The sequence below is a fragment of the Rhinichthys klamathensis genome, unplaced genomic scaffold (genome assembly GCF_029890125.1).
Source record: "Rhinichthys klamathensis goyatoka isolate OS25496 unplaced genomic scaffold, OSU_Roscu_1.1 h1tg000111l_1, whole genome shotgun sequence".
In the NCBI taxonomy this organism is placed as follows: domain Eukaryota; kingdom Metazoa; phylum Chordata; class Actinopteri; order Cypriniformes; family Leuciscidae; genus Rhinichthys; species Rhinichthys klamathensis.
Genome location: NW_026606649.1, coordinates 5,431,478 through 5,719,835, shown reverse-complemented (window position 1 = coordinate 5,719,835; position 288,358 = coordinate 5,431,478). Strand labels below are relative to the sequence as shown.

General features: G+C 38.9%; 9 protein-coding genes across 13 annotated transcripts in view; 3 read left to right on the top strand and 6 right to left on the bottom strand.

The window, feature by feature from the left end:
• The window catches only part of marchf4a (membrane-associated ring finger (C3HC4) 4a), a 94,879-nt gene extending 51,277 nt beyond the window's left edge, over positions 1-43,602 (top strand). The window contains exons 2-4 of the mRNA XM_056254326.1: positions 27,794-27,949; positions 30,377-30,569; positions 42,891-43,602. Coding sequence (XP_056110301.1) covers positions 27,794-27,949; positions 30,377-30,569; positions 42,891-43,354 — 813 coding nt within the window. The 3' untranslated portion in view covers positions 43,355-43,602. The remainder of the gene's footprint in view (positions 1-27,793; positions 27,950-30,376; positions 30,570-42,890) is intronic.
• A 949-nt stretch (positions 43,603-44,551) lies between these two features.
• pcca (propionyl-CoA carboxylase subunit alpha) lies at positions 44,552-87,643 on the bottom strand. Its single transcript, XM_056254325.1, has 23 exons — positions 87,542-87,643; positions 86,547-86,618; positions 82,931-82,978; positions 82,635-82,703; positions 79,515-79,628; positions 79,222-79,275; positions 72,652-72,783; positions 67,667-67,703; positions 67,483-67,561; positions 66,752-66,854; positions 65,965-66,059; positions 65,566-65,716; positions 63,273-63,416; positions 62,053-62,127; positions 60,053-60,121; positions 59,891-59,966; positions 59,585-59,798; positions 56,656-56,758; positions 55,240-55,338; positions 54,390-54,443; positions 49,531-49,671; positions 47,185-47,262; positions 44,552-45,217 (listed from the first exon to the last, which is right to left on the bottom strand). The coding sequence occupies exons 1-23, from the start codon at positions 87,593-87,595 to the stop codon at positions 45,149-45,151; spliced, it is 2,130 nt and encodes a 709-aa protein (XP_056110300.1). The 5' UTR covers positions 87,596-87,643; the 3' UTR covers positions 44,552-45,148.
• Positions 87,644-90,496: 2,853 nt separating this feature from the next.
• On the bottom strand, positions 90,497-92,607 carry zic2b (zic family member 2 (odd-paired homolog, Drosophila) b). Its single transcript, XM_056254324.1, has 3 exons — positions 91,387-92,607; positions 90,800-90,963; positions 90,497-90,699 (listed from the first exon to the last, which is right to left on the bottom strand). The coding sequence occupies exons 1-3, from the start codon at positions 92,315-92,317 to the stop codon at positions 90,511-90,513; spliced, it is 1,284 nt and encodes a 427-aa protein (XP_056110299.1). The 5' UTR covers positions 92,318-92,607; the 3' UTR covers positions 90,497-90,510.
• Positions 92,608-128,287: 35,680 nt separating this feature from the next.
• On the bottom strand, positions 128,288-151,236 carry tm9sf2 (transmembrane 9 superfamily member 2). Its single transcript, XM_056254323.1, has 17 exons — positions 150,925-151,236; positions 149,542-149,609; positions 147,894-147,987; positions 144,472-144,599; positions 144,251-144,380; positions 144,034-144,158; positions 143,744-143,855; positions 137,784-137,863; positions 137,039-137,147; positions 134,790-134,922; positions 134,242-134,361; positions 132,845-132,902; positions 132,502-132,661; positions 132,209-132,360; positions 131,853-131,964; positions 131,593-131,764; positions 128,288-129,182 (listed from the first exon to the last, which is right to left on the bottom strand). The coding sequence occupies exons 1-17, from the start codon at positions 151,078-151,080 to the stop codon at positions 129,115-129,117; spliced, it is 1,977 nt and encodes a 658-aa protein (XP_056110298.1). The 5' UTR covers positions 151,081-151,236; the 3' UTR covers positions 128,288-129,114.
• A 323-nt stretch (positions 151,237-151,559) lies between these two features.
• Positions 151,560-183,293, bottom strand: zc3h13 (zinc finger CCCH-type containing 13). 5 transcript variants are annotated; one of them, XM_056254313.1, is made up of 22 exons: positions 183,160-183,293; positions 181,668-181,858; positions 181,379-181,488; positions 181,171-181,285; positions 180,963-181,074; positions 179,595-179,722; positions 177,265-177,309; positions 176,962-177,140; positions 176,683-176,883; positions 174,942-175,097; positions 172,517-172,875; positions 171,436-171,885; positions 165,289-165,504; positions 162,002-162,515; positions 159,983-160,092; positions 158,629-159,867; positions 157,595-158,155; positions 157,358-157,501; positions 156,537-156,737; positions 156,211-156,374; positions 152,038-152,223; positions 151,560-151,946 (listed from the first exon to the last, which is right to left on the bottom strand). In XM_056254313.1, the coding sequence occupies exons 2-21, from the start codon at positions 181,818-181,820 to the stop codon at positions 152,047-152,049; spliced, it is 5,334 nt and encodes a 1,777-aa protein (XP_056110288.1). In that variant the 5' UTR covers positions 181,821-181,858; positions 183,160-183,293; the 3' UTR covers positions 151,560-151,946; positions 152,038-152,046. The 5 variants fall into 5 exon arrangements, with proteins under 5 accessions (XP_056110288.1, XP_056110287.1, XP_056110289.1 ...); XM_056254312.1 differs by having other exon boundaries at positions 151,560-152,223; XM_056254314.1 differs by having other exon boundaries at positions 151,560-152,223; positions 157,358-157,498.
• Positions 183,294-186,735: 3,442 nt separating this feature from the next.
• On the bottom strand, positions 186,736-193,467 carry cpb2 (carboxypeptidase B2 (plasma)). The gene is made up of 11 exons (XM_056254318.1): positions 193,330-193,467; positions 192,660-192,735; positions 191,997-192,121; positions 191,683-191,791; positions 191,497-191,598; positions 191,260-191,364; positions 187,856-187,966; positions 187,553-187,643; positions 187,246-187,448; positions 187,049-187,133; positions 186,736-186,952 (listed from the first exon to the last, which is right to left on the bottom strand). The coding sequence occupies exons 1-11, from the start codon at positions 193,404-193,406 to the stop codon at positions 186,765-186,767; spliced, it is 1,272 nt and encodes a 423-aa protein (XP_056110293.1). The 5' UTR covers positions 193,407-193,467; the 3' UTR covers positions 186,736-186,764.
• Positions 193,468-193,813: 346 nt separating this feature from the next.
• alg11 (ALG11 alpha-1,2-mannosyltransferase) lies at positions 193,814-198,751 on the top strand. The gene is made up of 5 exons (XM_056254317.1): positions 193,814-193,928; positions 194,459-194,680; positions 195,799-196,170; positions 196,795-197,372; positions 197,885-198,751. The coding sequence occupies exons 1-5, from the start codon at positions 193,882-193,884 to the stop codon at positions 198,166-198,168; spliced, it is 1,503 nt and encodes a 500-aa protein (XP_056110292.1). The 5' UTR covers positions 193,814-193,881; the 3' UTR covers positions 198,169-198,751.
• Positions 198,752-201,349: 2,598 nt separating this feature from the next.
• spp2 (secreted phosphoprotein 2) lies at positions 201,350-205,040 on the top strand. The gene is made up of 6 exons (XM_056254321.1): positions 201,350-201,441; positions 201,970-202,091; positions 202,599-202,721; positions 203,683-203,790; positions 204,349-204,394; positions 204,481-205,040. The coding sequence occupies exons 1-6, from the start codon at positions 201,384-201,386 to the stop codon at positions 204,606-204,608; spliced, it is 585 nt and encodes a 194-aa protein (XP_056110296.1). The 5' UTR covers positions 201,350-201,383; the 3' UTR covers positions 204,609-205,040.
• raph1b (Ras association (RalGDS/AF-6) and pleckstrin homology domains 1b) lies at positions 204,889-284,903 on the bottom strand. The gene is made up of 16 exons (XM_056254248.1): positions 284,880-284,903; positions 265,107-265,166; positions 239,474-239,598; positions 238,229-238,331; positions 237,323-237,897; positions 232,523-232,597; positions 229,111-229,188; positions 220,116-220,275; positions 219,887-220,008; positions 218,958-219,023; positions 218,528-218,671; positions 217,939-218,049; positions 214,304-214,402; positions 213,996-214,116; positions 209,602-209,744; positions 204,889-208,891 (listed from the first exon to the last, which is right to left on the bottom strand). Exons 3-16 carry the CDS (start codon positions 239,591-239,593, stop codon positions 206,141-206,143), a joined length of 4,668 nt encoding a protein of 1,555 aa, XP_056110223.1. The 5' UTR covers positions 239,594-239,598; positions 265,107-265,166; positions 284,880-284,903; the 3' UTR covers positions 204,889-206,140.
• Between the last annotated feature and the right edge of the window lie 3,455 nt (positions 284,904-288,358).

Here is a 288,358-nt window from a genome sequence, read left to right as displayed (position 1 = left end):
AAATTGGTACACGTTTCTAACTTAAATACCATTAGAAAAGAACGACTTACAGTCATAAAACCAACTGTAAAGTGTTCATGTAGGTGTCAGGCTCAGGCATACTGCGCAATTTATTCAAATAGATTGAAGTTTGCTATTGAAGTTAGAAACGTTTAGGCCTATAGGACTTGTTACTTTAGAGACGGTCCCTAAATGTGCGAATGTCAACCCAATTTTACATTTAGTCTTTTAGCTGGCACTTTTATCCAAAGCGACTAGTTAAACTAACAATATAGAACAACAATATGAAAGTGCTACTTCCCAGTTTAATCTAATGCAGTACATGTACAATACATACTTTCCAAATAAGGTGCGAGTTTGGTCTTTTATATCACTGTAGTCCATTAAGCTACGTTAAGCGCTTTGTCCTGACTGAATTCGGGGAATCTTTGAGTATGATGATGTATTGAGGGAAACAGATTATAATCCCGTTCACTGTAGAAAAGGCTGATAACATAAGGCTACACAGGGAAAGTAACAATGAATGAAACATAAAAACAGCTTTTGTGCCTTTATCATCTTTTCCGCATATATACTGACCCAGATAATCGTCACAAAAAACATAATGCATGCTGAGTTTTTATGAATGAATGGCTTGCACTAACTGTTGCTCTGGTCTTCGTCAGCAACACGCGCTTGCACCCTCTGCTGGTGAGGTCGACTAACAGCAGATGGAGATTATGCTCGGTAATCTACTGCTTTTCCTGCAGCTCCTGGATGTCAACGTTGAATTTACTGTCGAATTTGAACCACTGAATTTGTGGAAGCGAATTTGCAAAGCGAAATAAAATGGACCGAAAACCGCCTGTTGAATATTATAGGTTGTATTTTTAATCAGTTTGAATATTTGGGAAATGAAATATGAAAGGTGAATATGGATTATTGAAATTTTACTAATGAAAATGTGTTTGAAATGTTTTGATTTGAAATATTCACAGCTTAAATATTCAACCATGCTAAATTTCAGCCTATAAAAATACAAGCCCTAAAAATACAATGCATTAAAATACAAGCAGGGTTAATGCAATGCATATTTTTTTCAAGTAGTACAATTCAACAGGCTTTTTGTTTCAAAAACATTTGGGATTATTTTACTTCCATAGTTGCTGCTCAGTCAGAAGTCATTCTGAATAGACACATAACCAACATATATTTAGAAAGCCAACCCTTGAGAGTTTACATTTCAAGACTCAAAATTAACCAGACTGTTATTAATATTGAGATATATAAGCTCAAACATAGAAACAAAAACAACAAATATTAAGAATATATTTATTAAATGTATAAATATATTATGTGAATTTAGGATTGCAACTTATAACCACAACTAAAACATGGGGATTTTTTAAAGACAATCATCCCGCACATCCTATTCAATATTCTATAATAAAATCAACTAATCGAATATTCGAAAATCGGGACTCATCCCTAATTAATATAGTATTTCAGTGCAAGTGGATGACATGATAAGTAGCAAAAGGCAGTGCAATATGTGTGTAAGTGGGGTCAAATGTTCATAGCAAATAAAATAAATAAAATAAAATAAACCAATGTAGCAGCATCATAGTGTAAACTACCAGTGTATTTGTGCAAGAGTCAATCAGCTGCCCTTAGGTTATTGGAGGGTGGGGGTGGAAGGAAGAGGCTCTCTATGATTGCCCTATAGAAAGTTAAGAGGATGCATTTTTGGGAGATGAGCCTTCCTCAACTGTGGGAGGAAGTGCAGAGGTTTTTGGACTTTCTTGGCCAGGTTCTGTTGGTGTCGATAGATCAAGATGGGTCATCTGTGATGTGGATACTAAGCAACTCCGTGATCTTGACCTGTTCCATCATGGTGCTGTTGATGTGGTGATTTGGGTGTGGAGAGATATGATGTTGTCCTGTCCGTGTCTGTGTGTTAGATAAACAACTGAATTATATTCAGATAAATAAACAAAACATTTTAAATCACATTTTTCATCTTGACATTTGTATTAAGATGCTAACCATCTTAAACGAGCTTGACAAGACTACTGCAGTTCTGACCACAAATAATTTTGTTAAATAGCTCAAAAACAGCCATTTTTAACTAAAATATTTTGACAATCATTTCTTTGTTTTGCTTTGCACTCTTTTTAGCTGATAATTAGTCTAGCTTACTTGTACCCTAGGTAGCTTGCTGTAACCAAACCAACCTGGACATACCTGTCAAATTATTTCCTGCTGTCTTCCCGTTTAAATATTTTCTAGTAATTATCCCGTATTTGAATACTCTTTGCTTAGTTCATTGTGTATGTACCGAATGATTATTTTGGATTAGCCTAAGCAACATACCGTTAGACCTAGCTTTACTGCTCCACTACCAACAATCTTTCGTGGCTACTGTTCTCATCAACGACAACACATATATTCACGACGAAGTATAGCTTGCAGTCTTAAATACAACTTATATGAAAAGCATTAAGATATAGGGGTGTATAATCATTATAAAACAAATCTTACCTTGACGTTGTCTTGCCGAGACACACCGGTCTCTCCAGGTTGGGTTGTAGACTCACTGACTCGAGTCACGCGACGCCAGTTCAACGAATAACGTGATTGGCCAAATCAATTCAACAAGGTAACAACACAAGCGTTGATTGGATCTCACTCCGGCCAACGTTTGTTATCAGCTAGTGAAATTAAATCTATTTTTATACTTTAATGTGCAACAATTGGCGTTGGAAACAATCGGTAATCTTTTTGTGAATTATTCATACAGACAAATAAAAAAAATGAGCCACACAGCTGCTGGGTAACTATCAAAACAAAAACTAAACGAGATAGACGGACTTGGCCCACCGCCTAAGGGTGCGTGACCGCGAACTCCCCTGTCGGTTTAGATGGGACACTACCGCCATATTGTCTGTTCTTACAATGACATGGTGTCCTTTGAGAAAAGGGAGAAAGTGATGCAGAGCCAGGAAGACGGCTCTCAGCTCCAAGCTGTTTATGTGCCTAGAGAGGGTCTCGCCAGTCCAGATCCCACATGCTGGTCTGCCTTCGAAAACTGCTCCCCAGCCGATCAGAGAGGCATCCGTCGTAATCATCTGGCGACGGAATACCACTTCCATGCTGACCCCTTTCTGAAGGAAGAGGGGGTCCCGCCAAATTGACAGGGCGCAGAAGCAACTGTGTGACACCTTCAATAGGCGAAGGGCTGGACCCGTGGGCCGAGCCCCTGAGAGCTTCATCCACCACAGAAAAGGTCTCATGTGGAGCAGACCTAGGGGTAGCACGGGGGAGGCTGCGGCCATGAGGCCCAGAAGCCTGCGACAAGTGCCCACAGAAACATGATGGCCTAGCGTGAAGCGGGCCAAACATGTCACCAGACTGGAAATCCGCACAGGAATCCATTTACACCCCCAAGAAAACTGTGTGTTGAGCTGGGATAAGAACGCTCTTCTCCGTATTTAACCTCAAACCGAGAGACTGAATATGACGAAGGACAATGTCCCTGTGGTCAGTCACTAACTCCCTGGAGTGGGATAAGTCAAGTCAAGTCAAGTCATCTTCATTTATATAGCGCTTTTAACAATGGATTGTTTCAAAGCAGCTTTACAGAGATAAACATATAATTTAAGGTAACAGATTGTTTTGGCATTATAGCGGTTCTTGAATAATGTTACTTCCAGCTAAAGTTAACTTTGATTGATTCACCTCCGTCGAAATGATCAGACTTTAAACGCGAACCTGTGATTAACGCTGACGGCGTTCACATGCTCATTCAGAATTCTATAGTTATGTGCTTTTTAAAATATGTGCGCAGGTTTGTAATTCATACAACCCAGCCTAAACAAACTACTTTTCTTGCCTATAAATTTTGATACAGAATTTTGTTTTATTTTATCACTTCGGGGTACGCGAGCCGGAATTCACAACGCTTTATCTGTAGAGTGGGAAAGGGATCCTCCATAGGGAGAGGATAGTGGATACTTCAGCACTGCATTGTCATCGGGTCCAGGCAAAGCTCCCTCGTCAGATCTGGACACGGCCTGGATCCGGCAGGCTGCGGGAAAACCTCGGGATAAACAAAGACACTAATATTAGCATAGATGCCATTTTTCTTATGATGTAGCGAGTACATCAAGATTTAAGGGAAGTGTTCCCAGTTCCGGCTGACCTAATCTATGCAGCCTAACATTGAATTTATAGAAGTCTATAATGTATTATGTGTATGCTAGGTCAAAGAGATGTGTTTTTAGTCTAGCTTTGAACTGACAGAGTGTGTCTGCTTCCCGGACAATGGTGGAAAGACTATTCCAAAGTTTTGGTGCTAGAGAGGAAAAGGATCTCCCGCCTGCAGTTGATTTAGATATTCTAGGTATTATCAACTGGCCGGAATTTTGAGATCGCAATAGACGTCAAGGACTATAATGCGTTAAGAGCTCGCTCAAGTACTGCGGAGCTAAACCATTTAGTGCTTTGTAGGTAATCAACAATATTTTAAAATTTATACAATGTTTAATAGGGAGCCAATGCAGTGTTGACAGAACCGGGCTAATATGGTCATATTTCCTGGTTCTGGTAAGAACTCGAGCTGCAGCGTTTTGAACTAGCTTTTGTTTATTAAGCGTGCAGGGCAACCACCCAGTAGAGCATTACAATAATCTAGCCTTGAGGTCATGAACGCATGGACTAATTGTTCCGCATTTCCCAATGATAGCATATGTTGATTTTAGATATATTTTTAAGATGGAAAAATGCAGTTTTACAGATACTAGACACGTGGCTTTCAAAAGAAAGGTTGGTATCAAATAAGGCTAAAATGAGCCAATCGTCCAGGTAATTGAGAATTCGGATGCCCTGGAGCCGCAACGGGGCTAGAGCAGCATCCATACACTTTGTGAACGTCATCGGTGCTAGAGCGAGGCCAAAGGGGAGGACCCAGTATTGGTACACTCTTTCTCCAAAGGTGAACCTGAGGCACCTCCTGTGTCATCGTACGACCTGGATGTGGAAATATGCATCCTTGAGGTCTACTGTCACGAACCAATCTCCCGACCGAATTTGAGATATGATAGGTTTCAGCGTCAACATCTTGAATTTCCCTTTGTAAAGGGAGAAATTTAGTCGGTGGAGGTCTAGTATGGGTCGCAGGCCGCCGCCCTTCTTCGGGACTAGGAAATAACGGCTGTAGAAGCTTTCGAACTGAGTCGAACTGTGCGAAGGATCCAAGGCGATACCCCTGGTAGTCGCTCCCATTCTTGAAAGAAATGTGATAGAGGAAGAGGGGTGTTGCAGTGCAGAGGACATACCTGAGTCAGGGTGTCGCGCTGATTCCCGTGTGGTGGCGTGGTTGTATGTGGAGGAGAGCATCTGGCGTCCTGACACGTGATGTGAGGTACCACTGCCTGGATCAGAGTGACTGGGTCTGCCTGCTCCTGAGGAAAACGAAATGTGCCTCCGAGGATGCGATCGGCAGGTATAGAATGCGTCGGGGGTGAGGGGAGAGAGCAAAATGCGTCTCCTTCCTCCTGCGCCGGACTGAGTGAAAAGGGTAAAATAGGGACTGCACTTCAAAACACGCTGGGTGGCGAAGGTGACAGGGTAGGAAAAGGAGAGCGGGATAGAGGCGGGCAGAAGTTGGTCTGTCCCAACCTCTTAGATGGAGTGGAGCTCTCCTTTTTCTGACCAGAGGGTCAGGAACGGCTCGAGGAAGCTGGAGCGGCCGGTTTGTTGGAGCGCTTCAACTGAATACACCTGTGAGGTCGCTGGTGGGGAAATGGGCGGCCACGGGCTCCCCAAACTGTGGTTGGTGGGGGATGAGCCGGGTCATTCCTCCTAGTAGGGAACTCCGCTCTATGAGAGGGGCGTTCTCTGGGTTGAGAAGGGGAGGGGTTGGAAGAACCCTCTAATTCCCTAACCCTCCTAGGCATAAACTGCTTAAACGCAGCCGACTGAGACTTAGCAGCTCGGAATTTATCAACCACCGTGTTGACCACCTCCCCAAACAGACCAGACTGTGAAATAGGGGCGTCTAGGAGAAAAACTTTCTCCTTGTCACGGATCTCTGTGAGATTGAGCCATAAATGGCGCTCCACGGCAACTGCACCCGCCATAGAACGGCCTAGAAACGCGTGCGGTGTGCTTGGTGGCTCTTAGGGCCAGATCGGTGGCTTTACGAAGCTCTTTGACAGCTTCAGGAGTCACTCCATTTCCCTCATCCATTTCCTTCAGGACGTCTGCCTGGTAGGCCTGAAGAATGGCCATAGTGTATAGGGCCATGCCTGCCTGACCAGCTGCCATGTAGGATTTCCCAATAAGGGAGGAAGAAGTCCTACACGCTTTAGAAGGTAGGAGGGGACGCGACTTCCAAGACGGCGCAGACGACGGAACGAGGTGATTAGCTAACGTGTCCTCGACCGCTGGAATGGCGGAATAACCCTGCTCCATAGAACCCATGAGGTTGGTGAAGTCAGCGGCTGCCGCATTAGTCGGACAAGCGGAGAAAGGCTGCTTCCAGGATCTGGAAATCTCGTGATGCAGATCACTGTAAAAGGGCAGCTTTCTTCGCTCTGGCCTAGAATTAGGGCCACTAAGAATTCTCTCGTTGAGTTTAGAAGACTGTGACTTGCGGGGCTCGTCAGGCCAGTCGATAGCGAGCTTTTCCGTAGCGCGCAAAAGCACGTCTATTAGTTCCGTGTAAGCCGCAGTAGACCGCGTTTCCTGGCAGCTAGGGGGGATAACGTTGGCGGTTAAAGCAGGCCCGAAATCCTTGGAGTCGGAAGCTGCAGTATAAATTACGTCTTCCAGCCCGAAAGAAACCGTCTCGCGTGCTCCCGGGCTGGGGCATAGATAATCATGCGCGAACTCGACTGGCATGCCACATGCGTACTCGGGAGAGGGAGGGAGAGAAAGGGCGCGCGCGCGTTTATAATGTTACGACGTAAGAGTGCTGGGGCGACGCCCGCGCCATCAGCCAATGAATTGGCGTGATTCTATAAGAGCTTCAGACAATGGAAATGTTGTGTAACCTAATTTTGACACTTTTGGCAAAACATGAATCAACTTTAAATGGGAGAACACAAAGACACAAATGTTTTGTCCAGGTCCTCTTCACATTTACACAGCCTTGAATAGGCTGGCCCAAGTCTACAAAATAGTCTGGATTTTATTAAGAGGTTTGCAGTGCAGACATACTGATATGACCTTACACACCAAGTTTCTTGCGGGGACCAGAAAAATGGCAAAGGAACACATTTTCCGAGGAATTATTCAATTTTAACACAACTTGTAACTAACATGTTAACATGAAAAACCAAACACCACAAGACTTTGTTAACAAGACTTTAACACCCTTAATATAAAAAAAAAAAAAAGAAATAAAACAATGAATTTAACAGGTTAAAATGTAAGAGATCCATTATGTTTGAGAACAACAACCATAAAAAATGATCTACTAAAAAAAGGCTATCTAATATAGAATTGTAATTTTAAATAAAGTGGGTGCGGGAGAGCGGGATGAAAGAAAATATCTGAAGAATTTGGTTCCAAAACACGATAAACGCCATTTAAAAAAAAAACATTTAATAGTTACTGCAAAAATCAGTATTGTATCTGGTTGGTATTGAAAAGTCAATGTTTAATTTTAAGTAAAATGTGATATCTGCCGTGTTATTCTGTCATGTTTTCTCCCTTTCTTTCCAAACCACGACAAACGCCAGTCTCCCTTCTCTGCAGAATGCGATATATCCGCTCTCAACCAATCACAACGCACCATTCCACGCAATGTAAACAGTAACGGCAGCGCCTTAAATACACCCGGCTTCCTAGTTTTTCTTATCTATTTTGTACTTTTCGATCAACAAACAAACAAAAAAATGAATAATTTTGACGGCATTGATGAACCTGTGGTTGTTTCTGTGGTGGGTAAGAAACGTAAGGCATCGAAATCGAATCATTTACGTGAGGAGATTAAGAAGATGAGGCACTCGGGAGGAGGAAAAATGTTTTCAATCTTCTTTACAGTTCTTAATAAAAATATTATACTAATAAACTTACGTTGTTGTGTATTTTCAACAGTTTCAATATGAAAAAAAAAACTTTTATATTGATTCAATGGATTAATTGCATTTTGAATATAAAAAAATGGATTTATTGCATTTTGGGGGAAAAAATAATCACTCAGCGTTAATTGTTTATTAATTCTAAGAAATATTCATTTCCGGGGAAGGGAAATGTCTTTCTTACTGTACAGTACTAAGAACCTGTAGTCAAAATCTAAATCGTAAAGTAAACTTAGTTGCAAGCAGAGAATCAGAACCAAATACGTATTGTGCACAAGTTTTATTAACTAAATCACAAACATAACTAATCTAAACATATGCATACACGGGTAAAAGGGTGAGTGAAAGAATGTAATCGGAAGCAGGAAATGGAACTATGGGAAAGATCCATTTAACCCTCTGGGGTCTAAGGTGTTTTTGGGGTCCTTGAGATGTTTTGACATGCCCTGACATTTGTGCTTTTTTCAGTTGCTTTTAAACATATTAATGGCACAGGTGAAAGTACACTCTATTTAGCACAAACAGGGCTACCATAATATGTGAGCAAAATGTATGTACATGTTTGTATTTTTGAGAGAATATTGTTTATACATATTTCAAAGTTAAGGATTCATTATTTTGATATAGCCTAGCTTGCATTGGAACAAACACTATAACAGTTGATTAGTTTATTTTTGACAAAACATGCTATATATTGAACATATGAGCAGAAACTGTCTAACAAAAGCTTATTTGATGTCTATTTTAGAGTAAAAACTTTATAATCTATCCAAAACTAGTCAACGAAATGTTGTCATTACAGACACTATTCTATATCGTGATAAGAACAAATCTCAGTAGGCTATAGCAATATAGTTTGGATGTGTTCATATAAAAATAACGTTTACTAATGTAGGAGTGAGAGTGAATGAACGCACAGATGCGATGTACATCTGTAGTAAACAACATTGCGCCGTTCATTCATTCACACACACACAGACATGCAATTCATATTTAAAAAGTCTTTAAGAATAAATAACTTACTGCATCAGCTGAATCCGTTGCTCCTCGAAATGAAACTACCAGCACTTCTGAGGTAACTTTTCCAGGATTATTACGATAGTATTATTCCTCACAGCGCAGCAAGACGAGGTAAAGTACAAGATTCTTATTAAACTGGATGTTTTATCCAGCTGATGTGGGCGTTTTCATGGCTTGCCTCAACATTTGCGTTTGAATAGCGCGCGCTCTCAGTGGGCGTGGTCACATTAACACGTAATACGCTATAATTAGCTGAAAGGAAAAGACTGACATCTCTCTCTTTTCATACAGATTACATAAACTGAGAATATTTGTTTTTTATATAAATTACTTCATTTAAAATAAGAGAATTTCAGCTTCATAACGAAAAATCTTTCGTGCCTGTGTGACAAGTATTTACTTAGTTACAGTTCATTTTCGGACGTGTTTCAGAATGAACTTCACTGACAGGGTGAAGGCAAAATTCGCATCATGTTTATTTTTCTTTATTTGACAAAAAGCAGAACACTTTTTTTTTATTGTGAGTATCCACAAAAAAAAAAAAAAAGACACTTAACAGGATCTAAAGTATGACCATATTAGCACGGTTCTGTCAACACTGCATTGACTCCCTACTTACAAAGCACTAAATGGTTTAGCTCCCCAGTACTTGAGCGAGCTCTTAGCGGATTGTAGTCCTTCACGTCTATTGCGATCTCAAAATTCCAGCCAGGTTATAATACATAGAATATAAAAATCGACTGCTGGCGGTAGATCCTTTTCCTATTTAGCACCAAAACTTTGGAACAGTCTTCCTAACATTGTCCGGGAAGCAGACACACTCTGTCAGTTCAGTTAAAATCAAATTTTTCAAGGGTTGCACCTTGGAATCTATTTTAGGGTTTGCGTTCTCGAGCCACCAGGCACTGTTTTGTGCAAATGAGCGGGCCGGACCGCATTGAGTGTTTTCTGTTAGAACGGTGTCGTGTTAGCGCCCCCTAAGTTAATAACTAATGATCTCTGCAACAGAAGTGAATCAATCAATCAAAACTAACTTTAGCTGGACAATAACTTTATTCTAGAGCTGCTGTAAAGCCAAAACAATCTCTGTTACTGTAATTTCTTATTTTCACTGTAAAGCTGCTTTGAAACAATATTGTTAAAAGCGCTATATAAATGAAGGTGACTTGAATTGACTCGACTTTGAATGTTCAGATGTAATCATCAATTTATCTTTTATTGAGCAGGACACCATTGTGTCACTAATTCAGTTTGTGAATTAGTGTCTTGTTAAAGACATTGGTCATAACTGTCTGCATGTAGTGCAAAATGAGTGTGTCAGTTCAGTGAGGAACATGAAGCAGATTGTGGGAAACGATGCTCATTAGCGCTGCTCCTCAGAGCTCCAGGGCAAAGTAATGATCTGTGTTTTCTTACCCTGCAAAACTAGAAGGGAAGTTGAGTTGCTGTCCTGATCTCTCCCCAAACGTCGTCTTCTAAGAACGCTCTGAGTAAATAATTCATTCTCTATGCTGATGGAAATTCAGTCCCCCTTATCTAGGTGCTAAACTGAAGCAATATAAAAGAGACAGTGAACCAAGTCTGATCAGCACAGGAAGGTAATATCTATCAGTGCCATAGGGATCAGTTTGACTCCGCTCCAAATCAGTGAGCAAGTGTCAGCGACCCAACAGATGCTTTTATCTGATCATCCCTCATTATTGTGCCTGTATGGATGTGTGTTTGTGTTTGTAAGGCCAAATGATGGATTCCGCCATTGTGTTTCGTTCCAGTTCCTATTCACAAATTAATGGTGTTAATTAAAGGTACTTGCTCTGACCAATGTTTGCACTTAATTCTGTAATTTTGACATTAGCGGATGGATGTACAGATATTCTTTGCACTGGTTAAATGAGCTAAGAATAAACACATGGATTAGGCAACTATTTGTCACCCACACAACCCTCACTATGAGGCACGTTTGAGATGTGCTGTGTTTTGAAACATTGTGAATACTGCTGTGAGGCTTATGTGAAGATATTTTGACATGCAGCGCTTGAAATGTTTAAGCCTGCAGTAAGACGAGTGGTTTTGAGGCCGTAGGTTTGTTGTCTCAGTTGCATAATTCACATGGGTTGCAAAGTAGCAATCAATCTAATTATGTCCCTTTGCTGCTGAAAAGAGATTCTGGCGGTTTAATTTTCTATTGAAGTCGAACCGGACACCGCTCTGTTTTTTAACAAGGCAAGCAGCACTGTTAAACGTATTCCCCAAATGAATGAGTAGTTCTACCAGAAAGACTCGGGAGAATAAATACTGTAACAATAAATACATTTATTGATAGCCCAGCAAGCAATAAAGTTCTTTGGCGTAGGCCCCGTCCATAGCTCGCAATCCGAGGGTCCGGACTCTGCATTTCCTGCCTGAAGACGAAGGCAGGGGCGCAGCCGACCCCCTGTGAGGTATAGGAAGGGACCATCCTGGTGGTGGTGGGGAGGATGGAGGGGAAGGGACCATCCTGGTGGTGGTGGGGAGGATGGAGGTGAATGAAAGCGTCAGCATCTGCGAACTCAGACATGTGTAAGTACTGGTCTTTTATACCGCAAGTATTAGACACGATTGGATAGATGAGAAGGTAATAAGTGACGTAGCAATTGAGTCTTCCCGGCAGAACTTAACGCTAAAGCTTCCATTTCTACCAGAAAGACTCGGGAGAATAAATACTGTAACAATAAATACATTTATTGATAGCCCAGCAAGCAATAAAGTTCTTTGGCGTAGGCCCCGTCCATAGCTCGCAATCCGAGGGTCCGGACTCTGCATTTCCTGCCTGAAGACGAAGGCAGGGGCGCAGCCGACCCCCAAAAATAGGTGGAAGATAATTCCACCAGGACGGAGCCCACCCCCAAAGAATGGTAAAGAAAAGTATACCCACCAGTCGTGTATCCTGTAGAGCCTAAAATAGAAAGAAAAGGGAGTTAATAATGGCATGAACATGAAATGTGGAAAGCCTCGTAGCCAATAACTAATTAGTGAGAGACGACTTCATAGTGAGCCTGAAGGTACTATGCGAAGACGTGAATAAAGCATTTATGCATTAATGTTCTGCTGCTGAAATGTACATTAGCATTTATCCATGCTGACGCTTTCATCCAGGCGACTTATGTTTTGAGACGCACTTACGTCTGATCGAACCAGTTTCCCTGAGAATGAGTTGGAGGGAAGCAAGTGTTGTGGAATAGTGACTTAGCTGAGAACGAGCTAACTTAGGACATAGGGACAGGTCATGGAACAAAGCTGTTATAGGACCACAGAGAAAAGGCCACCTTGGGCATACAGAACCGGCCATATGGGACAAGCCGTAACAGACCGCACAGAGACAAGGCCTCGATGGACCACACAAAACAGAGCCACATTGGCCAGGCCTCATTGGACCACACAGAGACAAGGCCTCGATGGACCACACAAAACAGAGCCACATTGGCCAGGCCTCATTGGACCACACAGAGACAAGGCCGCGATGGACCACACAGACAATGCCACATTGGGCCAGGCCTCATTGGACCACACAGAGCAGGCCGCCTAGGGCCGTACACAGAGCAGGCCTCCTTAGACCGCAAACTGGCCACATTGGACCACACGGCCATGATAGACCACAGACACAAGGCCGCCCGGCCACATGGCCTTGCTAGACCACAGAGACAAGGCCGCAATGAGCCACGACGGCCTCTAATGCCGCACATAGAACGAGGTAGACTGGACAAGGCCGCAAGGCCACACAAAACCAGGCCGCAAGGACCACAAGACCACATGGCCATTTTTTAGCGAGGCAACAATGCCTCAAGGCCGCTTGGCCACACAGACAACGGCCGCTTGGCCACATTGAACCGCGCCACTAAAGGCCACAGACCACTGGCCATTTTTTACATACAGGACAAGGCAACTTGTGCCACAAGGCCACTATGGACCACACAGAGCAAGCCACACAGACAACGGCCACTAGGCCACATTGAACCGCGCCACTAAGGGCCACAGACCACTGGCCATTTTTTACATACAGGACAAGGCAACTTTGTGCCACAAGGCCTCTGGACCCACACAGAGACAAGGCCCGCTGGGCCACAAGGCTGCTAAAGCCATACAGAGACAGAACCACTCATAGACAAGGCCTTAGGCCACATAGAACCAATGCCATAACTGGCCACAAGACCACGGGACAAGGCCACATTAGGCTACACGGTCACAGTAGACCACACTGAACATAGAATGAGGCCGCAAGGGCCGCAATATCGTAAGCCCACACTGAGACGAGGTCACACAGGGACAACGGCCACTAGGCCACACAGAACCGAGGCCATAAGGGCCACAAGACCATGTAGGCCACACATAGGACAAGGCAACATTATGCCACAAGGCCTTGAGACCCGCACAGAGACAAGGCCCGCTGGGCCACAAGGCTGCTAATGCCACACGGATACAAGGCCAACGAGACACAGCCACTAGGCCACACAGAACCATGCCATAACTGGCCACAAGACCACGGGACAAGGCCACATTAGGCTACACGGTCACAGTAGACCACACTGAACATGTATATCATACACTTGCATGATTTTTTTTTTTTTTTTTTTTTAAAGACCATAAAGACCACATGGAACAAGACCACAACGGCTACTACTGCCACATAGAGACAAGGCCACATTAAGACAAGGCCACTTGGCCACATATAGACAATGACTCATTGACCATTTGTAATGCAAGCAGAATTTAAGACCAATTGTGAGAATGGAATATCATGGCACCACCACCAGTAGTTGCAAAGGTTATTTACCTGAACAGTTTTAGTGAAGAGCTTGCTGAGCTTCGAGGATGATTTTGAATCGGGTCTTATATAGACTAATGCAGAGGAAGACCATCTGCCCAGGATCTTAATAGCTGAAGTAGAAATGCCATGATCAGCTGCTGTAGTGGCTGCCCCGATCCTGAAGGAATAACCAGTATACTGGGAGGGAGATAGACTGCAGCTTTTGAGGACAGAACTGATGAGTCCTGAACTAGCTTAGAAAGAAGTGCTCCGTTAGTTAGGATAAATGGAGGGGAATTTAAGAAATTAATCATAGATGAGAAGGGACAGAATTTATTACTAATTAATAAATTGATAATGTGAAACAGAGCCTTGAGAGTCATTCTTAGAGTTCTTAAGAAAGAGAGTAAAGAAATTAGGTGAGAAACGCAAATCAGAAAAAGACCATGGGGAAATCGGAGTATTTAGCTCCTGGAGTGAATCCCCTGGATGCATGAGCCATGACGCTGTAACAGACAGCTCCAATCTGAATACCAATAGAAAAGAGACCATGCGGACAGGAAGTAATAAAAAGGGGGTTGGATGGATTTTGCTTTTCTAACTTACTTAGTGTGAAATGTTGCCGTATAAGCATAACCAACATCTTCAAGGTTACAACAGTCAAAGTTCAAGCAATGGGACAAATTAATTTAAGAATTGCTTTTTAAAGACTACAACAGCGCTGAGAGGAGCTAACGAAATTCCTCCTGGGTTAGTGCATCACAACCTAAATTTACATGAATCCTGCCCACAGAACATGATTTAAAGAATATCGAGACAGAATAAACTAATTAGTGACTAGAGATAGCTACGATGAGCTACATAATTTATCAACGACCATTCGGAATGTTGTCTATATGTTGACACTTCTTGAGTCGCTCCATCTTGAATGATTCTGGTGGAACAAAGTGAAAAGTTTAAATTGTTGGTGAGAGGTAATTGAAGCTGCAAACGAGCTGTTGAAACTCCGACCCCTGTGCCGGGAGTAGCAGCCCTGCCACATCCAAAGGGATAGAGAAAAATGATATGCTTAATCACCTCGGAATGACCATTCCAACATGCTATTCAAAATTATCTGTGGGGCATTCCGAGCCAAACCCCGCATACACACCGGAGACCCACCACATATCCTGCGAAAAGGGCACAATTATACACTTTTTTTTTTTATTTTATTTTTTTTATCTTTGTGATACAATGTGATTGGCAGGCGTTTATCGGAGGTTTACTACAGGTCTTGGCTATGCCTTAAGTAGCAAACAAAGAGAAGGAACGGTGAACAGACTTGGATAATTAGTATTAAAATACTTGCGTGAATTTGAATGCCTGCGAGCAAACTATGGATGGAAGAAATATTAAATTACGATTCGTAATTGTAGACGAGGAAGGAACAATCGGCCGTGATCAGGATGTGAAAACAGGAATCTGAAAGAAAAGCAAACATTACTAATTTAACAAACTCTGTAGAGGAGGGCAGGGTGATGGATCCGGGTTGCTGAAGGCCAAAAGCCGTCTGAAAGCCTGTAACGAAGAGTGAAAGCGCGTAGCTATGGCTTTGCATTGGAAGGAATAAGCGCAACCTTAATTATGAAATTGAAGACGATTGATAGCCAAATTAACGTCTCAGGAATGGCATGATCGCCTAACAATAAGATCTGCCTTGATGACAACCATGCTTTGTAGCACAACGATATAATATATTTTGCGACCACTTCAAATCCCTAAGGACCCTAACGACCGCTATAGGATGATTTTGTGAAGAGCGGACGAACCTTGAGTGAGCTTAGAAGATTCATCTAGCCTTTACTGACCTAGATATCCGAATCTGAGATTGGACATGCACCCTTTGTCTAGTGTGGTTTTTTTTTTTTTTTTTTTTTTTTTTTTTTAAACCGGCTAAATCTGACTTCTTAATACGGTACTTACCTGAAGTAAGGTGACGGCGTCCTGTCAAGAAGCTACTATCATTACCTAAATGATACTTGATCTGTGTTTTTTTTTTTTTTTTTTTTTTTTTTGAGCGTAGAATCCTTTTCTCAGATGCGCAGCATATGCCTGACATGGCTCCCAAGTTGCTCTTGCAGACATAGCCCCATTCATGGCTGGGAGATCGCTGGCCACAACAACAGTTGAGACTCTTGAATAGAAAGATACATGAGCATGTAAATCAAACAGTTGAGCAAAGACAATGCCACTCGAGTCTCCTTCACTGATTAGTTCTGTTGATTGGTTTGACTTGATAAAACTAATATGACTGTTAGTTCTACTGAGTTAGCAGTTTTTGCTAAGGATATGTGGCCTTTGACAGGAGCATCCTTAGTCTGCATTTTTCTGTACATTAATGTGGAAATACCCATCACATAAAATATTTCTATCACACATATCAGTGGATTAAGTAGACACCAGGAAAGGTTAAATATTACAGCAATTGTACACATTTCCAATATTGTAGATTAATTTTCATTAAGGGACTTATAATATGATTTTAAAGTAGGCCTAAATATGTTGAAAATAGTTGTTTGTGAAATTACAACACTTATGTAAGTATGTAATTAACTGCCATTGTAGAGATATCCACTACAGAATGCATAACAGCCAAATGAACAACTTGCTCTCTTTAGGTCAGGTATTTTTTTTTATATATTTTTTTTTATATCAGTTACTCAGTTGTTAGTGGGTATTTGCAAACTGCCCACGAGAGCGTGGTATCGACAACGCTGATATATATATATACACTCACCGGCCACTTTATTAGGTACCCCATGCTAGTAACGGGTTGGACCCCCTTTTGCCTTCAGAACTGCCTCAATTCTTCGTGGCATAGATTCAACAAGGTGCTGGAAGCATTCCTCAGGGAGTTTGGTCCATATTGACATGATGGCATCACACAGTTGCCGCAGATTTGTCGGCTGCACATCCATGATGCGAATCTCCCGTTCCACCACATCCCAAAGATGCTCTATTGGGTTGAGATCTGGTGACTGTGGAGGCCATTTTAGTACAGTGAACTCATTGTCATGTTCAAGAAACCAATTTGAAATGATTAGAGCTTTGTGACATGGTGGAAGTAGCCATCAGAGGATGGGTACATGGTGGCCATAAAGGGATGGACATGGTCAGAAACAATGCTCAGGTAGGCCGTGGCATTTAAACGATGCCCAATTGGCACTAAGGGGCCTAAAGTGTGCCAGGAAAACACCCCCCACACCATTACACCACCACCACCAGCCTGCACAGTGGTAACAAGGCATGATGGTTCCATGTTCTCATTCTGTTTACGCCAAATTCTGACTCTAACATCTGAATGTCTCAACAGAAATCGAGACTCATCAGACCAGGCAACATTTTTCCAGTCTTCAACTGTTCAATTTTGGTGAGCTCTTGCAAATTGTAGCCTCTTTTTCCTATTTGTAGTGGAGATGAGTGGTACCCGGTGGAGTCTTCTGCTGTTGTAGCCCATCCGCCTCAAGGTTGTGCGTGTTGTGGCTTCACAAATGCTTTGCTGCATACCTCGGTTGTAACGAGTGGTTATTTCAGTCACTGTTGCCCTTCTATCAGCTCGAACCAGTCTGGCCATTCTCCTCTGACCTCTGGTATCAACAAGGCATTTCCGCCCACAGAACTGCCGCTCACTGGATGTTTTTTCTTTTTCGGACCATTCTCTGTAAACCCTAGAGATGGTTGTGCGTGAAAATCCCAGTAGATTAGCAGTTTCTGAAATACTCAGACCAGCCCTTCTGGCACCAACAATCATGCCACGTTCAAAGTCACTCAAATCACCTTTCTTCCCCATACTGATGCTCGGTTTGAACTGCAGGAGATTGTCTTGACCATGTCTACATGCCTAAATGCACTGAGTTGCCGCCATGTGATTGGCTGCTTAGAAATTAAGTGTTAACGAGCAGTTGGACAGGTGTACCTAATAAAGTGGCCGGTGAGTGTATATATATATATATTTTTTTTTCAACAATTGCACAGTTTACAGGAACGTTCATCTCCATTGTAAAAATAATACATTGTGCAGTTTCCAACATTGCGGGTGTTTTGACAACGCTGATATTATTAGATCACTGTACTGTGGCGGTGACGCGAAACTTGCTTACACTTGCTATGAACATTTCCCCTTTAAGGCGAGCTAACCGGCCCCATTGCAGTCTGCAGATCAGTAACGTTAGTAATTATGAACACGTACGCCACGTCACCGTGGACACCAATTTGAACTCTGCCGCTGGTGTAGGAAGCAACGGAGAAATACTTACCTGGATGAAGTTTAATCATGATAGAGGGGACATATTAACAGTGGCTGGTGGAAGCGCCTACCAAACTTGAAAAACCGACTTGAAAGCCTTGGAAGTGGAGCTTGAACTTGAACCAGCGAGAGAAGATCGCCTCTCGTGATTTGCAGAGTTGTTGATTCATGTCGGTGGATCGGTGATCTGCGGGATAATGCACCCGTGCAGACAGCGAGGTTCTTTTGCTGGACAAGTTGTTGAGAATGACATAGTTCTCTTCCTGCCGGATTATCCTGACTGAGCTGACGCTGTTTGAGGCGTTTGATGACGTGAAAATGGAAACTGATTGGTTACCCAGGGTGTTTTAGGCCTAGAGAGCAGAACTTCTCATGAGAGGCCTTGGCTGATCAAAACTCTCCGAAGACCACTGTGCATACGGGGAGATGCGGCACTGAACGCGGGAACCTCTACGTGTAGCAGGAGATACGGCGGGACATATCCATCGTCGGAACTCAATAATAGAACAATATGCGTGTCCTGAAACATGTTGGCTGGCGACTGAACGAGAGCATGAATGAAAGCGTCAGCATCTGCGAACTCAGACATGTGTAAGTACTGGTCTTTTATACCGCAAGTATTAGACACGATTGGATAGATGAGAAGGTAATAAGTGACGTAGCAATTGAGTCTTCCCGGCAGAACTTAACGCTAAAGCTTCCATTTCTTGTGAAGGTCGCCAAGGTCATGTCCCTAGTAACAGTATGTGGATTCTCAAGTGGAGCTTAATAATTTGTACAACTATTGGACGGGTCAATGATGTGGCAGTTGTGTTTTGGTCTGGATCTATTAACTTGCTCAAAAATAAAGAGAACAATAAAGAGAATCAAATGTGATTCATACATATAATGGCTTGAATAGCTATATGAGCATGTTTTAAAGGTATTTTTTTATATATTTGTACATATATAAATGTTAGTGTGATACAACACTGTACTGTTATAATGATGAAGATTTAATAACTGCTTCTCTACCAAAAATTGTCTGCTAAGTCAGGAAATTATATATCACATGATTCGATCTTTTTATGAAAAGGCACGATTAATTCAGATTGTAAAATGCCATGTGGTGCAACTCTCCAAATACATAATATTTATGAATTTTAAATTAATTATATTTATTTTTTAAATACATTTTTAAATTATCACATAATTTCAGGCAAAAAAGATCCATTGTCAATATTGTAACATTGTATGAAGCACATCTCACACAGAAGTCACTTTCAAACCAAGCAGCTGTTGGCCACATAAAACTTCAAATAATAGCCCGGGCTTTTATTTTCCCAAATCGTCGAACTGCACCGGCTTGTATTTGAGACAGGCCTTTATAATTTAATGTTGAGATGTTGTTCATTGAGTGTAGGCCTAGAGTCTCTAATCTCTAAAAATCTCCAAATGCTCCACGTGAAACTGCGGTCTTCCGACCTTTTACTGTCGTGTCAATTGATTTTGATTAATATGCGCGAGGGAGAGAGAGCAAGACAACGCTCGTGTTGTTTGAAGACGTGAGAGTGCGCGCTCGTGGCCGGGGCGCTCTCTCTGCTCGCTATGCGCCCTGTCAAGCGCAGCAGTCATTCTATTCTACATCACTCACCGGCTTTGGTGGGACAAAAAATTTGCTCTGGCGGCCGCCAAAAAGCAGACGATCTGACGGGTTTTAGAAGATTAAATACAACCCGAAACTAAAAAACAGACCCGGCCTCTATTTGAGACCGGCCTTTATTTACCCAAACCTGCAGCCACACCAGGCGTGTAAAAGTGACAGGCGTCTATTTTGGACTCGGCTATTATTTGAAGTTTTACGGTATTCATGTGACCAACCTGAACACAAACAAACTCTGCAAGGTGAACTTTTTCGACTCTTGCGGGAAATTTAGGATTACGTAGATTCCTATTAAAAAGACTTTGCCCACAAAATTTCACAGAGGAAGAGTAAATGTGACCGCACCTTAAAGACGAGATTAAAAAAGGAAGTAGCTCCTTTCTTCCATATTGTGATGTAGCCTACATGAGAGTAACATACTATTGAAAAAAGTAGGGCAATGACTTGGTTTTGTATCGGTTGTTTATTTTGAGATGTGGGCGTTGCACACAAAAACGGCGGCAGATGATTGTGAGCTTTGCAGGTGTGTGGTTTAAGAGGACTAAACAATTCCTGCACCAGTCACCAGGCCAGAGAGAAGTTTGTTTCACCGGAAGGTCAAGTTATGACATTTTTGGTAGTAATGTCCCAATAAAGCAGCATACATTTATTATTTTAATAAATATAATCAAATACACTTAATATTTTATTCCTCCATATTGTGTAATAATATACTATAATACACTGAGGTGCAAATAGTATCTGCCACTATTTGTTATTAGTATTAGAATCTAACTATGTGCACTTACCGCTGTTATCATTATCACTTAGTGTAAATCTACATGAAAATACCTTTTGTTCCTATTTACACTTAGGGACACGAAACCGTTTTCAACTAAAAACGCAAAACTTTGTATACACTTTGGCCGTTAATTTACATGACAACAGAGTTTTGGGGGCCTGAAAACGCAAACTTTTGAAAATGGGTTTCAAAGTGCACGTTTTTGAAAACGGTCTCTGTGTGTAAGATTTCATCAGGCAATACGTCCTCCAACCACTATGGGTCACACTCCTGCCATGACCAGCTGTATTGCTCCCAGTCACTAGGGGGCGCAGGAGGTCTTTTGCCTGCAATCCTCCTCCAAGTTGCCAGGAGGAAACCATTGGCAAGAACTCTCAGTTGTACTTAGCAATCATTGTTGATGATACTCACCTGTGTAGGGCCCTATTTAAGTTTGCCCTTTGTCATTGTTTTTTGTTCAGTCTTGAACCTACCTACCTGTGTATCCCATGAGTTTATTGTGAGCCATTGTGCTTGTTTTGTTGTCCTTTTTTGTGACCATTGGAAGCTTTGCTTCTAGTTTATTTGTTTGTACTTTGTTTTTTGATCATTCAAAAAGTGAAAGCTATGTGGAGTTTATGCTGCTCGTCTCCTTGAGAATTTTGTTACTCCTTTGTACTTGGGTCTCAAAATCCTCAAAGTTAGCACACTCAGGAAGAACACCAGCTCTGGTAACACACTTACCCACACCATCTCCGGTACCTCCCATCTTTCCCCAACCTCAACCAATTCCGGCAGTTCCTCTTCTCGAGCCCAGGCTTCCACCTCCTGAGAGATACGATGGAAATACCAGGGGCTGTCGAGGCTTTATCACTCAATGCTCTCTAGCCTTCCAACTTCAACCCAGTAGTTTTCCTACAGACAGCAGTCAAGTGGCTTATATCTTCACCTTACTGACTGGAAGAGCTTTGGATTGGGCTCGGCTCTCTTGAAACATTGTTCACCATTCACTTCTAACTCTAAGCAATTCCTAGCAGAGATGAGGAAGGTATTCCATCAGCCAGGAGGAGGAGTCGGAAATGACCAACGATTACTTCAACTCACTCAAGGAACGCGCAGTGTAGCAGAAATGGCTATTGAGTTCCGTACCCTGGCAGCGGAGAGTGGCTGGAATGAACAGGCTCTTCAAGTAGCATTTCATCAGGCTTTTGCAACTGAGCTAAAAGATGAATTGGCCTTCCGAGATCCTGCGCCTAACTTAGATTCTCTTATTGATGTCGCCATCTGAGTGGATAACCGAATTAGGAATAGGAGGTCTGAAAAACAACAAGACAGAGTCACAGCCCAAAGCAACGTCAGTCCAGTTCAACCTGCTTTCCAAACTCTTTGCACAGAGCAACCCATGCAGCTTGGGAAGAATCACTTATCACAATCTGAACGGGACAGATGTATGCGGGAGCGGTGCTGTCTATACTGTGGAAAACTGGGGCATTTTTTAACTCATTGCCCTGAACTTGTGGGAAAAGAGATTTCTCGTCCAGAGAAAGGGGGGCTGAGACGAGATAAAATAATTGACCCCCGATATTCAGCTGGATTTCCGACAGTGATGCATTTCTTCTAGGGCAATGGTTGGCACAAGGGTTCTGCATTTGTCGACTCGGGTGCTGCTGGCAATTTCATGGACAGTACTCTGGCTAAGAGCTGGAAGATACCACTCATAACTCTCCAGGATAAGCTCACGATAACATCCTTAGACAACAGATCTCTGGGGTCCGGCCAGGTAACACACCGTACCATTCCCATTTCAGTTGAAATAGACTCTCATCAAGAATCACTGTCTTTTCTTATTATTGACACACCCGAGTTCCCAGTTATCATTGGTTACCCTTGGCTAGTTTCTCACAATCCTCAGATTGACTGGCCAACTAGAAGTTTCACCAGATGGGGATGTGTGTGTCCAACGGCTGGAATTCTTTCATCTCCTGATTCTTTTTTGGGGCCTAAACGACAACTCTGGATCCAGCATGAGTCAAACACGCCAAGAACCAAGGTACTAGTCGTTCCTCAAGTTAAACTTACACCCCCTGCTCTGGTTGTTCCTTCTCCTGACCTATCTCGAGTTCCCCAGGTATATGTCGATCTCCATGATGTGTTTAGTTAGTCCCGGGCCAAAACTCTTCCTCCTCATCGATCCTATGATTGCGCCATTGAATTGTTGCCAGGATCTTGCCCTCCAAGAGGTAGACTTTTCTCGTTGTCAGCTCCAGAGAGGTCGGCAATGGATGATTACATTCAGAAGACACTAGAGAATGGATTTATTCGGCCTTCCACGTCACCGGCAGGGGCTGGCTTCTTTTTCGTGGGTAAGAAGGATGGAGGTCTTCGCCCATGCATTGACTATCGTGGTTAAACAACATCACAGTAAAGAACCAATATCCACTGCCACTTATGGCCACAGCTTTCAAACTCCTCCAGGGCGCTACCATCTTCACTAAGTTGGACCTCCGGAACGCGTACCATCTGGTGAGAATTCAGGAGGGGGATGAATGGAAGACGGCTTTCAACACCCTTAATGGGCATTACGAGTATCAGGTGATGCCCTTCAGGCTAGAAAATGCACCGGCCGTCTGTCAAGCCCTTATCAATGATGTCCTGAGAGAGATGTTAAACCAATGTGTGTTTGTATATCTCCATGAAATCTTAATATTTTCCCAGAGTTACGAAGACCATGTTCAACATGTCCGGCAGGTTCTGTCTCGTCTGCTCTTGAACAACCTCTTCGTCAAGCTTGAGAAAAGTGAGTTCCATGTCACTACAGTCTCTTTCTTGGGTTTCATCCTTTCATGCGGCAGTGTACAGATGGATCCCAGCAAGGTTTGTGCGGTCCTGGAGTGGTCCCAGCCTGATTCATTAAAACAAGTCCAACACTTCCTGGGTTTCGCCAACTTTTATAGGAGATTTATTCGAGGCTTCAGTTCCATTGCGAAACCTCTCACAGCTCTCACCAGGAGGTCTGGCACACCCTTCCAGTGGACCAAGGAGGCTAACAAGGCGTTCAAACGACTCAAACAGCTATTTACTTCAACTCCCATATTAACTCTACCAGATCCTGAGTTACCGTTTATTATCGAGGTGGACGCATCAGACGTGGGTGTGGGAGCTGTTTTGTCCCAGAGAGCGACTAGGGACAATAAACTATATCCTTGTGCCTTCTTTTCACGTCGGCTGACAGCAGCAGAGAAGAAATATTATATTGGGAATCGGGAGTTGCTGGCGGTTAAGCTGGCTTTGGAGGAATGGAGGCACTAGTTGGAGGGGGCTAAACATCCATTTCTGATATGGACAGACCACAAGAACCTCACATCCAGGGAGCCAAAAGTTTGAATCCTCGCCAAGCTCGGTGGGCCCTTTTCTTTAATCGTTTCGACTTTATCCTCTCTTACAGACCCGGTTCCAAGAATATAAAGCCTGATGCTCTGTCAAGGCAGTTCGAGTCACAGGAAGAGGAGGACAGGTCGGAACCCATCATTCTAAGGTCCAGAGTGCTAGCAGGCATCCAGTGGGAGTTGGAGACGGCAGTATGGAAGGCTCAACATCGCCAACCTGACCTCAGGTAATGGCCCATCGGGTCTCCTCTTTGTGCCAAACACCGTCAGGTCCAAAGTACTGCAGTGGGGTAATGCTGCAACTTCAACCAGACATCCAGGAGTCCTTAGAACCTTGAGGCGGATCCAATCTAAGTTCTGGTGGCCCAACATGGGAACTGATGTCCGGAGATTTGTTGCCGCATGTTCCACTTGCGCCCAGAATAAGGAACCTAGAGCCCTCCTTCAAGGTAAACTACATCCACTCCCTATCCCAAAATGACCCTGGTCCCACATATCCATGGATTTTGTTAATGGCCTACCCAATTCTCAAGGTAACACAGTGATTCTTGTAGTAGTCGACAGATTTTCTAAGGCATGTCATCTCATTCCCACCTCTAAAATTCCTACAGCAGGCCAGACAGCAGAACTTCTCATGCAACATGTCTTTAGAATTCATGGTTTTCCTCAAGATATGGTGTCTGATCAGGGTTCCCAGTTTACCTCAAGATTCTGGAAGGCTTTTGGACGTCTAATCGGTTCTACCATCAGCTTGTCCTCAGGGATCCATCCCCAATCCAATGGCCAGACAGAGAGAGTGAACCAGGAGATTGAGAAGACCCTCAGGTGTCTTGTCTCGAACAACCACTATTTTCTGAACAGGACTTCCAAGCACAGGTTCCAGCTGTAGCAAATTAGCTCTATGAAATATTAATAACCAATCATAACTTGTTATAATTGATTGTGAATTTTTGGATCAGTTAATCGGATTAACTTGATGTAGCTACATTAACATCATCCTATGAACCCTCAATATTGGTTATTAATTGATTAATAGAAATGTACATTTCCGAGGCATGGGAAATGTCTTTCTTACTAAGTACTACTAAGAGCAAGTAGTCAAAATCTATATGATTAGTGACTCCAGATATGCGCTTGAGACACGGACAAGTTTATGTGTGATATGAACAAGACTATTAACTAGACTAAACATTTAAACTACTCTAACATACACATCCATACATGCATACAGTTTACCAAGGGAAAGAGAGCTGAAGCAGAATATAGGAAAGCTAGAACTTATAGCATTGTTTGAAATTCAGCAGATCATCAGCCTTGAGCAAACCATCAGTTCAGTTCTACCACGCCCTTCTTAAAAAGGGTTAAGGATACTTAATGTATCAAATAATGAGACTAAGTTTGATACTTGCTTTACTTGTTTACTTGTTTAAGAAAATAATCTTCAAGATTTGTATAATACTAATGCGTTATAAAGTTAGCAAAATGTAATGTAAATGAACAAATGGGGGATGCAGATTGGAGTTTATAGAGACCAAAATGCCACACTTATGATTTTGGTTACCCATGGTATGCAAATTCTGAAACATTAACCCATTAGAGTTTACAAGAAAACGTAGGCCAAACCTCATTAAAGGAAAATCGTGAGATGGGAAAATTAGATGCATGTTTATACATTTCTCAAGTGGTTTTATGGAATATATAGGATAAACAGGGTTTATTTCTCTTTCTATTTCGAGTGTCACAGCCCTCTGCACATTCCCTTTTGGGGTCGTAAACTCTTATCAGTCTTAAGGTGTCCTGTAACAGGACAATAGGTTCTGCCAGTGTTGGCTTCATTTGTGATTTCATAGACTTTTGTTGGGAGAGTGAGTTTGCTGGATTATTCATTAAATATAATGAATAATTAGTGTGTGTCTGATTGGTTCAAACACTACACAGCAACGGCCCAGTTAGTCCAGAGGTGCAGGGGGATCTGGCGGAGTGCTTGGGCAGCCCTGTTAAAGTCGACCTGTGAACAACAGAAACAGGCCAATCGACGTTGGCGGATAGGTCCGTCATTCCGTCCTGGACAGAGAGTGTGGCTTTCAACTAAGAATCTTCCATTGCGCCTCGAGTCACGCAAACTAGGTCCTAGATACATTGGACCTTTCAAGATTCTCAAGAAAAAAAACCCGGTCTCTTACCGACTCCTATTACCCAGGTTCATGCGCATATACCCCACACCCTCCATCATCCAGTTCCTCAGATGGTGGAGGGGCACCTGGTTTACTCTGTGCAGAGATTATTGAACATGCATAAAGTACGGGGAGGGGTCCAATATTTAGTTGACTGGCAAGGCTATGGTCCAGAAGAGCGCTCGTGGGTACCAGTGAGAGACATACTGGACCCAGATCTCATCAGGGACTTCCACAGACAACAGTCGAACAGCACTAAAAGGAACGTCAGGAGCCGTTCATCAAGAGAGGTCTCCAGTAAGACTTTGTCAGGCAATACGTCATCCAACCACAAGGGGTCACACTCCTGCCATGACCATTGCTCCCAGTCACTAGGGGGCGCAGGAGGTCTTTTGCCTGCAATCCTCCTCCCAGTTGCCAGGGGGAAACCATTGGCAAGAACTCTCAGTTGTAGGCCTACTTAGCAATCATTGTTGATGATACTCACCTGTGTAGGGCCCTATTTAAGTTAGCCTTTTATCATTGTTTTTTGTTCAAACTTGAGCCTACCTACCTATATCCCGTGAGTTTATTTTGAGCCATTGTGGTTTTTTTTTGTTTTTTTTTTTTTTTTTGTGACCATTGGAAGCTTTGCTTCTAGTTTATTTGTTTGTACTTTGTTTTTTGATCATTCTAAAAGTAAAAGCTATTTGGAGTTTATGCTGCTCGTCTCTTTGAGATTTTTGTTAAATGAGGGTTTCAAAATCCTCAAAGTTAGCTCACTCAAGAAAAACACTGGCTCTGTGTCCAGGGGACTGGGGTTCTAATCCTGCTGAAGACAACATTCCAGATCTTAGTCTATTACCAGTTTTTTACCAGTCGCCAAGAGTTGAAGAATGTTCAACTTTGGGTAAAACGCAGTGCTCATCACTGTCACTTTTTACCCAACCATCCAATCACAGTGGAGGAGGGGCGGGACAAATACCACACCGACCAACTGCCAAATTCTGCTTGTACAACATCAACAGATGACAACAGCAAGCATAATAGCAGAACAAAATAGTTTAAAACAAGAGCCAGACCAAATACTTTACATTGTATCGACATTAAATATAGAAACAACACAGAAACAAACTATCTGTGAAATGAGATAGTAACACGTTTGCGGATATTCCGTATCATAACAAGCAAAGCGTCTCAACTGAAAAAAAATCTGCACTGCCAAAACGCTCTCAAGCACCCACAGCTAGTTTTCAGCAGAGGGCCCAGCGTTTTCAGCTGGCTAAAAAATGCTTTGGTGGACACATGGTTATGTTTGGTATCTTTGTGTTTTCATTCCTGTGTCTGTGTTACGTGTTTCATTTCAGTTTGACCTTAATTACTCTGTTAGTTTCCTTAGTTACCGATTAACCACACAAGTGTCTCGTTTAGTTCATGATACTCCTTGTTTGGTTCTATTGCTTGTTGGTTCTTGTCTTCATTTAATGTGTGTGAATTATGATTTCTCCTGGGTGATTCTCTGTGTTTATTAAAGACTTTATTTACTTTATCTTTGTCAAGAGTTTTGGATTGAACCATACACAGCGTGACAATATTGTTGTCTTATTTATCATCGATCTGGGTGTCTGGTTTCCGAATTATTTGATAAATTGGGGGAGATTAGCTACTGCTAATGTGAGCATGTGTTGTGTCCTGCAGGGGGAGCTGCTGAGCCCGTGTCGCTGTAGTGGTTCTGTTCGCTGCACTCATGAGCCCTGTCTAATAAAGTGGATTAGTGAGAGAGGATCCTGGAGCTGCGAACTCTGCTACTACAAATACCAGGTCATCGCCATCAGCACCAAGAACCCGCTACAGGTAACTTAATGCTTGCCTAAGCTTGTTGTAACATTATTATTACCAAAAACATTATTACCATGTTTTTTTTATATGTTCCTTTTTAATTCCATGTACGCTGATGAAATATTGCATTAGTAAAAGTAATCCATTTCGATTTAAAAGGTAACAGTATATGTTTTAAAAGTAAAAGTGTTTTAAAATCTATATGGTTTTATTTATTTATTTTTTATACACTCCATCCTCCTGCTCAAAATACTTTGGTCTAATGCCCCAGTCACACTGATAGAATTTAAATAGGTTAGTCTGACATCATTATGATTTTTTTTTTAAAGTCAGCACAGTCGAGCTCTAAGGATCATATTACTCCTGCTTCTAGGCTCATTTTAAATTCAGACAAGAACAATTCAATGATTTGTTAACCTGAGTTATTGAATCAGTAGTTGTGAACAGTTCATTGAAAAGAATTGGCTCTTTGAGATTTGTTGTTATGCTTTGAACTGTAGTGAAGAAAATAATCTTAAAATGAAGGAACTCAGATTAAGTCCAAATAAATCAATATAGTTACATGCGTTACGGAGTAACACTAAATGGCCAATACAGTTTGTGGACACCTGAACACAACGCCCTAATGTGTTTAAGTAAAACCATGGACGATTCATTTCATAACCATTGGCATTAATGAGGCATCAATCCTCCCTTCAACTCTTCTGGCAAGGCTTACCACTATGTGGGAACATGGTTGCAAGGAACACTGCTCTCGTTCATTACTCCAGAGCATCAGTGAGGTCAGACACTGATTTTATATGATGGGGCTTGGCTCACAGTCATCACAAAGGTGCTCATTGAGTTTCAGGTGGGTTTTTTGAAGGCCAGCCAATTTCTTCCACACCACAGTCCGCAAATCATTTCTTTATAGATCCCGCTTTGTGCAGAGAGCATTGCTACGTTGGAAAAGAAAACATTTTGTCGCATTGTTTGGACATTTACATGGCTGTATAGTATAGAAAACGCATTAATTAGAAGGTGATGTTCACATACTCTGGCCATAGTGCACCTTGGCATACCATGTATGATATATGAATATGGTAGTCATTCAGCACCAAAATATAGCCATCTGATACAACCACTGTGCCATTGTACCACCATACTGACAGCATTAGCAGTGTGTTTATCTTATTCCTTTCATATGATCAGCTCATATGATTCATTTGCTTGTCTGGGTTCAAAGCTTCTACTCTCAATGATTTTACTTTCAGCCTTTTTTGCTTTCTTTTGATCTGACCTTCAGATGATGAATAGGACATTTTCTTCTTTGTTTTGGTTATTTTAAAGGTACACTACAGAACTTTTACAGGCCATACAATTAAAAGTTTTTTTTTTTTAACATTAGTTGTACTTTTGGTTGACTTGCCTATGATCCGATCTGTCATTCTACACCAAGATCTACAACCAGCAAGAAGAACGTCTACAGGGCACGTATAAAAAATAAAAATTAAAAATTAAAACGAAAGAAAGAAAGAAAGTTGTCTGAAAAAGTAGACATCCGAACTGCTCATAATATAATATTATTGTGCGCTTACTGTAGTGAATTGGGGTAAGGGAAGAACAGAGTTTTTGTTTTTTTATGTACTTCATCTTAAAGATCTCCCAGAGCGCACCTTTAAAATAATGATATGAATAATAAAACCAAAAAAAAGTAGACCACTACCATTCAAAGGTTTTGGGGTCGGTAAAATTTTGTAAAATATATTTTTGTTTCTTTTGCTCATCAAAGCTGCATTTATTTAATAAAAAATACAGTAAAAACAATACTATTGTGAAATATTCATACAATTTAAATTAAATGTTTTCTATTATTTTAATATCTATTTAAAAGTGCATTTTTAAATATATTGTAATATTTTAAAATGTAATTTATTCCTCTAATGGCAAAGCTGATTTTTTTAACAGCTGTTACTCCAGTCTTCACAAGTGTCACAAGATTCTTCAGAAATCATTCTAATATGCTGATTTGCTGCTCAAGAATCATTTATATCAATGTTAAAAACACTGTGTAAACACTACTTAATATTTTTCTGGAAGCCACAATACACTTTTTTTAGGATGAATAGAAAGTTCAAAAGAACGGCATTTATTAGATTTTTTTTTTTTTTTGTAACAAGTCTTGATCAATTTAATTCCTCCTTGCTGAATAAAAGTACTCATCTTACTGACCCCACACTTTTGAAAGATCATCTGCATCAGTCTAATTTACAGACTAATTCTAGTAATATTACCAAAGGCATATTTGTTTATATTATTAGTCTGTTTTATTCTGACTGATATTAAGTCACTTATATTATCTGCGTACTGTATAAATATTTTCCAGTGTCTTCTTGTTTTTCACATGTTCAAATGTGCGTCTGTTACTGTCTATTAGTTGATCATATTTTTCTGTGTCTCCAGTGGCAGGCCATCTCTTTGACAGTGATAGAGAAAGTCCAGATAGCTGCAGCTGTTCTGGGTTCACTGTTCCTGATAGCCAGTATCTCCTGGCTGGTGTGGTCCTCCCTCAGCCCCTCGGCCAAGTGGCAAAGGCAGGACCTGCTCTTCCAGATCTGTTATGCCATGTACGGCTTCATGGACCTGGTTTGCATTGGTAGGTCATTGGATGCTCAATAACTGCAGCCACCTGGCTCAGCAAAACCAATGCTGTGCTTTTACATGTTTGTATGTTTACTTGTCTGAGAGTATCAGACACTCTATGAGGAGTACACTGTGACTAGTGGCCACCTTGGTAACCAACATCTATTGGAACCATCTGAAAGTGAACAAGACATAATGTTGAATTACAAGCCCACATGTGGAAATGTGCAGGCAGAACTAAGGCCCCGTCCACACTACTGCATTTTCGTTTAAAAACGGAGACCTTTTGCTACGTTTGCACCTCCCGTCCACACTAAAACGGCAAAAGCGGAGACCCAAAACGGAGAAGTTTAGAAACGCTGCCGATCTGTTTTTCGTTGTGATTCTCCGGAGACCGGAGGGCGTTTTAGTGTAGACGGGTCAAAACGGAGGACTTTAGAAACGATGACGTAGTAGAGGCTCACGCTCGGCTCTATGATTGGGTGTCATCATCAGTCATGGCGTATATCTTTGCTAGCAGCTGTTGTACAAGTAAATTCTGCATTTTACAACGCTATAACTGCCTACATGCGCCGGAGTCAAGCTATTATTCGAGCGATCTGTGACAATTCCCGTGTGCAGCGGCGGCGTTGACCGTACATGGAGCGTCGGTTTGGGGTTAACCCAGAGCATGGTGGGATAATTTTATCAATGAAGTTGTGTTTACACCGGCACGCGCATGCCCAGTGTTGGTGAATGGTCACGTGATCCGCGTTTTCAGTCGTTTTAATGTGGACGGAGATCAATTCTAATACGCAGCTAAAACGCTGGTGTGGACGGAGATCGTATTCGTTTTAATTATCCGTTTCTAAACTAAAACGCAGTAGTGTGGATGGGGCCTAAGAGGATTGTGTTTTTCAGGCAAGCCACATGGAGCCATGAGTAATTGCTGCATTTCAGTTAATATCATGCAGTTTTTATGCATCTACTGAATAAAATTCCTTACAATAGAAACGGAAAGGCTAAAAGATTGAGAACTGGAAATTGATTCTTGCATAGATGCCATTCAAAGTCAATTCAAATTCAAATTGGCCACAATATACTGGCTGTCACATTAAGAATGTACAATTTAAAATCCATCCAATATTAAGTGACTTTTTATATATAACTGATATTGTGATACATAACAGTAGGCCTACAATAACCATTTCAAGCAGTAGTTTGCTACATAGTTGTCACATGATCTCATCACATTAGTTAAAGGGGTCATATTATGCTTTTTCACTTTTTCAACTTTAGTTAGTGTGTAATGTTGCTGTTTGAGCATAAAAAAAGATCTGCAAGGTTACACAGCTCCAAGATGTTTTATTTAACATAATCTTCTTTCCAAGAACTATAACGAACGACTCGTTTGGCCTACAACGCATTTTTTCCCGGGCTTTATGAAGTCACAGTGTTACTCATTTAAATAATCCCCACCCACGGAATATACAAAAAAGGGTACGAGGCCTGGATGAGCTGCATTAGAGAAGACAGTGTTGTCACTATGTCAAAGAGACACTGTTTTATCCACCCCGTTTCCAAAACTCATTTGTTTGACTTCCTAAAGGTGATGATACACAGGTAGGGTTGCCAACTGTCCCGAATTAGCCGGGACGTCCCGTATTTTGGGCCTAATTTATTTGTCCCGATTAAATAGACTGCTACGCTGATCTAACCACTGACTGATACAACAGCAACAAGACACTTGAGAATGATCACGACACCGGTCATCATCCAATCACAGCCCACACTCATGCGCATCAGACCATACAAATAACAAACTCTAAATTGAGAATGAATAATTCTTTTGGGACAAATCATTGTTTGATTTGCAAACAGAATCCTCTGCTGATGTCTGGTCGCTCCCGGTTCGATCCGGACTCGCGCTAAAGGCAAATCCCTTTTACTGTCCGGCCGGGTTTTGATTTCGGCAAATCAGTTTTCGTGAATTCAAACAACGTGATTATTGTTCATGAGTCCAACATTCAGCCACGCAAGAAAACATGAAATCTCCCTGAGGGAATAGATGTGATTTTCTGCCCAAGAAACATTTCTGATTATTATTAATGTTTAATAAAAAATAAAAAATCAGGATTCTTTGATGAATAGAAGGTTCAAAGTAGATTTATCCGAAATAAAAAAAGCTTTTGTAACATTATAAATGTCTTTACTGTCACTTTTGATTACTTTAATGCGTCCTTGCTGAATAAAAGTAGGCTAGGCTATTACTTTCTTTAATTTCTTTAAAATGTAGTGTATAATGTTACAAAACCTTTCCATTTCAGATAAATGCTATTATTTTGAACTATGGTTTGTGTGTAATGTGACTTTTTTGTGTGACCTTAAAATTCGTTTTAGAATTAAATTGTACATAAATAGGTTAAGCAAAACAAATGTGTTTATGTCTGAGAACCTTTTAAACATACAAACCTGAAATTACATACAGTATACTGTGTGATACAGTACAAATATTTTGAGTGTTCCTTATTTTCCTGTAAAAAAAAACACAATTGTCCCGCATTTTTCTTTTCTGAAGTTGGCAACCCTATACACAAGGCAACTTTTTGAGCAAAGTTGCTGGGCAATCTTGCCGATCGATTGTTGCTTGAGCACTTTCCCATTGAAAAGGGGCAATACATTTCTATCTGGATAATTTAGATCGGTCGTGGGCCCTGTGTCTCATCTGGTTGCCCGTTGACGGCAACATTGCCCAGCAACATTGCTCAAAAAGTTGCCCCGTGTATTATCACCTCAGAGTGGTTAATTTATTTTAAACACTGTTCATGAACATTGTAACACCAACGTTTACGTGTGCTGCACATTTTACGGAGAACAGCTTCCAGAACCTAAGAGAGTACAATGCAGGCTACACACAAAAGCAGTTCCCACTTTGTTTGTTTGTGGATCACAACTTGTAATAATAATGTCCTATTATTTCTAGTTGTATTTTTTATATTAACAGTTCCAATTATAAGTTTTATGTTGTTGCTACAAACTACAATGTAAACAAAGGGCAAAGCTTTACCTCCGCTAGCCAAATAGTGTTGATATAATGTTTACTGTAGCTTTTGTAAGCTCTCGCTTTTGTAAGACTGTTCACCTCCCCTTAGGAAAGTAACCATGGTTTTGTTATCGATTACTGTTTGTATTACCATTACTGTAAGTATCATGATTAAATGGTGTATAACTTTGTATCTAAAATGTATAAGAAAATTACAAACAAACATACCACTCTGAAACGTCCTGTAAAATCCGTTCTTGCAAAGTCCGTAAATGAAATCCATTTAGCACAATCTTCTTGTTCGTTAACATTCTTAAGTCCGAATCAGGCTTGAATTGGTTTGAAATTGAGGACATCCTTAACATTTACACCTGAGCAGATGAAACTCACGGTTATGGTAAGGGGCGTGACATTTCACGAACACGCGCTAAGCGGTGCCAATCACAACACACTGGTAACCAATCACAGCACATTTCGTATTTTGTAAGGACCGGCTCATCGAGTTCTACCCAGACTTGGGTGAGAGGTGCTGTAATAATGTAAAATATGTGAAAAATAATGTGTTTTTTTTAACAATCAAGCATGAAAGCATATTCTAGTACACCCCAAAAACTAAATCAAGACTTCATAAAAGGGCATAATAGGACCCCTTTAATTCAGTGAACAGTTGAATTAAGAAGTTGGAGAGTTTACTTGATTGTCATTCACAATGCTTCATGTGAGTGGATGGTTGATGGTGAGCGCTTTTGTCCTAATTTGTTTGTTGTGATTTTCTGATTGGGAACTGAACATTTAAAACTGAACTTTAAAAACGTACCAGTTAGGGCTTTAACAGAAGCATACCATAGATTAATAGTCGGCCTGTCTTGAAAGGTTTATGCGGAATCATTAAAAATCTATTTCTCTGTTGAGAAAAGTAATGGAATTTTTACTTCTATTACCCCACTGTTGCTCTCTGTTCCAAATGGTACTTTCATTATTACTTGCCTTCTCTCATTTGGAATGAGCCTTCAAACTGGATTCCTCTTTCACAAGGCCTCTTTCACAGCATACAGACAATTGTCAGTTAAAGGAAGTAATTTTGCAGTTTGTTTGCCATTTATGTGATTTTGCCATTAATTCTAAAATGCTCAATTGTTCTCATGCGCCCAAGGACTATCAGCGGAAATAGAATTATAAAGGGTCGATACTCGATGCAAAAGTATACTTTCCACAACAATCTTTACAGTTAAAAGCATTACTTTAGCTTCTATGTTAACATTCCTATTCAAAATGAAGGTTGAGTGATATATAGATTTACGCAGTGTTCTAAACACATTGCCTATAAAGCCCTCTCACTTCAAGAGCTCTGCCCTCTGTGCTCACTTCTGATTCACCCTATTTGTAGATATTATAACAATAGTCATTATGTATGTAATTTGGAAGTGAATAGACCAAATATTTAGGACTTTCTGTGATATGTAATACGTTGTCACACTGGTATAAAGTATTACAGGGAAGGACATGCTGAGTTTGATCTCTTGAGGAAAGGCAAGACGATGGGATAGTCTAATCAGGCCAGCTTAAGGAGCGATCCTTCTAATGCTTCGCAATGAGAGAAAATACACACTGCTCCCTCGTGAACCGCATACAATTGAGGCAGTAAATAACACGCGCACACACATTGTATCAGTCTTTTTGTCTCTCAGAGGAAATGTGCTCCTAATTAAATGATAATTTTTTTCAATTAAGCATCAGCTGAAGAACATTGTTGTAACAAAACCATTTTGAGGGAGGAGGGAGGAGGGAGGTGTAGGGGGGGGGGGGGGGGGGGGGGGGGGTACTGCAGCTAAAACTAGAGCAGCTTTTAAAAAAAAACCTGTGTGGGAGGAAACCCAGAAATGTGAGGTTAATTGCGGGATAGTTCACCTGTTTACTCACCCTCATGTCATTGCCAATTGCAAGACTTTCGTTCATCTTCAGAATACAAATCAAGATATTTTTAATATTCTCTCCCCATTTTTGTCCATTCATTACGTTATCAACCTTTTTAATCAAGATTTAAAAAGTACAAAGACATCATGAAAATAATCCATATGAATCAAGTGAATCAGTCTCTGTCTTCTAGATTTGCTGATTGATTCAAGCGAATCAAAGTCTTCTGAGGAGACATAATGAATTGCCTGCAAAATTTCACAGAGCAATGGTAAATGTGACTGGACTTGAACTCGCAATAGTATTGAGAAATGGCTGTAACCATTGCAAAAGATAATGAAGAAATCCAGACTTTGCATTGCTACTTAAGAATTTCATTTTTATTTCTAAACTATTTCAAATAATTCCTGCTCGTTTCATTTTCTTAGATATCCAGCCAAAAAATGATCTGGTTCCACCCATTTTTTTCTTCAATCATTTGTCTCTCTATTTACTCAAAACCCCTATTTTCTGCTATTTCCAAGTTTGTGTGTCAATGACATGACAGATACCTGACATGACAGATACCAGTAACTAGGGAAATGTTCACACTATGGCAGTATAAACTCATTTTAGAGTGCTAAATATATTCTATAGCAAAACAACTCACTACTTTAAATCATCAGGACTCACACCTTAAAATTGACTATTTTGGTTAACCTGTATATGGAATCACATTGGAAAACTCATGTCATACAGTGCTATAGCCAGTCACTGCACACACAGTTGACATGTGTATTTTGTGTATTCCTGTGAGGTTCCGATAACTCACAGAGATGGAGTTATGAGCCCTTCCAATCACTGTCTTCCATCAAAGCCTTTATCAGTTTTGTGGTCTGGGTCTTTCCCGAATGCTTTGCTCCACACTAAACAATTCAATGCCACAGCAGGATAATGGATGAATTTGTGCCTTTATTGGGCTCGTTTATCAAATAAAGTCATGTTAACTGTAATGACTTTTCAGCGTTATGAAAGTCACCATTTTTATATATTTATTTTCATCACTGATACAGTCATTATTTACAACTTTTGCAAGAAAAGAAAAGAGCATTTTGAGCAAAAAGCTGAGAAAAATGCGTTTTTGATCCAGAACGATGATCAAACCATAGATAGAGTCGATCGAGTCCATTAACAGCCCCAAAGGGCCGTCACGGCATCTTTGTTTCCAGGCGGACATTTAAAGAACGCGACAAACACGTCTCCCGGAAATCCTATAGAATTCAACTAATCAGATGACATTCAAAAATCCTAAAGTTTCCAGTTAGTTTCCAGTTAAGTGTGATATATGCATGAGACATTCAGCCAGCGGTTCGTAAGAGTGACGTCTGAGGCTGAGACTAATGGCGGGGAAGCATTGTCTCATAAATGACGGAAATTTCCGCCAATGGCGGGGAAAAGAGTTAGATGCAATAACATGTTTTGTTTGAATGGTGAAAGTGTGTATAAACATAGCCTAGTTATAGTAAAGGTGCGGTCAAATTGACCTTTGTTTGGAGAATTTTCGAGAAATGGAGAAATCCAGTCATTTCAGTAGGAATCAATGCGATCAGGATTTACATGTGAGGACAAGATTTTCCTGTGCAGATTTAATTGCGTGTTCAGTATGTCACACAAATTCGCCACATTGACAAAACAGAAAGCTGCTTGGTTTGAAAGTGACTTCTGTGTGAACTGTCACTACACTACTAACAACAGATAATAAACCAATTTTCATCAATTTCCTCTAACGTGACCGCACCTAATGTCTTTTTCAAAACAAAAATGTGTATGAACTATATTCAGCACTGACAATTGTATCCTGCCATTTGAATAAATGCACAGGTATTGGACAAAGTACCTGCGATATACAGTAGCTGCAGTTTGATGAATGAGGTTTAGACAGCTCTCTATGCTGATATAAGTGCAGATTGGACATAAAGTCATATGGGATTTACAGCAAGAGTGTCAACAACTGCAGCCCTCTCCTTAACATCCACAAATGACAGCTCCAACATAAAATATCTGCCACCTAGTGCGTGCAATCTAAATGGGCATCACAATGCTGCAGAAGCTGGAGTGGAATGGCTGTTTCACCTCTCCAGTGGCTCAGAGGGAATAATGAGGTTTTCTCAGAGCAGCGCTATGGGTAATCGCGACTGCAAGAAAAAAGAAAGAGGGTGAATGGGATGGAGCTGAACAATGGTGATGTCGAGATTGTTTTAGTGGCTCATCCGTTTGTGCGTGTGCATGCTGTAGATTAATGGCAGAGTTCCTCAAGAGTTTCTCTCTGTGATGTATCGCTCTGTAGCCAGACTGGGAGGGAGACAGAACAAGAGTCCATTCTGTCTGATTAGGTGGAGAGAATGGAGATAATGCCTAAAGGCGATCGTTTTATTGAAACACTATCACTGAGAATAGCATTGGCCTTTTATTATTTCCCCTCTTGACAGGAAGGGGGCATCTGGTCTTCTGAGAGTTTTACGAACAAATTGTGATGGGGGCTCGAGTCTGAGACTCGGACTCGACTCGCACTTAAGTCGCACAAACAGCTGACTTCAGACTTGACTTGAGACTCGACCCAAAATACTTCAGACTTGAACTGCGACTCGACCCAAAAGACTTCAGACTCGAGCTTCGAGACTTGTCAACAACCTGTTTTCATGCAATTATTGCTTTTTAAATCTAAATTCATGAATGTATTTCTATTTTCTTTTATTGGCGCATATATACGTTGGGGAAGCGTATGATGAGCTGCATGCCGTGTCCCCTGCCCTTTGCCATACTGTTCAACGTGCATGCGCTATGCCTATGTGCGCGCCGCGCGAACTCACATATCAGAAAATGCATTGACGATGGCGACACCAAGTCCTCCCGGAGTTGTGCCTTTTGTCATTAGTTTTGGTTTTAATAACTCTACAAACAGTGGCGGTAAGCGAACAGCTACATTCAAGATAATGCCGGATCCACAACGTCGAACTTCATCAGGCACCTCAAAACACCCCAATAGGTCAGTCACTTGCTAATGTGAAAGAGACGTTCAATTTAGCATCGTCACAGGTACAGTAACAAGCTAACCATCACAAAGTGTTGTATCCATATAATGTGACAGACTTAGGTTCATATTTCACCAGGTCCGAGGGCTAGAGGGATGTGTTAAGTAGCAGAAGATTAGACTATACGATGTCGCAACACACTCACGGCAGTTTGTGAAATAGTCACGAAATTTAAATATATTGATTCGTGTACACGTGTATTTTTCGTGTCTCTCAGCACGTTTCCAAATTCGTGTCTCTCAGCAGGGGGACAGATCAGCTGGCAAGAGAGACTTGAGACTTGACTTGGACTCGTAGCAAAAGACTTGAGACTTGAGTTGAACTTGCCCCTCAAAGACTTGAGACTTGACTCGGACTTCCAAAAAATGACTTGTGAACATCTCTGCATGCATCACACAACATTTATATTTATTCATTTAGCTGATGCTTTTATCCAAAATGTGGGTTGTGGTGGCAAACAATTTTATATTACTGAATAAGAGACAAACATATACCAATTGTCTTTAAAGATTATTTATTCCCTTGCAAGGAAAGGTCAACAGTCATACAGTCATTAAAGAGTGGCTGCAGAGTATGACAACGAGAGGAGGGCATCCTTCCTTCTTTATAGCCCCATGGTTATTTATATAGGCCAAATGAAGATATGTCTTAGCCATAACTAACACTTTGTTAGATTTGCTTATGTGCTACCCTTGAGTGCGGCCCTCTGTCTCGTTCGTATATTAGTCACACATGTGGACATATACGAAAGTCATATATTTACACCTATACAAAAGTCATGCACAAACATTCATAAGGGTTAATAACAGTTCTTTGTTCTATCAATGTGGCAGAGAATCATGGGACATCATATGCAATCCTCGTGCATTTTACTACCTTGAACTAATTACCATCATGTTTTCTAAGATTCTATGAATATAAGAAAATGCAAATTTATAGAACATATTACATTTATTCCACAGGGTTTATACAATCTTTTGGATAACTGTTGATGCTTTCAGCTACTAATAAAACTGTACCATCATCTCTGTATTTTTTAACGTGAAATGTATTTCACAGAACTCTGCATATTTTTCCACATAAAAAAATATAATTTAAAGTCCATGGATTATGCATAAAGTCCATGGATTAGGTTACAAATAAGCCATACAACATAACATAAATGATACATCATAAGGAACGACAGTGAAACAAACAAATATATGTGATATTTACACATTATATATGTGTATGTGATAATTGTACACATATCATATGATACATGATATGTGTAGCTACATGATATACATAAATGCAACATTGTAAATATCACTATGATTCTAATCTGGTCACTACGTTTCATAAAGTTTGATATTTGATTTAAAACTGATCAAATAATTGTTTTTGCCCTTTTGAGTGTTTATATGTATTATGTTGCCACTTTTACATGAAAATGATTTAAATTTTAATTTAAATGTAAACATTTAAATATAATTTTGTGTTCAGTGAGTGGAATACAATGATTATTTTAATTATATTTTTATTTAGTTTTATTTCTTACATGTTAATATTTTCTATCTACTTTGCTGTTTGGTTGAAACAATAACCATTTTAAGCATTTCAGAAAAAAAAAATGATATCAAGATATCAAATATTATGAAAAGACTTTTACCCCAAATACTGTATGAAAAAGGTTTTTCTTCTTTTTCTTGATGTGATAATGCAAGAAACATTTTCTAAAGGTGTTTCATTACTATTTTATAAAATACTATTATTCATCACTATTACCCAAGAAGCAATTTTGTTTATTTTCAAGATTGCTCAGATGGGATGATATCTTACTCATAGAGCTTTCAGTTTAATACTGAAATATGACATAATATCGTGCCTAATTATAGTCAATAGTTTAATATCATCTGCCATAATGTAGATTCATCTGACAGGGAAAGCACTATGGGAACAAAAAAGGAAGGAGAAGAGACAGGTGGCAACGTGGCTTTTCACAGCCGAGCCCTGTTCCCATCCACTGTGGGACTGGTTGGGGGCCAAAAAATCCCACACTACAGCAGAAAAAACTGCTGATAAAAATTCAAGCTTTGCCCTGAGAATTTCCTTCAGCTATCCTCTCGGCGCAAGGAAAATGTGCGTGTTTGTGTCTGTGTGTGTTAAATCAATACACGTCTCACATTCTCTCCTTGTAATGAGAGGATGTGCAGTCCAACTGGGGAAGAGTGACTGAGAGAGAGAGAGAGAGAGAGAGAGAGAGAGAGAGAGAGAGAGAGAGAGAGAGAGAGAGAGAGAGAGAGAGAGAGAGAGAGAGAGAGAGAGAGAGAGAGAGAGAGAGAGAGAGAGAGAGAGAGAGAGAGAGAGAGAGAGAGAGAGAGAGAGAGAGAGAGAGAGAGAGAGACCGGAAAAATTAGATTTCAGCAGCAATAGCATCTTCATGATGCTGGAACGCTAATAAACTCCTCCACAACCTAATTTCAACTAGTACACATTTGCTGCATATAAATGCCACTGTGGACACATTAATTCTGCTCTGTCTACTGAAACTCCAGTTACCTGTTCCAATAAAACTAATAACAGCAACCACTACAGCATCAACGACAAGGTTAACGCTTTCCCCCCATTTAACTGAACAAATATGACTGATGATGTCATATGAAAGGTGAAACAAATTTGGTGCAGCCTTGTTTCATTTCCAGCATTTCCAGTTTTCTCAACTGCAGGGCTTTGGCTTAGGCTGTTGTAGAAAAGTCGATTGAAAACCGTGGGTTATTATTACCTTCTCGCACGCTGCTTGTTTTAGTGGTCTGCAGTGTGCAGTGTTAACGTCTGTTAGTGGTCTGTCTCATTGATTCTGGAGCAGCTGGAGTGAGAGGAGAACCTCAGGGCTCTAGGGACACTACTAGCCTTTCACAGTGATCAGAGATCGGTTTCAACTCCACAAAATACAAGCCTTTGTAATCTAACATTTGCAGAGAGATGAAAAACTGTCATCAGAGCTCAGCGAGTGAAAATCGAAAGGGGGGAAGAGAGTAGCAGTCTGAAAAAAAGTGATATGCGGCCTTGCAGACATTCAGAGGGGAACCCACTGTCACATAAAAGATTAATGCAGACCACCACCCTCTTTCTATCTGGACCTCTGAAGAAACAAATACAATGGTGCGAGTTAAACCAAGCCAGGTGTAACAAAATAAATAAATACAAAGAAATCCTATTGTGAGCACCTCAACACTTTCCTAAATACCTGTTTGTCACTGTGCTTTGCAAATTTTCTTGATCAACGAAGTCATTGGGATTTGTTGTTGTCAAGTAAATGTTTTCCATAAGTGGAGCGAAAATGCCTGTATTAAACATGTAGCCTCAAGACATACACTAATAGCATAATTACACTTCATTTCTTATATAATATTAATTAAAGAGGTTCTGAAATGCCAAACGTGATTAAATACAGAAAAGTGGGGCACCATATTTTGAAAAAGTACTTAAATGGCTTGTATGTCCAGGAAAATGTCATGATGACCTCTGAAAAATGCACTTTGGCGTTCTAAATGATTTGTGAGAAGTTAAGTGTCATGTTTTGCCTGGGAAATCTAATTGAGTAAAAGTATATAAGTGTTCAGTTTCAGTGTTTCCAAATGGAGTAGAAGTTCGTATTTTTTGTGGAGTTTACATGATGTTCATGTTTATCAGTGTAAGTGTGAATGGAATCTAGTAGTCGGTTATTACACAGCTCTTAGGAATACTTGATTCTGATTGGCCAATCGTCCCATCCAACAGTGTGACATTTCCTGTTATTCACCATCATCCGCGGCAATACTGTACTTGTTTTGTACACAGTAATGGAAAGTATATAATTTAAAAGACATTATTGGTTGTATTTAAATACATTACCGATCAAAAGTTTGGGGCCATTAACATTTTTTTTACTTTTTGAAAGAGATCTCCTATGCTCCTCAAAGCTACATTTTTGATAAAAACAGCAATATTGGGAAATATTACAATTAAAAAACAAAACATTTTTAAAATGTAATTTATTCCTGTGATGGCAAAGCTGATTTTTCAGCAGCCATTATTACAGTCTTCAATGTCACATGATCCTTCAGAAATCATTCTGATATGATTTGGTGTTCAAAAAACATCTCTATGTTAAAAACAGTTGTACTCCATAATATTTTCTATGCAGTACATTTAGAATTAAAGTTGTATTTTTAATTGGGCACTGTACAAAGTGCCCATTAAAAGGTCTTTCAGCAAATTGAATCTCTTCCGACCTAGACAGACCCATTTGTTCTGACTGTACATTATCCCTCACTTAACAAATCCGTCTATCCTTCTCTTTTAGCTCTGATTGTCCACGAGGGTCCCTCCGTATTTCGCATCTTTAACCGCTGGCAGGCTGTTAATCAGCAGTGGAAAGTCTTAAACTACGACAAGGTCAAAGACAATGAGGAGCACCAGAAGACCTGTGCCACATTCCGGAACTTCTCTCTGCCGCTGCCGCACCGCATGGGGCCGTCCGGCACAGAAGGCGAAGCCTCCACCTCTACGTCTTCCCTCATGGCTGCGGCTGCAGCGGCGGCGGCGGGAACCGTAACCCCCTCCACAAACTCCGTCCTGTTGGCAGCAGGTGCCACGACAGAGCCGCAGGACTCATCTGAGCCCAGCAACGGACAGCCCTCGCTGCCGGACCACCACTGTGCTTACAACATCCTTCATCTCCTCAGCCACCACCTGAGACCCCAGGAGGCACGCGGACAGACCAGCAACAGCAACCGCGAACTGGTCATGAGAGTTACTACAGTGTGAGGCCCGGTTTACGGTGGAATCTCTGCATGCGACGTATTTAAAGAAAGGATTCACTGAAGAGAATCAAACCGTGTCACCCAGTGCAGTGCTGTCCGGGTTTAAGAGAGTTTTTGTTTTTCCATTTTTTTACAGTATTGAATAAAACAAGCAAGCAAGTTTCTCTCGCAGTGGTTACAGGAAAGATTATGGCCATAAAGCTGCATACTAGAAATTATGCAAGCCACTGAGAAAGGTCAAAGGTCAGTGAAGTGTTTGAGTTTATTGTCAGTTCAAGGTCAGAGCTGTGACCATTATGAAGCACAACCTTACCGATGCAATCCAGTTTCTACACTGACAGCCACTGCTGAACTAAAATGGCTCAGAGTGAAGAACAAATGCGTTCTTTGTAAAACACGCAGCATTACACACATTTTCTGATTACTACAGGTTGTATTTTCAGATACAATCCTATTATTAAATGTTAATGCGGCACTTGCGAGGATAAGCAAGTCTAAATCTGTTTCTTTAACCAAATGGGGTATTGAAGAATCAAACTATTGTGTTTACACTTTTAGGCAGTTTTTTTAGGGAAATCAATCCTCTCTGATTTTGACAGTCTTGTACACCAACAAATAGGAAACCACGTTACAGTGGAGACAACGTGCAGCAAGCAAACTACTACTACTAAAAAAACAGACTCAATTTGAGGCAAATCTCTTGGACTTATTTTGTTTACATTTGTTAAATATGTGAGAAAAAAAGGTTGCTACATTAAAAAAAAAAAAAGACAAATCCAACTGGTTTAACTGTTGTATGTGTCTGTTTCTCTTATGCAAGAGAGTATGCAAGAGTTGACTCCAGTCACAGAGCATATTCAATTAAATCATTCATTTAAATAATGCATTTTATGTGCTCCAATGTGTTTGCTTTCAAGCAATCAACAGCTCTTGGAATGTTTACATTAATCCCATTTTTATTATAACACTTATTTTTTTCTTAAAACAAATACAGACAGAAAGTGGATCTAAGTGGCTGAGTGATAGACAACAGGAAACAGCACCAGTGCCGGTGGGTCTTCTGGCTTCTGTTTCTGAGTAATCATATCTGCCTTCCCCTTCTGGTAATGGTCCACTCCTCTATTTCTTTCTCCTTAGATTCTTAGATCCTATATATCCAATAACAACTTGTGCAGAAATACTCACATATGATCATGTGACATTATTAGCTTGCATGTTTGACTAGTTTAATGCATTTGATGACAGAAATGAGGCGTGTATCTGTATATTCTGAAGAAACGCTTAAATATACGAGTGTGGGATTGACGATTTAGAGGTGAAAAGAATACATAGGCCATATTATGTTTGAATAATCATGGAACAGAAAAATCATTGCATACTATGACCTAACAATTAATAATTAGTTGAAGCAATGCCAATCATTCACAGCACTTCTCTAAACAAGGTTAAATGTACACCGAGAGAAGAGAGAGAGAAGGAGTGAGTGTGACAACAGCTTTCATTGACTGCTTTTAAACATGCGTTCAAATACAATCGCTGCTGCTGATAATGATGTCAAATTGTGGTTGGTTCCATGTGAAACGAGAAAACCTCCAACAGAGGGCCAAGGCACAAGATAATGTAAGTGTTTTGACATTTCCTTCACTGGGATCCAGTGGAATTCCAGGGAGATGGATACATTATAGTCAGAATGTATAAAAGAAAGTAAAACTATGAATGGAGGAATGTTCCATCTACTCTATCAGTGTCTTTGTTTGCTCCTCCACAGCGACCTGCAGATGATGATGATGATGCCCTGCTACTCCAGTTCCACGAGTAGATCTCCCTCTCCGACTGTATCTCCAGCTTTACAGTGCACACTCTTCACCTGAACAACAACACACATTAAATGAGAAAGGTCCATGCAGTCTGCATCTGAAAAAGCTATTTGTGTTCACTAATTTAACAATGTCAATCAAACACACGTTGGACACAGGAAGCTTCCCAGAGAAACAATGGAGAAAATTATTTAATGAGAAATGAATTACGAAAGATGGTAAGAGGTTTTATGTTTTCATTTTAATTAAAACACATGAGTATCATCATTGCAACCATTTGGCTTCATTGTTTCTTCACCCATACGCATTTGTATTCCTTCCTATATAAATGCATATGGATGATTCTTCAATTAAGAGAACCCATTGGTCCCCTAGGATCATTTTAAAGTGCTTTTAAATATAAAATCAATAACTCTAGTTTAAAAAGATAGATATTAATAGCTTTAAACTTTATAGTGCCTCTTCTATATGTGTTATATTAAAATCAGGGAAATTCCATTTTGCACTCTTCCTAAGAACCTACAATCATATTTTCATTTATTAATTTAGTATGCATTTTTTTTATTACAGAAACACTATCTTCAAGACTGCTCTCATTACATTATATATATATATATATATATATATATATATATATATATATATACATCCATTCTATATATATATATATATATATATATATATATATACACACACATATATATATACATACATATACACACACACACACACACATATATATATATATATATATATACATGCATATACACACACACATACATACATATATATATATATATATACACACGCACACTCTCTCTCAACAAACCTACCCAGTTCAGATATTTCATTTTTTTTATGTAGTATTGAGATGTACACTACCATTCAACAGTTCAATTTTATTTTAGAGAGACATTAATACTTTTATTCAGTAAGGATGCATTAAATTGATCTAAAATGACAGTAAAGATATTTATACACTACAGTTCAAAAGTTTGTGGTCAGTAATTCTTTTTGTTTTTGAAAGAAATGAATACTTATATTCAGCAAGGATGTGTTAAATTGATAGTAAAGATTTATATTGTTAGAAAAGATTTCTATTTTGAATAAATGCTCGTCTTTTTAACTTTTTATTCATCAATGAATCCTGAAAAAAGTATCACAGGTTATACAAAAACATTAAGCAGCACAACTGTTTCCAACATTGATAATAAATCAGCATTTTAGAATGATTTCTGAAGGATCATGTGATGCTGAAGACTGAAGTAATGGCTGAAGAAAAATCAGCTTTGCACAAACAGAAATAAATTATATTTTAAAGTATATTAAAATAGAAAAAAATTAGTTTAAATTGCAATAATATTTCACAATATTAAACTTTTTTTCTGTATTTTTAAATCAAATGAATGCAGCCTTGGTGAGCATAAGATACTTTTTTTCAAAAACATTAACAACCACAGTTTCTAAACTTTTGACCAGTACTGTGCATATACAGTTTTTAATTTTTATTTCAGTTTTAGTTATTCTAGTACACATCAAACTAATTGAAAATGAGAAGCTAGCTGACATTTGTATACACACACACACATATACATACATATATATATATATATATATATATATACATATATACATATATATATATATATATATATATATACATATATACATATATACAGTATAATAACCATGGCATGAAGTACAATAAAGTACTGCTGTCCATCAAAAGAATCATAAACACCATGACCACAGTCTGGTTTCAGCCCTCTGACAAGAAGGGAGAGACTTTCACAGTAGCTAAGTGGTCTGGTCAGAATACAAGTATGGATAATGGACTGTGGCCCCTTGATGTCTCTCTCTCTCTCATGGTGTTGAGTACTGTAATGTAGCTGATGTATGTGGAAGAGTATGTTCTATATGTCATATCGATTTATGATGCACAGAGTAGTGAGCAGGATTATGTATCAACGTGTGTGTGTGTGTGTGTGTGTGTGTGTGTGTGTGTGTGCGGGCTCACCTTGGCTGCCTTAGCTGCGGTCATGCTGTTCTGCATCTTCATGGCCTCAATCACACAAATCTCCTGTCCCTCTGCAACCTTCAGCACACACGCAGATATATGAACAAAACCCACAAGAGGCATTCCACAATGACTACTTTCTAATAACGTCTTGAAATGTACAATTCACAGAATATCTCCCTTCACATATTTATTAACTTCATAGACTAGTACATAAAACGACCTCAGCACAAAGAGCAGGGTAATATTGTAATATCATTTCATAAAGGAGCATGCATTAGAAGAGTGATAACGGTTAACAAACGAACAAAGCTCGCTGTAACGTGAGAGCAAAATCAATAAAAGAAACCTCTGTTTATAGCTATCAAACTCTCCATTAGGGAAATGGATTATGGAAATAAGCGAGCACTGAGGAATAGCTGTTTCCCTCCATCCACAAGGAATAATTTCTGTCTTATCTATGCAGAAGTGGTAACATCAGGTGGTGTGAACGTCACTGCTGTGTGTGTGTGGAGACTAATCAGCGTGAGAGCTGTTCATTGCAGTGTTCGTGTGTGCGTGAGACGTTGCTGAGTGAATGAGATGTTTTACTGGAAGAGCTCAGATGTATTAGTCGGAGCCAGTCGGTCTGTGCATTATATATAAGTCATTAACAAACTGAGTCAGGACACATTCAATTCAACTTGACAGCAACACGCGCACACACACAGAGACATTTTGTCATATTGAAGGGCACTGTCAGCTTTACAAATGATGTCATCCAATGCAACCCACGTAATTTAAAGGAATAGTTCCCTCGAAATAGAAAATTCTGTCCTCATTTACTCGTCATTTCAAACCTGTATGACTTTCTTTGTTCTGTGGAACACAAAAGGAGATCATTTGATGAACACCTGCTTGGGTGAATTTAATACAATAGAAGCACTTCAGGACTCACTTTAACACTTAATAAAGCACCTAGAGTGTGAGCAACTAAGCACAAGTGGCTCATTGATTTTTTCCCAAGTGCTCTCATTGTTTATATTGAAAAACAACCCAGTTCTTAAAGCTACACAATGTTATTGTTTTTTAGTCAAAATGTAAATAACGAGGGAGTACATCATAAATCCATCTCCCGTGTTTTTGCTTTATCCGAAAATCACTACTGTAAGTTTGGATTTTCAGAAATACATTTAGTTAACATAGCATCACATTGCTGTGTATTGTTGTGCAACAACAGCCAAAATGCATCATGTTCCTGTTATCACTGTAAAGCTGCTTTGAAACAATCAGTATTGTATAAAGCGCTATATAAATAAAGGTGACTCGACTTGACTAGGTTCGCAAAACTATTAGACTATGTTAAACTATGTTAAATAACGATGTTATTTTTTACTTTTGCACTGCTAGAGAAAGTAGTAAATTGACTTCTATTTTTATAACAAAATCTGCCTCCCGGGGGAATAATTTATAACATTGAGTCCACTGAGAAGTCTTCTGTCTGATTTGAAATCCTTTTTATTTAGGTCAGATTCAACTTACCTAACCTGAGAATAATAAAAAAATAAAGTAAAGGTGTCGAGTTAAGCACCCTAAAACAATAAACATCCATTTTGTATCATTTATTTATTTATTGAGTTTTGTTGACATTGATATTTGAGTGTCATTCACACCGAAAAGACAAATCACCTGTCCGGTACCCATGGGCACACCAGTGCACCTCGAGCCATCAGATTCATCCACGCAGAACAGCGGAAGCACTCACACAAACGTTACGACACAAATTACTTGTAGTTCTATAATTTAATCGCTAGTTACAAAGTTACATAATGTAGCTTTAAAAAAAAAAAAAGAAGACATTTCTTTGTGTGCCATCTAGTGCTGCATACTCCAGTCCAGTTAGTGGCGGAAATGTGCCATTATTCACATTTATTTTAAACCAATATAAAATTTCTACTGCATTTCTACTGTCCAACTGCAGTTTTTTCTTTTTAACCAAAACTGAGCGGAGAACAAGGAAAATGGTAAGCCACATGTACTTTTTTGCAGCATGAGGGTGGGTAAATTTTCATTTCTTGTTGAACTTTCCTTTAAAGATAAAGTGTATACTTTCATACTACATGTATTGCTAATATCCCTCGATTCTTTTTATCTTGTGTCTAACTAACTGGCATTTAACTGTCTGATTGTTTTTATGTGTAATATTTAGAGGTCAGCTTCCTTAAAAGTTGCAGTTATTTGGAACAATTCACCTAGCGACCTTTAAGCAATCCAGACTGAATTTGAATCCATATCATAAAGTTAAACAGAGAAAACGAGAGTAATATAGTTATGCTGAATGTGCAGTATTTCCAGTAAGTCACTTACCCTATCCCCTGGTTTAACAGACACAGCCACCACTGATCCTGGCATGGGAGAGCGGAGAATACTGCTGGTGTCTTCAGGAACCTTCTCTGGCATGTGCTTACTGAGGGACGCTGCCAGGTTACTCAGCACACGCAACTTAAACTGAACACATGAAACACAGAGAAATGGGTACACAGATACCTCAATGAATTAAATACAGAAAACTACGATGCTATAAACAACCAAAAGACAAACACTCCAGAAGACAAACACATTTCATCATTTATTTTAGCAGCATAAAGTCTAGTGGACATCTTGTTCAGACCAATAATTTCATATTAGTCTTAAACTACACACCCAAAAACTTTTTTATGGAAAATGACTTTAGGTGGATGGAAATGCTGCAGAACATACCCATATATTATGCCCATGTACATTTAATTTACCTGATACTAAAGGTCTCAAAACTAATGTTGAAATTTCATAAACTTATTTTTGTGTGTAATATGATTCAGACAGGGTCATGATTTAGCTGGATATAAGGTCCCTGTGAGGCCCTGCTGCTTGATGCCGTAACTGCATCCGCCTCCACTGACAGTCATTCAAAATTAGAAGTGTATTCTGATTGTGTTTTTGTGAGCAACATACACTACAGTTCAAAAGTTTGGGGTCAGTAAGATTGTTTTAGAAAGAAAGAAATCTCGTATGCTCAGCAAGGATACATTTATTTGATCAGAATACAGTAAAGTGAGTAATATTGTAAAATATTATTACAATATTTATAAATATTAAACAGAAATATGACACAATGGTTTTAAATTTTAATATATTTTGACATTTATTTTATTCATGTGATGGCAAAGGTGAGTTTTCAGTTTAATGCATCTTTGCTGAATAAGTATTAATTTCTTTACAAATATTAAAAATCTCTCTGACCCCAAACTTTTGAAGGATAGTATATATATATATATATATATATATATATATATATATATATCACTAACATTTCATGTTTTACCAGTTCCCGCTCTTTTTTAAAGGCTTTAAATGAACTAATTTCTCCCCTTTTTATGCCACAGTTAAAAAAAAAAAAGCTTGGGACACACTATATGCACATTATTCATGTGATGCGCTGCCATCAGGCAATCATATACTTCCAGGGGGATCCAGTGAAAAAAAGTGCCAATTACATAAATGCTAACTGATGGCTTTCTCTGTGTATTTCAGACCTACTTATGGCAACATACGGTCAGTGAACAACTAGGCTAGGCTGGCCTGGTCTCCCATGATATTCTCCTAAGCTTCCCATCTCCTCCTTTAGATGGCAGCACAAATCGGTTTCCAAACACATGCCGAACAGTTTATTTTACTTTGTGAGTCTCAGACAGATGAAAGGCTCTGTCAGTGCCCAGTCTAATTCAATTAACAGACGAGTGAAGCCTGGCCCTCCGCACTGCTCAATGAATGAAAACCGGTTTTGTCAATTTAACGATTACCGACGCAAACTCCCACAAACTCTCAGTCTCTCTCACAGTAGCAGCAGTATGCCAAGAGCATCAGCCCCCTGCTCTCCATACAGACACTAATGGAGCGCCATTAGCTCATAACAGCCTGCAGAGCAAATGAAGAGCTAATTAATACAGTCACATAAAGAACAGGCCACTGAGATGGATATTTGAGTACAGTGGGGGGGTCATACCTCCAGGGCCATTTTCAGAACTCAAAACCTTAGCAAATGCTTAATTTATATGTCAGTAAAAGCAATTATACCATCCGGTTACATTAAGGTATTTATCTGACAAGAACAAATTGGCATATATATATATATATATACACACACATACGTGTGTGTGTGTGTGTGTGTGTGTGTGTGTGTGTGTCTATAGTTTCTAAAAAACCTATTTTTAATGCTGGATGTTGTCTGTCCTCAACAAAAGAGCCAAATACTTTTTTTACTACTAGTTCTTTACAAGTTTCTCACCCTCAGTGGCACTTCCTGACCAGTGTGTCATTGTGAAGACCCCCCTGTATATTTGTGATGTAATATCTGTGCTATATTTAGCAAAAAGGAAAAGGTGCCACACTAATTAATCACTGGGTAGCTCTCTGAAGGGAATATGTCTGCTTTCCAGGAATTCAACAAAGGAAGCCTTACATCATTCTGCTAAACTCAGGTCACACACAGTAATGAAGGGTGATGATTCTGTGACCTGGGTCAACTCACTAAATCTCTGAGCAACAAGGTGAAGTCACAACTGAAATATTTAGATGTTACCAGAATGTGCTTATGAGAAGTACTACAACATAGTGGGTACTTGATCTAAATCTAAAAAAAAAAGAAGAAAGTCTGGGACCACTACTACTACTTTTCCATATTGTATCATTCCAAATTACACTACCGTGCAGGTAGGGGTCAATATTACAATTTAAAATAACTCATCTGTTTTGATAAACTTTAAAATGTAATTTATTCCTGTGATGGAAAAGCTGATTTTTCAGCATCATTACACCAGACTTCAGTGTCACATGATCCTTATTATCAATGTTGAAAACAGTTGGTTGGTTGGTTGGTTGGTTGGAAACAAGGTAACATTATTTTAAGGTGACATATTATTTACTTTACTACATGTACTTACTGTAGTAACTAATAACAGTAAATTATGCATAATTACACGTAACTTACACTAAACCAAACCCTAAGTACATGTAGTTAGTTAATAGTACTCAGTACTTATTTGAGTAAGTACAATATAACTACGTCACCTTAAAATAAAGTGTAACCCAAAACGAAAACACTACCACTCAAAGTCTGGAGTTACAAATTAATTCGCAATTACTTAAAAAAAAAAAAAAGCCTCATCTGTGACTGACAGTTATGAATGGATACAGATTAAGGATGGATAAATATCTTCATCTCTGTAAGTTTCATGAAGCATCCAAAAAGTCAATCACACCTATGGGAAGTGCTAAAACTTCACCTGAATATTTTTTATAAGTCGACCCTTCCAACCCTGTTACAGTACACCTTTACCTGACCCATTCATTTCAGGTCTTGGAGTCTCTTCTAACAAGCTGAGTTGAATCAGGTGGGTTTGATTAGGAATAGTTTGAAACAGTAGTGTTGATTGGTGTGCCTCCAGGAACAGGGATGGGAAACACTGGGTTAGTGAAGGCAGTTTGAAGTGCTCTACTAATGGTCTCACAGAATTTCTAAGTGCGATTCCTGAGAAAAAAAACATCTATATTACTTTTCTGACAGGAGGAAACCCTAAAAACTTTGAAACTCTGGTTTCTGCTGGCCCTGACATGGAAACAGACAAGCACTGAACAAACCACAGCCCCACTGATCTGTTAACATAGAATGAACGGAAGGCATCCCATAATAGCCGTGACCCCATGGAAACTTTGAAACAAACCACCTCAGAAGGACTTTGAAGCAGAGACCCCCCATGAAGCACACGCGTGTGCAGCCTGGAAGCCGGCATTTCCTCTTCTTTTACAGAGTTACTGTGTTTTTAACCCTGTTTGTTTGTTTAAGCTTGCAGAACGTTGATGCTGATTGTTTAGGTGGCTTTGGGTAAACAAAGACAGGACGGCTTGGTTTGATTTGTAGTTGGGTTGAGACACCTGTGCCTTGAGTGTGAGTCTGTGCGTTTGCGTGTGTGAATGTTTGGTAGATCGACGGGAGTGTAAAGACAGGATACATGCCCCAGTGAGTGACATAATATAGCATATATCACCCAGCATGATGTTCACAGAAAAACACCACAGAGTGCTCATGAACACACAAACAAAGGCACGATCATACCAAGAACGATGAATATAACGATAACTATATTGGCGCTCACAACAACGGATGATAATGTTGTTTATTTTCATTAAATGCTCAAGCATCTTAAAGTCAGGTGGATTCTGATTGGCTTGCAACATTTTTTTTATCCCTCGGGAGCTGGAAAACATTCTGAAAGTGATTCCAATGACACTGTTCCTCTGTGCAGTTATCGTTATTGCTGTGGTGTGGAAGTCCATATTCTCATAGAATCTCATAGAATGATTATTAAAACTGTATAGTTATTATATTTATTATCCTTGGTATGCACAGCTTTTTAGTTTACGGCCATATACAGCTACAGAACAGTGCACATAAGAAACACTTGAGGACGAACTAACACAGAAACATCTAAGATTAGCTACAAAATGTCCCATGACAACATTAATTTTAGCAGTGGTTCTCAACTGATGGGTGAACAAATCAAAAATGTGTTTATTCTGACAGGGTCTTAGATAACAGGGGGGGGGGGGGGGATAAATACAAATAAAATGAAATCAACCATATAATTAGGAATGGCTAGGATAGAAATATAAATATGCTTATTAACTTTTAAAAGAGGAGTATTTTGGTCATTATTGCCCAAATTGTTCTTTTTTTTGCCTTCCATTATTGTTCAATCAAACTGTGCAGTATGTTGGCACAAATTTATCTTTCACTTGGTAGAAAGCAAATTAAGCAGAACACATGCTGACATGCTCATCCTTAAATAAAATCCTCATCCATTATTAACTAAAATAAATGACAAAGTATGCAAGACAAAAGAAAATATGACCATCACTAAATTAAATGCAAGCTTATTTACAGCATGGATAAACTTGGATAAATGTGTGTGCTGTGGAAAAATAGTAGCTTAAGAACACTAAAAAATAATACATTCCAATGTTAGAATTGTTTTGATTAACACAGTAGCATAAAATTTGCTACTATGCTGGGTCACCACTTTATCTCCAATGTATAATCTGGGTTTTGAAGTAAAACCAGTTGAGAACCATTGACATACAGTTTATATTGGTAGGTGTCACTATGAGGTGCTTGTTTAAAGACTTACTGAAGTGCCCAGATACTGAAGGGTGATCTCCCCAGCCGCTGTCCGCAAGAGGCACTGCATTCAGAGAGGAAACATTAAGACATAAAGCCTGTTAGTGTCTTTGAATGTATATTGTGGTGGGCCTATACCACAGCGATGGTGAATTCTTCATTCTGATTGGTTGACATGTTAGTGTCTCTGTAACGATTCTGGAGTGCCGCTGTTTATTTTGCAAATGACCAACTATTGCCTGTCTAACTAACTAACTAAATAAATATCACATATTGATTTAATCTACAGAAATAAATCATGCAGTGATAAGAGCAACAATTGCCTGGAGGCTGGTCAATTTAGAGTATAGCCATCTTTTAAAAAAATAAAATAAAAATAAAAATCGTTATTTTATAGTTGACCAATCAGAATCAAATGTTCCAAAGAGCCATGTAATAAGTTGAATAATTGACTCTGGACCAGTGGCGAGGCGAGGAATCTCCAAGTGGGTAGATCTTTGTGAAATAGGGTGGATCTCTTTTCTGTGCCTCTATCCAATTATATAACTTATTATAATAATATCAAAGTGGGTTTTTCCCAAGAACAATCCCAGTAAGTGTGACATCATCAAACTTATAAATTAAAAAATAAATTAATACTAAATATTAAAAAAGCTAGACAATTTCCTAAAAATTTCCATCTGAGAGGATTGATTGGATTGAACAATATCCATATTGTTATTGGATTGAACAATAACGCATTTACACCCGTAGTGTAAATTTTACTACCTCAAGTGTGCATTACTTTACAACAATTCATCATAACTTTTCAATAATGGACCAGAGCTAGTTATTCCCTACATATGCGTATGTTTGTGAACCTGGAGAGTCCTGTGTTTGCCGTTGATGGTGATGGGCAGGAGTGCTGAGGCCAAGTTCCATTGTCCAGACACTTCAACCTTCTCTCCATCCATCTCCACCTAAACCAACAAACAAAACACACAGTGGGAGTTTGACATAGGACAACAAAAGTTATAATTGTTATATTTGAGTAACTATGTGTGACAGAGTAAAAGACAGAGCTGATCTGTGAGACAGAAACAGCGAGACAAAGAAATCCAAATGTAAGTTTCTGAACCCATGTAAGGTCATTCAGTAGTTTCTACACCCAAATCCACCTGATGCCTGTTAGGGGAGGTGGGGGGTTTCATGTAAGTCTTTTCTTTAAACCAGTGTCACTGGTCAAACTGATTACCCTCAGCCCTCAAACACTTGTCTAAACAACAGTTCTGAATAATCAGTCACATTCCCAAAGCATGCTGGGACACTGGAAACTCCAGGGCCATCTGTGGAGCAGGGGGTCCAGTTTGATGTGCAGTTGTGGGAGAGAAACACACATGCAGCCCTCAGCTGTAAGAGCAAGAGAGAGAGGGGTCCACGGAGATCAGGTGAGGCCCCTGAACCCCCGAGGCTCTTTTTATCCTTGACTGAAGGGCCACAGGTGTCTAAACACACAGTTAGTGAGTGACGTCTTAGGGAAAGTGTGAGAGCAGCGGCTCTATGAGGGTCTTTCAGTAACAGAAGAGGAAGACACACAGATCCTAAAGTGATTTAGGCTCAAGAGTCGAGGGATTGATTTCAATGCAAATACTACCACAGAGGACATTGTGTTAGACATTAGTGAGGAAGCAGGAGCGCTCAATGGAAGTACTATATAACAGAAGCAGAGAATGGGCCTTCTCACAGAAATCAGCTGGATAGGCAGGATGAGTTATGACCTTAATGAGGACAATATTTGTTGCTGGAATTGTGTGAAATCTCTCATCTTTGCTTATGGGAACCACAGAAGTCAATCACTTGAGCCATAAATGTTAATCATGTTACGCATCACTATGCAGCCACTAAAACATGTGTTGGCAATGCTGAATAAAATAAAATAAAATAATAAAATTAAATTAAATGTAGACCCCTTAATTAGGAAATATTTGCACTTTATCTACTTCTGAATGGCCATTAATGGAGAAAGATTGGGTCCAGACTTCAGATGGTGTACTTAACCATGCTATCTTTAACCATGATATCCAAACCATGTCAAAATCGGACAACAATGTTAATGAGACATGACCAATTATTTTTACAGGAAATTATTAAAGATAAAAAGGAATAGGATCGAACCAGTATCCCCCACATGAGGACCACTCCTCAATGTGTCAAGCATAAATGCACCACAGCTCCTACATGTGGAAAATAAACTGAGATCTGACATGAGATGTGATATTTTAAACACTTTCACTCACATTATAGTTGTTTCCAGACCGAGACACACCCAGCATGTGAACATCTTTATCAAGTTCCACACACAACTCCCAAACTCTGCTCTCTACAGGAACACTGGATACCCTGGAACACAACACACACAGAGAATGTTTATCATCTGTCATACCAGGCGTAACAAATACACTTTCTTTTTCCTCTCACTATAATCTCTTTGCTCACAAATCTCTCACTATTATCATTTTCAATTATACAGTTTCTCTCCTCTACAGATGAATTAAAAAACACAACAAACGTACACACACACCACCTGGTCACTGGCTGTTTGACTGACAGCTCTTCTGCTAGGAGACCTAAAGTAAATGTATTAGGAGGAATGCTGTGTTTTTCCACTATGGTGGGCTGCATTCACTACAAAGAGAAAGCCCACCCCCCACCAATAACTTTTGAAACGCATAAAAAAAGAGAAAAGAGACAGTGGAGGGGGAAACTGGAGAGATGTTTAGACAGATGGTCTCTCTGCATCTTTTTTTTACAAGTGTAAATTGGTCTTCTTTTCCAGATGAAGAATAATTCATGAGTGTTTTATTGGCAGAGTCTGAAAGGTACATTGCCAACCAATTAATTTACACTAAAAGGATCATTTTATATTAAATACAACTTGTGTTGGGTGGTTACTTTCAAAGCAGTTTGATAGTTGCATACACTAAATGTTTATTCACAGTGCTGTATGCTTGTAAGTGGATTACTGCTAAGCGCATTTCCTGTTTGTTTGTACATAAGGTGGTTATTGTCTGAAGCTTGCATTTACGGTTCATATGGAACATGGTGCTCTCTCAAGACATGAGCTCTCTCTCTCATAAGCACTGTGAGATACTAGACTGCTGCAGATCTTTAGAAATTTGTCTGAAAACGCTGGATGGTGAGAAGATCCAGTTAGATTATTTATTACTATCCAGTGTTCAACAATAAGGATTTCTTCTGCTGGCATTTTACAACACTTTTCACTTGGCCTTCCAACACTTCTCACATTCTCCAACATATTTTTTTATACATTTAAATTTGTGTTTATATCGTGTCCTTCAAAAAAACTAACCAAAAAAACCCCCCGAACAAATCATTTGTTTTCCATTTGCAATAATTGCTAGTAATTTTACAGCTACAATATAACTAATGTAATAACTTTACAAACACTTTTGTTGAAAAATGATGCCATATGGTGCAAAACGTTACCGATTTGTTTAGAATAGAGACTCATTCTAACTCGTGCTACCAAGACTGTCATAAGTTATTCTAACAATTTCACCAAAACATCATCTTTTATGTGAGCCAGCTATACAATGTTACCCTTTTGACATACTTTCATCAGCAGAGTTTATAAAACAACAACAACAACATTCAAAACATTGCAGAAATTTTTTTAAGTTTCATAAAAAACAAGTGTACATGAACAATGGATTTAAGATTTAAAACCCAAAGCTCTCTCGGCAGTTCTTCCATAAGACACAGAATATCACACAAAACAATGGAAAACATTAAACAAATAATGGAAACCCGGATTTTCCAAGCTCTTATGAAGACAAAAATCTTGATGGATTATTATATAATGTACTAGTAGACATACTCTAATGTGCACTACACAAAACTCGCTCACCAGTCGATTTATGAAAACCAAGCTAAAAATAAGAAATGGTTATTCAAATATCATCCTAGTTATGATATCATAACTATAAGCACATTCATATGTGAACAGCCATGTTTAGATATCAATGCCAATTTGATATTCAGCAGTCATTGTTAAGACCCACACCAAGAAAGATAACTATAACAGTAACTATATTGGCATTTGCACCAAAGGACGATAACGTTCTGTTTATTATGTGGTGTGGACTTCGCTATTCTAATAGAATGAGAACGATTATTAAAAGTGTATAGGTAGGTATAGTTATTATCGGTGTGAATGGGGCTTTATGTTTGTTTAATGAAGGTCTAATAAGAGTCATAGATAACTGGGAAATGGTATTGTGAAATACTGTTTAAAGGGTCATGAAACCCACAACCATGTGTGAACATCATTGAAGTCAATGTTAGCATCCATTAGTTTTTAATGTAGGAGAAAACTAGTAAATGTTAAACCGTTTTGAGCTATTTTCAACTTGTTTTTGTGTCTGCATCACAGGATGTGACGTTTTCTTGTGTCTCATAATTATTAATGAGACTGCGTGTCCTTATCCAATGAGAAGAGGCCTTGCTTAATTATTCATGACAGCACGTGTTGAATTCCTATGCCAGGCGCTTCAAACAGTGAGATCGCATACAGTAAGTGAGATGAATTAATGGTTCAAAAATAAGTGTTCGTTTTTGCTTTGTAAGAGTTTCTGCTTCACATAAGTTCTCTTCAATAGATCTTGAGTCTTCGGCACAAACACGATTCATCCACACTGTGAGTGTAACCGGTCTTAGCGGCAATTTAACCGATCAAACAGCTTATAAAAACGAAGCAAAATAAGCCTCAAAAGTGATCAAAGATGCAACAGCGTGTTCATATATATTTTCGACAGAGAACAAATGTGAATGGCTGTGCATTTATTTGTGCATTAAATTATAGCGGTCACAGGATATGTATGTATTTATGTAATTTACAGTGAGCTTACAAAACCATGTGTACATTGTGTTGCAGGTAATGGTAATTTGCAGAAATAAAACTGTCTGAATCAGAAGCCGGTGCAGTGTTGCCTGTCTCTCCTTAACCACGCCCACTTCTGTAGCATTTTTCAAAAATTGTGGTGAGAACTGACTGCAGCTGAAACAGGGGGTTTCATGACCCTTTAACTAAATTACTGTTTTTGCTGGGAAAAAGACAAAATGCTACAAGAGTGCAGTATAGGCCCCTAACCATCGTAACTGGTAGTTGTCAGCGTGTGTAATCCAGATGCCCCATCTGCCTCTCACCTCAGATCTCCCAGGAACTTCTGAGAGCGAAGCTGTGCTGCTACATAGAGTGCCGCAGCCGTAGCCAGAAGCTCCCGTCTCTCTCCTGCTGTTAACATGTGACCTTTGAACCCATCAGGATACACCTCCGGGAGAAACTTAGTGCTGATATCACCAGACACAAACCGTGGGTGAACAATGATCTCTCTCAGTAGAGGAATGTTATGGGTCACACCTGAGCAAATGACAGAATAAGAAATGAAAGAAATTTGTATTTGGAATATTTTCACATTTAAATGTTTTTGCATACTACTTTATGTCATTTACCTCGGATGACATAATTATCAAGCGCGTTTTCCATTTTCTTCAGAGCTTCTTCTCGTGTTTTACCATATGTGACCAACTAATCAATGACAACAACAGTAAATCAATCTGACATTTTAAATCAAATGAGACTGTTACGATGGTCTGGTATTATTATTCTATTACCTTGGAAATCATGGGATCATAATAAATACTGATGTCACTTCCTTCCTCAATTCCACTGTCTACTCGAACCTTCAAGAGAAAAGCAAAACTGAATGACAATTATCATTCAAAAAACCTAATTTCCAAAAACGTTAACACTTTATAATAACTGCACCCTATTAATTATTAGTTAAGCATTAGTAAACAGTTAATTCATCATTTATAAAGCATTAATAGACATTATTAAGCCGTTTATAAATACAGCTCAGCTATAAATGCTTTATTCTTGATTTATAAGCATATCTATAATGTGTTTAATAATTGTATTTTCATACTTCATTTAGAATTGATAAATTGATCATTTAATAAAGTATTGCATTATTTACAAACCATTTATTTTGGAGTTGTCAGTGGTTCATAAGATCCCTTAGAAAGTGTAAGTAAATGATTAATAAACTATTTAAATGTACATTCATACATATTATTCAGACACATAGTAATAGCTACCTAGTGTGTTAATAAATGCTTTATTAACATGCATTTCTACTGTTATTCATGGTTAATTCAGGTAGTTATAAAGCATTTAATAGTGGTCAGTTAACTATTTTTGTGAGCTTATCTAAAGTGAGGACTATTTATGCCTTGTAAAGCATTTACAAAGGAGATTTAAAGGTTCAGTTTTCTTCTAAAAAAAGGAAACAAACACAACACAGTGATACAGAACATATAAATATTTAAGATGTATGAATGTACATTTAAATATTTATTAATCATTTACTTACACGTTCTAAGTGATCTTATGAACCACTTACAACTCCTAAATTACTGGATTGTAAATAATGCAATACTTAATTTAGAAATAATAAATTGATAATTAATAAAGTATGAAAATACAATTATTAAACACATTATAGATATTCTTATAAATTAAGAATAAAGTATTTATAGCTGTATTTATAAACTGCTTATTAATGTCTGTTAATGCTTTATAAATGATGAATTAACTGTTTACTAATGCTTAACTAATGATCAAAAGCGGGCAGCTATTATAAAGTGTTACCCCAAAATCTTCATGCATAAAGTGTTTTAGCAGAATGTCTAAAATAATTTAAGAAAATGTTCATATATAGCCATGAAATGTGTCCTGCATTTCCATGTGAATTTTTCAAAACAAACCTTTTTAAGGCAAAAATCACCGGAACACAAAGCTATTAATAACCACTAAACATCACACAATGGCATCTTTTTGGACCTGCCTATAAATGAAAGAATAATGTAAATATCCTCAGTCGTGTTTGCTTTCTTTAGACATTTAAACATGATCTGTCTGTGTGCGTCTATGTGTGTGTGTGTTTCTAAAATTAAAAACATCCTGTTCTGAGCAGCTTCCAGAAACCAGTGATCTTTCATTGAAGAGGACGAGTCTACCCGTCCTTCCTTAATTGACTGATGTGTGAATCTTACACAAACATTCACTGTCACTTGAAAATGCTTGACTATGCAGAGTGTAAAGGGGACTGGAGGAATTTTAGACTACTACAAATGTATCTGTCATAATTTGCCATAAGTAAGAAGAGCCCCAATAAAATGTTACCCAACTCAAATGAGCACAAATTAAAGTAATAATATAATTACTTTAGTACTTTTTATTAATATTACAATAAGAGTTTTAACTTTATATTGTTTGAGTTGGGAAAATTAATTGAAAACAACTAGTTTTACATTTGGCCACCATTTTGCAACCTAGATTCATGTATGTTAACTACCAGTGACAGTGTAAATATTTGTCAATCATGTCAACTTTTAAATCAACAACCTAGAGATAAAAAAAAGGGCTCTAGACTTTAGCAGAAGGACCTATAGTTCATAATGTGAAGTGAACACACAATGTTCTGTGTCATCATCACTATAGCTTGGATGGTGATACAGTAGCCCCTATTCCAAAGAAGCAAGTCTCCCCTGCACACACACACACACACACACAAGCACAAAAAAGTGGCCAAACAGATCTGTGTACTAACGTTAGCCAAGTCGAGCGGCTCCTGGTACTGAGACAGCCGACCAATGGAGGGAAGCCCAAATGATTTGTATGGATCCTGAAAAAGAGAAAGATAGAGAGAAGAAATATAAGCTCTCAAATAAAACACAGGAAACAAAAGGTCAAGTGCCTGTCCTCAAAGCTTATGTCTTAACTCAGGTCAAACTGTGGCTCAGTTAAGTTGGGTTAACAAGGTCTGCTCGTTTTCTCTCATCTTTGGCAGGCACAAACACTTCTGCCATCCACAATGGGTTGAGTTGGGCCAGCATATTTCAGCATGATGAGATGAGACAGAAGACCCACACTGGGCTGGGGTGAGTTTACTGAATATTGATGATTTCAACATCTGAATAGGTGTTATTCTGGCTTATAAAAATGTCTGGCTATAATAAATCCTAAACACACAAAAGCCAGTTTGTCAGACACGGATTAAGGAGAGTCCAGGATTAAGCAGCTCTGCTGAAGGAGTGAAAATGCTCTGTATCACACTTAATCGTTTTTTTTTATAAACAAAAATGGGGGAAATCATGTTAAAGCTGAACGTTGCCAAATACATCCTGAAGACAGATCCTTTAATAGGGCAGGACCTACTCAAAATATCCGTGAAAGATAACCAACACTTATGTGGGTAAATCTGGCAATAGCGTATAAATCACATTTGAAAATAATGTCACATCAAAGTCAATGAATTCTATGTTCAGTACCATTGATGTAAAACAGTTTTCCCCCCTTATTTATTTTGGGCTGAAAGTTCTCATGGGTATGTTCCTCACAGGTTCTGTGAGATTAACCCATGTCCTAACAAGCACATGCACTGAAATCCCAGATATGAGCTGATAGCTAGAGAACAGGATGGGCGATGCAGTTATATACATTTAATACAGTTATAAATATTACACAAAGATAAATAAGCAATCTTTTTCCAAAGTACATTTGCACAGTAATACATTTTTTAAGGTTGTTCCGACAGTTCTATGGATTTAGGCTGTCTCAACTGCTTCAAAACAAATGTTTTTATGAACCATGTGGCTTTTTTTAACAGGACTGTTTATACTCTACCAGTTGATTTTCAGTTACCCAGCCACGAGGGCACCATTATCTGTAGATTTTTGAGATTAAAACCAACTGAAACATCAGTCCATGACTAATATCATAAATACTAAGAACACCCTGTATTAAGCATTTCATTGCTTGTTGGTTTACCTCGGCATAGACTCTGCTCTCGATGGCCCAGCCATTTATGGGTATGTCGGGCTGTTTGTACTGGAGTTTGTAACCCTTTGCGATGCGGATCATCTGCTGCACCAGATCCAGTCCTGTGATGCACTCAGTGATGGGGTGCTCCACCTGAGAGAGAAGGACACACTCACAAACATCGTAAAATAATACATGGACTGCTGTGTACAAAAATTAAACCGTACATACTGCATCGATTTAATTTTACTGGAGAAAAAAAGGGAATCTGTCACCAGCGTTAAAACGCTACAAACCCGTCTCCCACCAAACGCACTCAAACACTAACATAGGTGTTTAAAAGACTCTTGTTAACCAGACAGCGCCACTAACAACTACTCATTAACCCTGAGCGGAAATATTAAAACTTGTTCCTGCCCAGAGCAGTGCAGCCCCTCTCCATAATTCTGCCTGTTTCCCTTTGGGAGGTCCACACTAATGAGCTTTATAGACACTTTGATGTCCTCTGTGGCTCTGGGTTCTAGAGAGGTGACATGATCAAGATTGTGTACTAGACTTGTTAAATAGAAATTACATATAAGAGGACTTGTTGGACTTACCATTAAAACATCCTGAAAGTTCATAGCTTAAACAAAGCATTTATTTAAAAGGAGCCGCCCCCTAAAAACGGATCATTACAGACAGAGGGTCAGAAAGAGGGTTGAAAATATTTGTTCTGGATATATGCTTTTTGTGCAAAAAAACTTGATTCAAATTATATGTGAACCTAAAGGAACATGTTAAAGTAATTTTTTTTTTAAATCCATGCCATGAACACTTTAAATACAGGTCACACGGTCATCCAACTTGAAAACTTCCAAGAAGGCCACACAATGAATTTAAATTAATATATTATTATTATTATTATTATTATATCAAAGATCTAACTTTAATATAAATTAAAATTTAAACTAAAATCATATTCCTTTCCTTTTTTCTTTTTTAAAGAAAATGCAGTTCTTAAATTCTAGAATCACAAAATGAATTGTGGTTCATTTTAATATACATGTACTCCCAGTTTCTGTAAAAAAAGAAGAAGAAGCTGGAAATCAAGCAGCTTTGGCATAGTTACATCAGAAATATCTATGGAGGGGATCTTTGAATATTGTGTTGGACAATCGGGGGCCTGGATATTTAGTGAGAGCAATCAAAAGCATAATCACAAGAAATGTTAACAGAAATGTAAATTACAATATTCCCAATTCCATTAAATGTAATCTTTTAAAAGGTGTGTGTGTGTGTTTGATGTCAAAGTTGTTAATGTAATTGAACTTCACATATAATTGAACTTCATATTTATTTGAATTTCTACATGCAATGCAGTTGTTTCATGGCATAAAGCTCTTTTTAAAAGTCTACATATTGTTAAGTGTCGGGTATATTTTTTTTCTAATGGCAAGGACAGACAGAACTCTTTACATAGTTCTCATGCAGACAGTCTGCCTTGTCGTTAATGGGTGCTCAGACAAATTGCAAAGCTATTGTAAGGCTCCAAAAAAAAAAAAATACTACCAAAATCCCTTTCAAGGAAATTCTGCTCACTGGCAGCCATATTTGCAGCAATTTTGGCATCCAAGACCAAAGTCCTATCTACATTAGAGGAATCCTGAAATCTAAAAAACTGCTTGCTGAACTCGCATTTAAATAACAGATTTCAAATCAGCAACAAAATCTGACATGAACTGTCCCATAAATGTTGTTTCTTATGCTCTTGTGTGAGGGAGTTAACTTAAGAGACACCCACAACTTTAGTATAAAAAAGTACTAAGACATGTTTATCAGTAATAACTTCTGAGGAAAAATAGCGCAGACACTGGACAAAGATGAAACGTTCTAGTGCACGTGTCGACAGCATACGTTCACACACGCCATCAAATGGAGTATACTGAAAGGCTAAGCATTCGACTGTACGCAAACGCTACTGTATGTGTTTGTCAGTTCATAAAGTGATCAGCTGTTTCCTTACAAAAGTCAGAATACTGAAATAAACTTTATTCACATACTCAAGTTGAATCTAAACAGTGAATCTGATCACTAGTATTCTGGCAAAACTTCATTTATCTTCAGCCTTGGGTGACTGTCAGTATCAAATTGTTTAAATGTAATTTAATGGAAAACTATGTGAATGGCGCAGCAAAATGAATCAGTCGTTACCCACCATGGTTGATTATCACCTGCATTTGGTGGGGTGGCGGGTGTAATGTAATGATATTTCAAGGAAGCAAAAAGGATGTGCTTCAAACATACTCATGCACATACAAACCTGTAGACGTGTGTTCATCTCCAAGAAGAAGAAGTTCTTCTTGGAGTCGACAAGAAACTCCACAGTGCCAGCTGAGGAGTATTTCACTGCTTTAGCCAGAGACACGGCCTGCTCTCCCATCGCTCTCCGAGTGTCAGGGTCCAGAAAGGTGCTAAACAGACACATAAACTTATAGCAATGTAAATAGTCGCATAAGGTGGAGTGCTTGCTGTCCACTCATTTAATTCAAGATTTTATTTAATATTTGTAATCTAATTTTAATTTTTTTATTTATTTTTTCCCCTTCTTCAGGGGTGAGAGCCTCACACTTCGCATCAAGACTTTGGTGCCATATATTAACAACTCTCAGGTCGACTTTAGATTTATAAAATATATAAATACAAAAAAAATTAAACAAACCTGGGTGCCTCCTCCACCACTTTCTGGTTTCTTCTCTGGATGGAGCACTCTCTCTCATTCAGCCACAGTGCATTGCCATGTTTGTCCGCCAACACCTGCAGAAAACAGAATGGAAGCCATTAGCACAAATATCCACACTGTGGCCACTCAAAATAAATCCTATGACAGTGAGGAGAACATAGTCTCTGCTGTAGAGAAAGATGGTGTAAAAGAGTCTCGTTGGACAGTTAGTCACTGGGAACTTGAATACAAAACAACTAAAATATTAAATAGCACAACTGCTTTTAACATTGATCCCATGATTAACAAATGTTACTTAAGCACAAAATCAGTATATTAGAGAGATTTCTGAAGGATCATGTGACACTGAAGGATGGAGTAATGATGCTGAAAATTTAGCTTTGATCACAGGAATAAATAACATTTTAAAATGCATAAAAAAAACTTTTTTTAAATTATAATAATATTTCACAAGGTTACTGTTGTAACTATATGTTTTATCAATCTATCAGTCTTACCAGCCCCAGACTTTTTAAGAGCACTATATAGGAACTCATTGAAGACTATTGTAAAACTCATTAAACTGGCTGAAAGAATACCCAGATTGTTATCTAGCTGGAATCTAGGCAAAAGTTGGTTATTTAATAAAGGAACTAAAGCAAATTTTGCTTTATTTAACATTTTTAGCTCACTACATACATGTTGATACTATACTATTATTCTTACTTTATAAAAGAATGGCTAATTGTTCGCATTCACAAGCAAGGTGGTCTTATCCAGTAAATACCTGAATCTCAATATGTCTGGGGTTATCTATGAACTTCTCAATCAACAGACGATCATCTCCAAAACTAGATGCTGCCTCCTGAGAGGAGAAACGAAAGCCTTCCCTGAAACAAAACACAAAACTTCATAAGACTTCATTGCAAAAAGGTTAACATACTTTGATCCACGTTCTTATTTTCACATTTCACAGCATATCAACTACTTGTTTGGCTAATAACTTGTTAAGAGTTAGAAATGCTATTTTCTATTAAAAGTCTCTCTCTCCACTGAATTGCTATAGAGACCGTTTGCCGCTCAAGATAAATCCAAGCCCGGCTTCAGCCTACGGCAACAAAAGGCACAATTAACAGCAACATGTCCCCCTGAAGTTTATTAATATTCACAAGAACAAAAAAAAAGATGAGGAAGGGAAGGAGGCAGAGAGAGAGAATCTAAGGCGTTGATTTGTAAATGGTAATATGTAAATGTGGATTACAAAATGAAAAATGATAATATAAGAGCCTTGTCATTTAAGCTGTAAAACTGTACAATTCCCTATAGAGCTGACCGAAAACCAAATTCATTTAATTAACTAATTAGCTTCATAAAGCTTATTACTGCTTGAAAAGAATCTTTGGCCGACTCTCTCCAAAGAAAACTTACACATGATGGGTCTCTTGTTCTGTCTAGTGATCAGATGTCTGATCCTTTAGTATTAAAAATGTCCCTGAATCATCTTCCCTCACGTCTCACCTGGTTTCCTCATCATTCCAGGAGATCCTCATCCCTTTCCCACCTCCGCCAGCAGACGCTTTGATCATAACAGGGTAGCCTGCAAGAGATGGACACAAATTATGACTTGGCTTTATTTACTACATGACCTTATTCTTAATAGATGCAAACTATGACAACATGTCTACATTATAACCACGCTTACCAATTTCTCCTGCAATTCTCACAGCCTCTTCTGCATCCTTGAATAAAAAAATAAACATAACTTTAGTTCATGTGTATCTGTTTGTGTGATGTGGCCTGCAGCAGGTAAGATAATTCAGTTCCCTCTTCTAGTCCAGCAGAGGGAGCTACAAAGCATAATAGTTTGTACTACCACAGTTATTGTAATTTAAGGGTAAATGATCAGATTTGACCAAAAATCACCTGATTAAGAAGTCATATTTACAATAATTATGTTAAATTTGGACTCATCTTTTGCAGTGAAAGCCACTAATCAGTGGAATGCCCTACCAGAGGACATAAAAGGGTGTAAAGCTCATGGTCTTTTTAAATTGAAGTTAAAATCTTTTTTTAAATTGAACCAATTATGTAACCATTGAGATTGTTGTAGTTAAATTGATTGACTGATTTATTTATTTATGTTTTTTTATGGCCTTGACAGTGTGTATGTATGTATTTATTGTATGTGAACATAGGTATTGTCTGTGTAATGTTTTGTTAGCTTTGTCCTGTCTGGGGGACTACGGATGAAAAATAGCCTTTGGCTAAATCCGGTACAATACATGAAATGGAAATTTTATGTTAAAAATTGTGCATGGTCCCTTCATAAAAAAAAAAAAAGAAAAATAAAAAAAATGGTTTTAACCATATGAAACCAAAGGTGTGATTCATGTTTCAGCTATAGGAACTTTTGGACCCGAGTTTATTTTCTAAAGCCACTATTATATGTTTCACAGTCTGTCTAGTTTAATTGTATACCAACAATGAGGAAACATATGTCAAAGGTCAAGAAGATTTCTATAAAATGTCAATTTATTAATTGAGTAATGTATTGTGGTATATATTAAAGTGGCGTAAATGAGGGTGTTTGAATTTTTTTTAAGGATAACTTCATAGCATCTGAATTACAATAAACTATTATCGTACTTATTGCATAATGACAAAAAAAACAGCTTTATTTGAATTGCAATCAAAAATATGCTATTCACAAGTGAAATTTACCCTCACATCTTTGCTGAAACTTACCGAGTACACTAACCTTTGAAACTATTTTAAGGGCAGAATTGTTGGTAGTGGTGGAAATTATTCCACAACTGAAGGGCAGTAATAGTTTGTGTAAAATAAAGTTATAATATTTGGGGGAAAAATTCATCATTTTATGATGGATTTTAAGTTTCAAGATTGGATGCTTGAGTCTGGCTCTGGGACAAGGGTTTGACAAAATCTGTAAATAAAGGCATTTGATAAGAAGGGAAATGGTTTTAAAAGGCAAAAGAAAAAAAAAATCTACAAGTGTTTTAAATTCGCTTTAAATGTGATCTTAAATGTTTAATCATGTGACAAAAATAAAATAGCAGAAATCAGTTTGTTTTAATAACAAATAATTATAAATAATTGCCTGAGACATCAGTGACTGAAGTGACTTGAAGAAACCCTTAAGGCCCGATATGCTCACACCAAGTTCTTTTTTGTTCTTCAATTTGGTGTAAAAAGAAGTTTGAAATACACGAGTAGCGATAAACCGTCTACGCTGTTGAGAGTGACGTTTAGATGAATATGTTAATAAGTGCTTAGCGCTTTTCTTCTAGTAACAAAATAAACAAACAAAAAAAATGACACCGATGAGAAAACAATAGATAAGAAAGCATCTGATCATAGCAATGTGGATGTTTGCACGAGCTCTGTAATTCGCCGCTCCGGTAAAGTCGTCACATTTATTTAAATACCACTTCATAAAATAGATTGTTTAAAAGCATGCAGTATTAAACATGAAAAACAGTGCCAGTATCTCTTTCAATTAGAATTTCAACAACATTTTCCACAATAAAGCGGCTCTCCAGTAGGACCTCGAGGGACTGAACAGAAGAAAATGTCCATGTCAAAGAAGGCAGAGCTTCAGAGCACATCCACCTATTACATAAACGCGAAACACCAATGGTAGTTCACCAGCCAGAGGAAACTTTTCTGGAAAGTTTGCTTTGGCAAAGGCGGTGTCCGAAATCACCATTCAATCGCCATTGCACTAATTCAATCCCACAATGCACAGCAATAACGATACGCTCAATGGCTAAACAATACCCATAATGCACTGTGCGCCGTGTGAATTCCCGCGTCTGACCAGAAGATGGCGCCCGAGGCAGAATCATCCATCCATTTTCCAAACCGCTAATCCAATATGGTTACAGCGTAATATCATTCAGGTATGCATTCCTTTTTAATTGATTATTAAATGATTTAATTAAGGTTTATACATGCTAGTTTCCATGACAGAGTTCAAGATAAATGTTTTCATTACTACTGGACCTGCCAGTTTGCTGAGTTTCAAATAATAATTAAACAGCAAAAGCACAAACTATGCAAAAGCGGCAGCCCATCGGGAACGCTCAGAAAAGGCAATTCACTCACTCGTTTACATTCCCTCAAGTGAACTAGTGGACTAATCTAGGGAATAGTGAATGAGGGTATAGGGGCGATTTCAGACACAGCCAAGCCGTTTCGAACTCCCGAAACGAACAAAACAAACTTCATTTTGGCCTGATTTTGTTCGAAATGACGTCACGCCAGTTCACTCTTCGATTTCGCTTGAACTATTTCAGGGCCTTTATGGAGAAAATGTTTCACTAGGTTTTAAGGCAATTCATTTAGAAAAATGTATCTCTGATTTGCCTAATTTGTTTTGTTGTATAAATAACACAAAAAAAAAGACAATTAAGGCCCACTATTACATTTCTGAAACAAATTTTTATATGTATAATATGTTCCCATTCAAAAAAAATACAAATATCGGTCAAATACTTGGAAGACTGCCAAATTGATCTGAAAAAGTCAACAACTGTGTCAGTGGGCAATGGCCATGTTGTGCTGAGAGAATCAAACTGCAAATATTTTCCTGCCAAAAATGCTAGCTACTGTGATTCCTTTCAGACTGCAAGCTGCTGTGTTTAGTGACAAATAGGTCATATTTAATTGCTTTAAACAACTGTTGCAATTATGCAACTGCAAATCTCTGAGGGCTGAAAATGGCGACAAAATAATTGTTTACAAACGATTATTGAAATAGTGAAACAACTATTGAAATGTATTTCTTACCAGACATCAAAATACATTAGCAGCTGAGTTCTACACTAGCATTAAATGAAGTTAAGCTAAGGTGAGAAATCCAGCAGAAGGGACTAAAGGGGAGATTTTTGCGTGTGTGTGAGAGTCAGACTGTGATCAGTGTGCTGATGTTATCAGGGTCGTTGAGGAGGTGTTCACAGATGGTAATGCCCATACAATCAGAGTGTCATGCGGCACATCTTTGCTTTATAGAGCCCTATCAGCTCAGGAAGTGTCAAAACGGCCACCACACGGCCATTAAAGGCCATTTAAACAGCATGCAGGAGGAGGGGATGAGTGGGGGAGGGGACATTGGAATAGAGGCAGGAGAAAGAGTTTAAAGACATTTTGGAGGACTGATGAGTAGTTTTATTGTGGTTAAGAGCTTTGTTGTATGCTTTGCAAAAGAACAAGTGGCATATACAAACATATTATATACAAGCATGTTCAAAAAACATATTTTTTGAACATGCTGTTCAAAAGTTTGAAATCAGTTTTACTGATTTTGAAATAAGTCTTTTATGTTCACCATGGGTGCATTTAATGAATCAAAAACGCAGTAAAACAGAAATATTGTGAAATATCATTACAACTTAAAATTTAATACATTTTAAAACAATGTAATGTACTGTGATGGCTGGATGATTTTTCAGCACCATTACTCCAGGCTTCAGTGTCACATGACCCTCAGGAAACAATTAATATGCTGATTTTGTGCTGAAGTAACATTTCTTATTTACCCCTGTTGACAACAGTTTTTGTGGAAACCGTGAAACATTCTTTTCAGGATTATTTGATGAACAGCCAAACAAAATTTACAATAATTTTTGATCAATTGAATGCATCCTTACTGAATAAAAGTATTAATTTCTTTTTAAAAATCATGCTGATCTCAAACTTATTATTTAAACTTAAATTATAGTGTATATATGACAACTTAACGGAACAAAACGAGGTCTATAGGACAATTTGTTACGTGATGAATATCACAGTGTGTTCTTTCAACAACAATCGTCTCTGCTTTACAAAGTTTTTCCGTTAGACTTTAATTCCTGTGCAGCGTGAAAATGATCAAAAGATGCGGTTCATAACAGAAACTACAATAAATGACAGGAGTTGCACTGACTATTAGATTATTTCTGCCACTAGTCGACGCTTTGGGTCTGTTCTGACTAGTTGCGGCTCACATGACTGCAGTTGCGCTTGTTCAATACATGGCGACAGGAGGAGGAAAGCTCCTCTGTCCACAAAATGCATCCCACTGTGATGTGCCAATGGACTTGGGCAGCACAAACTGTCATTTTACATATGTTAAACACCAACCCGCCGACGAGTCAACTACTTTTTTGGATGAATGAGCAATTGTGAAAAATCCAAGTAAAATGTGTATGAACAATAATCAGCTTTCTTAAGTCCTACCTAAAATCACTGCATAATATCATAAAAAACAAACATACTACCAAAATAGTGGGCTTTTTGTACAAGAACATGTCAGTACATAGATGACATAATTAAATGAAAAATTTATTAAAATTTACATTTTAAAATCATAATAAAAAAACATTTTAAATTTTGATAATATTTCAAGTTAAGTATTTTTGATCAAATAAAGGCAGAGTTTGAATGTATATTATAAACTCTATAACATATGTATATTGTTATCTGCAACACATAGTATACTCTATTTCAGCAAGATTCTTTGTTTAGCTGTAACTTCGATATACCACCCATCTGTGCTGGGCTGAACATTTCTTTACACATTTATTTGCAAGACGTTTTTATCAGATAAATAGCACATGCATGTGTGATGTGAGGAATTCTTGGGAAAAGACTGAGGACAAACATAAAAACAAATAAATAATATCTGACCTTGACTACTCCATCAAAGCCTGGGATGGTGTTGACTTTGGCAGCTTTGGCGATGAGTTTGCTCTCTATCTTATCCCCCATGGCCTGGATGGCATGCGTGTCAGGACCAATGAAGGTCACCCCCTCGGCTGCCTGTACAGAAAGAATTTATAATAAGGCACATTTTATGTCATCTAAGTTAGGAGATCTTACTTACAAATCAAGACCATAGGCATCAAATGTATTGAGGCAACAATCAGAAAATGTCACGTCTCACTGCACGACTCCGAGATAATCAGATTCTCCCTGAATCACCCTGTTTTTACTCCTACATCAAACCTCAACACACCTGCACATTATGTGATCCAGATGTACTTTTCTGGTTATAATACACCACTGTGCATCGGGTGACACCGGATTCCACTTTTTCACCTTTCACAGTATCAGTCAAAAGTTTGGACACACATGACTGATGTATATCTCTCATGATCTTGAAGAACTTACACTAGAGTTCAAAAGTTTGGGGTCGTAAGATTTATTCATTTTTTTTCAGCCAGGATGCATTAAACTGATCAACGTGACACCAAAGACATTTAAAATGTTACAAATGATTTCTATTTTAAATAAATGCTGTTCTTTTGAACATTCTGTTCATCTAAGAATCCTAAAAAAATTTTATTATTACCGTTTCAATAAAAATATTAAGCTGTACAACTGTTTTAACATAATAATAAGAAAAGAGAGGCATTAGAGACTTCTTTCAAAAACGTATAATACCCCAAACTTTTGCACCGCAGCGTATATAGAAAGATTTGATTATATACTTGAAATTAATTTTGTAAACAAATAGATACTGTGACATTTCTTTATAAAAGTATAATTGTTATTGACAGATAGGCCTACATGTAAACTCAATAAACATAGTAGTAATAGTAAACTATATAACACAGTTACTACGAGCACTGGTCACGCACGGCATAGTGACATCTTGAATATCTAAATCTCTCGACCTCAAAAGAGGTACGCTACCATACTTTTGTTGCCAGGGGAACCAAATCCCTTCACAAAAACAGGCCCCAGGGCATCAACTCTGGTGAAGTAAAGAAAGGTAGCTTCAGGTAATGCCCGCAGAAACATACATCTAAATAACGAAGACAGAAAAAAGAACGGGAAAAAGGAGATCTGTTCTTTCCTTTGTTAGTCTCGAGAATCGGGAGGCTATTGCTTCCTGGCTAATATACTACAGATAGTATGCCTGAGGCGCGCAGAACCCACGGAGCTCTGTAATTAAAAGGGATTTGACCCCATGACTCTTTCAGCTCCAACTGGACCCATGGTGTCATGAGATAAAGGATAAATCTAAATTAGGCAAAAAAAAGTGATCTGTTTGTTCTTGACAAGTGCTTGGGAAAAAAACAAACTAAGGTGTCAACAAATTTAACTTCTGTAATCAACTGAAGTCCATTACAAATCACTAAAACTATAAAGTAGAGAAAACCCATTCGGAAGTTTATTTTTCACTGAATCAGTTCAAGTGCACAAACAACTTGATTGCAACCTTGAAGTAACTACCAACAGTTTGCTATTTTAAACAAACTAACTAAAAACTATAAAGCAACAAAAAAAACCTACAAAAAAAATAGAAAACAAAACAGGTTTTGAAATGAAAAAATACATAAATTATACACAACATCACTGTAAAAAAATAGATAATAAAATAGGAAATGAAATGAAAAAAACTAGAAAGCAAGAAAACAAAACAAGTAAAAACAGGGGACATGAATAAACCAAAATAAAATAACAAAAAATCCTAGAAAACAAAACACAACAGGGGACATGAAATTAAAGAAAAAAGAAAAGACAAAAAAACTACAAAGCAAAAAAAAAAAAAAAATATATATAAAAAAAACTAGAAAACAAAACACACAAACAGGGGACATGACATTAAAGAAAATAAAATACATACATGGGAGACAATATCACTGTTTATTTTTTATATGCACTGGCAAATTCCAGCACCCCCGTCATGCTAGAGACCTTTCACTCAAACCCTTGTCTGTGTCTCTGTCAGGCTCTGGAAAATGAAATCCAATAAAACAGTTGTGCCCAGTCCTCCTTCTGTTCATTTTTACACTTCCCTCATGTGTATTTGTGCATGTGGTACATTTAATGGGCTAAACAACCAGCAAGCCACTACAACAACAATAAAAAGAGTGTGAGGCACTAGAAGTGTCGAGAACTTGTGTACAGCTGCGCACGTGAGGAAGAGAACACCAGGATAATGAAAACATCTTGTCCAGGACAACATCCAAAGAGTGGAAAGGCATGAAAACACACACACACACACACACACACACACACACACACACACACACACACACACACACACACACACACACTCCACTCAAACTCTGCCATTGAAAAGCGCTTCTCTTTAAACATGCTAAAGAGGCTGTAGAGGTAATCCTAACAGAGCTCTCTAGGCTGAAGCTGCGCATGCCCAGGGGCTCTGGCCAATCGTTTGCCCTGCGTAAAACTGTACTAACAGTCGGGCAGAGGGGGCAGCTATTCAGGATGGGGGGCTCATTCACCTCTTATTCATGTGGGGGGTATCTCTATTCAACTGCTAATGTAATGACATCTTCATTTCCACACACACACACAGAAGGCAGTGGATGGCCCACTCATCTGTGTGTGCGCATGCGTATAGGGAAATGTAAAAGAGTGACTGGGGGATGGAAAGGTAGAGAGAATTGAAGTACAGGTACAGATGTGGTTGAGGGATTGCTTATGAAACAAATTATTTGCATTAATTCATATATCAAAACTCTTTTATCCAAAGCAATTAAGTTTATAGGGCAAGCCCGAAGAAAATATCGGGAAAATACAAGATTAAAACAAAAACTTCTAATAGCTTAATATATTGCATGAGGCAAACATACGGTTTAAATGAAAGTGCTTATGCTTTTACCACTTGCTGTAAGTCTGTGAATCATTGCATTTACTATTTTCTGTAAGTGATGCATTACTATGACACTCCTGTCTCATTGGTAAGCTCACACACAATCAGACTGCTTTCTGCACAGATTTTCTTGGGGAAAATTGAATTAGTCATGGTAAAACAGGTTAAACAGAGATTAAAGTACTACTATATTAGCTGAAAGAAATGAATTCAATAAAAAAAAAAACTATTTCACGATTAAGTGTCTAATTTCTGCATCACCAACAGCACAAAACAGGACCACAACAGTTTCAAGCGGTTCTACTTTTCAGACTGAAGTTGCACACCTTGCTGCCGCCTGCCATTATTCAAGTCTCACAACATTGGTTGAGACAATGCTGTTACAGACAGTCAAGTTGAGCTGCTTAAATAAAAAAAATGGTTGCAATTGATTCTGAAGCTTTTTGCTCTTTTTATGTAATTCTATGAAAGTCTTGTGTGTTTGAATAGTTTTAAACTGAATTTTGCAGAAATTATTGTTGGCAAGGAAAGGAGAGTGACCAGGGCCAGGGGTATTCCTTTTCCAAATGTCCATGCATTTACATCTTGTTTCAAGTCACAACAGACCATCACAAGCTGCACCTGGAATCTCAGAGTAGACCTCATGACGTTCTATATATGAATGCGTGTAGTATGAATGTAATCTGGACATTCGCCATGTTGTCACTGTCATATGACCCACAGTGTCAGTTGCCATTCCCAAATCCTCTCCCGTGGCCTCACTGGACAGTAAAGTGACCACTGGATTCACACTTTAGAACCTTGCCAGAAGTAGCAGGTCATCCAAGTACTTTTTGCCTACTGATTTACAAATACTGTGAATTTGGACATAAAACTCTTTTTCACCAAATAAAAACGAGATAAGTACGAAAAATCGGATGCAGCCTTTTCTCTTTGGTTGACTGTACAAAGTATTTCCCTCAAATCTGGATATTTAACAAGTTCTTTAAAGAAAAATAGCAGATAAAAATGTTTTTCAATGTCACAATTCATTCAAGCCCATGGGTCAGTTCCACTATAGTGACGCAGAAATGACACATTTCAACTTTTTGAATTAATATCACACAATGAATGGATACGGGCTGGGAAATTTAGATTTGTAGAGTATATGCATTCAGATTATTATGATTTCTGCTTGCCTACTAATGACTGAGATACAACCCAAAACAGAGAAATTCCCCAAAGAAAACTGCTTCTATTCATTCTGTGTTGCTAGGCAGATTTCCCCCATTGTAGATTTAAAAACCAGTGGTTTGTGATTTATTCACTGCTGGATAACAGTCAAATTGAAAGGTGTCCTCTTCACCAATGCTGTCTACAACCTCGAAGAGACATGAAACAAATCTGGGTCTAGCTGAGCTGATTTGGGTCCCTGACTGCTTAATATTTAACACTTATTTTGACATGCTGATGAATTTTTAACAGGCTCTGTTGATTAACAGTAGGATGTTCGGCCGAAAGCCTTTAAAACTGCACAGAGAAAAGCTCATTTATTTAAGATTTTTAGCTAAAATTTTTATCTACAACTACTTCTAGGCAACCTATCAACGTGAGCCCGCCGTTGCTGTGACGACGCCCGGTGTGTGTTTCCCTCCTGCCTGAATGTGATTTATATCAAAGGAGATCTTGCAAGCACGTCAACGCAGCTGCCGGAAACTCTGCCAGGAGAGTCTCGCGTTTTAAACTACACTGCAGCAGAGAGTAAGAGACACAGAACACAGATGATACACACACCAGATACAATAAATAACCAGGACTGACTATTATGGACAAAAATAAGAATCAGAAGGCAAGTAGAGAAACAGAGAGGCGTGTCATCTTCCCTCATCTCTATTCTCAAATTCTGTCTGTTCCGCTTTTCACTCTTCTACAACGCAGCAAACTAGGCAAAAAGAAGAAATCTGGAATCCTAAAAAAAAGCGAAAATATCTAGATGAAAAAAAGAGAGTGACGGCCCCATGCGAACTCTCTGAGTGTGTTTGAGGCCTGCCATGACACGAAGCATGTCCTTATTTAGTCGTAATCAATTGAAGGGTTAAGAAAAAGATGGTAGCTTCTGAGTTTAGTTGCCATGGCAACACTGAGGCACAGTTGGAGGTTGGCACATGCACTTGTCGGCGCAGAGGCGCTTGGCTCAATTATTTTGGGACACGGGTTAAAGGGATAGTTCACCCAAAAATGCTATTCTATTCAACCTTTACTTATCGCAATGTTGTTTCAAATTGTATTTTTCTTTGAATATACTTTCGTTGAATGCAAAAGGAATCTTTCTTGAATAACATACTCGTTCTTTTTCATGCTATTGAAAAAAAGGAGGCTGGAACTTTCAAACTTAAAAAAACAATGCAAAAAAATTACCATAAAATTAGCCCATTTGGCTTGTATGTTATATATAAAAGTCTTGTACTGTATTTAAAAAGGCTTTGCATAAAGTCTAACAGTCTAAAATGTATTATTCACAAAAAATCTCATCATCCATCTAAGTTAAGAGTTGTGGAAAAGTTGGATGGTTGTGGAAATGTGGACTATGAGGAAAGTTGTGATTTGGTTCACAAAACCCAATCTGAATGATTTAATCTTGAATATGAAACATTCACATTGTTCCTTTACATATATTACTGACATGGTAACAATACAAATCTGGTTGAAAATCAGAGAATTTATCCTTTAACAGCTCTCTGGAGGGGAAGAATATCGCAAAACTAAGATGAATTCAACACGTTGTTAAAAAGCTCACAAGTCATGTGGACCAATTTTATGGTGCTTTTTGTGTCCTTTTTTGAAGCTCCAGTCTCCATTAAATGTTTTTGCATGGGAAAAATTAGCAGGATATCCATAAACATTTTGTAAGTCACGTGGCTTAATAATTCCTTTAGGATTTTGAATATCAACCAGCTCCACTACCATTCAAAAGTTTGTGGTCGGTAATATTTAAAAAAAAAAAAAAAATACTTTTATTCAGAAAGGATGTGTTAAATAAATTAAAACTGACAGTAAAGACTTTCACATTGTTAAAATGTTCATTTTCAAATATGCCACTGTTTACACAAAAAATATTAACGTTTTCAGCTTATTTATTATAATAATAAAAAAATGTTACTTGAGCACCAAATCATCATATTAGACTGATTTCTGAAGGATCATGTGACACTGACAATCAGCACTGGCTACATTCTAAGAAACAGAGCACTGTCCTTCAAAAAAAGGGGGTAAGCCAATAATGAAACTGGAACTGAATGTGAATGTGGTACTGAATCTCTTTATCAAATGACCCTTTTGGCCTTTCTGCCCTTATTTGGGTTGCAAATAATCTTCTCACCTCAGAACTCACACCTTTAATTAAATTACTACTGGGGGGTCCGAGCTGTTAATTACAAAAACTGTGTGTGTGTGTGTGTGTGTGTGTGTGTGTGTGTGTGGGAGGGACACTGGGTGACGTAGAACAATAAGTGAGGGGCTTCTCTGCCCCCAACTTCAACACAAAGTCATTTAAATATTCAACTATCCATTTCTTTTCTTTTTTTTTCACTTTACACTTTTTTTTTTTTTTTTTTTTTTTTTTTTTTTTTTTTTTTTAAATGCAGACTCACAAGTCTCCTGGCAAACTCCTTATTTTCAGACAAGAATCCATAGCCAGGGTGAACCTACAAAAGAGAGAGACAAGTTTTAGAAAATGATTTACCTTTACGCATCCAAAGTATGTGTGTTATACAGGTGACATTTCACAGCTCCATCGCATCATTCAGTTATGTTTATAGATAATAGCATTGACCAGTTCACCATGTTAATAATATATGACCTTTTTTATACCAACACGGATTAGGCTCCAACTGTGCTAAAGTCCCCAGTGTTTTACCTCACACACACACACACACACACTCACAGCTTGAGCTCCAGTCTGCTTGACGGCATTCATGATAGAATCCATGTTCAGGTAACTTTTACTGGTAGGGGCAGGACCGACACACACAGCCTCATCAGCCATCTTCACATGAACCTAAAGGAAAGAAAAAACACACAGGAAAATCGGCAAAGTCAAATAATATGAAGTTGGTCAATTTAACCCATTTCAGTTTTTGAGTTGTTGGAAATACTAGTTAACCTATGGTTGCTCTTGAAATTCTCTCACTTTTTCCTCATTAAGGCCCATGAACATGCCTGCAAAGTGTTGACAGTCTCATGTCTCAAACGCCTGTGAAGAGACGACTCGACGCCGGCGATATGTTATGCCCTAAATTAATACATGATTAACTAACTGTATTTTTCCTGTAATGTACATTTCTGAAATGCACTTTCTGTAAAGCTGCTTTGAAACGATATGTATTGTGAAAAAGCGCTTTACAAATAAATTTAAATTGAACTGAATCATGTGTTGTGAAATGTGCATACAAAACTGTGGAATGTTGAAAACGAATCTATGGTCTTGTCGTTGCTAGTGCCTTGCTCTGCTGTATGAGATTCAGGATAGCAAAATAAATAAGTGCTTTTCCAGTAGTGTTAAAATGCTAAATGTAAAATTGCTGAAATGTAAAAACAAAAAATGTTTTATGGACAGTTTTAAAAATCATATGCTCTCATGGGTTTTTTGTAATGTGTGAGAAGTATTATTGCAAAGGTTTGCTGTTTTTACCAGATTTAGCATATTCTGATGTTTGATTAATTGTTTTTGTCATCCCCACATTTTGTAGCAAATACTCAGCATTTTAAACACTCGTTTTCATTGCTGGTAATGCCAGTGAGTTCATCCCACAGAAAGCACAAACAGATTGTCTGTGTGGCCAAGATGTCGTCACACACGGTGTGAAGCAACTGTGACAGTGAGCTGACTGAGTGACAGACCTCACAATGGGGAAGCATTAATATTGACAACTGCATCAACAGGGGAGTTTTGGAAAAGGCATGCTAGCCAACTGCTGCTTCTCTGCTAATGTTCTCCATACATGTGTAAAAAGGGAGACGTAAAGTTGTTTTTACTCACATTTAACGAGGGTGACGCAAACAGAGGTGGATGAGCTCGCTCAAAGATCTAGCAGAGATGCGAGATACTATAATGAGCCCAAAAGACTGAAGCAGCGCATACTAACTGCAAACCCTGACATTCTATATCATCTTATGGCTACCTGAAGAATTGATCATTTCATTGTACGTTATTATTCTTTTTGTTTACTAAATTGATATCTTAAATTCAAATTAAACAAACAGTCTTGGACAGACAAATCTCTAGACATGTTTTCATTGCCAGTGAGTTTAATGAGTATTATGTCTGAGTCTTTTAAAGCAGCGCCAAGCTTGACGGCTTCCGACCATTAGTTTCAGGAGCCCAATAAACGTATTTTTCTGTCAGCACCTACCCTGTTAACCAGAGAGGATGTGAGATAGCCTGTGGGTTCCCTTACTTTTAATGAAACACTTTAATATCAAGACCAAATGATCAATTCAATTCATTTATCTTTCTTGGTGTTATAGAAAATGACATTAGAAAGAATGAAAAGTCTAATAAAGGTTGAAAGAAAGAAATTAGGAACGTGTTTGTAAAATATTTGAACATCAATCCTGGGGTCAGTATATGGACTTCTAATGTCAATTTGTTCCCCCATACAGAGTCCAGATTATCCCCCACTGCTCTGTTTAAACATCTTCATTTAGATGCTCTTTGGAGGCTGCAAATCAAATGCAAAGATCCCCACCTCTAACCCCCCCATCATTCCCCCAATCCAGCACAGAACACAGCAGGGGAACCGAGCAGAGTTTAAAACACTGCCTCTATCAAACTCTCATGCATATGGAATAGGAGGGGGAGAAAACTGACAGCTATCAATCATGGGAACAGAGGATTACACTCCATGAAAAGATAAAGGTGAGACGAGCAAAAGCTTTGGTTTATCTTGCAATGCTTGTAAAAGTCTAGTGGGGTAATTTAGATATTAGTAGCAGACTGCCTCCAGATGACTAACCTGCTTCAGCAAATCTATGTATTCAATTCAAATGCTTCAGTCTTCCTGTACTGTATATATGGGCAGATACATTAGTAATATCTTCTCTAATATGTGAAAGTTATAAAAAATAATAACATAGTAGAGTCCAAAAGAGATCCCAAAAGTGAAAATGAATAATTATTAAAAGAATGTTAATTAAATGATACCATCAGGATAATAATTTGAGCAAGGAATTGAAAAATTAAAGGGATAGTCCACTCAAACATACAAAAATTCTGTCATCATTTCTTTCCAAACCTGTTACTTTCTTCTTTGGAACATAAAAGATATTTTGAGAAATTTCTGTTTTTTATTTTGCCCACACAATAAAACACAATGGTCACCAACTGTAATAAAACACATTAATGACCCTAGAGGTACAACAGAAAGATTTTCAGCTTAAAATTAAATGTGCATCTAAAATTTTAAATGTATTGTCAGACTTTTAAACTTCACTGTATTTAGCCAAGTTTCCACCCAAAGTTGTGAATTTAACTTTTGCACAAAATTGGAATATCGTATAAAACATTTGTGAATAAAGCGCAGATCGCGCAGACGAAACGCAATTAACACTGTCAGGTTACCTTGTGTTCCAACGCCTGGAGTTTGGGAATGCAATCATGCGAGATGCTTCTGGGAGGGAATTAATCCAAATCATTTTAATGACAGGCTTTGACTCAGGCATTCCAGAATGATCAAACCAACATTTGAGATGCTGTGCAATGAAATTAGTCCACTGGTTAGTCCAGTTATCCAATCACATCCTCTATTGAGAAAGTTTTTTGTAGCGCATTGAAGGATTTAATCCGGTAAATGTGTTTCAATCGTAGTTTATGCGCATGTCTTCTCATCGGATAAAAAGTTTATCCGCCTCGATTGAGCGCATGATTTTTGGAATTTATGCGCATCTTGGTGTTTCCATCCAGCGATTTCTTTATGCGATAATCCAAAAGGAACATAAAAATAGGTGGAGGGAAACATAGCTAGTGTCTATATTTAGGGTACTTTTAAATATTACTTTCTCTCACCGCACTAGAGTCAACATCACTGTGAACTGCAACTGTCTTGATGCCCATCTTCTTACAAGTTTTAATCACCTATGAATGGAAAAGAAAATAATTAAGACACTTGACTGGACAAAAATATGAATGTTTATATTTCATAGTAATAAAACTGCACTGGAAGTTCATGTAACTTCATGTAAACAATACATGTAGAACTTCACCCTGATTAAAAATGAAAATGGCCTAAAGACAAATGTAATGTTTTGCCATAAACACACTGAAGAGAATCTTCCTGGTGAAGAACACACACACTCGCTTACCCTGCAGGCGATCTCGCCTCTGTTTGCAATGAGGATTTTATCAAAGGTCTGTGGAAAGGAAAAGGGAACAGGGCGATTAAGACATTTGTTTTGTCAACACTTGATTTGTCCACAGTGTGTGTGTGTGTGTGTGTGCTCTAACGCTGACTAAAGCTCATTTAGCTGTAAGTGAAAGCTGTTCAACACAACACACACAGCTTTTTAGAAAAGAAAGTAAAGAGAAGAGATACAAATCTTTGAGAGCAAGTTCTAAGTGCAGAACTGAAAAAAATTAACATAATTAAACAGGTACAACAGGTCCAAAAACCACTTTAGCCATGTCCAGAACGTAAATATTAAATTACGGTTATCTATTCCATGTAGTGCAATGGACATTCACAAGTTCTAATAGGGAGATCTAGATGAGTGTTAAGGTGGATGTTAGTGGGCCTTAAACATCAAAGCATGAGGCTTCGCTAATGTTGTCTGCCACATGTAAACAATTTATGGAAAAACTGAAGGAAGTGTCTGCCAATAAACCATGTGTCAAGATGAGCCTTGGGCAACGTGTCTCCCAAGAACACATTCCTAAACTCAAAGCATATTTCCCCATTTGCTCATATTGCTACACCCCCAATTCCCCAACACACATAAACAAACAACCTCCAGGCAAAGGTTGATTGTTTGAGAATGGCACATCAAAGCTACATGGATGCAATAGGATTTTGGGAGTGTAAAGGTGATGCAAAGAGAATTTTGACCCTTGCACATGGGGTGTTTCTCAAAATAACTGATACATCTTAGTTTCCTCCATGGATATTTATATGTAGATACTTCATTTGACTGTTCCAAACACGTCTGTCATCTTGGAAAGGTCAACTTTTCAGATGCTACTTATCACTCTCACTAATAAATCAATGAATTTTCATTGAAAATGCCACACATTTTTGATTTTGGATATGATTTTAATGGGAAAAGATGTAAAAATGCTATGGTTCAAACCTGTTAATTGGTTAACGGTAAGTTCCCTTACTCTATGTGGCGAAAAACTTTCTAATAGACCTAATGGGATATTTCATGTAATTGTATAGTAAAATACTGTTATGTACAGTTTTTGGAAGTAAAATCAGTCAAAAATTGTAAATTGACATTCCCAGAATTCTCTTTCTAACATGGTTTTTCATTGAAATAACTATGTTTTATTATCAAATATGTGCATTAGAGTTTTATGTTATCTTATATTGTAAAATTAATGTTTTCTTGCATTATTTTAGTGTCATGCATGTTATCATTATGGTGTTTTTGTATGTGTACGAACCTGTGCATCTTAAAGGGATAGTTCACCCAAAAATGAAAATTCTGTCAGTAATTACTCACCCTCATGTTGTTCCAACCCTGTAAGACTTTCGTTCATCTTCGGAACACAAATTAAGATATTTTTGGATGAAATCTGAGAGCTGTCTCACTCCTTCATAGGCTTCTAGGCAATTTCATTCTGCTGGTCCAGAAAAGTTAGCAAAGACATTGTTAAAATAGTCCAAGTGACTACAGTGGCTCAACCTTAAGTTTATTAAGTGACGAGAATACTTTTTGGGTCTCTGATGTGAGTTCACGAGAGCGCCACGACGCACGCGCTGGAATTGAGAAGATGACGCAGATGGGTCTCAATTTAGTTTTTAAAATGGTTCTAAGGTGTGCATTATCTTCTCAGTTCTAGCGCATGCGTCGTGGCGCTCTCGTGAACTCACTCAAAGGCCCACACAGAAGAAAATTAATAGTTGAATAAAGTCGCTATTTTTGTTTTTTTGCACACAAAAAGTATTCTCGTCGCTTGATAAACTTAAGGTTGAGCCACTTGGACTATTTTAACAATGTCTTTACTAACTTTTCTGGACCGGCAAAATGAAATTGAAATTGCCTTAATTTGTGTTCCGAAGATGAAGGAAAGTCTTACGGGGTAGGAACAACATGAGGGTGAGTAATTACTGACAGAATTTTCATTTTTGAGTGAACTATCCCTTTAAGGTGGTTGTCAGTATGAGTATTATAAAACTGATTTTAGTCATTTTTTTATATGAACATTACTTCAGTTAATGAAATATGTTGTATACTGTAATTTTAAATTAAATCACAATCATGAATAAGGAAAACTAAATCAGTAACTATACCAACCAAAGGAGGACAACATAAAACCATGACAACAAATGAGATGAAAAACCACAAACTCCATGTAACAACCAAATATATCTATAGTAGGCTTCTCTGAAGATGAATAACATTTACTAGAGTTGATAATCAATAATCATTTACAACCAATGATCAATATTCATTTACATATGTATAAATATCTAACATTAATAAATCCTGTGAAAATTAGGGGTTTAAAGTCCCCCTGTGGTAAATATCAAGGTTTTAATGTTGTTTCTATGTCTATGTGGTGCTTTTAATATGCTTTAAGACAAACCATGTGTACATTCATGAACCAACACCATTGAGTTTTTTCTCCTTAAAACTGCAGTGAAGTTTTTCTGTTGACATAAAAAGTCTGGTACTTTTATCAATATAGTCGGTGAATTATGTATATGATTACGTTGTTATGATTAACTATATGTCTTTTTCCACTGACGTTCTGAGTTGTTCAAATCGTTTCTGATGATTGTTAGAAGGCAGACTGAGATGGCGAATGGGAACATAGTTTGTGTAACATTAGCAACACATTATTAGCGGTTTGATAACATAGTCAAGCAAAAGGCTAATCATATTAATTACCGTTATGTGTCTAACATTGTAAAGAGCATTTTACATTGTAAAGAGCGTTTACCTCAGTAAGTTGGCCGAGTGAATCTGTGAGCTGGTGTGAGTGGAGGCGGGGCTAATTAGCATATTCATGGGTGTGCGTAATGTGCGTATACTAAATGAAGCAAGGGTGTGCTAGACAGGATGGAGGAGTGAGGGAATTCAAGCTAATTTAAGGCATGAAAAAAATGCACAAGATTTTTTTTTTCCAATGTGTCATTTTGGTGATCAAAGATAAGTTAAGGGATAAAACTACAGGGGGACATTGATACTTTATTTTACAGTGTCCCTGTTACATGTAGTTACTATTGTAATAACTATAAATTATGCATAATGACATGCAGCTAACCCTAAACCAAATCCTAACCTTCACCCTATAAGTACATGTAGTTTATTTATATTACTCACTACTTAAATGTGTAATTAAACTGTAACATAGGCACCTTCCATTAAAGTCTAACCAAATTATCTTCTAAAGTGTATTACAGATATAAATATTCATACATGTGAATAACTAGGTTGCAGATGCATAGTCAACTTGCTCTCGAGTGTTTCATGGACCAGCTTAGATCGCTGCTACTATATCTACGTATAGTTATGGTTCCCTCACTCCTCCATCCTGTCATCAACAACACATCAATTGACAAAAGACTGACGTGACTCGAAGCACCTTCAGTGTTTGACTGGCAATCTATCGTACAGTCTGACAAGCAACAATTGTATAGGAGAGTGAAAACAGCACAGTGTGCACACGCAAGGACGGAGGAAAGGAAACAAGGATGCACAATTAAAGAAATGAGAGGCATCCATGAATACAAAACACTTATTTTATCTGACTTACCTTCTCATTTGGGTCATTCACCGTAGAGTATCGGCAGATTATAACACCACACCTCTGCTTAAGACAGACATGCTAAAAGACAGAGAGACGGTGCTGTCAGCAATGAATGGAAACATTTATTCTAGAGTTGCCTAAACCCAATGCTCAAACCTTTGATTTGTCATGTCATATTACAAAAAAAACATGCCACTGAATCATATCTTCATTTTTTATTTATAATTTAGCATTTTCTGTTAAAATATAATTCAATATAACTGAATTTGATTTATTTGGATATAATACAGCATACTTTCAGCCCACAAACAGCACTAAGTCATGTTTCATTTTTAGCCATTAATAGCCCTAAATTGTTTAAATATTATTCATAATTCTGAATGAAACTTATAAACTTCCTACAACTAGAAGATGGCTCACAGTGAGAGAAACAAGGTTCACCATTTGAAACAGCCCACAGCAAAGAGATTCATATTCTGCCTTGACTGTCACTGATTAAAGTGGAAATCTATGCAATATAAGCTTCAAAGTAAATGATTAGTTGTGAGCGTCAATCACAAGAAAAAATAATCTTTTAGTAAAATATGCATTACATGTCTGTTGCACAGGCTTGTTTAAATGCCCAGAGTTTCCATATACATTAGGCACAGCTGAATCAGCAAGCGAAAACACTTCATGAAATCATTTTGACATTGACATGAGTTCAGTCATCAGTGATAAAGACATTTGGTTGTTTCTTTCTGCAAAGACAACAATGAAATACACACCATATTATTATAAGGAGATGTGATGTTTCATAAATAAATCTTTTCAGTTTCCAATCAATGAAACTGTCCGTGTGCCGTGACAAGTCAAGTGAACTTTCTTGCTGATCTCTAAGACAAGCATGAGCTCTCATTCAGATAACGTTGCAATGCTTTAAACATAAATCAGACAAATCATCAGATTTGTTATATGAATTGTTTTCCTACACACCGCGATTTTAGATAACAAACGCTCACCTTAACAGCATGCAAAACTCTTTGAAAGCCTGCAGCGCTTCTGTAAGCCGCCATGATAGTCAGAGCTGCTGAGAGCAGAGCGGCGCGCACTTTAGACGTCACAGACAGAATTTGGGGGTGTTTGCCCTCTCGACCAATCAGATGTTCTCGGATGTGTCAGAAAACGCAATGTGTTCCGAGGAGGGGTTGAGACAAGTTGGGCGACAGGTTGCTGATGAAAACCGTGACCTTGGAGGCTAATCTTAATGTATTATATTGTATCAGCACGATTTGCTAATGTATGATGCATTAATAAAGATTGTTAATATTTCATTCAAATATTTGCATGTCAAGTATTAAGGTCTTTTTAGTTTTTTTGCTGTTGGTTGGATTGTTTGTGTCGATTTTTACTCAGCAGATCAAATTATCCAACAGGTTTCTACAATTATCCTTATTAATTATTTCCTTATTTTGTACCCACTATTGCGACATAAATTAGCCTATAGCTACATAGAAAACTTGCAAAGGATTGTGAAAATAACCTTGTAGCCTACCCACAATTTCCACTTCCATTGCCTGCATATGAGTCATTCCTGATTCGGTGCCTTTTGTGTCCCCAGCAAAGATCACGAACTTACTGCCCTACAATGTTGAACAATATCAATTTTACACATATTAGTCATAAATAACACAATTAGAATTTTAAGCACTTTTAAGGAGGTGATTTAAAAAATTATAATTTGAGACATTTTACAGCATTTTGGACCACCATATATCACCATTTTTCATATGATCCCAGTGTATTCCATGTCTTGATAATTGCAACACTTACATTAGGCTAGGTGATTTTTATTTGTAATTATTAAATTTATTTTAGCAATTATAATAAACGTTTTTAGCTTTTCCTGCTATTTATTTTCTACCCTGTTATTTTTGACCCTTTAAATGAAAGTTGGAACAATTAAATGACATCATATACAGCTGTCATCACAGCTTTAGGAACGTGAGTTAGATACTATTTTCTATTTTTACCCAATTATCTTTGGTCAACCTTAGCCTATGTCCACCCTGTTAAGGGAAAAATGAAAAAAGTTAGTAGAAAAATTATAGTTTTAAAATTACAATTTTAAAGACCATAAAATGATGTATTAGATAAACCTTATATAGCTTTTTTTTCTCAGATATGGTGAAGTGGCTGATTTTAGGTCAGAATGTCCACTCTGTTAGTGTCCACCCTGTTAGAAGACCTAACAGAGGGGACACTGTACATAGTGATTGTGAAAGTAATGTTTGTTTAAAGTTGAAGAATTGTATTTTGGTAATGTTTTACATATTGGTCCCATCTAATTTCAGTTCAAACTAATGTAATAATGTAACTGGTTGTATAGAGATAGAAAACCACTTTCATTATGTAATCACTTTGTCCCTATTAAGCTTCAAAAATAAATAAAAAAATCTGCATAAAAAAGAATAATTCAGTGACAATGAAAATTTAGTATCAATAATGCAGTACTTTTAAAAAATAAACAAAATTGCCTTTTAGGCATTTGTATCTGAAAACGAAAAATGTACAATTATACTTTTGTGAGAAAGTAAGTACAATTCATACACAATGTTTAGTATAGTTTTTTGATAATTTATTAACTGATAGGCTTTTAAAGGGACAAAAGTGCATGAGCTGTGTAATGTGCCCATAAATTAGAATCACAAGTATTTGAAACTGTTGTTAATTTGTAGGGTGGACATTTTTGATCTTCCATTTTTTTTTTAAATAAATGGTTAATTTTATTTACCCGAGCTTGACCACAATCTTTTTTCAAATGTTTTACATCACCCTGTCATGACATCACAAAAAAAAAAAAAAAAAAAAAATCATTTAAAATCTGAGTTTGATTTTCTACATTTTATGATGGCCAAAAGTCACCGAATTACACCATCTTTATATTACTATTTCACAGTATATATTTATTCAGATACATTTGTATGTCTTCTTCGAGACACTAAAGGACTTCTAAAGTTCCTCCCTCAAAACGTTTTATTATCTTGGTTTAAATAGCTAAGTAATAAAAAAAATAATACAAAATAATAATTAGCCATTAGGTTATTTAAACAAATAAGTTTTAATTTACACGAAGGAGAAAACTTTCAGACCGTTTTGTGCCCGTGATGTCTTATGATGTGAAAAATGTCAGAGAAACACAAAATGAAACACCTTTATGTCATTATGAATTAAAAGCGTTCTTAAAATTGTATTAAAAATAACGAGACTTGTTTTATTTTTGGTTTCATTTTATTGCCTTTATATATTTTCCTTCATTATACCGTTTGTCATTTGTTATCACAAGAATTTACATCTTAAAACTAAATAACAATGTACAAACACTTTAAAGGTAACAATTCTGTACACATTTTAATCGAGGAGTTTTCCATAAATATTTTGTAGTACTTTTTATCAAGTATAACCATAATTTAAGAACAAGAGGTTTTTCTCAAAATTACTCCAACTCGAAGTGAATGATTTCCAGACATCTGTAACATACATACATGGAAATAATTTCTTACAATAAAATACATTCACAAATTGTATCCATATTTAACGCACTACATTTGACCTCGGCACTTAGGATCCCCAATAATACTTTAATAGCAAGACAATCATGTAACGTCGAATAGCTCTAATCTACATGACAGGGATATTGTAGCCTATACAAACATGGTAACTTGACACGACCTTACTGTAAATCAATTGACCTTACAGTAAAAAAAAAATTAAAAAATACATCCATCCTTCGTCTTTCGCAAACAATTACCAAAGTAGGCTACATGTTATTCTTCATTGGCCTATAAAAAACAACCTTCATTTTAGTCACATACTGGTCGGCTTACTTCAGTCACAGTGCAACACTGAATCTTAGACATGCTGAGAACATAAACCCTCATTTAGGATACTATTTACAAATCATATTTTCTTTTATATGTCGTTTTGGTCCTTAAACGTACCACTCGCTAAAATTCGACGTTAAGCTGCTGTGCCCGCTGCTGTTGAGCGCAGCTGAGTCGGGCGACATGGTGCTGTGCGTCTCCGAGCATGGAGAGATCAAACTGGATGGAGTAGAAGACTCGTACCCGGAGCTTCCAGTAGGAGAGGAGTCGACTACTGGACTTTGTTCCTCGTGAACCTACAAAAAAAAAGCATCAAACAGTTAGTTAATTCTGTCTCAACTCTGAGGCAATTAATTTGTGAACAGAGAATATCTGTCAGACGGATTCAATTCTCACCTTCATGTGTTTCCTTAAAGAGCTGGGATGTGTGTACGACTTGTCGCACAGTTTACACAGATATGGCTTGTCAGACGTGTGAACGTGCATGTGCTTCTTCCGGTCACTGCTGTTGGCGAAACGTCTGTCGCAGCCGTCGAATTCACACTGGAACGGTTTTTCCCCTGCAAGACATTTATATAGAAAAGTTTTACCACCCTGGTTAAAACTAGTTCGCAGAATGCTATTTCTACAACGACTCTCTGAAAAAGTAGGCTGACTTTGATGCTGCAAAAGGGGTGATGGCGCAATAGACCTCATACGAATCCACGCATTCAAATATAACAGCAATTCATACTTACAAAGCAACAGGCATAACTAATAAAATAACACTCTAGGATTTCTGATGTTTAACTTGCCTAGCAGCTGCTCTAGGATGCGAAACATAGCCTACGTAGACAACGTGTTGTTTTTGGTATGACTGAATGTCATTTATAGTAGTAGCCTAGATTATTCCAACAGCAATAAAACCAACTGAAATGTCAATTGAATTAAACGAAATGTAAACATTTCAAGTAATATTTTAAACAACTTTAACAAATAATCACCTGTGTGTGTCCGTTTGTGTATTTTCAAATTCTCTGAACGCGCGAACACCTTGCCACATCCCGGGAAGGGGCACGCGAAGGGTTTCTCTCCCGTGTGCACTCGAATGTGATTCACCAGTTTGTATTTTGCCTTGAAGGGCTTGCTCTCCCGTGGACAATCATCCCAAAAGCAGATGTGGTTACACTGTTCGGGGCCGCCGACATGCTCCGTGGACACATGCGTGACCAGCTCGTGCATAGTGCTATAAGTTTTACTGCAGCATTTTTTGGGGTCACCAAGCTGCTCCGGGTCGATCCATTTACAAATGAGCTCTTGTTTGATGCACTGTTGTCGCATGTAGCGGAAGAAAGCGCCGGGATGGTGCGCCATGTTCATACTCATATTTAGGCCATACTGACTGTAAGGATCGGCCCGCGCATTGGGCACTTGGTGGTACTGCTCCGTTCGCCCGAAAACCTCACCGGGTAATCCAAGGCGTCCGTTCAGGATGTTTGGAGAGCCGTGATGGGACCCGTGCTGCTCATGAATTCCGGGGAAAAGTAGGTGACCCTGACCTTCTGGGTGAGAGTGATGGAGAGGCCCTGCTGTGGAGCTGAAGATGGAGTGTTGTCCGCTACCCGGAGTCGAATCCCCAAAGCCTCGGCTGCGCAAGAGGAACTCCCTGGTGGAGTTGAAAGTGGAGCTGGCGTACGAGGCTGCGTGCGCCGCCGCGTGCACTCCAAGAGCGGCCGCGGAATAGCTGGTTGCTTGGGGCGCAAAAGCTGCGCTCTGGCCCGAGGACAAATCGGGGTGGTTCAGTTTGAACGGGCCCATGTGAGCAGATTCCATGAAACTCATATCTCTGTCCTGCGTCTCGCTCACAGCCGAGTGATGCCTTGTGAACGTGCCAACTCCTAAGCCAGAGATCTGGTGGCCGGCGTCCAGTAGCATCACCACGATTTTGTATTAAAGATGCGTAAAGGGATTACACCCGCGTTTAGAAAAAGTAGGCTATGAACAAGCTGAGTGTCTGTTACTTGCCCGTAATAAGGTTAATTAAAACTCATTCCATGTAATGAAGTTAGAGTGAAATCAAAGAAATCATTTTGATACGATGGAAAAGCTCTAAAATTTGACAAAACGTGTACATCGGTACAATCAGTGCGCCAAAGTGGAACTAGTAGCGGTTGCGCAGGTTCTCTGTGCGTCGTGTATCCAACTGAGTGTTTTTGCGCTCCTGACTGCGCTTATCTCTGGGGTCTCTCCAGGGCACCCCACGCCCCCTCACAACAGTAACCCCGTTTCCCAAATCTAAAAATCTCATTGGTCTGTGTAACTCCCAAATCCTGTTCACTCGACCAATCACACGTTTACTCACCGTGAGTAATCAGGGCTGACGGTTCTTGGTGCTCCGCCCAGTTTTATGCGTTTACGAGAGAAGAGTCTGCGCTTGATGTGAGGGGGAAAAAATCAATGAAATACAAAAAGTGCAATACTATTTTATATCGACACTTGGTTTGAATTCAGTAACAGTGTTAAACACATTGGGTTAGTGAGTTATAACATATATTTGCAGATCTCTCTTATTTACTTCTGTCAAAAATCTTTATTGACTAAACAGAATCCATAAATCGCTCGCGTAGCCTATAAGCTACAAACAGCCGAGCAGTGATATTTCCCGAGTTTAAGTTTCATTCGTGAGAACATTCTCAACCTTTTATTTTAAACTACAATCTCATTAACAGCACATCAGTAAATGTGGTTTTAATGTTTATGTCATGGGTGCATGTTTTTGGAGTGCGCGCCATTGCGTTATGGAGAACTGCGCCATGTCAGTGCTGCCTCGTCCTCGTTTTTGTATTTTGATCGGTGTTATCACCAAAATGCACAACTGCATAAAACGATAGATTTTGCCTGATTGAAAGGGTTATCGTTTTATTTTTAAATCATCTAATGAAAACGTCTCAACCATTTTAGTCTCCAGAGTAAAGACTGGTGTGCAGTTTCAGTTAATTATTTTTCCACAATGTACCGTTTTTTTTTCAACGAATAAACATATTCAGCATAAATCAGCTGTGTTAAAGTAGATTATTAATTATGTTGGCCTACTAATTTTACAATACAAATAACGTGTTATATTTTACTTATTTTTATTCATTCGAATCCGAAACAGTGAGAACTTGATGTATTAGGACATTTGATTTTTGATGTTTATGAAACTACCATATTTTAAGAGATAATCGACCTCAATGTGTTGCATTCGCATCATCTCTGACAGAATCTAGTCCAAAGCACACACACACTCCTTCTTTCCAGCGTCCCCGCAAACCAACACTTTTGTCTCTAGCTTATTTGGACAAGGGCTCAAGCCTTAAGTCTCAGAATGAGCAGTCAAAGAGAAGGAAGAGGGTGGACATGAGAGTGTTGTAAAGAGGTAAGTCACCGGCTTTGAACTGAAACTTATTATGGGGACGGATACCGCTCGGGTTGTCCTGACAACGGCGGTGAGATGGGAAGTCTCTCCATTGTGGATGAATTGCTCCTCTTCAGAGGATATCTAACCTTTAGACACATATTTACGCGGCGAGACTTGATTTGGTGACATACACAGACGAGGAGACGCCGCTATGCCATGAGTATAAAATCAACAGTGTCAAGAGGTTAAAATGGAACAACTGACCCTTTTCACCTTTTCTGGAGAGCACAGAACAACTTCATGCATATTTCAAAAACATTCACTCCACTAGTCAATTACAATATATGAGACTCACATGATATGTATGATAATAAATAAAGACATTCAGAATTTTAAATGGTTTATTTTGCTTGTATCATTTGTCTAGACTTGAATTGTATTATAAGAAAAGGAAAATGGTCAAGAGAAACGCAGCCTATATTTCTTGTCATGTTTCTCAATATGCAGTGGACGCCCTTAATGTGAAGTTTAAATGTCAGTCAAAAAATGGTCACAACAACTGACCTGTAAATGAATTCGAAATAGATTCATTAAACCAATTACCCTGAGCACGTCATCATCTATTGCCCTGTGTTTCTGTGTGAACCGTTTTGAACATCTTGCACAAGGTATTTTGATAATTTGGTTTATTAATTTCACAAAATTTTCAGCATGACACCGGTCTGTCTTGAAGCAGCAGTTTCGTTTTAAAACACTTTTCTTTTCACTAGGTATATTAAAATTAAAAGCAGATTATTAAAAAAAAAAAAGAACAATAAAAGCTGCAGTGAAATTATTTTGTTAAACAAAATCTTGTCTTGATTCATAATCCTTTTAAAATTTAGATGATTTAAATAATGGCAATTTGTTGTTAAAAAAATAAATCTCATGAAAAAAGACGTTTAGGTTTGAATAGATTGTAATAGGCTATTAGAGGTGTTTCTGCGTAACGCAAAATACTGTAACACCGCCACTCACACTTAAACAAAATCTGTTTATGTAATCTGAAATATTTCAGAGATGTGATTTATTGTATATTAGCTAATATATAGTAAGCCACATTTAGTACATTTTTACCCATTGTTGATGGGGTTTACTCAATATTGTGATAGAAATGAAAAAATGTAAAATAATAGAGTGACGCGAATGGTCTGTGAGCATTTAAACAGATCTATTCATTTTGTTTAATTAAATTTGTCTTTATTTAAAGAAAGTCTTCATTCTTTAAACAATCTTCATCAATATATTTCTATTGTATATGAATAAAGATTTAATACGTTTTTTTAGACGTAATGGAACTTTATATGTTGAACCCCCCTCCCGCATTTTCGCTGAATACGTCCGGAAGAGGTTTTGATCAATTTTCCAAATGAATTTTGGAACAGGTGGTCGCTATTTTCCACATCATCGAAGGACCAGGTTTGTGCCAAGGCTGGTCACAAGTTTTAAACAATCACAAATTCAATTTAGAATGATTTAAGTTATTCACAAAGGGTATCTGTAGCCTATATATGGTACATTTGGGTCACAGTAATGATCCCCGGATCTGTTGGTGTCTCTGACAATTACTGTGTGTGTGTGTGTGTGTGTGTGTGTGAGTGTGTGCGTGTACGATTTTGATATTGAATAAGAGGCGGAAAATGTCCTAATTACAAAATGTGTGCACACATAAACATGCACACACTTTTGTAAAGCTCTGAGTGCACAATTACTAACTACTGTGTGTGTGTGTGTGTGTGTGTGTGTGTGTGTGTGTGTGTGTGTGTAAATGAGCTCATCATTCAGTGGACTAGTCCATTTATACAACACAGAGATGCACTAATGAGCTGAATCACCCATATGCTGTTTAATGTTTCTGCACTGTCAACCAGTGAACCAGATCTCTCTCTCTCTCTCTCTCTCTCTCTCTCTCTCTCTCTCTCTCTCTCTCTCTCTCTCTCTCTCTCTCTCTCTCTCTCTCTCTCTCTCTCTCTCTCTCTCTCTCTCTCTCTCTCTCTCTCTCTCTCTCTCTCTCTCTCTCTCTCTCTCTCACTCACTCACTCACACACACGTGTGGGCAAAGTCGAGGAACCTCAACTCTAAAGCTCTGAAATTCTGTCATTCCTTTGGTTTCCTTGCTAACTGAGTGTCAGAAGATGTTGAAGTTGACTACAATCCGTGGGCAAATCAAATAAGTGACAGAAAACAAAACAGCTACAATCACAACAGCTACAGACTTGTGTAAAAACAAACAAACCTTTCCCTCGGCTGATTCATTATTGCTGGAGTCTGTGATGAATCTTACATTTGGCACTTCTGGTTTGCTGTTGGTATCAGACTCGTATGTTTGACAAAAACCTCAATAAACTCAATAAATAAATAAATAAATAAATAAATAAAAGCCTATTTGGCTAAATATTGGCATGAGACTGGTCATTTAAAAGAGGATAGAAAAGATGTCTACCTGAAATTTGAGGTGGTTTGGTTATCCAAACAGAAAAAATTATGGCGTGAATGTGGTATAACTATAATCTGCACAGATCTGGCAAATTTACATAAATAAATACCATAAAAAAAGTTTTCCATCATGACCTTCATCTCTTTTCTCTTTCTCTGCCCCTTTTTCTCAAAGACACACATACATTTTTTGAGGTTCAAACCCCAAAAGCCTCTAGAATCATTTGAAGTTGCTACTCCCCAGGAATAATGCTGCTATGGCAACCATATATATAAAGGATAGTTTGGAGGGCTTAGCATAATATATGCACTGACAGACAGGACAGAACAGAACCACTGCAGGGAGAAACAGGGAACCGTGTTTGGTCCTATTGAAAACAGTAGCAGCAGGCGTCAGCGCCTCGTCCCACCTGCGTTTCTCAGGAGTGAGCACTTTGTGCACTTGCTTTTATTAAATGTATTAATTAAACTTAAAGAGTTAAAATGTCAACTAAAACAAAAAAAATAATACACTAAAAAATGAAGGTTCCAAAAGCTGATTTCTGCAACAATGCCATAAGAACCATTTTTGGTTCCCCAAATAACCTTTCAGTGAACATTTCTTAACACAACCATTATTTTATTCTTCGAAGAAATTTTTTTGACTGTAAAGAGCTTTTTGTGTGAAAGAAAGTTTTCATGGATTTTGAAGGTTGTTCATGGAAACATCAAAGTAAATAACCTTTTTTAAAGAGTGCATCACAGTCTATTTATTAAAGTTCTTGTTGTCCTAAATGAATGTTAAATAAATGACATCATCACATAAACACTCATGAGCCAAAACATTACTGATCAAAAATTTAGGGTTGTTAATATTTTGTTATGTTTTTGAAAGTCTCCTATGATCACCATTGTTGCATTTATTAAAAAATACAGTAAAACACTAATATTGTTATATATGAATATTATATAGTAATATTATTACAAATAAAATAATCTATTTTCTATTTTAATATTTTGAAAATGTAATTTATTCCTGCGATGAAAAAGCTGAATTTTCAGCATGATTACTCAGTCTTCAGTGTCACATGATCCAGAAATCATTCTAATATGCTGATTTGGTGCTCAAGAAACATTTCTGATTATTGCCAATGTTGAAAATATTTACATATTTCATATTTTTGTGGAAACCATGATACTTTTTTCTTTTCTTTTTTTGTGAAATCAAAATTACATAATTTAATTGAAATGATTTGAAATAGATATCTTAGACATTATACATGTCTTTACTGTCTTTTGATCAATTTAATGCATCCTTTCTGAATAAAAATTTCACATTCCAAAAATCTTACACATTCCAAACTTTTGAACAATAGGCTAGTGTAAATTAAAAACAGCCTTATTGTAAATAAAATTGGCAAATGCCCAAAACAGAAACCATATTAAATTTGTAAACCCCAGTGCATGCTATAGGAAGCAAGCAAAAATTGTTTTTGGGCCTATTCAGCTAAAAAAAAAAAAAAAAAACATTAATCCAACTCACCTGCTGTTTCTGTTAGATCAGCTTAAAAATGTCAGAGTAAAGAGACAGAAATTAATTATTTCTGTAGTAGTACATATAGTTCTTAGCGGTTAGAACTTCAGAATAGTATGAAAAAAAAAGAAAAAGAAAGAAAAGAAACGAAACAAAAAAAACAATATTTTACGTAATTTTTAGACATTTTTAAATTTAAACTCCTCATGGCAGCAAAAGCACTACTTTTAATATACAGTGTTAAGGCTGAAACATTACATTTTCATCCAGAAACACTCCCGCCTGAATCATCATATTGCAGTGTCAATTTTGTGGCAGACATGCTCATCTGACCATATACCCATTCATAACAGTGACCAAAGGTGTGAGAGCAGCTTCAATTAAAGCTCTCTGCTGGAGACAGAGGCACAGGCTGAAGGGGGCAGATTAAATGTTTCTTTAGAGCTGAGGAGATCATTTCACCATGGGGGGAGATCAGAAAGAGATTATGATTATGATGATGGAAGGAATTTGGTACTAGAAAATGACATCAAAATAAACATACATTAAACCAACATTACTGTGCAATGGTTGGAACAACATAATTTGGATCACTCTGAATCATTTTTGCTGTGAAATGGAATGTTATTATTGATTATCCAGATTCTAATCAAATTAAAATGTTTTACAAGAGTGTAAGTTTGTTATTACATGGTTATAAAATCTTTATAACATAGATTTTATGTCATATAACTGTTTTGCATATGTATCTCTCCAATCATATGCATACCAACACACCTACAATAATATGAGTGCAGTATCTGAACATGGCTCTTGAACAATTCGGTTCGAGCAATTCAAGAATAATCAATAGGGTTTATGCTAAACTCCACATGAACAAACAGAAAAACTGGTCTCATTGCATCCACTTGTCAGAGTGCGTGTTAACGGCAGAACTGATAACGATATCTATGGACTTTTAAGGTTATCAGCTAACCTAGCTAGTTCCTTTTATTGTTGGCATTTTATTTGATTTAAATATCTAAATGCTAGTGAGAATTTTTATTTTTATATCAATCTGTATTTGCAATCGACATCACTTATGCTCATCTTTGCTCGCTCATTTGAAGGTATTTTTAGTAAAACAGCTCTATATTTAAAGGGTTAGTTAACCCAAAAATACTTTCAGTAATTACTCACCCTTGTGTCGTTCGAAACCCGTAAGACTTTCGTTCATCTTCGGAACACAAATGAAGATTATTGATTAAATCTCAGAGCTTTCTGTCCCTCCATTGACAGACTACACAACTACCACTTTGACACTTCAAAAATTTCATATTTTCAAATTTTCTGAAGAGACTTTCTGAGTTCATTCTCGTGTTACGCAGTACGTTTGAGCTTCTGCAAGAACCAATGAGGTTCATTCTCTTGTTACGCAGTACGTTTGAGCTTCTGCAAGAACCAATGAGGTTCATTCTCATGTTACGCAGTACATTTGAGCTTCTGCAAGAACCAATGAGGTTCATTCTCGTGTTACGCAGCACGTTTGAGCTTCCTGAAGAACCAATGAGGTTCATTCTCGTGTTACGCAGTACTTTTGAGCTTCCTGAAGAACCAATGAGGTTCATTCTCGTGTTACGCAGTACTTTTGAGCTTCCTGAAGAACCAATGAGGTTCATTCTTGTGTGTTACGCAGTACGTTTGAGCTTCCTGAAGAACCAATAAGGTTAATTCTTGTGTGTTACGCAGTACGTTTGAGCTTCCTGAAGAACCAATGAGGTTCATTCTCGTGTTACGCAGCACGTTTGAGCTTCCTGAAGAACCAATGAGGTTCATTCTCGTGTTACGCAGCACGTTTGAGCTTCCTGAAGAACCAATGAGGTTCATTCTCGTGTTACGCAGTACTTTTGAGCTTCCTGAAGAACCAATGAGGTTCATTCTCGTGTTACGCAGTACTTTTGAGCTTCCTGAAGAACCAATGAGGTTCATTCTTGTGTGTTACGCAGTACGTTTGAGCTTCCTGAAGAACCAATAAGGTTAATTCTTGTGTGTTACGCAGTACGTTTGAGCTTCCTGAAGAACCAATGAGGTTCATTCTCGTGTTACGCAGCACGCTTGAGCTTCTGCAAGAACCAATGAGGTTCATTCCTGTGTGTTACGCAGTACGTTTGAGCTTCCTGAAGAACCAATAAGGTTCATTCTCATGTTACGCAGCACGCTTGAGCTTCTGCAAGAACCAATGAGGTTCATTCTTGTGTGTTACGCAGTACGTTTGAGCTTCCTGAAGAACCAATGAGGTTCATTCTCGTGTTACGCAGCACGCTTGAGCTTCTGCAAGAACCAATGAGGTTCATTCTCATGTTACGCAGTATGTTTGAGCTTCTGCAAGAACCAATGAGGTTCATTCTCGTGTTACGCAGCACGCTTGAGCTTCTGCAAGAACCAATGAGGTTCATTCTCGTGTTACGCAGTATGTTTGAGCTTCTGCAAGAACCAATGAGGTTCATTCTCGTGTTACGCAGCACGCTTGAGCTTCTGCAAGAACCAATGAGGTTCATTCTTGTGTGTTACGCAGTACGTTTGAGCTTCCTGAAGAACCAATGAGGTTCATTCTTGTGTTACGCAGTACGTTTGAGCTTCCTGAAGAACCAATAAGGTTCATTCTTGTGTTACGCAGTACTTTTGAGCTTCCTGAAGAACCAATGAGGTTCATTCTCGTGTTACGCAGTACGTTTGAGCTTCCTGAAGAACCAATGAGGTTCATTCTTGTGTTACGCAGTACGTTTGAGCTTCCTGAAGAACCAATAAGGTTCATTCTTGTGTTACGCAGTACTTTTGAGCTTCCTGAAGAACCAATGAGGTTCATTCTCGTGTTACGCAGTACGTTTGAGCTTCCTGAAGAACCAATGAGGTTCATTCTTGTGTTACGCAGTACGTTTGAGCTTCCTGAAGAACCAATAAGGTTCATTCTTGTGTTACGCAGTACGTTTGAGCTTCCTGAAGAACCAATGAGGTTCATTCTTGTGTTACGCAGTACGTTTGAGCTTCCTGAAGAACCAATAAGGTTCATTCTTGTGTGTTTCACAGCACGTTTGAGCTTCTGCAAGAACCAATGAGGTTCATTCTCGTGTTACGAAGTACGTTTGAGTTTCTGCAAGAATCAATGAGCTTCATTCTCGTGTTACGCAGTACGTTTGAGCTTCTGCAAGAACCAATGATGTTCATTCTTGTGTTACGCAGTATGTTTGAGCTTCCTGAAGAACCAATGAGGTTCGTTTTCGTGTTACACAGTACGTTTGAGCTTCTGCAAGAACCAATGAGGTTCATTCCTGTGTGTTACGCAGTACTTTTGAGCTTCCTGAAGAACCAATGAGGTTCATTCTTGTTTTACGCAGTACGTTTGAGCTTCCTGAAGAACCAATGAGGTTCATTCTTGTGTTACACAGTACGTTTGAGCTTCTGCAAGAACCAATGAGGTTCATTCCTGTGTGTTACGCAGTACTTTTGAGCTTCCTGAAGAACCAATGAGGTTCATTCTCGTGTTACGCAGTACGTTTGAGCTTCCTGAAGAACCAATGAGGTTCATTCTCGTGTTACGCAGTATGTTTGAGCTTCCTGAAGAACCAATAAGGTTCATTCTTGTGTGTTACGCAGTACGTTTGAGCTTCCTGAAGAACCAATGAGGTTCATTCTTGTGTGTTACGCAGTACGTTTGAGCTTCCTGAAGAACCAATGAGGTTCATTCTCGTGTTACGCAGCACGCTTGAGCTTCTGCAAGAACAAATGAGGTTCATTCCTGTGTGTTACGCAGCACGTTTGAGCTTCCTGAAGAACCAATGAGGTTCATTCTCGTGTTACGCAGCACGCTTGAGCTTCTGCAAGAACCAATGAGGTTCATTCCTGTGTGTTACGCAGTACGTTTGAGCTTCCTGAAGAACCAATAAGGTTCAATCTCGTGTTACGCAGCACGTTTGAGCTTCCTGAAGAACCAATAAGGTTCATTCTTGTGTGTTACGCAGTAATTTTGAGCTTCCTGAAGAACCAATGAGGTTCATTCTCATGTTACGCAGTACGTTTGAGCTTCCTGAAGAACCAATGAGGTTCAATCTCGTGTTACGCAGCACGTTTGAGCTTCCTGAAGAACCAATAAGGTTCATTCTTGTGTGTTACGCAGTAATTTTGAGCTTCCTGAAGAACCAATGAGGTTCATTATCATGTTACGCAGTACGTTTGAGCTTCCTGAAGAACCAATAAGGTTCATTCTTGTGTGTTACGCAGTACTTTTGAGCTTCCTGAAGAACCAATGAGGTTCATTCTCATGTTACGCAGTACTTTTGAGCTTCCTAAAGAACCAATAAGGTTCATTCTTGTGTTACGCAGTACTTTTGAGCTTCCTGAAGAACCAATGAGGTTCATTCTCGTGTTACGCAGCACGCTTGAGCTTCTGCAAGAACCAATGAGGTTCATTCTCGTGTTACGCAGTATGTTTGAGCTTCTGCAAGAACCAATGAGGTTCATTCTTGTGTGTTACGCAGTACTTTTGAGCTTCCTGAAGAACCAATGAGGTTCATTCTTGTGTGTTACGCAGTACTTTTGAGCTTCCTGAAGAAACAATGAGGTTCATTCTCGTGTTACGCAGTACGTTTGAGCTTCCTGAAGAACCAATAAGGTTCATTCTTGTGTTACGCAGTACTTTTGAGCTTCCTGAAGAACCAATGAGGTTCATTCTTGTGTTACGCAGTACGTTTGAGCTTCCTGAAGAACCAATGAGGTTCATTCTTGTGTTACGCAGTACGTTTGAGCTTCCTGAAGAACCAATAAGGTTCATTCTTGTGTGTTTCACAGCACGTTTGAGCTTCTGCAAGAACCAATGAGGTTAATTCTCGTGTTACGAAGTACGTTTGAGTTTCTGCAAGAACCAATGAGCTTCATTCTCGTGTTACGCAGTACGTTTGAGCTTCTGCAAGAACCAATGAAGTTCAATCTTGTGCTACGCAGTAGGTTTGCGCTTCTGCAAGAACCAATGATGTTCATTCTTGTCAGTGGCGGTTCTACATTGAATTACACCCTGGGCGAGACCCCCTTCGAGCCCCTTTAAATCATCTTTATAAAAAGAATGGGTCAATAAAGATAAATTCCTGACATTTATAATGCACAGTAGCTTATTTTTTTATTATTAATAGTAAAATTCGGTCCGATTTTCCCATGGCTGTCGTTGTTATACAAACATGCACTGCGCTCTCCACAACGACAAAGAAGTTTTAGTAGTAATGGATTTCCACCACAGAAAAACGCTTGCTGTAGCTCTGCTAAAAGATTTATTTACGGAGAAGAGAAAAACACCCACGTGTTTGGGTGCACCCCCATACTGAAAAGATTAAAAATGTTCATCTCGCTGCTCCTGGAAAAAATGAGCGCGTCGCTTCAATTATGAGCGCGCTTCCCGTGCGCCTACATTTGAAATAACGACCTCGAGCGCGCAAAAGACGCAATATGTGAACTTGGTGAGCTACCTCCAATCTGGAGACCCCCTATGCATAGCTTCTGTGCACGGCACCTTCTCAGCAAGCAGGGGCGCCATTGCCAATAATTGAATTGAAATGATAGAAAATAGAAAACCTTCGCGGCGCAGAGGATTTTTTTTAACTGCTCGTGCCGCCCCCCATGTGACATGAAAAAATGCCACCCCGGGCGACTGCCCGGTTCGCCCGTGCCTAAAACCGCTACTGATTCTTGTGTTACGCAGTATGTTTGAGCTTCCTGAAGAACCAATGAGGTTCATTTTCGTGTTACACAGTACGTTTGAGCTTCTGCAAGAACCAATGAGGTTCATTCTCGTGTTACACAGTACGTTTGAGCTTCTGCAAGAACCAATGAGGTTCATTCCTGTGTGTTACGCAGTACTTTTGAGCTTCCTGAAGAACCAATGAGGTTCATTCTCGTGTTACGCAGTACGTTTGAGCTTCCTGAAGAACCAATGAGGTTCATTCTCGTGTTACGCAGTACGTTTGAGCTTCCTGAAGAACCAATGAGGTTCATTCTTGTGTTACGCAGTACGTTTGAGCTTCCTGAAGAACCAATAAGGTTCATTCTTGTGTGTTACGCAGTACTTTTGAGCTTCCTGAAGAACCAATGAGGTTCATTCTCATTTTTCACAGCACGCTTGAGCTTCTGCAAGAACCAATGAGGTTCATTCTCGTGTTACGCAGTATGTTTGAGCTTCTGGAAGAAAAAATGAGGTTCATTCCTGTGTGTTACGCAGTACTTTTGAGCTTCCTGAAGAACCAATGAGGTTCAATCTGGTGTTACGCAGCACGTTTGAGCTTCCTGAAGAACCAATAAGGTTCATTCTTGTGTGTTACGCAGTAATTTTGAGCTTCCTGAAGAACCAATGAGGTTCATTATCATGTTACGCAGTACGTTTGAGCTTCCTGAAGAACCAATAAGGTTCATTCTTGTGTGTTACGCAGTACTTTTGAGCTTCCTGAAGAACCAATGAGGTTCATTCTCATGTTACGCAGTACTTTTGAGCTTCCTAAAGAACCAATAAGGTTCATTCTTGTGTGTTACGCAGTACTTTTGAGCTTCCTGAAGAACCAATGAGGTTCATTCTCGTGTTACGCAGCACGCTTGAGCTTCTGCAAGAACCAATGAGGTTCATTCTCGTGTTACGCAGTATGTTTGAGCTTCTGCAAGAACCAATGAGGTTCATTCTTGTGTGTTACGCAGTACTTTTGAGCTTCCTGAAGAACCAATGAGGTTCATTCTTGTGTGTTACGCAGTACTTTTGAGCTTCCTGAAGAAACAATGAGGTTCATTCTCGTGTTACGCAGTACGTTTGAGCTTCCTGAAGAACCAATAAGGTTCATTCTTGTGTTACGCAGTACTTTTGAGCTTCCTGAAGAACCAATGAGGTTCATTCTTGTGTTACGCAGTACGTTTGAGCTTCCTGAAGAACCAATGAGGTTCATTCTTGTGTTACGCAGTACGTTTGAGCTTCCTGAAGAACCAATAAGGTTCATTCTTGTGTGTTTCACAGCACGTTTGAGCTTCTGCAAGAACCAATGAGGTTAATTCTCGTGTTACGAAGTACGTTTGAGCTTCTGCAAGAACCAATGAGCTTCATTCTCGTGTTACGCAGTACGTTTGAGCTTCTGCAAGAACCAATGAAGTTCAATCTTGTGCTACGCAGTAGGTTTGCGCTTCTGCAAGAACCAATGATGTTCATTCTTGTCAGTGGCGGTTCTACATTGAATTACACCCTGGGCGAGACCCCCTTCGAGCCCCTTTAAATCATCTTTATAAAAAGAATGGGTCAATAAAGATAAATTCCTGACATTTATAATGCACAGTAGCTTATTTTTTTATTATTAATAGTAAAATTCGGTCCGATTTTCCCATGGCTGTCGTTGCTATACAAACATGCACTGCGCTCTCCACAACGACAAAGAAGTTTTAGTAGCTAATGGATTTCCACCACAGAAAAACGCTTGCTGTAGCTCTGCTAAAAGATTTATTTACGGAGAAGAGAAAAACACCCACGTGTTTGGGTGCACCCCCATACTGAAAAGATTAAAAATGTTCATCTCGCTGCTCCTGGAAAAAATGAGCGCGTCGCTTCAATTATGAGCGCGCTTCCCGTGCGCCTACATTTGAAATAACGACCTCGAGCGCGCAAAAGACGCAATATGTGAACTTGGTGAGCTACCTCCAATCTGGAGACCCCCTATGCATAGCTTCTGTGCACGGCACCTTCTCAGCAAGCAGGGGCGCCATTGCCAATAATTGAATTGAAATGATAGAAAATAGAAAACCTTCGCGGCGCAGAGGATTTTTTTTAACTGCTCATGCCGCCCCCCATGTGACATGAAAAAATGCCGCCCCGGGTGACTGCCCGGTTCGCCCGTGCCTAAAACCGCTACTGATTCTTGTGTTACGCAGTATGTTTGAGCTTCCTGAAGAACCAATGAGGTTCATTTTCGTGTTACACAGTACGTTTGAGCTTCTGCAAGAACCAATGAGGTTCATTCTCGTGTTACACAGTACGTTTGAGCTTCTGCAAGAACCAATGAGGTTCATTCCTGTGTGTTACGCAGTACTTTTGAGCTTCCTGAAGAACCAATGAGGTTCATTCTCGTGTTACGCAGTACGTTTGAGCTTCCTGAAGAACCAATGAGGTTCATTCTTGTGTTACGCAGTACGTTTGAGCTTCCTGAAGAACCAATAAGGTTCATTCTTGTGTGTTACGCAGTACGTTTGAGCTTCCTGAAGAACCAATGAGGTTCATTCTCGTGTTACGCAGCACGCTTGAGCTTCTGCAAGAACCAATGAGGTTCATTCCTGTGTGTTACGCAGTACTTTTGAGCTTCCTGAAGAACCAATGAGGTTCATTCTCGTGTTACGCAGTACGTTTGAGCTTCCTGAAGAACCAATGAGGTTCATTCTCGTGTTACGCAGTACGTTTGAGCTTCCTGAAGAACCAATAAGGTTCATTCTTGTGTGTTACGCAGTACGTTTGAGCTTCCTGAAGAACCAATGAGGTTCATTCTCGTGTTACGCAGCACGCTTGAGCTTCTGCAAGAACCAATGAGGTTCATTCTCGTGTTACGCAGTATGTTTGAGCATCTGCAAGAACCAATGAGGTTCATTCCTGTGTGTTACGCAGTACTTTTGAGCTTCCTGAAGAACCAATGAGGTTCATTCTCGTGTTACGCAGTACGTTTGAGCTTCCTGAAGAACCAATGAGGTTCATTCTCGTGTTACGCAGTACGTTTGAGCTTCCTGAAGAACCAATAAGGTTCATTCTTGTGTGTTACGCAGTACGTTTGAGCTTCCTGAAGAACCAATGAGGTTCATTCTCGTGTTACGCAGCATGCTTGAGCTTCTGCAAGAACCAATGAGGTTCATTCTCGTGTTACGCAGTATGTTTGAGCTTCTGCAAGAACCAATGAGGTTCATTCTTGTGTGTTACGCAGTACTTTTGAGCTTCCTGAAGAACCAATGAGGTTCATTCTCGTGTTACGCAGTACGTTTGAGCTTCCTGAAGAACCAATAAGGTTCATTCTTGTGTTACGCAGTACTTTTGAGCTTCCTGAAGAACCAATGAGGTTCATTCTTGTGTTACGCAGTACGTTTGAGCTTCCTGAAGAACCAATGAGGTTCATTCTTGTGTTACGCAGTATGTTTGAGCTTCCTGAAGAACCAATAAGGTTCATTCTTGTGTGTTTCACAGCACGTTTGAGCTTCCTGAAGAACCAATGAGGTTCATTCTCATGTTTCACAGCACGTTTGAGCTTCTGCAAGAACCAATGAGGTTCATTCTCGTGTTACGAAGTACGTTTGAGTTTCTGCAAGAACCAATGAGCTTCATTCTCGTGTTACGCAGTACGTTTGAGCTTCTGCAAGAACCAATGAGGTTCAATCTTGTGCTACGCAGTAGGTTTGCGCTTCTGCAAGAACCAATGATGTTCATTCTTGTGTTACGCAGTATGTTTGAGCTTCCTGAAGAACCAATGAGGTTCATTTTCGTGTTACATAGTACGTTTGAGCTTCTGCAAGAACCAATGAGGTTCATTCTCGTGTTACACAGTACGTTTGAGCTTCTGCAAGAACCAATGAGGTTCATTCTTGTGTTACGCAGTACGTTTGAGCTTCCTGAAGAACCAATGAGGTTCATTCTTGTGTTACGCAGTACGTTTGAGCTTCCTGAAGAACCAATAAGGTTCATTCTTGTGTGTTTCACAGCACGTTTGAGCTTCTGCAAGAACCAATGAGGTTCATTCTCGTGTTACGAAGTACGTTTGAGTTTCTGCAAGAACCAATGAGCTTCATTCTCGTGTTACGCAGTACGTTTGAGCTTCTGCAAGAACCAATGATGTTCATTCTTGTGTTACGCAGTATGTTTGAGCTTCCTGAAGAACCAATGAGGTTCATTCTCGTGTTACGCAGTATGTTTGAGCTTCCTGAAGAACCAATGAGGTTCATTCTTGTGTGTTACGCAGCACGTTTGAGCTTCCTGAAGAACCAATGAGGTTCATTATCATGTTATGCAGTACGTTTGAGCTTCCTGAAGAAACAATGAGGTTCATTCTCGTGTTACGCAGTACGTTTGAGCTTCCTGAAGAACCAATAAGGTTCATTCTTGTGTGTTACGCAGTACTTTTGAGCTTCCTGAAGAACCAATGAGGTTCATTCTCATGTTTCACAGCACGCTTGAGCTTCTGCAAGAACCGATGAGGTTCATTCTCGTGTTACGCAGTATGTTTGAGCTTCTGCAAGAACCAATAAGGTTCATTCTTGTGTTACGCAGTACCTTTGAGCTTCCTGAAGAACCAATGAGGTTAATTCTTGTGTTACGCAGTACGTTTGAGCTTCCTGAAGAACCAATGAGGTTCATTCTTGTGTTACGCAGTACGTTTGAGCTTCCTGAAGAACCAATGAGGTTCATTCTCATGTTTCACAGCACGTTTGAGATTCTGCAAGAACCAATGAGGTTCATTCTCGTGTTACGAAGTACGTTTGAGTTTCTGCAAGAACCAATGAGCTTCATTCTCGTGTTACGCAGTACGTTTGAGCTTCTGCAAGAACCAATGAGGTTCAATCTTGTGCTACGCAGTAGGTTTGCGCTTCTGCAAGAACCAATGATGTTCATTCTTGTGTTACGCAGTATGTTTGAGCTTCCTGAAGAACCAATGAGGTTCATTTTCGTGTTACGCAGTACGTTTGAGCTTCTGCAAGAACCAATGAGGTTCATTCCTGTGTTACGCAGTACTTTTGAGCTTCCTGAAGAACCAATGAGGTTCATTCTTGTGTTACGCAGTACGTTTGAGCTTCCTGAAGAACCAATAAGGTTCATTCTTGTGTGTTACGCAGTACTTTTGAGCTTCCTGAAGAACCAATGAGGTTCATTCTCATTTTTCACAGCACGCTTGAGCTTCTGCAAGAACCAATGAGGTTCATTCTCGTGTTACGCAGTATGTTTGAGCTTCTGGAAGAAAAAATGAGGTTCATTCCTGTGTGTTACGCAGTACTTTTGAGCTTCCTGAAGAACCAATAAGGTTCATTCTTGTGTGTTACGCAGTACTTTTGAGCTTCCTGAAGAACCAATGAGGTTCATTCTCGTGTTACGCAGTACGTTTGAGCTTCCTGAAGAAACAATGAGGTTCATTCTCGTGTTACGCAGTACGTTTGAGCTTCCTGAAGAACCAATAAGGTTCATTCTTGTGTGTTATGCAGTACTTTTGAGCTTCCTGAAGAACCAATGAGGTTCATTCTCATGTTTCACAGCACGCTTGAGCTTCTGCAAGAACCAATGAGGTTCATTCTCGTGTTACGCAGTATGTTTGAGCTTCTGCAAGAACCAATAAGGTTTATTCTTGTGTTACGCAGTACTTTTGAGCTTCCTGAAGAACCAATGAGGTTCATTCTTGTGTTACGCAGTACGTTTGAGCTTCCTGAAGAACCAATGAGGTTCATTCTTGTGTTACGCAGTACGTTTGAGCTTCCTGAAGAACCAATAAGGTTCATTCTTGTGTGTTTCACAGCACGTTTGAGCTTCCTGAAGAACCAATGAGGTTCATTCTCATGTTTCACAGCACGTTTGAGCTTCTGCAAGAACCAATGAGGTTCATTCTCGTGTTACGAAGTACGTTTTAGTTTCTGCAAGAACCAATGAGCTTCATTCTCGTGTTACGCAGTACGTTTGAGCTTCTGCAAGAACCAATGAGGTTCAATCTTGTGCTACGCAGTAGGTTTGCGCTTCTGCAAGAACCAATGATGTTCATTCTTGTGTTACGCAGTATTTTTGAGCTTCCTGAAGAACCAATGAGGTTCATTTTCGTGTTACACAGTACGTTTGAGCTTCTGCAAGAACCAATGAGGTTCCTTCTCGTGTTACACAGTACGTTTGAGCTTCTGCAAGAACCAATGAGGTTCATTCCTGTGTGTTACGCAGTACTTTTGAGCTTCCTGAAGAACCAATGAGGTTCATTCTTGTGTTACGCAGTACGTTCGAGCTTCCTGAAGAACCAATAAGGTTCATTCTTGTGTGTTACGCAGTACTTTTGAGCTTCCTGAAGAACCAATGAGGTTCATTCTCATTTTTCACAGCACGCTTGAGCTTCTGCAAGAACCAATGAGGTTCATTCTCGTGTTACGCAGTATGTTTGAGCTTCTGGAAGAAAAAATGAAGTTCATTCCTGTGTGTTACGCAGTACTTTTGAGCTTCCTGAAGAACCAATAAGGCTCATTCTTGTGTGTTACGCAGTACTTTTGAGCTTCCTGAAGAACCAATGAGGTTCATTCTCGTGTTACCCAGTACGTTTGAGCTTCCTGAAGAACCAATGAGGTTCATTCTTGTGTTACGCAGTACGTTTGAGCTTCCTGAAGAACCAATAAGGTTTATTCTTGTGTGTTACGCAGTACTTTTGAGCTTCCTGAAGAACCAATGAGGTTCATTCTCATGTTTCACAGCACGCTTGAGCTTCTGCAAGAACCAATGAGGTTCATTCTCGTGTTACGCAGTACGTTTGAGCTTCCTGAAGAACCAATAAGGTTCATTCTTGTGTGTTACGCAGTACGTTTGAGCTTCCTGAAGAACCAATGAGGTTCATTCTCGTGTTACGCAGCACGCTTGAGCTTCTGCAAGAACCAATGAGGTTCATTCTCGTGTTACGCAGTATGTTTGAGCTTCTGCAAGAACCAATGAGGTTCATTCCTGTGTGTTACGCAGTACTTTTGAGCTTCCTGAAGAACCAATGAGGTTCATTCTCGTGTTACGCAGCACGCTTGAGCTTCTGCAAGAACCAATGAGGTTCATTCTCGTGTTACGCAGTATGTTTGAGCTTCTGCAAGAACCAATGAGGTTCATTCTTGTGTGTTACGCAGTACTTTTGAGCTTCCTGAAGAACCAATGAGGTTCATTCTCGTGTTACGCAGTACGTTTGAGCTTCCTGAAGAACCAATAAGGTTCATTCTTGTGTTACGCAGTACTTTTGAGCTTCCTGAAGAACCAATGAGGTTCATTCTTGTGTTACGCAGTACGTTTGAGCTTCCTGAAGAACCAATGAGGTTCATTCTTGTGTTACGCAGTACGTTTGAGCTTCCTGAAGAACCAATAAGGTTCATTCTTGTGTGTTTCACAGCACGTTTGAGCTTCCTGAAGAACCAATGAGGTTCATTCTCATGTTTCACAGCACGTTTGAGCTTCTGCAAGAACCAATGAGGTTCATTCTCGTGTTACGAAGTACGTTTGAGTTTCTGCAAGAACCAATGAGCTTCATTCTCGTGTTACGCAGTACGTTTGAGCTTCTGCAAGAACCAATGAGGTTCAATCTTGTGCTACGCAGTAGGTTTGCGCTTCTGCAAGAACCAATGATGTTCATTCTTGTGTTACGCAGTATGTTTGAGCTTCCTGAAGAACCAATGAGGTTCATTCTCGTGTTACACAGTACGTTTGAGCTTCTGCAAGAACCAATGAGGTTCATTCCTGTGTGTTACGCAGTACTTTTGAGCTTCCTGAAGAACCAATGAGGTTCATTCTCGTGTTACGCAGTACGTTTGAGCTTCCTGAAGAAACAATGAGGTTCATTCTCGTGTTACGCAGTACGTTTGAGCTTCCTGAAGAACCAATAAGGTTCATTCTTGTGTGTTACGCAGTACTTTTGAGCTTCCTGAAGAACCAATGAGGTTCATTCTCATGTTTCACAGCACGCTTGAGCTTCTGCAAGAACCGATGAGGTTCATTCTCGTGTTACGCAGTATGTTTGAGCTTCTGCAAGAACCAATAAGGTTCATTCTTGTGTTACGCAGTACTTTTGAGCTTCCTGAAGAACCAATGAGGTTAATTCTTGTGTTACGCAGTACGTTTGAGCTTCCTGAAGAACCAATGAGGTTCATTCTCATGTTTCACAGCACGTTTGAGATTCTGCAAGAACCAATGAGGTTCATTCTCGTGTTACGAAGTACGTTTGAGTTTCTGCAAGAACCAATGAGCTTCATTCTCGTGTTACGCAGTACGTTTGAGCTTCTGCAAGAACCAATGAGGTTCAATCTTGTGCTACGCAGTAGGTTTGCGCTTCTGCAAGAACCAATGATGTTCATTCTTGTGTTACGCAGTATGTTTGAGCTTCCTGAAGAACCAATGAGGTTCATTTTCGTGTTACGCAGTACGTTTGAGCTTCTGCAAGAACCAATGAGGTTCATTCCTGTGTTACGCAGTACTTTTGAGCTTCCTGAAGAACCAATGAGGTTCATTCTTGTGTTACGCAGTACGTTTGAGCTTCCTGAAGAACCAATAAGGTTCATTCTTGTGTGTTACGCAGTACTTTTGAGCTTCCTGAAGAACCAATGAGGTTCATTCTCATTTTTCACAGCACGCTTGAGCTTCTGCAAGAACCAATGAGGTTCATTCTCGTGTTACGCAGTATGTTTGAGCTTCTGGAAGAAAAAATGAGGTTCATTCCTGTGTGTTACGCAGTACTTTTGAGCTTCCTGAAGAACCAATAAGGTTCATTCTTGTGTGTTACGCAGTACTTTTGAGCTTCCTGAAGAAACAATGAGGTTCATTCTCGTGTTACGCAGTACGTTTGAGCTTCCTGAAGAAACAATGAGGTTCATTCTTGTGTTACGCAGTACGTTTGAGCTTCCTGAAGAACCAATAAGGTTCATTCTTGTGTGTTACGCAGTACTTTTGAGCTTCCTGAAGAACCAATGAGGTTCATTCTCATGTTTCACAGCACGCTTGAGCTTCTGCAAGAACCAATGAGGTTCATTCTCGTGTTACGCAGTATGTTTGAGCTTCTGCAAGAACCAATAAGGTTCATTCTTGTGTTACGCAGTACTTTTGAGCTTCCTGAAGAACCAATGAGGTTCATTCTTGTGTTACGCAGTACGTTTGAGCTTCCTGAAGAACCAATGAGGTTCATTCTTGTGTTACGCAGTACGTTTGAGCTTCCTGAAGAACCAATAAGGTTCATTCTTGTGTGTTTCACAGCACGTTTGAGCTTCCTGAAGAACCAATGAGGTTCATTCTCATGTTTCACAGCACGTTTGAGCTTCTGCAAGAACCAATGAGGTTCATTCTCGTGTTACGAAGTACGTTTTAGTTTCTGCAAGAACCAATGAGCTTCATTCTCGTGTTACGCAGTACGTTTGAGCTTCTGCAAGAACCAATGAGGTTCAATCTTGTGCTACGCAGTAGGTTTGCGCTTCTGCAAGAACCAATGATGTTCATTCTTGTGTTACGCAGTATGTTTGAGCTTCCTGAAGAACCAATGAGGTTCATTTTCGTGTTACACAGTACGTTTGAGCTTCTGCAAGAACCAATGAGGATCATTCTCGTGTTACACAGTACGTTTGAGCTTCTGCAAGAACCAATGAGGTTCATTCCTGTGTGTTACGCAGTACTTTTGAGCTTCCTGAAGAACCAATGAGGTTCATTCTTGTGTTACGCAGTACGTTTGAGCTTCCTGAAGAACCAATAAGGTTCATTCTTGTGTGTTACGCAGTACTTTTGAGCTTCCTGAAGAACCAATGAGGTTCATTCTCATTTTTCACAGCACGCTTGAGCTTCTGCAAGAACCAATGAGGTTCATTCTCGTGTTACGCAGTATGTTTGAGCTTCTGGAAGAAAAAATGAGGTTCATTCCTGTGTGTTACGCAGTACTTTTGAGCTTCCTGAAGAACCAATAAGGTTCATTCTTGTGTGTTACGCAGTACTTTTGAGCTTCCTGAAGAACCAATGAGGTTCATTCTCGTGTTACCCAGTACGTTTGAGCTTCCTGAAGAACCAATGAGGTTCATTCTTGTTTTACGCAGTACGTTTGAGCTTCCTGAAGAACCAATAATGTTCATTCTTGTGTGTTACGCAGTACTTTTGAGCTTCCTGAAGAACCAATGAGGTTCATTCTCATGTTTCACAGCACGCTTGAGCTTCTGCAAGAACCAATGAGGTTCATTCTCGTGTTACGCAGTATGTTTGAGCTTCTGCAAGAACCAATGAGGTTCATTCTTGTGTTACGCAGTACTTTTGAGCTTCCTGAAGAAAACAATGAGGTTCATTCTCGTGTTACGCAGTATGTTTGAGCTTCTGCAAGAACAAATGAGGTTCATTTATGTGTGTTACGCAGCACGTTTGAGCTTCCTGAAGAACCAATAAGGTTCATTCTTGTGTTACGCAGTACTTTTGAGCTTCCTGAAGAACCAATGAGGTTCATTCTCGTGTTACGCAGTACGTTTGAGCTTCCTGAAGAACCAATGAGGTTCATTCTTGTGTTACGCAGTACGTTTGAGCTTCCTGAAGAACCAATAAGGTTCATTCTTGTGTGTTACGCAGTACTTTTGAGCTTCCTGAAGAACCAATGAGGTTCATTCTCATTTTTCACAGCACGCTTGAGCTTCTGCAAGAACCAATGAGGTTCATTCTCGTGTTACGCAGTATGTTTGAGCTTCTGGAAGAAAAAATTAGGTTCATTCCTATGTGTTACGCAGTACTTTTGAGCTTCCTGAAGAACCAATGAGGTTCATTCTCGTGTTACGCAGAACGTTTGAGCTTCCTGAAGAAACAATGAGGTTCATTCTCGTGTTACGCAGTACGTTTGAGCTTCCTGAAGAACCAATGAGGTTCATTCTCGTGTTACGCAGTCGTTTGAGCTTCCTGAAGAAACAATGAGGTTCATTCTCGTGTTACGCAGTACTTTTGAGCTTCCTGAAGAACCAATAAGGTTCATTCTTGTGTGTTACGCAGTACTTTTGAGCTTCCTGAAGAACCAATGAGGTTCATTCTCATGTTTCACAGCACGCTTGAGCTTCTGCAAGAACCAATGAGGTTCATTCTCGTGTTACGCAGTATGTTTGAGCTTCTGCAAGAACCAATAAGGTTCATTCTTGTGTTACGCAGTACTTTTGAGTTACCTGAAGAACCAATGAGGTTAATTCTTGTGTTACGCAGTACGTTTGAGCTTCCTGAAGAACCAATGAGGTTCATTCTTGTGTTACGCAGTACGTTTGAGCTTCCTGAAGAACCAATAAGGTTCATTCTTGTGTGTTTCACAGCACGTTTGAGCTTCCTGAAGAACCAATGAGGTTCATTCTCATGTTTCACAGCACGTTTGAGATTCTGCAAGAACCAATGAGGTTCATTCTCGTGTTACGAAGTACGTTTGAGTTTCTGCAAGAACCAATGAGCTTCATTCTCGTGTTACGCAGTACGTTTGAGCTTCTGCAAGAACCAATGAGGTTCAATCTTGTGCTACGCAGTAGGTTTGCGCTTCTGCAAGAACCAATGATGTTCATTCTTGTGTTACGCAGTATGTTTGAGCTTCCTGAAGAACCAATGAGGTTCATTTTCGTGTTACACAGTACGTTTGAGCTTCTGCAAGAACCAATGAGGTTCATTCCTGTGTTACGCAGTACTTTTGAGCTTCCTGAAGAACCAATGAGGTTCATTCTTGTGTTACGCAGTACGTTTGAGCTTCCTGAAGAACCAATAAGGTTCATTCTTGTGTGTTACGCAGTACTTTTGAGCTTCCTGAAGAACCAATGAGGTTCATTCTCATTTTTCACAGCACGCTTGAGCTTCTGCAAGAACCAATGAGGTTCATTCTCGTGTTACGCAATATGTTTGAGCTTCTGGAAGAAAAAATGAGGTTCATTCCTGTGTGTTACGCAGTACTTTTGAGCTTCCTGAAGAACCAATAAGGTTCATTCTTGTGTGTTACGCAGTACTTTTGAGCTTCCTGAAGAACCAATGAGGTTCATTCTCGTGTTACGCAGTACGTTTGAGCTTCCTGAAGAAACAATGAGGTTCATTCTCGTGTTACGCAGTACGTTTGAGCTTCCTGAAGAACCAATAAGGTTCATTCTTGTGTGTTACACAGTACTTTTGAGCTTCCTGAAGAACCAATGAGGTTCATTCTCATGTTTCACAGCACGCTTGAGCTTCTGCAAGAACCAATGAGGTTCATTCTCGTGTTACGCAGTATGTTTGAGCTTCTGCAAGAACCAATAAGGTTCATTCTTGTGTTACGCAGTCCGTTTGAGCTTCCTGAAGAACCAATGAGGTTCATTCTTGTGTTACGCAGTCCGTTTGAGCTTCCTGAAGAACCAATGAGGTTCATTCTTGTGTTACGCAGTACGTTTGAGCTTCCTGAAGAACCAATAAGGTTCATTCTTGTGTGTTTCACAGCACGTTTGAGCTTCCTGAAGAACCAATGAGGTTCATTCTCATGTTTCACAGCACGTTTGAGCTTCTGCAAGAACCAATGAGGTTCATTCTCGTGTTACGAAGTACGCTTTAGTTTCTGCAAGAACCAATGAGCTTCATTCTCGTGTTACGCAGTACGTTTGAGCTTCTGCAAGAACCAATGAGGTTCAATCTTGTGCTACGCAGTAGGTTTGCGCTTCTGCAAGAACCAATGATGTTCATTCTTGTGTTACGCAGTATGTTTGAGCTTCCTGAAGAACCAATGAGGTTCATTTTCGTGTTACACAGTACGTTTGAGCTTCTGCAAGAACCAATGAGGTTCATTCTCGTGTTACACAGTACGTTTGAGCTTCTGCAAGAACCAATGAGGTTCATTCCTGTGTGTTACGCAGTACTTTTGAGCTTCCTGAAGAACCAATGAGGTTCATTCTTGTGTTACGCAGTACGTTTGAGCTTCCTGAAGAACCAATAAGGTTCATTCTTGTGTGTTACACAGTACTTTTGAGCTTCCTGAAGAACCAATGAGGTTCATTCTCATTTTTCACAGCACGCTTGAGCTTCTGCAAGAACCAATGAGGTTCATTCTCGTGTTACGCAGTATGTTTGAGCTTCTGGAAGAAAAAATGAGGTTCATTCCTGTGTGTTACGCAGTACTTTTGAGCTTCCTGAAGAACCAATAAGGTTCATTCTTGTGTGTTACGCAGTACTTTTGAGCTTCCTGAAGAACCAATGAGGTTCATTCTCATGTTACGCAGTACGTTTGAGCTTCCTGAAGAACCAATGAGGTTCATTGTTGTGTTACACAGTACGTTTGAGCTTCCTGAAGAACCAATAAGGTTCATTCTTGTGTGTTACGCAGTACTTTTGAGCTTCCTGAAGAACCAATGAGGTTCATTCTCATGTTTCACAGCACGCTTGAGCTTCTGCAAGAACCAATGAGGTTCATTCTCGTGTTACGCAGTATGTTTGAGCTTCTGCAAGAACCAATGAGGTTCATTCTTGTGTTACGCAGTACTTTTGAGCTTCCTGAAGAAACAATGAGGTTCATTCTCGTGTTACGCAGTATGTTTGAGCTTCTGCAAGAACAAATGAGGTTCATTTCTGTGTGTTACGCAGCACGTTTGAGCTTCCTGAAGAACCAATAAGGTTCATTCTTGTGTTACGCAGTACTTTTGAGCTTCCTGAAGAACCAATGAGGTTCATTCTTGTGTTACGCAGTACGTTTGAGCTTCCTGAAGAACCAATGAGGTTCATTCTTGTGTTACGCAGTACGTTTGAGCTTCCTGAAGAACCAATAAGGTTCATTCTTGTGTGTTACGCAGTACTTTTGAGCTTCCTGAAGAACCAATGAGGTTCATTCTCATTTTTCACAGCACGCTTGAGCTTCTGCAAGAACCAATGAGGTTCATTCTCGTGTTACGCAGTATGTTTGAGCTTCTGGAAGAAAAAATGAGGTTCATTCCTGTGTGTTACGCAGTACTTTTGAGCTTCCTGAAGAACCAATAAGGTTCATTCTTGTGTGTTACGCAGTACTTTTGAGCTTCCTGAAGAACCAATGAGGTTCATTCTCGTGTTACGCAGTACGTTTGAGCTTCCTGAAGAAACAATGAGGTTCATTCTCGTGTTACGCAGTACGTTTGAGCTTCCTGAAGAACCAATAAGGTTCATTCTTGTGTGTTATGCAGTACTTTTGAGCTTCCTGAAGAACCAATAAGGTTCATTCTTGTGTGTTACGCAGTACTTTTGAGCTTCCTGAAGAACCAATAAGGTTCATTCTTGTGTGTTACGCAGTACTTTTGAGCTTCCTGAAGAACCAATGAGGTTCATTCTCATGTTACGCAGTACGTTTGAGCTTCCTGAAGAACCAATGAGGTTCATTGTTGTGTTACACAGTACGTTTGAGCTTCCTGAAGAACCAATAAGGTTCATTCTTGTGTGTTACGCAGTACTTTTGAGCTTCCTGAAGAACCAATGAGGTTCATTCTCATGTTTCACAGCACGCTTGAGCTTCTGCAAGAACCAATGAGGTTCATTCTCGTGTTACGCAGTATGTTTGAGCTTCTGCAAGAACCAATGAGGTTCATTCTTGTGTTACGCAGTACTTTTGAGCTTCCTGAAGAAACAATGAGGTTCATTCTCGTGTTACGCAGTATGTTTGAGCTTCTGCAAGAACAAATGAGGTTCATTTCTGTGTGTTACGCAGCACGTTTGAGCTTCCTGAAGAACCAATAAGGTTCATTCTTGTGTTACGCAGTACTTTTGAGCTTCCTGAAGAACCAATGAGGTTCATTCTTGTGTTACGCAGTACGTTTGAGCTTCCTGAAGAACCAATGAGGTTCATTCTTGTGTTACGCAGTACGTTTGAGCTTCCTGAAGAACCAATAAGGTTCATTCTTGTGTGTTACGCAGTACTTTTGAGCTTCCTGAAGAACCAATGAGGTTCATTCTCATTTTTCACAGCACGCTTGAGCTTCTGCAAGAACCAATGAGGTTCATTCTCGTGTTACGCAGTATGTTTGAGCTTCTGGAAGAAAAAATGAGGTTCATTCCTGTGTGTTACGCAGTACTTTTGAGCTTCCTGAAGAACCAATAAGGTTCATTCTTGTGTGTTACGCAGTACTTTTGAGCTTCCTGAAGAACCAATGAGGTTCATTCTCGTGTTACGCAGTACGTTTGAGCTTCCTGAAGAAACAATGAGGTTCATTTTCGTGTTACACAGTACGTTTGAGCTTCTGCAAGAACCAATGAGGTTCATTCTCGTGTTACACAGTACGTTTGAGCTTCTGCAAGAACCAATGAGGTTCATTCCTGTGTGTTACGCAGTACTTTTGAGCTTCCTGAAGAACCAATGAGGTTCATTCTTGTGTTACGCAGTACGTTTGAGCTTCCTGAAGAACCAATAAGGTTCATTCTTGTGTGTTACACAGTACTTTTGAGCTTCCTGAAGAACCAATGAGGTTCATTCTCATTTTTCACAGCACGCTTGAGCTTCTGCAAGAACCAATGAGGTTCATTCTCGTGTTACGCAGTATGTTTGAGCTTCTGGAAGAAAAAATGAGGTTCATTCCTGTGTGTTACGCAGTACTTTTGAGCTTCCTGAAGAACCAATAAGGTTCATTCTTGTGTGTTACGCAGTACTTTTGAGCTTCCTGAAGAACCAATGAGGTTCATTCTCATGTTACGCAGTACGTTTGAGCTTCCTGAAGAACCAATGAGGTTCATTGTTGTGTTACACAGTACGTTTGAGCTTCCTGAAGAACCAATAAGGTTCATTCTTGTGTGTTACGCAGTACTTTTGAGCTTCCTGAAGAACCAATGAGGTTCATTCTCATGTTTCACAGCACGCTTGAGCTTCTGCAAGAACCAATGAGGTTCATTCTCGTGTTACGCAGTATGTTTGAGCTTCTGCAAGAACCAATGAGGTTCATTCTTGTGTTACGCAGTACTTTTGAGCTTCCTGAAGAAACAATGAGGTTCATTCTCGTGTTACGCAGTATGTTTGAGCTTCTGCAAGAACAAATGAGGTTCATTTCTGTGTGTTACGCAGCACGTTTGAGCTTCCTGAAGAACCAATAAGGTTCATTCTTGTGTTACGCAGTACTTTTGAGCTTCCTGAAGAACCAATGAGGTTCATTCTTGTGTTACGCAGTACGTTTGAGCTTCCTGAAGAACCAATGAGGTTCATTCTTGTGTTACGCAGTACGTTTGAGCTTCCTGAAGAACCAATAAGGTTCATTCTTGTGTGTTACGCAGTACTTTTGAGCTTCCTGAAGAACCAATGAGGTTCATTCTCGTGTTTCACAGCACGTTTAAGCTTCTGCAAGAACCAATGAGGTTCATTCTCGTGTTACGAAGTACGTTTGAGTTTCTGCAAGAACCAATGAGCTTCATTCTCATGTTACGCAGTACGTTTGAGCTTCTGCAAGAACCAATGAGGTTCAATCGTGTGCTACGCAGTAGGTTTGCGCTTCTGCAAGAACCAATGATGTTCATTCTTGTGTGACGCAGTACGTTTGAGTTTCTGCAAGAACCAATGAGGTTCATTTTCGTGTTACACAGTACGTTTGAGCTTCTGCAAGAACCAATGAGGTTCATTCTCGTGTTACGCAGTACGTTTGAGCTTCCTGAAGAACCAATGAGGTTCATTCTTGTGTTACGCAGTACGTTTCAGCTTCCTGAAGAACCAATGAGGTTCATTCTCATGTTACACAGTAATCTTGAGCTTCTGCAAGAACCAATGAGGTTGAATCTTGTGTGTTACGCAGTACGTTTGAGCTTCCTGAAGAACCAATGAGGTTAATGTAGGTTGTCTACAAACCGGAAGGTTGGTGGTTCAATCCCCGGTTCCACCTGGCCAAGTGTCGAGGTGTCCATGAGCAAGACACCTAACCCCAGCTGCTCCCGACGAGCTGGATGGCGCCTTGAATGGCTGACACCGCCATTGGTGTATGAATGGGTGAATGTGAGGCAAAATGTAAAGTGCTTTGGTGGCCATTGGGTCTGTGAAAGCGCTATATAAATGCAGTCCATTTACCATTTACGCAAGAACCAATGAGGTTCAATCTTGTGTGTCACGCAGTACCAATGCAAGAACCAATGTGGTTCATTCCTGTGTGTTACGCAGCACGTTTGAGCTTCCTGAAGAACCAATGAGGTTCATTCTCATGTTACACAGTAATCTTGAGCTTCTGCAAGAACCAATGAGGTTGAATCTTGTGTGTTACGCAGTACGTTGTTTGAGCTTCTGCAAGAACCAATGAGGTTCAATCTTGTGTGTAACGCAGTACGTTGGAGCTAAATCACTAAATCACTCGATTCATATGTATTAGTTTTACGATATGAACTTTTTGAAGCGTCGAAGTGCTAGTTGTGAAGCTGTCAATGGAGAGTACAGAAAGCTCTCAGATTTCATCAAAAAGATCTTCATTTGTGTTCCGAAGATGAACGAAAGAAATACGGGTTTGGAACGACATGAGGGTGAGTAATTAATGAAAGAATTTTCATTTTTGAGTGAACTAACCCATTAAGCACATACAAAAGACCTGAACCAGAAGTGATGCAACCTGTTTTACAGAATATGGTAGTTTGTTTCACATAACCCCTATTCACAATGAAACTATCTCCAGTGGGTGAAAGCAATAGATCCTGTAGCCTCTTAATTTTATCACCTGTTGCTAAATGACCAGGTCACATCACTCTCAGCAAGATATCTATTTTAGAACCCCCATCATCTGAGTTTCAGCCGAAGAAGGGGGGATAGTGGAACTGATGATCGGGCTGAAGAAGCTCTGAAGAGGCTAAAGGTCAGGGAACAATGCCTATAGAAAGAAGGGTTACCAAGATGGACGACACATGGCCTTAGGCCATCCACATCGTAGGAGGCTCTCAGCCGCCAGGCATCTGTGGACAACAGGTGATGGAGGACAATACAATAGTGTTTCATAGGCTTTAGTTCAGCATTATCTTCATATAACTGCAAGTTAACACAGACTGATGCTGGAGCCACAGGCAAAGAGGACACTAATGGAGTATCTAGCTGTGAAGATTGTTTCAGGTCATAAATGTCTTTCCAGGTTATTATGGGTTCACACAGTGGAAGCTATATGATATGGTTACTTTAAACGTCTGGTTCACTGCAAGGCAATGACAAGACAATTGCTTCTGAAACTACAAGCTTCATTGCTGTTTTGCCTCAGAACGGAGAAAAAAAAAGAGAGTTGGTAGTGAAGTACTTTCATTAGACGTTTTAGCTTGAAACATTTATGTATGAGAGATATATATACTATGGCCGTTCATGTCGAGTACGACAAACTGCTTCCCGTTTTGAGCGTCTCTCTTTCAGAAGAGAGCGTCTCTCTTTCAGAGAGATATATATAGAGAGGCAGAAACAAAGTGAAGCCAGAGGGTTTTAGCATGAACACTATCTGCGGTCCATCAGGTTTTGATGTCACACTGAGTTTCTACTGATGTGCACAATTTGCAGAGGTCTGTGTTTTTTCACCACACTTAGATCAAAGAAGATAGTCATTGTTAGTTAGAAATCTTGACCATAAGTTCTCATTGTTTCATAGTGGATCGATCGATCTATCCATCCATCCATCCATCCATCCATATATATATATATATATATATATATATATATATATATATATATATATATATATATATATATATATATGATAAAGCACAGAACAAATTGTACGTGCAGTTAACAGAAATAAAATAGATGACAGGAAAATGGTGGAACAAAACATGGAACAGAAGCAAAAGATTATGCACCAATATAAATTTCTGGGAAATACCAATCTAATAATTATTTTACTAGCCAATAATGATCAGTAAAATTCTATACTATTTTGTCTAAAGAGATTACCAATGAAACCTTATAAACTAAAATCAGATTAAAATGAAAATGGTTCTCACTTCCAAAGGTGCAACAGGATGACGTAAAATATTTAATTATATTAAACATTTTAAATTAAAACTTTATTAAAATGCAAAAACCACAAAAAATCATAAATTTTCCCCAAATATAACTGTTATTTTTACTATTTAATCATAAGTATAATTTTATTATACAATCACAAAAATAAATTGTTTGATTAAATTAACATACTAAAACTCCCAGTTTCTGTCAATAAATAAGAAAAAGGAAAGCTAAGCTTTCATAATTACAACAGAAATACCAGAGGAAATATCTTAGGGCCTTTGAATATTGTGTTGTTTGGGCCAAAACGATTGAGAACCACTGGTTTAAAATGTACAAAATGGATGTATGAATGAATCACAACATTTTAATTTATGCAGGACAAAAACAAAAAACAAAAATTAATTTTGAGAATGGCCAAAGATTACATTTAACAGCGTTATTAGATTTTTTTGTATTTTCACAGATCTATTTCCAGTGAGTGCTAGATGATGGCTAAGGTAAACTGAAAATGAGCACGCACAAACTAAATACCCAATTTAGTCCGATAACAATAAATTAAAAAAGTCCAATAGCCAATATGGTATTGTGCATCACTATAGAACATCATGGAATAATAGAATAGAATAGAATAGAATATGGAATGTAGAATAGAGCTTTATTTCCACAATCAATTAAACTTTGTGTTGAAAATAATCAATAGAGAGTATATAAACTACACTTAAGCTGGGATGGAGGATATGTGTTCTACAGCTCTTAAGAGGCTTTAAATGAAGTAGTTGATAGCTACTTCTCTTGAGGGTGTCAAGGATCCTCAGTGACTTCAATAGGGTCTAAATCCCATCATCCACGCTTCCAACCGCCCTCCAGCATCAATCAGCATCAGACTTAGTGGGACTCATTGCATAATTAACCCCAAGACAGGACACAGATTAACTGTACATACTGACCCTATGACGTTCTTATTCTTATTTACACTTCAGTGGCAAATCACTAAGTTTATGAATGGAAAACAAACCTCAAAACTACAAAATAATCTCAAAGGACATGAAACCTTTTGTCATTAGAGAGGATTAAGGCAGTGTAGTGTATGAAACAGGATGAAGTGGGATTAATTAACTTCAGGAGTCTAATCTGATCTCTTCGAAAGGCCACTTCTATCTGTTGTTATAATGTGGTAGAGAACAGAAGAATTCAATCTACACTCTTAAAAATAAAGGTTCTTTATTGACATTGATGGTTTAACATCCATGAATTTTTCCATTACACAAAAGGTGTTTTATAGTGGAAAAAGGTTCTTTTAAGAACTGACCAGGGAAATGTTCTTTGAAGAACAAAAAATGGTTCTTCAATGACATCACTGCGGAAACCCCCTTTTGGTACCTTGATTTTTAGGAGTGTAAATGTTTGGAGAGAGATTATTCTCCCGTGGGATTGTTTGTGTATGTGGTGGAACAAACATCATTTAATTAGTCAGTCCTCTTAATTAGTGAATAACCACCAACTGTATATCCATCCCTCTTCATAAATAAAGCGATTGAGAGCAAACGTGAGACAGGAGGGTCTGATCCGAGGGAGGACCTGTACAAGCACTGGGAGGGGTTCACAGGCTGGACGGGGTCATCTTTTCAAGGCCCTGCGTTTTTATTGACTCCTGGCAAACCAAATAACCAGATTGTGCGATCCGTTATAGACACAGGGACATTGTGGGGCAAGTGAGGATTGGACACGGACACGCTGGCATTCCGCGGCCCTATTGTGACCCGAATGAAAGAGGACAAAGAGACACCCCACTGATCAGAATCTGACGGGACGCCCCAAGAGACACAGGGCCACAACTGACCCTCTTTTCCAGGTGAAAAGGGGGTGAAAGAGTGAGAAAGAGAGGGAGGAAAATAAGAAAGACAGCAAGAGAGAGAAAAAAGGGTTGAGGGGAGAAAAGAAGAAGGGGAGTGACGAACGTCTGCAGTGTGACGGAGGGACAAAGACTCTAGAAGACCCGTGACGGGAAAAAGAGAGCGAGTGGTTGTAGTGGGCGGAGGAAAAAGAAAGAGAGAGATAAAAGAGAGAGAAAGTGGACAAAAGTGTTTTGGTGAGGAAAAAAAGCAAAGACAATATATGCCAGTTGGTCACTTCCGGCACAAGCATGCACAATATGCATAATCAGGACTTACAGATTTAGATGAAGTCATCCTAAAGATTGAATTGCAAACAAAATAGTGTATGATTTGAGAAGATGCTTTGGAAAACCAAATGACTCGATTCACCCTTAAACAAATCATTTTTCTTTGAGAACTGTTTACTTATTTATTTATTAATCCACTTATGTTGTTCTCCCACTCTTTCTTTTTGTGGTTCATTTGCTCTTTCATTAATAATGCTCATAAAAGTAGTCATAAAAGAGAACTCAAGCTGAATTTGAGTAATATATGTACATTATTTCAAGAGAATGACAAAAAAAGTGAGATTAAAGACTCCATCAGCAAATCACTTCATCAAAGCTGAGGTACCACAAAAAGAAAGAGTGGGAGAACAACATAAGGAGAGAAGGAGACAAAAGAGAGCGAGTGAGAGAAAAAGAGAGAGAAAGTCTTGGTGTCACTGGGTGACCGACATTCTTTGCATTTTATGACCTCATCAAAGCCTCTGCAGTGCTACAGAACCGTGACAAACTCCATTATTTCATTTGGATTGATTTTCTCAGGACACCCTCAAAAAGCTGAATGAAAAGACAAGAATTATTTCATTAACATGCTCCTGTAATTTAAAAAAAATAATGAACATACTATCGTTCAAAAGTTTGGGGTCGGTAAGACTTTTTGTTTTTGTTTCTGCTCACCAGCTGCATTATTTGATCAAAAATACAGAAATGTTATTACAATTTAAAATGTTTCCTATTTTACTATATTTTCAATTGTAATTTATTCCTGTGATGGAATAAAAGCAGAGTTTTTAGCAGTTATCTCCAGTCTTTAATGTCATGTCACGTAATTTGTACTGACCTCAAAAAATCACACTCCCAAACTTTTGAAAGGTATATGAAAGGTATACAGATGTGATTTGAAATGATTGTTGCTTGTGATGGACTGGAGCAGGTGACTATATCAACACATCAGGCATCATAAAACTCTGTATAGCCACAAGGGGGCGATATATAAATAATTGGAAACATTTCAGCTATGATATAAAGTAAGACCAAAGTCAAAGACTTCAGTGGTCAAACACACCGCAGTGTCCAATGAGAATAAATATGGACAATGTTTTAATAGTGAGAGTGCAGGATTCTTATGAAGAGATGTAAGGATTACTTGCAGCTTCTTGATTCTTGATGCTGTCTACGTTTGCAAGAAAACCCCCACAAAGACTCTTTATCATGCTGAATGTGTTCATTATACAAAAGAGGCTGGTGTTATTCACTCTTAAAGCCGACAACACGGCTGACTAACGCTGAGCTGTCCAGCAGACACACTCTCTCAGGAGTTTTTATTCCGTCCTTAAAGAAAACCACTCAAGCCTTTGATCCAATGAATAGACTTTCCCTCATCTGGGTGTCTGAATACGAACAAGAGCCCCAAAATGAAGCGTTTAGCAAGCAGGATTAGAATAGGGAGTGATTCAGCCGTGAAAATCCCTCATTTTAATGGCTCTTGGTGAAAGTTGCACTTTATGGGCAGCTGATTTGAGAGCACTTGCGTCTGTGTGACTAAGTTAAAAGTTTGAATTTGGAAAGAACCGGCTGATCTCAGATCAGGACACTGTGGTGGAAGCCGGAAAGTGATCATTCATAAGGAGTGAGTTTGAAAGAGAAAGGCTGTCCACCCACACTATTTACAAACCGCTGCCACAGTCAGCCATTGTTCAGAAGACGTTAACAAGAAAGGATGATGGTGAGGAGAGATCACAGAGAATCTTGAAAGGGAAAATACAGAACTGCTGATTTGGCCACTTCACTACACGTTTCTTTGACAATATATTCACATTAAATCTTCATAGATGTTAATTCATATGAATTTTTATTTTTCATTGAAAACAAAACAAGACAGAAAAAATAAGAAAGATGAAGATATAAAGAGGGGAAATACAATAAAACCAGTTACAGTATATAAGCATTGAGTACAGTAACTATTTCCTAGTGGGCATTGGTTTTAGATGCAACCTGAAAAGTGGGACAGGCCCAGTGGAACTTTCCTTTACTTTTTGCAACCAGTGCTTCAAAGAAAGCTGTCTTCACCATGAAACTAAAATGGGCTTAACCAGTGTCTTTGCAATTTTCAAGAATGATTCCTGCAATAATAAACCAGACATCAAGAAAATAAATGATCAAATGGTGTTTTGTGCTGAATAATACATTAAAAACAGAAAATAAATATTAAACTGTTTTTGTCCTATTTTTGAGAGAAAAAAATTGTGACGTTCGCCATAAAAGGATGCTATGACTCAACACAGCCAAACATTTTATGATGCCAGGAAATGGCTATTATTCATCAAAGTCTCTATTGTGTTGATTATAGTATCAGAGTGAACAATGTAAATGTCTGTAGAGTAAGTGAGTGAAAACGACTTATTCAGCCATGTGAAATCTGTCTGTGATTTTTGATGATAATAAAGACATGGGAATTGCAAGATATTGTCTGACTTGCATTTCTTGCAGGATACGTCTTTCCATCAAAAGCTGGTTGGCATTTTGTCAGGTGTGGAATATAGTCCAGACCCATTACGAGAAGCCATAAAACTCCCGTCTCCTGCAAAAGAAAAGGAGCACAACAAAAGAGTGACTGAAGCTGCCATCTGGAAGGGATAAACAAACAAGGCACACACACACACACACACACGTGGGGTATCCATGTTTTATGGGGACAGACATAATGATTTTTATACAACATTTTATACCAAAACATCACTAAGTAGCCTATTAAGTTTTCCTCATGGGACCAAAAAATGTCACCACAAGGACAAGGATTTTGGATAGTGCCATATTTGTGGGGGCATTGTGTCCCCATAAAGTAGGGTACATGCAGCTACCTGAACCACACACACACACACACAATGAAAGTGTCTTAAACATTGAACCTAAACATTTTTGACAAAATATTTGGCATTTTTGGCAGGGTTGGACTGGACACGAAAACTGATCACAACTGTGCTGATATTCAAACAAACAGGACAATGGCGATGTTATATTCTTTTTCATGAGACGGTTATAATCAGAAACTTACATTTTAAGCATATTCTCTGGTCTCTAAAGAAACCAACACATAATTGACCTTACCCATTTCTGAACACATGGCTCTCTGTACCGATATACAAATACTTGTGGAATCTGCAATCGGATTGACGAAAATCGGTGCATTGAAATTAACGTTTTTGAGCGAATCGTTTGAGTGAATAACCCAATAAGTCAAAAACATTACCTTATCGCCACGTACTGACGTAACAATGTAACCTGCTGAAAGAAAGAAAAACCCACAAAGTAAAAAAAAAAAGTCCCAGTAGGCTACTTTTGGAATGGCGCTCGGCCAATCAAATTCAATAAGCAGAACTGTTATATAATGATAGACTGTTAATTTACTAATTCTTGGAAATATCAACCCATCACTTAACTTTTTTTATTAAGTTCTGAGTGACCCTATTCTAAAATGAAAAATAAAAAAAATAAAAGCTGATGGTTTCAAGCAAGTTTGTATTTGTAGAGAATGCTTGTCTGCTTTCCCTGTCATTTATTAATAAAAATGTTTAACATTATGCAACGGCAAAATAAAAAGCAAAAGAAAAAAAATCATGAACAAGAAATTCATACATTAAAACAAACAAGTAAACACATTTTTTGAGACAAGGTTTTATTTCTAATATTTTGTTTTTCTTGTAATCTCATTACCTCAAAATCAGAGAAGACAAAAACCAAAACTGAGTGACCAACCAAGCTAATGTAGTTTTATGGACACACGTTTAAATGCTGTGCTTATATACAAAGGAAATCATTTCACACCAGCACCCCCGTGTATGGACGGGGCACTTCACATTTTCACAAACCTGTTCTTATCCAAAAACACAATGTCTTGATTTTCCTCTGTGATAATGAGGCACACAATGTGTTGAGGCATAAACAGAAAAAAAAAAAAAAAAAAAAAAAGACCAAACAAAAAGTTAAATAGACATTCCCCCCACTGGTTATACACAAGTATACGCAAGCAGTAATTGTACAGTATCAACATGATGAAAGAAAGTTCACACAGCCTCACTCTTAAATCAACTCTCAAAGAATGAAGTCCTTCCGTTTTTTAACCTTTAGCTTCTTTTTTGATGCATTTAAAGAAAACATGCTATTTACAAAATCATACTTCTGAAACTGAAGATTCAGTAATTGGAGCTAGTTTTCTCTGTGATTTATGCATTACCCTTTCATTTGAATGTTAGCAAAAAAGAGAGGTAAGTCATATTTACAAGGGACAACTCGAAATCGTAATTCCTCGAGCGAAATGCAATGGCCAATGTGTACGTTTGCTGTATTCCATTCCAACTAAAGAAGCAGATGTGTCGATTTCTTCAAAACGAATATGCACTACTAATGCACACGCACACATACACAGCAAAGTAAATGGAATTTGTTGATTCAGAGTTATTGGTGTAAAGCAGGGTCGCCGTGGCAACAGAGTAAGTTAAACAGCGCTCAGGTCCCTCCCTCTGGGATCTCACATTGGGCGGAGAAGAGTTGAGTCTCATCTGAGATTGATTTCATTTAATCCACTTTGACCACGCTGTAGATCTTGGTGACAAACCAAAAGCAGGCAAAGAATCCAATTGTACCTGGAAGAAAAAACACAAAACAGATTGAGATTACTATCACGCCTCACAATATTACCTGAACTACTTTTCTCCTCCCTCAAGACGGCACATAAAGACGGTCTACAAACATCGAACGCTTTGAACAAAACATATCCCACAATTTTACCTGCCATTAGTTTAAAATAAAAGAGAAAGAGTTAAAGCTGAACTCAAAGAGTTGATAGCAGGGATAAGTGCTATTTTTAAAAGTTTCTTGTTGACATCAAAATGGTTGCTAACGCCCATCCAAGAAATAGCTTTGTTCTGAAATATTTATATACTTATACGCAAGTTATTGCTTTGATTTGACTGGTTCTTCCAAACCAACAGGCGTATTATGATGTTACACTAAAATACTGTATGTTATATGGACAAGGATGTTTTATTGCCATTCTCCATGACCTTTCTACTCTTCGTGACACAACAACCGTCACACATCCCTAGAGTATTCCACATTTAATCTCATGAAATGCAGTCACTTCATTCCTACAGTCTGAACAATGTAGTAGCACAGCTAATTAATGTTGACATCGTTTAGACCACTGGTTCTCAAGCAGGGGGTCGGGGGACCCACTAGGGGTCTCTACAAACTTCCAAGGGGACCACAGAATGACTTAAAAGCAGAACACTGTTTCTTACTCTCATTTGGCGCTATGAAACCGTGTCAGTCGCCCGGTTAGCCAGTGAAAATTTGTTTTAATTCTAACAATGCAATGTTGTGACAATATGAACGTGAACAAAAAGTTAACGACGCTCTGTACAGTTGATGGATCAGTGCTGCATCAACACTAAATTTCCAGCCATTCCTATATAAATATTCAAGCGCTGGAATACGAAATCTGTATGATCAGGTTTGAAACAACTTGAGGGTCAGTAAATGATGACAGGAGTTTCATTTTTAAGTGAACTATTCCTTGAAGTGAACGCAAGCACAAAACGCATGATCCGTGCGTGCATTCGTTCTTAAAGTGACAGCATCCTAAAAATCTGCTACTGTCTGTGTTTTTAATGTTAATCAAACAACAAAGGACAAAGAAAATCACTCACTGCTCTTGAACTTTAAAAAGTATATGAAGACTATGCAGTGTAATTTATTTGATCAGCCTGCTTTATTAAATTTCGGTACCTGAAAACTATTAGACCTGCCTGAAGAGCATTGTTTATTTCAATTGTATCTTCGTTGTATTGTATTTATTTGTGCTATTGCTTGTAATTTATTTGTTTGTTCTTACTTTATTACTGACTGTTTACTTGTCTTTAAAAATGTAGGCTATTAAATTTATATTAGTTAAGCTAGTTTTAGTTGTGAATTGGAAATTGGAATAGAGTATTGTGCATTTTCACTAGTATCTAAAATTTTGGTGTCATAATTGCCTGTTGTTGTGTCATGGCTGGTAAAAAATATTTTTGGCAGGTAAATTTTCTTAAGTCAGAAGCTAGTTTTAGGACCTGGTTAAAAGTATTTATCATGATATAGCATATCATGATATAACAATCTAATATCTGTAAAGCTAGTTTGAAATGAGGAGAAAAACGCTTCACAATTTTCCATAAAAATGGCATCACAGAATTCCATGATTTCCAGGATGCATCTCTGAACAGCATGCGCAAGGCTTTCACAAACAAAGCCCTCTCTACACTAAAAGTGTCAAATTTTCACATTTAGCCTGCATTTAACTTCTGAAACGTATGAATGAAACTGTTTTAGTGCTTCACAGTCAATCATTTAGTGCTTTCCTTGCGAATACTAACCCTTTGATGCATACAATCACCGGTGTGTTTAGAACGTTCAAGATGTGATCAACTGCTTACTTTCACATATTGGAGAATTGGAATATCAAACGTCACTAATTAGTTGAAAAATCAAAGAAGTAAAATCCACAGGCCTACGTTATGCCAGTCATACAATGCGAAGCGTCAAGTGACAAGCTTCTTGTGTCTCCATAGAAATCTATACTACTATCTAATCTAATGCTTCCAGAGCAGCAACTTCTAAATAAAACCAATAAGAGTCTATTTAAAAATGACTATGATAAAACAGAGTTCTAAGGTACAAATATATAGAGTTTGTATTTGTCATCAAGCAAACTGCAAACAGTTTTTATACCTTAAACAAGTTTACTTGGGCACCTTTAGCAAGGCTCTATATACAGTAAATTACACTGTAAATTGAACTAATTAAATGATCTGCAGCACAAATGTTTGTTATGTAATATGGTTAAAGAAAATAAATGCATAAACAGACTACTCTCAAAATAACTAGAATTTAATGCTTTGGTGCATCCAAAAATTCTCAGTTAGTTAATATTCAGTTGGCCTTTGGAGGTACACATAACCCTGATGTGGACCGAGCAGAAATTGAGTTCAACACTACTGCTCTACACACACACACCTGTAAAGAGGAAGAAGATGAGCGCCATGATCATGGTGTAGCCAAAGTAAAGAATAGTGCTGGCGAGTCCACTGATCTGTAGCTTAGAGAAGAAGTAATGGATGGCATAGACCAGAAAATAAACAGCTGTGAATCCGCTGGTCAGGAAGGAACGCCACTGCCAGTGATAGTCCTGAGAGATGACACACACACACAAAACAAATGAATAAAAAAATAAATACACAATTCTCCAAAATATGCATATGGTCACGTGTATGTACCTCAGCACACAGGTGGAAGTAGCACAGGAGGATGGTGGCCTCAGAGCAGGTGATGACCAGGATGATGAAGACCAGGAAGAGAAATCCAAACATATAGTACATCTGATGAGACCTGCAACATCAATGATTTACATTGGTTTGTAAACCTAAACCTATTGGTGCTGGTTGAGGAGAGAACCCCTGATATGATTGTAAAGCGCTTTGGGTGTACAGTAGTACACATGAAAGCGCTATATAAATGCCTCATTCATTCATTCATTCATATTGGTTTCATGGTCTGTTATTCGTAAAGCCAAATAGAACAGGAGTACTGAGTAACCATTAATATACTCCATGAACTTCACATCAGCACTGACCAGATGCTGTTAAGGATGAAGAACAGCTGGATGAAGATGCAGCCAAATGGCAGGATTCCACCCATGACAATGCCAGGAAGAGGTTTAGTGTAGAAGGACTGCTCTGGAATCTGTCTGGGGATCTGATTGGTCCTCACGGGATGTTCAATACCCTGATTTTAAACAAAAAAATACATATTTATAACTTCAATGAAAAGAGAGAATTATGGATAATTGATGGGGTTCTGGATTATTTGACAACAAACCAAATTAAATTTTAAAAAAGGCTCTTGGGAAACAATCTGAAAGCTTACGCTTTTCTTGAAACCGAAGTACGCTCCGATAAAGGTGAGGGGCACTGAGATACAGAACCACAGAGCCAGGATGGCCACCAGAGTGCCAAATGGCATGGCAGCTGATGAACCCTCACCCCACAAAATCAGATTCATTACGAAAAAATCAGCAAACACCACCCTGAAAAAGCATTAAAAAATATATTATCAACAACAAGCCATATTTAATCAAGCTACATGTCAAAAAACACAATTTTGTAAAATGGCTGAAATCTTCCATAACTGTTACATTTAACAATATAATTGCTAAATGAAATGAAATCCATGGATTTAAATTTAAATTAAGGATTTCTGATTTACCCACCCTGGACAGAGAAATGCTGTCAACAGAACGTTGGTCTTCCACTTCTCCCCACCGAAGGCTGGAAAAAGTGAGAGAGACCAGTTGACCTCACATTTTAACAAGGATACAAGCCAAATATTAAACCACAAAGAGAAAATACGGTCAACGTAATACTATAGTGCTGTATTCAATAAAGGAATTTGCTTGATTTGTTAACAGCAATGACCAGAGATCATGTTGTTTCATTACTTTTACATTTAATTAGGTGCATAAAAAAGTGTGTCCTAAAAATATGCTAGCATGCATATCTATCTACTTATATCACAATCTACGCTCTAAAAGAATAGATTTTACTTGAAACTAGAAGGGGTGGGAACTGGGAATCTTTAGAAACCTCACAACCCAATCCAATTCTAATTCTGGGAGTCACGATCCAATTCTAAAACTATTCTTGATCTACATTTTTTTTAAATTAGTTTACTGACTTTAAATCTTACATTTATTTGTAATTTAATTATAAATGTAATTAAAAGTTCTTTTTAAAATAATTACTGGTTGAGATACCTTTAATACTTATTGAGCTACAGGCATGCAAACTTGAGGGTTAAGGTTAGAAAAAAACAAAAAAAACAAGTGCTTTTTCCCATTTTTGAACCGTCACCGTTTGCATACAATGCAACAAAGATTGCTAAAGTCAACAGATTTTACTAATAGACCTACCAATCTCTGTTCAAAAATAAAATAAAATACCAATGTTACCGTCTTTCTAAAGTCATTTTTACCCCTGTAATTTGGCTCCAAATCATTTTGACCCCCTTCTTAAAACAGTGGATTACTCAGTATACATCTGTGACATTTAATATTTTGACTTTTTTCACCATTTATGATCGTCTTTCTACAGAAAAAATATTAACAAAATCAAAAATTTGAGCCGGGTACCCTCTGGTTGAGTTGACACGGAATGACCCTATAATAACTCTGTGCTACCTATCATTTCCTACAACCCTATGCATCAAGTTTGATGGAAAGAAACATAAAAATGATAGAACGATTAAAAGAAGTAAATTCATAAATGTTCATTTATGATTTTGTTTCTAGCTAGAAATACGCAGAGAGAAGATCAAAGGGGACCTAAACATCTGTTGTATGACTGATGTTAAAACAGACAGAACTGAGCAGATGGATCTACAACTGATATCATAGTAAGACACGACAGGTCCGGAAAAAGAAGAGTAAGCTCTCATTGTAATCTGCACAAGCCGTCGAACACAACTAAAGCAAAAAAAGCAGCAGGGGTGTGTATGCCTGCCTGTTCGTGTAGAGGGCTCCTTTGACACTAATTCAATCTAACGAACTGCAGACAGCCCAAATGAAGGGAGGATCAGAGGTCAAAGTTCAAACCTCTGCTGTGTACTTACATTTGTAGTAGCGGGCAGCCACATAACCAGCTGGAGTACCCAGCAGCACCCACAGGACCACCGCACATGTCATCAGAGCTCCACGATTGGCAGGTGACAGGAAACCCAAACAGGCAAAAACTACAGATCGAGAGAAAGGGGGGAAAACATTGTCAAGTCCGGGGGTTGCATAAATGTATACAATTTAACACATTAAGTAAATTCAGACACTGTTTATCAAAAAACTCAACAAATTCCATCACAGGACAGTCCATGTTCATACACTGTATCAGCCATCACAAAGTAAAAACATCTTTACATCCAAACATCTTACTACACTGGTCACGCAGCATTTTATAAAAAGATATATTGACTTTTTTTATTTTATTGTCAGTGTTTCTCTCTCATCAAGATCATGCTAATCAGGACATTATTTTGACATTTGTATATTTATTTCATACATGCCAAAGACACATTTCTAAAGAAAAGTAAACCAAGGAAAAACTGTATTCAATAATATCAATAAGGGCTTGAATTCTTTGCTACTGCTCAGCTCTCCATAAACTTACAGAGAGTAACAAATGTCATGATGAAGATTTGAGTCCCAGAGCCTAGAAACACAGACAGCAGCATGCCTTTCCTGGGAGGCCTGAAGACGTCTCCGTGAACAAGTTTCCAGCCAAATTCCTCCTGGGCATCCTCCTGGAAAAGATGGAGTGGAAAAGCGAGGCTTTAACAATAGCAAGAGCTAACGGAACCCAGTTCAGGCGTGGGTTTTGGTCTGCAGCCCAATTACGGCTCTCAGAGATCAAAGAAAAGATGTCGGTTGCTGCTCAGACCAATGATACACTGTGTCACTCTCGATCTGTCCTTAATGAGTCTGATTTGTGTGTTGGGAGGAGGGGCCATGGTGAGACAGGAAAGAGAGAAGACGTAAAAGCAACAGATCGCCTGACCCCGCGTGACCTCAAACACCAGATGGGAGGGGCTAAATATACCAAGATATGAAGTGATTTGAATGCAAAGTGTGTGTGTATTTAAGGAGACTTATGTCAAGGGTGAAGGCCAGTGGCAGCACTAAGGCTGGGCTTGCCAGAGCTATCCCTGTCATAATACCAGCACAGCATATCCAAAGATTTCCTTATAAAAAAATGTTACCCTCAGTGTCACTATAAACAATTGTCTTGATGGGAGAAAAGTCACTTGGCCTCACTCAGGTTAGGTCCGCATTAGCGATCATTTTAAGTAGATTATCAACAGCAAATACTATTTAACAGTACTATTTCATTTCAAACAAAAGACTGTGGACTTCAGATAAATCTCAAAATAACTGTCACGTAATGTCTCTGCCATTGGTGAGTACCTACTTAGGGGGGCTTGAGCCTAAATAGAGATTGCGATCTTTTAACAATTAATCGTGCAGCTCTAGGGCCAACTAATTTCGAAAATAACTCCCTTTAGAGTGACCTTGTGCTTTGTAACTTTGCAGACCTTTTTCATGCTCAAACAGCAACATTACACACTAAAAAGGTAGAAAATGTAAAAAAGCATAATAGTACCGCTTTAAGGGGAAATGAATAAAATGCAATAAATGCAGGAAGTTATTGATGCACTTAATTAGTTTGGGGGGGGGGGGGGGGGGGTGTACGGGGGTGTAACACCCTTACTGTGAAATGTTTTTTAGAGCTGTGTTGTATCTAAACTGCATGTTCTTTAGGGGCTGTTTACACCTGGGCACTTCATGCGTTTTCTCAGATCGGATAGCTATCTGATTTATCAAAACGATTCCATTTACACCTGGTCACATACATGTGTTTTTGCAAAACGGACATAAATCCGATCTTCAATTCCCGCGCTATATGCAGATTTAATGGAGTGCACGTCACCGAAAGCAACAGATATGAGCTGCATTTTATCGATCATCAGCTAATTTCAAAATCAAAGACGGCAATAAGCGAGAGTGGCAACAGCCCTGGTAAGATCATTTCGTTCTCTACTTTTAATGAAGATGATTGTGTGCTAAGCGTCTGCGACTTACTTTCACTATGATTTGCGATAGTTTGCACGTTGGCTTGATGAAGAGATGCTCAGCTGCTCATCTGCGGTGTGTTGCAGTAGCGTCGTCATATCTGACTATAACATGACATATAGCCTATATAACGCTCTCACACGTTTATTTTTTTTTAGCATTTTTGGGAGGAGTAAAATTTACATATGTGGTTTCAACAACCACCATATGCATTTACACTTGTCCAGTTTCGTCTGGAATGCGGCCCAGACCTCCTCCTGAAGTTGTTTGAGCGATCGGATTCAAATCCGTCTCAAATGCGTCTCGGAGGGCATTTACACCTGGTCTTTTCACGATCGGATAGCTATCCAATCACAGAAAACGCATGAAGTGGCCAGGTGTAAACAGCCCCTTAGATACCTGCAGTTTAGGCGTTCATTACCAACAGAATTAAATTATTTTATTATAGCACACCCTCTGAAGTGTTAAGCCCCCCTTACACCCCAAACAAAAACATCCTGGAGCCGCCACTGGAGTAGGTAGATGTGTCTATGCTTGTCTCTTCTTGTCAGTGTGACCCTCATTGATGATCCAGGCCACATAAACACGAGTGATATACACATCCTGTAGGTTACGCTCGTTAACTTGCAAACCAAACACACTGAGTGCTCCACACACTCCACTGTGTGCAACACAAAAAGTTGGCTGTACTAAAACATACAAGTTGACACACTCACACACACATACGGTCATATGAGAGGACTGATCACATATCAGACAGTGACGTGATAGTTGTAGAGCAGAACTCACCACAGAGTCCATCTGGTTGTATCGGGCGATGTCTTTATGGAGTGTTCGGAGCATGATCATAGCGACCATCCCCGAAAGGAAGAGCACAATGACCAGAGAGTTCATGATACTGGTGGCAGAGAACAGAACATCTGAGCATGCGTGTTTTATTTGCTAAACTACATCATGGGTTTATCAGGATATGGACCCTGAGCCAAATAACACCCTCAGTCCCTGCAATCCAACTTTGGTGACAAAATGCAAGGGGTCCGCATCTTTGGTATTGCAAACCTCAATGTGCGTAATGGTAACGCACGTTTATTTATTGACCAGCTGGTGGCCATCACAATTACATATACTCGCCAGTTGCCGAGAGTTCATTTTAAACCCTAATTGTGTTCCAAACACAGACACTAGATGGCTTGTGCAGTGCTGTGCAGAAGCTATGGTATCCATTTAATGAAATACGTTTTAAAGGTATTTAAAAATGCAGTAATTTACACAATACACATAGGTCATACTTAGGTGGAAAAAAAGAAAATCAGTATGAATGCGGGGGGTGGGGGGGGGAGGAATCACATCCCTGGTAACACCACCAACCCCACCACATTGGAGAGTATTCTGCAGTAAAGTCTACTAGGCATCTATAGTGCACTCACTGCACTGCAACAGCAAATGGGGAGCTTGTAATAACACAAGTCCGCTTCGAGTGTGTCATTTAGGACAGGGCCATATAATGTATGTAGTGTGTGATATGCGCTCTCACCTGAACCACTGAATGTTGGTGTGTGGCATAGACTCAAGAATATAATCCCATCTAGAGGCCCAGCGAATATGTTTCTCCTCCTGCAAACACCAAACCAGCAGTTATACAATAGTTCTGCAGAAACACTGACATAATAAAACACAGCAAGGGCCTCCAATCTCTTACAGGCTAAATTACCTCTTGGTTAATAGAGAGACGGAGCAGGGACACTGTTACGTACTGTATCAAATTGATTGTTGCATTTTAAACCTGGTCTGTAATAATGCATATAAACCCACATTTACATACTTGGTTATAAAGCCAAAGCAAAGCCTCTCAAATAATCAATTTAAAAGTTATCATCATTTTAATTTTCATATACAGTGCATTATGAAGCTTTTAGCTGAACTTTAGCTTTGGTTGAAGTTCATGTAATACTGTATTTCTATACATTTTAATTTTAATTATTAGACAATAATTGGCAGACCCCCTACACAGGAAACCCCTGCTTTACAGAAATCGTGTCATGAAATCAGTACGCCACCTTGTGGAACAAAGCAGAGCACTTCTCAAATTGAAATGAAGAGGAAGAGCAATAGAAACTGTATATGATATGTATAAAAACTACCATACAAAAAAAAAAGAGATGGAAAACACTTTGACTCAGCTTAAAAATTCTGTTTCATTTATCTCACACAAAAATGAAAATGCTGTCATTTACTCACCCTGATCGTTCCAAACCCATTTGACTTTCAATCATCTTCAGAACACGAATTAAAATATTTCCATATTTATCCATACATTGAAAATTTAGGACATACATTGAACATACATTGATCAACACACATACAGAGCACATACGGTAAACGGAAGCTGAAAAGTGCTTGCTTGATGCCAATCCTCATTGGTTCTTGCACATCAAGCACACATGGTTGAGTTTGTTTACCTTATTTAATGTGCTCTATGTATTTGTGATAATCAATGTTTATATGCGTTTATAAAGCTAAAATAAAATAAAAACCAATTGCCTCTGTTCACTGGACTTGGATTAAACTGCTCAGTTCATACGGATTAATTATACAACATCATTATGTACTTTTGAAGCTTGAAAATGTTGATTGATGGACAAAATGATGAGAGAATATAGCCTGGCTAAAGTCAGACCACGTCTCATTGACATTGAGACGTGGTCTGGGAACCACATGTTCATTTTCTCGTATTTGAGGCGTGGTTTACGAATGCCCAGAGCCGTTTATTGGGTGCTACGAATGTCTATCAAATGCGCCTGTACGTAGCTCATAGCCAATCGTTTCAATTATACCAGATGACGTATGTAGAGCGAAAGAAATTAGACGAGGTAGAAGACGATGGGTCAGAGATTTATTTGCGTTCTAAACTACTTAGAACAATATCCAAGGCTGCATCGAAAGGTAACTTCGCGTCTGCTGCCATGTTTGATCCATAGGTATAAACAAACTGCTTCGGTGTGTCGCATAGACGTCGTCATCGTCTTGCTGCTCCCTCCCCGTTCTGTGATTGGTCCCCTCGCGGAGGCGAAAATCTGGTCCATGGTATCCAGACTACCTAGCAGCGTGAATAAAATCGCACTGCGCAAAGGCAGTAGAGCCCGACCGATATATCGGCGGGCCGATATTATCGGCCGATTTTAGGCATTTTCCTAACTATCGGTATCGGCATTTATAATGGCCGATAAATGAATATTTTTAAAAATGCGGGTGCGGTGATTCATGTAAGGGTGGCGCTGCCAATAAAGCACCTAAAAGCTGTCATGAGAACTGGCAAAAGTAATGATTATGAATACAACAAATATAGCAAGGAGACATTTTAATTGTTTATTAATAAACAAGTGTTTTCAGTCAGTGTCAGCCAAAGATGAAGTTGACGATGCTGACTCGCAAATCTTCAGGCGTGCCAGAGAGAAATGCACATTTCATATGATTACATGCGTCTGTCTGTCTTTCGTTTTGAATTGTTCTGTTTAAAAGTAGACATTTCAATATAGATATATTTCAATTCTCAGGTCTATACGCTGAGTTTCGGTTCATGAGACGAGCTCCAGTTCACCCGCAGGCGCCTCCGTGTCGAGATTATCTATCGTCTGCAATATTTACTTCTTATAAATTAAATCCAGGCAAATGGTTGATGAAACATTGATTAAAATTAAGATACAATTAATACAAAACGAAATTCACTTTGAAACGAAAGGTTTTGTGCTTTCTGTTTGATGTCTATGTGAAAGTTTCAAAGCATATTTTAGTGCCGCTTTCAGAGCGCTCACGTCCGTAGTGCTGAACTGTCGCGTCTGTAACATTGTTTTTTCCTCATAAATGCGAACACGAAAAATAAAATAAAATAAAATGAATATTTTATGTAGCCTGTGTAGACTGAGAGCCAACCCTTCTTCATCCGGTGGGTAGTAGCCTACTTGTGATTTGCGCAGTGTAATTCACAGAATTGATTTCTCTGCTACAAGCCTCTGTCACGTATTGTGTGAGCTTGTGACTATTGCAAGCGCGCAGCTGAGAAGTCCTGATTATATTGTCTGCTATATTTAGGCTTACTTCTTATTTATTAAGGCAATTGGTTGATGAAACATTGATTAAAATGCGTGGCGCGAGCGATCTCCGACAGTAAACTGATTCTGCTTTGTCTCGGGTAAACAGCTGTTGCGACGCGAGCAGTAACGGCCGCGTCCGGTGTAGACACAGTGTTAAAGCTCATTCAGCCTGATAACGCTACGTTACAACATCAAGCAATATTCCAAAAATGTATATAATTATAGCCTAACACTTTATATAGGGCCATTTTGCATTAAGAGTAGCCTAGTTTCACGTTTAGTACATTTTGCTTACTAATTATTTAAAATAGTATAAAAGTACTGTAATTAAAAACGTTTTCATTATGATATTATTAATTTTACTTCTTGTAAAAAGATCTGAGTTCTTCCTCCACTGGTAGAGATTAGAGGAAATAAGAGTTAAAATAGAAGATAATAAGGTTTTGTCAGTGACACTTTTTATATATTTATTGATACAGGTTATGACTAAATTAAAAGACAAAGTCTTTAGTGAAGATTATGCAACAGTATTTAGAATATAATATAATATAACATGCAATGCAAACTAGTTTGGTTACAGCTCAACTGTATAATTCTCATTATATCATTCCCCCTGCCTCCATTACATATCTGTGTCACACAAGTGTTTGATTACCACATTTGAGTGATCATTGCAAAACGTGTTTATAAAATATATTTATTCTGTTTATAGCTACTGTGTAAATTACCCATCAAAAGTTTGTACACACCAATAGGAAAGTGTCCAAACTTTTGACTGGTATACTGTACTATAATACACTAATAATATTGCTACTGTATTATAATATACACATAAATAATATCGGCCGATATATTGGTATCGGGCTTTTTTTACTCCCTAATATCGGTATCGGCCCCCAAAAATCCATATCGGTCGGGCTCTAAAAGGCAGTATGGGGAAACCCAGGCTAAAGAGAATATTAAACATTTCTTAATTTGTGTTCCAAAGATGAAAAAGTCTTATGGGTTTAGAACAATTTAAAGATAAGTAAATGAAGACAGAATTTCGATTTTTGGGTGAGCTTTTCTTTAACACTTTAACACTTTTTTAACACTTTCCTTTAAAGTGTTATGAAAACCCCGTTTTAGCCAGGTCGTTCACACCTCAGAGTTGGAAAAAGTCTCAAGAAATGGGCATGTAAAGCGGTGGAAAAGTGGGAGAGTAGAGGGTGGGAAAAGGGAAGACAACAGCCAATAAAACACAGACCTGCAGCACTCTCAAAACAGAGTTGAGGGCACCTTGATGCATTTTAAAAATCTAACCCTATATAACAACAAACTGCCCAAACAAGGGACAAAGGCAGGAAGGTTTTAAAAGGTCTAATAATATTTTCAATACATTTACGAGCACTATAGTCTCTAAACAAACGACTTAAGTCAGTTTAACAGAAAGAATAAAGACAGTTACTTTTTTGCCCATTCTTCTTAGAATTTTCCGTCTACATTATTGTCTTCTGTGTATCAGAATAATTACTCATGCCATCGCGCTCATGATCAGATATAAGGCTGTATCAGTGTCCTTATTTGCATATTTTTCATTTGAAGACAACGTGATTAAATATATGCGGATTGCGGATACACGGTGCTGATTCATGTTTAGAGCACTAGAGTATATGAAATATGTCCATAAATGTGCGGTTCCACGCAGAAAATGCTCTCATGTGCGCTCCATGAGTTGAATGCATGCTGTTTGAATTCCCCGCTGTAATGCAATCTGATTGGGTTAAAAGAGTTCATTCTCATGAATAAGTGCAGGGTGTCGCTCAGAACCGGCTGACGTAGAATCGTGCCAGCAGCAACTCACACACTCCGAAAGCACGCTTCTACCTCAGATTCCGTGACGTTGCTTCAACTTTGCTTTTCAACCCGGAAGAATGGAATTGCTCAGAAAAATGCAAAAATAACTCATTTCCACATGTTGGTCAAATTTACGAGTGCTTTTAGTGTTTTCAGTGATGAGCCTGTACATATCTGTTCACATCTCCAAAAATGTGTTTTGGGGTTCATGACCCTTTAAAGGTCCCCTGACATGGGGTTATTTTATTATTTAATAATGTTTCCTGGGTTGCCCTTATAATGTTAGTATGTTTTTTTTAGATCAAAAATAGTCATAATTTAGAAATAAAAGGCATTTTTCCTAGCCTGATTTTAGCTTCTGATTTGAACGCTCTGTTTGAAGGGGCGCGTCTGCTGTGTGATTCAGTGTAACCGACCACTGCTGTGATTGGCTGACATGCTTGCATATGAAACTCTCTCGAATACTTTTACTACAGCTATTATACGTTTTTACTATTACAGCTATCGAGATTAACGAATCGTGAGAAGTTTTTTAAGTATTTAGATCTATTCCCATCACATAAAATGTTGCCGTGATGAGCATTGAGCAAGCAGATGAGTCTGTTGATCGCGAGAATGAAGATCTTATCATTGCAACGCAGTTTCTGCACTCTAATGCTTTCACCAATGCAAACACGATGATGTACATACAGTAAGAGCTTCGTTGTGCAGTGTAACGTGCGTCATTGATTTCATAATGAGTTGTCCAGATAAACTCGCGCTGTGTGGAAAGATTGTTCTTTGATCGCTTTCTGTATAATTTGTTCACAATTTAAATAAGATTATTATCATCCTACTAAAAGAAACTATGTGAAGTTGATATTTTAGTCACTGGCTTGACTTACTGATGCATAAACAGTATTGAATGATTTTAAGAGAAAGATTACCTCTCTGAACTTGAACAATTAGGCTACACATCAGAAATTGTTGCTTGGTTGCTCGATCGATTTATTTTCAGACGTCCATCGAGGCCAGCTCTGTATTGGCCCAAGTTGAGGAAACAGTCGTCAGTGAAATCAAATGTTTGGACCATACAAAACTTTGGGAAGTTGTGTCGGCGCATTTCCAGAGAAAATAAAATTAACCCATTGTTTCTTCAGCGGCTCGGATGAAGGAACTAAAAAATACTTTTGTGTTCATTTGTACATCCGAACACTGATCAGCTGCCATGCTTCGCTCGTTTGCAAGCCATGATATCTCTCGAGGAAAATCTTAAATCGCATTCGTACTTCCTAGCTCATTTTCTCATGGGCGAGCCAAATTCTCTGGACGGGCAAAGCAGAGAAAGGGGAGGTAACCTTTCCTCCAGATGTCGTCATACGGAGGAGATTCAAGATCAGCCCGTCTGAGCTTTCATTTTCTCAAAGGCAGAGAAAGATTGAAATTTTTACACCGATTGAAATTTCTAGCCACTGGGGGACCATTTACAGGCTAGGGGAACTCATATTAATGTTAAAAAACCTCAGAAAGTGAAAATTTCATGTCAGGGGACCTTTAAGGCTGATATGGAAGTATTTAAATCACTGACCACAAACTTGACGGAGTAGGTGTAGGGAATCTTGAGTTCTCCAGTGAACTTGTTGCCCAGGCTCATGGGAGGTCCTGTGCAGTCTGCTTTGTCTGGGTTGGTGTGCTTAAAGCTTTAAAAAGAGAGAGAAACATACTCCATTTTTACATATTAACATAAAACATATGATAATCATAATCCTCAATTTGACAATTAGTTATTTAAATATATTGTTGTGCTTTTTGTTAAATCTTAATGGGCTAAACGGTGATTTTCTCTGCTGCCTTATTTTTGGTTTAATTTTTTAATACCTTTTGGGCTCTAATTTAGCAGCGACCAGTCTGGCACCAGCAGCCTCGGTCTCCACCTTGTGGTAGAAGATGGTGATGTCCACATGGTTGAAGATGTAGAAGGTGTCTTTGTCATTGAAGTCAGCCTGTGTAAAAATGGCCATTTCTTAAACAAGTTGCATTAAACCGAACACTCAACATAAGACTTATGAAAATAATGAGGGTAAGTTTTACACACATTGACCACACAGGCATCTTTGGCCCGTCCCGTATCCGTGACATAGCAACCAATGGGGAAACCAGGATTACAGAACTTCTGATTGTCCTCCACATCATAACACCAGGTCACTGGCATATTATCAACAATCCTGAGAGAGACAAATAAGTCATTAGATGCTATGCTTCATTGTCGTTCTGTGTTACTGCTGGAAGAGGAAAGAGACTGAGTGAATGCCTTACCAGTGATGTTGGTAATTGAGGAGCATTCCCTTTTTGAGGAAGTCCAGTTTGGCTTTATCATCCGATTTGTCTGTTTTGTAAGGTTTAACACAGACAGTCTTGCATTCCAAATTTTTGTTGAAGGAAAACTAGAAGAAAAAAAAGGATACTCAATAAGGGGTGGGAATCTTTTGGTACCTCATAATCGGTTTTTGAGGTAACAATACTATTAAAAATCGATTCTCGATTTTGAACGAAATTTGATTTGATATCATAGATTTTATTCTAGTTTATGGTTTGGTGTTACTTTTCCTATTTAAATGTGGTAGACAGTTTAATAGGTCTTGAAGAAAAAAATCCCACGGAATCAAATGTGAACCTTTTATTCAACCCAATTTTATAAAAACAAATGCCATTAAGCTGACTGCAATCATTACACACATGAATGGCAGTCTTCTGTAATAAAGCAAGGCAGGCAATTTTATTTTTGATGTTAAAAATAGGAAGAAAGAAGCAAATTACAAACAATAGGACAAATACAAAAGAAAAAATATATAAAAAATAAACTACATTTTCAGGTTTTTCTAGGTTTATTTAACATGTAGTAAGAAATACTACAAGTGAATAATCAAATGTAAAAATAAAACACTGTATAGTCTTCACTGTATGAATTATATATAAATTGATACATATTAAAGATACAAAAGTGATTCAGTCAAAAGCAGTTTTTAATTATTGATATTCATGAGTGCGTAGAACATAACAGACTGTGGTGTTTACATACTCCACACGATGTGCATTTTGACATAATTCTGTGTGTATTTGACCATGCAAGCGCAATAAGCTTTAAAAGAGAACTGAATTCGGGATTGCATGCTTCTAAAAAGCGACATCTGTGTCCGCGCTTGGTCTGTGTGTCCGTCAACGCGAGCACCGCATTGAGTCCTTTTTTGCGGCTTATTGTGATTAATAACACTCTAACGTGTCAATAGCTTTAAGCAGAACTGCAAAAGAAAAAAATTTAACAGCTTAAGTGGGCATGCATTTTCATTTACGCATTTGCTTTTATCACAAGTAGCTGACCTAATCCATGCCAGAAATACTCAATGGTCTATAGCTAGAAAAACACAATGTGCGAACGATTGGCGTCTTTTTAGAACTCTTAGAAATCAGTGTACAGCTTTTATTGGAAAATCTAAAGCTGAATACTATTTAGCACAACCGTCAATTAGTTTGCATGACCATTCGAAATTTTGGAAAACTATTAGAGCACTACAGAATAAAAAAGCTAACAGCTTCCCTCACCAGTTGAAAATAGGAAATGCTGTTATAACAGAGCAGAGAGACATGCTAAATACTTTTAATTATCATTTTGAAAAGGCAGGACATAAATTTGAGGATACATTGGGTGAAACCTCGCTTGTTCAACATAGTTCCCAGGTAGTAATAGGTGAAATTCCCCATTGCGTATCCAACTCGCAGGAAGTTTGGAAGAATTTAGTCCTGGCTGAACCTAGATCCCAGTCACTACAAGGGGAAGTGGTTTCTAATTCTGTTTCTGCTTTGACATTTGAGCTTGCACCACTTGTTGAGTCAGATGTTTTGCATGTTTTGTGGAGCATTGACTCGAGGAAGGCTGCGGGGCCAGATGGACTTGATCCTGTTCTGTTAAAAATGGCAGCAGAAATTATAGCGAAGCCACTCACTTACATCTTTAACCTGTCTATTTACACAGACACAGTGCCTATTTCGTGGAAGCAGGCCTACGTCACGCCATTACTGAAAGCTGGAGATCCATCTGACACAAATAATTATAGACCTATCTAAAATCTTTCGGTTTTAGCAAAGGTTTTGGGGATTTTAGTTTCTGATCAATTAAAACATTTTCTGGTTTCACAAAATATTCTTAACGACATGCAATCTGGTTTTAGATCTGGCCACAGTACAGTCTCTGCCTCTTTAAAAGTTATTGATGATATAAAAGCAGCGATCGATAAAAAGTTATTCTGTATGGCTGTGTTCATTGACCTTACTAAGGCATTTGATACAGTAGACCACTTCATGTTAATCAAACGTCTGTTGAATATCGGTGTTGGGCATAGATCTGTAAAATGGTTTCACAGCTATCTATCTGAAAGGATGCAAATTGTAAGGCATGGGAATGTAACATCTGACCCTGTTGTCCTAAAAAAGGGTGTCCCACAAGGATCAGTTCTAGGTCCCTTGCTTTTTATCATTTATATAAACAATGTTTGCAGTAAGTTTAAACACTCACAGTATCATTTGTATGCTGATGATACAATTATGTATTCTTGTGCCCCTACACCTGAGGCTGCATGTGCAAATTGCAGTTAGATTTTGCTTCATTACAATCTGCCCTGTTTGATTTGAAACTACTTTTAAATGCAAAAAAGACTAAGGCGATGATATTTGCACCAATAAATACTAAAGTCCCAGCTCTTGCTATCAACACATTGCATAATGAAGCCATTGAACTTGTTGATACTTATAAATACCTGGGTATGTGGCTGGACAAAGGTTTTACCTTTAAAAAACATATTGAAGCTCTTGCTACAAAACTTAAATTCACTCTGGCATTTTTCTATAGATTGAAATCATGCTTTTTTAATACTACACGAAAAAAACTGGTTGCAGGACTATTTTTGTCTCAGATAGATTATGGTGATATCATCTATCAATTTGCATGTCCATCTACTCTGTTAATGCTTGATCCTCTTTATCATGCGGCTCTCAGGTTTATTACAAACGCTGGCTATCAGACACATCACTGCATTTCTACAGGATGGTAAATTGGCCATCACTCAAAGTACGCAGGTTGCTACATTGGCACATTTTTAGTTATAAAGCTATTTTAGGTATTTTGCCTTCTTATATCTGTTTTAAATTTGTTTATATGCAAAGTACATATCATTTAAGATCGAGTGACGGACTACTCTGTAAGGTACCAAGAATGAGGACAGAAACAGGAAAGAGGAGTCTGTCTTATTATGGCCCTTCGTCATGGAATAAACTCCAGTCTAGACTTAAGATTGGTGCACTAATTTCCTTGGGTGCTTTTAAAAAAAAAATATCTGACATGCTGATGGATATATGCACTTGTTTTTTAATTAATGGTAGGTAGATCTTGACTTTTAGTCCATATCTGGTTTGTTAATATATTTTAAACTCATTGTATTCTGTCTAGATGTAGATATTTTGTAAATTTTGTGTAAATCTGAATTGTATTTTGATTGATGTAATGTATTGTCTTTAGCTCATGGTTTAAAACTGTGCTATACAGGACTCCCTTGTAAAAGAGACTGTGTCTCAATGGGACATTTCCTGTTTAAATAAAGGTTATATATATACAAGTGACTTAAGTTGCATTTAAGGTGTACATTATGATCTAGGTGTTGCTAGTATAGGAAAGCTGTGTGATGTACCTTATATGGGGACGGCTCAATTCTTTCTCCAAACAGCACCTGACCCAAGTTCTCAGATGGACGCTTCTCTGCCTCATCAGCACAAAAATCAAACCTGAAAGATTAAAAGTAATGAAGTATAAAACTTTGTGGACACAATTAACTATCAAAATAAACCATACACAACGTGACAACACAAAATCTACCACTTGACAATCTGTCCAGTATGACTGGTTAGGTTTCAGATATGCTTACTGCACTTCTAAGATGGATTTCATGTTTAATAATTTATCAGGTGATATGTTTAAACTGAGTGAAAAATGTTTTGTCTGTCAATATTCTCTATACAGTTGACTACTGGGTGTGGCCATTTTAAAAGGATTCAAATTCTTAGTGAACAACTTTATTCGCTGTGTAAAATGTATGCTTGGGAAACAAATAATTTAACTGACATTAACCCAAACATTAAAACATTAATGAAGCTACAGTGGGTTTTTTTGTATCACCGTAAGATCTATCGTATCACAGTAACAAAATAGGATATGTACAGTTTGCAATAAAGATGTTTCTGTAACATCTCAAGTGCTTCTCTGTGTTCATATTATTACATACTCTTTATAACTCTTGATTTTGAGGCCTTGGCTGGATACAAGGAATATAGTTAACCCGAAAAATGTCAATTCTGTCATTATTTTACTCACCCCCATGTCATGTCAAAGCTGTATGACTTACTTTCTTCTGTGGAATAGTTTTAACCATTCAATGGAAGTCAATAACTGTAAGTAACTGTTTGGTTACCGAGATACTTCAAAATATCTTCTTTCCTTGAGCAGAACCTAAGTGTATTTTATTAAAAGAAAGCCGTCACATGTGTACTCCTGTTAATTCAGACAGAAAAACCTCAGGCGTTTGATCAGACAGTAAGTGCAAGGCTGATTAATAATGCAGAGCATATGCCTTATTGAATGTCTTGTGAGGAAAAGCAAGACATTTTTGCCTCCATTCGATTATACAGCAGTGGTTTGACTGAAAGGCCTCTGTGTTGTTAACATAACAGCACTCCCTCCTCAGCCTGCAGACAGTCTGAGCACGAATCTCTACATTCTCCTCCCCTCCCTGTCCAGGGTCTCGCCTCTGAGTTTCGCCTCACACCATTTCATCCTTTTCAGGTTTTCCTCAGCTTTGTAAAAGTCCAATCCAAAAGGAGTTACTCATGCAAAAACTGTGAGTACTAACTGGTTAACCATGCAAAAAGCACAGGAAATTTTAAGCAAAGTCATGCTGAAAGTGAGATTTCTTCAGTGTCATCCATTAACTAAAATTAAAACTATTCAAATTAGTTTACATTAATTAAAATGAAGCTGAAACAAACTAAATATAAATATTAGATGAAAAACAAGCTTTATTTTTATTTTTTAATTAGAAACACTGCCTTGGCAACCAACTAAAATAACATAAGTTTAAGTACTAAAATGATTAAAAGTAAAATTGATATAAATAAAGCTAAACAGAAATATTTTAAAAACAAAAACAAATAAAAACAACAAAAGCACATAAAATTACTTCAAATGAAAACTGAAAATATAAAAAATAAAAGTTGATTATTAATAAATACTATAACAGTATAACACTATCCATCATTAACAAAAATTACAAATGTATTACTCACGCTGTGTATTCATAGGGCAAAACAGACTCCACAGAATCCAGCCTGTTCACAAACAGCTCAATGGATGACTGTTGAAAAGAGAAGCAGTAAGGGTTAAGGCAATGTCCTCTGTATTTTCTTCTTTCCGTAAGGTGACACAGTTTGAAATTGATATCATTTACTTTTTTTTGACACGCAAGTATGCTATATTCCTGTCATGTGATGGCATCTATACAAAAACACATCTCTATAAATTATTAGAATGAAGGGTTTAGAAAAAAACAATTGCCATTGTGAACCATAGTCCCCACCAAAATGTCATAGTTACTACAGTAAAAACACATTCAAATAGGATCTCCTCGTGTAAAAAGGTTTTCGATGTCTTTTATCTTCTTGATGATGGTGTCATCACCATTTTATTGTAAAGTATTGTATGTATTGTAGGATAAAAATATTAAGTTTAGTAACGATTATATCTGGGTGGAAACTATGGCTACTACAATAACCATAGTAAGTTATTAATGAAATGCATTTAGCAATCAAATAGTTCACAGAGTATGATGAGAAACCCCCACTCAAGAATATGGAAATAAGGAGAAAAACTTGTCTCACACCTGTTGAACCAGTTTCAATGTGGACATGATATCACCAGTGAGACCTGCTATTCCCCCACCCCTTATTTAAACACATTATTGCATTACCTGCATAATTCAACAATAATATAATGAAAATTAAGTCATGCCACAGTCTTTAACTAGCCAATGGGATTCATCCAATTCATTATCATGCTTATGAAGATACTTTTAATTATCACTATTGTGTGCACTCACACTTCTGCTCTGTTTGGAAAATATTCTGGTTTACTTCAAAATTCTGCGGTGGGAGAACATAATTCACTCAAAAATGAAAATCATGTTTTTATCACCATACATTAAAAGTGAACTGATGCTGTCAGTTGCTAACATTCTTCCAAATGTCTCATTTTGTGCTATATGTAAAAAATAAATTTGATAAGAAACCACAGTGTGGGGACAAACTTCGGCTGATTAAATGAATACAGAATTTTCATTATTTAAGATTCCTTAAGAGTCCTTTTACTATTCCTTAAGAGTCTAAGCTCTGTTTGAGAAAAACACACGAGAATGAACGGAATCTCTTCTCTTGCAGGCCTCACAGACCTATCGGCAAAGAAAGTCAGTTTCATGGCAGTAGAAAGTTTGTAAAAGCGGTGAAGCGAGCAGGTTTAGCTCTTATCTTTATAAAGGCAATAGCGTTTCCACCACAACTAACACACATCAATAGCATAGCGAGCTTGCATCACGCAGCATAGAGACTCCGTTAGAGAGAAACACGACGTCTCATACATTTGACCGAAATCATTTATTGTGATTTTTTAACATTTACCTTGCAGTCTGGTACATCGCTGTTTTTTTCGTTAGCGTCTTCTTCACAGAAGCTGACCGGGGCCAAACCAGGAAGATAGAAACTCAACGCGTCCCGCAGCGACCCGCACACAAAAAGCACCAATAAGACAACACGGACACGGTGGAACACGACCATTTTGCTTTGACCGACCAAGTTAAGTATTCGGTAGATATATTTACATGCGTAAAATGTAGATATGTGTGTCAAAATCCAGACATTGGTGATTACTAAGCACAAGAGCTAGCGAAACTGCTGTCTGCGTAGCAGCATCTGACTCCGACACGTCATCAGTTACGAACTGCATGATGGGATAACGGAGGACTCCAATGCGGAAGAGAATGAGAATGAAGAAGCCACAAGCCATCCCATAAAAATCCTAAAAATCATGTCAGAAAATGACATGCTCTGTAAATTAGATATTGGAATATTTCATGTAGAACTTACTTTTAATATCACCAATAATACAAGCCAATATTTTAATACACCCATTTGTTAATATTTACTACCAATATAATGTATGGGATATAAAATATTCTATGTCTGTAATAATATTTTATAGTCTTATAACAGATAGTACTTTAAAGCAAGGTTGATAAAAGCATCACAAAACCACATTTTCTTGAATCATCTTTTAATAAAACAAGGAACCACTGAGAACAAGAGTGCTGAAACAGACTGATCACAAATTTTTTTCAAAACAAAGCAGACAAAGGGGAACAAAAGTTAGATGCACATAACAAATACGGTTATTTTATTGAACATCTTCAGTACCCATTGTATATCTCACAAACATTCAGCAACTGTTGTTCACACATCTGACATTACAAAAAACGTCTCTAAAACAATTGTAAATGACAAAGTTCCTTATGCAGTACATAGTTTTCACTTCTGATTCAAAGTTCAAGGGTCATGAAACCGACAGCATATCCACAGGCTAGTATTTCCAGTCTCTATGGTTCTGTGGTTCTTCTGAGGTTTAGGGCAGCAATCCTCCATCAGAACTGATTTAAAAGCAGTTTCAGTGTGTTACAATAATCGTTGACAGTATGGGTTAACAGCGATCTGAGATCAGTTCTTTCAGACTGTACTCACTGAGCGTGCTCAGGAGACGCACAGCTCTGCTGGTGTGCTGAGCTGTTGGGCTGCCGAGGCGGGATCAGGCTTCTCCTGTCCACTCGACTGGCTGGAAGCCATTTTCTTTTTGAAGAGACGCAAACTCAGTTGCACAAGTTCATTGTCCACCACTGGAGCGCTGGTGTAGATCTGCTTGGTTGTGCCCTACATGAGGAATACAGAAGCATTAAACCAAACACTGAATCATGTACACCTTTATTAAGGTAATGATTAGCAACACTTCACTGATACATTCCACACAAATAGCACCCCTCACAATATGAGATTTATATAAGGTTTTTTGTTGTTGTTGATGAAAAAAATGAATACCTTTATTCAGTGTTTATAAAATTGATCAAAAGTGACAGTCAAGACTGTCAAATAAATGCTTTTGAACTTCCTATTTATTAAAAATAATCCTGAAAAAAATATTAAGCACAGTGATGTTTCTTGAGAATCAAATCAGCATATCAGAATGATTTCTGAATGATCATGTGACACTGAACACTGGAGTAATGATGCTAAAAAAATTCAGCTTTACCATCACAGGAATAAATTACAATGGAAAACATATTAAAATGGAAAACAGTTATATTAAATTGTAATAATATTTCACAATATTACTGTTTTTACTGTATTTTTAAGGAAATAAATGCAGCTTTAATGAGAATAAGTGACTTCTTTCAAAAACATCCTACCGACCCCAAACTTTTAAACTAGTGCATATACGTTATTTTGTGTTACACAGTCTTTTTATCTCATCACGTTAAATTTAGCTTGGGTAAAACGGAATTTGTCTGAGAATTCTTTGCAGCTATTATGCCCCTTTTTACAAGATGTAAAATAAGTCTCTGATGTCCCCAGAGTGTGTGGGGTATTTTGAGCTGAAACTTCACATACAGATAATTTTTTATAGCATGTTAAAATTGCCATTTTTTGAGGATGAGCAAAAACACGCCGTTTTTGTTTGTGTCCCTTTAAATGCAAATGAGCTGCTCCCAGCCAACATTTCAAGAAGAGGGCGGAGCTTCAAGAGCTCATGCAACAAACAAACAGGATAATCTCAGATAATCTCATGCACTGAAATGTCAGCACTGTTCAGTTCGAACCGGAGTCGGACAATAATGCCTACAGAGCCAGCTAATGTGTATGGAGATAGAACAGGCATAGTTTTATAGTTTAGTTTAATTACGGTTTTAACTTATGCTGTCATCTTGCTTTTATCTACTACAAGCCTGCTGTAGCGGACAGCGTCCGAATGATGGCCAAAACTTTACTGATGAGTTTTATGAAGTTTATTGTACATCACACAAAAGACAGTCCTTCCAGAAAAACGCGGAGTTTTTTTGTGATTGTTGCGGGCAAAAATCCTTGATTACGCGGCCCGTTTTCTTTAAAAATGCGATGGAATATGCGGGATATTTATGCAATTTTTTGCGATGAAATTGCGGGAACTTGCAAAAACTGCGGGAACTTGCATAAGCTGCGGGAACTTGCAAAAACTGCGGGAACTTGCAAAGACTGCGGGAACTTGCAAAAGCTGCGGGAACTTGCAAAAGCTGCGGGAACTTGCAAAAGCTGCGGGAACTTGCAAAAGCTGCGGGAACTTGCAAAAGCTGCGGGAACTTGCAAAAACTGCGGGAACTTGCAAAAACTGCGGGAACTTGCAAAAACTGCGGGAACTTGCAAAAGCTGCGGGAACTTGCAAAAGCTGCGGGAACTTGCAAAAACTGCGGGAACTTGCAAAAACTGCGGGAACTTGCAAAAACTGCGGGAACTTGCAAAAACTGCGGGAACTTGCAAAAACTGCGGGAACTTGCAAAAACTGCGGTTTGATGAAAAAGAGAAAAAAAAGTGATTCCCACAACACCCTGTTCTCACTAGGCTACTACCTTAATGTAAAAAGTCATTTCTTATTACTTCCTATGATAAGCAAGCATACTACATCACAGAAAGTGCTGGAAATATTTAATTTCTCATCTTGTTTTATTTCAGACTGTAACGAGTGGAAATAAGGTGTGGCCCCTTTAAGAGCTGCGCGCTGTCTGCAGTATTATATTGTATGTGCGCCTCGAACACCCCATGTGTGCGGGTAATTTCTGTTTGATGCTACTTATTTTATCTTATTTTGTTTATTAGGGCCCTTACATAGTCAACGCATCGGTACGCATACGCGTGCGCAAGGCTACACATCGCTACGCTTCGGCCGCCATTATGCGTCGATGCGTAGCCAAATGTGTCATCCTAGTTTTTGATACGCGACGCGCCGATGCACGCAATACTATGCGTTGTCGGTGGGGGCGACATTGCAAGTAATGTACATAAAAAGGTATATTATTATGTTTACAGAAGAAGAAGATTCGAATACAATGGCGGGCGAAGAGGAAAAGTTATGCGAGCTTGTTCGTATACATCCTTTGTTGCCGCTGATGTAAAATCAGCAATATGCACTCCTCTTCAGTTGCCATTTTGATCTGAATATTACGTGACCCGACTCTAGACTCTACTACCCCCTGCTGCGCGATCGGTGTATTGCATTTCACGCATCGCCGGTGACGCTTGTGTACTATGAAAAGGAGCGCGTAGCTCGCGTCGCTCGCGTTGACTATGTAACGGCCCTTAAGTAACGATGTGGACGGTAGAACGCGTGACAGACAGTTATACGAGTTCGATTTGGGAATAAAGTGTGAGTTGTGAGAAGATGCCAATCGCCTCCGTGAGTCTGGCCTCTGCAATAACTTCAGCTGTGAGCTATCCCTATTTTTCTTCCCGACAACGCGTTACAAGACCTTAATAAACACATCAAACTTACAAAACATTGATGAGTCAAACAAGTTCTGTAGCTTTACTAGAGGAATATGCTACAACTTCAGTAAAAATGAATAAATTAAATATTTAAAAATAAAGTGTGCTCCTGTTTTACAGCTTTTCAATGATGTTCACGTCGCGTAATTACGTCACTTCATAACGTTCCCATGGCACCAGGGGGAAACGGCTGCTCTTGTGTGAAGCAAACGCAACATTTTCCAACTTTCTGCTAAGATATATGTGACTTTTTTGCGACGAAAATGCGGGGATTATGAAATCATGCAAGCCCCGCATATTTTGTGCGGAAATCAGCAATTTATGCGGCGAAATTGCGGAGTATTTGAAAAAATGCGACCCCCGCATAAATATGCGGACTTTGGCTGATTATGCATTGAATTCAGTGATCGCATAATCGCGTTTTTCTGGAGGGACTGAAAAGATGAAGTGACCGCTTTCACTCCAGAAAATCACCGTACGAGCGGAGTAAAACAGTATAAGAAGTGCGCATTAAAGTCTTAACCATAAACTCCCTCTCTCTTGCATTATCATCAACATACACAGTGAATTACACAAAACCACTCGTTACAACTAACCGTAAACAAATATATACAGAGTGTATGCCTTTTCGCGGGGTGTTTAATAAACTGGCAAACTTTATATCTGTAAAACAACTCCGATGAACAGTAAATAAAGTGTGTGCGTGCTGTCCCTTTTATTACTGCCGTGATGCTCTGTCAGGAGTAAATGACGACTGCTATGTTCACTCTTACATCCAACAACAAAACATCTCAATCGCTTAGAAGACATTCTCGTCTACAGCTGCTCCGGCGTCGAAACAATGGCGGACTGTATCAGCTCACTCAGGGTGGGTCTACGCTAAAACTGCAGTGTCAGTCAACAGTCGTGGGAGGGGCTTGTGCAAAAGTACGTCACATTGCCCAGAATCTGCGAACATCTTGTTCAGAGACAGTGCTTATGATTTATGGGGATTAAAAAAAAAGCCCATGGTGGATTTTGATCATTATAGGGTGGTTGTGTGCACACACTGCCAACACATATTTATGCTCAAACACCATGTAAAAGTGAATTTTTGCATAATAGGTGCCCTTTAAAAGTGGTGTAGGAAACACCGGATGGAAGTTTTTATATATACTCTTCAGTATTTAAATGAAAAATATATTTAATAAAATACTCATAATTGTAATTTCTCTCAATTCTTTCTTTGATACCTTGAAAATCTTGACTAGGTAGATAGTTCCAGAATAGAGCTCACTTTCTCAATACAGTTTCAGAAAGCCCAAGTTTTACAAAAGAGGGGCCCCCAATTAAAGACCATAAGAGCACCTTGTCATTTTTCAGGAGCTGTCTACGTATGGCAATGTCTCGGCGAGCACACAGCGCCTTGCAGCAAGGGCCCAGACTCCTCAGTAGGTTGGCCCTCTCCGTTCGTCTGTTGTATGCAGCCATGTTCAGAGCACCCAGATCATGCTCTAAGAGTTTATCAGCATCTATGGATTCATATTTTGAGATTCAAGTCACTTGTTATATACTCAAATTTATATAACTACAATTGATTACCACATCAATTATTTTCAATACATCTGCTATCAGTAGAGCTTCATTTATATTAAAACTGGAGCATTCATTGAAATGTAGATTTGCACATTCACCTTTAGGGTCTTCCAACTCTCTGGAGCACACTTCTTTAACTCTGGCAAGGAGCTGAGGCCCAGCTAAGCGTCTGGACACTCCTGCTCTGAGGAGCACAGCCCCTGGGGTAAACCGCAGCAGCGCTGCCCCGGGAGTTCTGGGCTCCTGTTTTTGCTTGGGCATCAAACTGGACCAATCTACATCAATCACATCCAGAGGCCCTGAAACAGAATATGCAAATGGTATATTATAAACCGTTCGAATGTGGGATCGATGATTTTTGAGATGGTCATTACATAGTTTCTGCTTATGGCTTTGTCAGTGTGTGTATTAGTCTGTGAAATAGGAATCTGTGTATGCTTCTAAAAATGTTGTTTTTCTTAATTTATTTAATCAACTGTTCAAACTGAAAAAGTTACGTGTGGCCAGATGTGATGTTTTGTTTTTTTGCTAGAATGTCCACATTAGTTGTTATAGTCACAATGCAAACTTGCATGTTTTGCATTCAATCATATTTTTCACTATGGTAGGTGTTTCTCAACTGGTGGGTCACAAGACCGTTCTGAGTGGGTCGAGGAGTGTGCAGTCAAAGGAAGATATTTTGAAGAATGTCGGTAACATAACAGTTGATGGACCCCATTGACTTCCATAGTATTTTTTTCCCAATATGGAAGTCAATGGGGTCCATCAACTGTCTGGTTACTGACATTCTTCAAAATATCTTCCTTTGTGTTCAGCAGAAGAAATAAATTCATACAGGTTTGAAACAATTTGAGGGTGAGTAAACGATGGCAGAATTTTCATTTTGAAGTGAACTATTCCTTTAAGTAGTGTTGCGTACCAGAAATCTTTTCTTCATCTTGTTGGTCATCCCTCTTCTGACTGTCTGCCAGAATCTCATCCAGTTCATCATCACTGATTGGCTCATATTCCTCACCACCTGACACAACAGACTGCACCTCTTCCCCTTTTCCATCCTCTTCTTCTGAATGAACAAACACACATACATTAGGTAAAATTGAACAATATTCTTATACATCCGACTATAGTTTGAGAAATAGTGGTGGGGGAGACTAACCATCAAGACTATCCATTTTCTCTAATTCAGATGTTTCCCCTTGCAGATGTGAATTGTCGGCTGGTTTATCTACATCCATGAGGGCTTCTCTGGGTAACAGAGGTTCATACTCTCCTCTCTCCATTTTAATTTCACCTCTGCTCTTTGGTTCCCGGTGAGCTTGAAGGTCAAACGGAAGCATCCTTTCCCGTTCACGGTCCCTTTCACCACGCTCACGATCCATTCGCTCATGTGGCAGCAGTCCTTCAGGTAACAGTCGTTCCCTATCACGCATCTCCCGCAAGTCTCTCTCTCTCATTGGATCCCGGTTGCCACGGAGGAGGGGCTCTCTGCCCCGCCCACCCCACTCACGAGGTTCAGGTTCCCAATCTCTCTGTTGGGTTTGTTGATTTTGCAGCTGGCGGTGATCCTTTTTCTCACGCTCTCGATCCAACTGTTCACGATCTCGTTCCCGTTCTCGGTCACGTTCACGGCTGTCGTAGGAGCCGGCTCTGGAGCGAGCCTGACGCTCAGACTCTGGTGAACTACGACGAGAACTGTGACTCCGAGAGTCCTGCCGGTCTGTGGAAGCAGATAAAAGTTTACATGTTATAGAGAATTCAAAACCTCAACATTACAAAATTTACAATAACAACTGTTTAGGTATTCTTTCACACATCATTTTTTGTTAGTTTTAAATCTTGCCATTTTTATTAATGCATATTGTGTACAGGTACATTCTACACAAAAGAAGCACGTTCAATCGGTTCCTGTAGTAACTTACAACAAGACCTGCTTGTGATAGCGAGTGAAAATATCCTGCATCTAATGCCAAATCACTAAATACTGAGAATGAAATGAGGCTGATTTTCCTCAAGTAGTATATTTTTCTACATGTTTTGATCGCTTGTCAATCTTCCCACACAGGCACTCTGAGACACTAGTTTCCTTAATTTTTGGTTAAACTAAATGTGAGATTCCAAACAATTCCCACCCCAAAATATATTTTTCAACAAAAATACTAAGAAACTCAAAAATCTTCTGAGGAGTCTCACCTGAGGAAGTACTCCGACTGGGTTCTCCTCTCCGAAGCTGATCAATCCTCGACTTCCTCTCTCCTCCCATCTGTTCACTGACCGCTGCTCTCTCCCTCTCTCGTTCCCTCTCCCTCTCCCGTTCTCTGTCTCTCTCCCGGGAATTGCCACCTTGGAGAAGTCCTCTGCGGGGCCTAAGCCCCTGAGGGCCTTCATCCCGGTGAGCCGACTCATTGGAGGGCGAGCGTAGTCTTCGCGAAGACGCACGGCTTTGGTTGCTGCCCATGCTACTGCTACGCTGCTGCTGCATGTCTGCTTGCTGCGGTTTACGCAGCATGTGTTGTGGCAGTAACGGTTGTAAAGGAAGAGACTGTATCAGCATCGGAGGGTCAGGGAGCAGCGGGGCGATTGGGGGGTCCGTACGGTCCCGGACCCCGCCACGTGCACCCCTTCTGGGGAGACGCTCTGAGGGAAGCAGCCTCTCCGGAGGCCTATCGGATGGCAGGGAGGCAGAGGAGCTCTCACCTCGCTCTGGTACGTCTTCATCAGACCAGTCACTGAAGTTGGCTTCCAGTTTAGCTGGAAAAGAACTCTGTCCAGCCATTAAAGCCCTCTGGGAAGGAAGGTCATCCTTGTTGATTGGCGGGGGTGTACGTGGGCCTCGTCGTCTCTTGCTGATGGGGGGTTGGGCTACCAGCTCGTCCTCAGAAACATCCGACTCGGGACCCCGTGACCGCTTGCGTTTCCTTTCTAAGGCTTTCTTCTTGGTTATCTTGCGAGGTGAGAGGAGAGCCTGGGGGGCTTCGGCCACAGTGGAGGAGGGCGGGGGCTCAGGGTTACTACGGTCTCCTTCTCCAGATGCCCCTTCCTCCTCTTTACGGTTCTTCTTCAGATTTTTCTTCTGAGATTTAGTCTTTTTCTTGCCCTCCTCATGAACTACTGGTAAAGGGTCTCTCTCCTCCACGGGAGGAGGAGTGAGGGCGGCAGAAGGGAGGTCCCTCTGCTCTTTTACCCTCCTGGAGTCAGAGATGACCGTAGCAGAAACGTCTGAAGCTTGTTCTCCACGTCGCTCTGCTCCTCTTCCTGCTCCTCTCTCACCACGGGAATCTACCTCCTCATGTCGGGCACGGCCTTCTTTTTTATCGCCACGCCGCTCTTCATCCTTCCAGCGATTGGGTTTTTCATCAGTAAAGGAGCGGACAGGTGAGCGAGCGGTCTCCTGAGGACGAACCACTTGACTCAGCAGTCGGTGCTTTTCGCCTGAAACAAAACCATACATTTAATGTGCAAATATTCTACATATGTGCACAATACACCTATGAGCCATGTTATGCCAAGTGCATGTTTTCACTAAGGGGCTCAGTTGAAGTCTTACCTTTCTCCTCAGTGCTGTTGTAACCGTCACTGTCTGCAGGGCTAACCTCTCGCCCTCTTTTAGGAGATGGCCGTGGACTGGGAGTGTTCTCAGCACGATGTCTCTTACGGCTGCAAGCAAACAGAAGGGCAAACAGTATTTAAAAAAACTGAGAAAGTCTATTTTTTGTGCACTACTGTAAAAAAAATTATGTTTTTGAAAGGTGTGAAATGCTTATGCCAAGTAAGGCTGCATTTATTTGATCAGAAATACAGAAAAGTAAGAGAAATAATATTGTAAAATATTCCAATTTAAAATAACTTTTTTTATTTTAATATATTTCAAAAGGTAATTTATTCCTGTGATGGCAAAGCTGAATTTTCAGCATCATTACTTTGGTCTCATGGTCTATCAGAAATCTTTCTAATTCTCTGATTTGGTGCTCAGCAAATATTTAATATTATTATCAATGTTGAAAACAGTTGTGCTGATTAGCCTAATATTTTTTGTTGAAACCATGATACACTAAACCATGACTTAGGATTGCAGGAAAGTAAAACATAATATTTGAAACAATTCAATGCATCTTTTTTTAATTAAAGTATTCATTTCTTCACAAACTGAGTGTTACTTAGTATTTATTACTGACCCCAAAGTTTTGAGCAGTTGTGCAAGTGTACAGTCATTTTGTCAGTATCACAAAACATACTGCTTTATTAGAGAACTTCCGAGCGTCTAGGTGTATAAGAGTAAATTATGTCTGTGTTAACCATAATATTAAATTAATACTGACAGACTTGCAAGATAACTTTGTCTATTTCTATAGCCAAACATTAAGTTGCAAGATGGTGCAAATTAGCTTCGGACTTAAAATATGATTAAATAGGAATGCATGATATATTGATAAAATATACTGGTTATCGGCTGTTCTTAGAGATAATTTAATTTACTGGTATCAGTTGATATTGGATACATATCTCTGATACTGGATATTTTAAATTGATATTTTCCTGTATTTTTACATTTAAATGGCTTTTGGAATCAATTAAAGGTTGATTGTAATATGTTGTAATATTTGGCAAATATCAAAATGAACATCCATTTTTCACAATGATGTGATGTCAATTCAGTTGTAGAACTTTATTTTTTAATTTATGTGAATGAATGAATGAGGCATTTATATAGCGCTTTCATATGTACTACTGTACACCCAAAGCGCTTTACAATCATATCAGGGGTTCTCTCCTCAACCAGCACCAGTGTGCAGCATCCACTTGGATGATGCGACGGCAGCCACACTACAACGGCGCCAGTGCGCTCACCATACACCAGCTATAGGTGGAGAGGAGAGAGTGATAGAGCCAATTCAGTGGATGAGGATTATTAGGAGGCCATGATTGGCAGGGGCCAATGGGTGGAATGTGGCCAGGACACCGGGGTTACACCCCTACTCTTTACGAGAAGTGCCATGGGATTTTTAATGACCACAGAGAGTCAGGGCCTCGGTTTAACGTCTCATCCAAAGGACGGTGCTCTTTGACAGTATAGTGTCCCCGTCACTATACTGGGGCGTTAGGACCCACACAGACCACAGGGTGAGCACCCCCTGCTGGCCTCACTAACACCTCTTCCAGCAGCAACCTGGTTTTCTCAGAAGGTCTCCCATCCAGGTACTAACCAGGCTCAGCCCTGCTTAGCTTCAGTGGGCAACCAGTCTTGGGCTACAGGGTGATATGGCTGCTGGCTATGTAGATAAAGACACATTTAAATTTTATATGGCCAATTACATGAATAAATATTAATATTGAATAAATATTAATTACAAGAATAAATATTGGCTAATCTTCATCAGAAAGAAAATGGTGTTACCTTAGTATGATAAGAAAGACGCTGTAAAATGATTTTAAAAAGTACCACCAGTATGTAGTTATGAACAACAAAGTTTTAAACATTCTAGAAGCCATGCAGTAATATTTACTCACTACAAGTATTCCAGAGAGTTTGTACTTAAAATGTGACCAATAACACTACAGCACTTACATGTTCTTTCTCTCTTCATGAGCATCTCGGGTAGAGCGGTCGTCTCGTGGCTCATCTCTTCTGTCCCGCCTTTCTTCCCTCCCTTTCTCTCTCTCCTCCCACTCCCTCTGCCTTTCCCTCTCTCTTAGCTCCCTCTCCCGTTCCCTCTCCTTTCTTTCTCGTTCCCTTTCTCTCTCTCGCTCCTCTCGCTCTCTTTCCCGCTCCTCCCTCTCTCTTTCCCGCTCCCTTTCTCTCTCCTCCCTCTCCCTCTCTCGTTCCCTTTCCTTCTCTCTCTCCCGCTCCCTTTCCCTGACTTGCTCACGTTCCCTTTCAGCCTCTCTTTCCCGCTCTTTCTCCCTCTCTCTCTCCTTCTCTCTTTCCCGTTCCCTCTCTCTTTCCCTGTCCTTCTCTCTGTCACGGGTGCGGTCGTCTCGTCTATCATCCCCTCGATCGTTCCTTCGATCATCTCTCCTTTCTTCACGCTCAAGGTCCTCGCCGCGGCTCTGCTGGCGGCCAGGAGAGGGCGCTCTTTGTTCTGTTGAACAAAGACAAATTTCCATCAACACCACAAAAAGTTGCTCTCCATGCCCTCTGGTGTTAAAGGAATAGTTCACAAACTTATGCACTTAATTCAAAGTTTTCAGACGTGAAATTTAAATTTCGCCCCGTTCCTTACACTGAACTATCGTATGACTTCAGAAAACTTGAACTATCGCAAACAAGTCACACTGAATACTTTATGGTGCTTTTTTGCACTTGACAGACAAACTTACACAATTTACACAGAAGAAATTTGCTGTTGCTGTGCTGAGAAGCCTTGTTGCCATTCTGTCCATCAAGGTTTAAAGCTTACTGAAGTATCAGACACATACCACTCACTATTTTGTGGCAAATTCCTTTATCTGTAGTAAAAAAGTTTTTGTTATGGCACATGCAATTTGAATACTAGGTATCCAGAGTGACTAGTTAATGGAGAACAGCTCTTCCCTTTCCTGAAGTAAGCCAGTAATCTAGATTTTTTTTTTTTTTTTTTTTTTTAAACATTGACCTTCATTTATTTATTTATAACTTCTGTGATATTTTTTCCATTAAATAAAAAGACTATGAATAAAGCGTTTGGACAGTTTTAAAATTTTCGAGAATATCCAGACTGGACCAAGCCTATGGACTTATCTATTTGCCAATTTAAAACACAGTATTGCATTAAACAATCAGTTGTCAAAATAAACCCGAGTCAAACTTTAAAACACTGCATAGTAGGGGTGTAACGATTCACTCGTTTTCACGAGGCATCGATTACAAATCCTGACGATGCATATGCATTATGCATCGATCTTGAAACATGTATTTTTGAATAGTGAATCATTGATTTCGGTCAATAATCGATTTAAAATGCTAAGAATCAGATTAATCAAATCGATAGCGATTCAGTGCTTTCAAATATACAAACATTCAACTACTACATGCGCAAAGTAATGGAGACATTGTGCGCCGTCTTTCGCGCCCTCACAACTCTCTTTCACAGACGGGTACCGCCTTTCACTGGATTGCGCTCGCGCTCCGTCAGTAGCTCTCCTTGACACAATTTTGAGCAGCCCACATTTGAGCTCTCCTCAGGACAGCCACTGCTATTCACATGAGCAGATGAAAGCTCTCTATCGAGACAGCAACAGTCCTGAGTCAAATCGCTTAAGCCATTGATAAAGCTGAAAATGGGTCGTACCTTTGACATTTACCTGAGCGAAGTAAAACCCAGCTTATTCAAGGGCGTGCATTTATAGCATGGACGGAGAAAACACACAATGTAAGTGTCTAAAATGCATATGCACAGTTCCGATGAATGATAAATTAAATTTAACTTAATTTCGTTAAAATGAATGTATGTAGGAAACTGCTGAAATAACTACAACATTACCAATACTGAAATAAGAGCACGTGTTTATCTATCAATCAAATGTGCATTAAAGTTGCGTTCGTTACAATAGCAACAGTAGACACCTGGCACGTTTTCTTTCAGAATCATCATAAGGAAAATGTTCCGTTTAAAGAGAACGTTTGTTTAGGATTAGTTGGTCTCTCCATGGAAGCATTGTACGTTTAATGTACCTGGTTGTGTAGCCATTAACACTATTCTACACAATAGTCAACATGAACAATACTTTAAGCCTTTTTAAAGCCTTTTAAAATGTAAATTTCTACAAATGCCAATTTTTATAGGCTATTAAAATAGTTATGTAGCATTATTAAGAACTAACTCTGACCCCCCCAATAATCCTATGAATGCATATAAAAAAAAGCAGAATCGAATCGCATCGAATTTCTATGTAAATCATCTCGAATCGAATAACCTATGAATCGTGAATCAAATCAATTTGCCGTCAACCCAAAGATTCACAGCCCAACTGCATAGTCTTTACTGTATGAATTAAAATATACATTGATTCTTATTATAACTACTAAAGTTATTCAGTTAAGAGTGATTTTGTCTGTCTTTTGTTTAACATTAATGTCACAGACAGCAGCAGATATTTGCATTAGGCTTTAAGACCGAATGTATGGATCTAATATGACATGCATCCAATTTCTTTTCCAAATGTTTATTCACTTAAGACATAACTGATGTATTTACGTAAATACTCACGAATATGGACATTGACATATTTTTGTGTATATTTGACCGTTTAGGCGTGTGCCTGAAACCCCAAGTATAACTTTGCTCATCCGTGTTTTGCTCCATCTCACAGCGCGCACACAGAAAGTGCGAAAGAAACTGATCCCTGCGCGGTTAATGCACTTTTATTAACTCTTTTTAAAATAAAGCATGTCCCGCAATAGACTGCATTTTACGACAGTCGCGTTACATGATTTGACTGATTTGGATTAAGCTTTTATGGTATTCAAAAACAGTGTCTCTTTCAATTAGTAGTACAACTTCAATTTCTACTATAAAGAGGCTCTCCAGTGTGTTCATGTTTTTAATCGTGGATATCTGACCTTGAGGGACTGAACAGAAGAAATGAACCGTAGAAGATTTCCACGTCAATGAAGGCGAAGCCTCAGAGCACATCCACCTATTACATAAACGCCACGAACCAATGGTATTTCGAAGGCATTTACAGCTAGACAGTTTCAAACTGCTGAAACGAACACAAAACTAACTTTGCCTGATTTTGTTTAAATTGACATTGCACCAGTTTGTTTCTAGTTTTTCGCTTGAAGTATATCAGGGCCTTTACGCTTTCTCCAATAGCAGGGCCACAGAAGTTGGCATCTGCCAATAATAAGAACATGTCTTGCTTATCAGTCACCTCTTTCTCTGTTGTCACGGCGATCTCTCTCTGCATGTCCTCCCCGCCGTTCATCTCTGGGCTGTTCTCCTCTCGGTCTGTCGTTGTCATAGCGATCACGATCAGTGTTCCTCTCTGAGCTCCTCTCTCTCAAACCACTGCTGCGGGACTCCCAGCTGTCATGCCCACTAGCACTGCTAGCGTCAGTCTGTGATGCTCTACCACCACGAGATGTACCTGAAACATAAAATTCATCACATCCTCTGCCTGAGTATTTAAAATGTATTTTATTATTTAATTTTTATATAAAGTTCTCATATTATTCCATTACTCCTTAAAAAGTAGCTAATAATTGTTACATTTTATGAAAAGTACATGTTGCATTGCTTTCAATTAGCATTTTTCAAGCTGAAGCGCCCCTCCAGCTTGCAAGTGCATCTTTTTAAACTTTAAAGTGCTTTAAACAAAACTTTAAACTTTAAACAAATTAAATAAAAAGTGTTTTAAGTTGTTCAGGAAGATGTATTAACAATGGTATTCAGATAAGAAATAACCTACAACAAAACATTTAATAATCAAATGTAAAAATAAAAAGTCTTACTGTACACATTCAATATAGATCAGTCCTTATTAAAGCTATTCAGTCAAGATCAATGCAGGGTTCCAGACTGCGACCATTTTTTGAGAATGTGCGAGTTACAATTTTATGTGGTCGCATTTGTGCGAGTGCATGGTCGCGCAACAGAACGCCGTTGTATCAGCAGTAGGGGTGGGGGAAAAAATCGATTCTTAGATGCATCGCGATGCGGACGTGGACGATTCTGAATCGATTCACAATTGTCAAAAATCGATTTTCAAAAAAAAAAAAATTGTTTTTAGATATATATTTATAATAACGTAATATTGACGGAACGCGAAAGACGGAACTCTGAAGCGCGGAAGTGCAGTGGCCGGACCGTCTGTGGCGTGCACATAACAGACGCGGACGCGATGGCTGAGCGCCAAATCCAAACACCCTCCTCGTTAAAAGCTGACGTGTGGAAATATTTTGGCTTCTGAAGTTGAAGGGGGAAAGGAGCTGGACAAGAGCCACACTAGTTGTAAGCTTTGTAGAGTAAAACTAAAATATTTCGGAAACAAGACACATGAAGCCAAATGACACGTTTCCAGCCAGAGGAGGAAAAACACTCGGCTGTAACGTTACCGGTCGTTGTTATATTATTAATTTACTACAAATATGCTGCTGCTAGTTCAGACACACATGTATTTTCCTGTTGGTTCTTTGCAATGTTAATAAAATATATTGTACGTTAATTCTTTATGGGTCATTACTTTGTACTTTTAAAGCAAAGTATTTATAGTCACACACACACACAAAAAAAAGATTCTGATAATCGATTTAGCATCGAATCGCAGCCCTCTGAATCGTAATCGAATCGAATCGTGAGGTGCCTAGAGATTCCCACCCCTAATCAGCAGCTGCTGCAATCAGTATGTTCAAAATTAACGAGTACATCATGAATCCATTTTCCAAACCGTGTTTTCGACTTATCCTGAATCACTACGGTACGCCTATAATAAGTGTTTATATTCTGACTATTTTATTGCCTGCGTGACTCGCCATAGACATTAACAGAGAGAAGTAGCTCCGGTTACAATGTTCTTCCGCAAGACACTTGCAGTTTATTTATTGCACGTCACGCGCATTGCACACTGATGGTGAAACGCGCCAATTAGAAATTAAGTCATAATAAGTGTAAGTTAAATGTACAGTGTACGACATGTAAAAAAGACAAGAGGCTAACAATTTCAAGATCAATATTTGTGTTGCCTGACACGGTATTTTCATACTGCATCCGTTCCAGGAGCGGCGCGTAGCAGTGCAGAGATCGTTTACACACCGAGTCTATTTTTGCTGTGCTGCACGCGCTGAATTAAAGTGACAGCGCATAGTTCGTGGTCAAAATGAGCACAAATTGACATGACAATGAATTTCATCATAAATACATTTAATTAAATAAAATGTAGTAATCTCACCATAAATGCATTTAATTAAATACTACTATTTTTCACAGTCATCTTTTTACTTTTAACTTTTTAATAGGTTTTTTTTTGAGAATATTTTGATTTGATAGTTAAAAGATGAAAACATTTTGCTAACATGAGGTCTTCTGTTAATGTCAGTCTTTTTACATCAGTGCAAAATTATGGTATGCAGATTAAGACCACTATTCATCAGCATGCATTGCGACCAAATCATATGCTGGTGCGACCAACTGAGAAAGTTAGTAGCACCAGTGCAACCAGTGGAAAAGTTAGTCTGGAGCCCTGCAGTGAGTGATTTTCCTTTGGCATTTGTTGTTTGATTATCATTAATGACCGACTGCCGGTTTATTAGGCTGCTGTCACTTTAAGAGCTAATGCACGAGTCCAATATACTCTTAAGCCCGTTTTATGCTTCTGCGTCGAATCGACGGCGTACCCCCGCAGACCCCTCTGCGTCACCGCGAACCCCTCTCCGACCCCTCCGCCGTAGCTCGACGTGCACCTCCAAAAAATTGTAACTACGCGTCGAGGCGACGCAGTGCGCAAGGGCTGTGATTGATCAGATTATACATCATTTCCGGAGTGTAGCTTTTCCGGTTTCCCTCTCCCGCTATACCGCCATTTTTAAAGTGACCACTGCACTGTTTGTTTCAACGATGGATCAAGTTGAGGAACGGTTGATTCTTCTGCGATTAAACATTTGCAATAAAATCATTTGTTGTTCAACGTCGATTAGCTCCAGCTGCAACAACAGTAGGCGCGTTTCCATTACAGATTTGCGCAAAACTTTCTAAATGTCGATAAAAAACTATTGCGAAATGACGGCGTTTCCATTAACCAATGTTATGCGACTAAAACGTCTTTTTTTCCTCTCGTGATAAGTCATTCCAAAAATCATGGCAACGGACGTTGGTAGGTTTATAGCCTATATCACAGCCACCGCACTAGACATTATTATTATTATTATTATTAATGGAAGGAGATGTGGTGTGTTATCCAAGCATTAATGGCAGGGAAAGACACAGAGTTCCTGGGTGTTCCCTCATTTCTGCTCCAAGGTCTTGATTGTGGCATTTCTTTGAGGTTTACAGTCCAGTAGGCTATTCCTGTAATTATTGTTTCTTTTATGAATTTAATAAAGAACTCTGTCTCGTATTATGTCCAAACTATGTATGTCAGTGTACTTTTGTGTCCATTCGGTTTCCCTTATTTAACCCGTAATTGCAAAACGAAAAATGAACGGTCGTTGTATTTTTAAAACGCAAAGTTGAACACCAAAATGTTAATTTGAACTGTACACCAAATCCTGCGAAAAAAAAAAAAAATATCGACGAATTTTCAGAAATTTGTTTATGACTTTTAACGAGGCATTTTAATTGTTTATGAATAAACTATTGTTTTCTAAATCAGTGTCGGCTAAAAACATATCTCCATCTCCGGATGCACCTTTAGAGAGAAATGCACCTTTCATACGGATTACATAATCAGAAGGTATTAGTTTCGATTCGAATTTAAAGTGGACATTTTAAGCTTTAGCCTACATAGGCTATATTTTGTTTCAGTTCTCACGCTTCAGTTCATGGAGACCACGAAAGCGCGCCTGATTGTTTTATTTTACAAAAGCACAACGTTTTCTTGTTATTGTGAGTTTACGCAAATAAAAGTAGTTGCGAATAATGTATTATTATTTTCTGTATGACCAGAAATGATAGAGTATTTTAAGTTGTTTCCACTGTTGATAGGAAAATGCAAGTGTTCGCGCCCGCGCCTCCCTGCCATCCAGTGCGCGCTCCACACTCCGCACAAACACTTGGATATGTGTCAAAATCTTGTGTTTATTTGTGATAATCTTAGCCCTGTATTATTATTGTCCAACCTGTATTATGAATGAGATGTGACAAATTGCTTTGTTCCTTTTTTGGATAAAACCTAATAAATTAACTACCTAATAAATGTTATAATAATGATGATAATTATTATTATTATTTTCGGACACGGGCCCCAAACACACCGCATCTTCTAAGTCAGGTGACTGTAATTGCGCAAAACCTGTTTCCATTGTAGTTTTGCGAAATATTCCTTTTTCGAATTGCCTGAAAAACCTCCTCATGCGAGCGTAAAAACTTTTTTGTGATAAACGGGAGTTTTTGCGAAATGGACTTGTTTCCATTGTGCGTATTTTCAATTTGCGCAATTTGAAGGATAATGGAAACGCGGCTGTCGGAAATGAAAAAAACTGAACCGGCACGGAACCAAAACAAACTAGCAAAGAGATTTGCGAACCATTCGTGAACGATTACCGATTAATCAACCGATGTTTTTAAAATGGCTACTGGATAAAAATAAAAAACATAACACTCCAAGTAAAACAGTGCTGAACTGAAATGTGCTAAATTAAATAAATATGTAAATATGAATTAAAATGAGAAGTTCTACAGAATGAATTCTACGGAAAATAATTTAAACGTTAAAATATTACAGGTTTCTTTAGCTATAACCTAGAAACCTAGGTAAATTTCATAGGTAACACTTTGCAAGTCCCATTTGTTAACAAGGATGTATTAGCTAGTTTTCATGAACTATATAGGCTACATTATGCAATATACATTTTTTTACAGCATGTATTAATATTTGAGCAAGACAATTGTACCTTGATCATTCATGTTAGTTCATAGTACATTAACTAAGGTTAACAGGCAAAAAATAAGTCAATTTAAAATGTATTAGTAAATGTTGACATTAACAAACATCTAGTCAACAAATTAATTACTTTATAATGATATGGCAACATGGACTGTAGTGTTCTGTATTCATACCGTTTCGCTGTCAGTGTTTTAAATGCGCATCTAAAGTGTCAGCGCTCTCTGTGCAGCGCGCAGCCTCACATGTTACAATAAACAACCGGCGGTGCCAGTGATAGTTTTTATTTGTCCTCTAGAGGCCGCTCTCGCTCTGTATAATACCAGCAGTCTCTTCTCAGCGCTCTCGTACTGTGTAATGACAGCACACTCTTCTCAGCCGCTCCAGCAACGGACGAACCCGGAAAAACTATTGGTATGGATTTTTGCAAAACGAATGAATCGGTAGACCTCTAAACAAAGCTATTATTATCAAAGCATGTGAGCAGAGTGGGAAGTGAATGAGACTGTAGCATCATTTTACCAGTTCTGCCAAGCACAGCTATACCACGTTACAGCACAGTATAGGGCTATTGTAAACAGAACAGTCTACTACAGAGAAATTTCATGTTGGCAGGTTATTTGAGCAGACTTTGCTTTTCCGGTAAGCGTGAGCAGTACATGTGTGGAGCGTTCGCTGTGCGGAGTGGAACATTGAGCAGAGCAAACTGGGTGCCGGTACAGACTTACCTGCTCGGTCAGTGTCGCTTTGAAGTTGTGCATCTATGGACGCGGAGCCGCACGCAAAGTTACAAAAAAATGCTGTGAAACCTGAGTGCTGAACACTGAGGGCCAGGGTGGCATATATTTTCGGCCTTTTTTCTCTTTCAGCCAAAAACTGAAAATGTCATTTTCGGCCGATATTTTTTCGCAGGCCGAAATTTCGGTGCATCCCTAGTGAAAACTCTCCGGCATTTTGACATTTTTGTATTTAGGCACGTATCCGAAGCCCAGTTGCTTATCTGCATTCGCCTTCGACTCAGAGCGCGCACACAGAAAGCCACCTAGCGAACAGTGTTTTGCGGCTTAATGTGCTTTTAATAACACTGTTTAATATTAAACATGTCCCACAGTTACAGTAGACAGCATTTTACAATACTCACTTATTTGGCTGATTTGAAGGTTAAGTTTGGAAGCACTGTGAAGGAAAGGAAGGTGTGCTGGCTGGAGGGAATGCGGCACAATAATCGTATTACCTCGATTATCTTGTTTTCGGAATCGTTGGAAGCCAAAATCGAAATCGAAAAACAAATCTGATTAATCGCACAGCCCCAACTGATATTATTATTCATTAATTAAAAAATGTCTATAGATATCACAATAATATTGCTATCATGAATTCTTTTGGCCACAATAACCATGTAGCGAAATCATCACAGTTTTTTGGATGTAGCTGACAAAGAATGTGAGGTAGTTGGCCCACACAAGGCAAGCATCTTCTCACCTTTCTCTGTGGCGTCTGATCCACGGCCCCTCCCTCTGCCTGTTCTTTCAGCTCGGGATTCGTTCCTGTTGTCCACTCTGCTCTCATTTCTCATTTCCTCCCTTCCATGTCCTCTTCCATAATTCCTTTCCTCTTGGGTTGTTGTTTCCTTCTTTCTATGGGGTTCATTTCTTTCTCTCTCTCTTTCCCTCTCTCTTTCTCTTTCCCGGTCCCTCTCCCTATGCTCCAGGGATTCCCGTCCTGAGCGGTCTCGCGTTTCTGCTGCACGGGCATCCCGAGTGTCTTTGACCTCCCCGCGGTGCTGGCGCTCTTCGCGGACATCTCGTCTATCCCGTTCACTGCGGCGGTCTCGGCTGTCCCTGCAATCACGCTCATCTCGGGAAGAACTCTGCTCAATATCGTAGTCCCGCTCATCACGGCTGCTGTCTTTCTCACGTTTCCCGCGGCTCTCTAAGGGCAGAATGGAAATTAAGTGAGCAACGGAGTGCATCACGTGTATCACCGTTTCCACAAAAATATTAAGCAGTACAACTGTTTTCAACATTGATAATAATAAGAATTGTTTCTTGATCACAAAATCAGCATATTAGATTGATTTCTGAAGGATCGATTGACACTGAAGACTGGATTAATGATGCTGAAAATTCAGCTTTGCCATCACAGGAATAAATACATTTTAAAATATATTGAAATACAAACAGGTATTTTTAATTGTAATAATATTGTTTACAATATTTCTGTTTTTACGATCAAATAAATGCAGCCTTGGTTAGCATAACAGACTTCTTTCAAAAACATTTTTCAAAATCATACAAATACCAAACTTTTGAATGGTAGTGTATTTTTACTTGCAATAATGCATGTGTCATGAACCTAAAGTATTTGTTATATGGTTCCCGGTTAATTTTGATTGTGTGCCATGTTTCAATGAAGACAGTTCAGTCAGCTGAGGCTCTGAACAAGTCACTGACTTTGTGGATGGACTCATTAAAAAAATAATTGGCTCATTTGTTCGCAAGTCATTAACATCAAAAGCCAAATACTCTAATGACTGTGTAATACAGAAATATGTGTCTCTCACCATCTCTGCGCTCATGCCGCCTCTCCTGCAGTGCTGGACTCCTGTCTCGCTCTGCTCTCCCCCTCTCCCTGCCCTGCGAGCGGTGACTGGCACTGGGGCTGGACCTGCGATGGGCGGGTGTTGGTGAGGGGTCTCTCTGGGGGGTGAGTGGAGAGCGGGAGCGACGTGAAGACTGAGCGGGAGGGGGTGAGGATGAGGATGGAGGAGGAAGGTCTCGGTAAAGAGGAGAGACAGAACCCCGTCTGTGGCGAGGGGATGGGGAGTGTCTCTGAGCCGAGGAGCCAGAGTGTGAAGAGGGAGAGTGGTGTTGTCGAGAGGGAGGGGAGGGGCTGCGGCGGTGACGGGGTGGAGTTCTAGACCTGAGAGAGGAAACGCATAAGATTAAATTGATAGCTGTACCCACAATATCTCTAAAACAAAATAGTGATGCAAGTAAAACGTCAGGATATTCCCCTCATATCTGTCAGCTTGTAGGGACTTAAGGCCGTGACACACCAAACCAACATCAAAGAACTAGCAGGGACAAAAGCCGACTGTGCTGTCACCTCCCGTCTGCACCAAAAGATTGAACACACAGAAGACAACAGCCAACTAGCATGAACATTCTGTGCCTGTGTTAGAGGAAAGAACTGTCTATAGCAGCAAGTGGCAGTAGTCTATATTCATCATTCAAAAAGGGAAAACAAAACTATGACTGCAGCTATACAAACCGTGAACAAAGAAGCTCTTGCTTACCATTTTGAGTATGAATCATGTCGATCACTTTCTTCATTTCAGACAGTCATGCCATTATGAAAGTATTTGCGTATTGGAATGCTCAGGTAAGATTATTATGTAAAATTAGAATAGCCTTCTGTATTAGGGGTGTAAATCGGACAGTTAATCACGATACGATACGATATCGATTCTCTCAGCCAGCGATACGATATTTGCCGATACCTCAAAAAATTCTATGATTCGATTACGATTCGATCCGATTCAGGGCTATATCGATCGATTAATCGATATTTAGATATTATGTGCTAAGTGTACACAACCGGTTACGTTTATTAACTCACAATACATCCAAATATATATAACATGAATGTTTAATTAAACTCTTTGAAAATTGCACACCCTCTCCCAATTGGGACATTTACAAGTTAAAAAAAAACATGATAGCCTATATGAAAATGAACAAGAACGCAGTTATCTGTTTTTGCAAATGAACTCTTCTGTTATATTAAAGTTCATTGAAAGGATGTATATATATATATATATATATATATATAAATATATATATATATATATTGTGTGGCAAAAGCAGATAACTCCACATTTCATGTTTCAGAGTTAAACAAAGCCAAGTATTTGCTATGATACATAATAAAACACTTGGTTAATCTTTGTAACGCTAATCTCCTCAGCTGATATAGACGCCTGTCAAACTTTGTTGTTGTGATTAACGTACACAAAATACAGAGAGCTGTTCACTCACCACTAAACGTGCTGTTTTAGCAAGATTCCGTGACAAAGTTTCAGCTTGTATTTTACTTTTATGCCCCGAATATCACGGGTTCATCAAGTTCGCTGAAATCCATCCTCGATCACTTTTAGTCAGCTTGACGAAACTCCTCTCAGCTAGCGCGTATTTTCAAAGTGACAAGCAGCCTTGTCACCTGACCTGAATACTGCGCACTGATTTGCTAAAACAGACTTTTCGGGGCTTGTTGTTTCTGCTGTAAAACATGAACTCGCGATGATGGTGGAAAATACCGGCTTCTGTGACAAAGGGTTCAGTCAATCTTGTCAGGCGTCTATTTCAGCGGAGAAAAGTTACGTGAGGATGTGGAGTGTGTCAAAATAAAGGTACCGTACATCGATATTTTATGTGTGGTATCGATGCATCGTATCGTTAGACGTTTGATCGATACATCGATCCATATCGATGTATTGTTACACCCCTATTCTGTATGTGCACTCTTCACTTTCGCTATTCTACTTGTGCACTGGTTTGCAAAGCTGAACAGCCAATCAGAGTGATCGGTCTCACTGGACTGCCTGACACTGATTCAACATGATCAATTGAACAAAACGCCACGGGCAGGCTCTGACACCCCAAAAACTGATCTGACAGACGCTTACCTTGCCCATCGGCTTGGTGTGTGAAGGTCTAAAGAGCCATTACTCCAATCAGATGTGTCACACATGAACCTTCAGAAATCATTCTAATATTTGATGAATAGGTTTTTTGTAACAATGTAAAATACTTATTAAACAATTATTTTAAAGAATTATATTAAAGAATTAAAAACTAACAATTTTGTTTAGGATTTGATTGATTTTGACACTTAACTGATCAAAATACTGCAAGGCTCATTGATATCTCAAAGATATGTCAGAAGTGACACTGGATTAACAATTATTTAAGTGCAGCTCTTCTCACCTCTGCTGCGAGGCTTGTTTTTGGGAGGTGGGTTTGGGGGATGATGACTTCCTTCTGGTTGGGGGAGACACTTCCCTGGAGGGTGGGGAAAGGCTTCCAGAACGTTCCTCTGATGTTATTGAGCGTTTGGCTTTATGGGAACTATCTGATCGGTCCCTGTAATCAAGGAAAGGTCAAAGATTGATATATCGTTTTATAATATTCAAACTAAATTATATTTAGTTTGATATTTAGTCTGTAAATATCTCTTAACAACACAATGCAATCACTAGTAAGACTTCCTGTTAATAAAGTATCTAGTAAGAATGTTCTATATTAACAATGCATTAAATCACATTACACATTAATAAACCACAACAAATAAAACAATTTAAGTAATGTCTCATGTCTCAAGTCAAGTGAATTACGGGTCATTGGACAGGCGTCCAATCACAACTGACTTCCGGAAAAGGGGAAGTAGCCAATGACATTTGAGGTTATTAAAACAGTAAGTCCCGCCCCTCGACTGCCAAAAAATAAAACTGTTCGATCGAGCAAAAGCAGCAGGCAAGAGCAGATCGAGCGCGAGAGCGTGGGGAATGACCATGCGCGCGCGTGGGGATTGAATTGTGTGCAGAGGAGATGTCATGCGCGCGCGCACGGTTTGAATGAGCTCGCGAGTTCCCGTTTCCTCGCGTGTAGATCTGTTATCCTCTTGCAAAAGTCATTTACCGCACGTGCCAGCATCAGTTGTGCGCTCGTTTATTTTAGTCATTGATTTGCCGCCATAAAGTTGCATTTCCACTTGGTACTTCCGGGGGGCTTAATCGGGCCTACTTTGGGCTTCCACAGGGCCAACTTCCAGGGTTTTTGGTCACCGAATACCTTGGTCCAAAGCGGACCAACTGGGGCTTAACCGGTTAACTCATATAACTCCTGTTTTCTGTCCATGAGCTCCCTCTGTTGCTCTGGCTAAAAGGATAACAGTATAGTGAGACAGGAGAGATCTCTCAAACATCCTCAGATCGCATAATGGTGGAAAATTAATAGAAATGTTCATTCTTTCTAAAGAAATTTGACAAACGTGTAATTTTATCAATATTTCTCTAAACGTGTAAGCCTTTGGATTTAAAAGCCTTAATGGAGTTGATTTGTGCGATCCTGTGACAAATAAATGGAAGCAGGAGCAACTGAATAAGCATGTGTTCTCTTTATATGTAGTTTTCAGTCAGCTAGTTGTGTTTTTCTATGGAAACGTGTTAAGGACAGGTTTTAGGGTAGCGCTGCAGGGCGACTGGCCCGACAGTGGAAACGCAGCCTGATTTTAGCCTCTCAGCTCTGCCCGACACATGTTAGCCCTGGCTTGCACTGGCCCGACAGTGGAAAAGCAGCTTATGACAATCTATTAGTGCTGTCACAATACCATTATCTCAGTAGTCAGTACCAACCAAACCCAGTAGTATTTTATGATGATCTGTTCCAATGTTGGTACCATAGCAAGCACCATTGGGAACACACTCCCTTGACCTCAACAGACATGTCTTTGAATTGTCAACATTGCAAAAAACATTGTAAATATAAATATACTCAGAGTGCAAACACAAATGTGCAGAGGAAGGTTTCAAAGCAGCCATTTATCAAATGGTACAAAATAGATGCAATCCTGCTGATACTGCAGAAAGACTGGTAAAATATCACTTTTAACAATACTACAATGTATGAAACTTTATGTTTTGTGGATTTGGTTTTAAGGTGACCATACCTGCGCTTTTCTTTTTTCTCTTTGTGTTTCTCCACATCTCGTCCTCTTTCTTTGCCTTCTTTAGGTTTGTCCTCAGATTTCTCCTTGTTTTTGTGTTTATTTTTGTGTTTCTTCCCAATCACTGGGTTCTCCACAGGAACAGGTGGAGGAGGACTGGGTGTCCGTGGCCCTTTTCTTTTTCCATGGCCACTCTTAGATGACCTGGTCAAAAAAGTAAATAGCAGTTTAAATTGATAAAAATTTGTTTAAGTTCAACTAAATGCAGATCATTTTCCTAACCTGCTGTCTGTCTCCTCTATCCTGTTCTGGTCAGACACTGGAGAGGAGATGACTGAGGAAGTGGAGGACTTTTTTTCTTTCTTGCCGGAGTTCCCACCTTTCCCTGCTCTATGTTTGGGTGAGCCGCTGGATTTACGGGATGAGGGTGAACCCTTAGAACTGGTGTGCTCAGGAGAAGCCTAAGACAGATCAAGAGCACACCAAAATAAAACTCCAAGGATACCAGTCTGTAATAAAAGGCTAACACTAAAATGAACATTAATTTAGACTTTCTTTATTTTTGCCTGTGTTTAAATAACTTACCCTGTCCTTAGAAGAACTACTGGTCCTGGTCTTGGAGACTGGTTCCTGTTGAGAACATGTATGTCATTACTATCTGTATTGATACATTCAGGATAACTCACATTAACCTTCTTTCAATATTTGGAGTTAACCGAATGTCTATGGTAACATATTAATCAGTAAAATGACTGCAAAAGCCATGATTTAAACAACTTTACAGTTCAAATGTAGATTGACAAAATATACTCTAGATATCTAATTCCTCCTTTATTAAGCATTATATGGAGGTAATATGAAAAGAATATGCCATCAAATCTTTTCTGAAGACAGTCCGTTCCCTTCAGATAAACATTCATATAAAAAAACAGCTCCACGTTTTTACTTTGAACAAAGTACCTAACACAAAACTTTGTTTAAAACAAAAACAAAACAAAAACACATTATGTGGGTTTAAATTGCTGGGGTCCAATTGACCCCAGTGGGTAAAAATGCTGGTAAATTTGAGGGTAACAGGAGGGCCAAGAATGGAATGTTTCACATGTTGTTTGCCAATAAATAAAGAGTTGTCAATTAGTGATACTTTCTCATCTCTTCATTTTTTATACTTAAAATACACTTAATATACAATAGAATTGTTTAATTCAGTGATCGGTATTGGTGATCGTAGCGCCCAACACTGCTTCCAATGATCGTAATCGGCCCCAAAAATCTTGAACGGAGCACCCTTATTCTGAAGTTTAGTCATGAGTAGGGTTGTGCCGACAGACGATAGTATCGTGTATCGACGATAGTCTGAGATATCGCCGATGGCAGATGCATTTGACGATATCAATATGATAATTGGCTCGTTTTACCATTAATGTATTAAATTATTATTATTTTAAAGATAGTATTGTTATTAAATTAATATTAGGAACTACAATTAATTTGCTTTGCCTAAATTCATAACTACATCACCACATAGCCTAACACTTGTGACAACACCAACACGCGCGTATGAGGACTCTAAGAAAAAACTACATCCCACATCAAAATTGAATTGCAAGGTGATCCTTTCATTCACAAATTGTCAAGAGTGCTTGTTTTAACAGACGCATCATTCTTATACTACAGATCCAAGATGAAAACGGTATCGTTGTTCGTCAGGATTTTGTTTCCATAGCACATTAATCAAATGTTTAATGACACTAATAACACTAAAAACAATACAATTAGGCTACTAAATATTAATATTAATATCAGCACAACTCTGCCATCTGTGAAAATCAAAAGTGGCTTCAAACTTGTTTAACAAGAAATATTCTTCTAATCTTTTCACTGTCATTATGTAGAAATATTAAGCCAGTAAATTAAGATAGTGGCTATACCGTTATGTCCATCGTCGTCTCTGAGAGAACGCGGCATTAATGCAGCGACAGATGCCGAAAGCACAGTCCGTTTTTACTTTCACTTTCAGGTAATGAGCGCGTTTACATGCACGTTCTTAACCCGATTATGCTGAATAAACTGACAATGCATGTTGTCATGTAAACGCATTGACCCGTTTTCCTTTATCAGAGTCAAGTCATAAGTTTATGTATAAACGGATCGACTCAGCTAGATTTTTGCCCCTTACTCTGATTTCTCCCGGCATTTAAAACACATTAACCCGCGTTCTTTGGGCTTATTGAAGTGCGCATATGTGAAGTGCATCCAGGCAGAGAGAGAGCACTGGTAGGAGGACATACATCGCAAACTCTGACTCTTTCTTGACCCAAGAAATTATTAAAACGTGTTTTCATCTCGTGCAGAAATAGTCAAAATGCTGCATCTGTAATAGCATGAGAGGATAATGTGCGTCTGTAAATTTCCCGCTGACATGTTGAAATACTCTGAGTCCGATACAAAAATGATTAGGATCTTTTTTTACCTCACTATAACGGGAAATAACCTGATCAAGCCTATTAATAAACACTCCACATTTGCTAGCAAAATAGAACAAAGATTCTCGTATATTAAACGAAGTAATAAAACAAGCAAATTAATGAGTAAATGATCAAGTTAAAAATCAAACAAGTAAGCCCCGCCCCCTCACAATAATATCGTGTCTCGCCGATCTCACAGGCTGACGATAGGACGATATCAAAATGGAGCATATCGCCCAACACTAGTCATCAGATTATCAGAAGTCCTATCGCAATTCCTGTTTTTCCATCCCCAAATTTAAGAACTCTTGAAATTATAATTAAGAAAAAGTCTAATACCATTTAAGATATTGAAGAATTTTTATGGCCTTAAATTTGATATAACTGAATTTAAGACTTTTTAAGGACCTGCGAGGACCCTGCAACGTGCAACCCAATCTAATATACCTCTTTCTTGATGATGATATCCTCTCGTTTTTCCATGTTTTCCTGTTCCAGCTTCATCAGCTCACGTTGAATCTTCTGTCTCTTCATTTCAAGAGATAACTCGTAATCGTAATCACCGTTATCAGAATCTAGTAAAATCAATGACAAATATATAACTGCTGAGAAACAAATGGCAAGGAGACAACAAAGCATTACCTGTGATGAGAGGAAAGACTGTACTGCATTCAAAACCCCTTCATCAATTATCCATCAAGTTCACCCAAAAATGACAATTCTGTTATTTACTCACCTTCATGTTGTTCCAAACACAATTCATCTTCAAAACACAATTGAAGATATTTTTTAATTGGGTCTTTCAGTCACATATAAACATTGATCAAAGCACATACAAAGAGCACATCAAAAATGGAAGCTTTAACGTGCTTGCTTGACATGCAAGAAACAATGAGGTTTTGTTCTCGTGCGTCAAGCAAGTACAGTTTAGTTTACCATTAGAGCTGCACAATTAATCGTAAAAAGGTTGCGACCTTTAAACACCCTCACGATTGACCTGGCTATGTCTTTTAAACCTTTGACAAATATGTATAGGTATTCATGTAAAGGAATGAAACAGGAAAAAAAACTGTCTTTTCAACCACACAGTATCATTATTTATGTTATAATGATTACATTTTAACAGAAGTACTGGGATAAAAGATATAAACACTGAAGTCTACAGTAGCGACCAAAATAGAGTAAATTGCCTATTGAAACTAACTTGATGCTTCAAATAAAGATTGTATTATTACATTGTTATATCAGAAAGTGGCGACAAGGGACAGTTTAAAAATTTTGGGGAAAATGTACTTGTCATTGAATCATTAATTCAAAAGATTTGTTTGTGAAGTCTTTATGAGTGAGTCATTGAGTCATTCATTGGATCTTTTTTTTTTATTAAAATATATTTTTTTCAATGGTATTTTTTATGTTTAGTTGTATGTTCAGAATTGTGGACGAATCGTGATCTCTGTTTGAAACAAAAAAAAAAAGTGATTCTCAAGAATCGTGCAGCTCTACTTACCATATTTGATGTGCTCTATGTATGTGCATTGATCAATGTTTATATGCGAATAAAAGCCTAAATTAAATCTGTTCATATAAAGTGATCAAGTCTGTTCAGAAGATAGATAGAGTGTCAATTAAAATTCTTTTTTTAAAAGCGTTTAAAACGTGTTTCAAAGATGAAAAAAGTATTCCGGGTTTGGAATGGGTGTGCGAGGGTAAATAATTGATGACAGCATTTTCATTTTTGGGTGAACTATCTCTTTAAATGTCTTCTAATCAGACAGATACATCTTTTTTTTTTTAGGTAATTTGGAGAATCTTCACCTTCACGACTGGCTTCCCAATCTGCTGTATCCTCCTCACTAGCAGGAGTGCGTTCCTTTGTGATTTTAATATCCTCTTTCTCCCTGTGTCTGCCTCGGGATGAATCTCGCTGCTAATGAAAAACACAAAAAGTCAAAGAACTCACCAAAAACAATCAAACAACAATGGCAAATTGTCCAAGCAAATCTAAGCTGTTAGAGCAGCCTACTCTGGTTGTAGGTGAAGTGGGTTCGTCTGCGTCTCTTTTCTGTGTGTCACCATCTACATCCTGTCTCTTATTCTTCATCCTCTCCCTGAGATCCCCAGGGGGCCTCTCGGCTGACCTGCAGACCGGCACACATGCAGAATGTCAAGCATTCGGCCAAGAATTTGAGCAGGTACATTTACGAAACAGCATCTCTTCAATGGACTCTCACCTGCTGAACGTTCCAGAGAAGCCTTTTCCTCGTGATGGGGTTCCATGTGTGTACCGACACGTGTTACCGTAACTGCAGTTCCCAGTCTTTAACCAGTTTCTACAATGAGTCTGCAAGGGAAGACAAATGTCGGACAGTCTGTTGCATTTATACACTTTACAAGGGCACCTGGACCAAAAAAATGATAATTTAATACCCAGTGAGGTACTACCTAGACACCGGAAATAGTTTCTAGGTAGGCAGCTCACCAAGTTTTCATTGCTCAATAGTGGGTGACGAGTATCCCTACCTCTGCTGCATTACTGGCCGTGCTGGGCCCGAGTCTCTCAAACACACTGGGCCTGCGGGAGGGGGTGGTCGTACTACTGCTGCTGTCCGATATGGTCTTTGAATTCTCCACTGTAACCTTCCGCCTGATCTTGGACATTCTGCAGGGCTGCATTAGAAAAATGGCAAATAAAAGGCACCAGCATTTTGAAGCTGAATGCAGTGTTGTAGTTAAGACCAGCTCACTGAGTCAAGTCACACAGAGACCAGAAGATGGTCAAGTTCAAGTCAAGAATAAGACCAGAAGAGGGTTGAGGCCTTGTCAAGACAGAGATTGAAGACGAGGAGTTCGATTCAAGACAGAGTCCACATGCTCCCTGCAGGTGCCCTAATATAGCTTTAGTCTAAATGACAATGACAAAGAAATTATGGCCTTGGCTTTGTTAGAGACCAAGAAAACATGGCCTGTTGAGTCATGTCATGTACTTGGAAGCATGTGGACTATGTATTGGCTCAAACTCAACTCTCTTCTGGGTTTGGTCTTGACTCTTGTTCTCAACTACAACACTGGATGAATTACATTACATTAATTCTAAGGTCACATTCATATCTAACTACCTCAGCCTACAGCCTATATATTATTGTGCCATTCAAGTGGAGTCTGAAATCTGGAAATGGCGACTTCCGAGCACATGAAGTCATATTTACAAGTGGGAAACTCGGAATTCTAGATGGGACACGAGTTCCTGTTCCTGTGCTGTGACGTTGGAAGGGAAGTGTCGATTTGAAACATGGCAGCAACAATGATAATATATATAATATAGCTTTAGTCTAAATAGAGATCAGAGCCTGTAGTAACAGTGTTAAATCACTAAATTTTCAGTTTCAGATCTAGCTTTTGGGGTTTATTGTTCACACAATATAATTCATTTGTTTTGTCTTATGTACTTCAATGAGTGGGTTTCCACACTTTTTGACCAGACAATGAATGTCCATGACATTTCCAGTCGTTCATGATTACTGCGTGATTTTTTTTAAACTACTGTACAAAGATTGCTGAGAAAGATTTATATCAGGTACCAATCCCGAATATTATGATATTTACACAATTATAATCTACTTATTTGTGAACAAACGTCTCCAAAACGACAAAAAACTTTCATGACTTAAATATTTTATTAAATTTGATAGTTCCTTCCTGTTTTCCCGTGACCGTGGGAGCCCAGTTCATTGTAAACACTAGCACAATAGTCACATGTGTGCAAATGCGACTGCCTGTCTCTCTCTATAAGCTGCATTAACAATATTATAGCTACTAGCAAGGCATGCGAGGTTTCACTAAAAAGGTATTTTATAATCATTTGCGTGTTTTAAGTAGTCATTCATTAGCAGAATGCTACGGTAAGAGCCGCATATAATGCCGCGCGGCCTACATTGATAGCACAAGCCTCGATAACGACCCCGCTGAAACTGCTGCTGATTGACCCGTAAACAAATACAAACAGGAACTTTACCCGAATATGAATGATGCGTCAAGTCCAGTTTCACAGACTGTTGGGGATAAACTCCTAATCACATGCAAAAGTCTTGCAAAGCGGTCTTCCCCTTGGCCGCCGTCATGATGCTGGCGAGACAGCGCAAACTGCACCGAAGTACTGAGGAGAGGAGGATTATGGGAAAGTGGAGGGGGTATTTTTTGTTTGTTTGTTTTAGATTTTGTTTAAACCGTTCCTTGAAAAAATAAATAAATACAATATACATGGAAAATGTAGTTACTAATTTAATCTATTAGATTACGCTTTTAGGTAGCCTAGTATGTTGACTACGTTTTTCTTTACTTTTAGATTACTTTTGATTTGTCACATAGACTTCAGTAAGATTTTGTACCATATGAGACCAAATATAGTGAATTATTTGTTATAAAAATGGAGATATCTGCAAAACCCATTAATTTTTTAAAAAAAATTGTAACTACTGTTTTTCTTTGAAAGTCTTTAAAACTGTTGATGACTGGTATAAATGTATCTTTGGTGGCATACTAAAGTTTCTGTATTGCTTGCTTAGTTATAGCCTACATAACTTCAACCAGACTTTTGTATTTAAATCAATGTTACTCTTTTTCACATGCATGCATTCAAATATAAAGATTCTTAATACGTGTTTTTCTCCACACAAAAAAAACTGCTCCATATGGTTAGAAACATGCTATGATGTAAATAAATAGCAACCCTATTACAGTAGGCTACTTTTGCAACATTTAGTTATATTCTACAAGCGACTATTTAAATCTTGACATTTTAATTACTAAGTGGCTAAAATATTTGGCCACATAGTGTTTTGCACATTTATGTGTCCGATAAATGTTGCTCATGGGGGTATTTTGCATAGGCCTATATATGAACAGAATAAAGTGAGCAATTATTTTTTGTTTTAGCATTTAGCATTTTCCACAAATGTGTTTATGGAGAAGGCAGGACACTAATTGGCCAAAGTAATAGGGATTTTACTAATTATTCTGTGCCATATCTCAGACTCATTTGGTAAATAACAAGCTTAAATATGATGCAAGAGCCTTTTCTTATAGTTTTCTATTGTTTTCCTGGATTAAAAACAACTTCACAACCTTTACAACTTAAAAGTAAAAAGTAAGCCAGCAAGCCACATTTTTTATGATCAATTTTGATACCTTGGTTAAGGCTATATTTAAATCACATAAAGGCCCTCCAATGTAAATGAGAAGGCAGAGACCAGTGGTGCACAATTACATGTCATCTAAAATATGATGTGAAACAATTCAACATAAAAGTTAAAATAACACGGTAATGACAAATAAGACCCTTCTTGGATTTATCTGTGTTATAATGTAGATGCCACAAGCAAGCGCTTTGAATGGCCATGCTTGTGTGGAGTTTAATTATGTGAATCCTTAGTGTGTTATTTCCATTGAGGCTGATTTTTTACTCTGTATAGTAGAAAAGAGATGAGATTTGTCATGTTCTCTGAAGAATCAAAATTAATGATATCTTGATATCTTAAACTTTTAAATTCAGTCAGCTCTTTCACTTTTGCCTCATTCATTTTTAACATTGCACAGAGAAAGAGTCTTATTGGTCATTACCTTGTTATTTTAACTTGAATTGATTGTTGAATTGTTTCACATCATACCTGTTGTGGTAAGTCATGTTTGTATGAAGAACACAAGGAATGTTTTTAATTCATGATAGCAATATTACATGTACATCTTGAGTATGAATGTTTACCAGGTGGTACATCCATGGAGATTGTAGGAGGGAATCTCACACCAACGAATGAAGGAGTACATATTTGTAATGGTATTACAATAACACGGTAATGAAACATTGTGAGGCTTTCCCACTGAAAACAAATTTGGTGTGCTCCCTTGACAGATCAAGGCACTGAATTTGTAAATAAGTTTAGTGTTTTACATTTTTATATATATGTTTTATTATATCATGTTACGCTTCTATTGTTCTGACAATAAAGGGTTATTCTTTATTTAAAGATGTCCTTGTTACAGTGTAATTATACATTTAAGTACTTTAATTAACATGTGCTAAATGAACACGTACTCTCTCTTCTCCCTCATCATTATTTTAATATATTTCCACCAATGGCAAGTTCAGATCTGTTCATGAAAGTCACATTTTATAATGGCATGTGTCTTTTTATATTTAAATGAGACAAAAACTTGTTTGACAATGTCTTGTAGGCTTTGCAAACAGAGCACAATGGGATTTTGTAATGTTCATAGACTTCTTCAAGATTATTACACACAAATATATTAAAGAGACGGGTTTAAGAGCTGTTTAAACTGCTATTTATTTTTCCTCTGTATCACCCTGCTCCAAAACTGATGAGCATCGGTGAACATGATTTCACCAAGTACAACATGATCAACACCTTTGTCTGCCTTGTCCCCAGAGGAAGCACCAGTGCCCTCCTTGTCCCTTAAAATGCACCTGGGCTTGCCTCACCCCAAGAAGAAGAACGTCCTCATCCCCAAAAGAAGCACCTGTGCCTGTCGCCTCCCCACAGGGAGCACCCACTCGAAAGAGACCATGCCTATGGAGCTTTGGAGCTTTGGTAAGTCCCTTCTCATAAGAAAGCTGCTGTTTAATTTGCAGAATGACCAGACTGTGTTCTCCTGTGCTCAGGAGTCTGTAGTCAAACTCGCTGTACTTTGTATTGCTGGCGTGTTGCGTGATGTATTACGATCTTCAAGCAGAAGGAGCTGAATTAAATATTCGGAATGATATCAATCCATAATCTGGTTTGTGATGCAATCTGGAATCATAAATCACACCATGTTTGTTAATTTGGCCAGAGTAGAACTGGACTGAGCCTGGTTTCTCCCAAGGTTTTTTTTCTTCTCCTTTCTGTCACCTGATGGAGTTTGGGTTCCTTGCCACTGTCGCATCTGGCTTGCAACTGACATCAGCTGAAAAATGACACTGTTGTCTTTTTAGAGCTGCTTTACAGCTGAATTTAATCATGTTTGCATCATTGATCATTAGTTTTCTGTTTATCACTGTAAAGCTGCTTCGAAACAATCTGTTTTGTGTAAAGCGCTATGTAAATAAAAGGTGACTTGACTATTGAGAAACACCTAGAAAATTGCAAAGTATAAACACACCAGACCACTCCATTCCACTCAATGTGATTTTTCCATAATAATGTGGCCCACGTGAATCTTGACCATTTACACTGAATACATATATATATATATATATATATATATATATATATATATTGATATTGATGCCAGTATGCCATACCAAAGACTTTGGGGCGGGAATACTTCCACTTGTTTGTTTTCTTGACTTTCTTGAGCATTTTTCTGAAACTAAAAGTATCAAGAAGCAAATTAGAAACCAATACCGAGTGAACAATGTTTTATTGTGGTAAAAACAGCTGTAGTAAATATAGGCTACTTGGTATATTAGAACACACTTGCATACACACAAAACAAGAACCTCACTCTCAAAAAAGTTATCAGTTGATGTTTTAAGCACATTTTAAGTACACATTTTGTTTAGTTAGGAGTAAAAGTTAAGAATCTGAATCTGTACTGTGTGCTCAGGTTGTTGCTGGAAGCCCTTTATTGAGTTTTCTTGATCACATGTAAGGCTATGATCTTTGATGCCAGTAGAGCCTCATTACAGGCCTGAGGGATAAAGCTGGGAGGAAGAAGAAACCCATATCGACCACGATCCTGAAGCTCAAAGGTGAAGGAATATTTTATCCCAAGATTATACGCCCAGTCATCAGAGCCTCCTGGGGCCAAATCTTGTGAAAGAAAAACAAACGTATTAACATAACAAAGAAATTTCAAATACAGTTATCAATAAAATATTTGTATTCTAAGAACAGCAGAAAGCTTACAAATGGTGTTTGCACCCGGACCATATTTATAGATAGTCCTGTAGTATCTGCGTATTTTTGTTGAAGCTTCCTTAACAAGTTCAAACTGTCAGAAAGAAGTTATAGAAGTTTTTTAAAAAACATTCTTTTTACTTGTATTATTTACTAGAATGGCCCGCCACAAACACAAACGCTCATGCATTAACTTCATCACACACCAACTCATTGTGGTTTGGAACCTCATCATAGGAACAGGAGTAAGGAAACAGAAGCATCTGAGAGTAGGAGTGAATGGAGAGGTACAGCTTGACTGTGTCCTTATGTGAGCGCAGGAACTGGGCCACGGCCTGAGTCTCTGGTTCAGACTCTGGGAACTGACCGCAATAAGTAGGATCACATGGATCACTGGAGGCACCCTTCGCTTTAGAACAGAGTGGAAGAATTAAACCAGGAGTAATATCAATTCAAAAGAGAAATAAAATTATAACAGTGGTTTTTAATGAAGGTTTAGTATTTGGAACTCACTGCACCAGTTTGCATCAAAATTTCTGTTCAAATCGGCTCCAGCACACTCGCTGTCTTTGTTAACAGAGCGGTTTTTCCTCCACATACGATCCTTGTTGGGAAATGGTAAAGTTGGTCAAGATAAGATTAATGTCATAAGGATTTTTTTCGAATAAGTACTGCTAAATTTGGATCAAGAAAATGTCAGTGATAAATTCAGCTTTTCCATTTCAGGGAAATTAATAATACACTCAAACTATGTATTATTATGATTTTAACAGCATATTAAAAGCACTGGAAATAATAATAATTTTAGCATATTACTGTTGTCCATGTATACTTGTATCCATCTGGGTTCATGACTGTCAAGACGTAAATGTCCATGTTGTTCAACATCTCTGTGATTTCAGTGTTCTGGTTGTAAAATTGTAGTGCCTGGCAAAACACAACAAAACAGAAGAAGAAAAAAACTTTCTATTAGATTTCCCATAATTGCTCTAATTTGCTCCAATTTATTGAACAATTACTGGTCGTGAAAGCTTGTAAAGATGTATTTCTCAATCTGCGGTATGTCAAGGTCAAATAAAGGCACAGAACATAGTCAAGCAAGGTAATCCATTATAAAAATGAGAAAAACATATCCACCGAATGGAGCGGCAGGACGAGGGGAAACTATGAGATTTGCTCTATGGGCTCTGTTGCTGAAATGGCACAAACTCAAGGCACCAGCAATATCTACAGAGAGAGACCAAGTTTTTCTGGAGCTTAATTTTAGCAGGAAGAATTGGGAAGCATATTGGCATAATGATCAGTGTGGATTGAGCCAAATACATGCAAACCAATTGAAATGTGAACAGAAATGATTTCTAACTGGACAACGACCCAAAGCACATTTCCAAAACTACGCTAATGTTACCTTTAAGTGACCTACACTGTATTTAGTTTCTAATTAAACTTACGAGTGATCACTACTTATTCTTTTATGTTTAGTAAAAACCTGCTATCATTACTAAACAACATTAGTTGTTTGTACTGTTTAGCTAAAAGATTCATTGCACTAATCAGGTTTAGCAGAGATTACTTGGTATGTTTAGTTTCATAAGGAAGGGGAGGGGTTCAAACACCACACAAATCAAAAGGCAGAAACCACTGGTATTCAAAAACCTGCCTGGTCATGTGAAACGACCCGCGTCTAACGTGCTTCCAAGGGGCTCTACACCTGGCTGGACGAGCACAGGCCTCGGCAGCAGACGGTATTGAGAATTAACAGAGGTTTAGATGTTGATGAATTATTGTTTCATTTAATTTAAAAATAGTCACCATAATGGTGATAAGTGTTGGCTTTAGTTGGGCTCTTGCCCTTGACATTTAAATTAGATTTTCTCTGGCTGCTTTACCTGTGTGTTTAAAAGGCACAATTGTTATAGCAAAAAAGCCAAGAGTAAAGTGATCCAGTGTTGACTGCATATTGATGTTGTAATCAATAAAGATTAAAAGTCATGAAAAGTGAAAAATGAAAAGCCTCATGTTGCAATGCATGCAGGGTACCTAATAGTACACCTATACTCAAAACATTTTTAGAATGTGAACTAATGATTTTCGGTAAAGACAACTACAATTCAACATGTTTAGTTTCAGCTTGCGTAAAAAGTTAGGGTTCCATGTTAATACAACTCAACATGTTAAGTTTCAGCTTGTGTAAAAAGTAAAAACTAGAGTGGTATAAGGGCAACGGGTTTCCACGCGATTTGCGAGTTAAGTCAACTAATTGGGGCTAATCTGGCCCTGATTAGTGCATTAGCCAAGATCATGAAATCTGCCTTCAAGACTGGCAAAAAAAAAAAAACAGTTTAAACATGCAAAGCTCAAACTGATGTGACTCTTCAAGATGTCATTTAAGGGTTTAATAAAGAGTTTTATCCAAATCATGCGCAAATGGAAAGTAGAAATTGGTTAAATAGATTAAATGGCTTAAAGAGGTTGGTGAAGAAGGGTGAACATGATTTCACCAAGTATGTTCCTGGATCAACATCTTTGCTGATCCTGGAACAACATTCCAATCAACCAAACAGATTTGAGGGACAAGTTCACAGTTTATGTCAAGTTTAGGCGCTTCTACATCAGTGTTATACACCTCAGGCCCGCCGACAGGGGGGGACAAACGGGTCTGTTGTCCCGGGCCCAGGGTAAGGGGGGGGGGCTGGGGGGGGGTTAGGGGGGGGGCAGAACTGGGCCCTCATTAAATTATGGAATAATTGTTAAAAAATAAATAAAATAGGCATATTTGTGGAAAAAATATCTAATATTTGAGTTACATAAAAGCTTTTTATTTGTTTTCTTCCTAATTGTCCTTGAAATAGTGGTCAAGAACACACACCCCCCACCCCCCAACCCCCCCCCACCCCCCGCCCCCCCCCCCCCCCGGGATTTTTCTCAAACCCGATACTTGATGCGCGTGCATGCCTTGAAGCGGCAGATCCGAGTCTATTTTTGCTGCGCTGCTCATGCTTAATTAAAAGTGAAAGCATAGTTTTGAGGGACAAAAAAATAAATATGATTTCACACAAAAAGTCACCCAAATGCACATATTTTGCATGTCTAGTGTGTTTTAACAAGAGCTGCAGTAGGCTATGTTAGAAAAGAAAATGAAGACATTTAGAGAAAATGTACCCATTTAAACGTGTTTTTATTATTCAGTTGGCCGGGGGGGGGGGGGGGGGGGGGGCAGAACTGGGCCCTCATTAAATTATGGAATAATTGTTAAAAAATAAATAAAATAGGCATATTTGTGGAAAAAATATCTAATATTTGAGTTACATAAAAGCTTTTTATTTGTTTTCTTCCTAATTGTCCTTGAAATAGTGGTCAAGAACACACACCCCCCACCCCCCAACCCCCCCCACCCCCGCCCCCCCCCCCCCCGGGATTTTTCTCAAACCCGATACTTGATGCGCGTGCATGCCTTGAAGCGGCAGATCCGAGTCTATTTTTGCTGCGCTGCTCATGCTTAATTAAAAGTGAAAGCATAGTTTTGAGGGACAAAAAAATAAATATGATTTCACACAAAAAGTCACCCAAATGCACATATTTTGCATGTCTAGTGTGTTTTAACAAGAGCTGCAGTAGGCTATGTTAGAAAAGAAAATGAAGACATTTAGAGAAAATGTACCCATTTAAACGTGTTTTTATTATTCAGTTGGCCGGGGGGGGGGGGGGGGGGGGGGGGGGGGGGATCCATCTAAGATCTTGTCCCGGGCCAAGGCAAGACTGTCAGCTTGCCTGAATCTGTTCCCTCTGATTTTAGGGATAAGTTAGGTTTAGGGGTGGGGATAGGGGGTGAACGTGATTTCACCAAGTAAAACATGTACCTGGATCAACATCCTTGTTGATACATACAACATTCCAATCAACCAATCAGATCTGAGGGATAGGTTTAGTTAATGTCAAGTTTAGGCTTACAATAAGGGTTAGGTGCTTTTACATCAGTGTTATTCACCTATCATTTCCCTCAGATTTCAGGGATACGTTATAGGTTTAGATTTAGGGGTAAGGATAGGGTTATGTTTTTAGACAGAATTGTTGTTCCAGGATTAACAAAAGATGTTGATCCAGGAACATGTCTTAGCAAAATCACAGTGACTCTGAGGGTGAAGAAAAGCATGACACAGACAGCTTAGGTTAAGGCTTAAGCTATAATGCTGAAAGGAGATTGAACAATTTATACTAACATATTTGACAAACCACATGCAAAAGGCTGGAGCAATCCACTCCCGTGCATGAATCCCACAGTCCAACCACATGGCCCTCTTCACCTCATCTCTCCTGCCTGACAGCTGCAGCATGAAGACAGACAACCAGACTATAGTCATAATTTAAATTGTGGATGTGTCTGTAACGTGTCTGAATAACATATTCAAAGAACACTCACATCTCTAGTAAATCAATTCTTAATACAATGAGTGTACCTTTATAACATAGAGTGGCCGCTTCTCAGAAGATGACCCAATAAGAATAACTTTCACCATGTCTGAATGATCTTGGTTGGTCTTATTTATCCAGTAATAGATCTGAGAGAAAAAAGTTGGTCAAATTGTCATTTTGTTAAATGAATGCAAAGGTTGAGGTAAATTTTCAAATTTTTGTCAATTTACATCTTCTAAGGAATGATATCTCTCGTAGAACACGCCTCCACTCCGGGGATCTGATGTATCGTTTCTGGTCTGCATCCCAACCAGTGCTGGTGTGTTTTCCAAAAGAACTCTGCACAAATATCAAAAAACAGTTTTGAGTCTTAAAAATCAATTAGTTGCTTTTTAACATGCACACATCAGATAAATTCTGAATAGCCTGTCCTAAGTATAAATGTGAACACTCATTTAAATAATCATAATAAATAAACTAAAAAGTTACCTTAAATGTTCATAGAAATAGTCCACAATCCAACAAACTGAACAGATTTGCATACCTATAAGTAATGCCATGTTTGCGTAGAAGTTCAGTGACAAACTCCACACTTGTTTGCTGAATGTAAAGGTGAACCTCAGTATTTGTTGTAATGTAACTGGGCGAAGCAGGTTGCCACAATACTGTCTGAACAAGCACAGAACATAAGTTTACATGTCAGCTGAAACTCACAGGAGGAGACTGAGGGTCAGATCAATAAATCAAATCAATTAACCGCCAATATTTGTAAAATGATTCTTACTTAACTTCTTGTGTAACTACAGTATAGATATTGCATCTCAAATTTGATATTCAGGTAACACTTTACAATAAGGTTCATTAGTTAATGCATGAACTAACAATGAGCAATACATTTGTTACTGCATTTATTCATCTTTGTTAATGTAACATACAGTTAATAACTAGTTTATATATAGACAGTTGTTCATTGTTTGTTCATGTTACCTCACAGTGCATTAACTAATGTTAAGAAATACAACTTTTGATTTTATAAATGTATTAGTAAATGTTGAAATTAATATTAACTAAGATTAATAAATGCTGTAGAAGTATTGTTCATTCTTAGTTCATAACTAATAAAAACCTTATTGTAAAGTGTTACCGATATTCGCAATCGTCCTCTGACAGAATGCTAGTCAACAGATGGCAATAAATAACCTCTCACCTCATTGTGACTTGTCATGTTCCGCACTGTGTCCACATCTTCCTGTGTGGATACAGTGATGGACAAAACCTGGTCACTGTGCATGAATAGGGAAACAACAGCAATCATTTCAATTGTTATGTAGGATATGCAGATGAAGGGGCAATAGTGTTAAGAAAAAAAATCTAATCACATGCAAGTACTTTATATAGAACAATATGGATACATAATTATTCACAATAACCACTTCGGTAGGATGTACCGTTTTCTGTCTATTTAAAACATTTGGCTGCCATTATATCATAACAAAGTTATTCATAGTCTACTTGTATTTTAACAGTAATCCATCAGAGCTTGCATATCCACATTTAATAGATGAACGCACATTCAAGAAATTTTTTAAATGGTTAAATGGTGAATAAAAAACAAACCCACTGTCAAAAATTGCATTGGAACATAGTATATTGGTGAGATGCTTTTTTTTTTTTCTCCAGTAAGCTTAATTGTTTACAGGGAGATTTCACAATAAACAATTATAAAACATTATGAAAACCTCGTAGCTTACTAAATGTTGACATATTACGGAGGTTTTTGGTCCTGGGTGTTGCTACAGCCAACAACTCAATTAATACAAATATAGGCCTAACTGTAGTATAATGCATTAGAAAAAAAAAAAAAAGAATTGACTTACTGTTCCGATTTGCAGATACATTTCTCAAGAAAGATGTTAAAACATATAAAGTAAGCCAGTGGTATAAGGGGCCTCATTTTTTTTTTTGTTCTGTCTTCAAATAGTTTGTGCAATAATGTAGACAAGGTAAGAGGTCAGTATTGATCTAGAACTGTTTGTTTGCTGGTTAAAATGTACTTTGAATTGGCTTGGTGCAGCCTATTTCAAATGTTTGTAAAATGTTTATAAGAACTGCATTTTTTTTTTTTTTTTCAAATTAAATATGATATGAAAACAAATGGTGTCAGCATTCAATCAAATTCGAAAATGTCTTGCCTGCGATGAGAAAAATATATAGGGTAGAAGTCCACCAAAAAATCTTAACACTAGGTGGCAGATTTTGACAACAGGACGTTGAAACGAAACGGATGACCCATGTAGGCTCCAGTGCGGTAGGTGGCGGAAAAGCAGTTCGACAACCGCCATTAAACACTAGAAAACAACAAAACAACAGCCGACCAGTGGAAAGCATTTCCGGGTTCTGACGAGTGATGTGTTGTCATTTTGGTAAAGATGTCAGCGCACGATCACCTGTCTCTCTGTCTGTGCGATTTAATCAGGTAATAATTTTGAAGTATTTATTAAATTTTTATAGATTTTGCAAAGCTAGTGTCGAATAAGTGAAATCCAGCGAGCTGCTGTTACAGTACGAATATCAAAATATTCTTTGTCGCTTTATTTTCTGTTTAGAATGAATGGATAGATACATTTGGTGTATTTTTGAAACATTAAAACACAGTGGTGGATGCTAATCTGTAGTTTCGTATAATTTCAATACTTCAGACATGCACATGTTGATTTAACACAGGTTTCATATGTAATAGTCACTTTAAACCCAAGTGTGATCACCCACATTTATATGATGATGATAACAATACTAAAAATCCCAAATTGTTCAGCCCATAACAGGTGGCTTATTAATCAGTACAAATGATGTTTGAGGATGTATAGGAAATCTATAACATTGTTCATTAGAATTAGTCTTGTGATCATGTCTATGCACTAACTTTTTATTAGGAAACCTTTTGTATGCCAACTGACATTACTGGGAAAGATGGATTATTATTGTATTTGACTTTACCTTCCACAGGTTACTGTGGACACTGCTGTTACCATGCTTCTATCTGAGTCTTGTCCTGACAGCCATTCTCTTCCTTTTAATCATGGGAGTGAGAACCTGGCTGCAGATGAAGAGGAAGACCAGGAGAGCTCAGGATGGTCGGCCTGCCGTGGCCTTCTTCCACCCATACTGCAATGCGGGAGGAGGAGGAGAGAGGGTGCTGTGGTGTGCTTTACGTGCTCTTCAAAACAGGTCAGCTATATCTTTTAGAGTGGGCCATTTATTTGACCTGACATTTATGGGTCAGTGACAAATACGGACTGAAAGCATACAAAAAAAGCACTAAAGCTATAAATTCAATAATTTTTTACTATATTGAAACTGTTATAGTTTTAAGCTTGTATGCTATTTTTAGTTACAAACTTTATTGTATGGTTGATTGATTTTAGTCATTGAAAATGTCAGAGTTACATATTTATAATGATTCCATTATGATGATAAAAACTTCTACCAGATCAAAAGCTAAGGATGGTAATTATTCAGAAGATTTCTTGTAAAGTCTTAAAACGATCATGCATGACTGCAGTGTTCTCAACATAAAGTTGGTTGCCTTATCTTTTCAGACTGATCAGACTATAAGGTTTTTCTAAAATTACTGATAAAAACTCGGAAAAATCCCATAGACTTTAATTGCGCAATGTTCAAATTGAGCCAAGACTATTCAAACTTCAACTGTCTAAATTAAAAATTTATAGTACTATTCTACCATTCTATGTACTATTTCTAATTCATCGAGACTCATTTTCCATTCTATCTAATATTTCTAAACTGAAAACCTTCAAACTTTTAAAACTTAAACTATTTCAAATTGAAAACATTCAAACTTTTAAAACTACTTTAAACTTTGTGGCAAGGCTTTTCCATGCCAACTTAAAGTTTGTCTACAAACCTAATCTAGTTAATTTATGAAATTATCCCACCTCCCTCATTTCTTAGTGTGTGCCCGATGGATGGACGGATGGATTTATTTATTTCGTTTTACTTTAGGTGTGAACTGTTCCCGAGCATGACATTTTTGAATAATGTCTTTAAAATATAATCGCTCATGAAAATGTAGGATAAGACTATATAGTTGAATATATTTTGATTTAAAAGCTATAGTCTTATATTTTGAAATTGCTTTGGACAGCAAAGTGAGCATGGTACATTGCTGACCCTTATATAAATGTATAAAGTTCTGGCATTTAAGTGAAGCTGCTTTGAAATGCATGGATCAACATGGCTGGGCTTTAGCCGCAGCTTATTACATAATGAAAAACTACTCATGATTTCAGGGTTCATACCTTTTTTATTCCCGTATATTTACATAGGTACACAGATGTTTCCTTCGTGGTCTACACAGGTGATCAGGGCGTGACAGCAGAAGAGATTTTAGATGGAGCACGGCGGCGCTTCAATATCAGACTCCCCCGAGCTGTTAAGTTTGTCTTCTTGAAACATCGTCTCCTGGTGGAAGCAAAACTCTTCCCACACTTCACCCTTCTGGGGCAGAGCGTGGGCTCCATCTTCCTGGGGTGGGAGGCGTTGACTGAGTTCGTTCCAGACATCTACATTGACTCAATGGGCTATGCCTTCACCTTACCTGTGTTCCGTTATCTGGGTGGATGTCATGTGGGAAGCTATGTGCACTATCCAACCATCAGCACTGATATGCTGTCTGTGGTTCGAGAAAGAAACCCAAGGTTAGTCATTAATGTTACTGAATGTAAGTGATTCCACAGTTAAATTTTTAATGATTCAAAACCTTAGTTTTTGGCTGATGTCGGGGTTAAAATAACTCCATTATGACTTCATCCTAGTCCAAAACTGACCCAATTTGCATTCTTAATTAACATATTTTTGCATTATGAATAAGTGCAGTAGTTCTGAACCAACTTACAACAGGGCCTTAATATAAAATGTCATTATTTAAAATAAGTATTAAAAGGAAGCTTAATTTTCAAAGTGTTATTCTAGACCTGGAAAAGCTATGCAAATAAAATCTTAAAATTCCCATTTGTATAATAATTATATATATTTTTTATAATTATGCTAAAGCTCTAAAATATTTTTATCGGTTTGAAATTGTGGTACAAAAAATAAAAATCATTATCCTTAATCCTTATCCAGTAAATTAGGAACGACTTGAACAGTCATGTAAATTGTTTGGTATATAATATTTCACAATATTACTTTTTTACTGTATTTTTGATCAAATAAATGCACCCTTGGTGGGTAGAAGAGACTTTTTTCCCAAAAAAAAAGTTGTGAATGATAGTGTATATTATTGGCTTATATAAATTTGTAATTACATTTGTGCATTCTAGGTTCAATAATGCAGACTACATCTCCAGTAACCCTGTACTGAGTGCCATCAAAGTGATTTACTACTGTGTCTTCGCACTGCTGTATGGTCTAGCCGGCTCCTGTAGTGAAGTGGTCATGGTAAATTCCACCTGGACATTAGGTCACATTCTGGCACTGTGGCGTGCTCCTAACCGCACGAATGTGGTCTACCCACCATGCGACGTTCAGGCCTTCTTGGACATCCCTATTGGAGAAGTGGATGAAGAGAAAGAAGGCAAGAGGTGTCACTGTGTGGTCTCGGTGGGTCAGTTCCGGCCTGAAAAAGACCATCAGCTGCAGATCAGGGCTTTTAGAAAACTTCTGGACAGGAAGGGGGTGGAGCCTGTCGGTCGAGAGATCGTGAAGCTGGTGTTGATTGGTGGATGTCGTAACCAGGAAGATGAAGACAGGGTACTGATGCTGAGGGGATTGTGTCAGGAGCTGGGCGTAGCAGACAGGGTGGAGTTTAAACTCAATATCCCGTTTGAGGAACTGAAGAAAGATTTAACAGATGCCACGATTGGGTTGCACACAATGTGGAATGAACATTTCGGTATTGGTAAGATAACAAATATCATGCTTTTTCTCAAAACACTAGACAGATGTACTTCGTGGAACAAGTAACAAAATAATAAATTAAATAATACATTTTTGTATAAGTGTAAGTGTATTAAATGTACATATATTTTAATTTTCAACCAGATATTAATGAAACTTATAATGAAATTATTTTAGGAACACTTTTCAAGGTTTCATTTGTTAGCATTATTAGTTAACCTGAACTAACAATGCACAATAGCTGAAACAGTACGAAACTGCATTTTGTAATCTTAGTTAATGTTAATCTCAACATTCACTAAGACATTTTTAAGGTAAAGAGTTGTATCAGTCAACATTAGTTACATGAACATTTTTATTAACTAACGGTAACACGGTTAATATACGTTTAATTTTCATTTATTTAAATTATTTCTTTCTTTTATTTAAAAGCGAGAAGCATTGTTTCTCTACAGTAATGCATTTAAATGACTGTTACACTGACAACACTCATCCTCTCCCATATCTCCGCAGGTGTAGTGGAGTGTATGGCTGCAGGAACAATCATTCTGGCTCACAAATCCGGTGGTCCGAAGTTGGACATTGTAGTTCCCTATGATGGCGGTCCAACCGGCTTCCTGGCAGATGATGAAGACACCTATGCAGACGCCATGGAACGAATACTTTCTATGACTCCTGCAGCTCGGTTAGAGATCCGACGCCGGGCCCGTCTGTCCGTCACCCGCTTCTCAGACCAGGAGTTTGAAGGCTCATTTCTTGCAGCCGTGGAGCCTCTAATGTCAACACTGAGACTATGAGAGCGATGGAGGAGGAGGTCATGGTACTCTCACCATGTCTCTGTCCTGACCGACTATAGCGAATCAGCGCGGTATAGTTCAGTCTAGTTCACAAGCTTGTGCTGGGCCCATAATGCTGACTATGAATCATTCCGTGTCTAGAGCAGAAGTGAGCAATTCATACTGACCTGTCTTATGAACATTTGCTCTTTATTTAAGAAACATCCCTAAAGTAAGGGATGCTTCATGATGGGAAAAGCTGGTTCTGGTGAGATGCCACCTTTTGCTAACTTAAAGGCAAGAGTGACATTGAATGAAAGAGTTACACTCTGCAGATGAACAGAAAGCAGTTGATTTTGTTTCTTTTAAAACACATGCTGATTTGTCTTTAGATCTGTTTTATGTACATTATTTATGATGAATATGGTTTATAATTATAATAGGTTTGTTTTATTTTATTGTAACAGGTTTCAGAGAGTTACAAATAAGAGTTCAAAAATGTGATATTTCTCTTGGAAGGATATTATACGTTCAACTTTGTTGATTGAATTGTTTTTGTTTTTAATACAATAAATTATATTTGAATGGTGGTCTGGAAATATAACAGGATGTTTTCCCACAGCATTTTAGTAGCTATATTTCTGTGTAATTATTACATTAATATACTGTACATGTTATTACATTGGACAGCTCTTATCAATTCTTAGCATTGTCACATGCAGCTCTCCAACCTCCTGTAACAGATAAGAATTATTTTTACATTATAACTGCTATACAGAAAAGGCATCCCTGGAGCACAGATTCTGGGTAAGGGAAACAGTGTGTGTCTGTCTAGACTAGATAGGAAAGCGACTGAGAGGGGCCAAATTAAACAGGGCATAGTACCAAGGGACACGAGGAGGGAACTGAGAGTATTTAAACAGAATTCTTCTTTAGCTTTCAAAATCCTCTAGATAATTAATATTTAGGTTTAGGAAGCTTTCTCATGATAAAGACGCCTCATCCACCTGCAGTAATCCGATTCATCTCATGTTATAAAATGTATTATGCTTTATTAGAAATGTATTTGACAATTGGCTGATGAATATTGATACTGACTCGTAGGAAGAAATTGTTGTTCAACTGCATAGCATTTAGTATCTGTATTAAACAATACAGAGAATTAACACTCATAAACTCAATATTTTCCGGTAATCACCGCTGGAGTAGCAGAATAGAAACCAGTGAGAAAATGGAGACAGTTTCTACAAAAACCTGAACATCAGTGATTAAAAATGTAAGAATGCTTCAAACAACACGGGTATTTTTCAAAAATCAGGGGAAGTGCAGACAGTCCACTAATACTCTAATGACAGATGACATGCAGTTGCAAAGTTACTTAAAGCCAACAGAATGTTCAAAATGGACCATTAAAATAAAGTGTTACCAATGTATGATTTTAATTTATAATTTAATATTTATAATATAATTTTGTAATTGCAATATTTGTTGGCCAAAGCAATAGCTTGATATTTCTGCCTTTCACATTTTTCTATAACAAGCTGTTAATGACAAATTCCATTGTAACTACGCATATAGTTTAGCAACACCTTCATTATTGGGACATGGTGTCACAAACTCTGGCAAAATGAACTTTGAACACATTATTCCTAGAAAAAAACTGTGTAAAAGTGAAAAAAATGTTGTTTAACAGACCGTAAGGTCGGTGCATACACACAAATGACTTTTATTAATATTGTTCAGGGCTGGATGTTTTTTTTTTTTAGAGTAAGCTGTAACATATTTCATGGTTCATGAACCTGATCTACCACCAAATTAAAGGGTTAGTTCACCCAAAAATGAAAATTCTGTCAGTAATTACTCACCCTCATGTTGTTCCAACCCGTAAGACCTTCGTTCATCTTCGGAACACAAATTAAGATATTTTTGATGAAATCTGAGAGCTGGATCACTCCTCCATAGGCTTCTTCAGGGATTGAACTTGCCGGCCTCGAACAGTTATTAAAGACATCGTTAAAATAGTCCAAGTGACTACAGTGGCTCAATCTTAAGTTTATCAAGCGACGAGAATACTTTTTGTGCGCAAAAAAAAAAAAAAAAAAAAACGACTTTATTTAAACTATTATTAAAATATCTTAATTCGTGTTCCGAAGATGAACGAAGGTCTTACGGGGTTGGAACAACATGAGGGTGAGTAATTACTGACAGAATTTTCATTTTTGGGTGAACTAACTCTTTAACTTGTCAAGCCTTCACTGACCATTTCTCTTCGTCTCTTAAAAATCGGAGTTCGAAACTACTAATTGTAAAGAAAGCAGATTTAATTCTTGCTTATGACAAAATTAGACGTCTGTTCGCTGTTCATCAGTCTGCTCATATCACTGTCAAGAAAATATCTTGATCTCATGCATCATTAAATCTTGAATTTCTCACTCCCTAGTATGTTCTTCTTTGTAATTATTTACTAGCCACATAGTCCTCTAGAGTCTAGACAGCGTCATGGATGAACCGGACATTCCTCTGTTCAGCTCCCCTATGACCTACAAAGTAGAAAGGCAACTTCAGACTGTGATCACATCAGGCCTGCTACAGTTACTTTGCAATAATCTATTGCATTTCACTTTTCCAAGAGTAGGGGGCAAATCTGCAGTTTTAGTTATTGTTTAGAAAGAAGTGTAACAGAAATGTGTTTCTTGCAATGTCAAATTTCAGCTGTTCATTCTTCATATCACAGAATATAAATCAATCTATATGCATAATACTGAAAAGCATAATAATAAAATAAATAAACAAGAATCAACTATTTAAATAAAATATGCAATCCATCATGAAGAAACTTCTGTAACATTGTTTTACTGTAAATTATAAGATGACCAGAAAAAACATTTTTATAGCGTTTTAAACTAGTTATATGCATTTAAATAGAATTGTCATGGTAACATAATAAATGTATAGCACTGTGTAATTTACACTGCTTTTCAAGTACATCTCTTCCAAATGACCAACATCTTTATAGTTAATTGTACAGTCATTTCTCAGATTATCAGAACATATTCTTGGTAAAACAAGCATTGAGTCTGTATGACAAAGTTCCTCTTTATCCAGATGTGCACGGACAGGAGAGTGATGCCAAATTAAACAACGCCTTGTACTAGGAAAGGAGGAGGAGGACTCAAAGCCATACCGGTTAAAAAAGCGACTTTTTTGGTGGTAAGAGCGTCCACTCTGACTGACAGATGAAAATGAAGTGCTGTGTTTTTCTGTATCTGCTCCTGCAGGTTTTTGGAGGTTTAGGTGAGTGTGACATGCATCATTTGCATCACTGACTGGTAAGTGAATAATTATCTGATGACACTCTGGTAAGACTAACATGTTAGTATTTGATTAACAATGGAAAAAGTTAGGCAGATTTTGTACTTTACATTGCTGAAATCTAAGTCAACAGTTACAACTAGCCAGATAGCACACGTACGTCTGCAATATGTCTGTTAAAGATCACTTCATCTGTAAAGCATCTGCTGTTTACTAACATCTGATAAACGTCTTTGAGATGTCAGTTTTACACATTATAAATTATAAACATTTGAAAGATATCTTCTAAATGTATTTGATATCTGTATTGCAGATGAGCAAACACTAAAAAATATGTAAAGACGCTCATCAAATAGACGTCTCTGTGATGTACATGTGCTATTTGTTTTTATGAATAAAACGTTTAATCTTTGAAATTGTTTACCTTTTAACTTTAAAGCCTAGAAATTGTTTGGGACTATACTTGTAAATTTATAAACGAGTAACAGGACCTCTGTTGTGCAACCATAGGCCTTCCTCTGTTTGAGCTCAGCTCTAAAGCAGACGATGCTCTACAGATGGCCCTCAATCAGATCAATGCACGTTATGCCAGGAATCACCTCTACAGAGTATCCAAGGCGTCTGTGAAGAGGGTCAGTACACGCTCTTACAAAACACTGTTTTATCGCAAAACTGGTGTAGGGTGACTAAAGGATCTAGTCATCATGGAATTTTCAAACTTGACATACCCTGGGTCCTTCTAAACCCTGTGTAAACGGAATCTTGGGTTATCCTGATTTATCTTGCTTCACGTTTCACATTGCTCAAAATTTGGGCACATAAAAAAAGGCATGCACGGATAAATCATTTATAATGAATACTGCAATATTCCATACTAAAAAAAGAAGAAGAAAAAAATATTTGTCATTTTGACTTCATGGTGACTTTAGAAGTGGGGGTTAGAACGACAATAACCCAGGGTTAAGCAGTGTGAAAAGACCTAAGATTGGGGATGGTAAGAGAAGTACAACAAAATGAATAGTTAAAAAAGCTAGGCAACAAAACCAAAATTATCTTTAGCAGCGAATACTAGCTTTCATATTGTCAGTGATTGTACTGTGATAACTAACTGTTGATCATTTGCTTTTATTCATTTTAAGATTGTTCCTCTGGGGATGGACACATATGATCTGCATCTGAGGTTTGGCATTAGGGAGACAGAGTGCCAGAAGACCTCTGCGGCCGACCCTCAGGGCTGCATGTACCGCAAAGGTTTTTTTGTGGCAAGTTATCTTAAGGACTTAATTCACATTAATATCATGTGATGATTAAGGTCTGGGTTGGCCTGAGATAACTGGTGTATATAAAACTTGAAGGCAGTTAGTGCTCTTATTTGTATCTTTATATTGTGACAGAACATCTGGTGTCTCTAATGGTGTAGTTAGTCTCAGTGCAATTGTACCAGGGCTGTGCACCATTCAAACTGAATTGACAGAGGCAATTTAATCTCTCAGTCAGCTATGAATCAGTATATATCGTGTACATGAATTGGGGCACTGCAGTAAGGATCCTGGCTCACTACACATTTGGACACTGATTACTATTTCCGGCAACATGACTTTAGAACTTCCGTTAAGGGAATTGTGGACTTTTCCTTTTGAATGGTGGGACTATTTAGGGAGCAAAAGTTTCAGTGCACTGCTAGGATTTTGCGATTGAGACAGCTCTTAAAATGTCCGACTCCCTGATAAGTGCCCTGACTACTGAACTAGGGAGCTGATTGAGATACACCCCACTCCTTTTTGATTCCAATTCAGTGGCTGAACTTGAATTGTGGTAGAAAACAGGATGCAATATGTAAATAATTTGTATAACTGCTGAGTGGTTGTAATTTTCAATATAAATTTACCCATCATAAACACAAACACACACACACACACACGTTATCTAGAAACCACAAAAAAGTGAAAGAGAATGAAATAGCGCCTATATTTGTATTTAATGTACAAATTTAATTATTTTATAGAAAATGGTGAAAGAACTATGACCTATGTACAATATATTTATATATTTGACATTCCCTATTCACTATCATTCAAAAGTTGGATGTCATTAATATTTTTTAAAAACAAGTAATGATCTGTAGTGACTGGACTGACGTTGTATAATGGTTTGTAATAGCAGTATAATGCATTTTTTTTAATGAATCTTATTTGATTCCTGTCCATTCCCATGGTGTTTTAGTCGGAGGCAGGGTGCTATATCATAGCACGAGTGACTCAGGAGCTCAGTCGCATCATCTCTCTCAGATGCACAAAGGCAGACAGCTCGAGCTCGGAGTCCAGTGAGGAGGTGAGTGTGAACATAAAGTGGTTCACCATGGACTTGCAAACAGTATGAGTAGATACAGTATGAGCTGAATTTTAAAGGGCTATGAAACCCTAAACACTTTTTTTTTTTTAGATGTTTACAGATATGTACAGGTTGCACATGACTGAAAACAATAATAGCACACAATATGTTCATCATCAAGGGCAAAGTGGTTATTTTTTATTTATTTTTCTGAGCCATTTTGTTCTTATATAATGCAAGGTTGAACTAATGTCACTTAATGTGAGGTATACGTGTACACTCCGAGTTGTGACTGGCAACAAGCAGGAAGGGCTAGAATGATTTGCATCAGTAAATGTAACTTGACAAAAACTATTAATTGACTTGTGCAGAAGCATGTAAACTGTCTAGGATAGTTAAATATTTTGAATATTAATATGATTATATATATTATTTATATAACATTTTGATAAATCCATGACTGAATGACTGATCAATTAATGAAATAATTTGATTAACCTGAAGTTGCTGAGATAGGCAATGTGAAATCATTTGATGATGACTTCTTTCTACCAACAGGGGAGACTAGGATTATACTACGATTTAAATCATTTTGGGACTAGAGGTAAACACATTTATGTAATATTTTTTTTACACTTTTATATTTGGTGTATTGTGACCATGTTGATAATGCTCTTGTCATATTTGTAGACCGCACACATTCAACTTTATCACCAAGCATTAATGTGTCTCCACCAATTCATGCTGGCCATCACGGCAACACGGAAACCAACCATGTTCGTGGCGACCATTTCAACAATCACCTGCCATATCACTGACCTGCAGAATAAAATCACATGAAGATTCTTCATACACATATTAAGGTGCTACAAATATAAAGCTAAATGAACAGACTACTGTACTAGGGATTTTGCCACTGGCTACCCATATAATGGGAATAGATACCTGCTGACATCAACCACCCCAAGAAACCCAAAGAAAAGAACAGAAGCATGGATATCAATATGTATAATTTCATTTTAAATTACACATTTTGCAGAGAGATATGCAGAGCATGATGTTCAGAGACCTTAAATGGATCAAGACCGGATACTATAATAATTTAATATTAACTTCATTTAGTCACTTCTCAACAGCCTGAAAAGTTTCATGATATTGTAAATACATTCAATAAACAAATTCTTCAAAAGGAAATGTGGACATGAGATAATATGTATACTGGTTTGTACATATGCCATGTGGCTCTTATAGAGCCATTATAGATTGGTACTTAGTGTAAGATTCTGAAGTTGCATGTCATGTCTGAATGGGGAAAATCAGCCAGAATCCTTTGACCGGTAAAACCAACAGGGAAATGTAACTTTTATGTAATAAAATGGTCTTTTCTTGTAAGGTGATAATATTTTGATAGGTTGTTTGATACGCATGTTCTAGAATCTTTTTAAGGCATGGCTGTATTCATGAGCCAATAATACAGGTTATAATACAGGATATAAGATAAAACTATGTGAATAATGATTGTGTCATTCAGTCACATGACTTAAAAGTCCATCTCTTCATAGGTGAACAATTTGTAAAAGTCAGCTTGAACGTTCACCAGAGGAAGTAAGGACTAACAAGGAACAGCAAGGCAGTCATTTGTTTTACCTAGACAAAGATACTGCAGCAAATGAGAATATCTACATTTTAAACAGGTCTAATAAAAAAAAGCAAACATTCCACAGTCTCACAGAACTAGACATTGAGGCAACTCCCTGAACAACTCCTCCTTCATGTTACAATTTTGACAATTACATTTAAAACGCACTTAAAGTGGCTCAAAGAATAATAGTGATCAGAATAGATGCTAGATGTATCCACTGAGCACTGGATCTGCCACACAATTGGTGAAAGTCGTGCCGAACTAATATACCAACCAAACACACAGTCTACATCGACCTATACATCTAATACTCCTCAAACAAAAATAACCATCCAATTATTTAAAAAAATGCAGTGTAAAATAACAAAATCTCTTCAGATTATTAAATAATAATATAAAAAGAATATAAAATCAAAATTAAAAATCCCACCCAACCCCAAAGTTCAAAACATTCATCTTCCCAAAAATCAATAAGATTATTTTATATTATGCAGTTTTGTATTCCATGCAGTACCAAGGTGTTGAAGTGGAATCACTCAGTTGTTTGAAACTGATGCACTGTCACAAAGTCACAAGAAGTTTCAGCTTTACTGAGTCGTTTTGTACAGAACAAGCTGAGCATAATCAACAAAATGATGGCTTCCCCTCTACAACTATGACAGACATGAAATTAGCAAGCAAGAGTGTCCAAGAAAAGTTGAAGTTGTATCAGTTTGTTAGTTTGGTGCTGTGGTCCCGCTTGGGTGGGGCTGGAGGCGGCCCTTTCCGTAGCGTTGCATAGCCTGAGATATTCCCGGACATGAAGCCACTCCCACTGTGCCTCTGTTGGTCATGCAGAACTTCAGGGGGAGGTGGTGGCAAAGCCATGTCATCCATTGTGGCCACAGGGTCCACTTTGTCTCCCAAGACTCGCGAAGACTTGCGTTTCAGTGTCTTGTTAAGGTCCTGCAAGAAGTTGGGTTGCGTGGTGCCTTTGGGAGAAGATGGCCGAATAGGGCCCCCTTGTATGGAAGGTGGTGAGAGGGGTGGAGACTCTCTAATAGAGTTGTTACAGCGAAGTGATGCTGGAGGTTGCGACTTCTTCAGGGAACTCTTGCCCCAGGCAGGCTGGGGCTGTGGATTGACCACAGCTATTTTTGGAGACACACCATTTGAATCACCTGGAAGGGGCGGTGGTGGAGGAAGGTCAGACTCCAGTGGGGGAGGAGGGAAGAATTCATTCTCTGGGGGTGGAGGGGATGGGAAGTCTGCAGTTGATTGGCGGTTCTGATTAAATTTGGTCTGCAAAGCCAAAGGAAGATTTGCCAGATTGAGCTTCCCTGGTTTGGGGGGTGCACGTGGACCTGTAGAAAACTCTTTGGAGTGTGAGATGCTGGAGGTTGATGTTGATGAAGAAGCAGAACTAGGGTTAAACTTGCTCACCAAGTTTCTGCAGGACTCCTGGTACTGGTTGCGTTGAGGAGTCGGTGGAGGTTTCTTGACACCTGCAGCTGAACCAGAGGACTTTCTGATAGGAGAGCCTGACATCAGAGGAGGAGGAGGAGGAGGAGGAGGGGGAGGAGGGGTAGGGCCTGACATCGGAGGAGGAGGAGGAGGGGTAGGGCCTGACATCGGAGGAGGAGGAGGAGGAGGAGGAGGAGGAGGGGGGGTAGGGCCTGACATTGGAGGAGGAGGGGTAGGGCCTGACATCGGAGGAGGGGGAGGGCCTGACATTGGAGGAGGAGGAGGAGGAGGAGGGGGAGGGGTAGGGCCTGACATTGGAGGGGGAGGGGTAGGGCCTGACATCGGAGGAGGAGGAGGGGGAGGAGGGGTAGGGCCTGACATCAGAGGAGGAGGAGGAGGGGGAGGAGGAGGGGGAGGGCCTGACATCAGAGGAGGAGGAGGGGGTAGAGGAGGGGTGGGACCTGGAGGAAGAGGAGGTGGTGGTGGAGAAGGAAAAGCAAGGGTACTCTCTGGTGGAGGTGGTGGAAACTCAGGTGACCGCTGTTGCTGCTGGGCTTGACCTACAGGCTGCCATTTTGGTTTAGCCTTCACTGCAGGTGGGGACTGGGGAGCTTTGTGGCTCTCCGCTTGATTGGCCACTGCAGGAGATGCAACAGGAAACTGGCTAGCAAGCTGCTTAACCAGGGATGGCACTGATGAGGTTTGGCTGGCGAGGGGCAGTGTCTTGGAGATGCTGTGCTGCTTGGGTAGTGTTGGCGGGGGTTGGTTCTTCAATGGTGCTGGAGGTGGAGGAGGAGGGGGAGGTGGCACTGGAACTTGGGGTGACGGAGCTACTAGGGATACTGGAAAAATGCCATGGGAAGTTTTGGGTGCTGTTTGGGGTAGAAATCCACCAGTGAAAGTTTTTGGTAAAACTGCTGGTTGAATTGGCAGCTGTGTTGGGCATGGTGGAGGTGGTGGATATGGAGCTGGAACAACATGCTGTTGAGGAGTGAGTGTAGGTGCAGGTGGTGGGGGAAAAGGGGTCTGATTAGCTGGGGGCAATACGTCCAGGGGTACATTGGAAAATTTTTGGGCAAGAACCTGCTTGAGTCCATTGACTCTGCAAGGTGCCTGGACTGTAGAGAGCGGTGGAGGAGGGGAAAGGCCATTAGCCTGGAGAGGGGGTGGAGGAGGTGGTAAAGGGTGTGATTGGAATGGCACTATGGGTGGAGGAGGTGGTAATGGTTGTGACTGCATGGGCATTATGAGAGGAGGAGGTGGTGGTAGAGGCTGTGACTGCGTAGGTTTTAAGAGAGGATGAGGTGGTAGAGGTTGTGACTGCATGGGCATTATGGGAGGAGGAGGTGGTAGAGGTTGTGACTGCATGGGCATTATGGGAGGAGGAGGTGGTAGAGGCTGTGACTGTGTAGGTTTTATGAGAGGAGGTGGTGGTAGAGGTTGTGACTGCATGGGCATTATGGGAGGAGGAGGTGGTGGTGGTGGTGAGGGGGTTAGAGGGGATGACTGTAAAACTGCTGCTGGGGCTGGTGGACCAAGCTTCAAAACAGCCATGGCTGATCCCGGCGGAGGCATTGGGGCAGGTGGAGGTGGAGGAGGAGGAGGTGGGATATTTGCCCCTGGTGGAATATTGTTTGATTGTGGTTTGGATACTGGAGGGACTGGTGGCACTTGCTGCTGGATTTGAGGATGAGGTTTGTGGTGACTTATAGCCTGAGAAGCATTCTGCAGGCGAGTGATAGTGCTGTATTTGGCAAACATGGTAGGAGTAGCATGGTGGGGGATACTGGAAACAGGAGGTGGTGGGGGAGGGGGAGGAGGAGGAGGAGGGGGTGGCGGGGCTGGAGTTGCTTGGGGTGGTGCCTGTGTTGGGGCTTGGTGGACACTTCCTCGTGACTGTGGAATTGAATGTGCATTTGGCTGTTGCTGTAGGTGTGGATGCTGCTGTTGGGCCACATGATGAGAAGAATGGGTGCTATGGCTTGAATGGGTAGAACGGATCGATTCTGGTCTTGCCTGAACCAAAAACAAAACAAAAAAAACAACAACAAATAAACAAAAATCGATAATGTGTTATTTCTTATTTGTATATCTTATATTTGTATATCTCCCTATCCAAATACACTTCATTCAGGTCATCAGCTCATTAGTATAGACTCTAAAACCTGAATTGGGTGTCATAAAAAGGAGACATTTGAAATGTACAGTTTGGGGGGCTTCTACAACGGGGTTGAAAACCACTAGCACACAAGAATAGTCACCCAAAAATTTAAATTTCACAACATACTTCAGCACCTAATTTCATGTTGTTACAAACCTGAATGACTTTTTCTTCTTTGGAACACAAATGGAAAAATTTAGATTTTTCATGCAGTTAAAAAGAATGAGGAAACTGACTGAAAACCTTAGTTTCTCATACAAAGCTATAAGGGTTCGATATCAATTAATACATAATTGCATCAATTATTACATAATTTATTGCAACTGCACGGAGAAAAGTGACCAGCACAGTCTACAGAATCCTTTTGTGTTCCACAAAAGAAAGAAAGTCACACAGGTTTAGGACATGAAGGTGAGCAAATGATGATGGAATTTTCACCTTTGTGTCAAATTTTCCTTTAAATAATTGGTTCATCTTAGTGTTTTATCAAGAGATTAATTGAAGAAAGTGCAGGTAAAGAGCAAAGATGTATCTCTCCAGAACAAATAGAGAAAGAAGAACTCACCTTTGTGCTCTCCTCTATCTGAGTCCCTCTCTTCCAGGCCTCAGAGAAGATTGAACTGACCACACTCTGGGAGCGGGCATGGGAGGATGAAGTGCCATCGGACATACCACTGTCTGTCTGGCTAGAGTGGTTTGACTGTGACTCTTTAAGCAAAAACAGATTAAACATTAACAATAACCCATACACTTACAGTAATGCAAATCAGTAAAATCACTAATATTCCATCAAAAAGGATATTCTCCAGAACTGCCAATCCTTATATTTCTAGAAATTTCAGTAGAAAAATATGAAAAAAAAAGTGTATAAAGGAGCAGTCAGTAGCCTGGTTTCCATTACAGAATTGCGCAAAAATGTTGCGATATTTTCTAAATGTCGATAAAAAACTATTGCGAAATGACTTCGTTTTCATTAACCGATGTTATGCGACTAAAACAATTTTTTCCTCTGGCGATAAGTCATTTCCAAACATCATGGGAACTCATGTTGGTAGGTTTACGTATATCGCAGCCACTGCACTAGCCGTATTTGAATCGAAGGAGACGTAGGTGTGTTATCCACACATTAATGGCAAACAAAGCCCCTTATACTTAGGAGCGGCCACGTATGAGGTGTTTCTGGGTGTTTCTCCCTTCTATCTGCTTCAAGGTCTCGATAAATTGTGGCATCTCTTTTGTTGATTAGAATCCAGTATTCCCGTAATTCTTTTGTCTTTTATGAGTTTAATAAAGAACTCTGTCTCGTCTTCTGTCCAAGCATACCATGCCGTCTTTAAAGAATGATCGACTTTTACGTACGCCAGGTGAACTGTAAATGCAAAAAAACTGTTTCCATTGCAATTTTGCAAAATATTCCTTTTTCAAACTGCCTGAAAAACCACCTCATGCGAGCATAAAAACGTATTTGCAATATATGCGAGTTTTTGCAAAATTGACGTGTTTCAATTGGGCGTATTTTCAATTCGCAATTTAATTTGCACAATGTGAAGGGCAATGGAAACATTTAAAGGTGCAATGTGTAAAAATTTTGAGTATCTATTAACAGAAATGCAATATGACATCCATAACTATGTGTTCAGTGGTGTATAAAGAACTTACTTCATAAACCGTAATGTTTTTATTACCTTAGAAAAAGGCATTTATATCTCCATAACCGCGGGCACCCCCTTCTATGAAGGTCGACATATTGTGACGTCATGTTTCTACCGTAGCCGACAGCGAACAAACAGCGTTACAGAGCGCGTTTCGTCACTACATTGAAAGAGAAGCAGCAGAAAGCTAGAAGCTAGCCATAAACACCGTGAGTAGTGACTTTTCCCTTGTCAGTGGAGTAAAATATGTAGTTGAATTGTTTCATGTAACTTAGTTCTTCTCCCTCGCTGTGTTATGGCTTTGCTATGTGGGGATAAATGTGCTGGTTACGTTCGTGAGACAGCTGATTAGTAGGCTACTCTTGTCATTGACCGTAAAACAGTAACATGAATCACCAACCCGTCGATTGCGGTCGACAAGTCGATCTTGGAAGCATTTTAAGTCGATCGAGTTTCCAAAATCAGAGAAAAAAAGCCTATTGTGTGTAGTAAATGGTGTCTAGGGGATGCGGAGGCGCGCGCTGTTACAATCACGTCATTTTTGCCGCACGCACCTTTGGGCTCATGCGGACGCGTCCAGTATAAACAAGGCTTAACGCTTTAACCAGCTCAGCCACAGTAACAGCTCATATTAGCCAGTTAAACTTTTACTACCCTGTTAGAAAAAATATATAGTGGCATAGTTTCATGTGGTTCTTCTCCCTCGCTGTATTATGGGTTTGCTATGTGGGGAGAAATGTGCTGGTTACGTTCGTGAGACAATCAGCTGATTACTATTATTATATTATGTATTAATATAATACATAACCCTTCATCCTCACCTGACTAAGGCTATGTAAACTTTATCCATGATGTGGTTTATAATGGACTGTGGTACAGAAACTTGGTTTACTCTGGCTATTCTCTGCTGTCTCAGACGACGATGTTTGTCCCGTTTTAGCCTCCGTAGCTTCTTCGAAAGGGAGGGGTGAGCAGTGGGCTGAGCCCTTAGTGCAAACTCGCAACCGAACCGCTAGATGTCGCTAAAAATCACACACTGCACCTTTAATTCACATTTAATTCACATTTAATTCACATTTAATTTGCGCAATGTGCAGAGGTGGGCACAAATACATCAAAAACTATTTTGTTACAAAATACAAATACTGGCTCATGAAATGTAACAAAATAAAATACAAAATACTGATGTGAAAAATGTATTTAAATAAAATACAAGTAATTAGTATTTTGAAAATACAAAAATACTCCCACAATAATCTTAAGTCTTTTTTTTTGTATTACTGAAAGGTCAATAACACAAATATGATAAATGTGTAAATTCAAAATGGCGAAGTAGCAAAATAAAAAAGTATGGCCATTTCACTAAATCTCTACAGGGCCTGAAATAGCTCCCTCTGACGTAAATGGCATGTATAGCTAAGTTCACATCAATGGTGTGGTAGTTTTATACAAAATCAATATCAATATTTCTCATATGTAATACGTTTATATTGTGAACGCTTGCTTAGCATGGAGATTTCAGTGGAGTTACGACAGACGCGCTGTTTCATAATAGGTAGGGCATATGATGTCCTTTTAAGAATGACAACACAGTGCATTGATCTCATAAGGCACAATTATTTTCTCTATAATGCCATTCAGTGTGCAATATGTGTGTGTGTAGACTGTATATTTTTCACAAAACACTTTACCTTAAAGGTGCTATCAGCGATTTCAGGCCCAAAAAAGGCCGAAACATAAATTATCACATTCATCTCATTTTTCCTAGGGGGAAATCACCGACAGGGTGTTGTGAGGTTTTGCTCCGACTTCGCGTGCAGCCGTGCAAAACCTCACAACACTGTCGGTGATTGGTTGGAACCAGTGATGCGCGGGTCAATGTATAAACAAACCGCACCCGACCGACGTTTTCAACTAACCTGCCCGCAACTCGGACCGCAAAAAAAAGAAAAGAAAATATTGTACCCAACCCGCTTCCTGACCCGCATTTTTTAAAAGTAGTAAATGCTCACCGTAGCGTCATTGGGCCATAGACGTATAGGAACTTGGGGTGCGGAGGAGTGTGGCCGCTTTTGGAAAAGTGTGAAAGCCCTTAGGAGCGCAAACTGTTCTTTTTCTGAATGCTGTATGATATAGCCTAGTGTTATGTAACAAAGGCTTGATTTATTCATTTATTTCGTTTCATTTTCTTAACAATTAAGATGCTGCATGTGTTTATCCAGTCTAATCTAAGTGTGCGTCTCTCCCCTGACTTTCCCAACAAAAATCCCGCCCCCTCTCAGAAAATACACTGACATTACTGAGCTATATGCTTTTAAAAGTAGCCTATTAAAATGGTACAATGGCATTGCTCAGTTCAACGTGTTGGGAAATCGGGCATTTTACGTCAGCATTTATTCAAAAGTTAATAATGCTCAACATTCGAAAAGGTAAATAAGGATTTCCCACTTGTCTTAGTAGGCAGCTCGTGCGTCATCTTCGCGCCAGTTATTCAGTCAATAAAGTATAAGTTAGGCCTATGTATTTCATAGAAAATTGTGTCAAGTAGGCCTACTATATAAATTACAAAGGTTTAATTGGCATTTATATTTTTTATATTTCAAACGACTTGACCGACCGCGACCCGAATATCATTAAAAATATTTTTGGATGACTCGTAACCGCGGGTGACCGTAGGCACCCGCTCATTTTGGATCAACCCGCGCATCACTGGTTGGAACACTGTTTGTTTAGGTTTTGGTGGTTGGTGAAACCCATTGTTTTTGAGTGCAGATCTCAGAGCCTAGACGCGGTTTTTGGACGGCATGCTAATGGGGCGGGCAGCTACCGGATCGCTAGGAAAAATTAGATGAATGTGATCATTTATGTTTCGGCCTTTTTTGGGCCTGAAATCGCTGATAGCACCTTTAATGCCGTTTTTAAGAGGAGCAGCGCCACTTCTTCTCCTGTGTTCAAAACTCATTCACTTCTTGGAGGAAGCGCGGTCTACAGGGTGTCACGTGATTTTCGTGCATCTAACCTGGACATTGCCATTGCCAACATCAGACCGAAAATATGGCAAAATCTTTTACTATGGTGATTTTTCTTAAGTATTTAAGTATTTGAAATACTCAAATACACTCCCTCAAAATATTTTGTTACAAACTACATTTTATTTTTTCCACACCTGCAAAATACAAATTACAAAATACACTAAAGTAATTAAATACGTATTTAAAATACATTTAATTGAAATACTGCCCATGTCTGGCAATGTGAAGGGCAATGTGAAGGGCAGCCAGTGTCTAAGTAGGTTTAAGTTACTCACCAGGTATACTGACTGAGCTTGTTCCTGACTTGATGCTGGTGCTGGAGAGAGAAGACCAGTCATAGGCAGCTTCAGTGCGCTTCATGGCTTCCTGGTAGTTCACATACAATTGCTTCCCATACTGTGCATAAAACACAATGGGCAGAGATGAGACTTAAGACATTTCCAATGTGAGCTCTGGCAACAAGTTATTTTTCAAATACAGAAGAATGTTAGTTGTATAAATAATTTGGCCTATTAATTTGTACTAGAAGAGCATTTCATTAATTCATTAATACAACAGAGGACAGGAAAAGCCATGGGATTACCTTAGCAATACGAATTCCATTGACCCATTGGTGTAGAGTTCTGACATCATCACAGCACAGGTATTTTATATATTGTGACTTCTTCTGGATCTGAGGGTGCTGTGGGCACAATCAACAATGTTACCAAGACAATGAAGAGGACAATGGTTCAAGAAAATTTATTTGGCTTGCTAATACTTATAAACCACTAGAGGGCAGCAACAAGGGTTTATGGCCTGGAGGATCACTGAGGCCCCCTAGTGGAAGTCTAAAGCAGTTGTGTTCATTTTTGAAAACAAGTTTTTAATAAGTAACTAGATAAGACAGTTTGGGGTGTGAGTGTGTGCCATGTACGTTGTAGAACAGCTTTATTTTACTCATAAATTGAAAAACCCCATTATAAAATCCCATAGGAAAATCTCGAAAGAACCAGCAGTGAATTTTGGTGTGTTCAAGTCATCTCGTAAAGATCGTATTTACGAGTTGAACGCACATGAATGCCACCAAAATGTGGTAAATACGTGTGGGAAGCTCGGGATTTTATATAAGCCCCGTTTTTTACGAGTTGGGGAAGTGTCAGTGAGAAACATGGCAAAACACCACAATACTTAAAGGTATTTAGCAGTGATATTGTCAGGCTTTTCTATTTACAGCGTATTAAGCTAATTGCCTGCACATAATATGATGGCATTATAATATAACAATGTAAAATGTAACGATAAACTTTTCAGTGGATCATAAATTAATTAAAAACATAAAAAAGCAAAGCACACCTGATGCACAGGTTTGCTTTGATTTGTTTGCCTGATTCTTTGTTCTTCATTTTCTAGAACTAGAGTTTGAGAACCTTGCTGTATTTTTGTGTAATTAATTAAGAAAAAGTACACCGCAATCTTACTCCAACGAAAGTGACTTGAACACACCTGCCTTCGTTCCCTCGTAAGTACGAACTTCCCAGGAGGACTTGAACGCAACATTAGACTTCCGGGATCTGACATCACTCTATTACCAAATATTTGAGTACAGAGTTGTTTCATTAGCAGCTAAGGTTTGTCGAGATGTTGTTGAAATGCACTACCATTCAAAAGTTTGGAGTCTGTCAGATTTTTTTATGTTTTTGAAAGAAGTCGCTTATGCTCACCAAGGCTGCATTAATTATATATATAAAAAAATACAATAAAAACAGTAATACAGTGAAATATAGCTGCAAGCAGCCATTCCGGGGCCAAGCGCAAACGCAGACGACAAGACATGCCAACATGGCTGGAAGTTTCAGACCGACAGCAGCAAGGAGCAATTAAAGACATTTTAAGAGAATGTTGGGCAAATGGCTAAAAAATCATATATACAGTAACTTTTAAGATGATTTAATGGATTATCACTTTCGACCAATAGGTGGCGCAGTTACGAAATCGATGTGATGTGGTCAGAGTGAGGTGACAATGACACATACAAAGTTTGGTGTCAAAATATCAAGGCATTGCAGAGATAAAGACTTAATAGTCATTTTGGCAGCATGTCTCAACTTTGCTGCTGCGGTATACAAAAACGGTTTCGTCTATCGTCACGAAATCCATACCTTTTAGTCGGTACAGTCGGGAGATGATACGATTCGATTTTGGTGAAAATCGGACCAATGGTCTAGGAGAAGTTCGAAAAAGAAGGTTTTGAAAGTAAATAAAGATGGCGGACAGGAAGTTCGTCCAAATACGTCAAACTTGGTATCTATGTTCTCGGCATGACCCAAGGAATCTATTAAGACCAGTGTCATTACAATAAGCACATTTTTAAAAAAGTTATTAGCATTTTTGGAAATGTAATTTTAACTTTTGACCAACAGGTGGCGCTGTCTTGAAATCTTTTGAGTACCTTCAAGGCAAGGTGCTGGTAACAAATTCTGAGTTTCGTAATGTTACAGCAATGTTTTTATTAAGTATAGCATTTCACATCACAAAACTGCATTGAAATCAATGGGATTTTCATGTTTTGTTCTATTATAGCGCCACCAAGAGGCAAAATCCCACAATTTTTTGCATGTGTCCTCAGAGTGAGCCCCTACATCTGTGTGTCAATTTTGGTGAAGATATCTCGATTAACTTCAGAGTTATAGACATTTATGTGAAAAAACACGTAAAAAATGACTGACACGTGACTTTGATTGAATTTTACGACCCCTTACTATCAATATTTTGGCATTTGGGCATTGGCGTATAGCTATCGACCTATGTTTCCAATTTTCTGACGGTGGTTTCGTCTCGATCGGACTAACGGTTTCGAAGATATCGGCAAATGTTTTTTAAGCGCTAAATCACAACTCTACACAAACCGTAAGCCGAAACCTAGCATGTTTGGTATCTCTGGACTCGGCAACGATTCAGGACCTCAACGAGATGACTCCCGTGAAAATAAGTCAACCACAGCCAGAGTTATAAGCATTTGAAAAATAAATTTTACCACTAGGTGGCGCTGTTTCGAAACTTCTCAGGCTCCTTCAGGGCATCGTACTGATGACCCATACCGAGTTTCGTAACAATTCGTTCATGCGTTCAAAAAATACAGCATTTTTGCACATAATTCAAAATGGCCGACAGCCAAAATGGCCGATCTGGGAAAATTAGATATCAGTCGACTCGGCATGACGCCCTGAATCTAAAGAGACCCCTTTTATGATTTTTGGACAAACCGTTCAGAAGTTACGAGCAAAAATAGCTGTTTTTCATATCTCCGGACCAGTAGGTGGCGCTGCGCCGAAACGCAGCATGTAGCCTCAGGTCATGCTTGTGATGACATGTACCAAGTTTGGTCTGAAACTTGAGTGACATCACCTTTTGATTTAGAGACTCCAAAATTGATATGGTGAGAGTTCAGACTGTCCTCTATCTGTGCGCCAAATTTCATAACTTTCCCGGAAACGGTTCTATGGGCTGCCATAGACGCCCAGTCGGAAGAATGAAGAATAATAATAAGAACGGGAACAGTTACAATAGGTGCCTCCGCACCTTCGGTGCTTGGCCCCTAATAATAATAATAAGAACCGGAACAGATACAATAGGTGCCTCCGCACCTTCGGTGCTTGGCCCCTAAATATTATTACAATTTAAAGTAACTGGTTTCCATTTTTAATAGATTTTAAAATGTATTCCTGTGATGGCAAAGCAGAATTTTCAGCAGCCATTAACTCCAGTCTTCAGTGTCACCTTCAGAAATCATTCAATTTCAGATACTCTGATTTGTAACATTTCTAATGAACATTTCTAATTATTATCCCACTAGAAAAAGGGAGTGCTGTAGGGATGTCAATATGCGGGGTATTGAAATCACTTTTGAACGCATGTTCGCTTTTCAATTTCACTTTCTGATTAATAGAAATTTCAAAAGAACAGCATTTATTTGAAACAGAAAACTTTTGTAACAATATACTGTACATGTTTTTATTGTCAAGTCTGGTCAATTCAATGCATCCCTGCTGAATAAATTATATGAACATTATAATGAAATTATATAATGATAAATAATAATAATAAATAAAATATTGCACTACTTTTTAAAAGTTTTGGATCAGTATGATCCAATTTTGGAAAAGGTAACAAACAAGAGCACATCCATTTAAACAGGCTTAAGGATAACAAGCCATAACATCACACACGCACACACACCTTGAGGGCCAGGCAGTAGTCAGTGGGGGCCTTGTACTTGCTTCGGTAGTCCTGACCATAATAAACATTAACATGGTCCAACTGCAGGAAGCACACCAAATCCCTGGAAGCCTAGAGCGTTCAAAATAAACATTAATATTGTTTTATATTTATTACCATCTGTTGTTAATTTGGACAGTTTATTCTGTATAGCTTACAGTGAAGGAAATTGAGATGATAAAAGCAAACATTTAGAAATACAATACTATAAACTGCAGATACAACAAAGCAGAATCAAATATCCAGGGACAAATCTTAACTGGCATGTCGTTAACTGTCACAGAATTTGATACTAACACAAAACCCATGTTTCATTTGTATGCTTGTAATAGACTTGATCAAATAATGAGTAACTAATGTTTTCAACTTAAAATGATATAACAAAATAAGACATGGGGGTTGATGTCAAAGTGGATGACAAACAACATATGGTTTGTGTAGAGTATCCTCAGTGAATCCATAAACAGGAAATTCCACTCAAGAGTTCTTTAGGTTCTATGTCCATTTAAAGAGAACATGACACTAAATAAACACACACAATAACACTGACCTTGGCTTTGCCCTTCGGCACAAAATAGATGCCAGATGCCCTCAGCAGAAAGTAGCGCTTCTTCCAAGACTTTTTACCATCCTCCTTCAACCACAGCACTCCCTCAATTTCAGGAACAGACACTGAGCTTCCACAAAAACATTCCTTCAAGACATACAGATACAAAAACATCAGTAAGCATTCTAAAAAACATGTTATCTTGACAGATTTAGACTGATATAAACTCTGTCAGCCATCACAATTATCACTTCCAAATTAACATCACAGTGATGAAGGCTTTGGGTCACATTCACTAACTGCGTGTGTATGTACTTATTTGCATGTTAAACAAGGAAAAATATTCAAATCTGATGTTTTGTACAAAGCAGCTGCATTATAACTACATTTTTAGCCATATTACTATGCAGTTGTATTATAATGTATGTTTCACCTCCAGCAGTGCCTCCTTGTTTCTGTCTGCCATCTCAGAGGTCTCCTTCCTCCCAAGTAAATAGTTCTTAGAAACACAACATGCAACAAGTGAATCAGGGTGACGGAATATAAAAAAAAAAAAATCACAAAAAAAATCATAACTCATTACTATTACTTTAAAGGCAGGGTAGGTAAGTTTGAGAAACTAGCAGAAAACTGCTGGATTTTGAAAGTATCCAACAGAGAAAACTCCCACCCCCTCCCTTCTGGGCTCCTTCCAAAGCCAGGCACATGAACCCAAAACACATGAACGCGTGATGTCGACTGCTCAGCTGGAGGACGCGTTTACCAGCGCCGAGCAGAGAGGAGCGCAGTGCATGGAGTGACATCACCTTTTTTTGCCTTGTTTGCCTGCGCTGATTGTATATGCAGGTACAGGTGGTACTGGGAATTTTGACTGCTCTTTCTCTGCCATAATTGTGAGGCTTCCTAGCTTCCGGCCGGTACGTGCCTCTCCTCTTTCGAAATGAGCGAGTCAACTGGGTGCGCGCATCCTGTAGCAGCAGGGGTGGTAGCCATGGTAGCGAGGGAGAGTGACAGTCACCAAGCCAATCATTGCATTCGTTCCGAATGGAAAAAGTAGCTGTGTTTATTGCAGCCCTGAGAGGACTACAGTACAGACACTCGATTTTTATACTCTCCTTTTTAGAGTACTTACATTTTAGATATATATTGGTATATAAAGACAGTTTAAACAAATTTGGGAAAAAGTGTTTTAGAAACAAACTGCCTACCCTGCCTTTAAGCCTGACTTTATCTAAGAATGTGTGCATATACACTACTGTTTAAAAGTCTAGGTTTGGTAAGAGTTATTTATATTTTAAAAAGAATGCCTAATGTTTAATCAGACTTTTTTCAGCATATATGTAACAAAAGATAGAGCTTCACCTGTGGGTTTTTGAAAAGTGCATACTTTTCAATCCGCTCAATAAACATGAGTTTGTTCTGACTGTCTCTGGTCCAGTTGAGCAAGTTCTCCACAAGGTTCTCATGGTCTTCAAAAATTCTCTCTGAGGAAAAGACAAAGTAAGAGGGAGTGAGAGTGATAAAGTATATAATAATCTACATATTGTCCCTCAGGTTCACAGGTCATCTAAGCATGTGCAAGCATCCTCACCCATCTGTAGCTCAGGGATGGTCTCGACCAGGGCCCAGTCTGGACTGTAACCGCAGTGAGATTTATCCAGCAGACTATCCAGCACCTGCCTGACTGTCTGCCTCTCGTCCACCATCATGGTCTTTGAACTCTCATCTGACATGTGTACACGTATCACCAGCTGATGAAGAAGATTAAAAGGAAAGCCCAGTTTGGTTAATTCAAGTACATTTAATATTGACTATATTTACACATACATTTTCATAGTAAGCCACATTTCACAGATTATACACTAGAACAAGTCAAACATTTAGACATACTTGACTGAATTTTTGCTTTATCGTTACGTTGACGTGACGACATAATTGGGATCCCTATGGAAAACGCCACGGTTGCTGCCACATCCAGCGCCCTTTGCAAGACTCTCAGACCCCCAATTGACTGGGGCGGGAGGCCTGCGTAGAGGGAGTTCAACTGCTTTTCCGTTATAACCCACACAGTGGAACTCTTGGATAACACTGGGAAAGCGTGCCTTTCTAGGGGAGAGGGACGCTGCGGGAGCCACATCCTGCCCGAAGGAAGTTAACATGTGGAGAATACACATATGGACTGGCCGGTTAGGGGCAGTGCAACATATGGAATGTCACTGGGGTGGCTCCAGCCTGAGAAGGGGGATGCAACACCGGACATTGACGGCAGACATATCACCACATATGGAACCCAGCCTAGCACAAGTTACACAAGCATACGAGCACTAGGCCTGGTGTCAGATGCTCCGCAACGTCTGACTGCCCGAAGGGGTGCGGAGGGAACCAACAGGGTTCGCCTAAGTGTGGAACTCGACTGGAGCAAAAAAGCACACGTATCCACTACATGTGGAGGGGAGTGGCGCAGCAAGCCGACACTAGAACGGGAACTTCGGTGTTACCGGCTGGTTGAAGCGAGCACACAGGAAGAAACAGGCTCAACACGTAGGCTATAAAACCTAGCGAACGTGTTAGGTGTCGCCCAGCCTGCAGCTCTACAGATGTCTGTCAGCGAGGCGCCGTGTGCCAGCGCCGAAGAAGAAGCGACACTCCTTGTGGAGTGGGCTCTCAACCTGGGCGGGCAGGGCACACCTTGGGCTTCGTAAGCCAAGGCGATGGCATCCACTATCCAGTGGGCCATCCTCTGCTTGGAGACAGCCTTTCCCTTCTGCTGGCCTCCGTAACAGACAAAGAGCTGATCTGAGGTCCTGAGGCTTTACGTTCTGTCCACGTATAGACGCAGAACGTGAACGGGACAGAGAAAAGCCAGGGCTGGGTCTGCCTCCTCCGAAGGCAGCGCTTGCAGGTTCACCACCTGGTCCTGGAGGGGAGTGGTAGGAACCTTGGGCACGTATCCGGGCCAAGGTCTCAGGATCACGTGAGAGTTAGCCGGGCCGAATTCTAGGCACGATTCGTTGACCGAAAATGCATGCAGGTCCCCTACTCTCTTGATGGAGGCCAATGCAACCAGGAGTACTGTTTTACAGGACAGAATTTTTTACTCAGCTGATTGCAAAGGGTGGTCTCTGAAGTTTGACAGACCAGAGACAAATCCCAAGAGGGTATAGAGAGTGGATTTAATCTCCTCGCCCCCCTCAGGAACCTGACGATCAGGTCGTGCTTTCCCAGCGACTTACCCTCAACTGCATCATGATGTGCGGCGATAGCGGCAACATACACTTTAAGGGTGGAGGGAGACAGCCTTCGCTCCAACCCATCTTGCAGAGAGGAAAGCACAGATCTGATTGAGCAAGTTCGGGGGTTCTCCTGGTGGGAAGAACACCACTCAACTAACAGGTTGGGGTAGGTCACCTAGAACCTCAGTGTCCTGTCCAGGGACCAGACATGGAGTTTCCAGAGGTCTGGACGCGGGTGCCCCGTCTCTGAGAGATCAGGTCTTCTCTCAGAGGAATGGGCCAGGGAGGGGCTGTCGCGAGGAGCACTAGTTCTGGGAACCAGGTCCGGTTGGGCCAATACGGTGCAACAAGCAAGACCTGCTCCTCGTCCTCCCTGACTTTGCACAGGGTCTGTGCAAGAAGGCTCACTGGGGGAAACGCATACTTGCGTAGGTCCCGGGGCCAGCTGTGTGCCAGTGCGTCCGTGCCGAGGGTGCCCTTGGTCAGGGAGAAGAACTACTGGCAGTGGGACGTGTCCGGGGTGGCAAACAGATCTACCTGTGCGGTCCCGAAGAGCCTCCATATCAGCTGGACCACCTGGGGATGGAGTCGCCATTCTCCCGGTAGCACCTGCACCGGTAGCACCGTGAGAGCTTGCCTAGTAGCGGCGTTTTGAAGCGGCCCAGCGCAAGATGTACTGCTAACATCTCGAGGCAGTTAATGTGCCAATGCAGTTGAGGCCCCGTCCACAGACCTGAAGCTGGATGCCTGTTGTACGTGGCCCCCCAGCCAGTGGCAGAGGCATCCGTGGAGACCACAGAATGCCTGGACACTTGTTCTAGGGGAACACCTGCCAGCAGGAACAAAGGGTCCAACCACAAGCTGAGAGTTTGGTGACAGTGCGGGGTAATTTGGACCCTGCACAAGCCGCTCTGCCACGCCCATCTCGGGACTCGATCGTGAAGCCAGTGTTGGAGCGGCCTCATATGAAGCAATCTGAGCAGCGTTACCGCGGCTGCAGATGCCATATGCCCCAGGAGCCTCTGAAAAAGTCTGAGCGAGCTCACGCAGTTCAACACTGACTGGACACGGGCCTCCATGAGGGGTGCTGTCATGTTGATCGAGTCCAACTCCATACCGAGAAAAGAGATCCTCTGCCCGGTGGTGAGTTTGCTCTTTTCCCAGTTGACCCGAAGCCCTAGGAGGCTGAGGTGACTGAGCACCATGTCCCTGTGTTCGCACAACTGCTCTCTCGACATGGCCAGGATGAGCCAGTTGTCGAGGTAGTTGAGAATGCGAACACCACGCTCGCACATGGGAGCAATGGCCGCCTCCGCAACTTTCATGAAGACACAGGGCGACAGGGCCAGCCCGAAGGGTAAGACTTTGTACTGATATGCCCGTCCCTCAAAAGCAAAGCGACGAAACGGTCTGTGTCGAGGGAGAATCGAGACATGAAAGTACGATCGATCGCTGCAAACCAATCTTGGGGACAGATGCAAATGCGTTTCTGCGTAAGCATCTTGAATGACAGCCTGTGAAGGGACCGGTTCAGGTAAACGCAGGTCCAAGATTGGTCATAACCCACCGACTTTCTTGGGTACAATGAAGTACGGGCTGTAGAAGCCAGTCTTCATATCGGCTGGAGGGACCGGCTCGATCGCGTCCTTCGCCAGTAGGACTGCGATCTCTGCCCTGAGCACAGGGGCATTGTCCGCCAGAACACGGGTGAACTGAATGCCCCTGTGCTCAGGGCAGAGATCACAGTCCTACTGGCGAAGGACGCCAAGGCTGGGGGACACCGGGCGAACTGAATCGCATAGCCGAGAAAGTTATGATGAGCCAGCGAGACAGGCTGGGGGCCGGTTGCCAGTGGCGGAATAAAAAGAAAAGGAAACAACAGATTCTCCACCCGACCCTCCACCAGGGGAAGGAGCAGCGCGATCATCTCCTGAAGAGCAGTCTGATCCACCTCTGGGTCGCCCGTCTCAGGGTCATTTGCACCTCCGCTTGTCTCCTGGTTTGGCAGCGGCCTGGACGGGCGAGGCCGACTTCCTGCGGCTTGCTCCACGCTGAGGCCTGGGTGATGGCTGCTGTGGTGGCTTAGCGGTAGCAGAGGACGCCACAGGAGGTTGACCTCGGCGATGGGTGGGAGCAGCAGCGGTCCGCCGGGACATGATTCCTGCTTCTTGGCGACCGAGAACTGCCAGGCAAAGCTCTGGACCGCGTCGCCGAATAACCCAACCTGGGAAGAGGGGCATCCAGGAATCGATATTTATCGGTGTCCCTCATATCCGCCAGGTTGAGCCAAAGGTGGCGCTCCTGGACCACCAAGGTGGACATCGCCTGACCAACGGAACGTGCGGTTTCCATCGTCAGGTCAGTTGCCGCACGGAGCTACCGGAGGAGCTTTGGGTCAGAGCCACCCTCATGCATGACCCTGAGCGCCTGGGCCTGGTGGACCTGCAGAAGAGCCATGGCATGGAGGGTGGAAGCAGCCTGTCCACAGGCTCTGTAAGCCTTCGCCCGTGAGACCGGATGAAAACTTACATGCCTTGGATGGGAGGCGTGGATTGTCAAATCCAGGAGGAAGCGGACGCTGGACACAGTTGCATCCCAACGGAATGCTCCACCGACGGGACATCCACATACCCCTTAGCCGCTCCGCCATCGAGGGTGGTGAGGAGGGAGGAGCCACTAGGATGGCTTCTGGCACTATACGGTGCCGTTCACATCCTAGTGAGCTCCTCATGAACCTCCGGGAATAATGGCACCAGGGCGGTGAGCTGAGAAGCCCAGAGAAACCAATCATCCAACCGAGAAGGTTCGGGACGTGGTGGAGGATTCCACGGAAACCCGACCTTCTCTGTGGCCCGGGAAAGCATGGCCGCCCATTCTGGATCGGACTCGGGCAACGCTACACTCCCCGAAGGGGGTAACGTAGCCGAATCCTCATCTCCAGAGGACTGAAGCTCCCCCTCCGATGCTGCGACCGACATCTGATCGTCAGGAGGAGCCCCAAAAGACACGACTGGTCGTCCATGAGAAGGACCAGCACGCTCTTTTGGAGGCTCCGGCGGTGGCAGCGTTTGTGAGGCGTGAGGGGCCCGCAGAGATTGCCTCGGTGGGGAAGCCCTCACGGTAATCTTCAGATCACCCTGGCTAAGCGCCGAAGTAGGCCTATTCTGAGGTCCAGAATAGGCACTAGATCGGGGCATAGGCGAGGGGACTGCACCTCCCTGGAGGTAAGCAAGTCTTGATCTTAAAGGAGAACTCCGGCGCAAAATGAACCTTTGGTCTAATTACACATTGTTACCTAGTCAACCGTTATCTGAGATTTGTTTTCATGATTATCGAATGTAAATAGTTTTATCTCTAAAAACAGTTTAGCCTATAAAGCTAGTATAACGCTAGTATATTGGGCATAGTGTAATGACAAATAAAAATCGCTTGTTAATACCACTAACAAGGCTGAAAATAGACCCACACTAACACGGTAGCATAATGAGGGTCCCTACCTTCAAACCGAAGCATTGAGAACTTTGTAAGTGTACAGACAGTTTAATAAGAAGATATTTTAAACATACAGTCAACTTCGCGTATACAGGCAGAATCCATCTTTGAAATACAGCCTTTACCAGTCAATCTACGAACGCCGATCCAAGTGCGCTGGTGAGAATGTGAACGAGCTATAAGTTGTGATAAGGTGAGCGCGAACAGCAGGCTTGGATCGGCGTTCGTAGATCGACTGGTAAAGGCTGTATTTCAAAGATGGCTTCTGCCTGAATACGCGAAGTTGACTGTATGTTTAAAATATCTTCTTATTAAACTGTCTGGACACTGACAAAGTTCTCAATGCTTCGGTTTGAAGGTAGGGACCCTCATTATGCTACCGTGTTAGTGTGGGGCTATTTTGAGCCTTGTTAGTGGTATTAACAAGCGATTTTTATTTATCATTACACTATGCCCAATATACTAGCGTTATACTAGCTTTATAGGCTAAACTGTTTGTAGAGATAAAACTATTTACATTCGATAATCATGAAAACAAATCTCAGATAACGGTTGACTAGGTAACAATGTGTAATTAGACCAAAGGTTCATTTTGCGCCGGAGTTCTCCTTTAACGCTGCCATAGTCATATTCCCGCAATTTGAACACAAACTATTCACAAAAGCTACCTCAGTGTGTTGAATGCCTAAACACGAGAGCAAACTATTGTGGCCGTCTGCTGGCGCCAGGGAATGACCGCATCCAGAAACGCACAAGTGGAATGACATCCTGAAAAGGACGCAGGGTCACGCTTGTGTTGCTCTTTCAGTTGAAAACAAATAAGAGAAAATAAAACTCTTTCCACGCTGAGGCACCCAGGGGTAGCCGCGGCTGTAATGAGTATAAACTCAGGAACGCCCATCGAACCAACACACACACACACACACACACACAGTGTAATGCTGTGAAAACAGCAGTTGTGAGCTGTAATGCTTGCGGCCACCGCTGATCGCGCCGTCACACCAACGCTGGAACAGAGTTGAGATGAGTTTTCCAACTTGTAGAGTCTCTTCTTGCAGCACTCGTGAAGTCAAATAACTTCTCGGCTCCGAAGTGAAAGACAATGTGTGCGTTCGCCCCCTTCCTGTTTATACCCACGCCGCGGGGTGGGGCGCGTGACGCGATTCATGCATGCCAACATTCATTGGCTTGTTCTGTAGACACTCGAAGATGATAGTGTTCCCTGAAGTGATCCCAATAACGTCGACTGATAGGGAACCTTTTTATCTAAAGGCATATGTTTAAATGCTTGACTTTAGCGCTGTAGATAAACACATTATGCCTACGTATGAACTTTTACAAAAATAAATATTTTTTAAATGGATGAATTGGATTGGATAGTGGAAGAAGCAGCCAATAAGTTGATTGTAAACATGGCAACTCCATCAATGCCGTTTAAAAACATTCCAGGGTGCACCTCATGTTGGTTGGTTTGTTTGATCAAGTTGATTGACAAAATGGCCAGAGTGTATCCCCAAGCTAACTGTAATCTAGACAAAGGATAACTACATTGAATAAACTACAATATAATCAGGTTTTGATTCATAAATTATGTTCCATCACTGCATGCCATGGCCATCAGAGCCCCTTCCCTAGGAGGAGCCTTCAACATTAGCCAAACAAAATTAAATTTAAAAGGCCACGGTTTCAACCTTTTCTCACTCCGGTATCTGACAAATTTAACATGGTCAAGACTCTTGTGTACCACTATACGGACTCCAAAAGGGTATGGGAATTTTATCATCATGAAATTTTGTGGTGGGGTATAATTTTATTTTATTATATATATATATATATATATATATATATATATATATATATATATATATACACACATGGGCGACCAGTATATATATATACATATATATATAAATTAATGAATATATTTAAATCCAAGCAGTGACTGATACTTCTTTTTTGTATCAGTAATTAGATACTAATTAGATACTGATACTAATTTCTTTTTGAAGTAGTGAATGACCAGTAAATTAACTGATGAGTGAAAAACTTCATTTAACAAACCCTGAATATAATATATTTCCGGTTTCTTTTAAATTATTATTTTTTTGGTCACTTTGGAACTTTTTAAGAAAAAAATATTACATCATGCTTTACTCTCGTGCTGTCTTTGAATCAGTTTGGACAAATCTTATTTTGTAATATGTACTACATAAATACAGTGTTTGTCACTGTAATCATCATAAGATTATGAATTTGATTCGGAAATGTGAGCAAACCCAAAGTATATTGATATGTTCATTAATATTTCAAGGCATGTATATCATCATAACTAATATAGATTGTGAAATATTTCTCCAGAGATATAACATGATGGAACACACTTATATCCAATTAAAAAAATCAGACAGATCAAATGTTTCAATGAAATAAACATATAATAGTCATATAATGAAATAAACAAATGGCATGCACCTAAAGTTTGTGCACTTATTGTGATATTGTATATAAGAAAAACATAATTAGTACAGTACGTTACAAATATGTAGTTCAAATTGGAATGTTTGACTTTGTGTAAAGATTTATGAACTGAATTGGAATATGATGTGGATCTTCAGAAACGTGGTTTTAATAAAGACTAACTGGGAACAGAATTGACAACTGGCTTTCATCCCTCTCTATTTCACACCCCATTTTCTTTCTTCCAGAGAGTGAGGAACAAAAAGTGGGGAGTGAGAGAAAGTGTTGCATAGGCACATTAACAGACAGCACTGCCAGAGGTCCTGAAAGTCATAAGAATATCAGGGAGTATGAGGCACTTTTCCAAGCCTGGTCTCAGCAGAAAACACTCTGCTAATTTATGCTCTCTTCCCTTACACACTTTTCAAACAAACACACAGACCCACACTATATCACACATCTGGACCTGGCCTGCCTCATTCTTTGACCTCAGCACAAACAATCTATCACTTTGTGCAATGTTTCAATTGAAGGAAACGATTGCGTACAAACTCAGAACCGTAGCAAACTGAAACCCAGATGAATGCAGGAAACGACAGAATTTCAGCAGAATAATCACAAATTTTCTCATGTTCAATTTAACGGAATAACCACTTTTCAATTGCAAGTTTATATGACTTATGTTTTGACTAAACTGAATATAAATTTTTTTCAAGACTGTGCTCAGGCCAAAAAACACTACATGCAGTGAGAATATTTCTTTTTTTCCTTAAATTGAATTTTTCTTTCATTACAATTTACATATTATATTATCAGCTATTTGAGTGAAAATTTTAGCTCACATGGACTCCACAAGTAGAATTTTTAATATTTCTTATTGACGACATCCCCCCCGATACTGACGCAGTATCATTCTGTATCGGTCTCAAAGCACCATTGCTGTCAGTTTTCTTTTTACACATAATGAATGGAAACAGTCATCTGTCTTGGCTAAAGAAGCCCAATCACTGTACTGTATCTAATTCATTCACTTGGTATTAGTATGTGCCTGGTAGCATTTATTTTGACAGCCCTTTTCTGATGAATGGAGTAATAGGATACATCGTCTCTTACAAATAAACCCAAAACTCAGACCAGTTTACACGACAATAAAAAACCACAAAGAACATTTTTAAACATGTAATTTGAAGTAAAACCTTCACCGACAGCTATGAAGAACTTGTTTGTGCATCTTCCATTCTAAGCAGACAGAGTCTCTCAGACACATGGGTGACCTATTTTCTACTGTGCATTCGTTTTATGACTTATCCCGCTAGAGCGTGTGAAGGGCTGCATCATGCAGTACACAGACGAGGTTTACTGACCCTTGGGGGGATTCAGAGATTCACAGTGATTTTGACTCACCTTTTTCACCTGGGCTTCTTTAATTTTCTCTAGTGCCACACGGATTTTCTCAGCCTTCGCTTTGGCAGCTTGCTCCTCCTGTGGATGACACAATGACATGTTAACAAAGAAACACTCGCAGAGCATTACTTATCCACTACTGAGGTATGAAATCAGACAGGTGGATTTCTGTTTCACACACATTCTCACTTACCTGCCCTCTCCAACATGCAGTCATCACATCCATTTCTGACCATTTAAAACAATCCTGAAACAATTGCAAAGTCTCTGTATCTGATCAACCAGCAACCAGAGACACAAAAGGAAGTTACACGATCACTCTGCACATGTTAACGATTCCTTAGAGAAATGGCTGCTCATTCATTCAATACCAATTGATACACAGATTCACCGCTGCACCAGCTTGAATGTTTCAGAACTCCATTAACCAATGTTCTCATCATCACAAACAGCAGCTATAACAAGACTATTTGAAAGGCCTGACAGGTACTTCCAGCTGAACTTTCAAAGCTGCCGCAGGAATGGCCTGATGAAAATAATTTAAATAATCCGAAAAAAAAATGTCTACTGCAGCTCAATCTGAAGAAACATGAAGCTGAAATGAGCATCGGTCGCGACACACAGATGAAAACGCTTCCCCTCACACATCTCTACACCCAGAGTACCTTACACACAACTCTACTGCTCAGCATTGGGAGGGGATTGAGACCTCCCCCTCTCTTTTCTCTCTGTGAAACAGCTGCATGTCTCTGGTAGCGTGCCCAATCACAGGGTTTAATCTCTCTCACCAGCAGACCAAGCCGCCATCAGCTATAAAAGACCCTCTCGTACCACTTCTCCAATCAGAATGTACATATGCTTCTCAGCGGCCAATCAATTAGGTTTGTTTCTTTGACCTTCTTTCCACTGGCCAATAAATTTGAGGCCAAATGCAGATGATATTGTTGTCTGATGCTTTTTCTGTGGTTGTGGGAAAACACCCTCCACCGTGGGGATGAATGATATCTAGGCCTTGTATTTATTGTTTCACCCATTTATTTAAAGAAAAAAGTTAGTTATTTGGAGGGGGTTTGAAAGGACAAGAATTTTAAGTCAGGTTGCGTAACTTGCGTTACCCCCTTACGTCAACTTTGATTATTATTATGCCATGTTTTTTCTAACAGAACAGAGATGGGCAGATTAAGAAATACAAAGTCAAAGAGACAAATAAAGATTTCAATATGCAAAGAATGTGCAATGAAACGCATATAATGAAGACAGGAGAGAGTGGGGAAGGAAAAAAGAGGGGTATATGTGATCTGAAAGACCAGCTTCTCTTTCTCGAATCATTGTCTACGGCAGATGCATATTTATGATGCAGAGAGAGAGAGAGAGAGAGAGAGAGAGAGAGAGAGAGAGAGAGAGAGAGAGAGAGAGAGAGAGAGAGAGAGAGAGAGAGAGAGAGAGAGAGAGAGAGAGAGAGAGAGAGAGAGAATGAACAAAAATGGGAGAGATCTGGAAACAGCCGAGGCTCAGGCTTCGATAAAAAGCATTAAATTCCCTTTGAAGTCTTTTTTCCTTTCTCCAGTTCTCTCTCTGTCTGTGTTTGAGCAAAGAGTCTGTGTCTCAGCAGTCTGCAGTGAGTCCATCCAGAGTGAACAGGAAAGCAAAAACACTGTTTGAGAAATCTGATGAAATCATGAGGAAACCAGAGTGGGATTTCAAGAACATCTCCGTTCTTGAAATTCTGTCTCCGTACATGTCATGACAAATAAATAAAACTTAGATGACACAAATTTATTTAAAGAAAAAACTAACCCTAATTAAAAGGACAAACTCATTATTTAATGCCACTTAAAACCAAAAATCTAATGTAAACAACAAATTCTGCACTATTCTAGGTCACTAGAAATTCTAGAGATCATATTTTGCATACTAAGAAACTTAACTTATAAAATACTAAGAAAATGAATTCAAAATAGCTATTCCTGTTAACATTTTATATACATGTTGTAAACTTTAATACACTTACTATACTACAAGTATCAGAAATAATGTTGTAATGCAGTACATTGAACTTCAGAAAATAATAAACCGTATCAATTGGGCCGTTGCACAAGCTTCATGGTTTAACAAAAGCTCACACATCCTTGAAAAATCAAAGTGGCGTCAGATTTAAATTTGTATTATTTAGTAACTCGACATAACAAAATGCTCTTAACCCACCATTCCCTGCACCAGAAAAAGCATCTACATTGGTATGACAACATGGGAACTTCAATCACATGCATAATATCTGTTCTCAGGAATAAATTAAAAAAGTTAGTCAATACAAAGCCTTTTGTTAGCTAATTAATGTTTAAATGTAAATGTAAAAAATGCAAGAATGTCTATGCTGCATGGCTAACAGATTTATTAAAGAGATAGCTGACCCCCCAAAAAATCTGTCATTACTTACTCACCCATGTAGTTAAAAACCTGTATGATTTTCGTTCTTGTATGGAACAAAAAAACATTATTTTGAGAAATGTATCAGTTTTGTTCCCCAAAAAAACAGTTTGGCTACCAGTACTCTGCAAAATATCTTTTGTGTTCTGCAGAAAGAAAGTCATACAGGTGTGGAATGACTTAAGGGTGATAGAATTTTCATTTTTTGGGTGAAGTATCCATTTTAAAATAATACTGTTTTATCACAAGGAAAGTAAAACTGTCTGGGATCCAATATATATTAAGGGAGTCACTAGTGTTACTATACTACTTGTACAACAAACACCAATTCCACACACAAATTGTGGCATAAAAACAAAATAATAGGTAAATCTGTTTCAGTTTTATATATGATCTCTTGAAATGTCCTAAAATGAAATTATGTAAGTGATGAGCAGCCATTTCTTCAGGGAAGCAGTGATAACAAGGCATTCAAAAAAACAAACACCTCTCTACAAAATATCCTGCCAACCACTAACTGTTGCATTTAAGATACACATTTCTTAAACGAGGAACAAAGAATCTTTGTAACTTTATCACTTTACATTAGTAATGAAAAACACAATCTGGGAACGCTGACCATTAAAACTAGGAAACCTGACTAAAAAAAATAAAAAAATAAAAAAATACAATAAATAATACAAAAGCCATGTTTTCTTGTCACAGAAAGGTAATGTAGGGTGTTATTATATAATGTATAATAACATTATAGACACTTTGGGCTGGATGATCTGATTTCAACTTTAAATGGCACACATATATGAAGATGGCAGCAAAGAGAAAAAAGAAAACAGAAGATACAACACTTTAAAAATGTAAGAAGGCAGTGTGGGTGAAGCAAAGTGTCAAATCTGGCTAGAAGTCTGAGGTTAAAAGGCTTTCTGTGGACACATAAACCCAAAACATGCAGAGAAAGGAAAAAGCAGCAAGCGAAAGAAGGTGTCACCTTGGTCAGCAGGTGAGAGGGTTTTCCTGCAATGTTTTTCAGAATCAGAGAGGTCTCCCTGTCCAAATACGAGTGCTTCAGGGTGCAGGGAAAAGACAAACAGAGATTAATCAGTGCAATGATTACTGTGATTTCAAAAATGATAGAAATACATACTTGATTGTGGTAAAGCATAGAAAGTGTGGAAGCACCTGAGCATCGATTATTCAAAATCAGAAAGAGGTGGCATATAAAAGTGTGGAGGGAAAAAAATATATAAAAGAAGAACTGTCTTGTGTACTTCTTTTAGTTCTCAACACAATATTGTGATCACAGTTCTCTTATGCCGAGAACACACCGCTCCTGAGGTCCTTTTTTTCAACCAAAAGGATGACATTATGAATCCTGGAATTATCACAGGTGTGCAAAGAAGACCCAGTATTTTGAGAAAGAACATACTGTTTACACATATCCTTTACACCAGTCGTACACACACATGCACGCACACACACACACACACACACACACACACACACACACACACACACACACACTTACAGTCCTTTGATCCACCTCCCCCGCCTGTGAGGCGAAGTCAAGATGCCGTCTGGTAGCTTTACCATTGGCCCTTCGGAGTAAGACATGCTGGGAAAAGGGGTGGGGGAGATCACATACAGAAAAGGTGCAAACATAAACACATTAATCATGCAAGCAGACAATGCAAAATGATGCATGCACAAGCAAGGGTCAATATATGCTGTTACTCTGGTAAAACATTATGAATGTTAGGGTTTAATACAATCTAATCGACAATATGCTCCATATACTGTTGATTAGAACAGAAACCATTTTTGACTTGTGCCTCAGTTTACAGTATTGGACGTACAATGGAAGTCTATGGGGAAAATGATATTTTTGTTAATGGGATAGTTCACCCAAAAATGAAAATTCTGTCCTCATTTACTCATCCTCATAAGACTTTGTCTTATTTTTGAAAAACAAATGAAGATATTTTTTTAATATTCTGTCATTTTTGTCCATCCACTGAAAGACGTGGTTTAGCCCAAATCTTCTGAATTGATTTATATATAAATGAACAAATTAAATGTAGGCTTTTATTCACATATAAACATTGATCAAAGCACATACACATACATAGAGCACATGAATTATAGTAAACAGAAGCTCAACTGTATACTTGCTTGACACGTGAGATGGACAAAAATGATGATAGAATATTGTATCGTGAAGGTGAGTAAATTATGACAGAATTGTAATTTTTGGGTGACCTATCCCCTTAATGGGCTTGTATTTAACTGGCAAGTTTTCAAAATGATCCTTTTTGTGGTGAGCTGAGCATACAGTTCTAGGCAGATTAACTTTTAGTTATGCATTACCAATGCAAATCCTGTGGGTGGGAGTGAGTTTGCTCCATGTTATCAATACTTCGCAGATAGTTACGTCATGTCCCTTCTCGGGTATCCTTGCACATGCTGTGCAAAAAAATACTAGTTTATTTGGTCATGACAGTTTTGACATATTTTAAGCAATTTCAGCACATCAGTTTCACTGTTTGACATAAATAATTCAAGTCTTTTGGCATTACTTTAGAAACAGTATGTATTTTAACATTTACTGTGCTGCTCTGCCTAATCAGATAAAACTGTATTTTCATATCTTAACTGTAAACATGCTTTTTGTTTGTTTTTAAAAATTATTTTCAGATATTGTCCATAGTATTTTTATTTATTTATCAAAAATAGGTTTTTATAGATCGAAAAACACTTTAATTTTCTCATAAAATACATTGCACATCACCACATTTCTCAAAGAGTCTAAAAACGGTTTGTTCGAAGATTCAGTCTGTCTAAACCTCTCCTTTCTGAGAGCTACTCTGCTCTGATTGGTCAGTTGGCCTAGTCTGTCGCGATTGGTCTACCGCTTGCAGCGCATGGCGGGAACGAAACTCCCATTACCATATCTGAATTTTAACTCCAGAGGCTTCCTCAGTGCTTATATACACAGCGATAAGAACGATGCCGTCGTTTTTTCCCGTATCAATTCCAGCGTGAGTCCTCATCCTTATGAAGTGTATGCAAAGTGGATTCGCAGCAATTAGAGCAGTGTCTTATTGACATGTCAACAACACAAACCAAACTCTTCTAGGCCTCAGCTACATCTAGAGTGTTTGAGGACGGGTCAAAGTAGACGTCGTTCGTCGGCAGCCAATAAAGACCATAGGCTGGTATTATGCACATTTGTTACAGGAAGTGAGACTGGAATCGCTGACGACTCGTTTTTGGCAGTTCAGAATTAATTCTTGCTTTTAGTAGACAATAACTTTATTTGATGTGCACTTTGATCTTTAAACTTTGCAGACCTTTTACATTCACAAAAAGCTAGCTATATTACACACTGCATGAAAGGTAATATTAAAAAAGAAAAGAAGCAGAATAGGGGCACTTTAACTCTGTGGCTTCTCTTTAACAATCCTTAATCCTCTCCTCCATTGTTTCATTCAAACCATGGGTTTTCAACCTTTACAGACCAATGGACCCTGTACCCCATCCCACTCAAGCAACCTAGAGACCCCAAATATATACACTCTTAGAAAAAAAAGGTTCAATGGACTTCTATATAGAACCCTAGAGTTCTTGGCTCAATTTTAAGAACCATTTTATGCCGAAAATGTTCTATATAATGAGAAATATCTTAATTGTCTTCAATTATGGCATAATACTTTCATGTTTGTATTGAAATTATTGAAAATGTAAAATAAATGATGCTTACAAGCGGTTTTATAAAAGTAAAAATCGAAAACAAAATTAATTATGCCTGACAGAACCTTTAATTCTAAGAGTGAAAATATGCTTTTTATAGGCCTACTGTATATTTTCACTGCTGTAGCTTTTCACGGAGCCTATGGGTCCACAGAAAAGTGGTTGAAAACCCTTGTTTCATATTAATATAGAAGACATTACAGAGGCCATCTCATCAGTTGCTCCTACATAACTTTTTTTAGTGTAAGCATACAGTACAACAACAAATATGTTACCAAAACAAACACATCATGCATTTAAATGAGTTAGAGTAGTCATGTAGCAAAGCAGGTGTTACTGTCACACTGTAATGTTTACAGTGACCATGTACAGCACAATGTTTGTCACGTGATATTGTCATGCAAGACTGCGACGGGAGGATTTGTGCACGCATTCTCTTTCACACGCAGACATGAAATCACATTGTTCCATCTGTGAAACAGCGCTAGTTTACAGTACATCTAAAACCGCAGTATGTATTTATTGTTTAGTAAAGTGTCAGGGTCTGTACATCCTTGTGCGGATGAGCAATGCTGTGGTTAGAATAGTGCCGTAATAACATCTCTGTTTTATCGGATTTCCTTGCCATGTTCTGACAGCAGTACTGAAGAACTAGTGTGCGTGCTTGTGAGAAATTGGTTGTATATGAGTGTGTGAGAAGTATGCAGGCAGCCAAGAGATGACTCAGCTTTAATGATTCCATGGTGAATTCAGTGAAACCTCGATCATCACATTTCCCAAAACCACAATACAGACTTTGCCCTCAACAAAAGAACAAACAACTGCTATGAATAGAACTGTGTGTGTGTCTGGGTCACAGGGAATGTTGACAGTCCAAGTAAAGAGACCCTCTTTGTTCTAAACGGTTTCGTGAATAACAGGATAAACATTTTAAATGGTCAATGACTCTTTGTTTTTTGGTAGCAATTAGACTGACAGGAAGACATTTATTCAAAATAGAATGAATCTCTTAAACGCCCACATATACACTCTAACATCCACATTAAGAAACTCCTAAATAATTACTGGCAAATCTTTGTACTAAACTAAGTATTAAAGTCAACATGAATTCCAAATTGACCCTATTTAGTTTGATGCGCTCTTATTTTCAATGATTCATCTGTGTTATTACATGAAAAATATATTAGTCATTGTAAGCTTTAATTAAAAAAAGCCTTCTGAAATATTTTTCCAAAAAGCAGTTGTTCAAATATTTTTTCCCAAACAAATATTTCAAAAAGACTGTTAAACTACTAGAAAACTGATTTCAATCTTTCATTTTAATCTTCAAATGAGACCTTTTCTTTATTATATCACCAGGATAGTTGAATCACTTTGAAATTTGTGACCCCATTTACACAAAAATATCAAAATGAATTTTAGCTCAGAAAACAAAAATTCTCATCATAGAAGAGGTGATTAAAGTCATTGTTGTATAAATTGCTATATGTATAAATTATTTAATGTATTTTTTAAATAATTAAAGGTGCATTCAGTAGTTTTATTAGCTAGCCTTAGCATCACTGTTCTTTGGGTTCTTCAAGTAATGATGTTTGATGTACTGAATGCACCTAGATCTGAAAATAAATGTAATAAAGAAGAAAAGAAAATGTTAAATGGATTCTGAGCCATCGACAACATTCATGTTGACTTTGTACTTGGAATCTCTAAACTGGAGTTGTGAGATTAGGCTACACTGCATGTGGTAAAGGGACCAGTCATGATTTATACCATTATCCCTGTGCTGACTGACAATGTCAGTCCCTCTCTATCCCTTTCTTTTGTGGATATTTATTTTATGGTGTTGTGCTTCAGATTTAAGCCCCTCACATCTGCTTTCAGTTTTCATCTCACTCTGCTGAAATTTCTCTCTGAGGTTCTCACAGTGAGAAGCTCTTCTATACCTCTTGGTCTTCTATGGACAAGCTGTCATGTTTACTGTCCAGTCTAAGTGCTAGCTATGAAATAATTCAAAATGAAAAATCATGTTTGTGTGTGTTACCTCTGTGCTAGTCTGGCTTTGGCTCTGATTCTGTGACTGTGCCTCATTCTCCTGCCCTCGGATATCCAGAGAGTCCATGCTGGATGCCGAGGCAGAGTTGACGCTTGACCTGGAGGAATGACCAATCGAGCGCACTTCCTGGTCGCTGACCGTACCAACCGATCCTGTACGGCGATGATGTGAGTTAGAAGGCGGGTGTGAGAGAGTGGCAGATGAATATGAGGAGGAGGACGATGAGGAAGATTCAGAAGTCTGCTTTGCTGCCTCGTCCATGCTCAGGGATGCCTTTTCTAGCTGAGCAGTGATGTCATCCAGGGAAAAGTTGGAGGCCAGGGGCCGTGACGGCCCGCTGCCACCGCGTACGGTGGAGGCGGGAGAAGCTCGGGTGCTGCTGCTGGTGCTTCCTCCGCTGCTGCCCCCTCCGGTGTGTTTGGTGCTGGCCGAGCGGCCTGTCGGTTTCTGTCTAGATTTGGCGTCTGAGGTCTTGCTCATGGGTTTGCTGAGCTCTTGTTCTATTGAACACAGGTCAGCCATGAGAGCGTCCAGGTCCACCGTCTCACCCTGGTTAATGGCTTCTACATGGATAGATAGAGGACAATTTGGATTCATACATATACTAATGTTCAAACATTTGGGGTCAGTAAGATTTTTTTTGTTGTTTTGCATGAAATTAATACTTCAATTCAGCAAGGATGTTACAAAAGATTTAGATTTTTTAAATATTTCCTGAGCACCAAATCAGCATATTAGAATGATATGAAACATTTTGCTGTTATGATGGTGGTTTTATGATAATCCATGAAGATTGCAGAATGCCAAAACACCACAGATATACCAGAAGGCATTGTGAGTGATAAAGAATGTTGAGTAAATAGAGGTGGTGTGTGTGTCTGTGTGTAGTCTAACCATTGATGTTGTACATAGAGAAACGGTAGGAGAAATTGGCAAGGTTTGTTTCCTGTCTGAGAGGAGCTTTTTGCACTTTCTCAGGACGCCCATCATCCAAACTCTAACATTAGAGAGAAAGAGAAGGGGGGGGGGGGGGGGGGGGGGGGGGGGGTGGGGGGGATTAGGTAAGAAGAGACAGTTAAATCATGGATATAAATCATCAATACAATAAATCCATACATTAAAATAAATGAAATATAAGTATCTGAATTAAGGCTGTCAATTTATTAGGGATTGTAAAAGAATACTAAATTCTGGTCAAAAATGACTTTTATGTTATAACCACTAACCCCTAATTAAATTATAAACTATTTTGTTTAAATAAATTAAATAAACCATTAAAATAGTGTTCTATTACAATCCTTGCTGTGTGTACTGTGCTAGACTAACTGGGACTGGTCACAGCACTTGATTGCCCTATTGTTGGTTTGATTGCTTCTATTGCTCTCCTCCTGAACTGAGTTGGACGATGACATCACGGTTTTCTCCTGAGCGGCTGTATAGATAAATGAACTAAATTAATACATTTTTCACTTAACCATAACCATCAACTTATTTAAGCCAGCCTATGGGACTATTTCCTTCTAGATCTGCTCTACAGCCGAAACAAACTTTTGTTGCATTATTTTCCTGTTATCACTGTAAAGCTGCTTTGAACTTTCAAGCAATCTGTATTGTAAAAAGGGCTATATAAATAAAGGTGACTTGACTCCTTAAGCAGCAAACTGTCAATTCATAAATTATATTAAAATGCCAATGCACTTAAAGCCTATGTTTTTATTAATTTACATGGCTTGCCCATGTCTAAAACTAATCTTTTTTTTAATCACTTTGAGGGGATGAATTTAAATAATCTGATTTTTAGTTGGTTCAGCTTATTTTGATGCTTGTTTTGTCTTATTTTAAATCATTTAATTCATCTTCAGGCCCCCTTGACAGTCTACTCTACTCCCTAGTTGAAGAAAAAAAAAAAAACCCCACTCCATTCAATGACAGGAATGTAATGTCTAAATGTAAAAATAGGGGAAACGAGCATGTACAAATAAATATCCAATATTGACCTATACCGACAAAAAAAGTATTACATTATTCAAATAAATTGCATATATAAATAATTTCAGAGAAAAGCCCACAAAGTGAAGATAATACATCATATTAAAGATATAATACATCACAATGTCACACTGAGTGTGAGAGTGTCACCTGTGTGAGTTTGTCCAGTTCTCCCAACCAGGCGCCAAACATCTTGTCCAGATCCTGATCCTCCTTATCACTGTCTTCTTCAGCAGCATGATCCAGCTCATCATCTGATACCTGCTCCATATCTGCTGTAACACACACACACACACACACACACACACACACACACACACACACACAGTTACATGATACAGCAGCCAATGAGGACTCAACCGGTGTGCCATGTCCTCATCAACATGTCCAAACATACAGAACATCACATATATTACACGATGCTGACAAAGCACAACAAAATTTTAAGATTGACTTGTTGGGTTTGATGCGTCTTATCAACACTATTAGGTTTTGATTCAATTGAGGTGTGAACCGAAGAATGACGCACATCACAGGTTGTCATGATGATTGATTTCGCTTCCACTTATGTAACCCGGTGTATGATATTCATTTCTCTCACCCTATTACTCTTTATCTCACATCACCATGGCAACCCTCAAATCTTTCCTTTAAATAGGGTTGTGATATGACACCTTCAAATCTGCATTTGACACTGCAAAAGTCTGGAATATTCAAGAAAAATATGCCAGTTTTCCCCATTATCTTTAAACACGCTGCTCTGTCAGATACCTTGAGAGGTAATCTCTGTGTAAAGTCAGACATTATTATTTCAAGGATACCTTCTGAGAGGGTGTGATGTAGTTGTTATGGAAACCTCAGCTCTGTCTCAAAGACTGGCATAGTTGCTATAGCAACCCTCTCTAGATCTCCCACTATCAGTTTTCACCCCCCCCCCCATCATTGCCGTAACAACCCCTGCTGTACCTTCCGCTGTATTTTCTAATGAAAATGATGTCGATTACTGGCTTTATTAAAATGACTCAAAATACTTCTGTATTATCTATAAGTAATACTACACTGCATCAAGCACATATACATGCACATTAGCACACACAGATCAACAAAACATGGTAATTTGACTTCGAGATCAACATTGTTTCAAAGCAGTGCAATGAAATCATATTTTCTCTAGATATAGAGTAAACACTATAATCAAGGGAATGCTGTAATGACCTCAATAGAATAGAGGTGTGAGGGTGTAAGGCGATCGTCGCCCTCTAGTGGACAGTAAAGTAACTGCTGTACTGTCACAACAACTGGGACTCAACAAAAACACTCGACTCAGCATGCCTGTAAGCATGTATTAGGCTTTTCATGCTGAGTCAGGGTTGGGTGAATGGATAAACCATGAACTTCGCTGAACAACTACCAGATGAGTCACAAACCATGCAAAGATGCATATGAATGACAGCCAGATTCACTTTCACTATCAGTAGGAGACACCATTATCAAGAGACATTCACTATTACATGTAATATTACTACACACATTATATATTTATTATTACACACAACGTGTGACTGTAGAAAGCTAAACAGACCATATTTTCAACTCTCTCATTTCATTTTCCATTTTTTTCACTTTCTCACAACTCGCATGCCTTATGGGGACCCAGAGTGCAAAGATGACCCTTCCCTCTTTGATCCAACAAGGGTGTGTCTGGACTAATGCATGTACCAAGCTTTATCTTAGCTTCAACACAAAGTAGAAAACATTTACATAGGAAACATTTAGATCAGAAATCAGAATATTCAAGTGAGCCATGTAATAAACTACACCAACCAAAGTCAAAATATACACTACCATTCAAAAGTTTAGGGGTAGAAGTTATTTATGCTCACCAAGGCAGCATTAAAAAAAATGCAGTGATTATTTTTACAATTTAAAATAGCCATTCTATGTTTATATTTTTTAAATGTAATTATTCCTGTGATCAAAGCTGAATTTTCAGCAGCCATTACTCAAGTCTTCAGATCTTTCAGAAACCATTCTAATATGTTGCTTTGGTGCTCAAGAAATGGTTCTTATATATTATTATCGATGTCAGCAATGTTTTAAGAAAAAAACACGATACATATTTTCAGGATTCTTTGAAAAAGCATTTTATAAGCATTTAAAACATTAACCCTTTGTACATTATGTCTTTACTGTCCCTGTTATATATCTTAGGCCACGTTCACAGCAGCAAAATGGTTGTCAGTCCCGTATTCAAGTGCTTAATTCGGTTACGTTCACACACGGTTCAGTTACGGGAGTGACAACCACATTCCATAACCGAACTCATAACACCCGTACATTATCAGGACTCGCAACCGCATTCTCAGAAAACTTGCGCTGTGTGAACGCAACCAAACTGGACAACTAGTTGCGATGGAGATAAGAGCGGTGTGTCATCTAAAGGTTCTAGATCCAGTCTCTGTTCCACCGGAGCTGCTCCCATCAGTTTTGTGTTTTAAGGCCAATTCACACTGCACAGACAAACAAGTCTGCCGTTGGATTTAAAATCTTATGAAAAATAACTGTCATGTTCACACTGCCCCAACAGACACTGACTGAACATGGTCAGTCAGGTGAAATCAAACCCTGACCAATGGCAACAGACGCCGACAGGGGTAACTCAGACTGTCTACATCAAGCCTTTTTGGGACTGGGATAATAGTGGCTGATTTAAGGCATAACACACTGATCCAACAAAACCCAACAAACGTGTCTGTTCTGGTGTCTGTCTGTGCGGAGTGAATTGGCCTTTATGCATTACTCAAATGCTCCGCTCTCCACCCAGATATAAAAGCTGCAGTAGGTTAATGAAGATTTAAGGGATGAACTGCGAGTTCGATTGGACTCGTCATATCAAAAGGTAGGCCTATACGACTTTTTAGTTTGATGGCAACACCATCTTTGACATTACTTTGGTATTACTTTGGTCACTGTGGCTCTGGTTACTAGTAAGACTATATGGGCTCGACTCGCGTTGCACATTCATACAGACAGTATTCGAAACACTACTGTAAGTTGCTGTTTGAACGGGACACTTCGAGACTCACACCTTAGTGTACTTCTAACAGCTCATTGCAATGGACTATAACGGGTAGTTATGTCGTTTAGATCTTGAGTAAAATAACCGTGAGAACGGTTTTCCAGGGGTTCTTGAGATTAGCCTGACTTCATAAATATCGTACCAACCCCATCAAGGTAGCTGTACTAACACACAAACAAAAGACAAACTGAGAGTCAGTAGCTACGTTTCCATCCACCTATTTATATGCGCGGTTTGGGATACCGCATAAAAAACTGCTGGATGGAAACGCCAAGATAAATTCTAAAAATGCACATAAAAAAGATGTGATGTGCATCAAAAAAGACTCTGAGGAGTATTATATTATATTATATACACAAACATTATTAGGCTATTATTGTGGCTTCTCCTACTGCATCAACTTTTTATCGCCAGTCAGAAAGTGACTATTTTGTTCTCTTTGACTGACTGGTTGGAAACGGTGCTTTATTCGCAAATGTTTTATGCGATATTCCAATTATATGCATAAGTTAAATTTGCAACTTTGGATGGGAACATAGCTAGTGTTTGGGTTAGGAGATTCCTGGTGTTTTCTAACATCACAGTCCTGCTGACAGCCACTCTAACAGACCTCAGATTGGCAGGAGACACTAAACTGAATGTTTTTTACCATTATGAGATGGTTTTAGACACCCCAGGGCGGTCGGCATCTTTCAGGGTTTGTATATGCAAGTCCAGTGACATGATACAATCAGTCACACACGTTCTCAGGTCAACAAAGTGCTTACTGCTTAATTCAGAAGATCAAATCTTTCAAATATTCAATTCCAACCCTCCTGTTCTGTCTCACTGCTTTCAGATCAGCAGGATGCTAATGACGCCTTCAGTCACTCTACTGGGAAAGGCCACGGTTCTGCATAATCAGTCAAGCACAAAGAAGATAAATAAAGAGAGAGAGAGAGAGAGAGAGAGAGAGAGAGAGAGAGAGAGAGAGAGAGAGAGAGAGAGAGAGAGAGAGAGAGAGAGAGGGAATGAGAAGGGAGAGTGTGGGACAAAAGGAGATTTTGATGAATTATGGAGCCGTAGAAAATAATAATAAAAAAAGGTGGAGATAGAAAAAGAGTGCAGAGGGAAATTAGAGAGGTGTGTTATCTTGGCACCCTGTTGCTTAACAGCTGCTGATTTAAACTAAGCTCTGCTAAGCTCTCTCTCTCTCTCTCTCTCTCTCTCTCTCTCACACAAACACACACACACAATGGTGATGGTACAAAACATGAAGTCATAAATTTCATTCTTCATATTTCATCTGCCAGTACACACACACACAAGAAAAAAAAAAGTGTGGGTCATTCTATGAAATTAATGCCGTTTATATTTTGGAAGGGTGTTTTTTTTTTAATCAAAGTATACACTCTAAAAACTCCTGGGTTATTTCTTCAACCCATTTTCTGGGTTATTTGTGTTGGGTTAAAATTATGGGTTATTTTTTCAGAGATTACCCATTTTCTGGGTTATAGGGCTAATATTTTGACCCAATTCCTGTGTTGTTTGAGTTTCTGGGTTATTTTTCAAAGAGTAACCCATGTTCTGGGTCCCCCCTCGGCCCCTCCCCCCTGCAGTTGTTCTGGAATTTTCTCACAACGGTCATTTGAAATAACCGACACTTCGCGCTCGATCCGTTTTGCTTCTTCGGTGCAACTTCGTCGTGTATTCAAGGTAAGCGAGTATTTTCAGTGTTGATATAATGTAATATTTTCTGTGTCCATGTCCCCGTTGCTAGTTTAGCACCATTTGCTGAAAAAGTTACCATGGCTTATAGTTGCTACGTTGAGACTAGTGTTAGCTGTGGTAATTGTGGTTGTCATGTACGTTAGCTACGCTATCGCGAAAACATCTAACTAGTTTAAAGTCTGTGTAAAGTCAAAATAAATGTGTTTTGAGTTTGTCAGACTAAAGAAGTGTTAACCACCCAGACAGTTTGAAATGATTAAAAATAACGATAGGTTCATGAAATTAGGTGTCAAAATGGTTGAAATGCTTTTTACACATTGTTGAGAAATACATTATGACCTATTTAATGTGTTTAGAAAAAAATGACTGAATTCACTTTAAACGGTCTTTAAATTCTATTTTTCATAACATGTGCTGTACTTATCTCATTGTTATAATAACGGCAATAATACGGTAACGTTAAGTAGCTACAGTGCAGCTAACTTAGTGGCGACGTCGTGCCGCGTTAGCCGCGGCTAGAGCGACAACACAATCCTTGAGTTAATTTTACCAGCTGCGCCGTGCTTATCATATTATACAGTGCTCTACTGGCTGAAGTAGTGAGAGTTAAAACCTGTTAAACTTTGCAAGTGTGCCGGCGCACTGAAGCGTTTTTGGTTAAATAGTTCAAAGTTACTATCAGATTTAATGTTATTACCGTGACAAACTATACATCATATGACTCAAGTTTCAGTATTTGACCACTATTGTATTCTGAGAAACTTATATTGACAGTTATGTCTTAATTTGTGTCAGAAGTTATGAAAAATATAGTCGATAACTTTAATATGAATTATGGTCGTCAGCCGCTCTCATTGAAAAAAAAAAATCCTGTGCTGTCGTCATGACAGCGCTTGACAAAACAACGTGCCTCAGGGCTTTTAGCTAAAAAAATGACAGATTTGGAGAAATATTGATAGATTCTCATAGGTTTACATCAGAGTTCTATAGACAGGAATAATATTTATTGAATTTATACCCAAATGTGTCGATGTAATAATTATGAGCACTGGATACTCTGATGCTGTGTTTTCAATCCATAAGAGCAGCCTGAGGGCGCCCTATGCACATGTAGTCCATATATGTTACACACGAAGAAGTCATAATCATGTGACATTCCAGGACGTCCCTGACATAAACAAAGCTAACAGAGATCGCTGTAACATGCATATAAAGACGTTGTGAAGACAATAAACATGATTGCAATGATATTTGATTGACCTGTGTTCTTCGAGCCATGCCAGGTATTTTCATAATAATAGATTATATTTATAATGTAATGCTAATGGATATAGACTTTATCGTGCAGAATACTATAAAATAATATATTGTTTGTCTGATTTTTTTATCTGAAGCCAAATCAGATCACAGAAGGTTATTTAAAACAGCCAGTCGTTAGTAATTATAATGCAGACAAAAGAAAAGCATATTTTATGCCTTTAGTACAAAGGGTTCATGAACTGTATCTGTTTCAGTTTGGGTATGCCATTTCTGGGGATTTTTCAAAAGTGGGGTTGCAGCCTAACAGATTAAAGAAGCGGGTCAAGTCTTCGAATTGTTGCTAACCTCTATATTACTATGTTTTCTCCAGGTCATTTTAAATGGACAGCTTTGTCGCTGATATGCAAACTGAGTGGCGGCTGTCTGAGCTGATAGAGAATTTTAGAGGTGAGCATTTTACTCTTACTGCCCTTATATCATCTCTCTATACCCAAAAAAATATGTCTTTAATTGGGCTTAAATGTGTCGGTGCAAGATTCTGTGAAAGTCACAACTTCTTTGACAGTGGAGTATGCATATCTATATAACCCTTATAGTTAAAAAAAATACTTGTGCCTTGTCTTTAAGCTGTTATGCATAAGAATAGGCCAGATATTCACCATTAATGTCATTACACTTGTCAATGAAAGAAAAGATGGACAGTAGTATAGACTGTCATTCACACTAAATGGGTAATGCTGCAAAATAACCACATTAGTTAACTAGGAAATTGGGCCATGCACGTTAAAAAACAACAACACAACATTCCCTTAAAAGTGATTATTTTTTAGCTTTATAATCAAAGAGTGTCTGGTGAGTGGTTCACAATTGTCTCGACTTATTAATAATACTCATGTTGTCTTGTTTTCTGTCTTTCAGATGAAGACATCCCCATTGATGAGGAGGCATTTCTTCTCTTAGATGAGGACACTATCAAAAATCTTCCTGAAGCTCTCCAGAGACACAACCAATGTTTGAAGACTTTAAAGGAGAATTACGGCGAAAAATGAACCTAGAGGTAATTAACACATGGTTACCGAGTCGACCATTCTTTGGGATTTGTTTTCATGATAATCGAATGTAAAGAGTTTTATCTCTAAAAACTGATTAGCTTATAACGCTAGTATATGGGGCATCGAATACAAGTAAAAAGAAATCGTTAGTTAATACCACTAACAAGGCTCAAAATAGCCTCACACTAACATGGTAGCATAATGAATGAATGAATGAAACCTTTATTGCCCCGAGGGGAATTTGTTTTACACTCATGGGAACCACAATAAACATAACCACAACAAACATAGAATAAAAAACAAAACAAAGAAAAAGCAACAACAATAACACAACAAATAGTGACATAAAATTATCAATTCGACAACTTAAGGAATCAATAGATAGATACGTATATATTCAATAATACGCATCTAAAATGTTCAACGGCTAAAAGGAATCAATAAATAGATATATATTCAATGAGGGTCCCTACATGCAAACCGAAGCATTGAGAACTGTGTAAGTGTACAGACAGTTTAAAAAGAAGATACTTTATAAAGACAGTACATTACGCGTATACAGGCAGGAGCCATCTTTGGAAAACAGTCTCGACCAGTCGAGCCACGAACGCCGTGCTAAGACAGCTGAACTGTGACTTAAACCTATAGACCAGCTCACATAGCACGGCGTTCGTGGCTCGACTGGTCGAGACTGTTTTCCAAAGATGGCTCCTGCCTGTATACGCGTAATGTATTGTTTTTATAAAGTATCTTCTTTTTAAACTGTCTGTACACTTACACAGTTCTCAATGCTTCGGTTTGCATGTAGGGACCCTCATTATGCTACCATGTTAGTGTGAGGCTATTTTGAGCCTTGTTAGTGGTATTAACTAACGATTTCTTTTTACTTGTATTCGATGCCCCATATACTAGCGTTATAAGCTAATCAGTTTTTAGAGATAAAACTCTTTACATTCGATTATCATGAAAACAAATCCCAGAGAACGGTCGACTCGGTAACCATGTGTTATTAACCCCTAGGTTCATTTTTCCCCCGGAATTGTCCTGTAAAGGACAAGTTCGGTATTTTACACTTAAAGCCCTGTTTTCAGATCTTTTCTGATGAAATAGAACGGTTAAGATTGAAATTTGGACACATGCTGCTGGCCCGAGAATTTTTGGTTTCTGTGGTAGCACCCCCCCACCTCCACAATGGCTGCATAGGTGCACTGGAACAATCCTACGATTAACTACGATAAAACCTGTTGGAAAGCATCTTTTGCAGCGATTTTTGTGTGCGCATATCAGTGAACACCCCGGACCACTCGGTGAGTTTAACGTCTTTGTAAACGAAAGTTTAATGCGTTTTAGGAAGGATTGTTCCAGTGTACCTATGCAGCCATTGTGGAGGTGGGGGGGGGGGTGCTACCACAGAAACCGGAAATTCTCGGGCCAGCAGCATGTGTCCAACTTTCAATCTTAACCGTTTTATTTCATCAGAAACTCTGAAAACAGGGCTTTAAGTGTAAAATACTGAACTTGTCCTTTAAGCCTCAGGTTCAATCCAGTTATTGAATGTTGTCAAATGTTTTGAGAGTTGTTTATTTTTCTATTTTTTCTTTCTAATATTGTTATTACAGTCTGACCTAAAATAAATAGGAAAATAAAGATGTCCAAGTGTGTGTGTGGTTTTTTATATATATATATATATAGTTTAATTTAATGCAAAAAAATGTAAAAGTGCTTGAAGTGTGTAATATAATTTAAAACAAAGTTTTATTTTCTGAAATAAGGCATACTGGCATAGTAACCCAAGTTAGGTTATTTCTGACCCAACTCCTGGGTTAAAAAGGGACCAACTAATTTCTGGGTTATTTAAACCCAGATATTGGGGTTGTTCTTTTGACCCAGAAGTTGGGTTATATTAACTACAGTGTTGGGTTTTTTTAACCCAAAATTTTGGGTCAGGTATTTAACCCAGAAGTTGGGTCAAAAAGAATAACCCAATTTTCTGGGTTGAAATAACCCAGAAATTAGTTGGTCCCTTTTTAACCCAGGAGTTGGGTCAAAAATAACCCATTATGGGTCATTTTTGACCCAGGAGTTTTTAGTGTGTATAATTAACTGAATTTTGCCACTTTAAGCATAATAATATATGGATAAAAATGTAAGACCCCTGTGGTGAAAATCAAGTTTTTTAATGTTGTCTGTATGTGGTGTTTTTAATATGCTTTAAGAGAAACCACGTGCAAATTCATGTCAACACCATTGCTGAGTATTTTCTCCTTAAAACTGCAGTGAACCAGAGACAGTCTCAAAAACGCGGTTTGAAATTGCAGTTGTTCTCTATGTCACAAATATCATGTTTATGTACACAAAAACATGTAACCAATCACGTCAACGTGCCGGCAGGCTTTAGCAAATCATTAACTATGCTGTGAGGAGTCTCAAGAGAAGCCAGATTATCTTGTTATATTTTTCTGTCGCTATGAAAAATCAGGTACATTCAGCAATATAGCTTGTGAATTATATATATGATGTATATTACGATGTTATGATGAACTATATGCCTTTCTCCACTGATGTTCAAAGCGTTTCGAAGGATTCTGATTTTTAGAGGGCAGCTGTCTGACTCTGAGATGGTGAATGGGAACATGGTTTGTGTAACATTAGCAACACATTATTAGCTGTTTGATGACAACGCTGGTGTGAGAGAGTGGAGGCGGGGACTAATATGCATATTCATGGTTTCACGAATGGTCCAATTATAAAATGTTAATTCAGAGTAGAACTTGCTAACATTTGAAACCGGCTCCTTTAATGATTCATTTCATTAAAATGAATGATCCATATTGATATGATATACCCCAGAACTTTTATAATTGTGTTGTATAATATGTGTTGACTTGTAAAAATGCATAGTTACATATAGTCATTTTTAAATATTTTAAGCTTTCCAAAACACAAAGTAAATTGTTGTGTTGGGTTCAGATGTTGTAGACAGGTACTTGTGACTTGTGTAAGAAAGTGAAAATAATAGATTTGAGAGGAGAATAAAAAGAGAGGAGGAACAGAGGGAAAGATGGGAAATGTCCAGGATGTGCAGAATTCTTTATTTCCCCCGCGAGCTGTTCTGTCAAGGCTCTCCCACCACCCTCCAGCAGCTGTTCTCTGACTGACACACACACACACACACACAGGCTGAATATGACATCATGGCTGGCCAAGGAGGAGGACAGGAAATGGAAGAGGGGTGAACAGGCTACCACCCTTTTCCATGTGCACAATCCCACTCTTTCAAAAACACACACAGTGTCAAAGCAAAGCAACAAGACACACTACAGCTGTCACCTCTTGCACAAACACACAAAAGCACAAGTGTGCATTGCTACATGAGCTTGGCCACAAATAAACACACACGCACACAAGTGACATGTGTGCTAATGTTATTATTCAGCCTTACCCAAACACAAGACATATGGGGTTCTGAGTGCCATTTAAATCTAATAAATCACTTTCCAGCAGATGCCAACTTCTGAATTAACTTAACACTTGAGCATAAAAGGAGAAATATGTGTGTGTGCCTGTCCTTTTCAGTGGTTTTGAATAAACACTGACGTTAAAAAAGACTCATGTTAGGACAGACAGAACTCAAATGACCTCCTCCCTGTGGACATGTCTGCAACAGCTACACTCGCTGAGACAAATCGCTCACATGTCAAAAACATGTCTGGATCATAATATCACTCAAATAAAAATAAAATAAACAACTATAATAAAGCATAATGAAAATGAAGCTTATTTTCATGACTATTAAGCAAATCTCTCTCACTGCTGTAATTTTTGTTGTGCGTTTATTTTTTTTATATATATTGAAAGCATGCAGCCCATATAATTTATTCTAAATGTCGCTCTCAGCAGCGTGGGCAGTGTCGGATGTTCGCTAACATTATACCGCTGGTCACGCATTCGGAACTTCTTTTTACCCCCAAGCGGTGAATGGAAAAGAACTTCGCTGTGAGTATATCGGGGCCTTTATGATCCACATTCAGACCTGTCATATGTTTTGAGAGCATAAGACTTTATTACATCAGTGTGATTCCACATTGAATTGATCATATAAATTAAAGCAGAAAGAAAATAATCCCTCCTTCTCCACTGACACAAATCCATTCTCTCTAAATAAATTCCTTTTCCTAATTTTTCAGCTTTCTACATTTTTTCAAATAAAAACTAACTCTGCAGAAATAAAGGCAGCTTTTTACTGACCCACTTCATTTTAATAACCGTTCTAACACAACACTCTTGTAAATGCTTTAAAAACACACCAGTCATTATGTGACCAAAACCCTACCTGTGACCTTTGAACATGTCACATTGAGACATTTAAAGAACAAGTTACCGTACTGCCAAACAAATGTCTGATTGTAATCTGCATGGGCAGCAATGACTGGATGTTTCATTAAAAGAGGTTAAAATTTGGGTGGGTAGAGTGCGGTGGGTATTTTTAGCTCTGCTTTTTCCCAAATCTGTTCTTCAGCTCTTGTCATGCATTACGCAAGGTGAAGAATTGGCTTCTGTGAGGGCATGTGAGGAAAAAAGGCAAATGTACATCATATTAGAATTACATGAAAAACCATGCATGTGTTTGAAAAAAACTATCGCTACTATCTCTCAACTCTTTCACGAATACAAAAACAAATCATCAGATGATAACACAAATATGGATGCAAGATTGATTGAGAATAGCATGTCCATTAAGAAAACGTAATATGTTTAACAAACAAACAAACAAACAAATCATTCTGATATAAAATAAAAAATGTGTTACTAAAATGTTTATTTTTGTGTTTATGTGAGTGGCCAGGCCAGTGAAAATATTGCAGATCAAGTACAGATACGATATATACTGGCCTGTCAAAAAAACTTTATTGTCGAGGCCTGGTAATGAGCAATTGAATGAATAATTATTAACTTCAGTAGAGTGACAAATTAAGCATCTGGAGCTGAAGACACTTTAAAATCCATCACCTCTCAGAGTAAGGCAAACAGCTGAATGCGGCTCACACCCTAGACAGAAATAGCACCATATCACATGTGCTGAGCAATTGTGAAGCTCCAAAAAAATCTTCAATTAAAACATTAGATGCTTGTCTGTGAGTGTGTGTGTGTGTGTGTGTGTGTGTTGCCAGATGGTCTCTGAGGGAGGATGGCATATGACAGCATTCCTGTATAGTGCAGTGGGACACAGATCAGCTCTAAGGAAAAAATCAAGTATCTTAAGAGGAGAGTGAAATAGGGGACAAAGAGAGAAGAATACAACCTGAGGGATAATTCTCCCTTAATTTAGTACACAGACACACAGTTAAAATCACTAGTATGAGACATTCAAAATACATATTTGGATGCTTTTTTCCGTCTGCTGTTTTCCTGTACCTCACTCTGTGAGGGCATGACTCCACACACATCTCTGACGTGAAGTATCCAGCTGAGTCACATGGCAGTTAAAGCTTGTTGACAGTGTATGTGAATACATTTATATTTAATTTAGCTACACAGTGAAGACTATGCAGTTTTTTGTACATTTAATTACTTTATAACATTTTTGTAGTATTGCTTATTTCTAGTGCTTAAAGTTTTTCAGGTAGGTCCGTTTCATTTGTGTCTTTGTTCTATTGCTTTTAATTAGTTTCTTTGTTTACTTGTCTCCGTTAAGCTTGAGATTTTTTTTTTAAACTTAGGCTAGTATTAGTTTTTTTGTGATATTGAAATTGGCGATGAGAATTAAGAAATTTCAATGGTATCAAAAAAAATGTATATCATAAAAACATTATTTAAAGCAAAAATAACTATATTGTGATAAATATCGTTATCATGAAATAAAATTACTCATATCGAGACAAGATTTTGATCATATCACCCACCCTAACTGGAGCTTTCAAATCACGCATGATTATCGGTCACTGAGTTCTGGACTCTCGCCAAAACTCCCGTTAAAATTAATGATGCTGTCTACACTGCACAATGAATCTCTTATGTACATTGAGTAGGGCTGCACATTGCACAATTAATTGCACTGAAATCGCACGCGATTTGGCAAAGGCTGCGATTATTTTACGTGCATCTTGTCAGTGCAGTGCGGCTGATTGGTAGTAAATGCTGCTTCATCTGAACACCAGAGGGCGCTCTCACGCATACACGCCAAATATGCCCCGCCGCAGAAGTACGATAATGCACATCATTCCAGGACATCCCTATCGGACATCATCGCTGTAGCTGAATAAACAGACGATTGAAACGCTTTGAATGATTAAACATGACTAATAAACACACAACTGCCTTATTCTGTGTGAGAAGCCACATCATCTCACAGAAGGATGCTAGACTGTCGTTATGAAGTGAGTTTGGAGTAAAAGCATGTTATTAAATGTTGTCTTTTGTTGGACAAGAGGTTATTTAAAGCAACACTAAGTAAGATTTTTTACCTTAAAATAATGTTTCCAAATTCGTTTCATTGTTTCAGTCGTAACAGGGTGAAAGGCACTTATGCCTCCGCTTTGACTTGACTACAAATTTGACTTGCTTTACGTCAAGCGTTACAATAGTCATTATTTTGCTTTTCTTCGTTTCTGATGTCGCAATACATCATACTTTCATGAAATAATGCAACATACTCTACCTTGTCTGTGGACATTGTTCATTCCAAAGCCGGTGCTGGATAAACAACGAGCGTGCGTGCGACAGTAGGCTGCGGTAGGCTAAATTATTTACAACAGCGGTAATGGACAATTCCGCTTCCAACCTGTAGGGCGACCGCAGAGGAAAAGTTACTTGGTGTTGCTTTAAATGCTTCTCAAAGCATTTTTGGAAAGCTGTTTGGAAAGCAAAGCATTGGAAAGCTGTTTGACGCATGTTGCTTTTTCAAATGCATGTTATAAGTGACTCAAACTCCCAGTGCTTTCAGATGGTGCAGCGTTTACAGAGCTGTACTTTGTGATTTCAAAATCGCGATAAGCCAACACGATATAAGTGCGATTACATGGAAATTGCGATTAATCGTGCAGCCCTAACATTGAGCATTCGTTAGTGTGCAAAAATCGAGTTGCAATGACGAGATCACTGCATTCATGCGCTCAAAAGACATGCCTGTCCTCGGCTACAATACTCAACTGTTCATGCGATGGGAGTAGATAGATCTAAATATAATGCTAAAATCAAAACTTTCCACGATTAGTTTATCTCGACAGCTGTAATAGTAAAAGGAAAACTTAGTAAAAGTTTTAGAGAGAGTTCCACATGTAATTCTCATTTCATATGCTAAGATGTTAGCCAATCATACCATTGATGGTACCATACCATACCATTTCCATTGTTTACACTGAAGTCTCACAGCAGACACGCCCTTCAAACAGAGTGTCCAAAAGAGAGGGCTGAAATCAGGGTAGAAAATGGAAAATATATATATTTTTCTAAATTATGACAATTGATGCAAACATCATACTACCATTACAAGTGCAATTTTTTTTTAAACCATTTTCTGCACAGACGAAAAACAGAGGGACAACTGGAGAGGGTATTTCTAAATACAGAGTTTGCATAGAAATGAAAGTGAACACTAACTGATCAAAACCGCCCTGAGCCAAATCTCGGCTACAAACTCAGAATCTACACTGTTATTCTGAGGATGGTTTCTGATAGTAACAAGACAACTATGAATACTGGAGGAAGGTGTTAACTTATTTCAACATGAGTCAAACACTGCTGAAGTACATTTGTCAGCGGTCAATCAATGTGCTTCATTGTAGCATTTCTAGGTTAAATTTGTGTACAGTCATCACACACAGAGGTAAAAAGGAGTTTGTCACATACAAATTCTCTCAAACAAAACCTGACTATTTCAGGCTGAAAAGAGCGCCTACATTTATTTCCTTCTCTTCAGAACAACAGAACTTGTCTGAATCGAGAGAAAGAGAAAGATAAGGCATATACAGAGGAAAAGGCAGCAGGAGAGAGAAAAACAGAGTGAGAGACAGTGACATGGTGTCTTAAGACATTTCATTAGGGCGTGATTCTTCTTACTTAGCACTTGATGTCATATCCTTTGGCCAACCAAACAGTACACAAAGCACACACCCGGTGGCCCAATGAAAGGGCTCCTTTCATACAGCAGCCACACAAGTCCAAAGTTCAACACGAAAAAGGTGTGCCACTTTTCCGTAGTCTGACCTTCATTCTGTCTGACACAGTGAGCCAAAATGTTCAAGCAACAAGGAAGAACTGAAACTTCAATGACACATAATCATATAAACCTGTGCCAATACTGTATAACCACAATCTGTAGAATCCATTATGGTGAAATGATCAAAAAAGGTCATCACAAAGTCCCCAGAATGAGCATTGTGAACATTACACGAACATCTTCAGGTAGGGTTCTTTACATGCTAAAGAAATGTTCAAGTGTAATATCTGGAGGACTTCCAGCTAACATTCGGAAACTTTTAGGGAACATTAATTTCGGGCTGAAACAAGGATGTTCACAAACTTCCAATGAACTTGATTTTCAGATCATTTTACTTAAAAATCGGGCCTGATGCAAATCCCCAAAATGGCCTGAACAATACATACAATACAAAATTACCTAAATGCGATCCTAAGGAGAAGTTAGGGGAAGAATAACAACTTATATTTTGTTGTCTTTGTGAAGCTTCAGAAGACTTGGAATGTAGCACACAAGTCGTAAAAGACTATATTAATGGTGGGGTGTTGTGTCCTTTTTGGAGCTTAACAGCTGTGGTCACTATAAATGATTGTTCTATGGGGAAAAAATCGATGTGACGATTCTTAAAAATATCTTATTTTTGGTTCAACTGAAAAGAGGAAGTCATATAGTTTTGGAATAATATAAGGGTGAGGAAATAATGACAGAATTTTAATTTGTTTGGGTGACCTATTCCTTTAAATAGAGCTCATGTGATGGACAGAATAGACTAATATAACAGCTAGTCATAGGCGGAGGGTGAACCAACTGGGTGAGGCTAGATGCGATTCCTCCTTAAAAACACATTTAAATAGAATGTGAAGAAATAGATATGTGTCGCCTATCAACAACCTACACCTACCAGCATAAACAAATGCTCTTGTTATTAAAGTGGTTATGTTCATGGCAGCCAGTACGAATAATAAATAGCCTAACCATTGCCTATGCAGCAAAACATACGTTTTCTTCAAATTCTGAATGGATTATCGCCTAGAAAGCGTGCATAAAAGTGCTCCCTTAATAATCAATAAGCTGTCACTCATCTTAATTCATCGCAATCTCGCAAAGTTCTGCTAATCGATTAAGCTGACTGTACAATGAATATCTTATTTAGCCTACATAATGTCTACACTTTTTTGTTAGTTAGTTAACCCAAAAATGAAAATTAGCCCATGAGTTACTCACCCTCAAGTCATCCTAGGTGTATATGACATTCTTCTTTCAGACTAATACAATCGGAGTTATATTAAAAAATTTCCTGGCTCTTCCAAGCTTTATAATGGCAGTGAATGACTGTTTCTGTTTTAAAGTCCATAAAAGTGCATCTATCCATCATAAAAGTGCTCCACACGGGTCCGGTGGGTTAATAAAGGCCTTCTGAAGCAAAGCCATGCGTTTGTGTAGGAAAAATATTCAGATTTAAAACATTATAAAGTAAAATAACTAGCTTCCGGCCAAACGAACATACGGATTCTACTTAAGTCTAAGTGCAACTTATGCGACGTACTGCTGATATTTACGCTACGCCATGATGCACTACGCTACTTCTGACGTCCCAAGTTGCGTAAGTTTTGCTTTAGGCGTAAGTAGACTGCGTATGTTCGTTTGGCCGGAAGCTAGAATTTTACCTTGCAACATGTTAAATATTAATATTTTTCTTACACAAACTCATTGCTTCGCTTCAGAAGGCCTTTATTAACCCCCCGGAGCCGTGTGGAGCACTTTTATGATGGGTAGATGCACTTTTATGATGGGTAGATGCACTTTTATGATGGGTAGATGCACTTTTATGATGGATGCACTTTCATGGACTTCAAAACAGAAACAGCCATTCACTGCCATTATAAAGCTTGGGCCAGGACATTTTTTAATATAACTCCGATTGTATTCGTCTGAAAGAAGAATGTCATATACACCTAGGATGACTTGAGGGTGAGTAACTCATGGGCTAATTAAAATTTTTGGGTGAACTATCCCTTTAAATTATAATGAGAGAATTTGGGTGTGCAGACCTCAGCACTGGACAAAAACTCTGGCGTTTTCAGCAGTGAGGGGATTCTAACAAATACGTCTAATTGGCCATTGCGTTCAAGAAATCATCAGATATTATGTTTGTGATTGGCTACACTGTTCAATGCTATTTGTATTAGTTTAGAAGCTCTCAAGAGCACAATCACCAAATCTGTTTATGTTTATCAGTTTATGAAGATGAGAGCATTCACAAGAGTGCCGAATCCAGTCAGAATTCATAGTTCAACTCGCGCCCTGAACAAAACTCCTGCGTTTCAGCCATTACTAATCATAACGCCTCTGATTGGCCATTGCATTCATAAGCTCAACAGTCATGTGTGATTGGTTATAGTGCGCAACGCTGTAAAACTCGTAAAAAAGTAGATGCAACATGAGCAGAGCTAAATTTAATGCAGGAATTGACACTTTATTTAATTTTCATTTTCACTTTATTACAAGATTTAGTTTAAATGTGCAGGTGAATATTTGGACCAAGCCCCCGTTAATTTTTTACCCATGGCCAGGGGACTCCAAGGCTTTACACACGATACGCCTATGCAGCTAGTCTTGGAATTTATACTGACACCCGAAGATGTGAATGCAGCCTCACGCAAAATAAATTTATTCCATGAGCAAAAGTGTTCAATAATAAGGGTTTCTGAGATAAAGTGAGAAGTATTCATCTGGTCATATGAACTTAATATGTCAGCTCCCATGAGGCAACCAGCTCATTTAAAACACTTTTCATCATCTTTCATCAGAGCTCTTGATGCAAGTCTTAAAACAGAGTCTGCCTAATGAACGCTCTGTGCTGAAGAGTTCAGAACCTTCAACAATTGATGATTTTGATTGGTCCTTAAAATAGCAGACTTGGTTTAAGATTTTTTATTCCAATGGAGGAATAAAAGTAGATTTAAGTGGTTCCATGAACTGTATCCTCCAGATGTTCTATTCGGCTATTCTTTCTTCCACATCTGCCACATCCTGCCTGAAACAAAAACCAAAGGCACATGCTCACATAGTGCTGACTGTCGGGTATCCCCCTCGCTTTGCTCTGTGTGTGTGCGCAAGTGTCTGAAATGCAGTTGTGTACAGCTTCAGGGCAAGATGAGCAAGCAATCCCCTTCACTGGGGTCCCAGTCAGCAGATAATGCAGGTTCCATGCATGCAAAAAGCACCTGCAACATACCGCAGAGTCTGAAATTTATACAGGAGGAAATATTAAAATTTATATATATATATATATATATATATATATATTAAACTTATTATGAAGACAGATAAAAGCTCTGGCGCTGCAGATATTCCATGTGATGTCACTAGATCCAGAGCTCTGTCAGGAACTGCAGTTCTTTAAGGATCACCAAAGACTCTAGTAACCATGCACTGTTCTCTCCACTTCCATTAGACAGACGGTACCGCAGCATCAGGTCTCACACGAGCTGGCTGTGGGACAGCTTTATCCTGCAGACTATCAGAATGTTGAACTCCAACATCACATAACATTAGAACTGAAACCCCTCCCAACCCTTCAGCACTGCACTTGAACAAGAGGGGATCTCTGACCTGTCATAATCCACAGAATAATAGCTGCCGGTTTACTGCATCCCTTCATGCAGTTTTTGCCCAGTCTGTGCCAATTGTCGCTCATGGGCAGCACTAAGAGTAGGTTTTTGGAGCTTTGATCTGCATGCAGAGTTTTCCATTCTGCAGACAACTCTGAACAAACTAGAGGATTTGTTGACTTTTAGGTCAGATTTATACTACATGCAGAAGTAATAAATACCAAATGTTTCACAGATATAACTGTGACAAAACAGACAGTTGTGCTGACTGACCCTGTGTGTTTCTTGCAAAACTTTATTAAAGGCACAAAGTCATGAACTTTGCACATTTCGGTAAAACCAGCAACTACTTTATCTCAGACTCACTTATTTAAACAGTCTGCTAACTGTAGACAAAGTTAAAAACACCCAGTGAAACAATGATACAACCGTCACCTTTACACAATGAACACCAGACTACAGAAATCCTGAAGAGACAAACTTAAAAGTTTCTGAAGTTTACAGTTAGTGGGACATTTTCAGCATTATGTTCAGTAATATTCATCGTACAAATTATAATTTGAACAATATCAATACTTATGGCTCGATATGCTCACTGCAACATTTTTGGATGTTTTAGAATATTCTGATGCAGCCCATAGTGCTGATAGCCATGCTTAGATTTACAAGATTTTTAAACTAAAATAAATCTTCACAGAAACACGACACTAACAAAAAAAATAGAGGTTAAGAAAGCATCTGATGATAGGGATGTGGATATCATTTGCACCTGCTCTGCAACTCTGCACTTTTTTCATTTGTGTCTACCCTCAATGGAATGAGTTAACAAAAATACATTAACATTTTTCATGTCTATTAAATACATAATTGTGACGCACCAATGGCAGTTAAAAGGTATTTAACAGCCGACGCAAAGGAAAGTTTGCAAGATGGCAAGATGTTTTGATCCACTGAAACAAACTCCACAACACTTTTGTTTTGGCCAGGTTTTATTAGAAAAGATGTCACACATGCTCATTCTTCAATTTCTCTTAAAGTATATTGGGGCATTTAAGGTATGTTTACACGACAACAATGTACTAAAAAACAGACAATAACGTTGTCAAAACGATCCCGATAGAAAATGACTAAAAAGGCTGTATTATGCTGCCAGGCCAGTAGTTAGCGATGTCACTTTGTCAAGAAACATCCCGCGAACACGTAATACGCATGATTGAATGTTTTCACAAATTCACGTTTGTGTTGTTTACATGGAGATGGTAAATGTATAGTGTTTTAAAACCTTGCACTTTGAAACCCGTTTTCAAAAGCTTGCATTTTCAGGCCCCCAAAACATAGTTGTCGTGTAAATGAACGACCAAAGCGCATAAAAAGTTGTGTAAACAAACCCTTAATCAAAAGATTAAAGGTCTGGAAAAAAAGGAAGGAAAAAAGGTCTGGACTAAATCCTCACTGTCCTTGTCCTCAAAAAGCCTAGAGCCACCTTTGCCATCACCGCATAATCACTAATGATACACTAATGATCATAATACAATGATGAAAATGCATAATGAGCATAGTATAAATATTTTAAAGTCTTCAAGTCAAGCCAAGTCACCTTTATTTATATAGCTCTTTTTACAATACAGATTGTTTCAAAGCAGCTTTAACAGTGATGTCATCGACCAGCTCAGTTCAGTTCTCATATAATGAATGAATATTATTAAATATTAAGTGTCCCCAACTAAACAAGCCAAAAGAAAAAAAGTGACAGTGGCAAGGAACCAAAACTCCATCAGGTGACAGAATGGAGAAAAAAAAACCTTGGGAGAACCCAGGCTCAGTCGGGGGGCCAGTTCTCCTCTGGCCAACGAACGAACAGTGTATGATTATGATTCAGGCAGCATTACAGAAGTCAGATTGTATTGGAACATTCAGAATATTTATCCAGTTCTATCTGGTTGAAGATCGGAGTCATCACGCCGGTATGGAGACGGGTTTGTTCTTCATGGAATCCACATTGACAATTCTTAAGTGATTTATCTGTGCACATCATTATTTTTTTTGTTTTTAAATTCATGAGCCCTCGCAATCTTTAATCAATTTTTTTTTTTATCAAAAACATTAGCATCCCCTCCCCCTTCCCCCTGACATCACATCATTGATGATGTGTACACTGGTACGAGGGCTGAGCATCATGTCACTCACATGAAATCATCTCAGCAATCAGCAAACGACAATGTCCTATCAAAACTATTTAAGTGTAAACAGTGTCTGTTTAAGAACTGCTCTTGTGTACCTTGCACATTTGTAATGTCTTAAGCACTCTGTGTATCTGTGCACTGTGTTTAAGCATATGTTTATGTGAATACTGTGCATATCAGTAAATTATTTAGTACATATACAAATTATTTATTATTTTTCTGTATGTTTGGGAAGAATGACAAGCAAGTGATTTTGATTTGTCCAAAAAAACTTTTTTGTTTGTGCCAATTGCACTCCAGATACCCATTCCTAGTATCACACAACTTGCAGTCTGCGTGCAATGTTCTCCCACAGTGCCTCCACAGACAATAGGGAGCATTTGACTATCTGACATATCTGTCCTCTTTTGCACTTCATGTAAAGTTGACTGTGTAGCATTGGCCAACTGCTAACTCTTTGAGGGCCTGTTGCATGTCAGCGTGGACACGCAGACGTGACAGAAGTCTCTGACCTGTCTCTGGCAGCTGGGAATGGCACGTCCATCCCCCACCCAAAAAACAAACGTGTTGCTGAGAGCTGGGCGGCAAATTGTCGCACCCGACGTCAGCCCATGACCTTTGACTTCAGCTGGCAGCTGGCTTGGTTACAGTGTTGAAAAGAAGGGCACCCATGCACTGCAAGTACAAGTGAAGCAGTAGGAGGCTACTTGTTATATTTGTGACCAATAGTAATCCCAAACACGTCAACCCAGTTTATTTAGACGCCAAAGGTGAGAAAACAAGAGAGAACGTAGATTTAACACAGCCTGGTCACCTGAGAGCCTCATGTCACTGAGTCTTAACATACGAGTCAGACTAGACATACTTTAGGTTATTTTTAAACATATTCTTTAGTCTGAACTCCAAAAAAGCCATTTACACTGGTTGTAAGCTTTAGACAGGGAATATGAAATACACAGCCTGCTATCAGCGGATCTTTAAAGATTCCACACACTACTGTAGCTTGCAAAAATAATCAATATTTATTGCAACATTTCAGTCATGAAAGAAACCATACTAAATAATGATTTTTTGTTGTTGTTGGAAGCTTTGTAATTTGTGAGATATTTTCTCTTGTAATATCTTAATGTCTTACACATCTAGGCTACATGTATTCATTCAGGTATACAATGAGTATTTTGGTCAATGAAAAATATGAATGTCCAAAAAAATTAAATAATAATAATAATCTTGTTTAAAACACACCTGCCAAATTCTAAGAAATATACTCTTTGCATCTTTGATTCTATATGGGTTTGATAAACTTTGATTCACAAGTGGAAAACATTCAAGACAGTTGCCAATCTTCCCAGAAGTGGACGTCCCAGCAAATCCAGCCCAAGGTCAGACTGTGCACTGCTCAGAGAAATCGCAAAACACCCAAGAACTACACCTCAGAATCTACAGGCCTCAATTAACATGTTACATGTTAACGTTCATGGCAGTACAATTAGAAAAAGACTGGACAAGTATGGCATGTTTGGAAGGGTTGCCAGGAGAAAGCTTCTTCTCTCTAAAAAGAACATGCAGTATGGCTTTGGTTTGCAAATCTGCATCTGAACATACCATACGACTTCTGGAACAATGTCCTTTGGACAGACGAGACCATATTGGAGATGTTTGGGCATAATGCACAGCACCACATTTGGTGAAAACCAAACAGCATATCAGCACAAACACCTTATACCAACTGTCAAGCACTGTGGTGGAGGAGTGATGATTTGGGCTTGTTTTGCAGCCACAGGACCTGGGCATCTTGCAGTCATCGAGTCGACCATGAACTCCTCTGTATACCAAAGTATTCTAGAGTCAAATGTGAAGCCATTTGTCCGACAGCTAAAGCTTGGCTGAAATTGGGCCATGCAACAGGACAATGATCCTATGCACACCAGCAATTCTAAACTAGAATGGCTGAAAAAGAAAAGAGTCAAGGTTTTGCAATGACCAAGTCGATGGTATCCACCATTAAGGGAGTTGTGCATAAACAGATGCCCACAAACCTCAATGAACTGAAGCAACGGATGTAAAGGAGAAGTGGGCAAAAATTCCTCCAGAACGATGTGAGAGAATGATCAAGTCATATAGAAAATGATTACTTAAAGTTATGCTGCTAAAGGTGGTTCTACAAGCTATTTAATCATAAGGTGTACTTATGGTGCTTTTCCACTGAATGGTATGGTACGGCACGGTTCGGTACGGCACGCTTTGGCGCTTTTCCACTGCATGGTACGGTACGGTACGGCTCGCTTTAAATCAGTGGTCTCAAACTCGCGGCCCGAGGGCCATTTGAGGCCCGCGGGGTGATATTTTGTGGCCCCCTACTTGACATTAAAGTTTAATGTTAGTGCGGCCCGTCGTTGCGTGTGCCACGTTTTTATTTTTTTATTTTTTTATCCCTTATGGGCTACCATAGATAGTCTCGTGACAGCTTACGGTGGGTTTGTTGTCAATAGTTGTCATAGACAACCGCGAAGTACAAACATACTGCGCCTGGAAAAAATGAGCGCGTCACTTCAATTATGAGCGGGCTTGCCGCGCGCCTACATTTGAAATAACGAACTTGAGCGCGCAAAATATGTGAGCGCGATATGTGAACGGCCCCTTGGCGAGCTACCACCAATCAGGCCTCGAGCTACTGGTAGCTCACGAGCGACGTGTTGGAGATCCTTGCTCTAAAACAATGTGAGAATAGTCATTTTGAGCTTGTAATATGTGTCCAACAGGTTGATAAGAAGGTTTGCTTTGATTTGTGCAAAGTCAGTAATTTGCCTGAGACACTATACATGTGTAGAAAGAATTCAATAAGACGGGCAGACATGACTGCAAATATTTGTATTTCAAAAGCAATAATTGTTTTTCTAAGTATAATAAAAGGAAATGTGCCTTCCAAAAAAACATTCAATATCATATTGAAAATAAAAAGGACATGAGGAAATATAAGTACCACAAATATGTGTTATAAGGAAAAGATAAAGAAAGTTTGTAATATGAACTTCAACTGTCAGAAGGACAGCTCATGAAGAACCAATCATGTACAGAAAGGAATGTTCAAATTCAGAGGAACAGATCAGAAGAAACGTTAATAATAAAGATTGAGAAGATTGGATCAGTTGTGCTCCTTTTTTGGAATACTTGAATACTATTTTTTTGTGGAATACTTGATGCGGCCCAGCCTGATCCAGACTCTCCCTCCAGCGGCCCCCAGTTAAGTTGAGTTTGAGACCCCTGCTTTAAATGGTACCACCTCTGTTGAGTGAAAACACTGCAGATCACTGATTGGTCAGACAGAATCGTCACTACCAGCGTCATTGTATTTGCGAGACATCAAACCCGCTAGATTTAAATAGCCAGTAACAGCCACCGCTGTAGCATCTGTTTTAAAACTACTAAAAAAGAAAGAAAAAAACGTCCAAAAAAGAAATGGCTGAATCGTGGTCAGTGGACGAAGAGCAGACGTTCCTCTCGTTGGTTGCCGAGGAGCGGATAAACTATAACGATCAGTCTATAATCCCACCCACTTTGAAGCGGTACTAACTGCAGTGGAAAAGCAAACCGAGCTAAAGCGACCCAAGCCGTGCCGTGCTGAGCCGAGACGTGCCACGCAGTGGAAAGGCGAAGCGAGCCGAACCGTGCCGCGCCGACCCGAACCGTACCATGCAGTGGAAAAGCGCCACAAGTTTGTCACACATGGCACATGTCAACCATTTGAAGCCTTGGCTGGAGCCTCCAGACAGCTCTATGTTTAATATGGTGAACAAACTGGAATGTTTCTGGAAATTTGTTTGGAGTGTTTGTGTGTAAGTTTGCTGTAAATATGAATTTTTTCCTGGTTGCTGAAATTATACCATGCTAAATTTAAAAATAGAAAATATCTTAATATCCTGATATCTTAAAGAAAAAATGTTTCATTAAAAGAATGAAAATCTTGTGAAGAAGAAACCTATATTTGGCATACAGTCATGTGTAAAAGAAAGGGGACCCTTTTGAATAGAGATTAGGAAATTAAGATATTTTCTATTTTTTTTTCTATTATCTAACCAGGAAAAATAAATATTTACAGTAAATGCAAACACACACACAAACAAAGAGTCCAAACTAATTTCCAGAAACATTCCAGTTTGTTCACCATATTAAACATAGAGCTGTCTGGAGGCTCCAGCCAAGGCTTCAAATGGTTGCACTCATTCCAGGCATTATTCTCAAAAATCCAGCTGCGATTTTAAAATGCTAAACCTTCACTAAATTCTGTCTCCTAAACCTCAATCATTCGTTCCAACCTCGCTTCTGTCGGGACTTCCAATGGTTCCTCTGAAAACACATGTACTGTACACAATGGATATCTTTGTCCAGGCATTTTTCCTGTTAGCTTGGGGATAAAAAGATGGCAGAAAAAACAGACACCCAGCTTCCTGCAGACATTATTTGTCATGCAAATGTTTAACGAGACATTTCAGTCACCTCAGAACATTTTCACCACAGTTGTGCAATGTTTGATTCTCACATTATTTGTTATTTTTTCCAGAAATTGTTCACCTTTCCTTCAGCACAGACAAATATTGCACACACCACACACCAGCAGTTCCAAGCAATGCCCACAAAAGGGATCCAGACTTTGAAAGTAATTTTGTGGATGTAGAAGAGTGGCCTACCTTTGGTACAGTGTTGCACTCTATCAGTCTGCTCAAACTGCCCAATAGGTTAACTTATGCCTGTAGAAAGAGAGAGGGAATGTAAGCTTGTGTATACAAAAAATATGATTGTTTTTTTTCTCTCACAAAAACTGGGACTTTGATGTGACCCGGTTTTAATTAATATGTTAATATCATAATTGACAGTCCCAATTGTAAGGTAAACTGTGTACCAAAAGCTTTTAACCCAGATATTGTGTGTACACATAAAAAGAAACTAGAATCTATATTTAAATAGGACTAAAAAACCTCAAACCCAGAGCGGGGGATAAGGACAAAGAGGGTTACTTTAATTAAAACCACACTGGCATTTTGAACAAACAAATCTTTTCCCAGACAACAATGACTCATAACCTATACAATCCTTTTCAAATTGAATTACAAAAAGTGTGATGACTTAGTTGTGCTCATTCATCTTGATCAGGAAAGTCACGACACACAACCTCTTATTTGCCCTCAAAACCTTGACATACACACTCCCAAACACCTCAGCTGATGAGAGACAAAAGTGAAGAGTGCGTCCCGACTCCCGAACAAAGAAGACCACAGCTGCACACTGAGGCACAACTGTGCCGACCGTCTGTCCACATGGCAGCATGAGACGCTGCGTGAGTGCCGCATGACAAAGCAGTGGCTCACCGACCTGCAAACCATGTGGTGTCCTTGCAAAATACTCCCTCATTAGATCTTTCTTGAGACACTTGGGGAGTGACTCATGTGTGTAAGACATACTGAACAACACAGTCTCTCCACATTCCACCAACAGTGCTGAAAAAACAGCTCCCTGATTAAATATTGTCTTTAAAAAGTTGTTAAAAATGAAGGAAGGTGTAGGAGTATTTGAATAGTGAGTCATTATATAAATCCTCTTATGACATGTGATATTGGTTACCATGGTAACAAAGTCAGTAAGAAGCCTTCTCAGTGTCTACACTGGTAAAACGCATGGGAAAAATACAATTTCTCTCTAAATAAACCAAAAGCAACTTGCTCATAGTGATGCGAAGGGATCATAAGGTGTGCTGACACACTGTCACAAAATTTATTTGACTAAGTTCACCTGTATTTTGAAATTCAAAATAGGATAGTTTTCGGCTACAAAGTATGATACACCAAAAGGTTGTTTTTTTTTTTTTTTTTTTACAGAAACGCTGAAACTTTTAGCTGAAAACTAAAACCAAAAACTTAACTAGTGTGTTGTGTTCTCAGGTGATAAATGAAACCAGTCATAGTTATTCACAATGAGTAACTTCTCTACATCTGAAAACATTTTACATATTGGTACATTCTCAAACATTATTTTTGTTCATGGTGAAGTGTGTCAACACTGCTGACAAATTTACCTGTTGTAGCTTATCCACGTTGTATGAACAAAACAGACAGTCAAAACTGGGACAAAATATATCTTAAAATTCAGCATTAAATGAAAATTCACCCTATATATTTTCAAAATGCATGTTCTAGATCTTATTTGTGAACAATTCATCTACTCATATAGGCTTCATTTAAAAAAATGTTTTGACCTCGTAATGTTTAATCAAAATGTTATATCTGGATCTTCAGGTGAAAACAACTTCTGTCTGGTAACATATGCAGGACTTCTCCAATCATTTTTAAAACCTGCCCCTGCAAGCTCGTGTTCATCTGCCCCCACTTTTGAGAGAAATGCCCCAATCAAACAAAATCCAATCAACAACCAATGAATAAAGCAAGTTCTAATCCAACATTTTTTCTTTTTCAATAATCTGTTACACTCAGGTGCAACAACTAATCCATCTGTGTGCCATGCTCGGAAACCATCAGCCAGTCATGTTGCTTTAGGCCCTGTCCCAAGTGCCAAACTTCATATGCACTTTCGGTCTTGTGGACTACAATGGCTGCCGTGTGCGCCTGTCCGTTAAGTCCATGAGACATAGGTTGTCCCATTTGTCATTTTAGGTCTCAAAAGGGTGATATGCGCCCTCGCGTGCGCCACAGCAGAAAGTGGCATTATTTCACGAAAGTGCGGACTCGTAGGAAGACCGCGAGTGCTCAGGGTGCCATGTGGGACAGGGCCCAAGTCTTGTTAAACTTCACACACTTAAGTGATCTAGCGGTGGTGGGCGCATGCACATCAATCAGACGGAGCGCATTAGAATAGGAGTGCAATAATTCTGACTAAATATAAAAATATTTTTGTTAGAAATTAATTGTAGGTTTGAAAAACAAGGAATCATATTTATGAGAGAGCAGTAACAGTAAATGCACTATTGTTGGAATAGCCCATTAATGTAATATAATTAGCCTATGTTCAGATGAGTGAAGGTGTGTTCTTTATACCTCATACAAGTTAACATTTTGTAATTTTGTTTATTATCTTTTTTAATTTAGTCATTTTAATTTCTGCTTTAAAATAGTAAGCAATCAGTATTTTTAGGTTTAGCATGTAATGTTTGTATTTTAACCCTTTTTTTGCTCATAATGTACTACACACATTCACTATATTTGTTTTTATAGGCTTTATATTACACATTGTTTGTAGGACAGCATTGGGCAGAGTATGAAATACAATTTTTTTTAAATAATGGAATCAATTAAAATAGATTTTTAATTAAACATTTTCAATATATAAATTTTTTGTTTTTTCATCCAATTAATCGATTAAAGCTGCAGTAGGGAGTTTTGAGAAAACGTTGACTTAGCCTGAAAATTTGAATATGCTTTACATTGACTAAGGCCTGCCCATACTTTGACTACAAACTTGGTCCTCAAATTATTACATATTTTGCAATACATGTAATGTAACTTTATAACGTTGCACCCTTTCAATAAGTTATAAATAGCTAGTAAGATAATTGAATGGTAACTAACGTAACAGTATGTAAGTAATTATTCTAGCGATATGTAGGCCTAATGCTAGATAAGGTTTGCTAGTACATTTGTAATGGGGTTCAGTTGTTATGGGAAGGAGGCGGGAACCGGCGAACGTTCAACTAGTTTAATAATAAATAAACAAATACAAAATGAAAGTATAAGCCAGCAGCCCCTCATGGACGACTGCTGGCACACAAAACAGAACATAAAATCACAACGTAAAATCAGGCCTGTTCCTCTCTCGATCTTCACTGTCGTCGCTCCTCCTTTATGCTTCCGCTCCTCTGTGAAAGATGCGAGACCGGTGCGTCTCACAGGTGTCGTTCATTATCACTCACGGCACCGGCCTCGCGCCGCTCTCACATCCCTCGGCCTCGTCCTGCTCGCCACAACATTATTTCAGCAACATGAATAGCCAGTGAATTAGCAGGTTTTAATTGTTGCTTTGCACAGTGCGTGACATTTTATCTACATGTTACGCGGCTAGAGTTAATGGGCTCTGTCTAATTCTTTCTTTTTCGCTTGTTTATCGTCATCGGTCTTTTTCCTTTTACCCGTCTTTGTTTTATGAGCAGGTGCCACTCGAGAAATTGGCAGTTTAGGTTGTTTCTCCGCCATTAGCACAGCTGCGGCACACCGGCAATCTTGAGTTTGAACTCGACGAGCAAGAGAGGGGTGTGATCAGCGCGTACACGAGCGTGATTGACACTGCTAAGACATTCCTCCTGGCTCTGATTGGTTGTTTCTGACCGGGAGCGGTGTATTTTTGCAAATGGCAATAGGACTACTGGGAGGAGTCAGAGGAGCTTGATTTTTTCACAGATTATCTGTCTCATATTCTACTGTCAGGACATAATGACAGTTTTAACAAATATGTAAAAAATAATTTACAAAAGTTACCTACAGCCAGAGCCGGATTAACGCAAAGGCAAACTAGGCACGTGCCTAGGGCCCGACTGGCTGGATGGGGCCCAGACAGAGGGATACATTTTTTTTTATTTTATTTTTTACAAATTTCCTATCTACAATTTATTTCAATATTTATTAATTAACTAAAAATAGTGACGATGTTTATCTTAACCATAGACTGTTACATTACGTCACATTAACGCCAGCCCATCAGGTGCTGCGAAGCAAAAGCCTAAATAGGCACGCAAAGAAGCACAGCTCGTAATGCAGGTGTGTGCGTTGTCGTCATCTATTTTGGAGTGATTGCAATGTATTCTAAATATAAACTTGTACTGTAGATCAGCGTCATTTCTGGAAAAAACATTCACCGCTTTATTACGAGTTTAAAAGAGCGCGAGCGTCATTAACGTGCCCAGACGCGACGCTTTGAATTTGCGCGTACAATGAATAACATCGCGTCGGGAGCTGACTAAAAACGCTACAAAAGTAAAAGACAAGACGTTTGAATTCAAAGTTAAAAAGCCAACACACTACAACATTTTTAAATGTTTCAAATAAAGGATCTCGGGTCTATCTTCTAAATTCTGCTGATGATTAGATTATAGCCTACCCTGTCATCAGCCTTCTTACGCCAATAATATCAGTTTAGATTTTTTTTTCTAATCAGTAGCGATCGTGTCTTTCTCTTCCACTTCATTTGTGTATAGCATATTTAAGCTAGCAATGCATAATATCATATTAGGCCTACTTATATTAATAATATGACAATATCTGCATTCTGCAGTCGAATATTTATTAAATGGGAGGGGAAAATCCTGCCCATACCAGCTATGAAAAAAATGATAAAAGCATATATCACTGAAGTGGTATTCTGGAACTGTGAATAAATTGAATAAAACAGCAAAATAACAATAACAATAACATCTTCATTAAACAAAAAAGAGATTACCTTAGATGAAGTTTGATTAATATGTAGCCTACTGGTAAAAAGTCTGGACCAATTACTATTTTTAATGTTTTTGAAAGAAGTTTTTTTATTATGCTCTACAAGCCTGCATTTATTTGATCAAAAATACAAAAAAGAAAAAGAAAAACAGGAATATTCAGCAAGGATGTGTTAAATATATAAAAAGGGATAGTGAAGACTTTTTTAAACAACTTTTTAATAATAATAAATAAAAAAAATCCTGAAAAAAAGTATCACAGGTTACAAAATAAATATTAAGCACCATTTCTAACATTTGATAATAAATCAGAATATTATAACGTTTTCTGAAGGATCACATGACACTAAATTCAGCTTTGCATCACATAAATATATTTTAAAGTAGTAAAATAGGAGAACTGTTATTTTTAATTTTAATAATATTTCACTATTATTTATCTGTATTTTTGATCAAATAAATCCAGGCTTGATTAGCATAAGAGACTTCTTTCAAAAACATTAAAAATATTAATGTGTCCAAACTTATGTACTGTGTAAGTAAAAACATTTAAAATTAAATGTTGTATAAATTAAAAGGTTAGGAATCATATTTGTTTCAAGAGTTTTTTATTGGGGGTGGGGGGCCTCCAACATGAATATTGCCTAGGGCCTCCAAATGTCTAGAACCGGCCCTGCCTACAGCAGCTTTAATAAAAATATGGACAGATTAATCGGTTATCAAAACAGTTAAGTTGCAGCCCAAGTAGGGCTGGGCGATAAAACGATAACGATATGTATCGCGATAGACACGTGATCGATATCAATAAAAAATGTGTTCGATAAAACGTTCGATAATTTTTTTTTTTCTTCGTCGGAAGAAACCACAGGTTGCGAAGCAAGTTTGCATTAACAAAGGCACTCGCTCTCTGGTAACCTAGCAACGTAGGGAGTGACAAGCTCAGGCAATCATGTGTCAGTTTGTTTGCGCCATCAAAAAAAAAAGAAAAAAAGTTTGGTTGCGCCATCGTTGTCTCGTGCTGCTGGGTTCCTCATCAGTAACCGGCGATTGATAAGCAGAAAATGAGTGCCCTTCATCTGCATGCCATGCAGGCTAGAATTGCGAAACATTATTGGATAATTCGCTCTATTCGCGTTTGATGTGAACACAGCATAATGAACAGGCTGCGATGTCAAGATTGCAATGCTGGTGTGTGTGTGTGTGTGTGTGTGTGTGTCCGACTCCACGCGCGCGAGAGAGAGAGGCGCGAGAGAGAGAGACACGCGGGCGCGATCGAACAGTGGAGACATAAAAACATACTCCGTCATTTTGTTAATACAGGACATCATTCAGTCTGCAAAGTGTTTACAATATTTGTGTAGGCCTATACTCGCAATAAAACACAACATTGTCCTTTTGTCACACTGTATTTATTGTCAAACTGTAGCCTACAACTGTACACACCGTTTTAAAAGCAAAACATATTTATCCAACCCCTTTGTAAAACAGTCTGTGTGTTCCATCTTTTGGACATTCATCATATCGCATTGGTTTTCATTTCTTGCCCTCAAAACAGAGCACTAATCTGTTATTTTTAAGTTACACATTGATTAAAAAAGAAAATTAAATTTGTTGGTAGTATTATTTTATATGGAAATCAATTATTTATAATTCTGATGAGAATAAAGTTAGGGTTAATTAAAATTAAGGAAAACAAATATATTGATCTGAAATATTGCAAATTAATTTTAAATTCATTCAGGTACAATTACCAAACATATCTCATATCTATCTTTTAAGTTTAATTAATAAACCAATTATATAAAACTATTATCAGTGCACTATAAATAAACTGGTTCTATGCCTTTATTAATAAAACTTATTTAAAAAATACAAGGCTTAAGACATTTATAAAAATGCCTTCTATATTTCTGTTTTGCTTTTCACTCCATTGTACCGAAATCGTACCGAACCGTGATGTCTAAAAAAACCACCCACGTCCCGCCGCGCCACTGTCACCTTTTTTACTCTGAGGAGTTTGCAGGTCTGATTGTGAATTTAGACTTATGTTTACATTTTAATTATTTGAGTTTTCCAATGGTTGTGTTGACATTTCTGTCTTGGGATTGTAATCAGAGGAAGGTTAAGTTTAAAATAAAAATGTTTAAATGTAATATATTTTTTTCTCCTGGTCCTTATTTTAAATGGGTCATAAAAAAAATCAATAATTATCGATATCGACCGATATGAAACACTGATATCGTGATACAGTTTTCAGCCATATCGCCCAGCCCTAAGCCCAAGTCACAATTACAGAAGAAAAGATATGTCGCTATTTCCGTTTCATTGCGACTACAGGTCACATCCACACAAAGCCAGCCAGAGCTTTCCCTATTCTTTAATCTTTTTTTCCCCTCATTCTAATTTTTTTTTCGTAAACACGGCATCGCCTCAAGAAATATATGCATAAACACGAAACCACTGAAACCGATGTGGTATACATGCCAGACCAGTATGTGGCGCTGTAATTCTGCCACAGAGATACACTAAATAAGGAGAAGAAGACTTGGAGCATGCGCATAACTTTGCGCGCTCTATACGAACCGAACACGACAGCAAGGTGAAGACGAAGATTGCTCACCGTAGGAGCAGAAGATTTTGCTTAGCTTTAGTAAAGCTAAGTAGCTTCTGCAGCACGAACACAAGCATATAGTCCGCCATTGTTGTTGCTGTTACGTGTGACGTAGCGGTGTGTGACTTATAGTGATGTATGTCTCGAGACCGGTCTCGAGACCACTTTTACGTGGTCTCGGTCTTGTCACGGCCTTGACGGTCTTTGGTCTCGGTCTTGTCTTGGTCTCGGACCTCTCGGTCTTGTCTAGGTCTCGCTGTCTCAGACCGACATAGTGGTCAGGGGATTGAGCAGGGCCGGATTAAGAGTTCAATCCGATTGAGCAATACAATAACGTTACTACAACATCCACGACGATATCCGCAACGTATTGAAGCGCGCGTCCGAGTGAAGACAGTGCGGTGCGCGCGAGCCACGCGAGAAAACACTGTATCCGCGCCACTGATCGCAGCGGCAACGAGCACTTTGATCACTTGATTTAAAAAACACATATCATGTACAGTTTTTGATATATTAATATTTAGTAAAACACATATCAGTGACATGATGGGTTTTACCTTCATTCAGGAGATTTTGGGTAACTGCACAACTGACAGATGACTTTGAGCGCACCGCCAACGGTGTGTGTGTGTGTATAACCATAGCGACAAAAACGACCAACTTTCGGATCCTGCACTTAAGCCTATAATTTCGTTTTTAAAAATATAATTATGTATTTAAAAGTTGCAGAATGGATTCATTTGGAGACTTCGAAATCAGCAGAGATAGGCAGGCAAATGCAAAACAACATTTGACAAGTTATTGCTTAGCTTCAACACTAATGTTTTTTTCCCCTCCGGTCTCGACTTGGTCTCGGTCTTAGTCTCGACTTGGTCTTGGTCTCAACTTGGTCTGTCTTGGTCTTGGTCTTGGTCTTGTCTTGGTCTCGATACCATCTGGTCTTGGTAGTGTCTTGGTCTCGGTTTAGGCGGTCTCGACTACAAGTCTAGTGACTAATGGTGACACGTGGTGTGATGACATCATCGTTTCACAAAATGTACGGATTGGCCGCACAAAAACGCAAGGGTGCCTGTTTCAGATTTATCCACTCTGGGACCCGGTTTAAAAAAAATAGCAGTTTCAGTGTCCCAAAACGCCGGATCCGTCTGGACGAAACGCCAATCCGATACAAAATTTGTACGTATAGCTAAACGCGTCGACGTGTGGACAGGGCCTTAAACACAACCAAGTGGTAAAAAAAAAAAAAAAAAAAAAAAAAAAAAAAATGAAATCATCACCCAGGTGTCAGACGGTCTGGGTTCCTGCTTGATAGGAAAATTACTTAACAAAAGGAGTTGTTTTGAAAGGCGGATTCTTTTGCAGCACCGTGCATCTGTTTTTCAGTTTATCTTAGCTTAACATGCAAAACATGTATGTGCTATTGGAAGTTCAAGAAAAGGTTTAAAAACAGGACAAATTGCAATCTTTTTTACACAAAATAGGTTGGTAAGTACTAGAGACCATCAGTATACTGAAGAAAGACAAAAGAACCACGAGAAAATCCGGATGAGTTTCACATGACTGTCATGCACTGTGTCATAACACACTGATATTGTGTGACAGAAAGAGAGTTAGATGACAACCAGGTGTGTCTATCAGCATTTAATGCAAAGGGAACAAGACATAACCCAGTGGAAGACTACACAGAGACTTCCAGCACGAACAGGAAATGAGGAGTGAGGAGGCACAGAACAGAAGCCAAAACAGTGGAGGTGATGTCAGAGGAAAACCCCATATTGAGACTTTACCATGAACAGACTATTGTTACTGAGTGGACAGATCGAACACAGTGTCCACACATGAGGATAGAACTGCACGACATTAAGATGAAGCTTGAAACGGAGACTGCATGTCCCAAGCTGACTGGTACAGTTAAATTATAAGCCCGAACAAACTAAAAATTGCTTTTCTTTCTTCCCTCTCTAGGCAAGTAGACCCAGATGCACAGATTCTCACAAGTTCTCAATTAAAGATGATTAAAAGAATGTGTGTTAGCTAAAGTTAACGCAATAACAAGTTAAGTTCCTCTGTCCTTACTTGTCTCACTAGTCCCAAAAAAAAAAAAAAAAAAAAAACCTTCTCTTGAACTGCATCAAAGCACATGGTGCAAAGCAAACAGTGATTTAAAGTAAAAACTGCAATTCAATTACACTTTATGGACTTTGTCAAAGATATTTTTTACCACTTCCAATGGTAATTTTGAATGACTCTTGGGACTTGGGAGTCTCAGAGAGTTATTCGTTCATTGTTTTTGTGACCAAGTATGTGTAATATCCTTTCGTTCATCAAATCGGTTTCCTGTACAGAGCCTATTCTTCTGTTATATGATAAAAGGACGAACGACTCAGACAAAACAACAGTTGAGAGAATTAATCATAATGGGTTTCTCATCAGAATATGGTAAGTTTGCATAAACAGATATGTTGGGGGAATTTGCATGCTGAAAATGTAAGGGGTAACATTTAAAGCTGCAGTCCGCATTTTTTTCTCTTTGTCGCCATCTCTGTTCGAAATCTGCAATTGCAGTCATTCGCGGAATTATCAACTTTACGTGAGTTGTAGTTCGACACCGCACAGCGCGGATTAACACATTGAGGAGAGTGTGCAGCTGTCAATCACCGCGCCGGTGTCGATACTGGCATTCAGAATCACAGATTATTCTTTTTGGAAGTATGACCAACATAATAATTTTCACCGGAAAATGTCCTCTGAACAAGTAAGTAACATCCACTTTTGTTCTGGTTCTGACATTGCAGTAAATCGCGCTGATTAAATCTAAAAATCGCTTATCATCACGCAAAACCGTGCAAATTATACTTTGCTCTCAAATTGTTAATCTTAACAACGTCAGCGTTGCGTGACTAACGTTACATGTAATGTCCTATATGTATCCTTGGTTTCGCATGGGTCCGGTAGCAGTCTCTTTTTTTTTCTGTAGCCACTCCGAAGTCCGAACGAAGTCTTTTGCATTTTACAATGGGTGAGTCTCTAGTTGTCACTGGTGATTGTCGTTTGAACCTTTCTGGATCCGCCATCAAATTGATAAGTTTAATTATATCAAGTGCTGTGAGAAAAGGCTATAAATCTCCACCTCCAACATCCTCACTCGCAATATAGCCTACTAGCCGAGACTCCTTCTTTATGTGTACAGATGTGACGTAATGACGCAAAGACATGCTCGAATCTCCCGCGGATATCCACCAGTACCACTGGAATTAAAAACATTATTACAAGCTTACCGCTTTGAATCGAGCTAAGGCAACTAGATAGTTTTGAACACTGGCTGGTTATGTATTTTCTCAAATATGTATTTTGGATCATTTTTAACCCAAAAAAAGCTACGGACTGCACCTTTTGCTTTGTTGAAAATTATCCGTTTTTCACATCACTAGTACTAATTGTGATTTTACTCTTAGTCTTTGGTGATAATAATAACAGAGGACGTGAACAGCTGAGTAGAACGTCACGGGTTGTCATCTCATAATTATGGCAATTAAGACATGGCGCGAATGCAGCAAAACAGCAAGTAACTTGACATTCTGAAGTAGAAAGACTGAAATTGTATTTTCTTATTAAACATACTCCACTAATCTTTGCTTTATTTACAACTTTGAAAACACATTTGTTTACAGTGTAATAGCAAATAAAGTAAATGGGTTAATGATGTTAAGTATATTTGAATATTTTACCATATAAAATATTTTACCATACCAAAAACGAAGTTGAAAAACTGAAGTGAAGTGAAAAACCGACCTGAACGCTGACAGTTTGTCAGATCCCGTCAGCAGACCTGAAAATGGAGAGAAACGGGTACTAATACCACATAATGGCTTTTTGAGAGCTAAATGTTAAGAGTGAACATCTCTCTCTTTCTGATGTTCTCCAGGGATGTCCTAATGCTAAGTTATTGATTTACTAGCCTCAACTATAACACACACACACACACACACGACATGAATCAGCAGAAAGGTTTGAAACGGAGAAAACTATTTTCTAAAAGATTTATCGATAAGAGCACAGCACATATATTTCATGAGTATAAATTAGACCATTTCTACTATGACAGCTTTCAGGATTAGGCCTAATGCACAAAAAAATACTTTAATAACAATACTTTAAATATTTAACAACAGAAGACCTCAGCTGGTCATGTTAAACATTGTAAACCATCTGGTTTGTTTGGACAATCAATACAAATAATCAAAGTCAACATGAAAGAGCAAAAAATATATTAGTATTGACTTTATGGCACTGATGTTGACAGAAATATCTCAGATAGAATAGGTAAGTGGATCTACAAAATCTCCTGACCGTCCTTTAATAGGACACCACCACTGATCTGATATAATAGCGATATTTATAACAACACTGGAAACCAAAGGAGGAGTATCTGTTAAAGCTGTGGAGCAGGCCCACTCTCTTAAAGCATCAACGTTATATAAATATGTGGCCTCTTTTAGGTTTGCACTGTGATCTGGATTTAATTAATTCTCTATAAATTCTTAATATCATGTCATAAAGACACACTGTTAACTGTTAAGGATTCTCTACAGCCACAAACAGATCCTCTATGCTGTAAAAAGTACACACTGTGTCGAAATTTCAACAGATGGAATATTAGTGATGGGGGGTTTGACGAAACCCAATTCCAGCTCCTCCAAAGCTACAAATTCTTCCATACAATGACCACTCGGCCTACAGTTTTATGAACCTGTCAGAAAAGACAGCTTGCCATAATTTTGCTTAAGTCTTTCCAGATTTTGATACTCGCTGCTATCAGTCCACTACTCTTTGGACTTCTCTGCGCAGAACTGTGAGGAAAACCAGCCGGAAATGTGTGTGAGCCAAAGCTACAATGCAGAGTAAGAGTAAACCAAGGATGGGTGCATCTAATAACTGCCTAGTAGTCATTGACGTCTTAGAAAAGTTGACTTATTTGTTTTATTTAAAAAAATTATTTTTAATATTTACATTTTTTACAAGTGGTACTTTATTTGCTCTCTTTGATTCTATTAAGTTTTTGTCCACAAGAACATGTCTTTTGTTCACAAGAAAGAAACATGTTTGGACCCAAAATCAGCCTGATTATACAGGGCTTCCATAAAGGGATAGTTCACCCAAAAAAAAAAAAAAAATCGTGCCATCATCATTCTGCCGTCATACTCAACCATTTCATTAATTTTTTAAACACAAAGATATTTTTTTATAAAACCTGACAGATTTCTGCCCCTCCACAAAAGCCCATTCCACCAATTTGCAGCTACAAGAAGTAATCCACAATAACCAAGAGGTTTAATCCGAGTCTTCTGAAGAGACACAATCGCTCGCTGAAGCCCCCCTAAAAAGGGCCAAGTGACGTCCCTGGCCAGCACAAAGAACTGCAGAGTGCCAAACAGTGAGGCTGACCTGGAAACAGGCCTGAGAGTTTCCTGTCGGGCACGTGGGAGTGTAATTGGGAGCAGCCACACAATAAAATGGCCATAATGGCCAAAAGATTAACAGGAGGGTGACTAGTGGTTTGGAACCTACCAAGAATGTGTGTGTGTGTTTTTAATTGAAACACACCATTAATTGAATCCATGAAAGGGGCATAAACCTACTTGTGTACAAAATAAACCTGTGACACTGACAACAAACCCAATCATTGACTCATGTCTGAGTAGGACTGAGTCGTCGTGAACTTGACTATACTGTTCCAGTGCAGATCCTGCTGAATAAATGCAGGTAACTGCAACAATCAATATAACTGTTTACCAAAATGTAATAATTACATATTTCAAATGAGAGATTTTCCACCTCAAATTAATCTTGTTTTATGTACTAAAAACCCCACTAACAGTTTGTTTTGACAACCTTTAAGGGAGTTCAAGCCTTTATTAACAAGGCCAGACCCACCCAAAAATTCACAATCTGTCATTCATCCTCTAATCTGAACCTCTCTTGATAGAGCATGTTTTCTTAATGCTACGTCTAGTCCTACCCCAAGAAAATCAATTGTGAATCAATGGAAACCACAAATGACAACATGTACGTAGGTTTGAACTAGGTGTAATTGGCTTAGGTCTAGACTAGAAGTAGTCTTTATCTGTGAAACCAATTTTATCGGAGGAAAACCAAGAATCCAATAAGATTAGATGACTGGGGACATTTCTACCTCCATTACAGGGACACACAAGCCTAGCCAGAAAAGTCAGCAAACAACAAAGGGACCTTCAACCATCAGTGCCCACGTGTTCTGCGAGCTCAAATATTCTGAATGACCCTGGATTGTTTATGTACATGATGGCTGTAAGACTAAGATCACACTTCACCCCCTTCTCAAGCTCCACTATGTTACATAGTTCCCACAGTGAGGGATGAGCTTGATAACAGTTTTAAGAGCTGTAATGCATAAAAAAAAAAAGATGAGATATAGCTTGAAAAGTGGTTTAAAAGTTTAAAATTCTAAATTCCTTCAGTTGGACATTCAGGTCTCTCACAGCCACAGTCCAGTATCACTAAGACTAAGGAACTGTCCTAGAAACTTAAGCGTTTGCAGAATAAGCTTACATTTATAGATAGCTTACAAATAAAAATGAGTTCTTACTAATTAAAATGAGAGTAGTTACTAGACTGCTGCTACCGTGGGGCAGAGAGAGAGTTACAGTGTACGAAATTATTTCTTATAAAACAAGTCATGTGCCAGTGCACTGAAAACAGCATAAAAATGTCACATCAGTAGTATCAGTAAAGCGTCAGACAGTACAACAAGATATTTCTTATATAATATTGAAAAAAAAGGATATCTTCACTCTAAAGTTTTTGTTTCCAAGCAAAATATAAATAAACTGCTTTCAAATGGCAACTGTATTTACCAGAGGATATGATTTAAACATATTTGAATGTGCAGTCAGTGGACAAATAAGCAAAATTTTTGCAGTGACCGGATATGCTCTGCCTCCGACCCATCTCATTCCTTTCATTCATTCGCTCTCAGAGCAGGGTCATGGCCTTACAGCTGATTTTAAGACAGTTTAAGCCTTTTAAATAAATGACATCATGCCAGATGAGCCAATGAGATGCTGTGTTTGATGCATTCTTCTTTCCCCTTGCCTTGCTCTATTAATTGAATTAAGTCTTCTTTTAATTCAGTATATTTCTTCTAGTCTTCCCTCTCTTTCTCTAATGTAAGCATACTGAATGAGAAAATTCTGTTCTGAGGGAAGGAAAGAACACTCAGTGATATCTTTTCCAGCTGGATGAAGTAGAGCTGTCGTCATGGTGAGATCACTAATGTCATGAGAGGTCAAACATCATTGGGACACAGATGGAAGGGAAGAAGGAAAGTTCAGAATCTGGGAAATGAGCCACTTCATTTGTTCTTGCCAGACTAGCAAGTTTACTAATGAATTTCAAAATGGGTTGGACAAACATCTCATGAGCAATTAGACAGTGTTTTCAGATTTCATTTTCATGGTTCAGTACTGTTTTCATGGTTCAGTACTGTTTTTACATTTTTGTAATAATGTTCAACACTATTTTATGTGTTATGTTCGTTTTCATTCAGTATCCATTTTAAAACCTAACGGTTGATTAATCAGTTATCGGCCAGTGTGGTCCAACCTAGATATCTTTATTGGTAAAATCCACTATCAGTCGACTTCTAGATATTATGATAACTCAGTTTCACCCGACAATGTTTACTGTGCCTAGAGGGAGAAAATGACATACTGTGATCAAATATAATCAACTTGTTTACAAGCTCCACGGAGCCACCCAATGCATTTAGTTATAACTGTGAGTTTTAGTTTGCGTGCTCTGAATTTATCATGGATTCACTGCATTTACGGCCAGCAAAGCAACATGTTGCAACATGTTCTAATAGTATTTTTATTTTTCGAATAGTTCTTACAGAGTGAATATATTTTGAATACTCGACTTTTCGTGCACACCCCTAATTCTCACCTCCAGGCTTTTGTTATTACAAACCGAGTAGTGCCTTAGTTGAAATTTCCCAATTTTCTCTGAGCAGCTCACTAAAACTCTACCACATCATATGAGAAATGAGATGTTCCCCAGTTCTTTTGGAAAATCACTGGAATAAGATGTGTTCAGACCAGAGGAGTCAGTATCTTTGTCAATACTTGGGCTAGAATGACAGGAAGTGTGTGGCTACACCTCAATAATGTTTGAATCATCACAAAGATTCAAACTCTGGGGGTTTTGCAATGTCAAGCTACAGTCTTCACCTGTCTGTCTGACCAAATATACATGACGATTGCATACTTAAAGGATTAAATACACATTTGTTGTTTCACCTCTGTAAGACGAAACAATAACACCAGGTCTGAGTTTAAAAATCCATGTTATGCACTTGTCAAGTCAATTTTATTCGTATGCACATTAGGGGTGCACGATTCAGAAAATGTCACGATTCGATACCGATTTTTTGTCTCAAGATTCGATTCAAAATCGATTTTCGATTCAAAAACGATTCTCGATTCAAAAAACGATTCGCAGTATATTAATGTAGTTTACTTTTTCCTATGTGATTGATTGCAGTAGACACAATTTAAAAGAACAAAAACACAACAAATTAAATGTAGTTTGATATTACTTTATATGTTTTCATACAAAAATAAAAACTTTTGCAACTAAAAAGTGCAAAGTGCCAAGCTTTGGCCAGCTTTCAAATACATTTAATTCAAGTTTAAAATAAAACTTAAATAAAAAGCTTTTACATTTAGCTTTAAAGTGCTGTAGTCAGATCAAACAATTATGCTAAATGTGGTTTAAGGACTACTTCAGCTACCAGGCTGACTGTTGAAATGTGAACTCGACTGGCCACATTGAACTTCCTAAAAATATATACTAATGTCATAGAACCCTTGCGAAATTATTTTAAATAGATTTTAAAAAGCCACCGCTACTGGTAACATCTATGGTTAGATTAATTTGTTTAGATCCAGTGAAGTCGTTCATAGGCGTAATTTGCGGGTATCTCCAGTTAACTAGCAGAGCATTCATTTAGTTCGCTATTAAATAAGAGATCTGTTGTTTTTGAAATCAAGCTGCGCGCTCGTTTTCCGCTGCTATCAGTGTCATGGATACAGTGTTCTCTGTGGGCTGTGGCTCGCGCAGTCTTCACTCGGACACGCGCTTCATATCGCCGTTGTGGAGACTTGATGAACATGATGGGTTTTGATGAGAGAGAGAAAAAACTAAACGAGTGCGGTTTAGAACCCGTAACCTCTGACACGCTTGGCAAAAGATCTACAGAACTCAAACATAAGATCTGCGTATCGATGCATTTATTTACGGGTTGAGCAGAGAGGCTGCAGTTTGACCAGCGGGCGGCAAGAACTTGCAATGTAACTATTTATCAGACCGGCCCTCGCGGCCTCGAAACACTACCGGACCACCGGTAAAAGTCCTGACTCACCCGATTGCCACTCCGCCCGTGCACGCCATTAAAAAAAATATATGAATCGATTTTTGGAATTCTATGAATCGATTCTGAATCGGTAAAGATTGAATCGCGATTCAAATGTGAATCGATTTTTTTGCACACCCCTAATGCACATGCTTTCCACAACACGTTGTTTCAAAGCAGCTTTATTTAAAAAGCATGTTAATGTTTATAATACTTAAACTTAGTATCGCATTGTACCTCTTCACACATGCTTTAACCTCGATCATTTGTTTAAACTATTTGTTTAAACTATTTGTTTAGGACTGATCCCATGGTATCTATGTAATGATGATACACCGAATCTATTAATGAGGATGAATCTAATGTGTAGCTTATTCTGCTCTGCACATAAAAGTAATACATAAAGCCTGACTGAATCGAATTTCTTCACAATTACACTGTAAAATCAGATTGAATTCTTCTCCTGAATCAAATATTTTATAAGTGGATAGTAAATGAGAGTTTAAAATTAAGTCAGGCACACACAACACAACGCAAAGGTTCTTTTAAAACAGACATAGGCACGCGAGGTGAATTGACATTATTGTTTTAAATATGCAAAAGAAAATTATGTGTTTTTATTTATTGAAATCTGTTTTTCTGTCTCCTTTAGTTTCTTAATCAGTTCTGTTTGGGAGTTAAAGTTGGGCAAATTACTTATGGGAAATCAGAGGCAACTGAGTGTGAAGAGTGTGGTTCTGGTAATCCTGAAAGCCAAAGGCCAAGCGCACCTGATGACTGGTGCCAAGCATTTATACCAGCAGGGCATTCGCTGGCCTCCAGGTGCTCCATTGCGGTTCCTTGCTTAGGACCTATCTGGTTTCACTTTCCCTGGTGACTGTTTCACGGAGGGTTACAGTTCTCTTTGAAGGTTTGCCCCCTTTTCTGAGGGGGAGCTTTGGTAAAATAACACCAACTAACATCTGAGTCTTTTGTGTGGCCCCAGCTCTTGAAAACAAATTGCACATCTGAAATCTTACTCAGAGTATCCATTTTCTACATTTTACACTTCTTAAGAGATCAAAATCATTCAAAACATGCAGAAGCCAATAGCAGAAAATTAATATATTTTTTTAAATAAACATAGTTGCCAGAAGCTGGAAATGATGTACTGTATAAAAGTGTCCCATACATAGCTGGATTATCTCCCTCAAATTTGACATGAAATGTAAAAGCATGTTTAGTAACAGATCAGACACACATATGACTTAGATCTTCGCCTTGCTGAGATGCATTAGCAACAGCTGGGTTTTTTTCACAAACTGCTTTGTCCACACTCATGCCCAGAGGACCATGCATTCCCTTCTCTACATGGCAGTGAACAAGGAACTGAGGAAAATGGGAAAACATAGACTAAGTAGTGTACTCATTTTCTTGAGGTCATCAATTCAAAGACTACATCCCACAAGTACCCTATGAAGGACGTTGATTGTTTGCACAAAAGTGGCACTAGAACTTATTGAGAAATAAAGAAAGAAGCGTTTTATGATTCAACATCTCACTACATTAACTTTTATTTGAAGCAGAAACACTTGAAAAGCATGGACACCCCTCAATGAATTTGGTCAAACTGCATTCTTTACATCCTTTAGTCCTACATGCAAAGTATAAGTGTATGTGTAATGTGTCAATTGCGACACAACTGATTAGACATGTTCTATGAGGTCATAATAAGTAACTTAACTTAAAACTATAAAAAAATGAGATGTGTCTGTGAACAATAACATCTCAAAGAATGTCCCCAAAATTAAAGGTCTTCATGTCATTTCCCCCTTTTCATGAAACAGGTGAGGAAGGGACAATCCATGTTTAACATATTCTGAATGACAGGAGTAGATTATTCTAAACATCAATTATCTTAACTCTCACTTTTAACAGCAACATGGACAACATAGTCCCAGTGAGTTAAATGGCTATTCATGGATATGGATGAAGAATTACATTAAGAACGATGTTGAAAAACAGTTGGAAAACGTGTGACAAAAACATGTATGACCTAAGAGTGACTGTAGCAGGACAATGAACACAGACTGGACGGCCTAGAGCACACGCGACACGCAAAATAAAAGACGGTTAAACATGCCGGAAATCTTTTCATAGACTGCACTTTTCCCCACTAACATCAATAAACTGCTTTCATTCATTTATGAACCCTTTAATTATCGAATGGAGATGTGTGGTTTAATATCCAGAACTACACGATAGCCTTCGGGCTCGACTGGGCGGAGACCAGCAAGCTGACAACACTGTTTCTAATGATATTCATTTTAAAGCGCAGAGCATACCGGTAATTACAGTGCGTGGAAAAAAACAACTCCCTTCACCAACGTGGGGTGAAGGGGGCATGAAATTTATGGGCGTATGTTTTGAACACACCCAGGATAATGCCGACATACAGTACAGCATTTTATGAGAACACGTGACGGGACTTTTTATTCTCCGGTGTTGTTGGTGAATGAATGTAACGTGATAAAATGACCAAAATGAAAGATCATCCGTTGGTCACAGTATAGGCTACTCGGTCACACACCCAGACCTACAAGAGGCTTCATTTGACTCAACTGGAGATGAAGCCAAAAGCGTACAATCACACAAGCTTTACAGTTCTGCAAACCAACTACAACCCGTCCAGAGAAATTCATTGATTGATGATGGGGCGCTTTTGTGCACGTGGGAACTGTCCCTTTGTCAAATGACAAAGATGAATTCGACCCCTTTCTTTAACACGCTCCATGCCTTTTTGTCCAGGCAATTTTCTCATAAGGACATTCAATAACAGCAGACAGTATAACTGAGCCATTTTCTTTGGAGTGGGATATTGGCGATCCCCAGTGCTTTCCTAATATAAACCTAGTTTAACAGAACGCAGCACAAGTTAAAGCCTATAAGAGTCTCAGACATAAGATGAGATAATAGTGGTCACTTACCCAGAAGCGAAGAGCTCTGCAATTCTTCTATGAAATCAGCCAACAATTAACGTTATTTGTAGGAGTAGCCTACTAAAGATAAATATCCCACGTCCCTGGTGGTGAATAGCGCAGTATATAGGCCTTTACCAAAAGGGCAAATTATTAATTCGCCCGATTCAATCCTTCCAGTCTCCTATTGACACATTTCGGTTTCCTCTCCCATTCTCTCCCGGAGAACGGAGTTTGCTGCGCGTTGCTCGCGTCCCGTTTCCTGTCCTGCCCAGATTCAGCGCTCGACCAATCAGCCGATCAAAAGGAGGTGCGTGGATCGCCTCTCTCTTCACAACAGCACACCAGCAGACCGCTACTGGTGCAAGAGAACAAGAGGCGTGAGCCTTGTGGGTGGAGCTTGACGTCCAACTCCCCCTCGCTAGACGTAATGGGTGGAACTAGACGGTCCAACCACACCCTATCCCATTCCCTACCATAACACTATCGCTAAACAAAACAAAACTCCACCCATTGAGTCCACAGAGGTGGAACTGGACTAGATCAGGCTCCACCCATTAGGTCCAGAGGGGCGGAGCTGGATCTGGACGTCACTGGCTCTGCATTGAGCACCACTTGCAACGGACAGCACATGTGTGCATGTATCATGGCACTGACTGGATTACAGACGGCTAAAATAATAAAATACATCTGTTTTATTAGATAGTCACCCAGGATTAGTTTTCTGGAGACCCGTTTTGCATAATTTAGACGCAGTCTTGATTTCTACGACTTTTCGAAATTGTTAAATTTAAGTTAATTTCAATTCTAGATTAAATATTCAATTTTATTCTTAGTCAATGACTTTTTTAATCAATCATTCAACAAACTTAGCATTTCGTTTGTTAGTTGGGCAACGTTAGTAAATGAACTAACAGAAAGTAACGTTCTCCCCCCAGCGGACAAAACCAAAACTGCTTGAGATCAACAGTAAGGTTTTGCCACTTTAAGTATTAAAGCAAACGCCAAGCTATTAATAAAGTGATAATAATTAATAAGTATATATTAATAAGTAAAAAATAATAATAAATAATACTCAAACTATAATAAATTAACTATATTATTAATAATACATTAACTAATTATTTATAATACATTATATAAATGAGGTAATATGTTTATGTAATTATATTGATAATTAAAATATTATATATTTTTATTTGAATCATTTTTTATATAAATACAACCCCATTTACAAAAAAAAGTGGGGGCATTTTGTAAAATACAATACAATCAAGAATCTGTGATTTGTTAATTCTCTTGAACCTTTATTTATCTGACAAAGGTACAAAGAAATGATTTCCAATGTTTTCAGTAACTAACTTAATTGTATTTTGTATAAACAAATGTTGATTTTGATGGCTGCAACACTCCCTAAAAAGTTGGGACAGAGGCAAAATAAAAGTACAGAATATCCAAGTTAAACAGTTTTGTACACAATAAGTACAGTACACAATAAGCAGGTGAACTGAGGGTATCATTATTGAGTATTAGCCATTAACGCATTCAATTCAAATTTATTTGTATACCGCTTTTCACAATACATATTGTTTCAACGCAGCTTTACAGAAAGTGCATTTCAGAAATGTACATAGAAAAAATACAGTTAGTTAATCATGTATTAATTTAGGGCATAACATATCGCCGGCGTTGAGTCGTCTCTTCACAGGAAGACCCGGGATGTCATTATATTTTTTCTGCACAACAATAATCGAATCTTTGAAGACTGAATAAGTGCAATTCACCTTAATTCCACACGGTAGCAATGTCTGACAAACAATGATGAACAATCAAATATTAGTGTCACTGTCACTTGGTGGTGGATCTGGTAAAGAAGCTGTCAGCAATTAAAATATTGATTTTGAAGATGTTGAAAAAGATATAGTTTTGAGAATATGCTTGAGATCATGAATATGAGCCAGATGCTGAATGTAGGCTTACTAGGATATGAGCTCTGCCTAGGGCAGTGATGATGGTATAAAACATCTGCTCAAACTGTCCAGAAAATAAGCTTTATTTTATTCTTCTGTAATTGTTACTCTAATATCAGGTGAGTTTTATACTACAGTGACAGGTGGTATCCATCCGTGTTAGATATAGATGATGCATTTAAGGGTTAAAGGAGCCTCCACCAAAGGCTCAGTCTTTGCCAGCAAAGATGGGTCATGGCTCAGCACTTTGTGCCAAATTTCATGAGAGAATTGTCAAACAATTCCAAAATCACATTTCTCAATGCAAGATTGCCAAGAATTTCGGTCTTTCACCATCTACCATATATACAATTCTGAAAAGATTCAGGGAATCCAGAGAATCCTGTTACGCAAGGAGAAAGCTATTCATCAATTCTATCTATGCAGAGATGCCGGCGAGTTCTCTGGGCCAGAGCTCATATCAGATGGTCCAAAAGACAGTGGAAATATGTGCTGTGGTCAGATGAGTCCATGTTTCAGCTTTATTTGGAAAAAAACAAACATCGAGTTCTCAGTCCCGAACACAAAAAGAAACATCCAGACTTTCATCAGCGACTGTTGCAAAAGCAAACATCTATCATGGTATGGGGGTGCATCAATGCATCAGTGACTTGCATGTGTGTGAAGGTACCATTGACATGGAGGCATATATTGGGAATGGGATTGAGACATATTGCCATCTAGATGACATATTTCATGGGAAGCAAGACAATGTCAGGCCTTATTCTGCACATGCTACAACAGTGGATGTGCCTGACTGCCTGTCTGCAGGCCAGATCTGTAAAATGTATGGGCCATCATGAAAAGGAGAATCAGACAACGATGACCATGGAAAGTTTAGCCGCTGTCTTATATCAGGCAGGATTGGGCAAAACTTTCTCCTCAAAACTCAAAAAAGTGTAAAAACTATTAAAAAAGTGCAATTAAAAGGAAAGGTGACGTGACACAGTGGGAAACATGCCTCTGTCACAGCTCTTTTGAAACGTGTTACAAATCACAGATTATTTGATTTAAATAGCATTTTACAAAATGTTCCACAAAAAATCAACACAAAGTGCACACATCCAAAGGGCAGAAATGCTCAATGAGGGTGCTCAACCACAAGAAAAATAAAAAAAGGAGGGAAAAGTTTGCACACCACAGCACAAAAAATAGATAAATATATGTATTTTATGTTCTCACCACACACACAGGTGACGTTTCTAGACAAAGTGGATGATGAAGACCAAGTTTGTCTGATGAAGGGAGCATGAAATAAATGTGGGAGCTGTGGTTTGCCAACGTTTACTTCCTATGTCCCAACTTTTCTGGAAATGGGGTTGCACATTTATTTATTTGTTTGATTTTTTTTTAAAACTTTATTTATATAGCATTCATTTGGCAAAGCATTTGTACAACCTTAAACATGAAAACATTGTAATATTTTTAAGGTCTGTAAAATATGTTGGATGGAATATAACACATGCATGGGACTTCATT

Bases quoted from the DNA above. Each gene is read 5' to 3' on its own strand.
- spp2 (XM_056254321.1), top strand. From the start codon at position 201,384: ATGAAAATGAAGTGCTGTGTTTTTCTGTATCTGCTCCTGCAGGTTTTT. The intron at 202,722-203,682 runs GCAAGTTATCTT...ATGGTGTTTTAG, and splicing joins ACCGCAAAGGTTTTTTTGTG to TCGGAGGCAGGGTGCTATAT. The intron at 203,791-204,348 runs GTGAGTGTGAAC...TTCTACCAACAG, and splicing joins GCTCGGAGTCCAGTGAGGAG to GGGAGACTAGGATTATACTA.
- pcca (XM_056254325.1), bottom strand. From the start codon at position 87,595: ATGGCGGCTTACAGAAGCGCTGCAGGCTTTCAAAGAGTTTTGCATGCT. The intron at 82,979-86,546 runs GTAAGTCAGATA...TCCTTTCCACAG, and splicing joins TGAATGACCCAAATGAGAAG to ACCTTTGATAAAATCCTCAT. The intron at 66,060-66,751 runs GTATTTACTGGA...TGTTTTCTGCAG, and splicing joins CCAGACATATTGAGATTCAG to GTGTTGGCGGACAAACATGG.
- zc3h13 (XM_056254312.1), bottom strand. From the start codon at position 181,820: ATGCAGCCCTGCAGAATGTCCAAGATCAGGCGGAAGGTTACAGTGGAG. The intron at 176,884-176,961 runs GTTAGGAAAATG...TTTTTTGACCAG, and splicing joins ATAGAGGAGACAGACAGCAG to GTCATCTAAGAGTGGCCATG. The intron at 156,738-157,357 runs GTACGCAACACT...ATTCTGTTTCAG, and splicing joins AGATGAAGAAAAGATTTCTG to GGCCTCTGGATGTGATTGAT.
- raph1b (XM_056254248.1), bottom strand. From the start codon at position 239,593: ATGGAGCAGGTATCAGATGATGAGCTGGATCATGCTGCTGAAGAAGAC. The intron at 229,189-232,522 runs GTGACACCTTCT...TGTCATCCACAG, and splicing joins CCTCTCACCTGCTGACCAAG to GAGGAGCAAGCTGCCAAAGC. The intron at 220,276-229,110 runs GTGAGTCAAAAT...CTTCTTCATCAG, and splicing joins AAGAAGCCCAGGTGAAAAAG to CTGGTGATACGTGTACACAT.
- zic2b (XM_056254324.1), bottom strand. From the start codon at position 92,317: ATGCTACTGGACGCCGGCCACCAGATCTCTGGCTTAGGAGTTGGCACG. The intron at 90,964-91,386 runs GTGATTATTTGT...AATGTCTTGCAG, and splicing joins ACACAAACGGACACACACAG to GGGAAAAACCGTTCCAGTGT. The intron at 90,700-90,799 runs GTGAGAATTGAA...TTTTTTTTGTAG, and splicing joins CTTTAAGGAAACACATGAAG to GTTCACGAGGAACAAAGTCC.
- tm9sf2 (XM_056254323.1), bottom strand. From the start codon at position 151,080: ATGGTCGTGTTCCACCGTGTCCGTGTTGTCTTATTGGTGCTTTTTGTG. The intron at 144,381-144,471 runs GTAAGGCATTCA...TGTCTCTCTCAG, and splicing joins CTCAATTACCAACATCACTG to GATTGTTGATAATATGCCAG. The intron at 137,864-143,743 runs GTCAGTGATTTA...TGGTGTTTGCAG, and splicing joins CCTACTCCGTCAAGTTTGTG to GAGGAGAAACATATTCGCTG.
- cpb2 (XM_056254318.1), bottom strand. From the start codon at position 193,406: ATGAGGCCCCTTATACCACTGGCTTACTTTATATGTTTTAACATCTTT. The intron at 187,644-187,855 runs GTAATATGCTAA...TTTCCCAACAAG, and splicing joins ACAAGTATACATGGACAACA to GATCGTATGTGGAGGAAAAA. The intron at 187,449-187,552 runs GTGAGTTCCAAA...TCTGTTCTAAAG, and splicing joins TTTTGATGCAAACTGGTGCA to CGAAGGGTGCCTCCAGTGAT.
- alg11 (XM_056254317.1), top strand. From the start codon at position 193,882: ATGTCAGCGCACGATCACCTGTCTCTCTGTCTGTGCGATTTAATCAG. The intron at 193,929-194,458 runs GTAATAATTTTG...TACCTTCCACAG, and splicing joins TGTCTGTGCGATTTAATCAG to GTTACTGTGGACACTGCTGT. The intron at 197,373-197,884 runs GTAAGATAACAA...ATATCTCCGCAG, and splicing joins GAATGAACATTTCGGTATTG to GTGTAGTGGAGTGTATGGCT.